The sequence below is a fragment of the Dermacentor variabilis genome, chromosome 4 (assembly GCF_050947875.1).
Source record: "Dermacentor variabilis isolate Ectoservices chromosome 4, ASM5094787v1, whole genome shotgun sequence".
Lineage (NCBI taxonomy): Eukaryota > Metazoa > Arthropoda > Arachnida > Ixodida > Ixodidae > Dermacentor > Dermacentor variabilis.
Window position 1 is genome coordinate 149,738,562 of NC_134571.1, and position 288,358 is coordinate 150,026,919.

The following is a 288,358-nucleotide window of genomic DNA, read 5'->3' on the forward strand; positions in this document are numbered from 1 at the left end:
TATTTACAGGCTATTTACCCTGGATCCACACAGCCAGGCCGAAACTCGCCCGCCCCAAGGGCACAGACAAACTTCATCGTCGTTTTCGCGGCGGCTCGTTTCTTGAACATCTCTCGATGATATTGCAATAATACCCCCCCTTCAGGAGAGAAAGCGCCGTCATGGTGCTATTAAATATCCAAGGCGCGTGGAAAGTTGTAGGGCTGGAGTCGGGCGACGTGGACAATGTCACTGGTTGTCACAGCGGAGGACGTATTGGGCGTGGCTAGAACGATTTCATCGGTGACATCGGTCACTTGGCGGAGCACGCGATATGGGCCTCTGTAACAGGAAAGCAGTTTTTCGCAAAGGCGAACTTTACAGCACGAGGGTGCCGGGCGCAAACTGGACATCACGGTGACGGAGGTCGTAGCGTTGCTTCTGTTTGTCTTTAAAAAGCCTGTAGACGAGCGCGCGCAAGTTGACGAGCATGGTCCGCACGGGCGGTTGCTTTACGGGCATAATCGCTAGTTGAAGTAGGGGTGGACGGAAGCATAGTGTCTAGTGGTAGCGTCGATTCTCGGCCATACAGAGGTAAAATGGGAAGAAGCCAGAAGTTCCGAGACAGGAAAGGTTGTACGCGAAGGTAATGTCAGCTAGAGCCAGGTCCCAGGAACGGTGGTCGTTTGAAACGTATTTCGATCGCATGTCTCGAACATTGCGGTTCAAACGCTTAGTGAGGCCGTCCTTTTGAGGGTGGTAGGAGGTGGTAAATTTATGCTGTATTGAAAAGGTACTCATGACGTCGTCAATGACTTTGGCCAAAAACGTACGGCCACGGTCTGTTATCAATTGACGCGGAGCACCATGCATCAGAATGACATCATGTAGGAGGAAGACTGCAACTTCAGTTGCGCAACTGGTCGGAAGAACGCTGGTTACGGCGTAGCAGGTCGCGTAGTCAGCCGCAACTGTAACGCACTTGCTTCCTGATGTAGATTGCGGAAATGGGCGAGAAGGTCTAAGGCGACACGCTGGAAGTGCTCGGCATCGATGCCAAGCGGCTGCAGGTAACCATCGGGGAGCTGGGAAGGGTTCTTGCGTCATTATCAAAGTTCACAAACGGCGACGTAACGTTGTACGGAACGGGCAAGGCCCGGCCAGAAAAAAGCGGCGACGTACACGGTCATAGGTTTCAGATACGCCGAGGTGACCTGTCATTGATGCTTCGTCAAGCTCCTCTAGAAGGGTTAAGCGGAGATGTTTAGCCACTACAAGTAGGAACTCAGAGCCGTCCAAATGAAGGTTACGACGGTACAGAGTACTGTCGCGGAGGACGAAGAGGCGTAGAGTGGCGTCGGCCGGAGAGTGTTCACAACGGTCGATGAGTGCTCTGATGTAGGCGTCATGACATTGCTCGTCGGCGAAATGAAGCAGCTGCGACACAGAGAATACACAAGCAGCACTGGTAATATTGGAAGAGTCAGAGTCGTCAACAGGGTAGCGCGACAAGTTGTCAGCGTCTTGGTGCAGGCGGCCAGACTTGTAGACCACGGAATATAAAAATTATTGTAGCCTCAAAGCCCATCGAGCAAGCAGGCCAGTAGGATCCTTTAGCGATGAGAGCCAGCAGAGAGCATGATGGTCAGTGACTACGGAAAAAGGGTGACCGTAAAGGTAAGGATGGAACTTCGCAACCGCCCAGACTACAGCATGGCATTCTCGTTCCGTAATGGAATAGTTCCGCTCCGATGGTGTGAGAAGGCGGCTCGCATAAGCAATGACGCGATCCTGGCCACGCTGACGCTGGACTAAGACGGCACCTACGCCATGACCGATGGCATCTGTACGCAATTCCGTAGGGGCAACAGGGTCGAAGTGGGCTAGAATGGGTGGTGAGGAGAGAAGAGTGACGAGACGAGAGAAGGCGGCGGCTTCTGCAGTGCCCCACGAGAATTGTACGCCTTTCTTCAAAAAATTAGTGAGGGGTCTAGCAATTGACGCAACATCTTGAACAAAACGACGAAAGTACGAGCATAGCCCGACAAAACTTCGAACGTCTCCGGCTGTCTTCGGAACCGGAAAGTCTCGGACAGCGCGAGTTTTGTCGGGATCAGGCTGTACTCCGAAAGCGTCAAAGAGATGACCCACAACAGTAATTTGGCGGCGACCAAATTGACATTTGGACGAGTTAAGTTGCAGCTTCGCTTTTCGAAATACATCAAGTATAGTTGTTAGACGCTCAAGGTGAGTGTCGAACGCTGGCGAAAAGACGGTGAGGTCGTAGAGGTAGCAGAGACATGTGGACCATTCGAAACCTTGGGTGAAGGAGTCCATCTTAGCTCAAAGGTGGAAGGGGTGTCGCATAATACAAATGGCATTACTTTAAATTGGTATAGGCCATCAGGTGTGATCAACGCGGTTTTTTTCTCCGTCCATATCGTCAGCTACAATCTGCCAGTATCCAGAACGAAGATCAATGGAAGAAAAATGGCTGGAACCGTGAAGGCAGTCAAGGGCGTCCTCTATACATCGGAGTGGGTAGACGTCCTTCTTAGTACTGTTGTTCAGATGACTGTAGTTTATACAGAAGCGCGACGCACCGTCCTTCTTCTTAACCAACACCACAGGAGACGCCCAGAGATTCGAAGAAAGCTCAATGATGTTTTCATCTAGCATTTTGTTCACTTCACTTTGAATTACTCGGCGTTCCGATGCAGAAACTCGATACGGTCGTTGGTGAATAGGCGTATCATCGCCAGTAAGAATCTGATGCTTGACCACGAGCACGTGCCCTAAAGGGCGATCGCCGAAGTCAAAAATATCTCGGTAGGACGATATTACTTTTGCCGGTCTTCAACCTGTGCAGAGGACAGGCTCGTCGCAACAATTTTCTTTATGTTCGTATCGGCGCCCGAGGCTGGCGCGAGGGGCCTGCTAAGCTCGCAAGAACCATTAGTTGATAATGCTGCCACGTGATGGTCTCCGAGACAATCAACGTTGGTAAGGCAAATACCTTGCGGTAGAATTTGCTTTGCCAATTCAAAGTTAAATATAGGCATGCGCGTGCGGTTCGCATTAACAGTAAGCATACTGTGAGGCACGGTAACGTCATACTGTAGTGGATTGTCGAGCAGAGGAGTGACGAGGTACTCGTCATCCGAGAATGGTGGGGAAGACAACAGTTCAATATAGGCTATTGACTTTGGCGGCGGGCGAAGAAAGCCGGTGGGGCGTAAGCGGCACTGGGGTGCGCCAATCTGAAACTCAAGGCAGAAGGTACTGGCAGAGCAGTCAATAAGACCAGAATGCGTGGAGAGAAAATCGAGGCCGAGAATTAGGTCGTTGGGCCAATGAGCAATCACGGTGAAGAGGACAGGAGTTTGGCAGCCGCTGATGCTGAGACGTGCCGTACACATGCTGACCACAGGCACAGTACCACCATCCGCGACCCGGACGACGCGTGCCGACGCTGAGGTGAGGAGCTTTTTCAGTCGTCGTCGGAAGGCAGCACTCATAATAGAAAGATGTGCTCCTGTATCGATGAGTGCATCGACAGGATAGCCGTCAACGTCAACGTCAAGAAGGTTTTGGTTTGTAGGTAACGTGAGCAGAGAATTTGAGGGCCGGGTCGGCAACGCAGCTTCACCTCCAGAAGCTTCAGTGCGTAGTTTTGCGGCTGGATCCTGGAGGCGATAGGCGGCGAAGGCAAGCGACGGGGTTGTGGTGAACGAGATTGATGGTGTCAAGGTGACGGCGAGCCCCTGCAGCGAAGGTTCGGAGCAGGGGCTTCAGCGGCAGTGGGTTCATGGTGGGTGGCATAGGGAACAGGAGGTCCAAAGGTGCGGGAATAAGCGACGGCGTATGTCCGAGGAGGTGGTGGCCATCGGTTGCCGCAGCGGCGAGCGACGTAGCCGATGCGATAGCAGTGGAAGCACATCGGCCTGTCATCAGGGGTGCGCCATTCGGTCGGGTGGCGTCTAGATGTGGCAGAAAAAGACTGCCGGGAACGAGGAGGGCCATTAGAGAACTTGAGAACGTTGTGTTGAGCCGTTGAACACACGGAGTTCTGACCCATGTTGTCAAGTTCCTGTCTGACGACGGCCTGAATCATCGCAATCGCGGTTGGTGGCATATCGGGAGGCGTCGCAGAGAAAACTCGCGAACACGTGGTGTCGAGCTCGCGGCGAACAATACGGGTTACGTCGTCGCAGGTGGAGCTCTGACGTGGTCGACCCTATCATGTCGACGTATCAGCAGTGTTGCGTGATGTTGTTTGTGATATGGCGGCTCCTAGCTTGTTCAAGGCGATGGCATTCTTTTGTGGTGGCGTCGATAGTCGAGACGTTGCCGAAAACAAGGAAATTGAAAGCGTCGCCGGCGATCCCTTTAAGCACATTTGCCACTTTATCTGCTTCAGATATAGCATTGTCAGCATTGGGGCATAGAGCCAAGACATCGAGGATGTATGAAACGTGCGGCTCTGTAGATGTCTGAACGCGAAATGCAGGAGCCTTTCTCGTGGCAACCTTGCGCCCAATCGGGTAGCCAAACAGTTTCCGTAGCTTTTCGATGAAACTATCCCATCTGGTTATCTCGTCGTCATGCGTTTCGTGCCACTGGCGTGGGGTTCCGCCGCGATAAAAGATGACATTGGCGAGTAGAATTGCTGGATCCCACCTGCTTGTTATTAGCGCTGGCGTGTTCAAGGTCTTGATTCCTTCATCAACGTCCTGTCCCTCCAGGGTAGAGAGCGCACCTGGGTCACGATGTTGGGCAGCTGTGACGATAGCAGCTGTCGGACAAGCCGAAGCCGAGGTAGAGGTGGTGTCGTCACCGGGAGGCATGGTAACAAACTCGATGTACCGACTACTTCGGAGTTCCGTGGCAAGGACGGGGATCACTAACCTCCACCAGAGTGGTACGTGTGGAAAGACACAGACGAACGAGGCTATTTACAGGCTATTTACGGTGGAGCCAGAGAGCCTCTCTTGATGATATTGTAATAATATATTCATTCTGCGTGTGCCAACTAAGCCGTTTATCATACGTTATGCCCAAGTCCACCTGAGGTATGTTCTGAAAATGGCAGGTAAGGTTCAAGAAAAAAAAACTATAGATGACCATTTTCTGACCTGAAGGGAGAGGCACAGGCAAAGAGTCTGTAACTAGGTTTTTGTGGCGTGCAGGTATGTTTGCAATTGACTACATAATGAGTGGATGTCATTATCTAATGCAAAAAGTGGGATGTCAGCTACATATACAAATGTGTCTATATCATGGTGAGGTATATAGCTTAGTTGTGTATATATCATAATAAATGTGACGTTACTGTTCCTCGTGAAATCCCACATGACTGTCGACGTCCATTATACGAACATCCTTTCAAAGAACCATAACATTTTCAGGCAATTACGAAATCAGTAATCCATATTATTATATATTTATATTACCAATTCCATATTTATATAATTATACAATCGATCCAATAAAATTTCATGTTCTACGCTATCATAAGCTTTGAGTTTATCTAGAGCTTCAATTTGGTCTTCGGCGTCTTCAAATTTTATTCGCCTTTTAGGTCCACATGAGCGTGCCAAATGGAACAACCAGGTGTAAATCCTATTTGTAAAAGGTTCAATGCATGTTTTTCCTCTACTAATTTCATGAGACGAACCTTTACAATCCTTTCTATTAATTAACCGAAATTAGAAGTTCGAGCAATTGGTCGAATATCGTCCCAAGCGTGGATCCATCACCATTATATTTAAGAATCTGAATAATTTCAGCAAGTTTCCAAGTCGAAGGTATCCATGAAAATTGTGTAGAAAAGTTAATACCTGTAAAAGGACATCTGGAATAAAATTTCAATATTTTTACGATGACTCCATCAGCAGCTGTCGTGGAATGAGGCAGACCGTTCACTGTCATAGCCGGATCAATCATAGTGATGTCAGTAAAAACACCTGACTGAATTCACAGCTTGGGAAGTGAATGGACTTCCTAACCCCTTCGTAATTTCTTCTAACATCTGCGTCATTTCTTCTCTAGCGAGAACCATCGAGCCAATGTCAATCGGACGCGGAAGTATCTTTCTGCCACGAAGAAAATTGAAAACAACAAGTACACGCTTTGTGTTTAGATTTCGGTAGTGTGAGCACCTGTGTATGTGAGTGGCCGTATTGGTGTTAGTAATCACTAGCGCCACCTCCGGCGCCTCCTTTACGCCTTCAGGAACTAAGGCCAAAGCGAGGCCCCGGCTTGTACGCTCCTATTTTCCTATCGGCTCGCTCTTGTTCCCGCCGCCGGCGCGGACTCACGCGTTTCGGTTAAGCTATGTAATAAACTTGTATTGTTCAAGAAGATGTGTCGGATCCATAAATACTTCGTTTAGCGCAAAACAACGGACACAAGAAAAGGCGACAGGACAAGGCGCTTTGTCCTGTCGCCTTTTCTTGTGTCCGTTGTTTTGCGCTAAACGAAGTATTTATGGATCCGCACCAACTAGCCCGCCAACACATTGTGCTGAAGATGTGTCGGCTTGACTTGGCGTGCCACGATGACGTCCCTGGCCTTCCCATTCAGCCCTCATATCTGGCAGTTGACACCCGACTCTGCGCCTAGCCACTCAGCTACGCCGGTACGACAAGGACCCGGTAACCGAGCCAGCCTTCGACAGTCTGTCTGGCATTGCCTCCTTCATCGTGAAAGCGGTTCCGGTCGTTCGCTCGTCTCTTCGTGCGCGTCTGCGTGCGCTTACCTGTGGAAGTGCTTATATCTAAGGCAAGACCATCATTATTTCTCCGTTCAATCCTTCGAGCAATACTGAATTCTCTCAAGTGCAAGGACAGCCCGCTGTCTTTTGTCAGTGAACGTCTGAATATAGCCGGCTCAGCGCAACAAGATGCCGGGAATTGTGTGGGGAGCATATAGACTCAGTGACAATGTCGCGCCTTGGCATTGACCTCGTACGGGAAGAATTGACACATCGCCAGCTATCGTTTGAAAGAGGACTTAATTCAGCGATTGGAAGCTTGCATTCAGGAACAGCGTGAGGTGACCCCTCCAACGGAATTCAATGCGTCCGCCATGACCGGTGCACCAAAGTTGGCTCTCGACCAAGCCACGGTACAGAGTCTCACCTTGCTGTTCCAACAGCTACTGTGCCCCGCGACAACGGTGACTACACGCCGGATTTGTCATGTTCCGACCTGCAGTTTTACGGCTCACACAGCCACAGTGTCAATGTATGGCTTGATGACGTCCGACCAGTGCAGCAGATTGCTTCATGGGACGATGCCACCGCACACTTTATAGAGGCTAGAAAGCTGAAAGGTACTCCACGAAACTGGCACCTTGGCTTTCAGGAAGCAATACAACACCTGGGGCCCTATAACGTAAAACTATTCCAATATGTTTTTATTCCATTCTCCTGATGTCAAATTTGCGTAACCGCCAACGAAAGCATCGGCGGTCACCCCCAGGGTTGTCTGAACCGACCAATGAAACGCTCTACTAGTTCATAGGGTCTGAAGTGAAGGCGCTAAAATGACGGAGGACAAAGAAGAAACACACACACGCACAGCGCGCCACTTCCAACAATGTTTAATCAGAACAAAACACCACTGATTTATACTAGGAGCGCAATCACAGTTTCTCAGGGCGCATTCGCGTTCAGGTAAAGAAGTTCTTTGCGTGACAATGATATGGAAGCAACACTTAGGCAGTTATCAGCTGCTTCAATGATTCTTTTGGCCCCAATTATTAATCTAACCCATTTGTCACGACTTCTGGCAACCACAGCGCAGGCGTGGAAGTCTGGCTTACAAAGGAACGCGAATGGGCCCTGAGCCACTGTGACTGCGCTCCTAGTATAAATCAGTGGCGTTTTGTTCTGATTAAGCATTGTTGGAAGTGGCGCCCTGTGCGTGTGTTTGTTTCTTCTTTGTCCTCCGTCATTTTAGCGCCTTCACTTCAGATCATGCTTAACCAACACACCCAACTATCCATCCTAGCGTTCATGGGAGGTCACTTTGTTTGCTTGAAAAACGAATAACATTGCCTACACTGAGCGCCTTGTCTTATCTAATTGGCTGACAAGAGGCGAGGAGCACGCTCAAGTGGAGAGGGATTCGATGGGGCCGAGCCACTGCACTCAAAATCGATAACCGGATCAAGAGGATGGTGCCGGCGTCTGTGATTGGTCCGCTTTCCCTTCTTAGCTTGTGGTGGGTGGTCGAAAATCGCGGTGGCATGTAACGGAAGCTTAAGAAAGACGCTGAAACGGATCCTCAACAAAGAACAGTTGGCAGAACGAGGTCGTCAACGTGCCGAAAGTGCTCGAAAACGTTACACGGCCACGCAAAAAAGGTTGTTTTATACGCAAATAAACCCATGCTCTCCGGCAGGTGCGAAACGCCAGTGCCTGAGCGATTGGCAGCAGCCATCTTTTATTCCTTTCTGAACGGGGCAGCATGCGGCTATTGAGAAGAAAATTCAGTTTTTTTTCGGCATATTAATGCATCTTTAACGCGCACACGTCACTTTGACGCAGCGAGTTTTTGCGGTTTTGCGACGTCACGTGACAGGCAGGTGAAGTGGGTGCAGCCCACTTCACCTTGTGACCTATAGCCGAAGGCTAATGGTGAAAACAGGTCGAATCAGAAATAACTATTTTCTTTTGTTCGGTCAAATCATGCATAATAAGTGTGTACACGTTATATCAGACGGGGAGCTATCACGGTTTTCGTGACGTCGCGTGACAGACAGGAGAAGGGGTGTGGTCCAAAAAAGCTTTTGTCCAATTGCGGTGGGCTGATTGCAGAATTGGAATAGAAACGTTTGGAATAGTTTTACGTTATAGCGCCCCTGGGCCACGTGGAGCGTGGCCGTCACCGACACGTTTTGCCCAGAATTGTCCCTCATCGAGTGGCAAGAGCAAATTATGAATGTTTCCCGGAACTCATCCGAAAGCTTGCACCAGTATGCCTTTGCCAAGCTGAGAGTAATTCAGCGTTGCCCCGTCAAGCTCTCCGATGCCCGAAAGCTCGACTACCTGCTACATGGTTTAGGCGAACAACACATCCTCACCGCCATCGCAGCCAACAGGCCGCCCGCAGTAGCTAATTTTATTGCCACTTACACTAGCCTCGACAAGAGTGCACAACATATCCAATCTAAACTAATCCCGTCGAAATTTATCGGTTCGATGAAGATGCCGCCGGAGTCATTTCGTGCCTCTAATGACGTGGCGTGTCAGCAGCCTCAGCCAGAACCTTCGGTTATACTGCCCACCCGAAGTTCAACATCAACAACGTGCATTTCAAGCCTGACCACGGATCAACAAGAAGCTGCTAATTCAGCTACTTCAGCAAAGTACGGCGCCCCAGCTTTTCGTAGTGGCCAAGACCTAGCTCAAGCTGTCTGCTACCAATGCCATGCCTTGGGGCACCTGGCTCCAAATGCCTTAGGCGCTCAAGCCACCTACTACAGCCACCATCGTCAGCGACTCTAACCACACCAAAAGGACAGCAGCCTCCCGCCTTGCATAGTGCACACATTGCGCTCGACGGCTCGCAGCAGCAGTGGCCTTTTTTCAACGCAGTTGTCATAGGAGTCGGTGAATGCAAGGCGTTTACCGACTCAGGATCTAAGGCGACATTGATATTTAAAGTGCGTGTGCCTGCTAGCATGGTCATCCCCTGGACTGAGCCCCCTCTGGCTGTGGTCGGAGGAGGCAGAGTGCTTCCTGTTGGTGCTGCCTTTTTAAAAATGCCCATTGGCCCAATCAGAGGAGTTGTTGAAGCTGCTGTTCTAGAAGATAATGTACTCCCTCTCATTCTTAATGAGGATCGGTTCTTGATGGCCCAGGGACGTCTCATCTTCGAGTCACCAATGCCAAAGCAGCTCGAACATCCAGCCACGAATGTCGCCATTACCCCATGCCAAAAATTGGTCCCAAGATTAGCCCGTGAACACCGCACAATGCCTTTAGTGCCCCCGTTGCCCTTAGTGGATGACATCGTCAATGACATAGGTTGCGCATATTTCGCTACCCTCGACCTGAAATGTGCATGATGGCATGTTAGCTTGTGCCCCCAGGACTAGGAGACGACGGCGTTCATCACTCATCATGGCATATAAGTGTGAACGAGCCTGCCGTTTGGATTGAAAAACACTCCGTTGAGTTTCCAGAGATTCATGCAAATAGTGTTTGAAGATATGTAGCCGCCCAGACCTGAGAAATGTGGCGTCCGTGCTTATCTTGACGACGCTCTAATTTACGCCGAGTCATTCTCCACATTTTCAAGCATCTTGCAGGAGGCGTTACATTTGTTGCAGGTCAACGGCCAGAAAGCTTCTTTAGAAAAGTGCAGCTTTGGCTTGATCTCCGTTAGGTTTCTCGGCTTTATTATATTTAGCAAAAGCCAACGCCCAGATCCTGATATGACGGCTGCTATGTGTCGCATCTCAGTTCCCCGAAACCAGAAACAAGTGTTCCTGGGTGCAAGCAGCAAGCTTTTGTCGTCGTTTTATCAAAGGCTTTGTGAAAGAGGTATCCCCACTGCAGGCTCTTATCAAGTCGCCTACATTTGATTGGAGCACAGAATGCGACCAGGCCTTCCAGAAAATCCGTACTGCCCTCACCCGCACTTTGACACCGTGGCAGCCATAATGCTAACCACATGTGCGTCACAGGAAGCAATAGAAGCAGTGCTTTCACAAATCTAGAATAACAGGGACTGCGTCATTCCCTATGCTAGCCGTGGACTTGCGTCAGCTGCGCGCAGCTTCCGCAGTAATGTATGGAAGTGTATTGCCGTACATTGGTAAATAACAATCAAATTTTGTCAATACCTCGTAGGTAGAAAATTCACCCCTGTCACAGACAACTGGATCATTGCCTGCTGAACTTCAAATGACCAGCCTTCTCGTCGGTTCTGTTCTACGCTCCTAGATTTAGTCCAGTTTGACTTAATTGTGTAGCATCGGCCAGGATGCCAGAACGTGGTAGCTGGCCACGTTTGTCGTTTGTAATGTGCTGTAACGCAGTCTCCTCAGTCACTCGCTACCATGCAACAAGAAGATCCTGAGTGCAGTGCGATTCTTTCAAGCCTAGCCAAAGAGGATGCCCACCTGAGTTTGCCAAGCTGGACGCCATCTTATACCGGCGTCATCGGGAACATATGAGGTAGTAGCCCTGTCTACATGGCGCCCTGCCATTCTTCAGTTTTTGCAACATTGTACAGGGCACGTTGACACAAAGCGTACTTTGCTGAAGTGGCAAGATAGTTATTAGTGGGCGAATATAGAACAATCAGTGCCAAGTTATGGGTCATCCTGCCCACAATGCTGTCAACAGTTCAATCGCCCTATATCGCGCAGCGTTGGTCTTCTTGGCAGAATGCCCACCACTAATCTTCCATTTTCCGACATAGCATTTGGCCATGTAAGTATGCCACCCAGTAACTCAAAGCGGTACATTCTCAACGCCGCTGATTTTACCACCCGCTATATTGTGCCAGCAGCAGTTTCATCGACATCCACTAGCGACGTTCTCAAGCATTTGCACAACGTGTTCTATAGCAATGCCACGCGAGACCCCTGCCTCTCGGACCATGCCTTGGCCTTTGAGTCCATTGAGTTCAAGCGCTTCATGCGTCTTTATACCGCCGGGCTTCATTTTACAACTACTTTTTTTACTTACGTCTTGAAGGCTATGGTTCTGTCGAGAAAATAAATGGAACCCTGCTTGCAGTTCTGCGCAAGATATGTGCCATAGAACCATTGACATGGCCTACGAAACTGCAAGAAGCAGCGTTCGCCGTGAACACATCTATTACCTCAAGCACTAACTTCACGCCATTCGAGCTTCTGCATGGCTATGTACCTAAAATTCCGCTTCAACAACAACGCCCATCCCACCAATCCATCCTTGCTGAGCGCATCCTCGACACAAAAGTGCAAGGTTCTGAAGCAGCCGCCAATATAGAGGCGGCTCAAGTTGCGCGCAAAGAGCACTGCGATTGCAACCACCATCCTCACACCTTTACTGTCGGTGACCTGGTCTGGGTACGAAGATAAGCTCTACTACCCCATGAGAAAATGGTGCCCTGCTTCAACGGCGTTTACCGCCTCAATGAGAAGCTAAGAGCAGCAATGTTTGAGATCTCGTCTTCTTAGTCAAAGTCGAACAGTCCACGTCTCCTAGCTCAAGCCCTACGTGCTCTAATTTCTCCAGTGACTCAGCAACTTCCCATAGTTCACGTGAAAACCACGTGCAACCCAGAAGTGAACAACGCCGCGTCCACAGCGCAGCAACATCCTCAATGACCACAACGCACTCGACGACTGCATAGCCATATCAGCGGACTTTGTGCTGGAGTGACTTGTGTTATTACGCGTGTGCCCGTGTGTGACCGTTACGGACAGTGTTTAGAACTCATTGACCACGAGAATTGGTCAGTCAGACTGGGGTGGCGTGTGAGCGCCCGTATATGTGAGTACGCCTATTGGTGTGACTGATTGCTCGCGTCACGTCCGGCGCCTCGTTTACGCCTAAACAACTCCCGGCTCAAGCGAGACCCCGGCTCATACGCTAGACCTTTCCTCTCGGCTCTCTCTTGTTCCCAACGCCGGCGCGGACTCATGCGTTTCGGTTTAGCGATGTTTTAAACATGTTCTGTTGAAGAAGTTATGTCACCTCGACTTGCCTCGCTAACGTCCCTAGCCTTCCCGTTCAGTCCTCACAATAGATGGTCGAAATGTTTGCAATGGTAGTGGTCTTTAGCGTTAGAAACTGTATGTTAAATGATTGTTTTGTAAAACTTATATACACTCCAATTTTGTCGAATTGGTTATGCAGCAACTTTTCCAAGCTGCTTTCCTTCTTTTATAATCACGTGAAGGGTTGGTATTCCACCAAGGGCGGCAAGAGTAAGCGTTATTAGATCAAACTGCGAATTCCGAATTCTGGTTGCTAGACTTTTCGATGGCTGAACAAATGATCTTCGTTTTCTGTTCACTAGAAGCATCATAAAGTGATGAAATCGCATATCGTGATGCCTTATTAAAGGTACTATAAATTAGACAAGTTCGAAAGTGTTCATCAAATAGAGCAGCCTATTTAAAGAATAACGGAAGGGGGTCACTGTTAGATGCAGAATCAATAGACGACCATGAAGACACAATGAGACTAGGACTAGAGAATGTGAGATCCATTGCAGGCTGATTTCGGCCATGCACATATGTAGTTGATCTAGAATTTACACGTAAAGAGCTTCACGAATTTACACATAGCAGCAATTGCTATGCTACTCAAGTATTTCTGTATTTGCTATGCTACTCAAGTACTCAAGACTAAGTATTTATAGGTGTGCATATGTATTTTTCTCCATGCCGCGCGAGTTTCTGACCTGTTCTTTAAAGTCGGGTGCGGGTGACGTTATTTTTGCCTCTGCTTTCATTGATGTTCGAGAATACCGTGTGCGTAGATTGTGGGTCCCTGTAAAGGACTGTCCGGCACCAAGATGCTTATTCCTTGAGAAGTTCGGTCCACTGTCTCGTTTTCAGCCAGCGCAGAGTGCGACGGCCACTACATCATCGCGTGGCGTTATTCTAGTATGGTGTCTAGTATTATGTCGATATTGTTTTGGAAGGCAGCCGTCATGTACGAACAACATGCCTGCTGCCTCGGAATCCGCCATGACCAATGAGGATAATTCTTTCGCCTTTGCATCTTGCATCGCCAAAGATAGAGCTTCAGCAACTGCCGTGCAATGCGAAGGGATCCAAATATAGGGAGTCCTCTGTATGGACTGATTGAGTGCCTCAATTTTAGTTGGTCCGCTGCCGCTTTACGTGCGTCCGTGTAGGATATGTCTTGATTTCTTCGATGTTCGTTTTGTAAGGCCTCTGATCGCGCTTTTCTTCTGCTTTGGTTGTGTGCAGGCTCATGTTCATTCACAGTGGTTAAACAGGAATTTTCGCTTTTTTGTGTCTTAGTAGCAAAAATGTTTATTCCCTGGCCTATTGCGCTCTCAGAGAGTACACACATTTTGCAGCAGAGCTGTTCTTTGTTTTGTCAAATTGAAATATTACATCTGAGCTGCAACTACCACCATGGAGGGTACTTCATATGTCTTGAAAATACCGAGTGTCTCCAGTCTGTCCGTCTTCATGTTTTATGGTAGTCTCAAGGCAGTCCTACACGCTGCCGTGATGATGGCATTCATCTTGGTCATATTTGATTCATCATCATCATCATCATCATCATCATCATCATCATCTTTCTGGCTAGGCCAACTGCAAGGCAGAGGCCTCTCCCATACTTCTCCAACTACCCTGGTCATGTGGTAATTGTCGCTATGTTGCTCCTGCAAACTTCTTAATCTCATCCGCCCACCTAACTTTCTGCCGCCCCCTGCTACACTTCCCTTTCCTTGGAATCCAGTCAGTAACCCTTAATGACCATCGGTTATCTTCCCTCCTCATTACTTGGCTTGCCCATGCCCCCATTTATGTTTCTTGATTTCAACTAAGATGTCATTAACTCGCGTTTGTTCCCTCACCCAATCTGCCGTTTTCTTATCTCGTAACGTTACACCCATCATTCTTCTTTCCAAAGCTCGTTGCGTCGTCCTCAAATTAAGTAGAACACTTTTCGTAAGCCTCCAGGTTTCTGCCCCGTAAGAAACACCTGCTATACACGCTTCTTCTGAGGGATAATGGTAACCTGCTGTTCATGATCTCAGAATGCCTGCCAAACGCACCCTAGCCCATTCTTATTCTTCCTATTATTTCAATCTCATGACCCGGATCCGCGGCCAATACCTGCCCTAAGTAGATGTATTCCCTTACTACTTCCAGTGCCTCGCTACCTATCGTAAACTGTTGTCTTCTGTTAAAGATTACTTTAGTTTTCTGAAGATTAATTTTTAGACCCACCATTCGGCTTTGCCTCTCCAGGTCAGTGAGCATGCATTGCAATTGGTCCTCTGAGTTACTAAGCAAGGCAATATCATCAGCGAATCGCAAGTTGCTAAGGTATTCTCCAATAACTCTTATCCCCAATTCTTCCCAATGCAGGTCTCTGAATAACTCCTGTAAACACGCTGTGATTTGCGTTAGAGAATCGTGTCTGCCTGCTTGACGCCCTTTTTCATTGGGATTTTGTTGCTTTCTTTATGGAGGGCTACGGTGGCTGTGGAGCCGCTATAGATACCTTTCGGTATTTTTACATACGGCTCCTCTACACCCTCATTCCGTAATGACTCCATGACTGCAGAGGTTTCGACAGAATCAAACGCTTTCTCGTAACCAATGAAAGCTATATATATATAGGGGTTGGTTATATTCCGCACATTTCTCTATCACCTGATTGATAGTGTGAATATCGTCTATTGTTGAGTAGCCTTTACGGAATCCTGCCTGGTCCTCTGGTTGACAGAAGTCTAAGGTGTTCCGGATTCTATTTGCGATTACCTTAGTAAATAGTTTTCAGGCAACTGACAGTAAGCTGATAGGTCTATAATTTTTCAAGTCTTTGGCGTCCCCTTTCTTATGGATTAGGATTATGTTAGCGTTCTTCCAAGATTCCAGTACGCTCGAGGTCATGAGGCATTGCGTATACAGGGAGGCCTGTTCCTCTAGAACAATCTGCCCACCATCCTTCAACAAATCTGCTGTTACCTGATCCTCCCCGGCTGCCCTCCCCCTTTGCATAGCTCCCAAGGATTTCTTTACTTCTTCCGGCGTTACCTGTGGGATTTTGAATTCCTCTGGACTATTCTCTCTTCCATTATCGTCGTGGGTGCCACTGGTGCAGTAAAAATCTCTATAGAACTCCTCAGCCACTTGAACTATCTCATCCATTATAGTAATGATTTTGCCGGCTTTGTCTCTTAACGCATAGATCTGATTCTTGCCAATTCCTAGTTTCTTCACTGCTTTTACACTTCTTCCGTTCCTGAGAGCATGTTCAATTCCATCCATATCGTACTTGCTTGTGTCAGATGTCTTACGCTTGTTTATTAAGTTCGAAAGTTCTGCTAGTTCTATTCTAGCTGTAGGGATAGAGGCTTTCATACATTGGCGTTTCTTGATCAGATCTTTCGTCTCCTGCGATAGCTTATTCGTATCCTGTCTAACGGAGTTACCACTGACTTCCATTGCACACTCCTTAATTATAGGATTATAGTTAGTTGTATATAATTTATTTTACCGCTTCGCGAAAACGTCGCATGATATAGTTCACACTATCTGCATTAGATCTGCAAAACACTGCTGCAGTCAAAATACACTTTCCTCTGAAAACACGGGTGACGTAAGCACTTCTACTGCATTTTTATATTTCACGCCAAATAAATCATTGTTGCTTGTTCGACGAAGCAGGGTGCACTCGAAAAGAATTTGTTTCAGTGATTGGTAGCTCATTTTTTTCCTTTTTTTTGCTTTTAGAGCTACTTCTATTCTCCGCTTTGGCTTCTTTGAGCGATTGACGTGTCAGCTAAAAATCTACCAGCATTAGTCTTACCACCGCAGCAGCGTACTTCACGTCCTTGTTTTTCCACGCGCCTTCACATGTATCTTCAAGTCAATATAGAACAGTTGGTGCTATGTATAGGCACACCTGATATATGCTTCTACTGTTCTTTGAACAAATCCCCTGTCTCTGGTAAAAACATCGAATCTCTCATAATGGGCAGTATAATTTAATGCAGAAAACAATTTTTACATTCCATCCGAAGCTTGGAGAATGTACGAACATAAAGCACTGAATTTGCTGCAATTTCTGCACAGATTTCAACAAATTGATTGGAAGCCCCTCTATTTATTGCAAAATTGCAGAGGTTTTACAGCTTTCAAGAACCCCGCTTTAGGCGAATCGAGAGAGCGTTTCTGGCAATGACAAAAATGCATAGAAGTACGGTTAATAAGGCCGCTGGCTTCGTTTTCCTTAAACGTGCAGTTTTGATGAATGGCTTAGAAGCCCGGCGTTGCGGGAAACATGACTTCGTTTCTCGCTTCCATTCCGTCCCTTTCTCTCAGCATTCATATTTAAAAGATGAGTGGTTGGGTTTCTCGACATATGGCTTTCTCGCCAGAACTCATCTAATAAACCTTAAAACCAAGAATCATGTGTGGCGGTGCAAGCTCCGGCACGAACTCATGCTCGCTGCTTTGTGCTTCGTCCTCACTAGTCCCCGACTCGTCTGGGGGGCTGAAGGGTTGGAGTGCCCCTTCGCGAGTAAGTTAGTCAGCTGCAAACTTATAAAGCGGGAAAAACTGAGGAAATATTGTTAAGGCGCAACCAAGAGGGGTGCCAGTCACAACAAGACGATTTCATGTCTAGAGATGGAATCGGTCTCGACAGTTATCTTGCTTATTCATCGTTGCCTCTCTTCTAAATATTCTAAATACATCTTTATATGCGACGACTGCAATGTAACAAACTGGTGAGAAGTGTGGGGTACTCTCTGGAAACATCAACTAAGCTCCGCAGTGGTCGTCGCCTCGGACTGGCCAACATGACGGAGGAAACTGGACCCGACATGGCGAGGTCCGCATCAACGTCTACAGCCCCGACAGTTGTGCTAGTTCAACCGCGAGATCCTGGAACGTTCTGTGGCACCAACCACCTCAACGTGGAAGGCTGGATCGCCACGTTTGAGCGCGTATGTGCCCACAACAAGTGGGATCCGATGATTATGTTGGATAACTCGTTCTTCTACCTACAAGACAACGAAGAAGAAGACCTAATGTCTGAGACACGTGCTAACAGTATACCGAGGAATTAGGCACATTTCGTTTAGTTCCCTTTTTTTTGCCACCACGTGGCATATGAACCTTAGATTTCGGAAATCGTGCCATGACGAATGCCATGACGCACAACTAAGGAAAGCACTAAAAGAATACCTGGAAGCGAGTGCGTTCATGTAGCAGCGTTATCTTGAAGATGGTCAACTACTTGCTTTAATGGCATTGAATTGACAGTTTTGGTAGACACCTTGCCAGACAGCACGTCGGCATTCAGGAGAGATGCATGGCTGGAAAGCCGACCTGCTCTCTAGCAGAGCTTCTGGCTCCCGCGAAGCTTCCATTGTATATGTTTTTCTTGAGCTCTCCTTTTTTTAAATTTCTGCAGCAGGGTAGTCACGGGCTTGCGGATACGTCAGGCTTCGGTTTGATGGGTTTCCTATGGAGCAAGCGTGACCCATTTTTTAGGAAGGTTGAGCTCTAGCCTATCACCGACGCGGGCTATTCAAGTACATTTAAAACGCACGAATGCTTTTATGAGAAAACCGCCCAAACTAGTTTGGATCAAATTTGTTGCATCTAAGAGATAAAGTTAAATTGCAGTGACTACATCATATAGAATTTGGTTTAGAGAATGCAATTTTTCAAAAGAATTGCAGAAAGTGGGTAAACTTGAAGATAAGAATAGAGACATGAACTTTACAAATCCGCAACTCAGCCATGAAAAACAAATATGCATATATATAAACTGCATCCGTCGGAGCATCAAAAGTAAACCAACAATTGGCACGAATTTTACAACTGATGGTAATGTGTTACAATTTTTGGAACCGTGTTGCTAACGCAACACTCACAAATTAATTGGTGGTATATTTCAGCGTGGCGCATGATATATAATGGCTGTACGCTTTAGATGTATCATTAGGCGCAGTTTGAAGCATTGCGATATCGTTTTTGTTTGCTGAGGTACAGTTCTACACGTCAACTTTTGTTTCATGAAATTTTGCGATTTTTTACGTTTACCTAAATAAAGTCGACAGCTTATATAAAATATCGCTTTTTGAAATAAATAGTAACGAGGCGGTAACCTTGCCCATGCTCCAAACAAACACCTACCCTAGCCCGGCCGTCTTGGGATTATACCCAACTGATGCGTGTAAAGAGTGCACACAGAGAGCAACGCTGCAACACATGCTCTGGGAATGCGCCGGCAACAATGGTACTGAAACCACCTCCGTCCGCGACGCGTCCATAAGCACGACCGTTACCAGAGTAGAGGAAGCCTCGCGCTCGCTTCGTCGCGACGCCGCCCCAGCGACGGGGACCGCCTTGAACTTTCTCTATCGGCGTCGTCGCCGCGGAGAGGCGGCTCCCAAAAGTTCGGAGTTAGAAGACCAGCTCATGGCGGTCCGGTAAGCTGATGATGCCGCCCAAGTCCAAGGACTTCGAGCCTTCACCTGAGGCCGCCACAATAAAAACTGCCGGACTATTCTTTTAAATAGTTTATTTTCATCATATTCTTCTGAAATAACTACATTTTAACGTTTTGTTTTAAATTCAACATAATTCGTAAGATTTGTTGGAACGGGTGCTTTGAAAAGGCGATTACCGATATCGCATGTTTTTACATAGGAAACCGCGAGCTATAACGGTAAAACACAGCAAGCTTGCTACGCGGCATCACCTCCGCAGGTAGTGGACTCCAGGCGATAACTGTGATTGAAAAAAAAAAGAATCTTTCAAAATGTTACTGGAAAACTCATTTGATTATTACTCTTGATAGTAATGCCTAGCAGTCGAGCGTGTAGCAACGCACAATATTTCTGAAGTCGCGTTTGTTTACCATCTGTAGTTGTAATTCGGAGACTTCCGTTATTTTGGTTATGTGTGCCCTAATCCGGTGCCCTCTCATGTTGGTATAGCGTTCACTTGCCATAGTAAGGCTTGAACATGGCGGCGTTATGACGACTTTACGACGCCGACGCACTAACGACTATGGAGTCAGAGAACGAATGACGTCGATGGAATGACAAAGGCGGTATGCCGACAAAGGGATGATTACAATCATGTGACCATTCTTAAACGATGACGTTGGTTTACGAACGACAGCGTGACGACTCCAACAGGGGGACAATTGGATGGCGATGAGAGTATGACGATGATGGCGTGACGAAAATGGCATGATGACAACCGGGTGCGGACGGTGGCATGACGAGGACGGCATGACAGCGACTGTCTCAATATGGCGCCATAACAACGTATATTATTACGGCATTATTACGATTGAGTGACGACATCATAATTACGATGGAATATGATAGATAAATGATAGATATATGATAGAATACGATAGATAGATGAAACGATGAAAGCAGCATGATGACGACGGCCGGACGACAATGGTATGACGTTACTGAAGTGATGGCAATAGTAAAATGACAGCATGAAGACGACGGCCTGGCTACTATGGCATGATGACGACTATATGACAACACGGCATGACGAGAGTAGGATGACGGATGTTAGAACGAAGATGGCAGAACGACCGCAAAGGCATCACGACTATATTATGAGCACCAGTGCATGACGACAACTGTATTACGAGGGAAGAACGACGGCGACGGCGTGAAAAGGTATGAGAACAATCGGAAGACCACTAGTCTAGGACAATAATGGTGTAACGGCGACTGTATCACGAAGCCTGTATGACGGTATTGCCTGACAACGACGGCTTCAGGAGAGGCGGGTGACCAAGCTGGAATGGCGATGATGCAACGACGAAGACGGCATTACTACCACCAGTACATACCTAGTGGCCCAAGCTTTTAGACAACTAGACTCACTAGGTTGGTGTCAAAGGCGTGACGAAGGCGGCATGACGATAGTCAGATAAGAAATCTTAAATGTCGATGATTCAATGACCATGAAGGCATCACGACCATGACGTAATGACCCAAGATGCTAGACAACTTTGGCCATTGTGTCGGTGAAAGAGTCTGGACAGGTGAATACGATAGAAAGACTCAAGAGGGCCTGAGGTAGGCAAATAATGCTAAGTGCACTAAAATATGACTACTGTTGAGGTACGTCCAAAGTTTAGGTTGATGTTACTTACGTGAGGAAACAAATGCAGTGCTCTCGAAATTCCACCCTGCAGCAATCTCGAGAGAGGACAGGAAGTGCTTGCCGTTCAATTTCAATGAAAGCCCCAGTGCGTCACCGCCATCGTGAAGAAACTCATCGGCCTGAGGTTTTGGCTGGTCGACGCCAACGGGACGGTTACCCGCTGACACCTCAATCGGCTGCTTCGCTTAGTAGTACATTTCCGCCATCTGACACCGCCAAAGGCAGCCGCACTCACGCTTCTTTCAACATGGCTTGGCTATCATCAAAGGAACATGGCACTCCTGAGCTAACACTTCCGACACCGCCAGCGGATCCGGCTCAGCATACCAGACACAGGTGCGATCTAGACAACATGACGCCCGGAAAGAGAAACTCGACATGGCCGAGACGACCTCCCGACCGCCACCAAGCGCCCAACTAAGGGGAGAGGAATTGCTATGTCTACGAGATCCTCTTCTTCAGCTCGCCCCAGCCGGCAATGACGCGCCCTCTCCCCGTCTCTCGACTCTTCCCCCGTCGGCGGCTACCGGAGAGACACAAAGAGCAGGAGCCAGAAAGAGAGCAACCAGACATGTTTTCGGACCGCGCTGTGCGCAAGCCCCTCTGAAATTAGCTCCGTTCCATGTCCCGAACGCCTGTTATTAATGCTACCGTGGATATAACACTAAGAAATCTTACTCAAATTCCAAGACTACTTGAAAACTTCGCCAGCTCGTTTCGTGTACCTCGCTAAGCTTTCATAGAAACTGAAAGAGTGAAATTCCAGGACTAAATTGACGTGTCTTGCGGTAGCATGGCGGAAGAGCGAATGCGTGGCTGAGTGAGACCCTATGAAAGGCTCAACTTTCATTGTGCTATTTATGCACGACTTACGACAATTTCATATTTTATTTACAGGCAATGGAAAAAATTACAAGTGATGCTCATTGGACGCTGGCGTGATCATAAGAAAACCACGGCGCCGATGTGAGTTTTAAACGATTCTAAATAGAGAACACTTTTAGCAAACCTTCAATGCCCTTTCCCATATTTGTTTCATCGTTCAAGCACGTCAAATTTAGGAAAGGAGAATATGCTCACATAATAACAGAATAATTGCACCAGTAGCTATATCACGATGCTGTGACGTGACTCAGGAGTAGAGTGAATAAAGTACTGAACAGCCGAATGCTATAGCATCTGTTGTGATTGTAGGCGAGAAGAAGGCCTTCTTGCGAAACTGTACAGGTATAACTCAAATAGGCTCTCCGGTTGGGTTTTCTCTTTTCAGACCACAGGCTACACTGACAGGTCCTGGTGTGATATGGAGATATGAACATGTATGAAGATATATGAAGGATAGGAAGATTTTTGGTATTTCTAAAATTTCATGAAGTTAAATGGGAATGGTTCAAACGACAAGAAACGTGCGCTGCATATCGAGGATATAATTCTTAGGTTTGAAGGTATTGGTTTATACTAGGCAAACAAGCATGTGCAATAATTCGGACAGCCTTCACTAGCACCCGAGATAAGGTGCGCGAAAAATCCTGCTTCGATATAATGCGAAATTACCACATCAAATAGCTAAACTATATTCCTTTGTACGATACTACGTCTGCGGCTGCAGGCGACTTTGCAACTGTTGTGTCTTTTATTTGCGCTCACTGGACGCTAATTCTTAGCTTCTGGTAGGTTTCAAGCAGCAAAAGAGTCGCAAAAACATGCATTACATATGATACAGCTGCAGAGGCGAAACTATTTGTTAGTAATATCTTCATAAATCTTCACTTTAAGAAAGAAATGAACTTTCAAAACATGTTATCAGGATCTATTGTCAAAAGTACGTTGTACCTAAAGTGCAAAAGAAATTTGGAAGCACGCTCACATGTCCACACAAGCACCCAGCTATTTTTTGTGCGAAAAATACAGCGCAGATAGAAAGCAAAAAAAAAACAGTAACTAACTGACCTACATTTTGTGATTTGCCATCTGTCGCAAAACTGCCAAGGACAGCAGCAGCAAAGCGATAACTAAATGAAGAAGCAGCTGGCCTTGAACCTGCAAACTAGCGCTATCAGTGATTTGGATCGGCCGTCGTTCAGAGCAAACGGTTATCACTTGGACCGGCTGCTGCCGGCGAAAACCACGTTTTTATATCTAACACAGTAAATTCCACGACGTTGTTATGAAAACTGCGATTTTGCAACAATTTTTTTCGCATTTCGAGAGCTGCTGCTGCAACGGGCTGATAGCTGAGTAAGTGAAGTTCATAAATCCCTGGGAATATACCAATCGATGCAATAGTTTCATCGCTCCAAAATTTAAATGTTTCCATAGACTCCCCTGCTTCAAACTTCGCCCGCAATTTGGAACGGTTTTTCCGCCGTAATTACCTGTACCGCTAGGATGAGATGTCATGCTAGGCGTGCAGAGCCTGCTTCCAAAGGAATATGTTAAGAGACGGCTTGCATGATTAGTTTTTCGCGAAAAACGACCCTCTCCCATAGAAGCCCCGCATGTTTGCAGGGGCGGCTGCTAGAGACGCTGTTGGTCGAAGTTCCTAATTCTCGGTCGTGGAAGCTGAAGGTCTTTGTCGGCCATCCCGTCGGGCAGAAGAGCACCGCTAATAAAAGAACTATCGACCCGCGCCCAGACGTCAACAGAATCACACGTCTCTTACATCCAGGACGTGCCGGTTCTGCGCCGATAAGCCGGCGGTGATATGGCTGAGTCAGGCAGGGCTGGGCATTTACTGAATGGGATCGCTGACGATGCTTTCAACCCGCTCCCGTGCAAAAATTGTGAAACAGTGCAGGACATCATAAAAAAAGTGTAACGCTTTGAGCGGGTCTACATCCACCGCATTGCAACGCCGTTCCCACGTTTGCAGAACACACCTGCGACATTCTCTTGTGACGACAAGCTATGAGTGCAGCGACCATCATTATTAGATGACCTGTCGTGCGTAGTGTGGCGATAACTTGAAGCCTTGGCTGCAGCAGCCTTCTTTCCAGTCCCTGTGAACCGAACAACGTGTCTACAGCACCATTTGTGCAGGCAATAGTCGGAAAAGAATTTGCTAATCTTGGAGTTTATTCTTTATGTACCGTTGCCGTTTCAAAGCTGTCTCATGCTCCAGGTCCACCTACGAATCCACGGTATCCTGCACATTACCGATATCCAGCCAAGTGGTGACCCGCAACGATCGGCATTTGTTTTGCCTGTCTGCGTATTGATCAGGTTGCTCGCCATTGTAACTACCGTACGGTCTCCTCCCCTCTGCGACCGCCATTCTCCAGTGATTATCGGCTCGATCAGAGCGAGTGTCGTTACCAGCCTCTACTGACACCACTACAGCCAAACAATTATGCTCGTGCTCCCTTAAACAGTTCCTCGTCGCCATTCCGACGTCATCAGTCCCGTTCGCCACCAGCTCGTCGGCCATCATCCCTATAGCTGCAGGCTCGTCACCCACCGTCCCCGATGCAGCCCCAACGCACGTCTCCGGAGAACTAAGCGATCAAGCCCCCGGAGGTGACGCCACATTGACAACTAGACCGCAAATTGTAAAGAGCGCTTACAGCACATACATTGACAGGGGGACCGAAAGAATGACGGTCCCTCACTTTATGTACGCGCTGTAATTCATGTTTACATTGCAATACCAACTAGCCCATACCCAAACCCTGCTCGACCGCAAAGCTCTCTCATCGCGTTGCCCAACAAACAGAACTTAATGGACGTTTTAGACGATGGCGTCAGCGTCGCAGCTGTCATTGACACTGGCGCGCGCGTATCTGGGATGCGCGCCCAGTTTCTCCTAAGGCTGAAGAAAATTCTCGCAACCGCCGCATCACGCATCGTCTGTATCGCCAACGGAGGAACGCTTGCCACTATTGGTATGTGCACCATTCGCGTTGGTATCGCGGGGTGCCTATCGACTGTTTTATTTGCCGTTTTAGAATAATGCCCTTTCGGCGTTGTAGTTGCCTTAGATTTTTTATCGTCCCATTCACCCCTCTTTGATTGCGCGTCTAGCGTCATTCAGTTTGAACTGCCACACCGCAGCTATAGTCCACCAGTCATACAACCCCGGTTAGGCTCTCCCGAAGAAATCGGAGTGATGCAACGAGAAGTCGTTAAAATATTGACTAAAGGCGTTATCGAGCCCTCTTGCAGGACATGTGACGTGTGGTCCTTGTGAAGAGGGACAAGGCAGTTGGCGCTTTTCTATCAATTACACATGCCTCAACAAAATCACACGCAGAGATGTCTAACTCTTGCCGCGTATTGATGAGCCTTGAACTGCTTGCACGGAGCCAAGTTCTTTTCATCGATAGACTACCCATCAGGCTATGGGCAAATCTCAATAGGTGGCATTGACCGTGAGAAAACTACCTTCGTAACACCTCACAGCCTCTGCCAATTGCAGGTTATGCCATTGGGCCTTTGTGATGCCCCGGCAGCCTTCGAAAGAATGATGGACTCCTCACTTCACTGCTATAAGTGTTATCTGTGTTATCCAGATGATATCATAGTCTTTTCACCAACATTCGCAAGTCATCTATCGCGCCCATCGGCTATTTTTGCTGTTCGATGAACCGGCCAGGAATTGAACTCATCCAAGTGCCACTTGGGATGACGTCAAATTAAAGTTCTTGGCCTTCTTATCAGTGCCGCTGGCTTCAAGCTGACCCTGACAAGATTCGCGCTGTCCAGAACTTTTCTGTTTCGTCTCCCTCCGCGCAGGTAAGAAGGTTCGTTGGGATCTATGCTCGTATTTCGGTCGTTTTATGAAGAATTTCGCCGAAACCGATCACTTACGGGGGCCGTAGTTTTGTTTGGATCTGTTCGGGGATTTGTTGTCGAGAGAGAGAGAGAGGTCGATGCAAATCACTGTCTTGGTTAATACTTGCTCTGGCAGCGTTGTTCTCTATTACCCCTGCATGGCCTGGCGTCCAGATGAGTCGTACAGTTCTTCAGGTAGGATGTGTTGCAATGAGAATTCGGTATACTTGAAGTGATACAAGTCCCTTGGCGTAAATAATTACGGCTGCTTTGGAGTCGGTGACGATATATAATTCAGTGTTAGATGCGTATGGTAAAGCTATTTCAGCCTCTTGCCCTTCTCCTGGGAGTTTGGTATGTTTGGAGGTAGTAGTGATATCCGTTTTCTACCCGTAAAAACTGCCAGAGTCAAAGCTGGTTGTGACATATACTTTGCAGCATCAACATAAGCCCCATCTTCAGCGTCTTTCAGCACTTTGTTCGGGCTTTGAGCGCTTGCTTTCTGTCGGTCTGCGTTATGCTTTGGTGCATGATCTTTGGGGCGGGGGAGGGATTATAGGTGAAGGAATGCTTAATGCCTGACACACCTCCACTGTGTGTCGGCCTGGCATTGCACTATCTTTGGGATTGGCCCATTTATGGGACGTTTTGTGTCTACACACGGATACAATGCTGGGGCAACCAGCCCATAACAGCTTCGCTGTAAAAAAAGTCTCCTAGTTCTCGCCTCTCCGCTAAGCCCCGATCATTAACGATCACTACTGATCCCTATTCACTGTGTTGATGTGTTCGTCTCTGTTACTCATGGGGTCGCCTTGCTCGATGGACCCTACGCTTGCAGAAATTTGATTTTGGAACCCTGTACAAGAGTGGGCGTCGTCATGCGGACGCTGTTTTACGAGGCTCCCTCTACCAGAAACTGCATGAGACGCCAACAATTTCGAAGAGTTCCTGGCCACCATCGACGAAATACGTTTTCCCGGCCTGGCCACCTTCTACAAAAAGCAGTGAGGTGACCCAAGCCGTGGTGGCCTCTTTGCCTTAGATCTCAGACAACAGCTAACAATGGCTTTGTTGTTCATGATGGCTGGCTCTTCAAAAAAAGGAGAACTATGCGACTGATGGCGTCCATTTCTTCTTAGTGGTTTCTAACAATATAAAAACTCGCGTTCCTTGTGCTAAGCACGATCACGCGGCCGCAAAGCGCATGGGTTGCACCAAAACTACCACCGCACTGAGCGCCGATACTGGCCTAGTATGCGAAGGAATATAGAAAGCAGGTGACCATTGGTGAAAACTGCCAATAATTCAGGTGACCTAATACTGCTCCAGTCAGAATTCTTCACTCTTTGGTACCACCACCATACCCTTTCGACATAGTTGGAGTGGATCTTCTGCGCCCGTTCCGGCGCTGAATGAACGAGAACCGTTGGATTATAGTCTTTTTTGACCATCCGACGTGTTACGCTGAAACTACAGCGATTCCAACGGTCACACCTATCGATATGTTGTGCTTCCTCCTGCACTCCGTTACACGGCGTCATGGACCCTTTCCTATTACTGCAAGCGATCGTGGTCGCCATTTCAAGGCCTACCTAGTAGAATAGCTGCTACGACTCTTTTCTAGCCAGTTTTTCCACACGAAACCGTATCGCCCGTCGACAAATGGTATCAGCGAGTGCACTAACAGAACTTTGGCCAACGTGCTGTCGATGTACAAAATTGAGATAGGATCTTGTCTTTCATCATATACACCTACAACACTGCAAAGCATGACGCTATCGCCTGCAGCCCCTTCTCTCTTTTTATGCCACACCACATCGCAGCTTCCTTGACACCATTCTGCCATTTACTCCTCATGCGGATTCATCTATCGCCCAGACACTCTGTCATACTGAAGAAGCAGGCCGCATAGCTCAGCTTGATACGTTGGCGTCCAAGGACTGCTCCAATATCAGCTTTACTGAATAGGAATGTGTCTTATGACAAAGAGGACATAGTATGGCTTTGGACACCATTGCGCAAGCGCGGCCTGTGCCAGAAATTTCTGGCTCGTTACAACGGGCATTTAGCCATTACTGATTACCTAAGTGATGTGACCTATTCAACTGCTGGTCTCTTGCATCTTCGCAATCGTTCTGAGAAGACTCATATTGGTCACCTCGCCCACCTGAATCGTTGACATCCCGTGACTCCGGGTGTGCGTAACAGTTACTAGTCCCATGGGCTTCTCCTGCATAGTCGGGAGCAGTACTCTGGGGCGACATCAAAAACGGAAGAAGCGAAGAGAGTTAAGTGCGCTCGTCTTTGAAGCAACTCGGTGTTGGTGTAGCAACCCTTTTCCCCCTTTTCATCATTTCGCCTTTAAGTAAACACGCCCCATGGTGACACTATATATGAACGAGACATGAAGGGAAACCGAGGCGCTCGATTTTGTTACTCATGGCAATATAAGGCCAACACAAAATGAAGCCTAGGAAAGCACCGAGGAGTTTAATTATGTTTGAAATTGTAATAAAGCCATTATTCCATAAAAGAGAACCGAAAGTGGACGAAACGATAACTTGTCACTGGTGGGAGTGGAACCCACAAAACTGCGCTTACAAGTATATCCAGGTTCCTTTGTATGTAATAGCTGCCTGAATACGCTTTCAGTACTTAGTTTTATGAGAATATTATACTTAGAAACGACCTGTGGAGCTTTAGGTCCTTGCGGTTTCCCGTAATTATGCGGAAAATGTGGTCCGGTCAGGTAGTCTCTATTGACGTTACATTCCCCGTGGGACATACTCGCGGTCCTTGTAGAAGGAAAGGCTCCTGAGTTCATGCCTTGTGTCAGGCGGTCAAGCCATGCCTCTGCAGAAGCAGTGAGTTGTCTGCCGTGACCAGTGAGAAGTCTGCCGTGCCCATAAAAGCTGAGTTAGCTTCAATTGGCAGAGGTCTGTCTAAACTTCTCGATCCATTTGGTTAGCATTATACCTCTTAATGAGCAGCGATTATATGAACACTTTAAGCGAAGGTAAGCGCGTGTGCAAAAGCTAAGGCCTAGCAGCACTGCGTGGTGTCTCAAGTGCACTGTCTGCCTGAGCGCCAAGTGTTGGAGGTCGCATAAAGAAGCTTCGGAGATTTGGTCAAGCGAGAGGCAGCACTAAAATTCGCTACATGTGGCAGGTAATGTTCACCCCGCAGGCAGTGTGGCAGCAAAGGTTCGCGGTCACCGACTGTGAACTGTTCATGTTTCCCTGTGCAGGCGTGACAACATGCTTGCTAAGTAATCGAGTGTTTGCTGCTTCGTACACGGCACATTAAACTGGCAGTCTTGAGTCTTGTAATTATGTAAGACTTTGTTATCATTACAATTCTTGGCCTTCCAGACAAAATTGATACTTCTGTTAATTGGTAGTGGCTACTGCCACCGAGGATGCTGTTTGTCCGCGAAGGAGAACAAAAAGTACACATTTCTCTCGACTGTACGACAGGAAAGAAAAGAGTAATGAATATATCGGTGAAACCACCTATCTGATCGATAAACTCGAAGCCATACAAAATAAATCAGCAAGATATCTCACAAAGACATACTCCCGAAACTACAGTGTTACGGTTATCAAGGTATAACTTTCATTGCCCTCTTTTCGAAACCGCCGACTAATAACATTGTTATCACATTTTCACGCGCTTTATCATAGTAAATCCCTATTCCGCGAATCTTAAATCATTGCAGCTCATAGTATTTTTCAGCTTTTGGATCACCCATTTAAAGCGCAACCCTTTTTTGCTCGCACTAATCTGCGTCGTCATTCACCATTACTTATGGCAATATATCATTGGAATAAACTACCGAAGAACATTGTATATGCCGTTAACCATGATTTGTTTGTAACGAGTTGAATATTTTCCTAAATGTGTGAATATTTCTGCCTTCAATGCTTACTTGGGTATGTTATTCTTTATGTATATAATTATGCCACTGCATCTTACCAATGTTCTTTTTTACACGTTTGCAATTGTAACTGGCTCCCCCTATGTAATACCCGAATGGGCCTTTAGGGTATATGACTAAATAAATAAATAAATAAAGGAAAATTTGAGGTCATCGGTTGCCGAACGCTGATCTGTAAGGCGTCGTGGCAGGACAAGCCCGTTCTTGCATTCTACAAAAACCAACAAAAATAATATATTTACTATTAATAATATGATTGTAGTCATCATCACAATAATCACCTACGCACTCCACACAGATGCATTTTTCATTCTACAAGCGAGCACCATTGACAACCTTTGTCTCATCCACATTTATCTTTTTAAACGCCATATTTGTCCCAGTAACTGGCTGCGTGATAAATAATGCAAGTCACCGAAGAATGTTTTTGTGTCTGTCTAAGCGGCACCATAACGTGCCACGCGCCACTGCCATCCGTAGTGCTTAAAATAAAGGACAAATAGCTTGACCAGCGCTGCAAACCATACGATACTATAGTGTAACATTCTAGTTTAAATACATCAATGTAGCTGTCCTCAAAAATCTATTCAAGCAACAGGAGCTTTGTCGATGAGACAACTCGACTGAATATGAGTGGTGAGAATAAAGCGTACATCCCATAACAGGCAAATAGGCTATAAACCAGCCAGCTTTCCAATAAAATAAACGGTTTCAATATATCAACCAATTAGGTGAAAACCGTGTGAATCACGTTTTCATAGTACAGCCGCGTGCAGCTGCAACGAACGAACTAATTGACGCCCCAGCCAAGTTGCCACACAAAGCAGGCTTTTTCCCTAGAAAGCTTCCTCAGTTTTGGAATAACGGGCGTATATGTTGGCGAAAAGAAATCAGGTGTCCTAGAAGCTTCGTGAGAATTCAAGAGTGGATATTTTCGAAAGAAAGCTTGCAGCTTGACTGTGTGTTGCTTTGTCATGCACTTATTTTAGAATAACATCTAAAGAAACAACTGCTGGTCAATCATGGACTGTTTTCGAACGTGACAGATTAGACTATTGTATCAAATCCGGTGACCTAGAACGAACGTGAGGATTCAAAAGTAAATATTTTCGAAGGAAAGCTTACAGCTGGAGTGCTTGTTGCTTTGTCATGCACTTATTTTCGAAGAAACTGTACAGAAACAACTGCTCATGAACAGTGATCTGTTTACAAATCTGACCGATTAGACTATTGTTTCATGTTCATGTTTTTTTTTGTTCCATGAAGAAGCGCTGTGGCACATGGAAAGCTTCCGGGAGCTTCGTTTAAGTAGCCGTTAAACGAGACCCAGTTCAGTACGCTGCTACGCAGTTTTGAATGCCGTTCTCCTCTTCATCTGTTTTGCTGCAAGGTGTGCCCCCATTTGTAACCAGCAAAATAATAGTGTTTGATAATTACATACGCCACTGCCTTTGTCTAAACTCCGTTAAGGAAGTAAAGTTTACAACTTATCATGAAATCAATTCCCCTCTCTCTTGTATGTCTTGCATCAAGCCTTTTCCGTAAGTAGGAGCTTATCTTCTAAAAACCTCGTAGCGATTTGAGAGATTCAAGAAACCTGTGAAATACGGTCGCGTCGCACTATGCAGTCACGTCAGTGCAATTTGTTGACAGCAGTTTCCTTGGGCGATTGCACTGTGGCATGCCAGCTCCAGAATGCCACTTGGTGTTTGTGTATACTCCAAGTATAGGCGAAAAGTTAACGAAGAGGTTGTGATCATACTTACATAAAACATGTTGCCTAGATTTCACGCTTTGTTCCGGATGCTAAATTGCTTAAGGAGGTGCTACTGTGTTTTCATTATAAAGCATTGCATAACATAATTTGAATTTTGTATCCTAATAGTTATATCGTTATGAACATCAAGATACGAACAAATATGAAGGGCCAGATCATACGACGCAAAATATTTTGTCTTCTGCTGTCTTCGTTGAGCATACACGCCGATATAGTGAGAAAAAGGAATGACTAAAGGAAGCAATAATTTGAAACGGAAAGAATAAGGTAGTATGTGTCAGGTATAATTTCTTTTTCACAAGTGATGAACAGATTTATTAGTAACTATGAGCTGTAATTCTTTGCCACAAAATACAAAAAAACAACATTTGTAAACCCTGCTTAAACGGCAAGGAAAATGTAGCTATAGCAAGGGAGGGTGGCATTGTGCCATGAATAGCAGCTAGCTCGTACGTAGCACCATGACATCTTGACGCAGTATTTCACGCATAAAAAAAATTGATAAAGTTCTAGAATCACGTGAGGCGGTTGGGCTCATTTGCGAAGCTGTGGTAGTAGATATATAGGAAAAATTTCTTTGTAGTCGTGATATTGAAGGCAATAACCGTATTGTAGCTGCAACAAGCTTCGCGCTGTGTTTTGCATTGTACTTAAAGCGATGAGCTACTACAGACATGCTTCAATACAGTCAAAGAAGGAAAATCCATTACAGCTATTCAAATTGGTAATGATTACCCAGCATGTCAATTAATAAACGATAAAACCTCTTAAAATGTATGTTCTTCCAAATGTCTACTGAGCCTTTCCTCGGCCATTAATGCTCACTCAAAGCACGCTTTTCGAAATACTGGAGTATAAGGGAAATTCTGACACAGTTACTGCGTCAGAATGAATGCTTACTTATTTGATTGGTCACACAATGATTGATCGGATAGAAATACCGGCGCTACATAGCCATGTACTTAATTTGCTGCTGATGCGACTTCCATGGCGACGGCTGCAGTGAAACACAGCTTCCTGACTGGAGTCACGTATTTCCACAATGGGCTTTCTGAGGCTAATTTATTCGAAACATTGAGTTTCACGTGAAAACACAACCCGAAGTCAAGGAAATACTCAATCCGTATGTGTCCGCTCGAGTAATAGTGGGTTGTAGCTTGCGATATTCATTCTCTCTCGACGACCTCAATACTAATCGCCTCATTCGTGCTCAATTAACGAAGGTTGTTACAAGTGATTTGCGAACAATCAGGGATATGTTGGTTTCATAATATATCACATCGATGACAATAACTGGTCAAGATTTTTGTAGCCTTTGCTCCTACTTCCGTTTAAGTAACATAACTAAATATGAACCTTAACTTTAAAAAAATGAGTACGGTCGTGCAATAAGTTCGTCTGGCATCTTCTGCATCAGCGCTAAGTTTTTGACAAGATATAGCCAGGAGAAGCCTAATTATGTTCATTAGGAGCAAATATTTGACATCTGATAGATATGAAATGCGTATTATATTTAGTAGAGAATTTAGCGCATCGCCATTGCAAACGCTAATACTAGGCCCTTGGCTGAATTGCAAGTGCTATCTTGGGATAAGGCTAAGCGCATCTCGACTTAAATTCACTTTAATGAGCACTTTCGGCATATAGGTTCCGTGTCAATACTTTAATCCTCCCTTGTAGGTTGAGAGTGAAGAGTCGTGTTAGAAAAAGGAGTTCTCGCACTTACAGTAAAAGAGCACAATTCGAAGCTTCAGTGACTACTACCTCGTGTTTAATTTATGCTGCCCACAAGCTCTCATTGTGTGAATAGGTGACATCTGTATAAACGCTTCCAACTTAAACACATTTTTACAAATGATTGGTTCACTTGGCATGGCTAATGCGAAATATTACAAAAAACCAAACGTGTAGAGAAATCTCTTACACGTACGCGCGCAATAGTAGTGTACAGTGCCGCTTACGGCGCAGCATCCACAATTTTTTTCGTCGCTTATCACAACCATTGTCAACGTGTCAAGTCCAGTTTAAGTGTTCATCTGGCGCACAGCAAGGCATTTGCATTCGCACGATTGTTTGAGAGGTATGTTATGAATGTCGTATTGAAATAAAGGGTCACGCTTTTTTATGTAATTGCCATAAAACTGTTTCGCTAAGATTCAGTTTCATTTGCCGTTTTTTGCCCCAACCATCTATGGCGTCCAAATGGTCATTATATCTTCTTTTTTATCACATATGGATTCGACTTTAAGTACATAACTGTGTCTTCTGCGTATTGCCTAATAAAGAGAACACGCGAAAAGTATTACATGTGTCATTATATAAAGTTAGATTGGCCTTGGCTCTATGACGGAGCCCTGGGGAGCCCCTGAGCCTACTGCCCGTCGTGTACGTGTGTCGTCGTCGTACGAAAATGAGGTTTCTCTGTTACAAATAAGCTGCTATGCAGCTTACCAGTATATCGCCTGGCAAAATTACGTTGTTTACGTAATAACTGAGGTGCGGTAATTTGTCTAATGCGTTTATAAAATCAAGCAAAATAATATCAACTTGCCCTCTCGCATCTACGCCCCATTGCTCAATGCAATACATTACTTCAGTAAGAAAAGATGCGGTTGCAAAACCTCGTCTGAAACGATGTTGTTGACGGCCAATTAGATTGTGGCTCTTCAAAAAATTCAGTATAGTGTTTAGTTAATAAATGCTGCAGCGTCTTACAGCATGTGCCTTTCATATATAAAGCCCGTAGTTTCAACCTACTTCTAAATATAGATGATAAAGAATCAGCATGATTGGATGAAATTGCCAATGCTTTCCTAAAAAAGATATGCCGAGTTGTCCTTTCTATAGCCTACTGACTTGAAAGCGGTAAAGTTTCAACGATTTACGAAAAGGGTGCTTTAGGTCAAGTAAATAAATACAGGTCTGCAGTTATTTAGTTTATCGTTAACACCCTCTTTGTACATCGCTATTACTGCATTTACAATCAGTAGGCTATTAGTAGTACCACTGGGTATATTTTTTTTGAGAATGGTAGTCAGGATGTTATCCAAGCCGGCTGATTCTTTCTCATCTAGAATTAGAAGTAGGTTTAATGTAGGACAGCAAGGACTATTGTCCGGTAGCACGCCATCATTATATGTAAACACATTCGAAATAATTATTAAACTTGCAGGCAACCTAGAAACAATGGTGACAACCGGTAACAGTGCTAATCTCGCTTGTTGAATAATGATTGCTAGATTTTTGAGCCCACAGACAGCGCCAAGGTTCCTGCGGTGTTGTTTTCATAAAATTCTTTAGCGACTCATTAACATATGTTTGCCTTGTGCCCGCCAATTCAGCTTTGAATGACACAGGTATTGTCGTGACGTCGTCCCCATCTCTCGCTTCCTTTACTACCGTTATGCTTTGCACGCATGCGTTTCAGGCGTCGCTTCAGGTAGCGCGCATCTTGTGTATGGAAACAAAGCGCTGAATGAGCGGAGGCCTGTGTGCGGCGATTGCTGTGAATCGAGCCCGAGCGTGTCCCATGTAACAACTCTCGTGATCTCCCGATCAGCGAGGCAGTCAAGGAGCCCTTGTCTCTGTTTGGAAGATGCCGCACGATGCACATTGTCCGCGCCAGCCAATACACGCAAACTGCCTTGTGCGGCCAGTAATGCGGCAATTTAGCGCGCATTAGCAGGCTTGCTTCACGCTCGGAAAAACACTTTTATGTATTACGTATTGGGCAACAGAAAGGGGTATCGGTAGTTCTTTTGTTCCACTATAATTTTTCTATTGACACTTTTCCTCAAACTCTAACAATCGAGAACATGATTACTCAATCATTACTAATTATCTAATTAAGCGGAATGCAAGAACATCTTTGTGTCTCGAAGCGACGGCAAACAACATTGTCTTGCTATGGCCCAGTTATGGGCCATTTGTATATTATTAGTTTGGCTCAAGTTATGTGATACGCCCTATATGTTGTCTGCAGTAGTAATATATGATTGCATTATTTTCACTTGGGTTGTCTGAAAAACAGAAACGTTATTTGATACGAGGTGACATTTACGGGTTTCTCGAAGACATGGTGTGCTGTCTTGTTTGGCCATCAACATTTACCCAAAAATAATTGCAGCTGATCCAGTGGCTGGACGAAACAAAGAAAACCAGATTGGTAAGCATACATATGTTTCATTTTAAAGGCTAGTATGCAGAACTCTAACTACAAGGTTCGAAGACATGCATTTTTAAAGAACCCACAATTCCAAGAGGTCTAGAGAAAACGTGCCGACTGCATAGCAGGGGCAGACACGTGTACTTTCATCCAGTACTTTTGCATCACATCGTAACCCCTAAATAATTATTTTTAATTTGTGCACATTTTAATTATTGCTTGAATCAAAAACATGTCAATTACAAGGTTTAAAGCACCGAATCAAGCTCTTATTTTGTTCTGATGTGTGCCTAGTTGTTTTTCCTAAGGAAAAGCCCGCAAATTACGCGAAATATGAAATAGGTGCGCGCAGGCGCGCCGCTTTTCATGCACCTCCCAGCAACCTTTTAAAGATATACGGCTGCATTCGTTTATCGCCGCATAGTACAAGGCTTCGTCATGTAGGATTGCTCGAGAGGTTTTGCTACCGAACTAGCGGGGTTCGGAATGTAGTGCGGACGCAAGAATGTAGTGCTCGATCATGAGGCCCTCGTGAAAGATTCTAACCTTCGTGTATCATAAAAACAAAGCTCCAAAAGAAATTCACCCAATCTTGAAAAAAGACAGTGCACAAATAAACACGAAAAAGAAAGCAGGTAGCTATCGGAACAACAGAAAAGAGCCACTCAGGAGTTTATTTCAACAATAAATCAAAAACACGAAAGGCGTCTCAGCCGCCCCCAAAGAAGTACCAAAAGGTGCAACTGGTTTAGCCATTTATCCTTTGTGTTTCTAGAACTCCGGAAAAGAGGCAAAACAAAGCAGCCTTTTACCCATTGCTTTGTCGCAAGCTTTTTTTTTATGTATGGATAAGGTGACATTATCAAGGTGTGTTAAACAATCAGGTTTTACCTGAGTTTTCAGCGGTTATTTGCCACTGCCACTTATAGCACATGCTTGAACAGGTCACCGTCTGAAGCAATACAGTACTTGCGGCTTCACAGCACTCGTGCTGTTGCAGCTTTGATCAATGACGTTGAAATATCGCGGCAGACTTTGCTAATTAAGGCGTTAAGCCTTCAGTGACTCATGAGTGTCCCGGCGCAGTCCGTGGTGGACGCAGGAATGAGGTGAGCACCGGCGAGTGGAGCAAGAAGGGAAGGCGCTATGTGAGTAGCGCTGGCCGAGAGGGCACATGCGTGAGCGCGGCCATACGCGTCGGGGTTTTCTATCTCCCGCCCTCCACGCGTTTTTCTTGGATTCCTTCTAAGCCCTGGAGTACAATCGTGTTGAAACGAGATGTTCCGAAGGTGCGCAAGTGAAACGTTGCTACAGACGTCGTTCACGGGGCCCTCGAGTATGTCATTCACGTTGGGTTGCGTCGTTAGTGTGTTGTCAAATAAGATGGGTCCGATGATGTGGCCCTCAAAATACCACACCACACATTAAACAACCACAGGTATTGATGTCGTCTTTGTGCCAGCCAGTGGGGATTCCTATCACTCCAGTAGTGCGCGTTGTAAAGATAGCGCATTTCTCCAGAAATTAGCATCACTAGTTTAAAGCACGTTATCGAAAAACAGTTGTTTATTCTTCACATCTCGTGAAAATCTAATTGGCGAAGTGAAGTCTGTTTTCAGTGTCTCGGCCTTAAAAGTTTTGATGATGATGCACATCGTATGGGTGCATATGACCTTTCTTTAAAATCATCCACACTGATGAACTTGAGGTTTCGGCTTCCACACTGGCGTCGCACGCACTACCTCGAGGGTAAGCAGCCAACAAAGCTAAAACAACCGTTTCCGCTTCTTGAACTACCGTCACAGTCCTGTGTCGCTTTCTCGTGAAGCTACCCGTCTCGCAAAAGATTTCGTAAGTCCGAAGTATTGTTGACGTTCTAGACGTGCTCCAAAATACTACTTACGGAAAAGCTTGGCTGCCTTGCTCTTGTTGTCATGCGAAAGCCCCAGAGCGAAGATCATTTTAGACTTCTGATCATTGGTGAAAGGCATTTCAGTGTTCTTAAATAGCAGGTCACTGGTGTGGTATGTCTGTTATATCTCGTGATTGTCTACGCACTGACACGTCAAGCAAAAATGATTTTCGTAATCAACAATAGCAAAGGCTGGTCGTATAGATCTGCCAAAACGCAATGAATGGATGTAGCCTACACAAGGTTTGTTTCTGTGGCCAAACCGAACAAAAGGAACGTATTTTCTTGGTGCGCCTATCTACAGAACAAGATGAGTGTGCAGAATTATCTCAAGTGCACCGTCATGGTTTCCCGGCTTCGGTACACCCACTTCCCCCACAACGGCTCCGCTAGGCTTATCAATGCTTCAGCGGCGTGTTCTCATGATGCTGCAACCGTCACATAGCGTGAAGCCCTGTATCGAGGTGCCGCCCCTAGTAAAGCCGTGCATCCGTGACTATTCGTTTGGGAGTGTTTGAGTAGCGCCGGGCGAGCTCCCATCTATTTCGCCTTTTGGATGTTTCGCGCACTTTTGTTTTTTTCTCGGAAAAATCAACGAGGCAATGCTCAGTACTAAACAAGTGCTTGAATCGGAGGTTACTTGAAGTACCCTACAACTTTGCTATTGACATGCTTGCAATAATTAAAGTGTTCGCTATTTAATAGCTAATAAGTATTTAATACTTCGTGATGAAAAAAAAAATACTCCCTGTAAGTAAACACAACTATAGCTGCTACGCAGTCAGTACAATTTCTCTAGAGCTATTGGTTTTTGTTTTAATCTCTTGGTCCAAGTAAAGAGGGACACCCGGTATATGATGTGTGTGTGTGCTTGCGTGTATTTTAAGTTCAGACAGCGTTTCTTACTTGCAAACGCACTTCTGTGGTATTTGGATTGGTACACTGCCATTACTTGAAGAATGGATATCATATGTACAGCAAAATTGGACTTCTTATATGTTTCATGAAATACGTTAACGAAATGTGCTTTATATCATTCACTTTAGACACATGTATTGATTAACAATTTTAAACTGACCAATGGTGAAATGATGCCTGCGAAGGTGCAATTCAACCATTTTCAGTGTATGCCTCTGCAATAATCTCTAAAAATGTATCAGCTCTCATATTACCTTGAACTGCATTATGCATTTTTTAGGAAATGTCCAAAACAAATGACAATTTATTTAATACTGCATTTGAGAGATGAATATTTCGAAAGTGATAAATTTCAATGCATGTAAATACTTGCATGGATGTAAATGCATGCATGCATGTAAATGTAATTGGTGTCTTTCTTTATCTAGGCACACGAATGTTCCGAATTCGCATGGATGCAGTTGCCTCTTTTATATCTGTGCATCATTAGGTGCTTCGACGATATGACATGCAATGCCTAAAACAGCCCATCGAACTAAAGAAACTATTTGTACATATTTATACGCGCTTGTCAACATGCGCATATACATCCAAGTATCATTCTTCACTGAACAAGTATAAATTGCCTTCGTCTTCATGAGAGAGGTCCGTCATCGTATCATCTGTGTTATTTATCATTTGGGACACCCTAAATGAATATAAACTGCGTGCGGGCGAGCAACAATTTTACGAAAACAAACCGAGTGCGAAAACTAAGTGTAAACTATTTACATGAATAACGAATGGCCAAACGCAGACGCATATATTTAAAGCACGAATATGTATTTCAGTACAATTAGTTATCACACATTTTGTGACTCGCTCAATAAATGGTTTAGGAAATGAATATAAACTTGTGCAAAACAGTAAAACTAGTAAATGACATGTGTTCTGTAAACAGAAGTAAAAACCTACTCTGCATGAAAAACATCCAGTCAAATGAGAGAACTTTTCCTTTGACCTGCAAGGGGGAAAGCTACAGTGAGGTAAAGGCTGTATAGAAACACATTTACAAAGCCCATTGGCTCTTTGTAGAATTGACGGAACTGAAGCAAGTACAGCGTAAGAGCAAAAAAAAAAAGTTGGTTAAGCATGCCGAAAGCAATTACTGCGCTCGAAAAAATGACATACATGACAGACATACTGTATTTTGCACATAAAATCCCAAAGTTTGAAAATCACAAAGAACGAAAAATACAGCAGTAGAACGAACACCGAGCACGTGTATGTGATCATGTTGTTACTAAAGTTTAAACAATGAAAAAAGCGGCAATCACTCATTCTTTGATTCGAATAAGCATAAGAAGTGAGGCGGGCACTCGAGCCGTTTTTCGAAGCTGTTATAGGGCAGAACACAGTCAAAACGGCTCAATAGCTCTTGCTATGTAAATTTTGTGATAGAGATGTCGGGCAGGAAAAGGCAGCGTATCAATTACACTTGATTTCCTAATTGCGGACAACTATACATGATCTGACGGGGCACAATAAATGTATAGTCATACGGTTATAAAACAACGAAAAAGACAAAGCGAGTGCACGCGTAAAAAAAGAAAAAAAAATGACAAAAAAGAACAGGTGGATGAACATGCACGAACGGAAGAAAATGGGAAATAGCGACGGGTAACTAGAAACCAATTTTTAAACTAGAAATTGCATAAAAATGGGTCATATGGATATAATTTGCTGATTTAGAAAATTGCCATTAAGGCTGTTTTGAAAAGTTGCTGTACGGAACAAATTCGACTGTCAATCCTGGTCGACACAGCAATAACGTAAGGCCCATAGATATTCATGCCGTTTATTGTACACATATTGGTACCGCGTCAGTATAAACAATTCTCTTAGCCGCTGTTGCATGTGATGATAGCTTAATGGCATATACGAGCTACATCCAAAGGGGGTATGTTTTGAACAGGGAATATCTTATAGTCAGAAAAATAATAGAATGTGTGTTCTCCATACGGAAAATTTCTAGTGGCAGGAAAGGCACGCTGTTGGCACACGGCCAGCTTGCGTATGGTTTACAGCGAAGCTGGCAGTCTCTAAGCGGGTCGAAATTTTTCGTGGGCCCGTATTCACATAAAAAGAATAGCGGTCGCGGCCACTCAGGCAGGCATCAAACGGCAGCTGGAAAAGGGCTTTGGTTTTCAGTTTCCACGTAAGACATCTAAGTTTTCTTGCACATACGAAGTATTACCTGAAGCTATCATATCTGCAGCTAGCGCGTAAGTAGCACCTTGAGTATTTTCGGGCGAATTGCACTTTAAGAAAGATAATTGATTTTAATTAGACACTAGCGCATGAAGGAACGCCTAGAGCAAAATGCATGCTGTTCTTCTGCTCATGTGCGTGCGCGCGTGATGTGCAGTCGACCGCAAAAATTTACGGGACATAGGATCTGCCAAGAAGCTGAATTCTCGCGATGAGGGGCGAAACAGCCTCGAAATAAATGTTCCAGCATGTAGTAGCCTTCGCCACCTACACAATGATTCATCAAACACGAACTGCGATACCTTGACCTTGCAGGAATTCACATTTTAAGGGCAACCGTATCCCGTAAACTTTTGCTGTTTACTGTAAATGTGTGTGCAATGCATCTGTCATTGACCCGTGGGTGATCTGCCCGTTTCATCTGTCGTGGAGTGTGTACCATAACCGACATTATTGCAAACACTGTCCAATACATTACAGTGACGTTTCACTTTGTCAACGCAGGTGACGCGCAAGCGTATGGGTGCCATAGTGCCCACGACGCTATCGGCTCTCGGCGCGCCTAGACGCCTAGACTCCTAGACTGCCCGCATCGCAGACCGTATTTAAATGTGTGCCCGCAAAGGCGCGCCATACGAAGCAGCCTCCGGAGTAGAAGGGCCCGTAGGAAACATTCGGTTACTATCTGAATTAACAACCATGGTGTCAGAGCGCACCGGCAAACACGTACAGTTCACACTCGATGACAGAGAAAACTCGCTGCCAAAACGCTGGAATGAGGAATCATAACAGCCAAAGCGAGCGAATTGACATTCGTGGTGTTTTTTGCTTGAACGCAAACTGGGCGGTAAGAACACAGCGCACGCAAAAGCTACGAGCCATTGGCGCACCTAGACTGTGCGCCCAAAAGGGAATCACTTTTAGGATAAAGCCCGCGCGACCGCCCGAAACCCTGGCGCTGGAAAGTATGCTGGCACCCAGGGCAGGTTATTACCATTCAGTAGAGCATGGTGGCATGGTCGTAAGCTAAGTGTTCTCGCATTCTTCCCCCTTGACAGCTAGCGCTTCGAGGCGTTGTCGTTGAGACGCAGCGCCTGTGGTCGCAGTGTCTGCGATCAGGGGCGTTTAACGGGGTTTCGAACGCGTTGCTTGAGGCAGTGGCGCTCGAGGCTAGGAGAAATCATTTTGTTTTATGATAAAAAAAATGCACCGACGCTCTCAGTCCAGGGCGTCTCTTACGGCATTCTTCTGCACCCGGCCGAAAAACTTTACAAGGAAAGTTGTTCGTGGAGGCTGGTCGCGGCGGTCAGCCACTCGGCGGCAGGGATAGGTGGGGAGAGAGAGAGAGAGAAAGAAGAATACAGGAAGGCAGGGATGTTAACCAGTCTATAGTCTGGTTGGCTACCCTACACTGGGGGATGGGAGAAGGGGAAGAGAAAGAAGGGGAAGAGAAAGAAGGGAGAGAGAAGGTGTAGGTATGTGTACGGACAGCACTTTAGTTAAAGTCGCTCGAGCAAACAAAAAGTTCTTAGAAAACACAAAAGTGCCTTCACTGCCTTCTGAGCCGATGATCGGTCGGGACGGTGCTCTAATATTGTCTGTTCACTCAGAGGACGATCATCTAGTTTCCTCAATGTGTTGGACAAAAACTGTCTTTGTGCTTGAAATTGAGGACAATGGCACAATAAGTGGTCAATGTTCTCCTCGCATCCGCAAACATCACATGCAGGACTATCTGCCATTCCAATTAGTGCTGAGTAGGAATTCGTGAAGGCCACTCCAATCCATAACCGACACAGAAGAGACGCTTCACGCCGATGCAGACCGGGTGGAGGTCTGGGTTGAAGTGACGGGTTTAGTCTGTGCAGTCTTGTCCGCCTTGTATGTACGGTATTCCACTCTGCTAAGGAGATCATGCGTGCTAGAATGCCAAGTTGTCTCGCGGCGTCGGTCCTTGAGAGAGGAATGGGGACGCAGCGGTCTTCTTGGTTTGACGTTTGAGCTGCCTTATCGGCGTCATCATTTCCAATGTTACCGCAATGACCTGGTATCCACTGAAAAGGGATATCGTGGCCTTTTTCTCTTAAGTGATGGACAAGCTCCGCGATTTCGCACATGATCTGATCGTGAGTTCCATGTCGGGGAAATGACTGCACACTTTGCAAGGCCGGCCTTGAATCGCAGAAGGCTGCCCCTTTTCTAGGGCTTTCAGCATTTATCACTTGAAGCGCATAGCAGAGAGCCGCGATCTCTACAGCTGTAGACGTAGTGACATGGGAAGTCTTGAACCGCTTGGTCATTCTCATTGCTGGTATAACTACTGCGCCGCCGGAACTTTTTGATGTAGTTGATCCATCAGTGTAGACGTGTGTGTAGTCGCTGTATTTCTCGTACAAGAGAAGTAAAGTTAGTTGGTTGAGTGCTGATGATGGCAAGTCCGACTTTTTCTGAAGTCCTGGGATTGTAAGGTTCACTTGAGTACGGCGCATACACCATGGAGGAATGGAAGGCCTTGCCGCAGGTGTGTAACCTGACCTGAAAGAGGCACGGTGCGCGAAGACAGTCGCACTGAATGTCGTGGTGCCTATCTACTGGGAGACTTGCTAGGTGGTGGGTAGGGGTCCGGGCGAAGTGTCTTATGTGCACACGCATTGTTTCAATGGTAATGTGCGTTCTAATAGTTAAATTTTGAGCAACTGCAATAACTTCAGTCGTTGACGCACTCCGCGGTAGACCGAGGCATATCTTGAGGGCTTAAGCTTGGATGCTTTGGATTATATTCAGGTTAGTTCCGCAAGTGTTAGACATGGCCGGTAGGCTGTACCGCAGGAATTCAATAAAGAGGACCCTGTACAGCTGCAGCGTAGAGTGAATTGGCACTCCCCAGGTCTTTCCTGCAAGGAACTTAAACATATGGCAAATTCCTGTCAGGCGTTTTTTCAGATAATTCACATGAGGGGTCCAGGAGAGATTTTTGTCAAGGACCACCCCCAAAAATCTGTGACTCGTGCTGTACGAGATCAAGTGTCTGTCGACGGATATCACGTATGGAGACATTGATTTCCTGGTAAATGTCACCGCTGCGCACTTTTCGTATGATATACGAAGTCCTTGTTCTCGAAGGTAGGATGATGTTAAAGTGGCCGACTTTTGAAGCCGCGCGCGAAGCTGCAGTCGCGTCACAGCCGACGTCCAAATGCAATGTCGTCGGCATAGATGGAGAGCCTAGCGGTGCCTGGCAGGATGTCGGTGAGTCCAATGAGTGTTAGACTGAAGAGTGTTGGGCTGAGTACTCCGCCCTGAGGCACCCCACGGTTACTGTAATGCTGCGAGGTCGGGCCATCCTCGGTAAGTACGAAAAAGGATCTTTTATGTAGATCGCTATTTATCCAGAAATAGACTTTGCCGCCAAGTCCTACTGCCTCTGGCGCGTTGAAAATCGCTTCGTGCGTTACGTTATCGTACGCTCCTTTAACATCCAGAAACAGGGCAGCAGATAATCTTTTGCAGGACTTCTGGTGCTCGATGTACGTCACCAAGTCGATAACGTTTTCTATGGAAGAACGGCCACGCCTGAAACCGGCCACTGCATCTGGACATACCTTGTAATACACGAGGTACCATTCTAGCCGTGCTAGAACCATCCTCTCCATTTGTTTTCTGATGCAACTGGCAAGCGCAATTGGTCGGTATGATCCAATGTGTACAGGCGACTTGCCAGGCTTGAGAAGTGGAATTAGGCGACTGGTCTTCCATTCCTGCGGAACCGTACCTGTCTGCCAGGAGCTGTTGAACAAGAACAGGAGCACTTTTCAAGCCTCTTCGCCAAGATTACACAGGGCACGGTAGGTTATACCGTCGGGTCCTGGTGAAGATGAACGCTTGCGCAAGGCCAGTGCAGCTTCGAGCTCGTCCATGGAGAAAGGACTATCCATGCGGGGGTCGCATGAAATCGGTGAGTGGCGGAGCGTCGATGTTCCAGCGGAACAAGTTTCGTCAGCAATCCTCCTGCAGAAAGCTTCCGCTACGTCAATCTCGCTGCATTATTGGTGAGGGGCCAAAGACATAAAAGGGTGGCGCTGCTGAGGGGTTCCACGGAGACCACGAACAGTCCTCCATATGTGAGACAAAGGTTTTCGTGGATCCAAAGATTCGCAGAATGATTTCCATCTTTGCGATGCAAGTTTGTCCATGCGACGCTGAACTTTTTTTTTGAGTTCTTCTGGCCAACCTCAAGTCATGTACAGACTTCGTGCGCCTGTATCTTCGCTCTGCACGACGACGAATTGCACGAAGCGTCTCTAGCTTTATGTCGTATTCGGTGCGTGTATACGTTCTCAGAAGCGAATGTTTCGCAGCCTCTAGGGCACCTTTTATGATGTCCTCTAGGCTAGAGGACAAGTCATCACGATAGCCGTCTTCGACAATTGACTTGAACATTGGCCAGTCGATACAATGTGTGACGGCGGCTAACCTGGGGTCCGCGAACCCTTCAACCCTAAGATAAGTGGGTAGGTGGTCACTTACCCGCGTTTCAATATCCGGAAACCACCTAACCTTTCTAGTGAAAGAGCGTGAAACAAAGGTCAGGTCCAGGCAGCTACAGTAGACATTTCCACGTAGAAAGGTGGGGCTTCCATCCTTTAACAAGGAGAGTTCTTGTTCGGAGGCAAATGACACTACTCTTCTGCCTCTCATGTTTATCTTAGAACTTCCCCAGAGATGGTGGTGGGCCTCAAAATCTCCAGTAATCACCAAAGGCTGCGGAGTCGTTGGCGTGATTCGCCGTAATCTCTCGCAGTCCAACCGACTTGAGGGCGATATGTAGGCTCCAATTAATGTGAAAGTGAGCTTGCCTTTCTTCACTGTCAGACACACGTATTGGTTTTCTCGGTCAGGCGACACTGGGTGATGGACATACGCAAGATCACGTCGCATGTATACGATGATCTTGCTGCATTCTCCATGGGTGGCCGACATGAAACACTCATACCCGGACAGTCTGATGTTATCTGATAGGGGCTCGCAGATGACGATGACTGGGAACTTATTCGTGAACACAAACTGTCGAAAGTCCAACATGCGTGACTTCAGTCCTCTGGCGTTCCACTGAAATATCGACGCGTTTCGGACTTCGTCGGGAGGTGATAGGTGATAGAGAGGGCAGTTTTGGATGGCATTGACATATGATGTGCGATGTGTTGGGAGGATATAACCCACAGTGGCTACAAAAACGGAAGTATTGAGCAAGTAGTTCTTGCAGGAGCGGCTTCCGTGCTGGAGTGAGCAGGGTGTTCGTCAGAACTTGTCGGATGAATGTTCCTTGTTGCCGGCGCTTGAAGACCCTGTTGGCTTCCGCGTATGGGTAAGGCACAGTGGTAATGGGGGCTCCCCTGTAAGAAAGTGTAATTTAGTGCCGCAAAAGCAGCATCCCTCCCAATACATAATCAACGTATTCATGAATAGAAAGCGGGGTTGGTCTTTCGTAATTTTTCCTGTATTCATTAATAGCAAACATTTCAAAAGCACAATTTCACGCATATGCCTGTCAGACATATTGTTCAAAGTGTTAGCTTAAAGAGTATGAAGGACGCTTTACGATTTCAATCCTCAAATTTCTGCGTTGTCTACTGTACTATCTAAATGAGCAGCCCAATTTTCACACAAACCGGAGCCAGCACGGAGGCCCCGGCACCTTCCTCATTCACTTGCTACGCGGATTCAGACAAACATGGCCGATTTTACCAGCAGGCCGGGCTTGCTTCCTCGTAATACAGTACCGCCATCTAGCGGCCTCAGCCAATCATACATACATGAAATGGTAATTGGAAATGGGCTTTGTGTCAGTTTTGACGTACAGCAAATAGTTTTCTCGCATATTCGAATCATAATCCGAAACTATGGTGTCTGAAGCTTGTGTTTAAGTCTTGCTTTACGGACTTCCTGGCGCAATTTGCGTTGAAAAGTTCAATTAGTTCAATTGGAAACTGGTGCTTCGCAGAGAGCCTATAAAATTGAGGATGGATGCTGCACTTCCGCACACGTGCAACGCTGGAAGTACACTGCTCAGCGATTGAAAAGTAATACTCAGACAGGATGGCAGCCGACGCTGTTTATGCACCATATGTACATAAGTGATATTCAACTATGCACATGTGAATATCCTCATACAGTACTATTTCTGGATTAATGCTGTGTTCAATTCCTTGCTCAAAAGATTACACACACACACACACACACAAACACACACACACACACACACACACACACACACATATATATATATATATATATATATATATATATATATATATATATTTATATATCTATATATATATATAATTTAGCGTGTTCCTAGCTCGTTCTTCAGGAGTCCGTTGGTCACTCCTGGCCCGGCACTTTTGCCGGCCTTCCTGAGCTTGGGCCCGGCGCTTGCCGGCGACTTCGGGGTTGACTCGCGCTCGGCCTCCCACCACTTGCATTGCTGCTCCGTACGTCTCGCCCGCTGATCGCCATCTCGATTTCCAGACAAATGCGGTGCACCAATACCTAACAGAGCCCGTAGCAATGGCCGGAGGAGGTGAATCCATTGCACCTCCGTCTACCCTACTCCTTTGAGGCGCCCCATCTCTTGCTCATCGTCTGTCCACCGCGCAAACTGCGCACGTACCCTGGTGCGCGCTCCTCCCCTGCAGCTCTAGGTGCCCTCCTCCTCCTGTTCTCGCTGCACTCTCCTTGTTCGGCGGCCTCTCTTAAAAGGAAACTGATGGCGAATAATAAGACGTCGTCATTTGTTTAAATACCATTCCAAAAACCTCGCATGGCTTGGCTTGTGCCTACAAAAGGCTTAGTTCATGAGAAAATTGCATCTGAAGGGTCCAAATGCCTTTTTTTTCGAAATTCACATTTCCCGCCATCAAACCGAAGGGAGTGGTGATAATGGTACGCCATCACCACTTTTTGCTGCCGTCGATTAGTAAAGCGACGCTCGACAGACGGCCGTACCGAGCCAAGACAAAGCGGTGGACTCGCCGCTGTAGCTGCTTTTTGGTCCCGTGGTGCCATCAAACACGTCATCCCACGACATACCATGGAAGTTGAATTCTCGGTTATTGAAGTAGGTTCGTGTTTTGCGATGCAGCAAATCCAGCGCACAGCTTATCGATAATGAAACTATTAAAATGCCAATGCATGGGCGGCACGGCGGCGAGCAAAAACGAACCCTTTCTTAATTTCAATTAGTTCTTTTTTCTAGAAATGAAATAGAATTGGACAAGTGACATTTTATTTCGTTTTGTAATAGAATACAAGGATCACTTTTGTGTAGAGTGGATGATAACTAGTGGTGGAATTTAACTGAGGAGCGCTTTCTTCATCGGACAAATACTTGAATGTCACGGGGTGTGTCCAATCGTGTCCTGCATTTACCTGAATTTTCCGATTGTTAAGGCTTTGCGCGTGATAATATTAACGGCTAAGAAATTTTCCAGAAGTAATCTATCACTTTAGCTTCGGTTAATATTTGCCCTTATATTCCCTTTAATCTCGCCAACTTGACAGATGGGGCAGACATGCTTGCGCGTAAAGACACCTGTTTTTGATAGCGTAAAGTATCTGTAAGCACGTCTGAAAATGTGCATGCCATGGAACGTGATGGCGCTAGGAAGTCACATAAATCAAAGGCAGCTCCCTCGACTGGAGTTATGATTTTATTAGATGGGACATTTTGAGGGGAACATCCGTGTTCTTGCCAACTGTTCGCGCCTACAAGCAGCCGCAACACAGCTCGTAGCTGGAACGCGGCGAACATGCTGGCTTTTTACAGCGAAGCTGTCTGCGGCTAGGATCTGGCGAATCCCGTTCGCCAGTAGACCAACAGTTTTGGATACGTGGGCCGATCACGGAGATGTGAAATACTGAGCCGACTCGCGGCAGAGATGAAGGATATCTCAAGCGCTCGCCATACGTGGGCCTATCCCGAAGATAGCGCAATACTGGGACGACCCGCGGCAGAGGTGCATTTCGCCATTAAGGGGCCCACATACACTGTTTCTGTGGTAATCCTTTTTCACCGAGTGGAAGGGTATTGAGTTTTTATGTGGACTGTTAGGTGTATGGGAACAGTGTTCACACCAGCACTAACAGCAGCGGTTTAGGGAGAGCCCAACGTGAAGGTTTCAGAAGGCCATTATATTTTCTCACAAATTAATGGAAAGGATCGTCATTCAGGCGGCATAAAGCTGTGCACCACAGTCACCGGTTGCTTGTATATCTTTTAAGGATTTCCCACTGACTGAGCAGGAACATATTTTATGTCTCAGGACATAATTACATGCAGAGAGATAGGAGTCTCTAACCGTGTCAGCATTATTTCCGGGGCGAAAGCTTGGTACTCCATTCGAGATGTGAGAATGTAGTCTTATTTCTACGTCTATATCGATCAAGCAAGCACACGTCCCTGTGCTCCTCATGAAAAGTTGTAAACAAATTTTACGATGGCGCAATAATATCATAATGGCGCAATAGCTGCAGAATTCCGGTTCACTTTCTTCTTTATGCCTATTGCTTGAAGTCACAAAACCCTTAAATTATTTTGTAAGTTTAAAGGACACGAAAATCGCACACCTCCGTATTGCAAGGTCTGCTTTCGCTATATTTTTCTGCTTTCGTATTATCTGTCTCTCATTAACGGAACATCTTGCTGATAATTTTGACGGCAGCTGATAAGGCATCTGAATCGTTCATTATTCCGTCCTGAATTGCGAAGCCGTTCTGAGGTTCATTGAGAATAAAGTATTGTGCGTTGGAATGCCTTTAGGTCAATCAATACATGATATGATCAATAAAAGATAATAATGTGGGTAATGTTTTTTGCACCATTAAATGATAAAAGTATATTCGTGTGGCAAAAACTTCGCAAGAAAAGCATCGGCCCAATAGTGTAGTACAGTGTTCCAACACCAAAGGACTCGAGAGCCTTGTATGAGCAAGGATTTAAAGTATGCAACGAACAAACTTGAATTACTAAATGCCTGTACGTCACAGAATTGCACGTCTTTTAAACATTTATTGCGCAATAGAACTCCAGTTAACTGCCTTCATTTTGTCAACATCACATAACTGATGAAAGAGGGTTTGATATGTTCTAGTTGGTTCAATACATAAAGGATCGCGTGATTGCGCTCTTAAGTGTAGCAATTCAAGATGAATCGCTATAGTGAAAATAATGTGTAGAGCAAAGTAAATTCGAAAAGAAAAACGTTGGCGCTGGTGAGTTTTGTACATACAACCCAACGCTCAGATGCCGATGGTCTCCCCCATTCAGCTAAAGACCCTTGCTTGCGTAGTATGAACCATACGAATGTATTGTACCTGCGGTAGAAAGCAAATGTCAAAAAAAGAACGGTCTCTATGAACGCTTTGATGAAGATGAGGTATGGAGGAACAAATTGCATCTTTAAGGCCACGGGCAGAGCCATTTTAGAGCATTGTAGACATCAGAAAAATTCCCATTTTTAGAAAATTCAATGCGAAATACGCCACATATCGATGCGTTTTGGTGGTGGCGTGATGCACCCTCCATTGAGGCGTTCCTTCACCAACTAACATTCCACCGATCCCTGAGGGCTCATGCGATTCTCGTCGCGCAAAACAGACAGAGAGTACTCAGTGAGTCGATAAGGAACGATGAAGGCTCATTACTCAACCCAAGGTTCACTACGTACCCTTTGAAGAAAGCAGTATGTGCAATACATTTTCGAAATTAAATTGTCGTGCTTTGTGTTGTTTTTTAAAACAGGTCCACTGAATTTAAAAACTTAGGACATAAACATTGAAATGTAAAATTTCGTTGATAATACTAAAAAATCATTAGGGCTGTAGCTGCGTCAAAAATGAGGCCCACTGTTTGGATAAAGAGAATCCCTATGCAGTTGCAGTGGAACGAAGACAGAGGGGGCTTTGGATCAGAAAGGAAACGGGTATAGCCAATATTCGAATTAACAATAAGAGAAAGAAGTGGTGCCGGGCAAGTCAGATCACGGTCAAGCGCGCACAAAAAAGGAAAAAGTTAAGGAGCAGACAACACAAGCGCTTACTTCCAGCTGGTCGTGCGCTTACAAAATTTCCTTCACACTTTCCTTCATGACGTCACAAGACCAAAATGTCGACACGAAGGAAAGTGTTCAAATGGTGCAATTTTGTAAGCACACGACCAGTTGCAAGTAAGCACTTGTGTTGTCGGCTCCTCGCATTATCCTTGCTTGTGCGCGCTTGACCGTGATCTGCTATACGTAACCAACTAGCTCAAAAGTCGGTGCTCTTGACGATAAGGGTTACAGAATGGGTGCAAGGAGAAAGGTAGCGCAGTCGAGGACGGCAGAAGACTAGGTGGGACGATGAAATGAGGAAATTCGCAGGAGCTGGTTGGAATGGACTGGTGCATGACAGGGGTAATTGGAGATCACAGGCACAGGCCTTCGTGCTGCAGTGGACATAAAATAGGCTTCTGCTGCTTATGATGACGACGCGGCTTCACAGATCATGTAGTGCTTTTTTTTAGAGTTTAAGGACAGCGTAACTCCTAAAATAAGCCAGAATGTTTACATAGCACAGCAGGATGATATAATTTCCCGTCTGCCATAAGTAAGTCCGAATGTAAAATGTACATTCTATTGAGTTCCATCACGATCACCTAGCAGCCCTGAGGTTCCGACTGGAATTACAAAGAAACATGAACTTTTGTTTCGATTTCCTTCAATGAAAATTGTCCTTTTTTGTCAAAATCAATGACAGCTGTGAGAACTACTCACCGTCTTAATTTTATCTTGTGCTGCTTTGCACTCTCTTGCAGGCAGATATATATATATATATATATATATATATATATATATATATATATATATATATAATGAAAAGCAACGATTACAATCACAGAATAAACATTTGAACTCTACTAAACTATTTTGTCGCCATTAGAGCCACTTCGGGCAATATCAAGCCGTATGATTTTAGCAGGATTCCTCTTAAACTTATGAAGTTTCAAAAAAATAGATACTGTACTGAAAATGCGGTGTCGTCATACCTGCAGGAAATGAAATACCTCAAGATTTACCTCGAGATTTACCAATACCTCGAGGCTACTAAACTATTTTGTCGCCATTAGAGCCACTTCGAGCAATATCAAGCCGTATTATTTTAGCAGGATTCCTCTTAAACTTATGAAGTTTCAAAAAAATACATACTGTACTGAAGATGCGGTGTCGTCATACCTGCAGGAAATGAAATACCTCAAGATTTGCCAGTGAGCCAAAAAGGAGGCGGTGCAGCAGAAAATCCTACATCAACAAATGAAATACCAATGACCCCACTTGGTAAGTGACGTCATTATATATATACCTTCGAGAAACAATTTTCGAGATTACCACCAGTGACTGTATTTTCTATGTCTGAAGCTTTTATTCGGAATATTTAACAGCCGTGTATTTTAGGAACGGCGACGTGATTTTGAAATGGTAAAGTGCTCTACCGAATGCCTTTGCCCAGTTCGGTACGCATACAGTAGAGTTGAGAATTCTAGCATGGTTTTACTATGCATGCATGTAAAAAAGTTCGCCACATGGGATGCATGAAGTTTCTGATTTCTTCTGCCTCCTGTGTTCACATTGTCAAAAGTAAGCAAATTTAATGTATTACTACATACAGGAACTGCACTTCTTTTCTGCGATACCATGTGGCGTGTATTTGTTTAAATATTTACTACAGCAAATAGTGAAACCTTTAGCCCCTGACCAGGACTTTTGCTCACGATGTCTCCTCCTTCGCTTTACCATGACACCAGAGATGCTGATAACTTTGAACAATAGTATTCAAGCATTTTGGCTACGCGAAAGTTCGATGTTCACCTCAAATCAATTTTGACCGCTTTTATTCGATGCAATGAGCATTGGTATGCTAATTTATTCACGCGTTCTTTACTTGCAATACCCCACCTAGCTAGACCATAAAAGCAAGTTGTATCAGACGAACAAAATAAAACAACTAAACTAACCACGGCCTTTAAACTAATCATATCACTTGGAACACGTAAGAATAGTAATTTAATATCATCCGTTCCCAAATTACTCACAACACGAACCTGAAACTAAAAAGTGAAAATATCTGCCCATCTATCAGGCCAAGAAAGGCAAGTTCTGCGTATAAAGTGATGACATAAACGGGTCATGAAGAACTGAGTCGCTGCTAATGATACGCCTTGAGAATACCAAGGGGTCGCGGGCTCAGGAAATGCCCGCAAACTCAAATTTCAGCGAAACATATCTTTCTGGGTTTACTCTTTTCTGAACACCTGTATACCTCAATTATTCACCCGCGAGGGATGATATCTTAACTTAAGTTCAGTATGCTTAAACAGCTGTTTGAGATACATGGCGTCACTAACAAGGTATCGCTAATAGAACCAAGGACATTTATAATCACTTTGGTCTTGTACCTCCGACGAAACTGATTTTGACACACATTTTGGTACAGCGTATGGGTAGGGCAGCCGCGTTGTGCAAAAATGTTTTGTTGCCTCTGCCCTGAGCCGCTTCAAACAAAAAACAAACAAACAATAAGAAACAGAAGCATCCCATTCGGGAATATAGCGTAGAAACAAAAATTTCTGATGGAATAAAAACACCAGCATTATGTCATACGACACACTACATTACAGTCGAGGGTAATAATTGCGTGGTTTTTACCATCTGTTCACTGATATGTTTAGCTTTCCAATTTGAGTATTTTTATTATTTTCACGTACTAGTTTTAATGCCCGGCCCATATTCTACATTCAGAATCGCGACTTTTCACGTTCTTTAGAGTGGTTATACTTTCAGAGAATTCCCAACTTTGGCCGCTTGTTCGGCACAGTCTCGCTTATCTATTACTAAACCAATAATCTCAACAGTGAAGATCGTTAGGGCAATTGTGCTGGACGACCACTACCAAAGCTACAGCACATATCAATATAGAATGAGAAGAATCAACACTGAAGCAGAGCTATAGCAAGAGCTGTGAAACATTTCATACCTCACGTGCATGGCACGGACACCAGTAAGATCATGTTGTCAGTGCGATCAGGAATCTTTGAAAAATTGACGCGCTATTAGGGGTACCAGATCTCTGCAACCGTAACTGCTAAACAGCATCGGGGCTGCTGTGCTGTGGGAACGGTGTCTTAAATCAAACGGCGGGCAAACTTGGGTAACTGGGGATGTGTTTCCGTGTATGTGGCCCTCTTGAATGAGAAAAAAATAGAAAAAATAACAACCGCCAAATAAATTAACAGAAGATTTTCTGAATATACTGGTTGTATCTGCAAAGTCCACAATCCAATTTGCCTTCTCCAAGGTACGGCGGATTTATATAGAGAGAGTTCAGAATACAGCGGCTAGAATATGTGCTTAGCTATTTATCATGCAGGCATACCGTCCCTTCATCAAATGTGCTACGTGGAATCCTACGTAAGCTTGAGGGAGAATACGCGTGGTGTAAGGCGATCCGACGGCAATCAGTGCTAGTGTGGTGGAGGGCTTTTCTCTCTAATAGAAGGGGCATTGTGAAGTGGCTCCAGGCGTTAAACACGTTAGCGACAATTTGTTCGAGCCTAATGTACGTGAACTGCGCTAGAATCCGCCTTCAGTACGCACGAATCGCAAAAGATAACGTGGCTCCCGGCACGAACGATTCGAACTACGAAGTGTATAATAATATCTGGACAAGCATTTTGGCAATCTCCTACGGTGGTTTTGCATTAGCAGCTGTGCTACTCATGTTGCACTCCCATGTTCAATTCCCCATCACTTGTCTGTTTCTTTTTGCACGCAGCATTCTTTTTTCTGCACTTGCAGAGCAACCAGCGGAGCTAACTGTTCGAGGCTGAGTTGCGCTTCTCGCTTTCGGTTAGTTTACGTATTTGTTAACTTGTGCACCACTACTTCGACTTTGAAATTTTAATTGCAATATGCTAAAACACGGACGCAATGTCGTAAATGACTTCGTTGGATGGTTAACAGAGCCTAATTGCATCATTTGTTTATTTGCGAGAAACACACGTAGTCATAGAGAAACAGACGTTGTCAAGGCACCAAATGTAATGCGTTTTTCGCACTTGATAGCCGTCAATGCAGCATAAGTGTGGTGCAATAGTTGAGGGGCTCCAGTGTGGACAGCTACGAAATAGCTTTGATCTCCTTGGAATATGCGAAAGGCTAAAAAGAGCACCAAACTTATCAACGGCCTAGAACAACAAAATGTTAAGATGCTGTGCCAGAGAAAGACAAGAAGAAGTGGGTATCGGTACGGACGAGCACATCTTTTCTTCAGCATTATGGACCCACTCGCCTAAAAACAAGCTTCGTTGACACCAAAAGTTATTCACTTATTTTGTAACAATTTTCTTTCCACTGTTTTATACCTCTCAAATTTGCCTAAGTAAGGCGTGTTGCTGCCAAAATGAAACGGATCTCCTCATGTCACAAGGCGAGTTCCTCCTTGTGGCATCGAACAGCGTGCAGGCGTTTGTCCATTGCGTAAGCTTTGCATGTACTGCATATCGCTTAGACTATTAATTGTGGCGGGCCTGCACTAAGATGCCTTTTTTTATCTCTACCCTTTATTTCTTGTGTATCTGAAAGAAAATGCAAATGTCGTCTTGAATAGTCAATAAAGGGAAAAATCGCACAGACACCTAATCGTAGAAATTGCTACAATGCAAACCCGTACGGGTTTCCTTTGATGATGCCTTTAGGTAGCATATGTGGGTTTATTGACCAGTTGCCTTCACCCAAAAAGATCACGTTCTCGTGACGCCTGCGGCATGAAAGACGTGCCACGTCCACCGCCAAGGTCTGTGAGGGGCGGCACTGGCTAACACTCCCCGGGTTCTACTAGGACACATAAATACCCAAGAAAGTGGATGGGAAAACAGCACCGCGGTAGCTCAATTGGTAGAGCATCGCACGCGAAATGCGAAGGTTGTGGTTTCGATTACGCGCAGTTTTCTTTGTCAGTCTGCACAATTATGAGTTATCACTTAAAGACAAGTAACACAGCCAAGAATGCAAGCTATGCAGAACCAGGCAAACGCTATAGGTCTGCATTGTTTACCAAAAGTGATAATGGGACAGCACGAGCTCTCAGTGCTCTTTAAAAAAAAACAACCGCCAGTCTCTTCAGCCTAGTCCGAATAAATCGGCACAGTTTCCACAGCATGCATCACCGGCTTTATTTATTTAAGCAATAGATTCATAGTTGGGAATTGCCAAGGCACTAATAACACCGTATTTGGCGCTCACGCTGTGTTATATTGTTTTCTTTATTTTTGTTTTTTAGACTGCCCCCACCATGAATCTAAACCACTCACACCAAAGCCCAAGCGTTCGGTTCTCATCCATGATCATGGATCCGAGTGGCTTAATTACCTACATATTAGTTAACTGTGCCATAATTAACATCGCCTTCATTGACAACAATATCGCGGGTACGAGTGCTTTAACTATATCATGACTGTGCCTCAATTAATATCGCTTTCATTAGCATCAAAGGTTGTGGCTTCGAGTGCATAAATTACCCATATCTTAATTACTGTGATTTAATTACTATTGCCTTCAATAACACCCAAGGTGGTGGGTTCCTGTGTCCTTGCAAATTACATTTTATTTATGTGGGCGTTAATTAAACCCAATTTTTGTTAGTTCGTTGCCTTAATTAATACCAAAGGTAGTGGGTTCGACTCCAATGAAAGGTCGAGGCTTTGTAATCTTTTTGTACCATCATGCCCTCACGCCAACAATACCGAATTTTCCGCCTCATAAGCCATTTATTGCTGTCGCATTACAAAAAGTTTTCGCGGCTTGGCGTCGTACACGTTATTACAAGATATGCTTTGACATTAGCAGGAACAAAAAAATCTATCTACTCTTCTCATCGGAACTCTTAAGGTGCATTGCCATTTGATGCATCCTTACTGATGTCAAATTAGAAATAAATAATGTTCTCACCAGAAACTCATTGTTCATTTTCGTAAGGGTTGATTCCGTGACAGACCTCGATTGTCCGTTGACAAACACAGAAACGACGGTAGCCAGCCATACGGCGACAAACACTATGACAGCATATAGTTAAAAGGTAAACAAAAACCCAGGGCACTTCGCCGACCAAATAAAGATTTAAAAGAAAAGAAGACGTTTCGGCTCCCACACGGGAGCCTTGTTCACAGGTAAAAAACCGTTGAACAAGGCTCCCGTGTGGGAGCCGAAACGTCTTCGTTTTTTTTTAAATCTTTATTTGGTCCGCGAAGTGCCCCGGGTTATCGTTTACCTTTTAACCATGTTTCATCCCGACCAGACGGGCTTCCGTCAAACACTGAACTTCTTCGACAACATATACATTACTAGCAATTCGTGGACACAGGATTGCACAGAGATACCACATATTTTGGGGTATCCGCAACTGCGCCCGTCTTAGCAAGCTTCTCAATGCACGCGCGGGCCAGAGAACGCGCAGGGGTTCCTACAAAAGAATCCGGGGAAGTCAAAGTCACGTCAACAAAAAAAGAAAAAAGAAAGAAAGAAGAAAACAACCTCTAAACCTGCCTTTGACATTTTCGGCCGCTTGCCCTAGTGGCCGGTAAAACCCATCTTGCCCGGCGTTTCCTACTCCTACGACATACTGGCACCCGTTGATCGGTGCTTCGCCGTGTCAAATATTGCCGCATCGTGAGAGTGAGCGACATTGACCTCTGTTCAAATTAGCAATGATTGTTACTCAAAGCATTATACAATGACCGCATCAGTGTAAAATTTTCGCAGCATTTCAGTAGAAGCTTCACATACGATATACTGCTACTGTATGTCATATGTTTGTTTTACGGCTTTGTGGTCCACAGTAATGGTCAATTGGGACACGCATGTTTTAAATGAATAGGCTACTAGCTTTTCTTGGCTACTTTGTATTCTAGTAGAGTTGACTGTTGGGCTAGTTGGTCGTCCATATTTGAAGAAATAGCTTAGCGCGAATGGAATCACGGACACAAGAAAGACGGACAAGGACAAGCGCTACTCACAACTGTTCATTGGAAGGGGGGATAGTGCATATGTATATCCTCTTATAACTTCTTGCCCACCGCCGCCAAATAATATATATATATATATATATATATATATATATATATATATATATATATATATATATATATATATATATATATATATATATATATATATATATATATATATATGCACTATCTTTCCTTCCATTAAACAGTTGTGAGTAGCGCTTCTCCTTGCCCCTCTTTCTTGGGTTCGTGGTTTTATTCGCGCTAAGTTACTTCTTCAAATTTGGCTACTTTGGTCACAATGGACGTTTGGACGATTTTGCACAGCAGAGAGCGCCTTATAGGCAGAATGGTAGCTGATGGCTATCTTTCCCAGCATATAATATGTACCACTGTGAATTTCCTCAAATATACGCGTTACTGCTGCCTGGTGTATAGCCTAGACTAGAATTGAGGGAACTGCGTATGTGGCATTGCGTATGCGTATTGATAGAAAATTTAGGCACTGCGTTGTCTCATACAGGAATGCGCCCATAAATGGGTGATGTCAGACAATGAATGTACCGTGGAAGAAGGGTTGTGTAGCATTTAGATATAGTAAAGCCGCATTATCCCCTACACCCATCTCGTCGTCGAATGCGGTCTCATGGTGGATATAAGTTGCAAGAAATTGGCAGTCAGTGTGCTAGAGGTAGTGGAGTTTGATGGGGTTTTTTAACTGAAGTGCAGTGAGGACAGCGCGATATACTATGTGATGGTATTTAGTTGGCATTATAGTTGGCAGCGAGATGGCCACTTTGTCTATCTACTGATGGCACATTGATTTGTAGCAGGTTATGCAAGACAACTGTCGCCGAATTTGAGAGCCAGCTTCGATGGGTTCTGTCAAAATTTCTTCTCAAATGATTCCGGTTGCATCTGCAGTTCTTAAGCGATGTAAGGTGCTATTTTAATGCGGAAAGCATTCTTTGCCTACGTCAGCCGTTTTGAATCTATCTATCTATCTATCTATCTATCTATCTATCTATCTATCTATCTATCTATCTATCTATCTATCTATCTATCTATCTATCTATCTATCTATCTATCTATCTATCTATCTATCGTCTTTTAGCGAGGGAGTGGCCTAAGTTGTTTACTTGCTTATGCCACTAGGTGTAATATCGGGGTCGTGATGCAGTCGTGGTCGTTGCATTGTCGTCATTCTAGATTTGTCATCTGACTCTCGTCAAGCCGTAGTTGTCAGCTTATGGTCGTCATATAGTCATGTAGTTCTCGTCACATCGCCATCACCAAGCCCCCTCCCCCCTCTCAACATTCTTCCAGGTCCCTTCCACGAAAAAAACACACGCCCGGCTGACACCCGGCCGTGTCACCAGCCATGTAAATGGCACCCGTTACATTTCCATTCTATACCCTCGCCACTGACACACTATGGATCGTTGCCTCATGACCCCCCCCCCCCCTTGGGCCCCCGCCCCCTCTTTCCCTTTAGAAGAACTCTACTCATGTATACTGTGCCGAGGAAACAATATGTCGCTTTGAAAAAGATAAGTCCACTTGTCGATATGTTGGATCCCCCGCCTTTACCTGTTCTCGTTTTGTTCATCGTCTTGAATTTCCATTTCCCGCTTCCCCTTGTTTCTCCTCGATCCATCGACGTCATTTCTTGTTTCCCGTTGTATCGTAATCATGCTCTCGTCATATGCTACAGATAGCCAAGCTGAAAAGCGGAGTTGGACCGGCACTGATAACCAAGCCTCTGACTTTACCGGGGCATGCGGCGTATCTTTAACTTTCCTCTTGCTTCTTCGCTCCTTCTTTCTTCCCTGGCCCATGTATTCTCAAGCCGAGAATAAACAGACGCTTATTTGCCGGGCCACGTTGTCTCCTGTAGTTAGCGCCTACGGCGCGACCGCTGGCCACGAACGAAACATCATAGCATCGCTATCATGTAGCCGTGGCTATGTCATCGTCGCCATTGCGTCACCATACCAAAGCAACTACGCACCAGTTTACAGACATTAGGGTCAAACATTGAAATCTTCCTTACCTTAGTAAGGAAGCATTCATTGCGGTGAGGCTACCTTATGACACTCTGAAAGCTTCCTTACTGAGGGGCCCTCGGTGAAGGCTGTCTTGGTGCTTCCTCAGCATAAGGTAGCTCCAAAGCTACTTTCATGCGTCCTTACGCCGCTCCTGGCCCTGAACGAGCGCTTCACCTCACTACTTAACACGTCACGTTTGCTTGCGCATGCGCGCTGTCGCCCTCCTGCGGAGAAGCGCGAGCACGGTACGTGACGGTACGTCTTGCCAGGCATGTTCGTTTCAGTTACGCGTGCGGCATGAAAGCGTTGCTAGGCGTTGCTAGGCGTTGCACGACGCCGGCGTGCCAGCGTTGATGGAGCACATCAAGTTTTGCACTGTAATGCGCTACATATTTAAAGTTTAGTAAAGAAACTAAAAGAAAGCGTCCACGCTTCTCTATATTAGCTCTTGAATTTAAAGATTGTGCGACTATACATTTTTTTATTGAGTAATGGGGTTCGCGTAAAGCTTTTAAGAGATAATCTCGAACCCAGGCATGCGGCAACCGCTCCTTACTTGAGGACGGATGAAGGGAGCTTTCAGAGTACGCTTGCTTCCTCCATCGGTCCTTCGCTGTAAGGAGGCCTCACGTAAGGTTAAGAAGCGCTCGAAAGAGAGGAAAGTTTCATTCTTTGGGCCTTAGTCGTCGTTTCCACTTCTTCATCCGGTGTTTTGCCATACCCATGGTGTCACACCATCATCGCATACAGTTGTCATCTCATTGTCGCCATGTAATCATCCTCCAATTGTAGTCGTTATACGATCGCCAACCTTGAATCGTTATCTGATTCCCGTCATGACGACGTCGTTTTACGCCACTGTCGTTCGTTCGATATCACTCCTTCATATTCGGCTTCTTCTAGCCGACTTCTAGCCGTCGGCTTCTTCTAGCCATTCTCATGCATCAATGCTCATGGATGACTTTGGCTATAATGTTCCATAGCAAAGTGGAATGATATTTGAGTACGTTGCATGCAGGCCACGCAGCGTAAGTCTCAGAATTACAACTACTCGTGTTAAATAAACGTGACCTTGGAATGGGGTCTGCTCCTACATTGCTAGATTGCTATTCACATTAGCGTGAGCCGGCATCGTGAGATGTGTTATGCCGTAATTTTTAAAATATTATTGTTTTAATAATATCATGTGTCGACGGAAGCGGTAGGTATATGACACGTGGAAACTCGGTAACTAAGAGACGTGCTTGAATTTCAAAGACAACCAGGTGTTCTACTTTTCGGATTCGGCACCGATGTGACTTCATTCGCAGCTCACTTAAACCGGCAATGAACGTCGTCACCTATGTAAGGTTTGAATAGTAGGGGATAATTTATTTCATAAAATTGCACTCCGTGTAAATGTGCTTGCAATACAGCTACTGAATAGCTCCAACCACAGCTGGAGTATAGGAGCAGATACGCGCTAACCTGCCCCTCCCTCTCCTCTCTTAGCTCCCCGCGCTTAGCTCCTCTCTTAGCTCCCCACTCCCCCGCCTGCGCGCGTGGGAAGACGGCAATTTCCCACTTTCTATCCGTTCTGAGCTCGAGAAGGCACCGCGGCATCAAGCGCCAAGTCCTCCTCGGCTGACCCTCGCAAAATTTCGCTCGCACTTACAGCCCGCGGTGTGATGGCGTGATGTTATTGTTCTTGGACTTTTTGTCCAACATACGGTGACATCGAAAGTTCCCTTGCGGCGTCCATATAATGGGGTCGAGTTAGTGAGCTCTCTCGCTGCTTCAGTAGCGCATACACAAACATAGCGGGAAGTATTTCTAGGCATACAGACAATACGAACCTTGTTTGCAAAGAATGCTTTTCTTGCTTAGCATTCATTTACAACTAAACAAGGCCACGCTCAACATAAACTTTCAGCTCTAGATCATGCGCATGCACTGTATGCCAACGAAGAAATAATCACGGCGAAATTACGGCTACAAAGTGGCCACTACCCTATGATCATGAGTGTATACAATTGTAGGCGCAAAATATGACACGGACAGAGAATAGGTACGGGCTGACACGTACCTGTCCATGCCAATTTTTGCGCCTACAACCACTTCTAGACATATCGCCATTAGCTTGACAGCATACGTTACAATTACGATGACTTTATAATGACGACGCATTGGCGATGACGGCTTGCCGACAATAGAATGACAATATTCGTACGATGACGACAACTTCACGGCTACGTGGTTACACTGGGATGACGGCGCTGGAATTACGAAACCTGTGGGGCGAAGACGGCTGGATGGCATTGCGATGGCATAGGGCATTGTCGACGACAGATTGGAAATGGTGCAGAGACCAAGACAGCATCACCAAGGAGCGACTCAGACGGCTTGACGACAGGTGTATGATGACGATGCAGCGGCAGCATTGGAATGACAACGAATGCATGATGACGGTGGCTATAGTGTAGCGGGATGATGATGATGGTAGGGGCCGTGTGACAACGGCTTGACGATAGTGCTACGACGATGCTTGAACAATGACGATCGTATGAAGGTGACGGCGTGATGACTTCGGGGTGACGGAGCTGAAATAACCCTGACGGCATCACAGAAACAGTATGAGGATGATCGCTTTACGACGATTGTTCACAACGGCGGACAGACGACGACAGCATCTGAACACATTATTAATAACAATGGATCAATGCGACGCGATGAAAATGACGGAATCATCAAGACAGTAGTAAGATAAGGAATGTGTTTGTTGATTTACGTCCAGGTTTACGTCTACCAATTTCCGTCTCGAAAATAGTGGTGAAAATTAACTGGCTGCCTTTGACTATGATGCCCGACATAGCAAATTTTCTACTCGGCGTCAAGAACTTCTGGGTAAATTAATGTTGTTTACCAAGCGCTACTGAACGTTGTCTCTCACACGCAACGCGTTAGCTGTCGTACCTCCGCAAAAATGGCCAACGAAAATGAACAGCGTTGAATGCAGTATCCGTGAAATAATGGCTTCCTCGAAAGCTAATCTCAAGAAGCTCATTCGCGCAGCATCTACGACGGAAGACTATCCAACTTTGCCAGCCGACTACGCGCTCTTAGTACAATCGTAGACCGTGAAATTTCATTCTTTTTGTGGTACAAACACTTTAATGCCGTTGTTTCTCATTACATTAATACCCTTAATATAATTACCCTTAATATAATTTTAAGATAGTGCTTGAAAGTTACAACTTTATACGTGAAAATTTGTAATCTAACAGAGCTACAGACTATAACCACCAAATCTGACAACTAAACTCACCAGGAAATGCATTAGGCTGCTTTCGTGGTACAGCAGTCAGAATTATCCCGCGCTCTTTTGTTTTATATTATTATGAACGTCTTGTCTCTTCTATCAGAACCATGGGAATCGAACAAGTGCAATTTCCTGGGGCATAAATGCTTTCCGTTTGAATATTGTAAACCAAAATATCGGCTGCGACTCCACGGTTGCAAGGACAATGAGGTGTGCTGCAATGCCCGTAAGTTCCAGATTTACTTTGCTCAAAACACTAAGTGAATAGTAGAAAAAGCATGTGCAGTTAAGCCAATCACCCTGTCGATCACTGTTTAATTCTTTATTGCTATGTCGCTATTACTGCGCAGCCCCCGCCAGGCGTCCCACTTCTTTCCGACGTTCCTTCTTCCTTAATGAATGGATGTTTCTTAAGAGGGTCACTCAATGTTTTAAAAAGGCGATAACCAATGAACGAGAAAGTGCGTGCTGCTATTTTCTGGCGATATCGCCCAATAGAAACAGAGCTGCAAAAAACAAAGAAGGCGGGGGCACAGTTTATTCTTTTTCATACTTGCTTAACTTACGAACCTTCATCCAACGTAGAAATACATTACAATTGCAATTTGAAGATAGAAATGTTTTCAGTGTATAAAAGTCACTTATCGCCTCGAGGGCGCGGTATTGAGGATTCTACGCTGTGTAATATGCTATTAGCGCTATTACAATTTTGTTTCATTTACTTGTTGCCTAAGACTATAGAAGACCAACCCCTAGTTCGTGCTTGCTGCACCTGAGAAATTGTCTTTTTTTATTTTATGGCCTATACCTAACTCCAAGCGCACAGCACTAAAGGTCGTCACAAGTACATAAACTGCTCGAAATTCACTTATGTCAAATACGAATCCCTCATTCTAGCGAAATATAGGACAACCTATTTCCAGTGCCATTACGGAACGTTCCTGTACCACAAGCTTACATGATAGCTCACGGCCTTAGCTGATACCTCTAGAAAATCCGCAGTTCCACGCCGCTTTAGGCCAACGTGTGATAGCATTTACACACTACGAGTTACTTGCAGACTATGAGTAATACCCACGCAACTATATACTAAAAGGTTCGGTACGATTCTAACTAAATGAAAGTCTCTACATTGCAGATAAAACTAGATCATGCAGCAAAATTGGAGGAGAATGCCGAAAAAAATGCCATGACGCTGAAGAACCAAACCGTTATGTCCGTTGCGGAAATCCACTGAAGAAGTGCTGCGTGTCCATCAAGTAGCACATAGCTTCGACAACGCCGGGAACCTGACCATTCTGCTTTTCAGTTTCTTGAAAAGATACTGTGCTTTTTCAACTAATATACTACGGGAACGGAATAAAGAATGTGGGGAAAAAGAATAACTAATGCACAGCATTATCTTAATACAGTTAATATGGCTCTGTTGTACAGCGTTTTCTCGTCTGACAGAGCGTCCACTTAATTCTCGCCGCTGTCGTAGTGGAGCCATACACGTGTATACGCTTTATATTTTAACCGCGCTTGTCCAATGTGAGCCCATTGGATGCACTGCTCTGGAAGCATGCTTCCGACCAGCGGTGCGAAATGGCTACAACGTCTGCATGGCAGCACAGCTACGGCAACAGCAGTAGTTATGCAGATAAGACGGTCACAAGGACGCCGTAAGCTCTATATCGTATGGCCAATAAGGGAACCTAACAGTGGCATTCAAGAGCTTATTTTCGGAAACCATTCGTTGGACCGTACCGTCAGACAAGGTATACAATCCACACATGTTGTTTTTAGAAGGCGCTGTCTCAGGCCCTCTAGTTATATCGTCACTGGAGAAATATTTGTCGCCCACAACGATATTAAGTACACTCATTTACTTGGTACTTTCAGCCTGTCAGGCCTTCAGCGGCACTGATACACAGTTCATATGCAAGGAGGATTACGCCCCAAGAGAACAGACAGTACATTGCAATTTGAGATTGCAATATAAGTTCGACACGTGCTTGTAATTACGCCGACACGAGGCAAACGTTCTCCGTGAATGTGCAGAAATGAAATAAGGGACAGTTCATAAAATCAAAACTAAGCAGATTCCTAACATAGACAATTATACGAGGGGAATAAAGGCTACAATGTTATGCATTTTTTTTCATAACCTACCCAACCGATCATACAACAGAACGCTTCGTTATGAAGCACGTAAGAATACTTTTTTTACGAAATGCATCGGCATTTGACGGGAACAATGAATGCATAGGTAAATACGACAAGGTGCCGTTTACTTACGTTACGTTATATTACGTTATCTATCTATCTATCTATCTATCTATCTATCTATCTATCTATCTATCTATCTATCTATCTATCTATCTGTCTATCTATCTATCTATCTATCTATCTATCTATCTATCTATCTATCTATCTATCTATCTATCTATCTATCTATCTATCTATCTATCTATCTATCTATCTATCTATCTATCTATCTATCTATCTATCTATCTATGTCGATACGTATTTTTGCATCTAGCCGTTTTCCCGCCAACCAGGGTCAATGCGCAGTCCGTGGTCAAATGGTTAGAGCTTGCGGCTACTGTGTTCATGGAACAGGGTTCCAAACCAACCAGGCGAGAACCGTTAAACACTGAGTATGTGATGAAATGGCGATTTCACAAAGCTCGTAAAAGGGATCGCAAAGCGCTCTGTATGAACGGTCCTAGCTCTTGGCTGCACGAGCTCGGGTCTCGCGCCGTGGCGATCGAACTGCCCACAGCGGTGCATGCACATTTTACCATACGATTGCACCCGCAGCGAACATAAGCCATCTTGGCTACCTAATGTGATCGCTCCTCGAGGGGGTCGAGGTTCGCCTTTCGGCGGCTGATGTGCACCTTCTCGTGGCCACGGCGGCGCTTGCCCGAAGATGGCGTCACCGGTTCGACCACATAGTTCACAGGCGATGTATACTCGACGATCCGATATGGACCATGATATTTTGAAGCAAGCTTTGTTCTAAGGCATAAAAAAATGAATGGCAGCGCAATTCGTGGACCTTATAACGTAAAACTATTCCAATCTGTTTTCATACCAATCTCCTGACGTCAAATTTACGTAACTTCCGACCCAGGGACCAGGCGGTGACCGGCAGCGTTGTCTTCATATTAAGCCCAATCAAACGCGCTCTTCGTTCGTAGGAGGTCACTTTTGTTTACTTTACAAACGAATAACCTTATCTGCATTGACTGGTTTCTCTTATCTAATTGGCTGACAAGAGGCGCAGAGCACGCTCAAGTGGAAAAGGTATCTATGGGGCCGAGCTAGCTCACTGAAAATAGATAACCGGATGACGGGGGTGGTGCCGGAGTCTGCCATTGGTCCGCTTTCTCTTACTTAGGTTGCGGTGGCTTGTCTAGAATCGCGGTAGCGTGCAACGGAGGCTTAAGAATGACGCTGAAACGGATCCTCAGCGAAGAAGACTTGGCAGAGCGAGTTCGTAATGTGCCGAAAGTGCTCGATAACATTATATGGCCACGCAAAAGTTTTATTATGCGCAAATTAACCCTTGCTCTCTGGCAGATGCCAGTGATCAGTGCCTGAGCAATCAGCGGCAGGAATCCTCTTTTCCTTTCGGAACGGGGCAGTCACCGGTTATTCAGAAGAAAAACAATTTTTGTTCGGCATATAATGCAGCGTTAACACGTACACGTCAGTTTGACCTGGTGACTTCTCGCAGTTTTATGACGTCGCGTGAGAGACAGATGAAGTTGGCGCAGCTCGAAAGGCTTTGCCCAGTAGCAGATGGATAATGACAAAAAAGCGCCGAACCAGAAATAATAGTGTTTCTTTTTTGAGCCTAGCCACACATAACCAGTGTGCACATATAATATGAGATGGCGCGTTTCCGCGGTTTTCTTGACGTCGCGTGACAGACAGGTGAAGTCAAGGTGGCCCGAAAATTTTTTCGCCGGTCGTAGAGCGCTCATTGTAGAATTGGAATTTGAATGGGAAGTTTGGAATAGCTTAACGTTATAGCGTCCCAGACGCGAGAATCCACGGCGAAGGACTGTGTGGATTCATCGTGGTCACGGACATATTTTTGAGTGCTTTGTGCATCCGACGTGAATGAGCGCGCCAACAGATGGCACTGTTTAGCACGCCGAGCAACTTCTGAACGAGGGATAAATTCAGAGGCGTTCGGGCGTACGGAAGTAACGCGTCGAGGCCAGAGGATGGTTCACGTCAACTTAGAAGAAGAAATGGTGAGAAACCTGCGGTAGCTATAGATGCGGTGTCATACGCGCACGTCACAAAAGGAAGAACACCCAATGATCAGACGCGACGTATATTGTGAGCTTATACCGAAGAGTTCAGTTGAGCCGTTCCTTTAGACCGTCAGTCTCTGGGTGACACACCGTAGATGTGCGGTGAATGAGTGCGGCACGTTGCGAGTAAATCATTAACAATGTTAGACATGAAGACACGGCATCGGTTGCTAAGCAGCGCTTTTGGTGCTACGTGCCGTAAGATGAATGCTGGTACATCGCCAGCAGCAGCCGAAGCAAGTGCAACAGTTTCGGCGTATCTTTTTAGAAGGTGTACTGCGACAATTATCCAACGATTTCAGTTAGCAGTGCATGGAAGGGATCCATAATGATATATGCCAACTCGGTCAGAAAAACGTGCAGGCAACGGTTAATGTTGCAGTAGGTCGGTCGTATGAGGAAGGAAAGAGTGTATTTGCTAACATAATACATGCCGCGCCAGTAGTACCGCTCATGGAGCCGTTTGTAGCTTTTTAGGGCGCCGGCATGGCCTTTTTATGGGTCTGCAAGGAAACACCTGCATTTGTCGAAACGTGAATAGCGATGGAGGACTACCGACTTTTTGCGACCGTTTGTCTGATAGTTTTGGCGATACAAGAGGGCGTCTCGTAGCACGAAATGAGTGGCTTGGCGACGAATAGCTCCATGGCACATAGCTGTTGAAGATCCACGGATCTTTTCTCTGATCAGAAGGCATGTGGGTGACAGTGAGCATAGCAACGGGGCACTTCCTCGATGAGGGGGGCGCTTTGTCTGACGCATGGGCGATCGGGGGAGCATATCTGTGTCAGAATGTTGACACCCAGAGCGATACATGACGCAAATTTCCAATTCTTGGATTCGAAGAGCCCAACATCCAAGATGCCTCAACGGGCCTTTCGGTAACGCAAGCCAGTATAGCGCGGGGTGGGTTCTCACAACATTGAAGGCATTAACGCAGTAACGCAGTAAGAGCGAAGTTGGCTTAAAACCCTTGCTATAGTCAAGCACCCTTTTCTGTAAGGGAATAATTGTTTTCTGCCTTGGGTGAGAACACAACACCTGCAGGCAATCACATAAACCAGTAACGCAACGACCCCCTTCAAGACCAACGCCACTGGCGTCCGTTTGAACTTCAGACGGAGCGATCGGGACATAGGGACGTAGAAAGGGTAGTGGGCTAGGCGGACGACGCAAAATACTGAAGGCTTGGTTGCATACTGGAGTCTAGTAGCGAAGGTAGCCAGGGCCAGCCAGGTGCTTTTTCAGGGGTGTGATCAACAGGCATAATTTCGCACAAAGCGATGAAGTAAGAGTGGAGACCGACAGAACATCCGAGCTGTTTCACAGTAATCGGCCGCAGAAATTCTTAGACAGTACAAAGCTTGCCAGGATAAGGATGGGCGCTGTCTTTGGAAAAGAGGTGGTCAAGTATGGTCAGCTGGAAGGCTACGAAGCGGAACTACTTCAGGTCTAGTTGAAGGCCGCCAGTGGCGAGGCAAGTAAGAACTTCGCGTACACGAGTGAGGTGAGTGGTGAAAACAGGGTACAAAATTACCACGTCGTCTAAATAACACAAACACGCCTTGCATTTGAGGCCTCGCAAAATATTTTCCATATTCTTTTGGAATGTTGCAGGCGCAATGCATAGGCCGAATGGAATCAGTGTAAATTCATACCTGTCGTCAGGCGTAATGAGAGCTGTAGTCGAGTTGTCTGACTCATACATCGGGACTTGGCAATAGCCCATTCACAAGTACAAAACAAAAAAACTGAGCACCATGCAAACAATCCAGAGCGTCATCTGTGCGCCGTATCGGGTAGACATCCTCTGGCGTAATCTTGCTGAGGTGAAGATAATCTACATAGAATTGAATCGAGCCATATTTTTACAACAAAGCTGCTTATGGCTATGTTCTGGCGCATCTCGTCTCCGTGGATGTAGATCAACAATTTGTACTCCTCTCCAGCCCTGACGCCTCTTTCCCAAGTTGAGTATACTCCTTGCCAGTAGTGCCGACTCTCTATCGGCATTGCGCAATACCGGGACTGCTTTTCGGTGGCCACCTGTTCGGCGCACTAGAGCGCGCGCCGTGATTGGCGTAGCCACGCTACAATAAAACGAAATTGTCTCTATCCACCAATTGTTGTGTATCATTGCCTTGTGACATAGAGACCGCGCCACTACCTTTATCAGTTGCACTTTGGACTCGGCATGGCCAGGACACGTGTTGTTCCATTGGATGAGCAGCGGTAATACAATGAGCGTTGGCACTCACAGAAGGGCGAATGGGCACGCGGACAACTTGATGCAGCCCTTGCCACTGCACCCAGTCTTACAGTATCGAGTGCCGGCGAAACTCTTCGCGAAGAAGAGCAACTCACACGCGTCGACCACCGACTTGAGCAAAACCATAGTAACGAGCTGCGTGTCGAGCGAATACCACCCACGATGATGAAACCAAGGAGACGAAACGCAAGCACGACACATACCAAGACTCTGCATGCCGAGCAGTGAAAAATGCGCGTCGCCGCTGTGAGGTTCGACGTCGAGGTTCCGGGGCACCAAAACCAACCACAGCGACATCTTCGGCGGACTTTCCTCTTCACAGGGTGGAAGGGCTCTGTATTTCTCTTAACTGTTACTACAGCAAACGACCAAGGACTGCAGGATGGTCTGATACCACTACGTTGAAACATGTCCTCATCTCGGTCGCCGTTGATTCTCCTCTACAATGGCAAAGTGTAATTATGTAGCGCTCTCCAACAAACCTCTTTCTCTCCGAGATGGGTCACTGTATTTTTGGGACTGGGTATACATTAGAAGTTTGCCTTGATACCCGTTAGGGAATCCTGGGTTCGTTCCTTCATGGGCGGTTCCATGGCGGTTCCAGACGAGGGCATGGTTTGTCTTCATCGTAGCGGAATACGGCAAGATTAGCCCAAAGATTAAAAATATCTTCATGACTGATGGGGAGAGGCAGAATGAAATTATCCAATGTGCCTGTCTAGATATGGCGAAGTATTAATGCCTTAGAATTCTTAAGGCACTTCGCCCAATTTTCTGGGGCCATCTATCTATTTATGAATGTTTTTGTATACGAATGTATGATACCACATATGTACATAGTAGCCCTTGTATCAAAGTTTATTTAGCCATGTCAATTATTTATGCGCATTTTGTTCAATTTCCTTAACATTTGCAATGTGAATGTTAGTGGGATCGAGCAGGCATTGCATGTTCCTTCCGAGTCGTTACGAATTTATAGTGATTTCTTTTGTTTGCAAGCTTGGTAATGTTCTTTCGCTCATAGTGTTCACAAGATTACGGCTGCCCCCATATTTAGTGAAGGCACCCTGTGTGCTGAGTCTGCAGCTCGCGGAAACGCGAGAGTACTAGCTGTGGCAGCAACTGGCAGCACTGCTTAATACGCAAGGCCTTGCTGTGAAGACGACTCAACAGTTAGGTGACGCGTGGAAGAAATACGTGTACGATGCCTGCCACGATACAATCACCTTCAACAGAAAAATCGGTAAGCACACTTATTGACCGATCTTTTATGTATACTGTTCTAACAAGTGTGTCCGTCACGGAGAAACCGAATAAGTTAGCCTTCCGGGACCTGTATCATGCATTCTTTACCTTGTTGTAACGGCGATTGCCATCGGTATTTGCCCGCTATTTTCCGAACGCGACATGGAGGTTAGAGAGGCATTTTGCACTTGATAGCTATTGGGCTTCAACATATAGGACGCATTACTCTCATTACTTAGGAAGCCAACGCTCTACCCTTGAAATCAGGACTGCCGTATTGTAAGAGATCAGCAACTTCAAAGAATACCGCACACAATATGACGATCGCCTCAGTAAACTTGAGAGTATGCAGTAGCATGCGTACTGGCGCTGCTCCCCGGACAAGTAGGAGCTCAACGCCCAAGCACGAAGGTCAATACTGCACCGCTGGAAAACTCGGAACACGGCACACCTGTCTCTGAGGTAGATACATTACGGGTTTTGCGGCTACTTATAGCAACAAGGGCGTGAACGTATCCGCGATCACTAAGCTTCGAGAGGTGGGCTAAGAAATCATCCGTATGATATCTCTGATCACAAAGAAGAAGAGGGGTATGCAAAAAAAAGGCACTCTTAGGCTGCTACAGCTGGTAATAGTGCAAAGAACCCCCAAAAATGCATTCACAACGGTCAAACATTGTTCGTCCAGCTCACCCAACGCCTTGGCTTGTTCACTGTCGCTTGTTAAAAGCGTGATCACAGTATAAATAAATGCACTGTTCTGTGGATATCCGCACTGAAGAGGAAGTTTCATGAAAGAAAAAAATTTTATTCCCCTGAGAGTAGTCCGAAGCTAGTAGGAACCCTAATTATTTTGTGTGTGTTCTTTATATATAAAGAAAAGATGATCAGTTAAAGGAAAAATCATCCTCGCCTCGTGATGTAATCTTGGACTAAGGACTTTCCAGAACAGTTGCTCCACCAACTAAGCTAACCGGAGGACAAGATGAGGGCAAAACAATGGACAACTCGAAGCAAATTACAACTGATTGATTAAATGAGTTCTGAGGAAACCAACAAATTGGCGAACGTTACATGAGAACATTAGGATGGTCTTCACCAAGTCATTTATAACAGATCGGTTGAAGATCTTCATTACTTCAGCTACTGTTGTACTGAGATTTTATCAAATGCACCGAGCATAACGCAACTTTACGTACGACAATATGACTCAGATGACGCGGGACATCTTGCTGACGACCACCTAGCCTGGGTTGTCGGGCTCGGCTGCTTGTTCCTGTTCCACCGCTTCATTGCTACACATTCAGTGTAGCAAAGAATTTGCAAATGTGAGCACGTCGCTGATGTTCCCTATACATAGAAAAGAATGTAAGATTTCTTGGCATTTAAAAGATAAAACCAGTAGCTTTGCTACCATTTATGTTAGGTTACCTGAACTGGTTTTTAAGAACTTGATCAGAGGGAGACGCATTTGGTCAACTTTTTGTGAAGTTACAAGTGTTACTAAAATCAGTGTCCACCGCCTGAGAAATGTTGGCTAAAGCCTCCAAGACGGCTGTCTCACGTATGCCTGCTTGTGATGTCTTCGGTATGCGACCAGCGCAATAGCGCATGCATGCCTCCCCTTGTCGACCCGGTAGCTCCTCACCGTTGATCGCGGAGGGCAACTGGCACCCTCACACGCCAGGTCTGCTACTTGTTATAGCAGCCTGTCTTCTACCTCATACTTTTCCTCACTCCGTGATCTAGCAAAGCATACAAGCACATTGCCAAAATATGGCAAAACGTGGTATCGTATGATATCGACATGTAATAAACGTCCGGAAAACTTACTTCCTCCTGTTTATACCCTCGTCCTGCAAAAAAAAAAAACGCTCGCGGGGAGGATCGTTGACAGGATTCTGTGATGGAACCTTTTCCGAAATGTTGACACATATGGCTCACGTGAGTACATCGTGCGCTGGGTGGTCATTCTGTCGTTTTTTGTTCTTTTTTTAATGCGGCTTCTCTTCAATCAGCCTATTCGGCCGCCGGGATACACGCGGTAAATTTAGCCGGAGCGGAGCGGACGAGAACCGGGCGTATCGCGCAATCCGGTATATGGTTAACACGCGGAAAGGCACGACCATGCGCAATTCACACCCGGAAAAATGTCGAAGCGCCAACTTACCGGACAAGCTTAATTTCTCTAATACCTAGATGTATTCGTCCAATAGTAAGAATAAATGGATTCGTGTGCATATATATTTCCTTTATAGTTAGTTATTGCAGTCCTCGTAGTTTTTCACCTAATGCAAGGAAATGCCCGTCTAATACATCTAGTGAGCTCTAAAAGACACAAGCTGTAGCTGTGATACGACGTAGTAAACACTCCATATCTCAGTAAGAAAATACGTCTGATGGTGCATTTGAAGTAATTAATCAGTGGTGCTCTTCTTTTGCTAGATTATGAGCCTCGCCAGGTCTGGTGCAGGAAAGGCAGGACAACCTGCTGGCCTATATTGCTGGCTAGTATGCCGAGTTTGCATCGATCATTTGACAGTACAACAACCTTAAAGTTTAGGCGGGTGATTATTTCCGTCATTGTAGCTCTTACATAAAAGCAATTATATCATATTTTCTACAGCCGTTCTCGACCCGTCAATAACCGCGGCCGTTACCAGCGTACAGGAAGCGTCGAGCTAGCTCCCTCCCGACGCCGACCTGGCTTCAGGGGCGCCGGGGACCTTCCCGTCGGCGTCGGCGCCGCGGGGAGGCCGCTCTCAAATGTTCGGAACTGGAAGACGAGCTATGGGCGGTCGGGCGAGCCGAAGATTCCGCCCAAGTCCAAGGACTTTGAGCCGCTACCTGAGGCTACCACAAACAAGAGAAAACTTTTTAATAAAGTTGATTTTCTTCTTCTTCAGAAGCATTGCCTATTAAATTAGCTATGCATACGTGGCACCAGCCTGTGATAAGCGCTGTCGTATGCGTATGCTTGCCGAATGCCCTGATATTTTGTAAAGTTAGTTAATTCGGGTTTAATGGCGGAAAAGCGACTAAGGCCATGCTGCGCCAGTCACAAGACATTAAGCAATCAAATGTTAAAGCAGCGAAAGCTGCGTTAGATTATAGTCGATTCGAAAAATTAGTCTCTCCTAAAAAGCTCAACAAGTCTGTGAAGGGCACCCGTGGATCCCCTCCCAATATTGAGGCTGGGTGTAAATGTGTGTGCAGGTTATACACATTCTGTAAAAGCTTCCGTCTCTGTGTTTCATTATGTGGATATGTTATAAGAATGTACATTACTGTAAGTGGTTCATGGCCCTTCTCGCAACTTGGCGGGTTTTCGTCTGAAGTAGTAAATTCTGTGTCAGGTGCATAAGCCATATTCGAAGTCGACATAGGCTCACCTCACAGAAGCGTTACTGGTGGCTGCACGACTTCCACTCACCAAGCAGTGCTTTTATTTTGCGTAACGTGTTATGTAAGCAAGAGTCCCATTCTAGTTGCCACTTTGATGCCAGTGTCTTATGAATAGCTTGGATGCTGTCTTTGCATGGAAGTTTTGTTTGCGTTATACCTTTGTGCGCTACCATGACAGCGCACCTATCTGCTGCTTCAGTCTTTAGTATCCCAATATGGCTTGGGACCCAGCAGAATCGTATGGTTCCTCCGTATTTATTAGAGGCTAACATGTTTAGGACATCACCAGATGCGGAGTTAAGGTTTACAGCTCTGAGGGCGCCTAACGGATCGGTATATATTATATCATTCACCTGCTTGTAGGTGGTAATTTTGTTTTACTTCCATCCATATCGCATAAGCTTCGGCGGTAAAGACTGAAGAAAAAATATTTATCCGAATGCTATTTTCCGAATTTCTGTTATGATTCCGACACATTCGTATTCTTGTTTTTTAGAGCCATCAGTGTAAAATTCCGTGCAATCTTTATATTTTTCTTGAATAGCGCGGGACTCTTGCATTTTGTGTTCTTGTGCAGTCTGTTTCTTCTTTAGATCTGTTAGTGTCTAGTCACATAGTTGTAAAAAGTTGCACCATTGGGGCAATCTTGGTGGCGTTTCAGCAATATGCAGGACGTCATGAGGAACTTCATAAGTCTTACAGTATCCTCCGTGTAAAATAAGTGGCCGAATTATGTTCGGTTTGTTTGTGTAGTGTACCCGTGATTTGCACTGTGTTACGATGTTGTAGCATATATGTTGTAATGATGACCGAATTCTCAGTACGTAGGAAAGTGTAGGTATTGATCTGCGGTGCTGTAAGAAGGGTTCATTGCAGTCAACGGGTAAACTTTGGACAGGTGATGTTCTGTAGGCACCGCTCGCCAGTCGTAGACCGAGATTGTCAACTGGATCAAGTCGCTTAACCTAGGACTGCCTAGCTGCGCCATAAACTACACCACCGTAGTCGAGGGTGCTACGTACAAGGATGTATATACGTAATAGAACTTTTTGGTCAGATCCCCAGTGCTTGTGCCCTAAAGCTCTGAAGATAATTAGTGATTTATTTTCTTTAACTTTAGTTGCGTTATTTTGGGCCCGGAAGTTCAGTATGGTGTCAGAAGTTACGCCTAAAAAATTGTAGTCTTCTTTAACCGACAGCGTTGTGCCATGCAACGCCAGAACTGGAGTGCAGTGTAACCCTCGCTTCTAGGAAAACACGAACGGTTTTGTGAGTTGAAAAACGGAAACGATTTTTGTCAGATATTTTTGTGTGATTATTTATTGTTATTTGTGGTTGTTTTTCGGAGTTGGGCAGATTTGAAGCGTGGCAAGCCACTTGCGAATCATCGAGGTATATTGAGTGCATAACAGAGGATGGGGGGTGATCTTATTAACAGAGTTCACTTTTACTAGGAAGAGTGTCATGCTCAGAATGCAACCTTGTGGAACGCCATTTTCTTGTGTAAATCTGCGTGAAAGTATTATGCCGAGATGCACTTGAAATGTTCTATTTGACATGAAATCACATAAATAATTTAACATTCCGCCGCGAATTCCCAGGTCAGCGAGGTCTCTCAAAATTGCATATCGCCACGTCGTATCATATGCCTATTCTAAATCAAAGAAAACCGCGAGACAGTGTTGTTTGTGTAGAAATGCGTCGCGTATTGTATGTTCTAGTCACATGGAGATGGTGAGTGGTGGAGCAGCCCTTTTTGTATGCGCCCTGGTGCATGTCTATTAGGCGTCTTGTTTCAAGGATGAATGTGAGCCTTATCTTTATGATGCTCTCATAGGATTTGGCTAGGCAAGTTGTTAATGCAATGGGTCTCTAGCTGCTAAGGGTATGCTGTGGTTTGACGAGATTTTAGAAAAGGCACTACTATCACACTTTTCCAATCTGTGGGCATTACCCCAGACCCTTAAATCTTGTTGAAAAATATAATACATGCCTCTACCGATGCTTGAGACAGGTTTGCCAGCATTCGGTAGCCGACACGGTCAAAACCTAATGGCATTTTCTTTTGACGGGCAGAAAGAACTTCGTTTCTTGGGAGGGGATTATTATACTTTTCAGCTGAAGCCCCAGTGGTGGGCAGTCTCTGTTTCTCCGCCGACTCTTTATATTTTAGGAATGTATTTGAATAGCTTACAGAGCAGGATATGTTGTAAAAGTGTTCACCTAATAAGTTGGCCTGGTTCTGTAGTGTTGTTTGTGTGCCTGGAGATGTAAGTAGTAGTGTTGTGTATCATGAGTACTCTCCTATAAGTTTTCTCACCAGGTCCCACATTCATTTTGATATGACTGTACTATTAATTGAAGATACGTATTTTTGCCATGATGATTTCTCCGCCTGTCTTTGAATCAATCGTGCATTGGCCTGTTTGAAGTTTAAGAGGTTGCTCTAGGTGGGGTACCTCCTTATGATTCGCCTAGTCTCATTTTGTTCTTTTTTAGCGTCGGTACACTCTTTTGCCCACCAGGGGTTTACTTCTTGGCGCACAATACCCGATGACTAGGGTATCGCCTTTTCTGCCGCTGAGAATATGACCTGAGTGAATTTTTCGTTACGTTCATGAATGCTTAGGTCTGGCGAAAAGACATCTTCCAATTTCGAGTTCTCCATATAAACCGGCCAGTTAGCGAGCTGCAATTTCCTTCGACGGGGCCTACCGCTTATGGTTGGTGGTGATGATAAGAGTTAAATGATGACTGCAGATAGGTGATCACTACCATATGACGTGTGGAGGTCTTCCAATTTAACATCACTAAAAAGAGATGGGGAGCAGAAAGCTAAATCTAAACAACTATAATTACGGGAAATTGGGGAAAAGTAGGTCGGAGCACCTGAATTTAAAAGGCAGATATCATTGGATAGAATAAAATCTTCAACCAGCGGTCCTATTTGGCCAGTTTTGACGTTGTCCCAAAGAGTACAATGAGCATTAACAGCCCCTACTAAACCAAATGGTTCCGGTATTTGCTCTGGTTTTATAACTGCTTAGTAATAAAATTGGTGCCCGGCGGAATACACAATGAGCAAATGGTGGTGGTTTTGTAAGACAGAATAGTGTCAGTGACGGCCTCGAAACACGTATTTAGTTGGATATTTCAGGTAGGAGTTCCACCCTGTACGACTATAGCCACTCCACCTGACAAACGGCGGGAACATTCGCGGTCCCTTCAGACAACAGTGAAACCTTTGAGAATTTAACTATGTTTTCGGTCGAGATTTGTTTCCTGGAGACACACTGCAACTGGTGAAAAGATGTTGATGATGCCTTTGATGTCAGCTATATTGCGTACGAGACCCCTACAATTCCAATCGATAACAGGAGCCATTCTAAAGTTGAAAGATGAGAAATTGCACTATCAAAAAGAAAAAAAGGTAAGATGTTAGGTGACACGGATTTAAAAAAAGGCTAATACAAAGGAGCGATAAGCTTTATGTTATCGCTTTCTTATTTAGCAGGGTTACTCTAACTTTATATGGCTTTCCGAGCTTCAGCGAGCGCTTATCCTTCGGTGCCGATGACAACGTGATTTTTGCGTCGACCTCCATCGCTCTCTGAGGCACTGCAGGACCGAGAGTTGATCGCCGACACACGTGTCTCGGGCCTTGGAGTTCGCTTGGTTTTAGGGCCCTGCGGTACTGGTGTCTGCAGACCTTTGAAGAGGATGCAGCGGCGCTGGCTGCTTCCACAACGACAATGGGAGGCGTCACTGCGGCACCACTATGGGTGGGCTCGGAGGGCTCCTGACGACTCTTTGACACTGCCCCTACCTGCGTCACATCGGCGTAACTTCTTCGCGAAACGTACGACAATCGCCTTCTTACTTCAAAGAACGAGATGTTTTCATTAAAGGGGCCCTGAACCACTTTTTATCTAAGTGGAAAAATACATTTGAAGTGAAGATACGCTCTTTCAGAACCACCTCGCCGTAAAAAGTACTTCAATGCGTTCAGCAGAAGCGGAGTTATCGACAATCAAACACGGCGTCAGCTGTGCTCCCCTTCCTCCTCCAATGCCTTACACTGCGAAGGCTACGACGCAGACATCACCGAGGTGCGCAGTTCAAATTTCCAATTTGGTGCCTTTGCCGCGCTAAACGTAAGCCAAACGTGGCTGTCCTCAGAGAGCCGCAGTGCGCTTAGCCACGAACTCCTGGCGGCACCTCGTGGCGGCCGCGGTGTAGCCGAGCGCAGCGACCAATAGCAGCCGCGTATTAGACTGTGATTTATTACAAAAAAGAGCACACAGAAAAGAGCGAGGATCATGGGGTTTTTGAAACGAGTGCGTTTGAGAGAAAGGTGACTTCGTGCGCCGCTTGCGAGCTCCACGGACCGCGTACGACAGCAGAAGTTGGCTGAGATGTTCACAACAGCATATGCTACCCGCGGACTATGTTATTTCCCCAAGCCCGAGGGGTGGTTCCGGGACCCTTCAACAGTTCGTGCGATTAGTTCTTTTTTCTTTTTTCCAGCAAGGCCAAGACCGCGAGTAAGCTGGATGATCTCCTTTGCAGGTAACACAATGTGGCAAAGAGGTGCAATTGTCAGACTGGTGATCGTTGGAGCTGCATTTAGCACAAGTTGTTTGTCCTCGGTATGCAGGTGAAGCATCTTCAAGCCTTTGGCATTTGAAAAGTCGTCTGGGGCCCGAGATATATGGCCGGACACTTACTTTTACAGAACCTGCATCCAGCGAGGTAGGCATTACGCTGGGATGAATGAATATTTGATGTTTATTGGCGCAAGGGTCAGATGTGGCCAAAGAGCGCCATGCTAATGATTAATGAGTTCGCAGGGCCTGATGGGTTCTATGATCTTAATGCGCCGTGGCTGTAAAGGGGTCTAAGAGAGTTGATGCAAATTTCATAAAATTTACGAGTAATAAAATTATGAGGATGACTATTGGCGTGTACTATGAACATTAAAATGTATTGAGAAAGAATGATGCAATATATAAAATGTGTGATTATCTAGATGTATAATATTGTCTAGAGCACTACTGCCTCACCGGGGCCCTTGAAACGCAAGGGCCTAGAGGCATGTGCTATACAAAGAATTTATCCTAGCGATATCCTCTGGAAAGAGGATGCGCTAAGAAATGAATGGAATTGTAACATGTAGTACAACATCTTTCAAGAAAGCGAGGGCTGCTTTGGTCTCAAAAAGCGGTTCTACACCAAGAAACATGGCTGGATGGAGAGGGACGTGATGGCTGTATGCAAAAGAAAAATGTTTTCTCCTTTCTTTTTCGGCTTCCTGGCACTCCAGGAAAACATGGAGGACGGTCAGCCGGTCGCCACATCTACGACAGGTTGGAGGCTCGTTACCGGTCAAGAGAAATTTATGGGTGCTAAATGTGTGTCCTTTCCTCAGTCTAGTGAATAGGACATCTGTTCTTCGTGTTTTCGTATTTGGGTGCCAGAAACATAACTTCGGCTTCATTAGGTGAAGCTTATTACTCCTTTCAGCGTCCCACAAGCGTTGCCAGTGGCTTCGCAGTTTTTTTCTTTGAAAAGGCTTCATGGTCTATTGCAGGGACAGCAGCAGAACGAGTACCTTGCGATGCTATTGATTTGGTGAACTCATCGGCAAGCACATTTCCATCGATTCCTCTATGGCCAGGAACCTAGCATATTCTACATGCCTATGTGATAAGTAGATGTTACATAAGAGTGAGTAGAGTTCATTGAAGGCAGGATTCTTTTGCTTTTGAAAAGAGATGAGTGCTTCTACAAGACTTAGCGAGTCTGTGAATATGATGGCTTTCTCAAGTTTCAGTTTCTTTATATGTTTGACTGCATTCAGTACTGCGTAGACTTCTGCAGCGAAGATACTTGTTATGGGGTTCAACACGTCAGATTCAGTAAAAGTGGGACCGACAGCAGCGTAGGATACGCCAGCATGTGATTTGGACCCGCTTGTGTAAAATTCGGAGCAGGAGTATTTCAATTGAAGCTCACGGAAATGCATGGCAATTTCGAGCTCAAAAGCGTGCTTTGTGATCTCTACAAAGGATACGTCACATTCTATCACCTCCCATTGCCAGGGCGGTAATAACTTAGCAGAAGGCATTAGGCGAAGTTCAAGAAGTGGGACGTCCATTTCTTCGCTTACAGTTCTCTTAAGTTCTCTTACGCGTATTCAGAAAGGTAATTTCAAAGAGGGTCTATTACGAAAAAGTGTTTCACATGTCAATTCGTTAACGGTTGTGAAATACGGAGAAAGCGCGTTCAGGAAATAGGTAAAGCTGATGTATGTTCTCTGAAAATGGAGTGACCACTCATCTGACTCGACATACAGGCTTTCAACAGGGCTTGTTCTAAATGCGCCAGTGGCCAGGTGGATTCCGAGATGGTGAATAGGGTCTAATATCTTTAGCGTGCTCGGGGCGGCAGAGTGATAAACTACGGCCCCACAATCTAACCTTGATCGAACTACGCTCCTATAAAGATTCAGTAAACACTTCCTGTCACTACCCCATGTTGTGTGGGATGGGACTTTAAGTCAGTTCAGTGTTTTTATACATTTTGTTTTTAGATATTTTATGTGTGGAATGAAACTAAGCTTGGAGTCAAGTATAATAGCTAGAAATTTGTGCTCTTTGTTAAAAGGAATTTGTTGTCCGCCCATTTCTAGAAAAGGATCTGGGACCAGGCCTCTCCTTCTTGTGAAGAGAACACAAGAACTTTTGTGGTGGTTGATTTTAAAGCCATTTTGGTCTGCCCACATGGACACCTTGTTTAGGGCCTGCTGTACCTGTCTTTCGCAGACTGTGAGGTTGCAGGATTTGAAGCCTATTTGTATATCGTCTACGTAGACGGAGTAGAAAATAGCTGGTGGTAAAGATGCACGAAGCGTGTTCATCTTTACGACAAAGAGCGTGCAGCTGAGTACGCCACCTTGGCGTACCCCAGTTTCCTGTATGAAAGTACGCGACAGTGCACGACCTATTTTCACTCGAAATGTACGGTTCCCTAGGAAGCTCTCTATAATATTTAACATATTGCCGCGGATACCTAGCGCGGAACGATCGCGCAGGATTCCGTACCGCCAGGTTGTGTCGTAAGCTTTTTCCATATCCAGAAATACAGATAAGAAAGATTGCTTGTGCACGAAGGCATCGCGAATGCTCGCTTCGATGCGCACAAGAAAGTCGGTGGTAGATCGCCCTTCCCGAAAACCACATTGAAATGGATCAAGCATCTTACTAGACTCTAGGAGATGTACGAGACGGCGATTGATCATTTTTTCAAAAAGCTTACAGAGGGAGCTCGTAAGCGCTATAGGACGGTAGCTAGTAAGCAATGAAGTGTCTTTACCATGCTTCAAAACAGGGATTACAATATCCTCCTTCCAATTTGATGGGAGAGAACCAGCAGCCCAGATAGTATTGAAAAGTGTGAGAAGCGTGGTTTGTGTGTTGGAGTGCAGGTGTTTAAGCATATCATACATGATTCTATCGGGGCCCGGTGCAGAGCTCCGACATGCTGATAAGGAAGCTTTAAGTTCAGCAATGGTAAAAGGACAATTATAAGGATTGTTTGGCATGTATTTCCGATTCAGAGTCTTGAGTTCTTCTATTGATTTATATTTAAGGAAGTTCTCCGAATAGTGAGTGGAGCTACACACGCGCTCGAAGTCTTCACCGACAGCATCAGCCTGGTCTTGCAGGGTGTCGCCTTGTGTGTTTACCAAAGGGAGGGAGTACCTTTGTCGCCCTCTTATGCTATTTGCCCTGTTCCAGACTTTGGCCTCGTCTGTATACGAGTTGATACCCGATAAAAACTTCTGCCGACTCTCTCTTCCGGCCTGTCGGCGCGTTCTCCTGCCTTCGGATTTTGGCTTCTTAAATTGAATAAGATTCTCCGCAGTGGGAGAGGCGCGTAGCAACCTCCACGCTTTGTTTTGTTTCTTACGGGCGGTCCTACATTCGTCGTTCCACCACGGGACGCGCCGTTTGCGTGCCAAGCCACTTACTTCAGATATGCATTTAGATGCGGCATCTATAATGAATGCTGTGAAGTATTCCACAGCAGCATCGATTTCTGAAGCAGACATATCAGCCCACGAGATACTAGTAAGAGTTCGGAATTTCTCCCAGTTAGCTGTCTCAATCTTCCACCTAGGAGCCTGAGGTAAATATTCGTTTTCTTTATATGTTCTTAGTAGTATGTCGCTCCCGTAGTGGTCGCTCCCGTAGGGATTGTTGTTAACTTCTTATTCAAGGTCGGACAGTAGTGACGGGCAAACTAGGCTAAGATCTATTGAAGAAAAGGTTCTGTTTGCGAGAGAGTAATATGTGGGTTCCTTCTTATTCAACAGGCACGCACCAGAAGAAAAAAGGAACTGCTCAACAAGACGTCCTCGCGCATCTATACGAGGGTCGCCCCACAGGTAGTCGTGTGCATTGAAGTCGCCAAAAAGCACATAAGGTTCTGGCATTTCATCTATAAAGGACTGAAATTCATGTTTGCTTCGTTTGTAATGTGGGGGTATATAAAGCGAGCAAATAGTGATAAGGTTGTTTAGCAGAACAGCTCGCACCGCCACTGCTTCAATGGGCGTTTGTAGCTGTCAAGGTTGACAGGCTATACTTTTATGAGTGACAATCGCAACACCACCCGATGATGCGACGGCATCATCGCGACCTTTGTGAAACGTAACATACGTTCGGAGAAAGTTTGTGTGTTTGGATTTTAAATGTGTTTCCTGTAAACACAGCACTTTTGGATTATCTTTGTGGATGAGTTCTTGCACATCATCAAGGTTTCTAAGAAGACATCTGACGTTCCACTGAATTATTTGTGTATCCATTTTTAAAGTAAATTGGTGCTGTGTATACAGAAAAGGAAGTGATGCCTTATGTTACAGAGCTCTTTCGAGGCCCTGTAATCGGGGTCTTGCCCTTTCTGGAGCGTTCGAGGGAGCCTCGCCGCTCCTTAGGCACTTGGCGCGCCGTGAGGACAGGTGTAGTGTCCATTGTCTCTTGTGAGGCGCCGGACACGCGCTCTTGCGAGCGACAAGTTTCTTGAGAGAGCCTCGCCTCAGAGGGCAAGGCCACTGCGCCCACCAGCCCGGATGTTGATGGGGCTGCCTGTGGGATTGGGCTGCGCTGGTTGTTGCCAGCGCTGGAAGGGACCTGGGAGGTTGGGGCAGCCTCGGCTGCGCCCACCTTCGAGGTCGATGGTGCTTTCTTCTCAGTTTACGTAGCAGCGTTAGCTGAACCGCCGTGGGGCAGATGGCGTAACTGCCGACTCACTGTTTGTGGGTCGGACAGCCGCTGGAAGCCTTTGTGTCGCTGCCCCCTGATGCGTCACATCGGCAAAGCTTTTCTTGGGCAGGTATGAAACCCGCCTGCGTGCCTCCTTGAAAGTGATATTTTGCTTTACTTTTATCGTAACAATTTCTTTTTCTTTTTTCCAAGACGGGCAGGACCGCGAGTACGCGGCATGCTCGCCATCACATTTGACACAGTGTGGGGTATTCTGGGAGGTTTCAGAGGAGTGTTTGTTTTCACCCCACTTGGCCCAAGTCCTCCGGCCTCGACAGTTCTGTGAGCTGTGGCTGAACCTTTGACACTTGAAGCATCTCAGGGGATTTGGCACATATGGCCTAACACGAATCTTGAGGTACCCGGCCTCGATGGTGTCGGGCAGAACACTAGAGCCGAAAATAAGTACTAGGTGTTTTGTCTGGATTTCTTTTCCTTCACGCCTCACCTTAATTCGTTTGACACTGATTACGTTCTGATCACTCCACCCCTCCAGGAGTTCCGTTTCAGATAGCTCTAGCAAATCAGCATCCGAGACGACGCCGCGGGTGGTACTCATGGTACGGTGTGGGGTAACCGTAACCGGAATATCGCCAAATGACACTAGATTAGGTAGTTTTTCATGCTGTTTCTCGTCACGAAGCTCCAGAAGGAGATCGCCGCTTGCCATTTTCGACGCTTTGTGACCAGGCCCAAAGACTTCAGTCAGAGATTTCGCTACCAGAAAAGGTGAGATCATTCTCACCGTCTTTCCAGATTGATCAGAGTAGACGACGTGAAAGCGGGGAAAGTTGCATGTTCGATTGCCCGAAAATTGAAAGACTTCGGTGCGCCCTCGTTTCTGAGGGCGATCAGGAAGTTTGGGGACAGAAGTTTCCATGAAAATATATAAAAATTCGGCAACAGCGCCGACCGCCCACCACGGAGCCCAACCAGGGGATGCGGCACAGCTTGCATGCAAGTCTGCACGACGCCAGTCGTACGCCGTCACTATAACCGAATATGGTGTACCCAAGGTTGGATAGCCACACAGCGTTAACCCTTGCCACCAGGAGAAAGGAAGTAAAAAGGAGAGAGAAGGAGACAGGAAAGGTCAAAAAGTGAGAGATAAAGACGAAGATTCGAGGAGGGAGAGACAGGAAGAGGCGACTACCGATTTCCCCCGGGTGGGTGAGCCCGAGGGTGCCGTCTACGTGAAGCAGAGGCCAAAGAGGTGTGTTGCCTCCGCCGGGGGGCCTTAAAGGTCCGAACACCCGGCTTCGGCTCAACCCCCAGGATCCCCCTTTCCCCGGACACGGCTAAGCCGCGCACGGCTACACGCGGGAGGTTCCAGCCCTCGTGTGCTCGGGTACGTTGTGTCGCAACACATCACACGCCTGCTGACGCAGACGCCCCTGCGGGGAGGCATTGCGCTTGTTCCAAAGCTGAGTATAACATGTTTGGTCGGGATTTCTTGGTCGTTTCGGCGGATGACTTTTCTTTGTACTTTGGTAAAATTTTGTGCCTAGAAACCTTCTAGCAATTCCTCATCGCTTGCCAAGAAAGGCTTCCGTAGATATCACTCCCCTTCTTGCATTAAGTGTTCTGTGAACTGAAATTGTCATGTCGCGTCGCCAATACTGGTAAGTTCAGAGAGTCTCTCTGCTTGATCTCTAGGATTTAGTTCCAGGAGGAGGTCTCCGTGAGTAGAAAATATAGCTGTAATTGATGGGTCTGCTATAAGGTCATTGATATATATTAGAAAGAGCACGGGTCCCAGCACAGAGCCCTGCGGCACTCCAGAGACAACCTCACATATTATAGATTGACTTTCTTTAACACTAACGAACTGTCGGCGATTTCTTAGAAAAGCTTCGATTTTGCAGTTACCTAACACGACTCAACTTCAACAATAATTTCGTGTGACTAACCGCCATGGAATGCCTCTTTAAAATCTCGATAGATTATATCTACTTGGCCTCTTCGATATAGCACTTCACAGATGAAATGCACTGTTTCCACAAGTGTCACTCTTGAGAGGCCATTGCGAAAACTATGCTGAGACGCACTGAAAAAATGTTTGCTCGTCAGAAATTCTGCGATGTGTTTAGAGGCAATGTGTTCAGGAACCTTGCATGGTGTTGACGTTAGTGCAATAGGCCTATAGCTGGAAACACATATAAGATCTCCGCCTTTTGGTATTGGGATTATTTTACTTAATTTCCAATCGTCAGGTAGAGCCCCCAACGACAGTAATTTTTGAAAGATAACTAAGAGGTAGTTGACCATCCACTCTGCACATCTCATGAAAAATTCGTTAGAAATTTTATCAGGTCCAGACGATTTACATTCTTTTAGATTGAGCAATAGTATAAGTATACCTCGCTCAGAAAGCTGGAGTTCACCTAGAGGAAGGAAGCAATGAGAAGCGCAAAAGTCGTCTACTTCTCCATTGCCTGTAGTAGAGACACTCGAGAAGAAACTGTTAAGCTCATTTGCAATATCCTCTTCACTAGTAATAAAGCCTTCAGTCGTACTCAGCTTACAGACTGTCTTTTTATCTTTTGTAAGGCGCCTCCAGAAATTCCGGGGTGAGTCTTTAACGAACTTTTGCATTGAAACACTAAAATACTTTTGTTTTGACTTCTTTATTCTATCTTTCAACTCTTCCTTGAGTTCAGATCTAAATCACGCACATGTTTCTATCTTGTTTTCGATCGTCGTATCTTCCTCTTCAAATGGATAATTTCGCGTGATATCCAGGGGTTATGCATACGTTTCTTTTTTACCCTCAAGGGCACAAACTGTGTTCTGCATTTGTGTAAAATGGCTTTAAACATTAGCCAAACTTTGTTTACATCCATATTTTGTTTAAGACAAAGCTCCTTAAACCGTTCAAAAGAAATACCCAATTCGTCAAGTATAGCCGTATCATCGGCCAGATTGTAGCCCCTGTAAGTCGAAACACGTCTGGATAAATTCCGATTTTGCTACAACGTCAGTGTTATGCCAACGGCGGCATGATGAAAAATTCTAGGAAAAATCGCAACTTTGTGTGGCCGGAGGAACAAGTTAACACTGAGAAATATAAGGTCAAGGACAAATTTGCCGGCTAGCTGGACACGAGTGTATTCATTGAAAATTTTGGGAAGACTGTGCGAAAAACACATTTCAATTAGTGCAGTGGCAGACTCGCATTCCATATTTCCCGGCAACATGCTCTCCCAGTATACTCCAGGAACATTAAAATGACCTGCTGCAATAACGTTCCTGTGCTTTACGCGCAGACAATGCATGAAATGATTCAGTCTCTCGATAGCTGCTACGCTTGTAACAGGTGGGCTATACACTGCACCGATAACAGCTTCGTTTACCGCCCAAAAAATTTTACACCGCGCTAATTTGAGTATCTAAAGGATACTCAAATACTGTATCCCGCAGTCTGCTATCAATGAAAATCGCCACACCCCCACCCCCTCGGCTGCAACGGTCCTTCCTTACCACTTTGTACCCCGGCGGACAGATTTCGTGATCCTAAACTTCCGAGTAAAGCCATGTTTCCGTCACTATCACTACATCTGGCTCGTGCTCGGTCAAAACATACTCCAGTTCAAAGCTTTTGTTTAAAAGGTTACAGGCATTGATATTCAGCAAGTGACACCTGCGCATCTGGTGACGTCAGTCAGATGTTAAGGCACTAGTTTCAGTTGCGTTCGGGTGTGTCTTTTGCTGGTACATTACATAACATTGCTGCTTCATGTCATCCCAGGCGTCAGTGGTGCCCTCAATCTTCAATTTGTTGTAAACATGAATAACTTTGTTCCCGCTCTCCCTATCCCTCAGAGCACTGTTCCAAAGGTTCCGTCGCTTCTGTCTAACATCCTTTGAGTAGTCTTACGTTATTAAAAATACCTGTCCCTTCAAGTTAGCGAGCACTCCGAAGTACACCCTGCTTTTCATCAAAATATTAAGAAGCAGGAATATTGGCCTTGTTTTGCCTGAAGAATATTTTCCAATTCTGTGCAGGCGTTCAAAACCCGTAACAGAAACATTGAGCTTCTCTAGAAAAACTTTGCCAACTAAATCACCTATAAATTTCTCTGATGCTTCATTTTCTGTCTCTGAGAGTCCCATTACGATGAGGTTATTGCTTTGACTGCGGTTTTCGAGAGCTTCGTTTCTTCTGCATACCATCAAAACACGTCCGTCAATCAGAAATTTCCATTTCTGATTGTTCTATTTTCTTAATTAGTTCAGGAATACTAGACAACAGTCTCAATTTCAGCGACTGTTGCGCTTAGGTCGGTCACATCAGTCTTTCACCCTTAAATTTCAGCCAGAATTTGTTTTAGTACCTCTCGTTCAGGACCCGGATTCGTTTCAACGTCTCCGCAATATAACCATTGCATCGTAACATGCAAGCATTCACTGGAAATTGGACAAATGGCTTATGGGCTCGGCAGCATTAGCAAACCAGGAGAGTCGTCTTTGGAACAAGCATAAGAGCGTTTGTCACCAAACAGTGTGAAGAACAAGAGTGCTTTCGTCGGTCCTTTCATCGCGGTGCCACCAAGCCCACTGTCGCCGCAGCGATAGTCCATCGTCGAAAAAACTGGCCCATTTGGTGATACCGATGGCCTCGGTGCTTCGCGCGATGCAGTCGATGCCCGAGTGCGCAGCAGTATGAAGTCGGTTGTTCCAGCGGGATACACTGAAGCGGTCGCACTGACAAACTCAATTTCAGGAAGAAGTCTGAATTCATCCTCGGCTTGCGTTGGAACCGGACACGACAGCAACACCGCTTATGTGAAGAACACAAGTGAGTTTGGCGGTCCTTTCATCGCGGTGCCGCCAAGCCCACTGTCCCCACTTCGATAGTCCATCGTCGAAGAAACTGCCCCATTCGGTGATACCGATCACCTCGGTGCTTCGCGCGATGCAGTCAATGCCCGAGTGCGCAGCAGTATGAAGTCGGTTGTTCCAGCGGGATACACGGAAGCGGTTGCACTGACAAACTCTGTTTCAGGAAGAAGTCTGAATTCATCCTCGGCTTGCGCTTGAACCGGACACTACAGCAACACCGCCTTTGTGATGAACAAAAGTGAGTTCGGCGGTCCTTTCATCGCGGTGCCGCCAAGCCCGCTCTAAAATGCATGGGAACAGAAAAACTCGTTTTCCCAACCATTGCACCAATTTTGATTAGTTATAGGGCAATTTAAGGAACGCGATAAAACTCGGTGACAGTAGGAAGCAGCATTGTTCGTGACTTCGTCAGCGCTTGCACAAAAATGTTTAAAAAGGTATATATTTCAGGCACCTAGACTGTCATATATATATATATATATATATATATATATATATATATATATATATATATATATATATATATATATATATATATATATATATATATATATATATATATATATATATATATATATATACATATATATATATGCACACACACGTTTGCAATAAAGAAAGATGCTTAATTTTTGTAAAATGCACGTAGGTCATCGAAAGCAAAAGAAAGTACTACAAATCACCATGGCATACACCACCAATTAGTGGGTGGGAATTGGTGAAAACATTTGTAAACCAAAGTAACAATTTCATATGGGCTGTAAATTTGTTCATTGAATATTTCTGAATTTAATATTCCCGCAGATGCAGCGTACAGAACTGCGACGTTTGTTTTCTGAAAAAGTAGAGATTTCTATGCTTCATGCTTCAATTATTCTGCAATATACAAATGCTCTATTCTCCAGAAGAAATGTAGAAAGATACCTATATTGAAGGGGGTCAGGCAAGGAGACGCAATCTCTCCAATGCTATTCACTGCATGATAGAAAACAGTATTCAATATATTCAAGGAACTGGAATGGCTTAGGAGGCAGGATCAACAACAAACATCTCAACAACTTTCGGTTTGCAGACGTCATTGTCTTGTTCAACATTGCTCGGGACGAGTTGAAACAAATGATTGAGGACCTTCACCGAAAAAGTGTACGAGTAGAGTCGAATATTATATGTAGAAGATAAATATAATGACCAGTAGCCTGGTAAGGGAGCAAGAGTTCAGGATCGCCAGTGAGCCTCTAGGTCTGTTAAGGAGTAGGTATACCTAAGTCAATTACTCACAGGGGACCCTCATCATGAGAAGGAAATTTACAGACTAAAAATGGATTGGAGTGCATACTGAAGACATTGTCAGATCCTGACCGGAAGCTTACTCCGATCATTGATAATGGAAAACAAAGGTTGTGCAATCAATGTGCTCTACCGGTGCTAACGTATGGGGCAGAAACTTGAAGGCTAACAAAGAAGCTCGAGCACAAGTTAATGAAAGCATATTTAGCGCCAGCAAACAAGGACGGAAGGGAGACGACAACACAACGCGCTATGAACACAGAAAAGAGCCCGACGTACTAGAAATAAATTGTAGCATTGCCATTTGTTGGGCGTGTTAGTAAATTGAAAGCATATTTAGCGCCAGCAAATAAGGACGGAAGGGAGACGACAACACAATGCGCTCACAAGTTAATGACCTCACACAGAGCGATGCGATGAAGAATGTTAGGCGCAACATTGAGAGACAGGAAGAGAGCAGTCTTGATTAGACAGAAAATACGAGAAACTGATATTCTAATTGACATTGAGAGAAAAAAATCAAGCTAGGCAGCACACGTAACGCCTAGGATAGATAATCGGTGGATCATAAGGGTTACAGAGTAGACGCCAAAAAAATGGATGCGAAGTCTAGGACAGCGGAAGACTAGGTGGGGTGATGAAATTAGGAAATTCACAGGCGCTAGTTGGAATCGGTTGGCGCAGGACAGGGTAACTGGAGATCGTAGGGAGACCCCTTTGTGCTGAAGTGGACATAACATAGGCTGATGATGACGATAATGATGGCCAATGCTCAGCAATTTCTAAAAAAAAAGAACAGTCAACCCTCTAATTAAAAGTTCAACTATATAATATAAATCAAATTTTGCTTCATGTATGAAATCCAACAATTTTAATTCAAAGCTCATCAAGAGCATTTCTGCGTTTTACATGTATTTCAACCGGCTAAATCGGAACTGGCGTCGAGCTAAAGCTACCGCTTACGAAGGTTGTTCACCTTCCCGGCTATTAACGTCATCCTCATGACCTGTTGGAGACAATGCAGCAAGGCTGGCGCCATGCAAGTGAGGTCGGCAGCTTTTGCAGCAGCTGGCTGTTCTGCGGCACCTGCTGTTGTGATGCTGATGGCAGGCGCTCACTGAGGGCTGCTTCTCAAACAGGCGCGTTGCCTTGGTGTTTAACAGCCCAAATTAACTGTTGAGCTGACTGGAGGAGCGTATAGTAGCGTTTTTCGCACGCTAGATCGCGCTTTTTGTTGCGAATTTTTTATCAACACAAATCAAATATTATTGTATTGTTCTATTGGGTTCTGATTTATTACTTAGTTATGTTCTTGCACAGATGTTCTGTGCATGGCGAGAAAAAGAGGTGAGCGAGTCGCACATTTCGTTACAGGCACCTCCCATGCCCGCGATAAATTCAGCAGGGACAATCATTCGCTTGTCGAGACCGCCAGGGGGCGCGAAGTAGTACCAACGCCCTCACTTCGCGCTCGGCATTTTAAGGATTTTTCACTGGTGTTTCGCTTGAAAACGCCCGGAAAACTTTACCACCAGCTTCACGAAGCTCCTAGGAACACCTGTACGCCACCCAAGTGGACCTACGACTGCTTGGAAGCACAGGATTGTTCCAGACAGCTCGTCACCACGAGAACACTAAAGTAACACCAACGCGGCCAGTCGACGGCAGCTTCACCGATGCCAGGAATGCCTAGCCACGGCACTCGCCGCGGCAACCGAGCGAGAATCCCGCCACCTGCAACAGAATTAGATAGCAGATGACCAAATGGAGCAAGTTCACTACTAATACGACTCGATGAGTCAAGAGGCTAACAACTCTCACTCCCTTGAAGAAAAGAACGCTAGCTGGCAGGTGGTGAAATCCGCCGACCAACGTAAGCAAGAGGCATTGCAGCGCAAATGCGGCAATGCATAGCCCCAAAACCAATTTCAGATCAGCACGTCAACCTATAAGAAATTGCCTAAACTACCACCATTGCCGAAGGACGATCACAAAATTGTTATTCGCCCGAACCAGGGCCTCCCTTGAGAGAACATTATCACTCCCATGCTTGCACAAGCAATCATAAAGACATGTCAAGCAAGCTTGAAGAATGACCAATTCATCCTTAGAATCAACACTGGATCAAAGATAGCGATCCTATCGACCAAACACGAGGAACTTCCGGAAAAAGCATGCCTGATACGCACGCTCGTACTGAACGCCAGGGCCCAGGCCGTCCGCGCCTACGCTGCAAATGGAGACGACACTCTAAGAGGGCTCATTCACGGTGTACCGATGAACATCTCTACAGACACACTCATGGCCCACCCCTGAGTGAGAACGCAAGGGGTAGAGATCATCACTGCCCGAATGACTGGCACCACTAAAAGTGCAGCTATCACCTTTTTCGGTCCCACGCTACCTCGAACAGTCCGCTATCCCACCATTCAGACCCACAATTCAAGTTTGCAAGGTCTGCCGAGAGAAAGGACACCGCACGGACGTCAGCCCGCATCCGGACTGCCCTATTTGCTGGTTGTGTGGACTAACAGATCCAACAGATGTTCCAACCCGTGTGCTGTTAGTTGCGCCTCATGCGGGGAGGCCCATCCCACAGGGGACCCAGCTTGCAGAAAGGGACTTACGCCACTGAAACCTAGACAGCCACAACAGGAGGCCAACCACGCTCATAAGACCCCTCAAGACAATAACAACCACCCACAGAGGACGAAGAACATTTGCTGGTTCTCCTCTGAAGAGGAAGAAGTAGCCTACAAGTCGGGCGATGACAAGCACCGCTACCGATCGCACTCGCGATCCCTGGGCCGACGACCCCAAACACCGCCAAGGAACAAGGCACAAACACCAACTCAGCAGAACCACCACAACAATTCGCCAGAAGAAGGTGGCCAAAGCATCGGTGGGAGCCACGGACACACTGAACAGACACCATCGGCCAAGATAAGCTGGGCGGAAGTACCGAACCTGCCTATACTACACCCATAACATAATACGTAGAATATGAAAGAGTAATCACAGAAAACAAACAACTTAAATAACGCATAGACAGATATGAAAGCAAAATAGCCTACCTCGAAAAGCAGCTGGCCCAGCTTATGGGAACCACAAGACCCATAGTCCAGGCTACACAACAGCAAATAATTAGCCCAAACAAAAGCCACCAGATAATGCGCAGACACAACCGCAACCTACACCACCTCGAGATACTGTAGTTCACACAGGGACACAGCAACCAGAAGCAAACCTCACGGTACAACAACTACAGCTAATTCAACAACAAATACAGCAGCAAACTAACATACAAATGCAACAGTTATTGGTAGAATTTCAGGAAGTAAAGCGATTATACGTTCGTGAAACCCTTAACAAAGAATCGAAGCGTAAACGTAAGCGCAGCAAACAGCCATCCCAGGAGTTCGATGACAAAAGCATGCTAACCTTGCACGCTGACAGCACAACCATCACCTCTTGTCATGGCATATAGGCGACCACGACCAAAAGGTAATCTCACAGCATGGTTCTAGAACTGTCGTTTCTTGCACAACAAACACGCTACACTCACACTATACATACAGGCGGCGCTGATTCTTCCAGACATAATCTGCCTGTAAGAAGTGGGAGCTAGGCCCAAAGCGATTACGGGCTACAAACTACACGTAGATCCAAACCACGCGACGGTAGCGACACTTGTCCGGAAGGAATTGGCAGCGACATTCACCACGGTACCACAAGAAGACAGTCCACACTACATCGTGGCGATCGGGCCAGCCAAAAAGGGACGACCGAAGCAGGTAATATGCAACCTATATAGTCCCCCGCAAGACCGGAAAGCAGAGTTTGGCCACATCTTCCAACACCTGAGCACCATGCTTCAGCCAAGCGACCGCTTAATCATCGCAGGGTATTTAAACGAATGGTACACGACATGGGGATATGCTAAAGACAGCCCCAAAGGTACGAGAGTCCTAGATGCGATACGGCGATATGACTACACACTCCTCACGACACCGGTTAGGCCGACCCGTAGGGAAACAGCGTAAGCAGGGACACCACACCCGACCGTACAGTCACCAACAATGCCATAGCCATGCGCTGGAATGTGTTAGACGACACCCTAGAAAGCGATCAAAATATGGTGAAAATAACCAACGAAAGAGCTCAACTACGACACCCGCTCGGAAAGGCCAAACTTACTAACTGGACTAAATATCAAGAGCAACAACAAATAGAAAATAGGCCCAAACCAGAAACAATAACTGAATGGACTCACAACATCAAGGGCATCTATGATGAAAACACTAAAATATATCAGACTATGGTAGAGATCCCCGCCCTTGGCAACTACTTGACACACCTGTGGGAAGCTCGTCGGGGCGTCGCAAAAGGTGGCGCCGACAGAATATAAACAGAAAGCTCAGAATCCGAATAGTGGAAATTTCAGTTCATTTCATTGCATTTATTTACTCTCAAGGCCGTACAGGGATTACAGAGAGGAGTGGCAATAGAAAAAAAAGAAACAAAATTACTAATTAGGAAGCACATGGTCACAGATAGCCGACTTGAACACATCGTGGTCTGTGATAGTGAAGATCGATGCGGGAAGGCGATTCAAGTCTTGACTTGTTTTCGGGATGAAGTCTTCGAGGTATACATTGCTTTTTCACTGAGGCAACCCAACCTTCATTCGATGATCAATACGGAATGAAAAATGGCTCGGTGGCGAAAAAAGTGTTATATTTAGCTCATTATAAGCGTAGTATATTTTATGAAACAGGCATAAGCGGAAAATTCGACGTCCAGTAGAAAGGAGAGGTAGTTCGAGCTTTTACTTCATGCGAGAAACCCTGGCTAATCTATAGTAGTTACAGAGGATAAACATAACTGATCAGTTCTGAACCGATTCTATGAACTGTGTTAACGAGCTAGTGTACGGGTCCCATATCGATGAAGTGTATCGAGTTTAGAACGCACGAGTGCTTTATATAGTAGTAGTTTCAACGGAACGGGAGCGAGGCGATAATTCCGCTGAAGAAAACCAAGGGAAGTGTTAGCTTTGTTAATAACATGGTGGATATGCTTCTGCCATGACAGATTATTATGAGCGCCTAATACTGTAGCTGTCGACAAACTGAAGAGGGGAAGCTTTGAGATCATAGCCCTGAGAAATGGACTGGTTAATCTTTCGAGACATGCTCATTGCTTTACATTTGTTAATGTTTCGTTTCATAAGCCATGAAGGAGGAACCAGCAAGATAGAGAGAGAGAGAAAAAAAAACTTTATTTGGTTCCTTCAAGGATTTAGCGTCTCGAGGTCTCGGTCGTCTTGGGCGCCGGCGACTTGGAGCCTCTTCCGGCAAGGGTGGGCCCCTATTCCAGGGCTCCACTGAGCCTAGCTACCTCACTAGCGTGCTGCACTAAGGCCCTTTGGGCCGTGAGCTCGCAGCTGGTAAGCCGACTCTCCCATTGCTCCGCACTCGGGTTATTGTGTTGGTGGAATGATTTATTGTGTTTACATTCCCATGTGACATAATATAGTGTGGGTGTGGCCCCACACCATGGGCAGGTGTCTCTGTATTGTGTTGGGTACATTTTGTTTAGGATGTATAAATTTGGGAAGGAGTTTGTCTGCAATCTGCGCCAACTCGTTGCTTCCTCCTGCGTTAGAGCTTTGTGCGGTGGGGGATATTTGGATCTCGTCCCTCTGTATAAGTTTAAGATTTCTGTGTATCCTCCTTCACAAGCGTGTGGGTGATACTCCGGGGCGCGCGACTGCTCTGCTCGGAACGCGGTCTCTCGAGCTAGGCTGTCTGCCCTTTCGTTAACCTCTATGCCTGCGTGGGCCGGAATCCAAATTAACTTGTGTGTAACGTTCCTCTCGGCGAAGTTGGCTCCGCCAAGAATTCTGAGGGCGGCTTTGCTAATCCTGCCCCTCGTGTAATTTCTGCACGCTTCCTTCGAGTCTGTTAAGATGTTTCGAGGCCTGCCTGTCCTATATCCTTCTACTGCCGCCAGCGCCACGGCAATTTCTTCGGCCTCCGCTGTGTCGGCTGCCTTTGCCGTCGCACATGTGATCAGATTTTCGTCGCCGTCCACCACCACCGCCGTGGCCGTGCGCTTCCCTTCTCGCGGGTACGTGGCAGCATCCGTGTGCACCGTGTTCTCTAGTAGCGCTAGTGTCTTTTCCACCTATTCGGCTCGCGCCTGCCTTCTGCTCTCGTGGAGGTTGGGGTCCATGTTCTTAGGCACTGGCCTAACGCTTATTGTTTTTCTTAAGCAGTCGGGCACGTCTGCGTATCTATCCACGTGTCCGCTCGTGTCCCGCCCAGCCTAGTCAGGAGCGCTCTCCCTGCAGGGGTGCTTTTGAGTCTGGCGTTTTGCGTTTCCAGCAGGGCTTCCGCCAGTTCGCTGAAAGTGTTGCTGATGCCCAGTTAGAGCAGTTTTTCGTTTGACGTGTTTTTTGGCAGATGGAGAGCCGTCTTGTATGCTTTCCTGAGTATCGTGTCCGCCTGTTCCCTCTCTCCTTTGGTCATCGCGTGGTACGGTAGCGAGTAGATGACTCGGCTGACGACCAGGCTGCCGACGAGTTTGAGTGTGTCTTCCTCTTTCATGCCGTATCTTTTTTGGGAGACCCTGTTGATCATCCGGCCCACCTGCTCCGTCACTTTGCTCAGCAGGCTGATGGTGTGGCTGCATTTTCTGCTGCCCTGTAGCCACATGCCCAAGAAGAAATTTTATTTAGCTCAGATTGAAGGACGGAGAAGACAGACTCATTAGAAATTACGCGGCGTAGAATGCAGCCGTCTGCAAAGAGCCTTATGTTAGAAGTAACAGAATCAGGCAGGTCCATAATATAAATTAGAACAAGAAGAGGCCCTACGACTGACGCCTGAGGAACACCGGATGTTACATTGCATGATTTAGAGTCATAATAATTAACAGAAACGTACTGTGTTCTATTCTGCAAGAAACATTCAATCCACTTAAGCAAGTTACAATGAAGATGGATTGTGCTACGTTGTAGTAAATGTAGTCGATGTGAGACAGTATCGAATGCTTTCGCGAATCACAGAGGAAGCACACACACAGAGGAAAAATTACAGGAAACCAAAAAAAATCACAGAGGAAGCAAATGCATACGCGAAAGAAGTCTACCATAACAATTGGCGCACATTGTCTGACTCTTTAAGAGGGGCAATAAGCACGAGAAAGACACGAAATATCCTACGAAATTTCTTGGACCCGTGTGCCGAAATGACTGAAACAAACGCTACCCTTCACCGAATAGCCGGGGAATTTCAAGGGGCTAGATCAGTTAATACAAGAACTGAAACATTGGTACGCGGGAGAACGCGAGGGAGGCGCAATTCCGATATCGAGTCAAGAGTACAAAGGAGCACCCAACCACGAGATGGATTCACCCATCACTTTTGCGGAGCTGTATCACTGGCACAAAGCTTGAAAAGAAATACAGCACCCGGATTTGACGGAATTACAAACGCCATGATACGGAACCTTAACACTGGCACATTACAAGCCATCACAGACCACTTCAGTCCGGAAATCTTGACACCGAGTGGAAAACTACCCACAGAATGAACGCTGGCACAGATCCTACTCATATCCAAATCAGGAAAGTGGACAAGCCTTGATCAGATACGACCAATCTCACTGACATCCTGCATGGCAAAATATTTGAAATAGTTATACTCGCTCCTTTCCAACGGTCCAACCATCTATGTACAGATTCAGGCAAGGAATGTGTGCCCAGGACATGTTCTTATTGCTCAAAGAGGAGGTGCTTAACCCGCCTCCAAGTAGCCTCAACAACTTACTCCTTGCGCTCGACATCGAAGAAGCCTTCGACAACATCGCACATTCTACCATACTAGACCGTCGCACAGCCATTGGATGCGGGAATGCTTATTGCACTATGTTTCTGCATTCGTTGACAATCGCAAGGCACAGATTGGCATGGCGAGCACAATCTCGCCACCATATGACCTCCCACTCAAAGGCACGCTCCAGGGTTCCATCTTGTGCCCATTCCTTTTTAACATCGGCCTCCAGAAACTAGTTCTACAACTGGAGGATCATACCAAACCTAGGTTCTGCCTTTTACGCGGACATCACACTATAGGCAACTAAGAGCTGCTATGGAGAACCGCAAGATATATTGCAAACCGCTATATAGACAAGACTCAAAGCAACTTTCAGGCAACACGTATGACCCGCAGTCCCAACAAATCAGAATACCTGCAAATAAGACCCCCGCCCACCCAGTCCAATCGTGCGCCCCCCCCCCTCACCTGATGATTGCCAGACAGGGCATCAACAGGACCCCGGTAGCGGGAATCCTGGGCATGCACGTACAAAAAAAATAGCAATGTAAAGAAGGCAATAGACAAACTCAAACACTGTCAAGAGTAGTACAACCCGCATAGCTAGAAAAGCAAAGAATAAAGATGTGGTATAAAATTTGTTAACAAGGATAATTGCTTTAGAAAGGCTGGCCAACGTTTCGATAGGAGGACCTATCTTCGCCAAAGGCGGCCTCGTCATCCTCGGAATGTTAGTTTTAAAGGGTTAGCGCAGTGACGTCACGTGCGGGTGTTGTCGGTGGCGGTTGTTTATAAAGGGAGAGACTTCACAGGTAATGAGTCACCCGACATCTGTGAGCTTCGTTCCCAAGACGAGGGCAAAAGAGCGCAAGCGCGGGAAGGCGGGGAGAAAAGAAAAGAAAGAAAACAGAAAAAACACGAGGCGACACCAAGACGAAAGAAATAAAGAAAGAAGGGGGTATGGGAGGGCGGATTCAGGGGTGTCGTTGGCCGCATGTTTTTGTGGTATTAGAAGAGCCGGTCAGGCGGTAAGTGTGCGAGTACCAATGAAGACCCCCCCCCCCCAAACAGATGAGCTGAACGAGTGATTTAGTAGCATAGCAGCAATGCGTCGAGTAATTTCGAAAAAAATGAGAGGGTGACAAGGAGTCTGCGGTGCAATGTATGGTGTGACTGAAAGGCAGCGGCATGGTTTTTGAATTAGGATTAGCCCTAGTCGTTCAACGTAGGTGCCGTTACGGCGGCATCCAGAAATGGCGATACGCTGGCTTGAGGCGCCGTAAAAGGCATATTGACATCTGGCACTTCGTATTGTGTTGGAGACGATGTTTCAACATATATATTAAAAAAAAGAAAAGAGCGTGGAATCCAAACCGGAATAACAAATAGGAGGGTAACGTGCGCAGAAGCCAGCGGGGGCAAGTGTACATGGGAAAAGAGGGTCGTACAGTTCATATAAATGTAATAACCTAAAAAAGTATAATAAATTGGGTAGTAGGCAGTAAAATTTTTTGAAATGGAAGAGCAGGTGAGGTTAAGAAATAAGGTTCGCTGGGGGCATAGTGTGTTTTTTGTCTTGGTTGTCGATATGAGAATTTCAGATTTAAGTTACCGCTTTTAAACGTTCTAAGTTGCCACGTGCTAAATTAATTCCCGTCCGGTGTAGGCAGTTAAACTTGTGTATGAGGTACGGTTCTGTATATTTCCTTTCGCGAGGTGAACCTAAATTTGTTGTATATAGAGCCTTGCTTTGCCAAATATATCATCATCATCATCAGCCGGGTTACACCCACTACAGGGCAAATGCCTCTTCCATACTTCTCCAACAACCCCGGTCATGTACTAATTGTAGCCATGTCGTCCCTGCAAAATTCTTAATCTCATCCGCCCACCTAACTTTCTGCCGCCCCTGCAACGCTTCCCTTCCCTTGGAATCCATCCCCTAACCCTTAATGAGCTTCGGTTATCATCCCTCCTCATTACATGTCCTGCCCATGCCCATTTCGTTTTGTTGATTTCAACTAAAATGTCATTAATTCGCGTTATGTTAGGATTAGGAACATGTTAGCGTTCTTCCAAGATTCCGGTACGCTCGAGGTCCTGAGACATTGCGTATGCAGGGTGGAGAGTTTCTCTAGAACAATGTGCCCACCATCCTTCAACAAATCTGCTGTTACCTGATCCTACCCAGCTGCCTTCACCATTTGCATAGCTCCCAAGGCTTTCTTTATTTCTTCCGGCGTTACCTGTGAGATTTCGAATTCCTCTAGACTATTCTCTTTTCCATTATCGTCGTGGGTGCCACTGCTACTGTATAAATCTCTATGGAACTCCTTAGCCACTTGAACTATTTCGTCCATATTAGTAATGATATTGCCGGCTTTGTCTCTTAACGCATACGTCTGATTCTTGCCAATTCCTAGTTTCTTCTTCACTGCTTTTTGGCTTCCTTCGTTCCTGAGAGCATGTTCAATTCTATCCACATTATAGTTCCTTATGTCAGCTGTCTTACGCTTGTTGATTAACTTCGAAAATTCTGCCAGTTCTATTGTAGCTTAGAGTTTGAGGCTTTCATACATTGGCGTTTCTTGATCATATCTTTCGTCTCCTGCGATAGCTTACTGGTATGCTGTGTAACGGAGTTACCACAGACTTCTATTGCACTCTTTAATGATGCCCACAAGATTGTCGTTCATTGCTTCAACAATAAGGTCCTCTTCCAGAGCCGAATACCTGTTCTGTAGCTTGATATGGAATTCCTCTATTTTCCCTCTTACCGCTAACTCATTTATCGGCTTCTTATGTACCAGTGTCTTCCGTACCCTTCTCAGGTCTAGGCTAATTCGAGTTCTTACCATTGGTCACTGCAGCGCACCTTGCTGAGCACGTCCACATCTTGTATGATGCTAGGGTTAGCGTAGAGTATGAGGTCTATTTCATTTCTAGTCTCGCCGTTCGGGCTGCTCGACGTCCACTTTCGGCTATCCTGCTTGCGGAAGAAGGTATTCATTAACCGCATATTGTTCTGTTCCGCAAACTCTGCTAATGACTCTCCCCTGCTATTCCTATTGTCTATGCTATATTCCCCCACTGCCTTGTCTCCAGCCTGCTTCTTGCCTACCTTGCCATTGAAGTCGCCCATCAGTATAGTGTATTTTGTTTTCACTCTACCCATCGCCGATTCCACGTCTTCATAGAAGTTTTCGACTTCATGGTCATCATGACTGGATGTAGGGGTCTATACCAGTACAACCCTCATTTTGTACCTCTTCCGTAGTTTCACAACAAGACCTGCCGCCCTCTACCTAATGTACCTGTATGTTACGTGCTATATCCTTATTAATCAGGAATCCGATTCCTAGTTCTCGTCCTTCCGCTAAACCCCGGTAGCACAGGACGTGCCCGCTGTTTAGCACTGTATATGCTTCTTTTGGCCTCCTAACTTCACTGAGCCCTATGATATGGTAAATATATGACCATGTTCATTACGGTGGCTCGCTAGTGCTTTAGATAAATTGTGTTTTGTGTCCGCGCGGTGTCCGTTGAGTCTTTAATGAATTTGTTGTCCAGTCTCACCAAGGTATTGTTCGCTACAAGCGGCACATTCTAGACAGTAGACTACGTTGCTTGATGTGTATGTGAAAGCCGAAGTTACTTTGTGTGCGTTATTTGAAGCTTTACTTTTTACTGTAGTAGTAGCTTGAAGATGTTTGCATGTAGAGCACCTGTGGCGGCCACAGGAACTGGTTCCCAACTTCCTTTCCATCCTTTGTTTGGCATGCACAACAATATTTTAAAGTTAGTGTTGCGTCTGTAGGCTACTCTGGGTGGGTCGGGAAAAATCTTAAGTTTCTGGTTGCTGGTGGTATCACACGTTCATATCCGTCTTTCGTCTGGACTAGGACGGCGCCGTGGCCTAGGCTACTGGCGTCAGTGTGCATTTTGGTATCGGCGTGTTCGTCGATATGCGCGAGTACGGGCGGCTACTGCATGCGTCGTTTTATTTCTTGAAATGCGTCGGCCTCTGGCGTTTCTCACTGGAACTCGACATCACATTGGGTTAGATGTGTTAGCGGCTCAGCGATGCGGGATCAGGCCTTGACAAACCGCCTGTAGTAGGCGCACATGCCAAGGAATCTACGCACTGCCTTCGTCTCTGTAGGCTGCGGGAACTTTGCGATGGCAGCTGTATTCTGCAGATCGGGGCATACTCCAGATTTGCTTAGCACGTGGCCTAGAAACAGAAGCTCATCGTGAGCAAATTGGCACTTTTGCGGCTTTAGGGTGAGCCCTGATGACTTGATTCCCTCTAATACTGTCGCAAGCATCCTAAGGTGATCGTCGAAATTGCCGGGGAAGACAACGACGTCATCCAAGTTAACAAGACACGTCTGCCACTTCCATTCTGCTAATACCGTGTCCATGACGCGCTGGAACGTTGCAGACGCCGAGCATAGTCCGAATGGCATGACTTTGCACTTGTAGAGGCCTTCTGGCGTGATGAAAGCGGTCTTTTCGCGATCTCTCTCGTCGACTTCTATTTGCCAGTAGCCAGACTTGAGGTCCATCGACGACAAGTATTTAGCGTTGCGGAGCCGATCCAATGCATCGTCTATCCGTTGAAGCGGGTATACTTCCTTCTTCGTGATACTGTTCAGTCGACGACAATCGACGCAGAAACGTAGGGTTCCGTCCTTTTTCTTCACCAGGACTACAGGAGATGCCCACAGACATTTCGACGGCTGGATGATGTCGTCGCGCAGCATGTCGTAGACTTGATGCCTAATAGCTTCACGTTCTCGCGTGGAAACTAGGTAAGGGCTCTGGCGGAGTTATCGAGCGCACCCTTCGGTTATTATGTGATGCTTTGCAACTGGTGTTTGGCGAATCCTCGAAGACGTCGAAAAGCAGTCTTTGTATCGTAGGACAAGACTTCTGAGCTGTTGCTACTTACCCATGGTGAGGCCTGGATTTACGTCGAAATCTGGTTCGAGATCTATGCTCGTCGGGGCAAATGCGGCAGAATCCGACAGGACAAACGCATTGCTGGTTTGGAGAAGTTCCTCGATGTACGCGATCGTCGTGCACTTGTTGATGTGCTTGAACTCCTGGCTAAAGTTTGTCAGCAACAGTTTCGTTTTCCATACGTGCAGTCGAGCGATCCCTCTAGCGAAACTAATTTGAAGGCCTAGCAGTAGGCGTGGGTTACCATCGATGACGCCTTCTACGTCGGCAGGTGTTTTGGTACCAACGGAAATGACAATGCCAGAGCGAGGCGGGATGCTGGCTTGACTTTCGAGCACGCTCAAGGCATGGTGGCTACGAGAGCTCTGCGGCGGTATCGCTCGATCTTCCGACAGCGTTATCGACTTCGACTTCTGGTCAATGATTGCGCCGTGTTGGTTTAGGAACTCCATGCCAACAATGACGTCGCGTGAACATTGCTGAAGGTTAACGAAGGTGGCAGGGTAAGTCCGGTCATGAACGGTGATTCTTGCCGTGCACGTTCCAGTTGGCGTGATGAGGTATTCTCCAGCTTTCCGAATTTGAGGGCATTCCAATGCAGTCTTAACTTTCTTCAAGTGGGCGGCGATGGGTCCACTCGCGACGGAGTAATCGGCTGCTGTGCCTACTAAGGCGGTGACTGCGTGGCCGTCGAGATGCACGTCGAGGTCCGTGATTCTTTGTCTTGCGTGACAGTTGTCTTGGTGTCAGATTACGGCTGCGTCGCGTCGACCTGTGGCTGGTCAATGGCGTCGTCAGGTTGCCTTTCGTCAGCGTATTCTTTGCTTCTGGACTTCTGCGGGACGGCGCGTGTCGTTGTTATGTCGTCGAGGCAGTCTCTTCGGCGTCTTCGTCGGCGCCGGAGGATCTCGACAGCTCGACGAACTGCAACCGCACCTCCATCAGTTGCTGCTTTTAGTTTTCCGGATATGGGCTCGCAGAGCGGCACCGGGCTGTGATAGTGTTGTGTCGGCGCTGCGGCGACAGGTAGCGGCCTGGTGATGGCGAACGGGATGGTCGTCGAGGGCTCCACTGAGTGGCGGCGAGGTAGTCGGCGATATCGCGAAGTCGTTCGCCAAGCTGTTGTTGCGGTGCGTTAACGGCGAACCCCCGGAGTCCCATCTCCTGGTATGTGCATCGACGGTAGATGTGACCCAAATCTCCACAGTGGTAGCACAGCGGACGGTGGTCGGAGGAGCACCGAACGCTGGTATGTCGTCATCGCACTCCTTGTCTTTCGCGCTGTACGTTATTTTTGATCATGAATTACCAACTAGCTCAAGCAACCACCCTAGTCAGTCTTCCTTGGAATGCTGCGTGGAGTGAAGGGCTAGCGTGGTGGCGGCGGGGGTGGCGGCGGACGACGGAACTGCGTCGTCACTGGCCCCTGCCGTGGGCGCGGAGGGGGCATGATGGCGGGCTACAGCAGCGTATGTCATCACTTGTGGCTGAGCCTGTGGCGATTCAGGGGCTACTCCGAGATGTTGTTGGAGCTCCTCACGGATGGCGTCGGCAATTGAAGCCACTTGAGGCAGTGATGAAGCTCCTCCCGGATAGCCTCGCGCGGATCGTCGGTGGCAAGTGACTGAACTCCGGCGTTGTTTCTCGAGTTGGTGCGGCGGTTGAATTGCCGGTTCCGCATGTCCAGTGTATTCTCTATGCTGGTGGCCTCGCGAAGAAACTCGTCGACGGTCTTCGATGGGCTTGGTACCATTCCAAAGAAAAGTTCCTCCCCAGACGTCAATATGCCTTTTTCGGTGCCTCAACCCAGGGTATCGCCATTTCTGGATGCCGCCGTAGCGACACCTACGTTGAGCGACTCGGGCTAATGCCCTTTGAAAGACCAAGCCACTGCCTTTCTGTCGCACGATACATTCCAGCGCACACTTCTCATCGCCATCTTAACTGCTTCAAAATTACTCGACGTATTGCTGCTATGCTATACAAGTCACTCTTTCAACTCATTTTTTTGTATTTTGTGTTAATCGCGCACTGACCGCCTGACCGGCTCTTTTAATGCCACAAAAACATGCCCCCAACGACACCCCTGAATACTCCCTAACTTCTCGCTTCCCGCACGCCCTCCCATGCCCCATTCTTTTTTTATCTTTTTCATCTTGGTGTCGCCCCGTTTTTTTTTCATTTTCTTTGTTTTCTTTTCTCGCTGCTTTCCAACGCTCCCGCTCTTGTCCCCTCGTCTTGGGAACGAAGTTCACAAACGTCAGGCGGCTCATTACATCTGAAGTCTCTTCCTTTATAGCCAACCGCCACCGACAACACCCGCACGTGACGTCACTGCACTAACCTTTTAGAACTAACATGGCGAGGATGACGAGGCCGCCTTTGACGATGAGAGGTCCTCCTATCGAAACGTTGGCCAGCCTTTCTGAGGCACCTTATTCCTGTTTACAAACTTTATACCGCAGTGTGCTATTCCATCTGTCAGCCCCTTTCTTGATTAAGAAATAAAGATGGAATGACAGAAGTCGAGACATTGCGCCTCGTACAAGCCTTCGTCGTCAGCCGAATCACCTTCCCCTTACCCTTTCAAGCTACACGCAAGACCGAAATAGAACACTTCTACAAGCTCATGAGAATCGCATACGAAGCTGTACTGCAACTTCCGAACTGGGCGAGCACAGACAGACTCATTTCGATCGGCATAAATAAGACATATCAAGAACTGGCCGCCACCACGCTAATCGCGCAAAGAAAATGAATCAACAGCACACATCAGGGCAGAAAACTACGGCGAAGACTAGGATACCAACTCACCCTCCAATACTGCCAAGACGATATGGTCATCGTGCCGATGCACCTACGGGCACGTATCATCGTGGAACCAGTCCCCAAGGATATGCATCCGCTCTACAGCCAAAAGCGGCGGCAAGCGCGAGCACGAAGACTCCTCCAGAGAACGAGCGATCGTGATACCTTCTACACCCACGCTAAGCTTTACTCCACACCCCTAAAAACCCTAGAAAACAGGTATACGCAATGGCAGTAACCAACCAAAACAAGGTGGCGTCCTGCGCGTCAGTATAACCAGATCAAGCGCCACCACGGAGGCAGCAGCCATAGCCCTCGCAATAAGAGACGCAGGACGAAGGGGTCGCGCCGCATACAACTAGACGCATTCACAAGCTTCCTGTTGGTTATACCTCAGAGGCACACTTCCCAGATGCTTCACTGATATCCTGGGCCCCAGATTGATCGAGGATCATGCCGTCGCTTGGTGCCCAGGGCAGACGGGCCTGGGGGGCAAGATGGATGCGAGCTACGTAGCTCGAGGACTTGCTGGCCGAACCGCACAACCCTTCTCGGGACCCGCTTCAGATTACCATGAATACCCCATCACTAACCGGCAGATTTTGGAGGACCAGCGCCTGACCAGACAGAAGGGCGCTCCTCCCCATTCCAACTTAAGCAGCCAAGAAGCCAGGCACGGGCTCCGCCTTCAAACAAACACATACCCGCATATATCACGACTGCACGCAATCTTTCCGGAGGTATACACAACCAGGATATGTGCCTGGTGTAACGGCCCCACAGCCACACATTACTTACCAGTGTACGGAGCGTTCAGCCCAGGCAGTATCGAGGCTGGTGAGCTCATCACAAACACTCACGAACTGGTCTGGGGAGGGACGGCTTTACGAGCTGGCAAAGGGAAACCAACTGGCGGCCCTGGACCAGGCCCGGCGAGCCGCTATGGCCAGTGGGGCTCTACAAGAAGGCTTCACCGGAGATTAACCACATGGAGTTCTTTCTGCAATAAAATTTATTCTCTGTCTCTCTCTTCGCTTGTCGATAAATGCGTCCGTGGCTTAATGGTTTCATTATCAGGCTTCTGTGCTAGAGTTCCTGTGTTGGAATCTTAGGTAGGACAATTTTAATGATGTTTATTTAATTATTTATACCAAGTGCATTGTCGAAAATGACGAGTTTACGAAGTCACAAAGCTGTTTGAAGCCAAAAAGGCGAAGTTTAGGCAAATCCATGTACTTCTCATAATTCTCATGTTGGTACAAGCGTTCTCATTGCAGTTCCCGTAGACACTAGCGGCAGAGCTCCCTCTAGTAATTAGGGTACGAAACTCTATGCTATACCGTACTAGACGTATCGGTCAGCAGTCGACGTGAATGGACGGTCGAAGTACACATCAAAAATGTGATGGTCAAGTTAAACGTAGACACGGGATACCAAGCTACGCTTTTGCCCTTCGCGCTTTACGGGAAAATGTGCCCGAAGCCATCATTAAGTCCAAGCAGTGTGACCCTCAGGTCTTATGGCGGCGGCGTGATAAAACACTTTGGTGTCCTCAGGACGGAAGTGCAGTTGAAAGACGGAAACAGCGTTTGCAACTTCTTCGGGGTACGCAAAGGGAATCAAGCAATCTTTGGCCTACTAGCATGCGCAGACCAGGGGCTTTTGCCACGAGAATTTCACAACGTAACGTAGAATATTTCGGATAAAGTTATTAAGTCTAACAGCACGCGTGTACCTTTGGCTCTACGTGAACCGCTTCGGGTAGAACTAGAACGCATGCAGAGGGTAGGGATAATCGCTGAAGTCGCAGACGCCACTGACTGGGTGAGTGTTCTCGTTATCGTTCGCAAAAAAGACGGAAAGATTCGAGTGTGCATGGATCCTACAAAGATAAAAGAATACATAAGGTAAGAACACTACGAATTGCCAAGGCGAGAACACATAGAAGCCCAGCTTGCAGGGGCAACCGTATTCTTCCGACTTCATGCGAACTCGGAGTTCCATCGAATACCATTGTACGAAGAAACGTCCAGGATTTGCACTTTTGCAGCGCCTTTCAGTCAATATCGTTTCTTCAGGCTCCCTTTCCGTATTTTGGAGGCATCTGAAGTGTTTCAGACAACAGCGAACGAAATTTTCGACCCGCTTCCCGGCGTAAAAGTGTACGTAGACGACATGCTAGATTGAGGCACCTCCAGACAGGAACACGACAAATGCCTACGGTTGGCGCTACAAGCAGGCGAACAGGCAGGTCTTACACTTATTCCTGCGAAGTGCACAATTGGTCATTCGGAAATAGAGTTCATAGGTGATGTTATCGGTGCATAAGGTATAAAACCTAGCCCTGCAATACTTAAAAGTATGCTGCAAATGACCGCTCCTTACGACAAATCAGGTGTACAGCGAAGGCTCGGGGTTCCAACCACTTTGGGAAATTTTACCGACGCTGGCGCAAAGAACGACACTTCTCAGGAGCTTTACCAGGCAAGACATCGCTTTCGAATGGACCGAGAATCGCGCGAGCGAATGGAAGCTGCTATGCAGCAGCATGATCAAACAACCGCTCCTAACAATATTTGACTCGGAAAAGCTGATAAAAATCTATTGTGATCCGTCAAAGAAAGGGATCGCCGCCGCCTTGTTGCAGTGCCATAACAACGCATGGAAACCTGTGGCTTACGCTTCTGAAGTGCTCACCGGCACTGAAAAGCGGTATTCTCTAATAGAGAAGGAGGCAATGGCTATCGTATAGTGCTGCGAAACATTCCACTACATCAACTACGGCTGCAAAGTTACAGTGGAAACAGACCACCGCCCACTAATTGCCATCTACAAAAAAGCACTTGGTGACATGCCGCCGAGACTGCATCGGTTCTTTCTGAAGCTGATGCGGTATGACATTACAATGTGCTTTGTTGCAGAAAAGAAACTTCTGCTCGCAGATTTGCTATCAAGGGTCTTCGTGAACGATGATGCGAGCATCTCGAGTGATGACGTGCAAATTCATGCTTTTAGTATGGTTTCCTCCCTTGTTAGCCACGACACGTGGAAGAGACTGGCAGGAGAAACGATGAACGATACGTATATAAGGAGCGCTTTAAAATGTTTAAGCAACAACTCTCGAATTGAAGGGTCGCTCATGTCGTCCAAGGGCGAACTGTCTGAAGTTCAAGGCATCCTGCTCCAAGGCTGCAAGGTTATAATGCCAATTAGCTTGGGACAGGGGATGCTAGAAAGAATCGATCGCGGCCATAAGGGAATCAACAAGAAAAAATTCAGGGCACAACCTGTTTTATGGCTTGGAATAAACTCCGACATTTAGGCGTTCGTTAAGGAGTGCAGTATATGTATGCAATACGCAAATAGCCAACCGGGAGAGCCACTGAAAATGCGCGATAGGCCTAAACAACCCTGTACCGAGTGGGCGCCGACATCTTCTATAATGGCAGCAAATAATTCTTATGTTTATACGATGCGTTGTCTGACTTCCCCAAAGTAGAACTGTTCAAAGCTTGTGAGTGAGGAACGTCATTTAGTCAACCATCTCCATTTTCGCGCGTTACGGCATACCAATGGAACTATGCACCGACAACTGTCCGCAATTCGCAAGTAACGACTTATCTACACTTCCAAAGCGATACAATTTCAAGCATACCACCTCGGGTCCACGATTCCCTCAATCAAATGGTCTAGCGGAAAAGGGAATACAAATTGTAAAGCGCATCCTAAGCAAACCCGGAACTTAAGATTTCTGGTTGGGACTTCTTGCTTACAAGACCACACCTCTGAATTCGGCCGAACACCTGCAGAGCTCCTCCAGGACCGTGCACTTCGCATGAACTTGCCCAACTTCAGCTGCAGTACTGAACAAAAGGTGTACAAGCACCGTCAAATAAAAAGCGCCGAGCCGCTGTTGGTCATACTACAGATGAGTTATGTGGTTCGGGTGAAGAAGAGCTCGTGGGCCCAAAAAGCTAAAGTGTTGCAGCAGGCGATGTTTCCCAGGTCATACGATGTCATCACAGAGGATGCAAGGGTGCTGCGACAAAACCGACGGCACCTGTTGCCACCAGAGAGCCCTTTGCGAGGACACTACCGGATTTCGTCGATGACGCCAGCTCCGACGATTCAGCCACTTCTCGCATCGGTACACCGCAGTCTCGTACGCTTGTGCCACACCTGAGCACCTCGCCGCCGGCGTCCGGGCGCTCAGGTAGTGCCGCACGAATATTGACACGTGTACTTATCTTTATCGGGCGACCACGTTTCGCCGTCTAACAAATGTAATCGCACAGCACGGGACGCGGCTGCATGTATCCGAAGTTTCTGGAAAGTTATCGATGCTTCTACCGGGCTGTCTGTTGTCGCCGAAGCTTATGTTATCTGATTTCATCGCGTGACGCGAATGGTGTAGAACTTTGTGGAAGGCACGCGGGTCCGAACGATTAGTCTGGAACATTCGACGACTGCTGTATAAAAGCCGACGCGCTTGACCCGCTGATCAGATTTTCGACGATCGCCGACCATGTTCGCCGCTATCGTTGTGCTATAAGTGTAGCCTGTTTTTGTGGACACAGGTTCGCCCAATAAAAGTTAGTTTTGTCTTTCACAGTATTGCTACTGTGTTCTTTTACGTCACGACCACGTGACATCTGGTGGAGGTGCTTTGCGTTCATGTACCGGACGCCCCCACAAAGCCGTGACCCAAGCCCTCACGCGGCAGACACCAACGTTGCCAAGAACCAGCGAGGTAGCCGCAGGCTGCAAGGACTGCCCCCGGAGCACGGACTTTTGCCTGAGACGACTAGGAAGATCGCCACCAAGTCCACCCCAATGGCAGCCCCAGCGTTCCCCGTCGTCCTGCAGCAGCCGAGGGAGCCTTCGACGTTCCGCGGTTAAACTTTCGAGGACCCGAAAAGCTGGCTTGAGACGTGCGAGAGAGTCGCTACGTTTAAGAACTGCAACAGCGACGACAAACTGCGATATGTCTTCTTGGCATTGAAAGACGCGGCCAGGACGTGGTTCGAGAACCGAGAAGCCACCTTAACGACCTGGAAACTTTTCCGTAGTGGCTTTCTGCAAACATTTACAAGCGTCGTGCGAAATGAGCGAGCCCAAGCTCTACTGGAGACCAGAGCGCAGCTCCCGAATGAGACGATTGCGACCTTCACTGAGGAAATGAGCCGTCTGTTCCGCCACCCCGACCCAGAAATGTCCGAAGAGAAAAAAGTCCGCCTGCTGATGCGTGGTGTGAAGGAGGAACTTTTTGCCGGAATGGTACGAAGCCCACCGAAGACCGTCGACAAGTTTCTTCGCGAGGCCACCAGCATCGAGAAGACACTCGAGATGCGAAACCGGCAATTCGACCGCCAGACGAACTGGACAAACCACACCGGAGTTCAGTCACTGGTGACCGACGACCTACGCGAGACTATCCGAGCTGTCGTGCAGGAGGAGCTACAAATGCTGTTCCCATTATGACAGCCTCAAGTGGCTTCAATTGCCGACGCCGTGCGTGAGGAGCTCCAACAACAACTTGCAGTAGCCCCTGAATCGCCGCAGCCTGAGCCGCAAGCGATGACCTGCACCGCCGTCGCACGCCGTCAAGTTCCCCCCCCCCCCCCCCCCCGCGACCACGCCAGGGCCCTGTCACGCCGCAGTTCCGTCGTCCGCCGCCGCCGCCGCCAGCACGACCACCCGTCGCCCAGCGCACCTACGCGAGGAAGACGGACATTTGGCGCGCTCCTGACCACTGCCCGCTCTGCTACCACTGCGGAGAAGCGGGTCACGTCTACCGACGATGTCCATACCGGGAGATGGGACTGCGAGGTTTCGCCGTGAACGCTACGCGCCCGCAGCAAGGTGAACGCCCCCGCGATGTCGCCGACTACCTCGCCGCTACTCAGTGGAGCTCTCGACGAACCGTCTCGTTCGCGTCACCAGGCCGCTACATGTTGCCGCAGCGCCCACCATACACTAGCCCAGCCTGGGGCCGGTCAGCGAGCCCATATCCGGAAAACTAAAAGCATTAACCGATGGAGGTGCAGTTGCTGTTCGTCGAACTGACGAAGATCTTCCGCCGCCGACGAAGACACCGAAGAAACTACCACGACGAAATAACGACACACCGCCGTCCCAACGAAATCAGGAAGCCAAGACTACACCGAGGAAAGACGACTTGACGACGCGACGTTCCAACTTCAGTTCAACACGACGCAGCCGTGATCCGACGCCATGACCTAACTGTAACGCAAGATAAAGAACCACCGACCTCGACGTGCTTCTCGACGGCCACGCAGTCACCGCCTTAGTAGACACAGGAGCCGATTACTCCGTCATGAGTGGACCCATCGCCGCCCAGTTGAGGAAAGTTAAGACTGCATGGGAAGGCCCTCAACTTCGGACCGCTGGAGGATACCTCATTATGCCGACTGGGATCTGCATGGCAAGAATTACCGTTTATGACCGGAGTTACCCTGCCACCTTCGTTATCCTCCAACAGTGTTCACGAGACGCCATTCTCGGTATGGACTTCCTGAATGAACATGGCGCAGTCTTCGACCTGAAGTGAAAATCGATAACGCTGTCGCAAGATCAAGCGATACCGCCGGAGAGCTGTCGTAGTCACCACGCCTTGAGTGTGCTCGAAGATCAAGTGAGCATCCCGCCGCGCTCCAGCATTATTATTTCCGTCGGCACCGAAACACCCGCTGACGTAGACGGCGTTATTGAGGGCGACCAACACCTACTGCTAGACCGTGAAATTTGCGTCGCAAGAGGGATCGCTCGACTCCACGGAGGGCAAGTGGAAGTTGTGCTAACCAACTTAAGCCAAGAGTTCAAGCACATCAACAAGGGCACGACAAGTCGCATATATCGAAGAATTTGTGGAAACCAGCAATGTCTTTGTCCTCTCGAATTCAGCCGCATCTACCCCAATGAGCATAGTCCCCGAACCAGACTTCGACGTGAATCCAAGTCTTCCTATGAGTAAGCAGCAACAGATTAGAAGTCTTCTACGACAATACAAAGATTGCTTTTCGATGTCATCGATGCGATGATGTTTTCGATGAATCGCACAGCGTGGGACGCGCCTGCATGTATGCGAAGTTTCTGGAAAGTTACCGATGCTTCTACCCGGCTGTCTGTTGTCGCCGAACCTTATGTTATCTGATTTCATCGCGTCACGCAAATGGTGTAGAACATTGTGGAAGGCACGCGGGTGCGTAGGATTAGTCTGGAACATTCGACGACTGCTGTATAAAAGCCGACGCACTTGAACCCCTGATCAGATTTTCGACGATCGCCGACTGTGTTCGCCGCTTTCGTTGTGCTTTAAGTGTAGCCGGTTTTGTGGGCACAGGTTCGCCCAATAAAAGCTGGTTTTGCCTTTCCCAGTATTGCTACTGTGTTGTTTGACGTCACGACCATGTCACAATATGAGCAATGAGGAGGTCGACACGACAACGATCACCACCTCGTCGCCTCGCCCACAACGAGGACTTTGCGCAAGTGGCTTAACTGTACAACACATGTGCTTTCTACAGAAACACATTTGTGCGAATAGCATACGCCATTCAAAGATTAGTTTCTGACTGCACGTTCTTTTTGTTTTGTTTTCCTAAACAAGGAGAATGTAATGGTAGCCAAGTCATCGACCCAGAGGCTACGAGACATGAGCGCACATCCACCTTCTCGAGGAGAGGTCATTCCCTTGCCTTTCACTGCCGATGGCGGCTATAAGTCTAGCTCGCAGTAAAGCGCGTCTTTCATTCCCCTGCAACCATTTCGGTGTGTTTCATCGGCGCCTCAACAGCCGGTACAACCAGTGTCATCGCCAAGATACACCTCAAGCAACACATCTCTACGACTCTGTGCAAGGTATGTCATCGGCACCATTTAGCCCAAACTGATGGCTCACTCCTTAGGACATTCACAACTATGTTGCAGAAATTGTCTTTCTTCCGCTGAGTATGAGCTTGCGACTTACATTTGAAGGGTCTCTACCTAACCCTTGAACGACTTGGCGTATGCTCTCAGGCGGTCTTTCATATATTAACTTGCGCGGCCCACATAAGCGCCGTCGGAATTTAGGTGAGTGAGCTATACAACTTTTGTATATGGCACTCTATATACTTTATAGAGTGGTATTCGTCGCGTTACTTCGATGATCCTGAAGGTGTTTCGAGAGCGGCGTATCGCTATGAGCGCTGGCGCAGGCTAAAGCTAAAGCTCTAAAGCTTAGTTACAATTCCTCCAGAATGCAGCCGTTCTGGCACGTACCCTCAACAGAGTATACTTCTAAACTCAGATGTGAAATTTCTCCCACGCACTAAAATACCATCAGGGCTGTACTATGGCCGTGTTGTGTCCAGAGGGAATGCAGCGAGCTTCACACAATTCCAGTTCATTTCGCGAGACAGTATTCATACAACCCCTGCTTCAGCAAAGCACCCAATCCATATTCTTGCTGCTTTGAACAGGGACATCGCCTACCCGTTACGATCTAGGTACCTGCTCTTTCTTGCACAAGAAAGATCTGTGTTCGTCAATGCAATAAAAGTAGTTGAAATTATCAGTTGGAGACGGAGGTTAGGCAAATTCTACAAGAATTCCCGCACATTCAGTTTCACTCCCGCGTGTTGCCTTTGGTGCTAATGCATAATGACGCGTAAAAGCGGAGCCGAACTGATCAGTGATGCCAAAGAATTTAGCACAAAGTCGGGCACAGATCCGTAATGTTGAGCTGATGTGAGCGAACATTCAAATTTGCCGAATATTTCCTAAAAGGAATTGAGCAGAACGCATCTCACGACGACTGTTGACGCTAGTGCATTCAGCATTGAATCAACATTGTGAGAACGTATTGTCGCCTTCGAAAATGTTTATGTCTGAGGCGTACACTGCAGAGGGACTCCTCTTTCGCTCTTTCTTAAGAAACAGCAGAAGCTAGATGTGGGCGAGTTGGTTTTGCATACTTAAAGAATACAGCGCTACGAGGACGCGGACTAAAAGAGGAACATTACATTTCTTACGAAAACTCGACGGCTTGTAGCGTCGACGCCACGAAGATTGCGCATTAGACCGTTTTAGTACTGCGTCATAACGATACGTACGCAAACGCTTTGCGGAACATAGCAGCGCTTGTCACGTCAGGGCTTTTAGTACTGGAAAATGCCTGCGTACGTCAGCGGGCGATCGTCGTTAGACTCCGCGCGCGTTGGATAGCGTCGGCCGCATCCGCCAGTGCGTTGAACCATCGGTCGAACGTAGACGCCGTTCTTCTTGCGTTATCCCGAACAAACGACGGCAGCACGCAAGGCTCTCCCTGTACGAACGCAAGGCACGGATGCGTGCGTATGCGGTCGCAGCCGCTGCGTATGTACGTACCCGATTCTTGCGTGCTTACGTAGGGAAACTTGCGGGCTGCTGTCGTGGTTCTCATTTTTTCGGGGAACGCGAGAAAAAAAGTGTCGCAAAATGGCAGCGTCAAAGGCGACCAGCGGACGGCTGCACTTTTCAACAGCCTACGATTTGGCTTTGCTGCGTGAAGTGAACGCGCAGAAGCCATTCCCGGATCCTGCACTGTGGCAATGCATTGCCAAAATAGGAACTTTGTTCTTGAGAAAGTGTTCACTGTTTGCTGTTTGCATGAAAGGCGCGACCTGCTTTTGGCGCAGTTGTCGCAAATTACCATGCCAGCCTGAGAAAGCACGTACTCAGTTTTTATTTTTCTCGATATGATTCGCGTATTTCACCCGTATTAAAAGTAGAGTCTCTTAAATGCCTAAATACAGTTCGACGAAGTGGGAAGATGTCCACACGTTACATCACGTTAGCGATACAAACACGATCTATCTAGTTCGACCAACGGTTCGACGTACAGGAGGACGCAGTCAATGCGCTCCGACGCGCCCGGCGTCTAACGCTTGCCCGCTTATGTACGCAGGCATTTCGCAGTACTGAAAGTCCTAACGCGACACGTGCTCCTACGTTCCGCAGAGCACTTGCGTGCTGCGTAAGTATCGTCATGGCACAGTACTAAAAATTGGCAATGGCATAGCTCTGCTATGCCACGATATACGTAGCGAAGCAAAGGCATAGCATCGTTAGCATCGGTTAAGCTTGATTGCAAGTCCAGGTTTGTCGGTTTGTCTAGCTGTGTTGCGGCGTTTAGCCAGTCTTTCGGGCGCTCTTCGTCTGTTTCCTGGGCGATTTGTTTCCTCTTCATCTCGTTCCGATGTCGATTCCAGGCCTCCTCCTGCTTATCAGAATTGTCGCCGTCCATACTGCCGCCTCAACTGTGGTTCCGGCGCACGCAAGGTTTCATTTTCAATCCTCCGACATGTTATCAGGCCTGCAACGCAGCTGGCGAAGCGAGTGGAGGCGAAAGCAACGACGAGGAATGCGGTGTGACAAGGAACGCGGTGTGACATCATGTGCCTCCTCGGAGCACGGTCACGGCGAAATCGCCAGTTCGTGGCCAGTAAAGTTTTCGCTTTAAAACTGTGTACTCTTTATTCTCTGGACGGATGGACGCTATGAGCATCCCCTCTGGAACGGGGCGGTGGGTTGCGCCACCAAGCTCTTGCTATTATACTGTATAATGTCCTACCTAGGTTAGATTATCAAGAAAGAAAAAAAAAACACTATGAACTACCACACCCAAATTTCCTTATCCCTTATTGCTGAACTGTGCTTTTGTACGTCTCCGCCTTTTGTAGTTTCCCAACTTTAATTTCACCAATCCTCCAATCGCTTTTTACTAATGCCTATTTCGGACATGTTTACTTTACGAGTGGTCCCGCTGAACCCGAGGGCTTCAAGTAGGCCAGTGGTGCCTAAATCGACCGCTGGGTAGACATCTTCACATTCTAATAAAACATGCTTCATAGTTTCCTTAGCTTTATCGCAGCAAGCACATGCTTCTTCTTCCTTCTTATATCTCGCTTTACAGGTGCGTGATCTAAGGCATCCCGATTTCGCTTCGAAAAGTAATGAGCTTCCCTTTGAGTTATCATAAATGGTTTCTTTCCTGATTTCGTTTTTTCCTCTTAAGTAGTTCTTAAGTAGTTCTTTTTCATTGCCGCCACCCATGAGATTATTTCAGCCTCTCTTACTTTCCGCTTGACCTTCTTTGTCGCTGCGTTGCCCACCCTACAGGCCGCATACTTGCTGGTGAGCTTCCGAGTTCATTTGCTCCACTGTGAATCAATGTTTTTCCTGTACATATAACTGAACACCCATTCTCTCTAAAATGCTTGGCCCGTCGATGTGTGCGAACACTAATGAACGCGTGATGATGCAGGCGGGCTTCTCTCTCGCAAGTTTGATCTTTATCTATGGTTTGATGGTGATATATTTGCATCCCGTTAGAAACGGCGCCGTGACAAATAGTCACCTATCCTGCTTCATTTATACGGGTATTCTATAAAGGTTTTTCATTCTAGCATGTTTGCGCACATCTCCGTAATCTCTTTATTTTTTCTGTAAACGTCTCTATCTAGCTTCTGTCGTTACCTTTGCCTGTAAGAGATCCGGTCATATCAATCGCTTCCCTGCTTTTTTTTTTGCACCAATACTCGAAACATCTCTTGCTGGTTTCGACTGTTGACTGTTTCATACTCCTCTTCACTTTAAATCCAAGTGATTCTTGAAAGTATACTTTACCTACGGGTCTCGCCGTTTTAGTCTCACCGGATTCCTTAAGGTTGTTTTGAGTGTTCTCCTTATGTTTGCTGCCGCATATACACGGGGTTCATCTTGTTGCGAATATTGGCTTCTTTATGCCTGTGCCCTTAGGCAACCAGCTCAAGCCTCAAATACCAAGGCACTACGCTTTCTGTTATCGTATAGATTTTCCCTTCTAATTTCCTTATTTCCATTCTCGTAATTTGCCGTGGTATTTTATTCCCATTCTTTTAATTCTCCGTCTCTGTTTTCTTTCACTTTCTTTCTGATGACGAAAGCCTACTCATTCCTTATGGGAATGTCCGACACACCAATCTGTGAGTTGTGCAAGTGTGAAGAGACTATTGAGTTGGTGTTGTGTGTTTGTGATTTCTATGACAACTAAAGCGATGTTCTTCAGGAGTTGGTAAACTCATTAGATAACATACCATTTTCAGAGACTGAGATTCTCGGACCACGGCCCCGTGCGTCGGAGGCCTACAAAGCGACGCGGGCACTGCTAAACTTAATGAAAGCGACCGGCCTCAGTGACCGATTATAGGCTTGAAGTTATGGGCATCCGCATGTACTCACACTGATAGTGCATGGTGCCCTCGCTCTCTTTTATTTCTTCCAATAAACTCGTTCCCCTGTGCGGGGTAGCAAATAAGATGTGCGTCTGGTTGACCTCCCTACCTTTCCTTCCTTACTTTTCATCCTCCACCTCCCTTCTGGTGGCTCCCGCTTGCCTATATATATCTTTATTTACCTTGCACTTGGTTGCCTACTTTCTTGACCTCTTCCTGCATTCTTAGTCCGCGCTTTCGTGTACAAATACGTGTGCACTTTAATAAACCATTTATTTTTAACCATATTTCTGGGTGTTCCTGAAAAAATAATTTTGCTCTTGGCTTCACTCAATTCAAAACAGGCCAACCAGTCACCCTGTAATGCCTCATTTCTGGTTTTACCCTTGGTTTCTTAAGCGAACCAGCGCACCTCTGTTTGGTTAACAGTCAACCCCGACAAGATATCCAATTTTACGCATAGAATGGCATTTGCGAACCCTAGCCCTGGCACCATTACTCCTTTCCAAATTGCACTCACCACCTCAGATTTATTGGGTTCATAAAGCGATTATGTTTCATAATTCATCCATTCTGTTTCCCCTTTATTTTAGTATTATTTTGGTAGATGCTTGATGAAGTGTTTCTTTTCGCTTATGTAGGCGCCGAGCCATTTATATTGTTTGACTATAGGTATGACTTGCTGTTCAATTGACTGTTCAATAATGGTCACAGTTACCTATTTCTTTGTGCGAAAGACCAAAATTTGTCGCTGCGTTGCCACAGATATTCGCAGGTGTTTGTAAATCCCTTGCATTGTCCGCTAGTAGCCCTATGGCCTACGCATACATCAGTCGCAGGACCTTCTATTGCACCATTTCGCCAATATGCATGTGGGACAAATGAAATGTGCCTACCCAATCGCTTCAAGAGCCTGATTTCCTGCCTGGACCTATGTGAGTGTTATCGGCACTTCTTGACAGTTCTTTTAGCAACTCCGACGTCCCTTACGCGAGCCACAGCCCTTTTTAGGGCTCTCCGCTGACCGTCTCGCTGCTGGGCCTAGCTCCGCCTAGCATTGGCGTAGGAACGGAGCGCGATGGCGCGCGCGCCTGGCGCGAGATCCACAATAACCTCTCGAAACAGCGTCAGCATCCTTCGCCACCAGCATACCCCACAGTGGCTCATAGGACTCAATTAAGAGCTGAACCGAAGCCCCCGCCGCTGCCGCGCAGCGATTATAAAAGCATCCTAAGAGTTCGTGGGGGCCTCAACTGCGCTGGAATCCATGAATGCATCCTCAGACAAGTCATCCTCAAGGCTGCGGGGATCCCCATCACTGACCGCACCAGTTCTGACCAAATTCGTGTCACCACCATCAACAATACCGTTCTAATCAGCACACCAGACATGGGACGTGCAGATCTCTACCACAACATCCAGAGTCTGCAATTCAATGGTAACCCTTACGAAGTCGCCATCCATGTGGCCGATCCCATCGATACCTGCAGAGGATGTATTCACTTGCCCCCAGATTACTCAGAAGACGACATCGCCTCAACGCTTTGCAGATGCAATCCAACATTGATTATTGGGGGTGCACGACGCCTGGGCAATACTGAAACCATCATGGTCATATTCCAAGGCAAAATCATCCCTTTCTACGTCAACTACGACGGCTGTTCACTTCGATGCCGCCCCTTCAGGCAGAAGGTAGAAGCCTGCACCCAATGCCGCGGGATTGGTCATCGCCAGGACGTCTGCACAAATGCGACCGACACACTCTGCCCCAAGTGTGGAATGAAAGACGCACCCATGGACCACGAATGTGACCCGATATCGGTTGTGTGCAACGGAAACCATCAAACCGGCTCCTGACTGTGCAAACAAAGGTTCAAACCGCACCCTAACCGTCCCAGGCATAAACAAGACACTTCACCCACCAACGAACTCCCAGTCTCGACCGTACTCGCGACTCTAGCCGGCGAAGAAGTAGCAGCAAAAGCAAGGACCGCGGGCCTGGCTATGCAACCCAAGACGTCGCCTGGCCAGCTCTATCATCAAGCCCTACTCTCGCCAACTCCTCACGCAACCCACCCCAGGTAAGCTGGGTTAAGGTAGCCTCTTCCAGCTGCTCCTAAAACCAGACTGCTAATAATGAATCCCTCCTTGAAGAAAATACAATTCTAAAAGCCGAAATTCAAAGACTTAAATTAGAACTCCAATCTCGTCACCCCTCTACTTCAACCTCTGAAGCCCCTCTCTAACACGACCCTTTCGACTCATCATCCATCAGCCCTACCTGAAACCTCCTCACACCGGCCCCATGGACACTAGCCCCTCCACTGAACGGGAACCGCTTCACCCTCCCTCCAGCAAACGTAAAACTCCGAGCACTCCGCGATCAGAGGACACCCTGGACGAGACAATCTTAAATTATAACGACAGGCTAACCGCTTTGGAGACTAAATTCCAGAATATACTCACTGCAATTGAAAAAATCAATACAGATTACACAGCCAGGAATGAAAAGCTCGACAATTTTTTTGAATTCGTACAAGCACACATCCAACAAACTACAAGGTGGATAGCTGGAGTCACCGCGAATCATCCTAACATAGTTGCACCTGCTCGACCCGCCTCCCCACCAGCTCCGCTTAACAACGGCCAATAACCCGACCCGCTCCTAGTTTGAAGTGTGGCAGTGGAACTGTAGGGGGTTTCGAAAAAAGAAAGCACACCTCCAGCAGTTTCTAGCCTCCTCTTCTAATATCCCAGCTGTCATTGCGCTTCAGGAAACTCACGGACTAATCAGCATCCCAGGTTATAATGTCTATCAGAACAATAAGGTCTCCCGGCCCGATACGGCAATTCTTATGCAAAAGCACCTCACTGCCAATCACTCCCAATTCGACAGCGTCGATATAGAGCACGATTTTCTAGAAATTATTCCTCGCAAAAATAATGCACCTGGCCTTTACATTCTCAATATCTATAGTCGTCCACAAGACAAACATCACCGCTTTGACTCCCTTTTCGCTCAAGCTATTGCCGCTGCCACTCACCACCCCCTCCTAATCCTTGGAGATTTCAACGCACCCAACCATTTGTGGGGTCACTCCGTTTCTACTCCTAAGGGCAGAGCCCTATGGATCCACATACAAGACCACAGACTCACATTACATAACGACATCGATGCACCAACCAGGCTAGGCGATAGCGTAGCTTAGGACACCTCCCCCGATCTTACACTTACACACAGAATCCAACACGTCACATAGCACAACTCACAAGTTAACCTCGGCAGCGATCATTACATCATTACCATCACACTACAATTAAAACACAAACCCTTTGCACCAAAACGCCTCAGCCTTACCAATTGGGACAATTTTCGAGAGGCCCGCCAGATATCCGCTCCCACAAACATTCAAGACATTTCAGAATGGGTTCAGCAACTACACTCAGACGCCCAGACGCACACTACCACTCTGCCCCCCGAAACCGCTCACACTACGGTTGATTCCAAACTTCTACACATGTGGGAAGCCAAACAGACCCTTCTCAAACGGTGGAAGAGGCAACGGTTCAACCGAAAACTAAGACTCAGAATTGCCAAATTAGACCTCCAGATCCAGGAGTACGCCACACAACTGGCCTGCCAGCAGTGGGGCCAGGTATGTGAAAGCATGCATGACAACCTCGATAACAAGCGCACATGGCAGCTCTTGCGACACATATTAGACCCTACCACATCGCGCACACACCACAACCGTAGCATAAACAAGCTGCTACATGCACACAAAAACAACCTCAACGGATTCTTCGGCGACCTCCGCCATAAACATCTGCCTCCCGCTCAGAAGTATGACATGCCGAAATATACTGGCCAACCCAACGACCTACTTAGCGCCACTATCACGGAAGCAGAGGTTCGCCATGTCCTCGCCACCCTGCGCACAATGTCAGCACCAGGCCCCGACCTTATTAACAATAAAATACTCCGCAATCTAGACGACAACGCTGTCACAGCCATCACGGCGTACTTCAATCACTGCTTTGACACTGGCACCTTCCCTAGTTCGTGGAAAGATGCCAGGGTAATTTTTATCCCAAAGCCAAACAAACCACTCAACACTTCTAATCTCAGGCCTATATCACTAACCTCTCGTCTAGGTAAAACACTTGAACACGTCATCCTCAACCGACTCAGTAAATACATGGAGGGCAACAATCTTTATCCATCAGAAATGGTAGGCTTTCGAAAATCTCACTCATGCCAAGATATCATGCTTCGAATTAAGCATGACATCATTACGCCCAATAGCAGTCTAGATACGCAAGCAATTCTCAGTCTGGACCTCCACGGAGCCTTCAATAACGTTTCACATTCCGCCATCCTCCGAGAGCTTAATCTCATTGGGGTTGGCGGAAAGACATATGACTACATATGTACCTTCTTATCCAACCGTACCGCAGCGATACACATAGGCACAGAGCAATCCATTTCATACGCTTTAGGTAGCTACGGCACGCCCCAAGGCTCAGTGCTGTCCCCTTTTCTTTTTAATCTTTCTATGATGCCGATGGCGCAAGTATTGCGGTCTATTCCCGATCACAAGTTTTCACTGTACGCCGATGACATCACTCTTTGGACGACTGGCGGCTCCGATGGAGAGATTCAAGACACTCTACAGGCCGCAGCAGACGCCCTCGTGGCTCATGCCGGGGCTATGAATCTCACATGCTCCCTTCAAAAATCCGAGCTACTTCTTCTGCCATCCCACCGGGGGGCCGGAAAACACATGTCTAGTATAGAGGTAATCCTAAACCACATCCCCGTTACTAGAGTGGACAGGCTCCGGGTGCTCGGTTTACACATTCAAAGCAACCGGCTCAACACATATACTCTACACACACTCCACACCACAGTCGATCACACCCGGCGTCTTCTAGGGTGAGTCTCCAATAAACATGGCGGACTAAAGGAGGCCGAACTTCTCCGCTTGATTCAAGCCTTCGTTATCAGTAAGATTACATTCGCAACACCATATCTACATTTCCTTAAATCAGAATCAGATAAGATCGACACTCCTTTACTCAAAATATATAAATTCGCTCTGGGGGTCCCCATACGTACCTCCACTGAAAGGCTAATGCTTACTGGAACTTTCAACACACTTACAGAACTCACAGAAGCCCACCTCACATCCCAATATAGCAGACTTTCTAACACTGCAACAGGTCGGCACATTCTACAAACTCTTTCTATCACTCCGGCACCCATCATCAAGACTAAATACACCATTCCACATCACATACACGAGAACCTCTGCATCCCCCCACTTCCTAAAAACATGCATCCTGTGCATCACAAACAGCGCAGGAGGCAGCGAGCAAAGGCTCTCCAGAAACAATTCTCCACCGCTAAAGACGTGCTCTATGTTGATGCTGCCGAATATCGGAACAGAAATCATTACGCAATAACAGTCATTAACTCTCACGGCCTGGTCGCTGCGGCCGCCTCCATTCCTGGCTCTTCCTCGGAGGAGGCGGAGGAAGCGGCCATAGCCCTGGCCCTCACAAATCCAAATTCATCAGTTATCGTTAGCGACTCCAAAGCAGCCATACATAACTTCGGAGCGGGTAGGGTCTCTAAGCTAGCCCTTTCTCTCCTCTTGGCCCATCCTTTCCATCAAACTGTGGCATTAATCTGGACTCCCGCGCATGCGGGCCTTGCCGGAAACGAGGCGGCTCATGCCAGTGCCCGAGGATTTACAGTCCGGGCTCAGGCATCAGATGTGTCGAACCTCGCCACGGAGGAGGCGCCGTTTACAGCGCGGGATCGACTTATTACTTACCACGACATCTGGACACACTACCGATTAGACCGCTTAGCCTTTCCGCCACTCATGGGCAAATCCCTGCGTAGGTGTGAAGTTCTGTGGCGACAGCTGCAGACTCGCACCTTTCCGTCCCCTTACCTCCTCCACCGCATTCATCAAGCCATTTACCTTTCTCCCTCTTGTAAATTCTGTATCTCTCCCAGAGCAGACTTAAACCACATCATGTGGGGGTGCCCTAAGCAGCCCCTTAGCCCTTTCCTCAAGCAATTAATATCTAGTGAGGAGCAGTGGGAGGCTGCCTTGCGCAGCTCCAGGCCCGATCTTCAGGAGGCCATCCTGGAGTGGGCTGAGAGGATAAAGGAGGCCTACTTCAAGTAGTTCCTCCTCCCACCCTCTATTCCATTGCCCCCTTCCCTTTAAAGAGGGATAAATAAAGTTTTTCATCATCATCATCAAAATTTGCTGTTTTACAATCGTGTTTCTATGCCCTTAACATAAAGAATGAGCAAGAATGGTGACAGAGGCAATCCTTGCTTCAGTGCTCGGTGAGTTTCTGCCACTTCATTACATTTTCGACTTTTCCACACAACTTATGTTTGGCTGTCTATGTATGTCTCCATCAGCAACTGCAAGAAGTCGTCATCCATACTTTTGTATTAAAATATCCTATAACATTTCTCTATCTACTTTGGTGCAGGCTCCTTTAATTTAAAAATGCAATCACAAAAACTCTATGCAGTGCTACTGAAATTTATATTCCACTGAGTTAGTAGAAACATATCTTCAAAGCGACTGCTTTGTATGAACCAATCCTGTAATTCGCCCAGAACATTTTTCTCCACCCACTTAGACAGTTCTAATTTTATTGCTTTCATTTCAATTCTATATATCACCGACGTTGCTGCAAATGGCCTGTATGAGCTCATCTTATCCTTGGTACCTATCTATGTGAGGTTAGTCTTGCTTTCGCACCATACAACTGCAATTTTTTTGGCCCTAATCACTTGCTCCGTCATTACTCTTCGGCCCGACGTTTTTCATTAACTGTATTGGGATTTCATCGAACCCTGGTCGTGTGGTATAAGGGACCATTTTATTATGCATTTTTTCTTCTAACATCTTTATGTGCTTATCTTTAGGTTTTCAAGTTCATTTGTTCTTGCTGGATCTGCTTTCATCTGAACCACACTTTATTTCGCGGCGAAGTTATCCCTAATAATCTCTGTGATGTACCACAGTGCATCGTCTCCTTAGAAAATGTTACCTTCTTCATCCTTTAAAGCCGTTTGCGAATTTTCAGTTGGAGCTACGAGTGCTCTTACATGATTCCAGAAACATTTGGGGCCCCCCCTTGTCTCATTTTGGCATGTTGTGCAGGTAGCGTTCACTTGGTAAGTTTATTTTCTCATATTGACCTCACTCACCAGGCTTTTTATTGTCTTATTTTTTCGTTTTCTTCTTCTAAGCCAAACTTTTTAACTTCTCGATGACCCCTAGGTGCCTGATTACGTTTTTACATAGCTCGCTTTGTTTGATTGTTCACAACTTTCATGGTTTTCTCGTTCCAACTGTTTTGCCGTGTCTGCCTTATCTGCTGCTGCCTAATGTCTACCACTTCGTTATATCCCCAGACTGTTGTAGGAAAAGCCTCCATTTCGTTCCCTATGTTTTTTCGCGATCTTTAGGATATGATGTTCATTCCTTTTTTTACAAATTCTGGTGTTATTGGTTCGTTGCTTCGCGGTAGTATCTCTCCCAAACTTAAAGGCAGAAAGCCTATGATAGCTACTCCAGCTATTTTTTTCATTTTCGTCTATTCTCGGTAGGCCTAGTTGTGTGTAGGCCATTCCTGAGAATAAAGCATAGTCGATTCATGCCTACCTGTTTCCGCAGTGCTACGTTACGTGTCGATGACACTTATTCGCCCTGTTAAATAATATAAGGCTCGGCTCATCACACAGATCCGGAACTAGACAACCGTTCTAATCAGTATATCCGTCGAAATCCGCCATGAGCTCATTCATATCTCCTACTCATAAAACCTAGCCCGGTTTCTCGTGCTCATAAATATTGCTTTATTGCAATTATTAAGTTCTTCATTTTAATCTTTGCTATAGCTACAAGTCCTCTGGTAAGCTACCTAAATCCACGTATTTATGCCTTCCCATGTACCAGTAATTCATAAATATTCATTGCATGTCTCTTTTACCCTTTACATTTCATAACTCACTAAATTTGCAAGCCTACCCCTGCTCCTTTTCTCGAACCATACATTCTGCTGCACCCCTCCCAATCATTAAATTGTGAGTGACAGGCGGCTGCTACAAATATCGTAGATGTATTTCAGTCAAGGCGTACACACTAACAGCTTTATTATTCAGCTGGATGTGGATTTGCAGTCACTTTTCCTACTTGTGGCCATCATGCGTGGTTATGAAAAAAATGTGACCATATCTATACTCATTGCTTGGTGCGTCTTTCTTTTACTCCTTGTGATCTAATTCTGCTCCTTACTGGTGTATCGCTGCACTAAATATTTAATATTCATTCCTCATTGCTTGGGGTCAGCCTTAAAAGGGTAGTGCCCATGCCACTAATCGACGCCCAACCAGTGTTGCTGCAATATCATTAAATGTATCCCACCACGCATAGAAGCTCTTTCGTGACCTTGTCAATGCACTTCTTGGTTGGTGTTATTGACCGCAAAATTTATTATTTTAGCTAACGTTCAAGCTTACCTGTTTACTTCAAGCACTGTCCTTTAAATTTCATACCCCCTTCCTTTCAAACTCTGGCACGGTGCGTACCTATATTTAAAATTAATTTAAAAGGTCCCGCTGGTCGGTAAACCCTTTGGCTATTTGGTTCACGGTCCCTGTTCGCTGTGCTTGCAGTGCTTAATCACTCCGCCTATATTTCCCACTAGGTGCCTTCCTTCCAATAAGATTCACACGTGATCATTGGCTTTCGCTATCAGTTCCCTAATCGGTTTCCTCGGTAGCGCTCTCATGAGTGCTAGCTTGCCTACAACTACCCTCTCTATTATAACCGGCTCCGTTTACGGCATGTTTGAATCCCCGACATATTCGCCGTTGTAATGTGCTCCGGGACGTCAGAGATAGCCTCTTCGTCACCATCACTGACGTCACCGGCACTGCTTTCCGGCATAGGGTTTTCGGCTTGCTTAACTGCTTTTAGGAACAAGCGGCGCTCGCGTGCTCGCTTCGAAGCGTTCACCACTGTTTTTCAGAATAGGGCTCTAAGCTTCAATTCTACGTTGGCGAACTCAACTTCTACCTCCGTACGTTCCTTCTGCTGGCTCTTCAGATTCTAATTTATATTCCCAACATGTTCAGCTAGCTTATCCTTCTCCTGCTCTTGACGTTCTAGTCGCGATCCGAGCACACACAACCTACAGGTAAAATGGCCCTGCTTCCATCGCGTACCGATTCAAACCGCATGTATTCCAACGCGTAGGAAAGCTCGCACTCAGAACAAGGCACGCCTGGGTTCCTCATAGTAGCGTTGATTATATTGTACTAACAAGGTGCACAAAAGTAACCCTACTTGTAGTTAAAAAATATAATTATTCGTTACCTACTTAAGAGTAACTAATAAGACTAAAATAACTCAGAAGCATGAAGGATATTTTATAAAGATTTCTCGTTTAACCTAACACTTCTAACAACCGAGTGAAAAATCAAAAAAACCTACCCCTCTCGCGCACGGCTCATGCGGCGCTAAAAGGCACTTCCAATGTACGTTCCCTTCGGCGTCCCTAGCGGGAGAGTTACTTCTTTCGATACAAGCTGCGCCATCAAGTGGCACTGCCGAGAAGTCCGCGTCTGGCTTCCGAGACAACAAGCGTGGCGCGCCGGTGCGTGTTAGCGCCGAGAATTGTTTCCTCGCTTGCCGCACACGAAGTGGAACAAAAAGTGACTCAAGTTGGCTAGAGGCTCATTTAGGAGCATCACATACCGGATGCACTGATGGCGCACCTGATTGAAGAATTGGGTGTCGGAACACGTCCTGCATGACCTGGCTAATTGGGATTGCATAGCGTGTTTTTACTCGGCTGGCATGGATTAGACCGACAGTCACCAACACACAGGCGTTCTGAATTGATTTGGCTAATGACGGCCGAGATATAATTTAGAGCTAAGCATGAGACAATTTATTAGATACACTGTGGATTACTGCTCAGATTTGTTACTATTGATCAAATTTCACGCAGCGAAGATATACCATTTTATGTGTTTCAGATATCTTTTTTCTTGAAGCTTCCTTTTTCGTTTGCAGAAGCGCAGCAAGCGCACAGCGCACTCTCTTCTAAAGCTTGTTGCTCTCGCGGGACGCAAACGCCATGTTCGGAAAGCTGTTTAGGGCCGCAAACATATTCAAAAACTGTTTACTCAGTGAAGTATTCTCAAAAAAGTGTGCTTCCTTTTTCGTCGTTTTTTTCGCCTTCCATCATTTTGCTTTCATTTATATGGCGTTCTGAGGAAGAACGCCAGGGAAATGGACGTACAAATCGCTGCCTATGATGGCGGTGAGGTATCTAAGATATTAAATGTTCTTCTTTCAGTTCCCTAACCAAATTTTCACAATTTTGAAGTATTTATCTTCGGGTCATATTGATGAGGCACCAGAGATTGTATAATTTTTTTGCGAAAGCGTAGTATTGCATTTAGTTGGAAACGATGGCATGTGCTCACTACCACGTAAGCGACAAATATGATGCCTGACTTCTTTGTGTATAAAAGCTGAACATTGTAATTATACATCAATAATGTGTTTCTTAAGGTCACTGTGAACACTTACTTCTGCTATATTAAATGTTTCCGTTTCGTCTGAATACCATCGCTCTCCTGTGACCCGCCATTGTTCCTCAGCTCGACGGACGACAACGTCCACTCAATCAGAAGCAACCCACGCAGTTTTCTGCAGATATTGCCTTAACCACCAGTCAAAATCATCACTTCGGCTAATTTGACTTCTGTGACGCGCACAAAATGCAGTGTGTAAAGGTTATCGTGTCAAGAGTGAACCAAATTGTGCATGTGCAGAAGAAGAGCCTATATCAATTTAGTGATATGATAGAACAGCTATTTAGTAAAACATGTAGGATGTGTGTAGTGTGTTTCAGAGCAGAATAAGTGATAGCTTTGCCTGAAGCTATTCGCCGTACTCTCTCAGGAGCAAGACTCTTAAGGTAGAGCGTCTGTAATGCACAATAGCTAATATTTATACAAACGTCCTTGTAGCATGACCTCACTGCTGTTTAGCCCAGTATGGCGCATGAGATCTTCTATATACTTGCAGGCGACCTAGTATAAACGTTGAAAACCACTCAGTGCGCGCATATTTGGAACGTTTGACTCTGTTTGTTGCCTTCACTCCGCCTCCCGACATAAAGGATGGCGGCCTTGACAACGTCTAGTCATTGCCCCGGCCATTCCTATTCTTCCCGCCAGTCTTCCCTGATGTTAATCGCGGTAACGTGCGCCTACAGGTCTTCTTTGGGCAGTGCATATCTCTTCTACAACTGCTTCAGTGATTGGGGTTTTATCTCGCAAGCTCTTGATCACAAGGAGAGCGCCGTAACTGTTGTCCCAGCGGAGTAGATAGCTTTTAAGATGTCGATACGTCGGATGATTATATTTGAGGCATTTTTTAAGCGGGTTGGGTGACTTATGTGCTGCTTGCGGCGTTTCTTGCGCTGGTCACTCGTGCTTCTCGTCATCGTCATTCATTCTCACAGTTCATCTACTATTGTAGCAACATAGCGACAGGCCGCATGGGTCAAGGTAGCAGATTCGCGTCCTTTGCAACATGAGCAACGTGGGTATCGGAAGCCAATATCGCGCAAGCCCCTTATAGAGCATTAGCATGAGGAGTGTCAACATAGAAAACATCACAATCAATCCACTCTGTGAAGGTGGATGCCCAGCGGAACTCTAAATATGGTGATAACTATGTTGATAATAAATGTGTAGATTGAAAATAAAATAAATATTGCACAAATAATTTCGTTTTTTTTCACGAACATTTTGTTGTTTTAATAAATTGCATACTGAAAGTTTTTTTATTTTTGTCCTTCTTTTGTTTGCTTTTTATTTATTATTTGGTGACAAAGGTGTCTATCGCTTTATGAAAGCTTTGAATTACGGTCAGGGGCTGTGTGGCGACACTGGAAAATTTCCTGGCACACGTGAGGTCTATACTCGACTGATGACGCGTCGTGCGCATCTGGAAGCCGTGTAACAATGCATGCCGAACTTTTCGCCACGAACCACTTTCCGTCTCCCAAAGACACGTCCATGTGGAAATCACCCACAAATACTATGACAGCGGACTCGGTAGGGGTGATCCGACCAAGAGTGCGTACGCTGCGCGTTTGCGGCAGGAATTTCCACCGTATCGGGTGGCGCCGTCGTCTCTGCGCGCATTCCCACTTTTGTTCAAGGCGGCGTTCTTCCTAGGCGCGGTGCTTCTCTGTAGTCATCACCGCGCGTGGCCTACCCAATGCACGGGCGGAAGAGAACTGAGATAAGATTACATAGTTTGCCTATAGATCCCGTGACGCCAAACTGGAATCCATATTAACCTTCTCTATTCCAGTTTGACTTTTTCATTACAAATTTTTATAGTGCAATGCGTTTTGGCACTTCTCGCGATTAAACACAGCTAGGGCATCCCCGGCGAGATGCTTTGGCTTTGTGCTTTAGCTCCTTTAGCTCTGGGGTGGCCGCCCCATTTTTTGCGTATGCACATAAACCGACAGAATGTAGCGCATAGCAGCTCCGCTGTAAAAGTGCATCTGAAGTAATGAAAGCCGGTGATGTCTGTATATATTTCGTGTAAACTGAACATCGTGGCTTTAGCGCCTACCTGCCACCAGCGCTGGTTTAATAAATGCACCTTCATCTCCCCCCAATTTTTCATTATACCTTAAATTTCAATTTCAACCACAGCTAATTACCACTCTACTTTCCTTGCCTTAATTGACTACCGCTTAATTGATTGGGATATAAGAAATCGTGCCGTGCGATTTCTATTGCCCTCGTTGTATATGTATATATATATATATATATATATATATATATATATATATATATATATATATATATATATATATATATGTATCGAACAGCAGCTTGCCATTATCCCTCAAGAGAAAAGTGTGTAACAGCTGTGTCTTACCAGTATACTCACGTACGGGGCAGACAACTGGACGCTTCCGAAAAGGGTTCTACTTAAGTTGAGGACGATGCAACGGGCTATGGAAAGAGGAATGATGGTTCTGACATTTAGTGATAAGAAAAGAGCACATTGGGTGAGGGAACAAACGCGAGTTAAGGACATCTTAGTTGAAATCAAGAAAAAGAAATGGACATGGGCAGGAGATGTAATGAGGAGGGACGATAACCTATGGACATTAAGAGCTACGAACTGGATTCCAAGGGAAGGGAAGCGTAGCAGGGGCTGGCATCAAGTTAGGTGGGCGGATGAGATTAAGAAGTTTGCAGGGACAACATGACCACAATTAGTACACGACCGGGGTAGTTGGAGAAGTACGGGAGAGGCCTTTCCCTGCAGCGAGCGTAACCAGGATGATGATGATGATGGTGGTGGTGATGATGATGATGATGATGATGATATATCGTGGGAACGGCACGGTCCCTCACTCTATGCCAGGAGGCATAGAGTCCAGGTCGGGTCGGCCCAAGAGCGCTCAGCCGTGCCTCACACCACCACTCGCCCTCACGAGTCACTTTTCTCTTCCGCTTCTTCGAGTGCTGGCTCCGCTGCCAGATTTGCCATAATATAAAGAGGTCCGACGTAATGCTGCCGCATTTCTATAGCGATTGACATTTCGGTCGCATTTGTCTCGCCTCTGAGAATACCCCAGAAGAGTGTCCATCGGCAGTAAAATGCACGATATATCGAGAGCCGTCAGGAGGACTCTAGGGGCACGAGGTCCGAATTTCTGGTAACTAATAAGCACGTTGAGCTTGCAAGAGATTATGAAAATTTTGGTGATACGATAAAGGAATCAGTAGCGTGTGGGGTCTACCTGACCTTCACATGCACTACCCTTTCACGCCATCAAGACAACTGCATGATTCGGCTTCCACGAGTTGTTCTTATTGAAAATTAAAAAAAAATTGACCTGAATAGCAGAAAGTATTAGAAAAATGGAAATGAAATTGAACTTAAACGAAACTTCGTGCAGGTGTGAGCATACGTAATTCGCAAAATGTAGGTTGGGCTCGTACCTACACCAGGCGGCCTTATCACATAATTTAACTACCGTTTGCTCTTTAGTTCCAAAGTTCAATGGAAAAAATAGCTTCTTCTGGAATGGTTTCTCTTGATTCGTTGTTGATCCATGGAGGTGCAGCAAACGTAAAAGAAGAATTAGTAACTTGCATTCCTTTATCTTGCTCACTTCCATTATAAAAATTATAGGCTAAAGGCCGCGGGCACTGGGCAGATAGCAATCCCGCTAATGCAGCTTGCTACAAGACTTGATTATGGCAGGCCTGTGACCCAAGTGAGAGGCCATTTTCCTAAACAATAAACGCGAGCCCGTTTCACGGCTTGCGTGAAGCTAATAAGCAAACTTTGCGTAACAGGGCCGTGATCCCCCGCAGGATTCCAACGCATGCGGCAGGCAAGAAGTAAATAGATGTTTATAGGGTGTCGCCGCTTACCTTAGACAACCTGTACAAAAAATTTAGTGCCCTTCCACTTTGTGAAGAAGGATAACCAACGAAGCTCTATTGGGATGACTATATTGACAACTGTATTGATTGATATGGTTATTTCTATATTGATTACATAAAGACACATGCACGTTAGTTTGTGGTTTCACAGTTGATGTCGCAGCGCACACGTGGCACCGAACGGGTTTGCGACGAACTTCCGCTCGAACCTGGCCTTCAACCCGGGGAAACGTTGTGGCGGGTTACATGACAGGTTGTGGCCTTGCGGGTTCCTACTCACGGTACTCGGGGTTCTGACGGACGCATTTCACGCGCTTGGCGTTGGCGATGCGCGCTATATACATACGTTTACAGGGTATCCCAGCTAACTTTAGCCAAACTGTAAAAATTTGGAAATTCCAAGTAGCTGGACAGAACCAAGGCAATGTTTGCCGTCGCTCGGAGGTACTCAATTTATTTTTAATACCGCCTTATTCGCTAATTTGACTTAGTTGATTATTCAAGTTCTGAACTATTGTAGTTAGATGAAATGTGTCTATGGTAAAAATGTACAGCAACATAAAAAACTCCCGACACAGTTTTTTGTTGCTCAATACATGCTACATAAAAGTGTTTTGCTGAGTCTGAAAGAAGCTGGCGAATAAACACACAGTACCTCGAGCGGCCAGTAGCGCGCCCATTATGGTCGCTATCAAAAACGGCAATTATGATCGCTACTTCTTGACCAAGTACGCATGCTTATATATATAGGATGCAAAACGTGGAAACTCTTTCTTGATATAAACGAAGGTTAGAGAGCATCCTAAACGCCGAACGTTTAGAGCAAAGTACGATTGCTCCGCTAGCTAGGCTGTGACACCTGGCGCTGCGCTAAGCATGGCAAACTTGCGCGTGCGGTGCCCATACAACAATGGCTGACCCACCCATCCATGCCATTCACTTTTCTTTGTCTGTCGTAGTGACCTGTCACCTCGCTTCATCGCCAACGTGAGCGACGCCCGTATGCTCACCATCGCGCAGAGCTTTGGTATATGTATTTACATCCTCATTTATCCACGCCTTGAATTCTTCAAACTTGCAGGACATGGCATAGGCCTGTCTAAAAACAACATGGTGCTACCAGAACAAAAAGTGACCCAAGTGGCGAGAGGTTAATTGAACAGTGGTACACACACGATGTGTACCACTGCGATGGCGCACCTGATCGCAGAGCTAGGTGTTGGAACGTGCCACGCTTGGCATGGCAAATAAGTAGGTAATAAAGTGTTTGCACTCAGCTCACAGGGCTACAGTCAGTCATCAACAAACATGCATTCGTAGTTGCTTTGGCTAATGACGGCTGAGTTGGAATTGAGAGCTTAATATGTGACAATTTACAATATAGATCATAGACTACTATACTGAGACTTGTTACTATTGATCAAATTTTACGCATCGAAAGATCAATCATTTTGCTGTGTTTTAAATTACTTTTTGATGAGGCTTCCGTTTTCGTTGGCCGATGTGGTGCAGGCGCATCACCAGTCCTATTCTAAAGCTCGTTCTCTTGAATGATGCAATTGGCCGTGTTCGCAAGGCTATTTGGGGCCGCAAAATTAGGGAACCGAATTTGAAACTTCTGTATTCAGTGAAGTGTAATAGAAATATGTACTTACTGCTGGTGTCGTCGTCTTCGCTTTCCACCAATCTGCTTTGATCTCGATGGCATTCTGAGGAAGAACGCCATAGAGAAGGACGAATAAACGGCTGCCTATGCTGGCGGCGAGGTATCGAGGATATTAAACGTTCCTGTTAGAGTTTCTTAACTAATTTTGCTGAATTTAGAACTATTTCTCGTCGTTCTCTTTTGTTATAATGCACCAGAGAGTGTATTATTTTCTGAGAAAGCATAGCAAAGCATTTACTTGGAAACGATGGCATATGCTCACTACCTCCGAAGCGACAAATGTGATGGGCTTGGTTCTTGTAAATAAAAGCAGAATATCGTAATTATATAATAATAACGTGTTTCTTAAGGTAACTTTCAACACTTAATACTGCTAGAATAAATGTTTCCACTTCGTCTGAATGTCATCAGCCTCCCATTACCCGTCACTGTGTTTCAGCCCGACGGACGACAACCTCAAGTTAATCAGATGCAAGTCACGCAGCTTGCTGCAGAAGAAGCTTAAGCTCCTCTCAACGTCATCAGTTCGGCGAAATTTATTCCTGTGACGCACACAAAATGTCATGTGGAAAGATCATCGTATCGCTGCGTAGTCAAAAGTGAACGAGAGCGTGAACCCAAGAATTCCGCTCGGGGATTTAGTGGTCTGATGGAACAGCGGTTTGGTAATGCACAGATGCATCAGAGCAGAACAACCGATATTTCTTCGCCGAAACTCGCCTGGTTCACTCTGCAATAACATTACTTAGGATTAGTGCCAAAAATTAAAAATAGGTGCTATTGAATCAAATGTCCTGAAAGCCTGACCTCAATGTTCTTTCGCCCAGAAAGCCACACGAGATCTTCCAAATACTTGAAGGCGACCGTCTAGAGGACCCAAGTGTAGGAACATTCAAAATCATCTAGTGTGCGGGCGTAATTTTATTCTCAGCTGTGTTCGTTGCCTTTGCTCGCCCCTTCCAGTTGAAGGAAGGCAAGCTGGACCACGTCAAGTTGGTGCCCCTTCTTTTTTTTTTTCTCCCTGTTTTTTTCCCTCATGTTAATGGCGGTAACGTGCGTCGAGACGCCGTCTTTTTGCCGTGTATTTCTCTTTCACTACAGCTTCAGTAATCAGGGTGGTATCTCACCACCACTTGGTCAGAAGGAGCACGCCATAACTGTTGACCCAAAGAAGGGGAATATTTTGTCAGACGCTAATGTGTCGTCCGAAGCCTGTCATTAGGCATTTTATAGGCGGAGTGGCAGTTATGTGCTGCCTCTCTTGCACAATTCATATTAATTTCTGTTTTCTTCGTTATGTCCTACACTTGAATTTCAACGAAAACCCATTACGACCTTGCTTGAATTAACTTATTTACCTGCTGGCTTTATATGATGGAAACTTAAGAAATTGACCGCCTCTGTTTCCACTGTTCTCGATTTTAAATATAGCGTAGGAATCCAACAAAGGCCCCAAGGTCAACACAGGGGAAAATAATAATACTTACTAAGTGAACTGAACATGTGATAATTTATGAGAAATGAATGTGTATGAAGATGGCTGCAGGTGGGATCTGAACGCGCGCCGGCGCATTACGCGTGCGTTTCTGTTAATAATTATATATATATATATATATATATATATATATATATATATATATATATATATATATATATATATATATATATATATATATATATATATATATACAATATTTCGAGATAGTCCCTACACCGGTTCAGACATGGCCTCCCCGAAGGCCAATTTCCATGCAAGTATTGATGACATTTTGCAAACTAAAAACCACCACTTCAAACTTCTCAAAGCGAGACACCTATCTCCACGCGTGGGCTCCATTTCCCGGTGAATTTGGACGGGCGTTCGTCGCTTGCTCCATAGCATAGGAATCACTCTTCGTTGATTGTACGCCGTGAACGTGTGTTGCACAACCGCCTCCTTCAAAAACTCACAGCAGCGCCGTCCCGGGAAACTACCGGCAGATAAGGTCGGACAATAATGCTGCCTAGGAAAAGTGCATGCAAATAATTTCCAATTCGCCCTCGCACTTACTGATGGTGGGGTCTGCTCGCAACAACAGCCAGTTTGTTTACGCCTGTCTCGGGTGAGCTCCTCAAGAAGATTTTGCAATATGCTAAAAGCGTTTCCTCGTTCGCATGATTCAGAACGTGGAAACGCGCCCTTTGATATTATCGCTGCTTATAGAGCGTCGTAAACACGAGTAACGCTTTGTGGAACATGTGATTTCTCTGCTCACTAGGCTGCGCGACGTTACGTTGCAGTAAGCCTTAAAATATTATGGGTGGAGCGCTCACAAAGTAATGGCTGCGCTACCTACTGATTCCATCCACTTCACTTTTGTCTTTCGTACTGACATGTGAGCTTGCCTCATCGTAGGGATGTGCAGTTTTCACAATGACCCACTCATCATCACGCTGATTCGGTACACGGATTTACAGCCGTATTCATGCATTCCTTGAATTCGCCGACCATGGCGGGCATGGGATAGGCTTTTTAGAAAGCAGCTATTAGGCGCCCGTTCACGTGTTTCTCTTTAGGGCCGTCCCAAGGCGTCCTTTCTCGGCATAACCGAATAAACGAGCATTGCGAGGGCTGAAAGAGCGAACACAGAGTAGAGCAGTGTATGAAGGACGGCGAGAGAGAAGAGAGCACGAGGAGGAAAGCGGAGGAGGAGGGTGCAGCAGTAAGATGAGGTGGAAAGCTGAGTGGTATGGTATAGAAAAACGTGAGAAGAAAATCGTAGCACCGCGCCTGACGGGCTCTGCGGCGACGGCCGCTACAAGATGACGCCAGAATAGCGAACCGTCGTCTATTCACCGATTGTATGCAGCGACCGCGTCTACCGATATCATATATGTAAACAAAGCCATGCATGAGCTGGCATCTGTTGGCGGCGGCTGCTGTGAATTGCGCCACGCGTCGCCCAAGCATTGCCTCTCGCGATATCACGATTAGCGATGCAGTCGCGCCAGACTTCGCTAAAATATGCCGCCCCAAACAGGTTCTCGGCACCAGCCAATATATCGCGAATTGAAAACACGTATATACTGCACTAAAATTTCGCCGTAGAGAACGTTGCATTCATCAGTGAATTGTTTTTTTTTTCACACCCAGATGGTGCCAGCATCTATTGAGTGCTTCAGAGCCATGCACGAGGACATTACATGCTAGTGGATCATGTGTAGAGATGTCATGCATATATGTCAGTATGCGTACTCCTCGTTAGTCACGCATGTCTAGCATGTTGCAGTGTGACTCCAAAAATCAATTGGGACGAGCTAATCTTGTCGTACGCCTGAGGTTTAAAAGGTAAAAAAAAATAATTTATGAGGTTTTACGTGCCAAACCCCTTTCTGATTATGAGGCACGCCGTAGTGGAGGACTGCGGAAATTTCGAACACCTGGGGTTCTTTAACATGCACCTAAATATAAGCACAAGGGTGTTTTCGCATTTCGCCCCATCGAAATGCGGCCGCCGTGGCCGCGACCTCGGGCTCAGCAGCCCAACAACGTTTACAAGTTTAAAGAATTGGCGGTTGGGTATAATAAATAAGAGCACGAGTGTTTGTGCCACAAATGTGTAGAACAACGAATGTAAAGAGCACAGTTCAAGGGTAATAAATTTCTATCAAAATTAGTGGATCGGAAACCAGAGCCACGGGTCATGGCTCTTAGCCTGAAAAGCGATGTATCGATTGCGATAGCAAATTAGTGGGCTGCCATACGAAGTAAGGTATTATTGGCCATGTTCACTTGTAAATATTCACTTACAAACTATGTGAACACGCATGGGGTCAAGCACACAAAAGAAAAGAAATGTACACATCTCAATCTACGACCGCGCACACTCACTGCCAAACGGTGGAGTGAAGAAACGCGGCAGCAGTAGGAGCAAATACACCTTCTTCATGCATCTAGCTGAGAACGCAAACCACGCGGCGAGAGTACAGCGCGCACGAAGGTATCAGCACTCAGGCCACTCTGTCCTCTTCGCTGATCGCTTTCAAGATAGGGCCCACATGGCCGCACCGCCAGGAAAACGCTCCTCCCCCTTCTGCTTGGCCGACGATAGAAGACTGTGAGCTTCGTCCATGCTATGAGCTTCGTACCTGAGGTTTGAAGCACCATCGTTGGCACGCTCCCGCACGCTTTGACTCACACATACAGCATTCGGTGCGTAACGACGATGCTATCGCACTTGGACTTGATACGGGACATTACGGTGAAGCTAACGGTGATGATGACTGCAGAAATGCGCCTTGAGTGTCCGTTTAATTGCTACAGAAAAAAAAGCGGCACAAGGCTCAGCCACATTATTTGTTGTGTTTTTTTTTGTTGAAAAATACTTTAGCTTTGAATCCTATCACTTGCTTGAATCCACTGGAAATGCGAATGAGAAGGCACCGCCGCCGCGTTCGTTGTCTTTCTTCATACTCTGAAATAACTAACATTTTCAGGTATAATTGCATTGTTCCGGCAATAGCGAAATATTGTCTTCACTCTGATTTCTTTTCATGCACTGACGTGGTGGATGTTATCTATTTTTATGCGTCGCTCTATCATGTATGTCAGATGTATAGTTTGTGTTATATTACTTATTTGTGCTATAATCTTGCTAAATCTCGCACTTGGTTTTCCCGCCTTGCGTTTGAGATGAGTGATGCCCAAAGCATTTGTTAAGTAAATGGACAAGTAAAAGTACTAAAGCACTTTAAAATAAACATATAAGAGTTCACTGGCAATGTTGCTACAAAAAAGAAAGTATCCGCTTCTCCTGTGAATACTGTACGCTTCACGTGTCTAAGTGAAACTGCGGGTCCGTTCAGCCAACATGGAAAGGAATTAGAGAAATGAATAATTAATTTGGTGCCGCTAATCATCCCCCTCGAGAAAACAATTAAATGGAAGATGAGTCGCGTATGGACTGAAGGTGCCTAAAGGCGAGAATTTCCACTTCGATAAACGCAGCTTATCGTCTTCACTACTCTGCTGATTAAACGATCCAAAGCTCGCTCTGCAATGCAGTTAGTTAACATGTGGTATGTGTCAACGGCCTAAAATATTGGTATGTGAAATGCGTAACAACTCTATGCCTACCCAGCGGGAAATTTCTCACTCACGTTCACCCTAATTAACACCAGGTCGTGGGTTCGACTCCCGCCAAAGGTCGACAGTTACAGTGCCTTAATAAATGTCATATTAAATTATCGCGGCTAATTTCCTTCTTCTTGTAGTTGCTCCCAACGGCCGTGAGTTCCAGTGCTTAATGAGCTTCATCTTTAACCTGCCTAAGGATGTGTGCTATTGAACATGATAATCGAACGGCTGATGAGGGTTTGTATGGGTTTATAGTGGTCGGATAGAAATCCATGAAACTATTTATGTCATCGGGCTGCGTGACGATGATCAGGCGTCACAATGCTTATGCAGATTTAAACAACCACGAGAACAGTTCCTGTGTGATTCTTTTTTTTTACTGAAGTGCGACAGCTCTCGACGAACGCCAGATGCTACCACCAATTTCTCCCACAGGGCCAACGAGAGCCATGCCGAGCTGATTTTGGCAGGAAACCCTGCGCTCACACCAGGCATTCATTACATTACTTGACATTTGCTTTTGAACGCGTTGTTACTTCCTATTGCTCGCTTTGTGCCACCAAATGCCTTAGGTGTGCCCGCTTTAATTAACTCTGCCTTAATTAACTTCGGCCTGACTAACACTAAATGTCGCGGGTGTGACTCCTACGAAAAGTCTTGTGGTTGGGTGTCTTAACTCTATATTTAATTGTGCCTCAAATGATCTCGCCTTAATTAACACCGAAGGAGATACCAACTTCGAGATACGGTCACATAGCCCATATCTCCAAATTGGTTTGTAGGTCGGAGTGCCTGAATTAAGTTCACCTGACTGGCACGTTTGTGGGTTAGACTCCCACCAAAGGTCGAGGATTCGACTGCCACCAAAGACAGTGGGTTTGACTCTTGGCGTTTACGATCTCAATTGGAATCCTGCTTTAAAATATCGCCAGTTCGCCCATCTCTCCAAGATGGTAAGTTTAAAGTTTGGTGCCATTACGCCGGGAAATAAATTTTTCAACCTCTGAGCCATCCAAAGCTTTCGCCTGAATAAATCAATTGTATACAGCAGACACGCAATGCGGTCGTGCGGGGCTTCATAACACGAACATATATATATATATATATATATATATATATATATATATATATATATATATATATATATATATATATATGTGTGTGTGTGTGTGTGTGTGTGTGTGTGTGTGTGTGTGTGTGTGTGTTTGTGTATGAAATATAATGTGCATGTTTAAACCACGAAGTTGAATGACATGCAAATGAAAAAAATATAGAGAAAGGAAGCGCGACTGTATTAATTATGAATGCAGATCTATCATACTTGGTTGAACAAAAGCGCCTTGCTTACTTGTCTTCGTAATTGCTTGTGATATCATTGTTTCTAGAAAACAAATACGTCATTATATTATTATATATTATTTATATTTTTTGTAATTGCAAAAAGTTCTTTAAAAGAGATGCACTGAATGCCACGAAACGTCCACTGACGTATCTAAGTACTCTGCGCAACTGCTCCTGACGGCGAAAGTAGTTTTCACACACCGAGCATATGACACCGATCCTGGCATTTTGAAGGATACCAAGAACACCAGGCGTTGTGACCCGAGAATGAATCCAACCATTTTTCTACTGTGCCTATGCATCCTTTCTGGTATGTTTAGGACTTGGTAGCGAATGTCCCATGCTGTGAACGGGATTAATGTGTCTTCGATGCCTGAAGCATATGTGCTTGTTGCTGGTTAGATATTTCGTAAGCCTTCCGGTGGAAAGTTCGCAAAGTCATGCGCAGGAACGACCCGACACAAAACAGTGCCAAAGAACGCTTTTCTATCTATTGCGGTCGTTCCTCCGAATGGATTCGCGTCTTTTCTACTGCGCGATAAATTTGCAAAAGTATGCACAATAGGATAAAGCAATTCTGCATTGATACGATTTTATACCGGAATAGGCACTACGTTGCTACAGCCATCCTTGACTGCTAGCAAGTGTTAGGTAGGGGGAACCATCATTGTATACCCAGAAAGAAAGAACATTTACTTTAGGGGAAAACATCTCAAGGGTGCTTCTACTGCTTGCTTCAACGGTAGACGGCCTAGCAATAATAAAAATTAAGTCTTACTGAATTAACAGGGGCATTAAGCGAAGCTGGAGCGTTGGTTTCGAAGGTACTTTCTACACTTAGTGTATTGTACTTAAAAGAGAACGCTCGAATCTAGTGACAGTCGGAAGTGGATGATCAATATAGATCTTGAATTTTTATAAACAATTGCAAAATTGGAAAACTCTGCAAAATTCAACAATCAAGTTAATAGCCATGTAACTCCACTTTAAGAAAACATATTAAACTCGTTAAACTGCGTCGATTATTCTATTTAGAGCGCATAAAAGGGATGAATCTTACACCATTATAAACTGTGTCACCTATTTGGGGTATACTTCGACTTTTGTGATACCCTCGAAAATATCGGAAAGAGTTCATATAAGCTGTACATTTAAGCGCATCAAATGGTTTGCTTTGAATTCTTGAACATGTGCACTTAACACAACTGCGATATCTGTTTTATGTGTAGCCACGAGTTCGTATATTTCATGTTTTCCTTTTATTAATGATCTGTTCCGAATTGCCGTTAAGATCGTAGTTTAAGAAAGGTACTCGAATTTGTCACTATAGTTTGACAATTTCCGTTGTGCAGCAAATTTAATTCGAATTGGTTCTGTGGTGTTCTCTTAAACGCATTCGTGTGTTTGACGTGTGTTCGAATAACGCAGTCGGAGTGGTGCTTAGGCCCTACCCCGATTAGGAGGGCACAGGCCCTTCTAAGCAAAATAAGCATCAACAAAATAATCCATAATAAAGCGTAGCAAATAGAACGAAGGAAAACGAACCTTTCTGTTGCCAGGACTTAATTACGGGCAGTTGAGAATACTGCACACTATGTCACTTATTTGGGTGCTAGAATATTGTACACAGGAGCAAAGTAGAAAATTTGAACAATTTTCAATATTTTATATACATTTGCAAGTGCTCGGCAAGTGTCATTACTGAGTCAATTAAGTGTCAATTACTGAGGCTAGTGACCAGGAAAATGTGGCAGATTATTAATTCTAACATGGTTTGTTAGCTTAGCTTTAGGATGTATTGAGGTACTCCCAATGCGTTGCACGAAGTGCATGCAATAACAATTTTTACCTTTCGCATGACAACAAACAGACATTAAAAACTTTTTGCGTGTCCGATGGAAGACATTACCAGCCGCAATGTTTGTCTGAAAGATAACGCAAATGTGTTTTCCTTTACAAAAATCGCTACACAACTGATCTTGAAAGCATGCTCCATTTTTGATCATCGTTGTTACGTGACGTCTTCGTTTCTCTTGGTTTGCTAAAATTTCATGCCCTTTGAGGTGTAGATAGTTTCAGAACTAATTATATGACAGTGTTACAACTGGCTTGATCATCGCCTGTCAGCTTTCTCGAGATGCCTGCATTTCTTAAAGCACTTCTTAAAACATAACATGCTTTTGTACAACTGAAAGAATATCAAAGGAAACGAGACCACCTTTGTGGTCCTCATCCTTTATTTTTCTTCGTGAAAAAATAGGTGCTGCGAAAAAAATTGTCCGAGTGAACCATTACAGGTAATAAGCGGCGGGTTTCTTGCATTAAAAAAGTGGGGCCCTTGATAACCACCGGGTATAATGTTTAACCCCAAACGCCATAACGCGAATTTTCGGTGTGCGCAATCAGTACTTGCTTGTGGAATTAAGAACACGCTATTGCATCTTTCCGCTCTATCTTTCAGCCCACTTGAATACATATCAACGCAAAAGACCAATGGCAAATATTCTGAGCGCTGTGATGTATGTTTAGTGACTGTATATTGAGTAAACATTGGCGATGATTGTAAGAAAAGTACATCCTTAAAGGTAATTATTACCGGCGCTTGGATTGCGAAGAATCAGAGCTGACACGTGGTGAAACGTAGTGTTGCCCAATCAGAAATGAAACTAGTCAAAAGAAAGAAGAAGCGGAAGAGCAAAACGATCATCAATTCCAACGGGGGCTGACCGAGAGGGCCGCCTACAAAGACTCATTGATGGGTTTAGAGGTTTTCTTGGGGATCGTGTGGCTCCGCGCCACGTTAAAGGATCGTGGAAGCGCAATGCAGGCTCGTGCTTGTTCTGGTTGCTAATCCTGGAGTTGCTGTTGTCAGTTTTAGATGCGGGAGTTCGCCTAGTAGTCACCCGGAAGTCCGACATGCGAACGACCCCAGAGGCCTCAACAGGCTTAACTATCGGTTAATTGGCGAAACTAGAAGTGAAAGTGAGATGTGCGACGATAAGGCTACACATAATGGGGACATTAAATGTGCGTGGAATCGTTCCGCTCATCACTTCTGCTAGAACAAATTTCAGCTTCGTCTTAATGTCAGCAGCCTCCCGTTGCCCTTCACTGTGTTTCAGCCTGACGGACGAAAACCTAGAGTGAATCATATGCCACTCACACAGCTTAATGTAGATGCAGCTTAACCTCCTCTCAAATTCATCAGTTCGGCGAAATTTATTCATGTGACGCAGGCACAATCTGCCCTATGGAAAGGTCATCGTATCGCTAGATAGTCAAGAGTGAACGAGAGCGTGAACCCAAGAATTCCGTACAGGGATTCAGTGGTCTGAAGGAACAGCTGTTTGGAAATGCACAGCTGCATTGGAGCAGAACAACCGATACTTCTTGCCTGAAGCTCGCCGTGTTCACTCTGCAGCAAAATGGCTGAGGGTTAAGGCCACAAATTCACAATGGCTGCTAATGAATCAAATGTCCTGAAAGCCTGACCTCAATGCTCTTTCGCCCAGAAAGCCACACGAGACCTTCCAAATACTTGAAGGCGACTGATTGGAGGACCCTAGTGTAGAAACATTCCAAATCATCTGGTGTGCGGGCATAATTTTATTCTTAGCTGTGTTTGTTGCCTTTACTCGTCCTTTACAGTTGAACGATGGGAAGTTGGACCACATCAAGCGTATGCCCCTTGCTTTTCTTTTCTCTCTGTAATCATCCCTCATGTTTATCCCGGCAACCTACGTCGAGACGCCGTCTTTTTGCTGCGCATTCCTCTTTCACTACAGTTTCAGTAATCGGGGTGGTATGTCGCCACCTCTTGGTCAGAAGGAGCACGCCTTATCTGCTCTCCCAAACTTTGTCAGGCGTAGGTCGGTCGTCTGAAGCCTGCGTTAGGCATTTTATAGGCGGAGTGGCGCAATTATGTCCTGTTTGCTGCGCCTTTCGCGCTAGTCATTCTTGCTTGATGTTATCGTGATTCTCTTGCACAGTTCATTTTATTATGTCGTTTCTTCGTTATAACCTCCGTTTGAATTTAAATAAAAACTGACTACAACCGTGATTCCTTTACCTTAATTGCCTCCTGGCTTCATGTGATCATGACTTAAAAAGTTGAGCCCCTCTGTTTCCATTCCCCTCGATTTTATATATGTATAGACAGGTATGACAAGGAGCCAAGGACAACATAGAGGAAATTACATGCACTTGCTAATTGAACTAAATAAATGAACGTGGATTAAAAGAATTGGCCTACTATATATATATATATATATATATATATATATATATATATATATATGTATATATATATATATCACCTTTCTACATGCATGGGATGCATTTCCCGGTGAACTTTGGTGGGTGTTCGTCGCTTGCTCCATAGGATAAAAATCACACTTTGTCTATTGAGCGCGCGCACGTGTGTAGCACAACCGCCTCCTTGAACAACTGACAGCAGCGCCCTCCCATGGAGTCACCGGTAGATAAGTTCGGTTCGTAATGTCGCCTATGAAAAATACGGGCAAATATTTTTTTATTTGCCCTCGAACTTACAGATGGTGGGATCGGCTCGCAACCACAGCCAGTTGGTTTTCGCGTGTGTCCAGCGAGCTCCACAACAAGAGTTTGAAATGTGGGGAACGTGGTTTTGGTCATGGATCCAGGACCCTAGAAAACATGCGACGTAATGCTAACGCATTGTGCTCATGATGGAGATTCCTCTCGTATTTATCTTGTCTTTGACAATACCCCAGAAGAGTATACCTTCGGAGTAAGATGTTAGACATAACGGAACCGTCAGAAGGACACTAGGGGCTCGAAGTCCAAATTCGCAGCTGACGCAGAAAGTTGGGCTATTTGTTGTGGGTTCATTTGCTGCGACTTGCGCTCTGTCCTGTCCCACCTTGTTTCCGTTTGTCTTGTTAACGCTAGTAACTATGTCGCAGCAAATCGAAATTCACAGTTTCTAATAGGTGCGTGCTGATTGAACGAGATTGTGAAAGTACTGTGATCTACTAAAATAATACGTGGTGTTTGGTCTCTATCAGGCCTGCGCAGACTGCTCGATTCCGTCAAGACAACTACAGGATTCGTCATGCAAGTGCTGTTTTTATTATTATTCTAAAAATAAGTCAACTGTAGAAATGATCAGAATATTGAAATGAATTTGAACTAAAACAATACTTCGAGCAGGTTTGAGCACGTGCAATAAGCGAAATGTCTGTTTGGTTCCTACCTGCAGCAGGTTGCCTTTTCGGCAAAGTTCAGTAGGTTTTAAAGCGAAGCTGTACATGGCTAGTTTCCAGGGGATCGATGTCCGGACATAAAAAGTGTTCCCCAATCTCGAAGATAGTGCAACACCGGGCCGACGCACTCTGGAGGTGAAGCAGGCTTCAAGCACTCTGCCAACATGGAACAATTAGTATAATATTGTGGCTCCAAGTACAACCCGTATGAAATATTACAAAATACATTTTTTTTCAAAACTATACTACACCTTTAGCCGCGTCGGCGATGTCTACGTTCGCACCGCCCTCTCTTTGTCGGTGTTCCAAGCGATAGCATATCTCCTTTCCTTCCGCTATCGCGTGGTGGCTGTCCCGTTGAAATGCTCAGCGTGTCTAGTTTCCTTCTGTGAGCGCGTGTGGTCAACTACTCAACGAGAAATTTCTCTGTTTCGTAAGACAATGAATGGTTGATATCACCTTTTAAGCAATGGCTCATACTCATGTAAGACAGCGGCTACAAGCGTTCAGCGAAGTGAAGCGAACAGTGCATGCGCTTGTTTATATTACCCATACAATACACGCAATAACGTACGTTTCAATAAAGAATAAGCTCAAAAGAAGTATCCGAACCTTCAATAGAGCTTTGCATACCCGCCTCCGCAAATAAAGTAATGGTTTCGCAACAGCTTCCCTGAATTAACCTTAATTCACCATAATTGACACCGGGTCGTGCGTTCGACTCCCACCAAAGGTCACCAATTCCAGTGCCTTAGTTAAAGCATATTTAGCGCCAGCAAACAAGGACGGAAGGGGGACGACAACACAATGCGCTAACTTCAACAACTTGATTTTCAGAAAATACAGCTATATAACCTATGCACAGTGGCGCCACCTCATCCAAATCTTAATCATCCAAAAAAGCCGTCTCCTTATCTAACAGGTCGACCGAAGGGGCACTAACATACGTATCACTATTCCGCCAGATAGCCTACTGATACGATAATATAAGATAGACCGATAACAGACCAGACGAGAATAGACGATAAGAGACGAGAAGAAGATAGACCGATACTTTAACAGGGGCTTATTAGCTCTAGGTTTATATTCCCAACATGTGCGCCCAACATGTATATATATATATATATATATATATATATATATATATATATATATATATATATATATATATATATATATATATATATATATATATATATATATATATATATTGTCGCGAAGCACTTTGAGCAGTAAGCGTTCGCGACGAGAACGTTGGTGCAGCGAGAGGTAGTGTAGCCGACCGAGTACCGAAACAAGGTTGTTCTTTCTCGTCGTCATTGTCGCTCTCCTAGCCACAGCGCCACTGCTCCCTATTTTACAGTGCAGTTATCTCCCCTGCGGAAAAGGAAGCCGTCCCGGCTGCCTACGGGTAGGACAGCACAGACGGATCATAGTAGGGCTTGAGACGCTGGGCATGCAGAATTTCGCGTCCACGACGGCGATGATCCAAAGTTACCTCAAGGGGTTGCACAATATAGTTGACTGGAGACGTTTGGTTGATCGCGTGGTATGGGCCTTGGTACTTCGACGCGAGTTTCGGTGACAGTCCAGTGGTAGAGGCTGGAACCCAAAGCCACGCTAGCGAGCCAGGAGCATAGGATGCAGGAGCATTGGAACTTTCTCGATGGTGCTTCTGGCGTTGCTGGTCTTCTGACGTAAATATACGGGGAAGCTTGCGACACTCTTCTGCGTGTGCAACAGCTTCGGATAGGGTAGTTGTTTCCGTGGAGTCAAGGCGGTACGGAAGGACGGTATCCATTGTGAAAAAAGGTTCGCGTCCGCACAGGAGAAAGAAGGGCGAAAATCCCGTGGTAGTCTGCGTGGCGGTGTTGTAAGCGTACGTCAGAAAAGGTAGAACATGGTCCCATTTGGTTTGGTCGGATGCAACGTACATGGCCAGCATGTCACCAAGAGTGCGATTAAAGCGCTCGGTCACGCCATTAGTCTGCGGATGATACGCAGTAGTGGTGCGATGAATGATGCGGCATTCTTTGAGGAGAGCCTCGATGACGTCGGAGAGGAAGACGCGGCCTCTGTCACTGAGTAATTCCCTGGGAGCTCCGCGGCGAACTATGATGTGGCGCAGGAGAAACCAGGCGACGTCACGTGCAGAAGCGCTGGACGAAGGGGAAGTTTCCCCATAGCGCGTAAGATGGTCGATGGCCACGATTACCCAGCGATTGCCATCTGATGTGGTTGGCAGAGGTCCATAAATATCGATGCCTACTCGATCAAAAGCACGTGCTGGGCAAGGAAAAGGCTGCAATGGGGCGGTTGAACGATGAGGGGGATCTTTACGGCGTTGGCAAACCAGACAGGAGCGGACATAATGATGGATGAATCGATACATCCGCCGCCAGTAGTAACGAAGGCGTAGACGCGCGTATGTCTTCAGTACCCCTGCATGCGCGCACTGGGGATCGCCGTGAAACGCTGCGCAAATATCCGAACGCAGGTGTCGCGGGATGACAAGCAACCATTTGCGGCCGTCCGGGAGGTAGTTGCGACGGTACAAGAGCCCGTCGCGAATGGAGAAGTGATGTGCTTGACGACGTAATGCGCGAAGGGTAGCGGGTGTCGATGGGCTGGACAAAAAACGCAGCGTGGACACAATCCATGGGTCTTTCTTCTGCTCCAGAAGAATGTCCGTGGCAGCAAGGGAAGACTCGGACAATGAGGCCTTCGGGAAGCTAGCCTCGTCTGTTAGTGGCGAACGAGACAAGGCATCCGCATCCGAATGTTTTCGGCCAGAACGATACAGTACGCGAATGTCGTACTCCTGCAGTCCAAGGGCCCATCGAGAAAGACGACTGGACGATTCTTTTAAGGACGACAGCTAGCACAGCGAATGGTGATCAGTTATGACGTCAAACGGGCGGCCATAAAGATACGGACGGAATTAGATTATGGCCTAAATTATAGCCAGGCATTCAATTCCTGTGACAGAATAGTTCGATTCAGGTTTAGTGAGTGCACGACTGGCGAAGGCAACGACGTACTCATCGAAGCCAGCCTTTCTCTGAGCGAGAACGGCCCCAAGGCCAACGCCACTGGCATCCATGTGTATTTCAGTTGGAGCACTTGGGTCGAAATGGCGCAGGATTGGTGGTGACGTTATGAGAAGACTCAGCTTTGTGAAGGCGGCATCGCAATCCGGTGACCAGGTTGAAAAGTTGTGGCCACCATGAAGAAGCTGCGTTAAAGGTGCTATTATAGTGGCAAAATTGCGGATGCAACGGCGAAAGTATGACGCTAATCCAATGAAGCTGCGCAGTTCTTTAAAAGTTGTTGGTCGGGGAAACTGTGCAACAGCTTGTAGTTTCGCCGGATCAGGGAGTACACCTTCTTTCGACACGACATGGCCTAGGATGACCAGCTGCCGGACAACGACGTGACACTTCTTCAAGTTAAGCTGGAGGCCAGCATCGGCGATGCACTTTAGGACGCGTTCAAGTCGAAGTAAGTGGGAAGGAAAGTCCGGTGAAAAGATAACGATGTCGTCCAGCTAACACAGGCATATCTGCCATTTGAGGCCGCGCAAGATGTTGTCCATCATTCTTTCATAGTGCTACGGCACAATATGTGCGATCACGAAAGGCGAGCAGTGTGAAGACGACGACGACGCTTAGAAGCTAGCGCGGGCTGTTGCCTCTTGGCCAAGCGCAGCGTATTGCCTTGTAAATATACTTGTAAATAGCTTTTCGTTGGTGTCTTCCTACGTAACATATCTGGTGGAGGTGGACGTTCCGTGTACCTCGTCACGGAGCTTCGCAGTGGACGGTACGTCGAGCCTTCCTTCATGGCTCCCGGCGACGACAACCCGACTCCGCCGGCTCCGACACCTGCTGCCACTTCGACGACCTACATCACTCTCCCCGCTCCTCGTGATCCTGGCGTATTCTCAGGCAAAGATGGCGAAGACGTCGATGACTGGATCAGCCTGTATGAACACGTCAGCCGCAATAACCGGTGGGACCCTACTATTATGCTCGCCAACGTAGTCTTTTACCTCGGTGGCACACCTAGAGTTTGGTATCGCACGCACGAAGATGAGCTCACCAGTTGGGATTCACTTAAGACAAAGCTTCGAGACTTGTTCGGCAACCCCTACGGTCACCAACTTGCCGCGCAGAAGGCGCTTTCCGGCCGTGTGCAGACGTCAACCGAGCCCTATGTCACGTACATTCAGGACGTCTTGGCTCTGTGCCGCAAAGTTGACACCCACATGACTGAGTCAGACAAGGTTTCCTACATCCTGAAAGGCATTGCCGAAGACGCCTTCAACTTGCTCGTGTGCAACAACGTAGCGACGGTGGATGCTGTTATAAAAGAGTGCCGCCGCCTGGAACTCGCCAAAAGCCGACGTATTGACCAGAAGTTTGCCCGTCTGCCCAACACCCCAGCGACATCTGCCTGTGCCGACGCTCCTCGTCCCAACAACACTGCTGATGTTACCAGGATCGTCCGGCGTGAGATCGAGGCCGCCTATCCGGCTGCCTTCGACTCCAGTCCCACCAACACATCTGCAGTCGCGGTCTCACTGATCCAGGCAGTTGTCCGCCAGGATTTCGAAAACATGGGTCTTCACACCATCTGCTCGGCCCATCGCCCTGATACCCACCCGGCTTCTTCCATTCCGCCCCGTTTCCTACCACGCTTCCACCCACCACGTTTCTGCAAGCCATCTGAATGGCGCAACAGTACTTCATACAGTTTTATCTATTACGGCGAATTGCGTCTGCCTGCCAGTGGTCAAATTTGGCTTGACGACACAAGTGCTGCCACGTGGGATGTCTCTGGCCCACCTTTGCTCATTCGAGGTTCACTCAGTAGCATCCACTGCAGTTGACGACACTTCATCCGATACTCCTCTACCATCGCAGTCGGCAAATTGTACCATCGCTGACTTCCAGAAACTGATTGCCCCCGACTTGCCGTCCGAGCACGCTCGTGAACTCTACCGCGTTCTGTTTTCCTGCCACGATATTTTTGACTTTAACGATCGTCCTTTGACCCAAACTACAGCTGTCAAACACCGCATTAATACCGGTGATGCCCCTCCTATTCATCTGCGCCCGTATCGAGTGTCACCAACTGAGCGTCAAGTTATTCACGGAGAAGTTCGCAAAATGCTTGCCAAGAACATTATTGAACCATCCTATAGTCCATGGGCGTCACCTGTAGTACTGGTCAAAAAGAAGGATGGCTCATGGCGCTTTTGCGTGGATTATCGGCACCTTAATAGGGTTACCAAAAAGGACGTGTATCCCCTACCTCGGATTGATGACGCCCTTGACTACCTCCACGGTGCTCGCTATTTCTCCTCTATTGGCCTTCGCTCCGGCTACTGGCGGATTGCCGTGGACGCTCTCGACCACGAGAAGACTGCTTTTGTCACACCCCACGGTCTTTATCAATTCAAAGTGATGCCGTTCGGTCTATGTAACGCCCCTGCCACTTTTAAACGCATGATGGATTCCCTTCTTCACGGATTCAAATGGTCCACGTGCCTGTGCTACCTGGAGGACGTTATCGTATTCTACCCCACGTTCGCTATGCACCTCGAGCGCCTCTCAGCAGTCCTAGACGTTTTTCGTTGAGCCGGTCTGCAACTCAACGCATCCAAGTGCCAATTCGGCCGCCGCCAGATTACCGTCCTTGGACATTTCGTTGACGCGAACGGAGTGCAACCGGACCCAGGCAAGATCCATGCTGTTACGCACTTCCCTGTTCCGAAGTGTGTCAAGGATGTGCGCAGCTTCATCGGCCTTTGTTCGTACTTCCGCCGTTTCGTGGGAAATTTCGCCGCCATAGCATGACCACTAACCAAGCTTTTGAAAAAAGACGCCCCTTTCCAGTGGGGCGATAACGAGGCCTCTGCATTCTCACATCTAATCGGCATTCTCACAACGCCTCCCGTTCTGGCCCATTTCGATCCTTCTGCGCCTACCGAAATCCATACTGATGGCAGCGGTCACGGAATTGGCGCGGTACTGGCACAATGCCAGCGTGGCCACGACCGGGTTATCGCTTACGCCAGCAGGCTCCTCTCACCCGCGGAGCGCAACTATTCCATCACTGAGCGTGAGTGTCTGGCCGTACTTTGGGCGGTTGAGAAATTACGCCCATACTTATATGGCCGATCCTTTTCCGTTGCCACAGACCATCTCGCGCTTTGCTGGTTATGCTCACTGAAAGATCCTGCAGGAAGACTTGGTCGCTGGGCCTTTCGCCTCCAAGAATATTCGTATACTGTCACCTATTATTCTGGCCGACTACACAAGGACGCTGACTGCCTGTCTCGCTACCCGGTCGACGAGCCTGACGACGCCGACAGTAGTAGCGCCAACGGCATTTTCTCTGTGTCTGCCTTCGCTAACATCGCCGATGAGCAGTACCGAGACCTATCGCTGCGAGCACTTATCGAGCGTCTGCGTTCTACACCTACCGCCGCATCCGTTCGCCGATATGTCCTCCAGGGCGGCATTCTGTATCGAAGGAACTTGCTCCCTGATGGCTCTGACCTTCTTCTTGTCGTGCCAAAACAGCTACGACAGACTGTGCTCTTTGAGATGCATGACGCACCCACTGCAGGGCATCTTGGGGTAACCCGCACGTACGAGCGCGTCCGCCGCCGCTTCTATTGGCCTGGTCTCGCTCGCTCCGTTCGACGCTATGTTGCTGCATGTGATCCCTGCCAGCGTCGGAAAACACCTCAGGTGCTGCCTGCCGGTCATCTCCAGCCGATCACCGTCCCTGTGGAACCGTTCATTCGTGTTGGATTAGACCTGCTCGGTCCCTTTCCCACGTCATCCTCTGGGAACAAGTGGGTAGCCGTCGCGACTGATTACGCCATTCGATACGCTATCACTCGGACTCTCCCTGCCAGTTGCGCCACTGACGTCGCGGACTTTCTCTTGCGTGACATTATCTTGCTTCATGGCGCCCCGCGACAGCTCCTTACTGACCGTGGTCGAAACTTTCTCTCGAAAGTTATCGCTGACATTGTGCCTTCCTTCTCCATTCAACACAAACTGACTACCTCATGCCATCCTCAAACCAATGGCCTGACAGAGCGGTTAAACCGTACCCTTACCGATATGCTGGCCACGTACGTTTCCAAGGACCACCCCGACTGGGACATTGCCCGTCCTTACGTAACATTTGCGTACAATCCTTCCCGGCACGACACCGCTGGATTTTCTCCCTTTTATCTATTGTACGGTCGCGAACCTACCTTGCCTTTAGACACGGCACTTCCTCCTGCTGCGGTCTCAACAAGCGAGTATGCGCGCGACGCCATCGCCCTCGCTGACCATGCACGCCAGCTTGCCCGTGCTCGACTGACGGCCTCACAAACCACTCAGCAGTGCCAGTACAACGCCCGCCATCGTGACGTACAGTTTTCGCCTGGTGCGCTCGTGCTCCTGTGGACGCCCACTCGTCACGTCGGACTTTCAGAGAAGCTCCTTTCGCGATACACAGGGCCCTACCGCGTGCTGCGCCAGGTGACGCCTGTGACTTACGAAATTGCTCCTGTGGGTTCAACCTCGTCCTATCCTCTGGCATCTAGTGATGTCGTACACATCAGTAGGCTCAAGGCCTACTACACTGTTTCCGAGTCCGACCTTTAGTCGCTCCGGGACGGCGCTTTTGCCGCCGGGGGTAGTGCTACGGCACAATATGTGCGATCACGAAAGGCGAGCAGTGTGAAGACGACGACGACGATTAGAAGCTAGCGCGGGCTGTTGCCTCTTGGCCAAGCGCAGCGTATTGGCTTGTAAATATACTTGTAAATAGCTTTTCGTCGGTGTCTTCCTACGTAAGAATATATATATATATATATATATATATATATATATATATATATATATATATATACATATATAATGTTAAAGTACAGTGACACGCAGAAGAACAAGAACGAGAAAGGAACCGAGCTGAGATTGTGGTCATTTTGAATGCAGCTCCACTCTATTTGCCTGAGAAAAATCGCCTTGCTAAGTTAGCAATATATATATATATATATATATATATATATATATATATATATATATATTGTTAACATAGCAAGGCGATTTTCGCACTTTCAATACATTGTTAAACTGAGAAGTTCAATCATACACAAAAGAACAAAAAAGAGAAAGGAAACGAGATTGTGTTAATAGTAAATGCACCTCTATTTTACTGGTTTGAGAAAAGGCGTGTAGCTTGTTTTTTTTTTTTTCATTGTTGGCAATATCAGCAGTTCTAGCAAAAGAAGAAAAAAAGTACAAAATTATTATGCAATGACTAATGCTTGCTCCAATTGACATTTTTCATTATCGAAAAATGTTCTTTGAAAGAGATGCGCTGAATGCCAGGAAACTTCCACTAACGTATCTAAGCGCTCTGCGAAACTGCTCCTGACGGCGAAATGTGGTTTTCATACACCAAGCGTATGACACCGATTCTGGCATTTTGCAGGATATCAATTCCATCAGGTGTTGTAACCCAAGAATTAATCCAACCATTTGTCTACTGTGCCTACGCATGCTTTCTTGTATCTTTAGGACTTGCTATTGAATGTTGTATGTTGTCAACGGGATTAGCGCATCTTCGGCGCCTGAAGTGATCTACGTACACCAGTAGCATATGTGCTTGTAGCTCGCTAGTGCGTTCGTAAGCCTGCCTATGGAAAGATCGCAAAGTCATGTGGAGAAACGACCCGACACAAAAGAGTGTCAAAGAACGCTTCTCTTTTCTTTTCGATCGTTGCTCCGATTGTTTTCACGTCTTTTTTACGGTATGCCGAAATGGCAAAAGTATGTACATTAGGATGAAGCGACTATGCAGAGATACTGTTTCGTACCGCAATATGCACTACATTGGTACAGCAATCCTTGACTGCTAGCAAGCATTAGGTAGGGGAAATATTCGTTGGATACTCAGAAAGAAAGTACATTTGCTTTAGTGGAAAACATCGCAAGGCTGTGTCTGCTGCTGGCTTCAATGGAAGGTGGCCTGGAATTAAAGAAGAAACGTACTGAAATAACCGATGCATGAAGCGAAATCGGAGCGTTCGTTTTTGACGGCCTTTCTAAGGATATTCGAACAGAGGAAGAATTTTTTTGCGCAAGCATTTGACCGTATTTAATTGTGTTTTCTTTATTTAATAGACAACGCTCGAATCTAGTGACCGTAGGAAGCGAATATTCAATATAGACTGCGAATTATTTATAAGCAATTCGAAAATTGGAATACTCGGCAGAACGCATCTATCAAGTCAATAACCATGCATCTACACGGCAATAAAACATAATACACTCGTTCAACTGCTTCCTTTAGTGAATTAAGAGCGCATAAAAGTGATGGATCTTACACCACTATTAAGTGTATCTATTTCGGGTATACTTCGACTTTTGCGACACACTTAAATATATATTGTAAATGTTTCAGTTAAGCTGTATGTTTACGCATGAAATGGTTTGCTTTCAATCTTTTAACCAATGCACTTAAGAAAACTGCAGTATCCGCTTTTGGTGTATATGCACGGATTTGTAAATTTCGTGTTTCATTTTTTTATGTTGTCCTGTACTCCGAATAGCAGCTAAAATCATACGTTCAAGAACTCTACTCGAATTAGTCACTACATGTTGCCGTTCTTTCCGTTATGCAAGAAAGTTCATTCAAATTTGTTCAGTGGTGGTCTCTTAAACGCATTCGTGCGTTTCACATGTGTTCGAATAACGCAGTCGCAGTGGGGCTTAGTACCTAATCCGATTAGAAGAGCCTTCCTAAGCAAATAAGCCGTTGAATATACTGCTCACTATGTCGCTTACTTAGGTCTAGAAAATTGTACACAGGAGAAAATTAGAAAACTACTACAAATCTGGGTATTTATATGGAATTGCAAGCGCTTGGCGCATGCCATTGACTGGATATAGTCAGGAGGAAAACGTGGCAAATTATTACTTCTAACACCACTTGTTTGCTTAGCTTCTGGATTTATCTTTATGTACTGACAACGCCTTGCACGAAGAGCATGCAATAAAAATTGTTGCCTTTTGGATGAAAACAAAGACACGGTCAGCAACTTTTATGTGTCCGACTGAGGAACTTGCCAGCCGCAGTGTTCTTCCAAAAGATTATGAAAATATGTCTTGCTTTGCAACAAGATACAAGCACTTGTTTGAAAACTTTACGCATAACTTGTTTTTCAAAATAAAATGAATGTTGTGCACATTTGGCCTTGAAAACACGCCACATTTTTTCTCATCTTTTTTCCATGGAATCTTCGTGTGTGTGTTGGGGGGGGGGGGGTCTTCTTTGGCTAAAATTTCGTCTCATTTAATTCGTAGACAGTTTCAAAACTTATTACATGACAGTGTTAAAACTGGCTTGGTCAACGCCTTTCAGCTTTCTCGAGATGGCTGCACTTCTTAAATCTCTTCTTAAACATAACATGGTCTTGCACAATTGAAACAATATCGAGGGTAACGAGACCACCATAGTGGCCTTTATGCTTTATTTTTCTTCATGAAACAATGTATGCTGCGAAAAAAGCCGTCTCAGTGAACCATTACAGGTAATAACCGGCGGATATTTTGGCATAATAGAAAAGTGGGGTCCTTGATAAGCATCGGGGCGATGTCATGGGCTTGCTCCTAAACGCTATAAAGCGCATTTTCGATGTGCGCAATCAGGCGTTGCTTCGAAATCAGGAACACGCTATTGCAGCGCTCCGCTCAATCTTTCGTCGCACTTGAAGATATATCAACGCAAAAGTCCAATGGCCAATATCCCAAGCGCTGTGACGCATGTGTGAGTAGACATTAGGTATGATTGTAAGAAAACATCATCATTAAAGCTCATAATCATCGGCAGTTAGATACGATTTGATGTCGAAGTATCAAAGCTGACACATGGTGAGAAGTAGTGTCGCCCAATAAGAAATACCGCAGGTCAAAAGAAAGAGGAAGCGGAAGAGCGAAACGCTCATCAATTCCAAAGGCGGATGGCCGAGAGGGCCACCTACAAAGTCTCGGTGATGGGTTTCGAGGTCTTGTGGAGACTCTCGGGCTCCAGGCTAGACTCAAGGAACACTAGAGCTCAATGTAGGCTCGTGCTTGTTATCGCTAATCCCGGAGTTCCTGTTGCCAGTTTTCAAACCAGAACTTCGCCTGGTATACACCTGGAGGTCTGACCTGCGGACGCACCAAGACGCCTTACTGAGAGGCCTGAGTAAGCTTACCTATCGGTTATTTGGCGTAACTAGCAGCCAAAATCAGACGACTGACCATAAATCTCGGCATAATGTGGACCTTAAAAACACGTGGAACCGTTTCGCTCATCAACTGTCCATCATCACTGCATTCGTCACTGCGGCCGCATGACCACCCCGGCCATCCACGCTGGAGCCGCCATGCACTACCGCGGAAAGACTCAGTTGACTTTAATTTTACATTCTTTTCTGTGTAGGCTATGCTTGCAGTTGTAGTTCTTGTGAGAGCTAGCTTCTTTTCTCCAGAATTGTTTACGTTGAGTATGGTCACGTGTGCTTTACACCTAATGCATTGTCATGGTTTCAAATGCTGGCTTTGCGACAAATGCAGACACTAAACAACTATCGACAGGCCTGAATAACATGCGTGCATCGATAACGGAAATGTCTTCGGTAAGAGTTCAGCAAAACAGACGACACTAAGGTTGTACTGATTAGGGCTGAGCAGCATGTCCAGAGGAAAGTCACCATATGCAGAATAGTCAGCAGTGTGGACGTTGTGGTCTCCACCACGAAGGAACTCCTCGTCAAATATTGACGGTTCCGCTGAAATTTGCGATTGCCGATTCTTATAGTTTCCAGCGACTGCAGAATCGCCTAATATATGCATTATTACATACACCTTTTACGTCATAATTATCACAACTGATACAAATGTCATGTACTTTTCTTGCTGCCCAAATCTTGTGTAGTCAGCACTATCGTCCATTGATAGCCTATCTCGAGGGAGAGCCACCATTGGACCCAAAATCATCTTAGAGCGGTGAATACATCTTTCTAGGAGCATAACAATCGTTCATTTAGAAATGTAGAACGCCTGTAAAATACAACACTAACATTTGTGAGGTTGATTCCGCATGTGTTTCTCGCTGCAGGTAACGAATTTTCGTTATCGCAGAAGTTGACGAATGCTGTTTTCAGTAAAATGGACATGTACACAATATTCACATAAACTATGCAGAGCAAGGCAAAAAAGAAGAGAGAATGTGCAGAGTTTGTGCAGATGGCCAGCTCGTTTGGGCAATTTGCGCGTAAGTCTGCAGGAAACTCATTCTCGGATTGCCCAGTCTCGTGCGCCCACAGTCACTTCCCTTACTCTTGGTCAAGCCGCCCTCAACTAGGCAAACGGGCTTGGCGGCGGCTCCCAAGGGCCTGAAGCTATTTTTCAGAGGGTTCCCGCGAAAGTCACCATGCGGGGTGCTATTGCACCCACCACAGCCGGGCAGGCTGGCTGGGTCGGCATCTTGAAGTACATTCTAGCCTATACTGCTTCAGCCGTGATCTACGCTGTGAAGGGAACAGCCTCGTTTTTTTTTTGCCATTGCGAAGACGGCGCACCAGGCTTTTCTGCAAGTTGATATAGGGTTCCTAACAATTTCGAAATCTTCTACCTCTCATACAAGAGGAAGGTTAGTTCTGGCTCTCTCTGACAAAATTAGCGCATGCGGGGAAGCTGGTAGCACTTTGTAGCATGTCGCCTTATTGAAGTATAAACTGGCTTGCAACAAATGGTTTCGCGAAGCATTATAGATTTATTTTTTGGACTGGAACTGAACCAGAGCGAGATCGGAACGCATTAAACCGGAACCTTATGAAGCAGTAATATATTTCTTTTCTACACCATGGGACAAGTTTTATATTTTTGTCTGCTTTAGAGGGTGTCCGATTTTTCTGATGATCATAATTGATGCAGGCATGCAAGATTTAACTATAATGGTTATTTCTTTTCTGCCTTAGGGGTATTCAAGCAACGGCGCTATTCGCGACGCATCCTGCCTTTTGCTTAGGCTCTTGTGAATAAGTGTCCACGGCGTAGGTCGCTACCAAAACGAAAGATGTTAGCCTACATAGAAAGTATCGTTACACGATTACAATGCACGGCGTTACACAATGTGCATATCGTCGGTGTTCATGGGCGCGCCTCTCAACGTCGTAATGAATGCGCTACTACAAGAGCTTGAGACCTCGCTGAATAGAGAGAGAGAGAGATTGAGCCGAGCTCGACATCTTCTTAGACGCCATCAATGGAAGTGGTTCCCTCTTCACGGGACCCATATGCTTCGCTAGTCGCCTGGCCCCTGGAGATCATGACGAGCTGGTCTTCCAGGGCGGTGCTGGTTAGCAAGGTCTCCCATCACTCCGTAAGGGTGGATGAGGGATGGGGTAGGGTAGCGGGGCAGGTAAGAGGTTGGGGGATCGCCTTCATGAAATCGCATACTGCAATGACATGTTGGAGCGTGCCTAACTGAGTTTTGCAGAAGTTACAATCCTCCTCGCACCTTTCCGGGTACATCTTGTTTTGAAGGCAAGGGTGCGGGAAGGATCCTGCCTGTATTTGCCTGTAGATCGCTTGCTGTTCTCCGCTAAGCGATTTGTGAGGATCGGGGTAACGGCGCCTCTCCGTCTTATAATGGTTCATAATGTCTCTGTAACTAATATGGACTGTGGCTCACCTTCCTCAACCCGGTATTTCATCTCTCGGGCGAACTGGTGGGCAAGTTCGTTGCCCTCCAGCCCAGAGTGAGCCGGTGTCCATATTAACTCAACTTTCCTTTCAGATACGTCGCGTTTACTTTTGAGAATATCTAGCGCCGCAAGAGACACCCACCCCTTCCTGTAGTTGTTATACGCCTTTTGCGAGTCGGTGACTATTCTTCCCACCTTGGGTTGCGCGAGTGCTAGCGCTATCGCGGCCCCTTCTGCAACCTCTGGAAAAGACGTCTTGATGGAGGCGCAGCTTACGAGCACATCCTGCGTCGTAACTGCCAGCGTTGCTTTCAATGAAAACTTGGGTAACGAAGCGTCTGTGAAGAGAGTGACCCCCTCTTCCTCTTCTACTATTTGACCCAAAGTCTCCGTCAAGGCCGCTATACGAGCCGCTCTGCGGCCGTCGTTGCGACCAGACCTCATGTTCCTAGGCAGTGGCTTACTGTGGATTTTACGAGCCCATAACCTGGATAACGGCCCCATTTCCTTCCGCTCTCCCTCTTGCCAGCCCAACGTTGCAAGAACGCGACGTCCCGCCGACCTCTGACTGAGTCGAACTCTTTGATTAGACAGGTGAGCTTCTATTAACTCTTCGACGACGTTGTGCTTGGCCATGCCGAGAAGCTTGTCGGTCGGAGAATGCTTCTGAATGCCCAGCGCCATCTCGGTTGTGTTTCGTATAATGACGTTCAACTGGTCCCAGTCTTTTTTCAGTAACTTGAGGTAAAGCGCCGCGTAAACGATGCGCGGCGTCAAGAGGGCCTGGACGAGCGTCAGTAGATCGTCCTCCTTGAATCCCCGTTGTCTGTTTGTGACGCTTCGGATCATGTTCGAAATTTGTTCCGTTGAAGCTTTGATTTTGTCGATCGACGGCCCCGCCTTGCCATTGTTCTGGAAGATGACACCCAAGATACGTGCTTGCGTGGTTGGTGTTATGGTCGTCCCGTCGATGGTGATGCGTACGTTCTCTTGATCTCTTTTCTTTCTTCTTGGCTTGATGACAAGTAACTCTGACTTCGGTGGCGAGAAACTGAGGCCGCACGATTTAGCGAACTCGTGCACGGTCTTTGCCACTCTCTGAAGGGTCTCCTCCATCCAACTCTGCGATCCTGCCCTCGACGTCCACACACCCACAGTGTGTGGACGTCGTGACATCGTCTGCATAGAGAGCGTGATCTATGCCCTCTATGTCTTGAAGCAAAGTCGGGAGAGGGAGGAGTGCCAGGTTGAAGAGAAGCGGTGAAAGAACCGATCCTTGCGGGGTGCCTCTGTCTCCCAGGGCTATCAGTTTCGACTTCTCCTCTCCAATTTTGATCGTTGCTGTTCTACTGCTTAAGAAATCCTGCAATTATTTGAATATTCGCTTTCCGTATCCCGTTTGGCGCAGGTTACGGAGAATACTTTCGTGTGTGACGTTATCGAAGGCCCCCTTGAGATCGAGTGCCAGGATAGCTCTTGGCGTATGGGTCTTCGCTTGCTTGATAACCAGCTCATGTATTTGCACCAAGACGTCTTGCGTGCTCAGGTGCCTCCGGAATCCGTACATGGTCGGTGGCATCTGATCAGTGACGTCAAAATGTCTCTGTAGTCTCTTGAACACCATACGCTCGACCACCTTCCTTACACACGACGTGAGGGAGATGCGGCGTAGATTGTCGACGTGGGGTGGTTTCCCCGGCTTGGGAATGAAATGCACCACCGCTTCTTTCCATTCTTTTGGTAACGAACCCTTCTCCCAGGACGCGTTGACGAGGTTTAGCAGTTCAGCTCGGCTTTTGTGGCGCATATTTTTTAGCATCTTGTATGTAACGCCGTCAATTCCCGCTGCGCTGCTTTGATTGCTTTCATCGATGGCCGCAGCCAGCTCCAGTTCGGTGAAGGCTTCGTCCATCTCGACGTTGCTATCGCCTTCATACTCGTGAGTCGGGTTACCGTTCTTCTCGGTCTTGAGGTATTTACTTGTGAGTTCACGAATGAGCTTCTCCCCGTCCCCGTCGTAACTGTTGATTGTTCTTGTGAGGTCTCGAGCGCATGCGCTTTTGCTTTTTAACGGATCTATCAGGTGCCACAACAGCTTCCAAGACTTCTTCGTAGACAGTGTGCCTTGCAGGTCGTCACACATCTTCATCCAGTTTTCCCTGCATAGTTGTTCCGCATACTCGGTCACTTGCTTGTTGAGCGCGTGTATACGTCTGCGAAGCTTCTTGTTATGTCTTTGCCTCTTCCACCTTCGAGTAAGACCGTGCCTGGCTGCCCACATGTGACTAAGCCTGCTGTCTACGAAGGGAATTTGCGTGGCCGTAGTAATCTTCTGCGTAAATTTCCTTACAAATTCGCGTTGCTTTTTGGCCCACGCCTCATTCGTCTTGGTGTCTTGGTTTTCGTCCTCGCCTTCACTGTCTGCGCTTCTATGTAACCGGTCCCTGTCTGTAATAATGGCTTGACCCAGTTTCACCTTGATGCCAGTCCCTCCGAAGGTTACACAAATTATATCGTGATCCGAGCCAAGATTTTCCCCCGTGTTAGGCCAAGTTACGTCGAGGTTCCCCCGAACTAGTGTCAGATCAGGAGTGGTGTCTCTGACCGTGCTAGTGCCTGTCCTGGTCGGTACGCCCGGTTCGTTAACCACCTCGATGTCGTGATCCTCTATAGCTTTAACCAATTGGTTTCCTCTTTTGCACGAATATTTATAACCCCACATCGTGTGGGCGTCGTTGAAATCTCCTAGCACTAAAATCGGTCTTGTTCTTGCTTCTTTAATGCAGCCAATACGGTGCCTTCAAAGTCAATAACCCTGCTGGAATGGTCGGCAATAAGCATTCAGGACGAAAAAGTTCTTGTCCCCCCACTCTTCTGCTGTGAATTTCGATGAGCGTATGTTCGCAGCCTCGCTGAGCGGTCACGTGCTGTGTGGCCGCCACGTTGCTGCGGACCAAGATCGCAGTACCCTTTTCGCTAGGGTTCGTATACGTAATGTGTCACGCGAGATTGGCCCGGCCGTTAGTCTCTTGTAACGGTATGATATCCGGTTTTGGTCCAATTTATCAACAAATAGTTGTAACTCCCCTGTCTTGTTTCTAATACTCCTACAGTTCCATTGAAATAATGTCGCTGTCTCTTTTTGCTTTCCTTTAGTCTTCGTCATTTTCTACTTTTTGAGCGGTAGATTTGCGCACGGAACCAACTTTTCGCGGCCTGACCCGTAGATTAAGCCTTGATGATTTCATCTTGGCAACGGTGAGATGCTAATTTTTCGCATCCATCGTCAAGACTCTAACGGAGAGTTGATGGCATTTGGCCTCCACATTATCCATTCTTGCTGTTAGACTGTTCACTTGCGCAGACATTTGGGAAACTTGGCTGGAGATTTGCGTAAGCACGCTCATGACCGACTCCTTTGTCGGAGGAACGGCGGCCTCGGCCTTCTCTTTCTCCATGGCAACCACTGCCGTTTCTGTCTGTGGAGTTTGCGTCACTGACTGCGTCAACGCCGGTGATGTTATCTGCGCCGGTGACGTGATCAGCTTCGTCGCCGCTGGAGCAGCGCTGGTGGTGTCTCTCTTGGGTACTTTCCTTTTAACTACACTGACGTCATTATCACTGTTCTTTGTTCTACTGAGCGTCTCGATGCGCTCCATCATTGCTTTTATCTGATTGTTTTGGCTCTTGATTCGATTGTTCTGCCTCTCTATCATCTCCTTGAGTTCCAAACGGTGTCTACACTCGTTGTATTTGGAAGGACGGTAGGAGGGGAGAGAAATTGCTATTGTCAAGAGCGACGGGAGACCCCGCTGCCCAGCCCACCTGTTTCTCGGCGCCGTTGCTCCGCCGGGTCTTCGACTTGGACCTCGAACGAGATTCTCGCCTGCGAGCCCCAGCTGCCGATGGTGACCTGGTATCGCTCGTGCTTCTCTCTCGCCTTGTCTGGGAGCGGCTGCGACGCCCGCTCGGTGCCTGGCACGCTGTCTGTTGCCACGCTGGCCCCCTCGGCTGCTGCCGCTGCTGCTGCACCTGTTCTCGTTGCTGACGTTCCCAACGCCGTTTACGAACGACGTATGGCCTCTTGAATCTCGCTGTACACTCCTTGTCCGCGGTGAGGTGGTTGCCCCCGCAAGGGCTGCACTTGGGGTTACTGCAGACGTGGCTTTCTTCAGGATTCTTCATGCCGCAACCACGGCATATCTTGTCTTCGGGGTTAGGACAAACGTCCATCCGGTGACCGAGGCGACCACAGCGCTAGCACATATCGATCTGCTTGCGATACAGCGAACACTCGACCAACAGGTTGCCGCATCTGATGTAGTTCGGGACCTTGTCGCCGTTGAATGCGGTGACCAAAGTCGTCCTCTTGCCGATGCGGTTGGCTTGCATAGCAGTGGGATTATATACTTGAACGATGCAGTCGTTGATTTCTTGAATAGTGTGCGTCATCGGGACACCCCTGATGACGCCCTTAAAGGTGCCGTGGGGGGCGCGGTCTCGTAGGCGCTGACTTCGTGTGCCGTGCCATTGATAGTGAGGCTTCTGACTGCCGAGTAGCGGCCTGCGTTCTCTCGTTTAGGCGTACTGATAACGACTATATATATGTTTTGCTGTTGGTTCGGGCAAAGAACATGTTGCGTCACCACTCAAATTCGCAGCTGCGACGATGGCTCGGCTGATCTCGAATCTAGATACTTCCCCAATGTTCAGACCTCCCCTGGGACGCATGACGATCTTGATATCTTGCCTCGGCAACACAGGAATCCTCGCAGCCTTGAGTAGCTTGCTCTTGAAATCTTTCCGCTGCGGGCGACGATGCCCGGCTGCCGCCGGCGCCCCGTTGACCGGCGTTAGACCTAGCTTGCTCTCTTGCTCTTGGGTCTTCTTCTCCCCGGCGACGCGCCAGCCAAACTTCTCGGAAACTTCCTCCCGCATTATTTCTTCACCCTCCACTTCCACACGCATAGCCGACGCCATTTTCTTGAAGCACTTCGCCTCTAGGTCCCCGGCAAGGTCGATGGCCCCGCCGGAGCACGCCTAAGCACGGCCGCTAGGCCCTGCTTTCTTCAGGCTTAGCTCGCAGCGACACTGTGCTCGTAGAAAAAAATCCTCCTAAATCGGAGAAAAACGGTTTCGCACATCAAATTTTGGTATCCACATGGTCCTTGTAACTTCACGGATGCCGTTGTGTGAGACCTTGCATGAGCTGGGGTTAATTACCAGGCCTTTTGCCGAAAAATCGAGGAGCACATTTGAGACACGTCAGCACATACCATCGCTCATACCCGCCTCGCTGACTAGAAGCCATTGAAAAGAAAGTCCTACCCAGATGGCGCTCCAACAGAACAACTGAAATCCATTGAAACGTTACGTCGCACAAATATCTATGTACCCTATTTCCACCACACTGTTCCTATAACACAGAACAGGCCACTGCGCGGGGTGACAAACGCGATCTGATTCCACGGTGGCTTTATGCCTTACACTTCACGTTCTGCATCCCACGAGATGCAAGGGCGCTCTGCACTCTGTAAAATTTTTCGTTATACTTGTACGTACGAGAAAGAATACTTTTTCTTTATTCATTTGTCCTTATTTTCCGCATTTTCGCACTTTAACAATGTAGCAAAGCAACATTAAATCATTGCACCTGCGTATGCCGCCCCCTAGGTATAAGCAGCATTTATTCTACCTGAACTTTCGCCTAGGAGACTGTGCTACAACCTCAGACCATCAAGATCAATGATGGCTGCGCCAATGGGAATGCGCAGTCGCACGAGGCGATAGAGACCTGAAATAATGGTTCGACTATAAAAGGAAGATGCCTCACCGTAATACCAATAAATGTTTCCTTCCACTCCATTGTGTGTATCTGCCATCGTTGAGAGTCACTAACGATATTAACATGTAAGCCTTGTTCATACCGCCGACGCTTTATTTACGACGATGATGAATTTCACACGAGCAAACCGCCTGCAACAAACAGAGCGCAAAGGGAACTGGGCGTTTTAATGGATCATCGGAGATGCGAACGTGAACTGCCTGCGCGGTACACCCACCTGGTGGCGCAGAGCTTAGTCAGGCAAACACAAGCTAAATGACAGGAAACAAGTGTATTCCACTTTGTTGCTGGTGTAAATATTGAGTAGATAGGCTCCCATGTTGTTCCTGAAAATTTACACCAGCAACACTGTAAAATTCACTTGGTTACAACAGTATCATCTGTGTTTAGCTGAGCTCACTTTGCAGGTTGTTCACGTTTGCGCCTTCACTCCTTGGGCAAAAACCCGATCCACTTGCGTTTCGCGGTATAGCAAACAGGGTAAAACATACTAATAACGTCAATAACGGCAACAGTACCGTCATGGTAACGGTATGGACGGACGAAGAATACAAATACACTTTGGACGTTTTCAAAGTTATGGCAAAAAAACAACTAGAATTTGAGTTCCTGTGGCTTGATCAGCGACCGAGCACATGACTTTCAAAAAAGCGTCTGAAGGTTAATAGGGCCTTGGCATCGCGATGCCAAGAGCTTATTAACCTTAAGACGTTAATATATATATATATATATATATATATATATATATATATATATATATGAGTTGGGCTCAACGTGAAATGTAGTTCTAGCACTAAACATTGCATTCTTATGTGTAGTCTGAGAGCTCCTTCCAAAGTAGCGCCTGTCCCTCTTCGTTTCAGACTTATTAACGCGATAGCGTTAAGGAGCTCGTGTCGCAGAAAAGCCGGTGTCGTCGGCGTCGTCGGCGTCGGTGTCGGTGTCGGCGTCGGCGTCCGCGGCGTTGGCCGTGAGCGATAAATCACGGCAGGCAGTTCATAAATAAAAAGCAACTTCCAAGATGGGCTGGGTGGGAATCGAACCAGGGTCTCCGGAGTGTGAGACGGAGATGTTACCACTGAGCCACGAGTTCGATGCTTCAAAGCGGTACAAAAGCGCCTCTAGTGAACGCGGTGTTGCCTTAGAAACGAGCTGTTTCTAAGGCTCAGGCGTGCGTCGCTTGCTCAGGCGCACATTTCGTTGTCGCGCCGAACGCTGCGTTGCTCGACGCTCACCGCGTCCGATGCGGGGCGCGTAGTCGCTGCGCCGTAGCCCATTGTCTTACACCCCTTGGCGGGTCGACGGGAACGCTATCGCGTTCCACTCTTGAAGGCGAAGCATAAGCGTCCTCCAATTTTTAAGGATAAATTATTCGTACTATAATGGGCGATGTTATAGCTAATTAGCTCAAATAAAGAGGCACCATCTCGCTAGCCGAGAGTCAATTACTACCTCCATAATCTGTAAAGGCATGGCATGAATTGCATAAGCATTAACGTCACGCACGTTTAAACACTTGATTGAGGCACGCTTGAAACATTGAACCAAAAAATGCATTTTCCAAAATAATATGACATGCACCGTGTCTCGTAATCAAGATATCTATAGCGGCTCGACAGCCACCGTAGTCCTCCATAAAGCAAGCAACAAAATCCCAATAAAGAAAGGCGTCAGGCAGGGAGATACGATATCTCCAATGCTATTCACAGCGTGTTTACAGGAGGTATTCAGAGACCTGGATTGGGAAGAATTGGGGATAAAAGTTAATGGAGAATACCTTAGTAACTTGCGATTCGCTGATGATATTGCCTTGCTTAGTAACTCAGGGGACCAATTGCAATGCATGCTCACTGACCTGGAGAGGCAAAGCAGAAGAGTGGGTCTAAAAATTAATCTGCAGAAAACTAAAGTAATGCTTAACAGTCTCGGGAGAGAACAGCAATTTACAATAGGCAGCGAGGCACTGGAAGTCGTAAGGGAATACATCTACTTAGGGCAGGTAGTGACGGCGGATCCGGATCATGAGACGGAAATAATCAGAAGAATAAGAATGGGCTGGGGTGCGTTTCGCAGGCATTCCCAAATCATGAACAGCAGGTTGCCATTATCCCTCAAGAGAAAAGTATATAATAGCTGTGTCTTACCAGTACTCACCTGCGGGGCAGAAACCTGGAGGCTTACTAAAAGGGTTCTTCTCAAATTGAGGACGACACAACGAGCTATGGAAGGAAGAATGATAGGTGTAACGTTAAGGGATAAGAAAAGAGCAGATTGGGTGAGGGAACAAACGCGAGTTAATGACATCTTAGTTGAAATCAAGAAAAAGAAATGGGCATGGGCAGGACATGTAATGAGGAGGGAAGATAACGGATGGTCATTAAGGGTTACGGACTGGATCCCAAGGGAAGGGGAGCGTAGCAGGGGGCGGCAGAAAGTTAGGTGGGCGGATGAGATTAAGAAGTTTGCAGGGACGGCATGGACACAATTAGTACATGACCGGGGTTGTTGGAGAAGTATGGGAGAGGCCTTTGCCCTGCAGTGGGCGTAACCAGGCTGATGATGATGATGATGATGCACCGTGTCTTTTCAGCTGCTGTGTACAACGTCAGCACCTGCACCAAGTGTTGTGGACTGTGCGCTAAGCCTCAGTGCCTCGACAAGGGGAAAAATCAAAAAGCTACAGTGACGGCGATTTACCACTATTTCAAAGGGGCGCAAGAATGTGTAAAACAAAGAACTAATGGCTGCAAAGGACGCTTCTACTCTTCAGTAGACGAATGCAACAAATGCTGCAAATAGTTAAATAAAAGTATAAAACTGGTTATAATGACCATCTTCTAAATAGTTTCGGTTGTAATGATTCTCAGTATCTTGTAGTAATGTTTTTATGAATGGTACTGTAATAGAAAATATTAAACTTTATGTTGCTGCATTTTTTTACGCTGCATCATGTTTGAAATTGATAGGTGGAGTCATAAGCGTGTACGTATTTGACATCTGCGACGAGCCCCATTACCGCAAAAACCATGCCTTGCATATATCTTTTGAAGTTGAGCTTTACTACATTTCCAGCTGGCAGCGAGACAACGCCTGCCGATATATTTTCTAGTTTACAGAACTGGCCGCTTGAAAGAACATGAACCTCACTAGGAGAATTACCTGCCTTCTCGCCTTTCTTTTGTCCAGAAAACTTGATATGATATATTCTCCAAACTGTGCGTCTTACATTTCTGCAAGCAATTTTCCGGCAAATACGTATCTGTAATAAATTTGACTGATGTTTTTAAAACTGGAATCCTTCATGAAAGCTTTTGTCAATCACTACAGGTTTCTGCAATACGCAATGACTTGAAATCGTGGCGTGTGGGCCCTCTCGGGAAATATGGTGACATTTTTTTTAGCAATAGTTGTCGACAAATTGCTTTCAAGTGCATGTGATCTGAAATGTCACATAGCGTAATACATTCGTATCTTATTCGGTCTTTCCAGTATAACGGTTTCCAGAACTGTTTCCGTAATAATTGAAACCACTAGTGTCGTCGCAGAAGTACACTAATGAGATTAGTATTTTTCCTATACACACCAAAGCTCAGGCTTCCTGTACGACATGTATATTCTTTCATTTACTTCTTTTACTCCATGTATTTAAAATAATGCTTTGGGACATTTTATTTCACTGTAGATTAAGCGTGCATGTGGTATGCCCCGATTCTGTTGAAGCTTGTTCAACCGACGGAGAAAGGCCTCATATATTCTCATGGCTTCTAAGAGCAGCAACTAGCAATATTTTCCTTTCATTGTGAACGCCAGACGTAGGCTCGCCACAAGGTCTTGTTGCTTCCTTATGCAAGCAATGTACGCGTGAGGTAACGAGCACGCATCGTATATTTCAGCGGTCTGTAAGCGAACAGGAGCCGAATTAACAAAACATTTTTTTATCGTTCGTATACGCCTTTTACCACTGGCGCCCGCCATCACTATCGATATGTCCAGTTTCACGATTGGCCGGAATTGTCTCTTTCGAGGCAAAGCTACCGTGATAGCTTTTTGTCTTAATATGTACCCATAAGTGCATCGGGCAGGCCGTGGAATTAATCGCAGTGCTAAATGATTTTTTGTGCTAGTGTGTGTTTAGGCGTTCTGGCAAGCATGGTGATCAATAAGAACGAAAATTCATTACAATGAGATTGTTTATCCAAGAGCAGCGTTTCAACAATGAAGGCAAATTACCTACTACGACTCCGCAGATCATTCCATTCACTGCTAAGCAATGTCGCAGGCGGTTGGGGAGCAGAGAGGCGGTGACAGGTTTCACGTGCCTCGCACACTGTGCGGTGGCGCCTAGCTTTCACGTGCTGATATCAAGGTCTCGCACGCTTTGCGGACGACGCCACACTGTCATGATATCCGATGAGGTCAGCATAACTTATGAAGAATAGAGAAAGGCATCAAGTGACACCGCCTTTGAGGCGCTGAAGAGGAGCGCATCCGTTAGTAAAGATGCACTGGCTAGGAATCCGGTTGCGTGACTGCGCGCTTATATTGCCCGTATTATAATGTAATATATGGGATACTGCGGTGAAACTCGCAACTATTTTATTTCGCAAGTGGTATTCGCCATTGGTCCGTCGTAAAGATTGCCTGCAATTTTCTGTTCCGAGGCAATTCTTGAGTAAGAGTTTTTGTGTGAATACGGTTGTCGATATGCAATCAATTTGCTCCGGCATATTCTCGGCACCACATTGCCTTTTGTATTTTTTTCATATCTCCCTTTTTCTGCTTATATGGCAGCAACAACGCAGACTTACAGAAAAGCGCTACGTGCCATTTACAAAATAGCGATATATGTCATTAAACACAAGGGGTCCAATTCACAGAGCTTATCAATTGGGCGTGCTCTTTGGTATTGTCAGGTTTCCTTCGCTAATAGGATGCCCAGAATAACGCTTCAGCAATTATCAACATGGCTTTCACAAATTCTTTCTTGCATAACACTGCTTCCATATCTGACAAATCGGCTTCTATTCGGCCCTAAATTTGCCCTAAAACTGACTATTTTACGTCATTACGCTATCATTGTATGAGTTGATTTATCTAATCCTATGCCTAACCTGACATTGGTCCAATCATGCTAAACTCGACAGAATATTTACTATTCAAACGAAATAAATATGTGAACTTTCTTTATCAATGTCATTGCCCATCCGTCATATCTGGCGCAACACTAGGTGCACCAGACGCTAGCTACCTAACTCTATTTTTCTTCAAAAACTGCATAAAGTTTGCAATAGTTCGACTATTTGCAGGGCCTGTTTACTTCATAAATAATCACTAACGAAATGTAAATCTAGAAACTTCAATATCACCAATAAGTGGCTCTCTCAGTAAATTATTTACTGCCATAGACAAAGCCACGTGTGTATGCCGCTTAACTCAAGTAAAAAATATCACCCTAATAATGCCACCTTTCCTTCAACGCTACTTGCAAACCAAGAACCCTAACCTGAAAAGTCCTCACTTGAAGATATCAGTAAGGTGAGCGTGGAGCGTTAAGATAATTCAACAAGCCTAGAAGAAATTACATGCAGCAGAAGAACAATCATGACAAAGGAAAAGGAAAGGCATGAAAGCCGATGCATTCTTCGCAAAGTGTCAGCTATAGGGCTCTTGTTCATGAACTCCCGTATGCACGACTCCGTGGCAACTTTATGTCGGCGCTATGTACGCGCCAGTGCAGCCACACACAAGAAAAAAAAGCTTGGTGCCCTAAGGCAAATGCAACATCTGTTACGTTATGTTTAAATTGTCTTCCTACAGCTACTAAGAACCTAAACTTGCTGTTCTTGGAAAGGGTAAGAACGTCAATACTGGTGCCTTGCCTGACCCGATGATATTTGCGTTGTGCAAGGTTCCGTCAGCGGGCTTACCGCTGAATATGAGGTGCGCACCTGCATTGTCAGTGTCCTGCACCAATTAGAGAAGCACAGTCAGCAAGTTTGTGCATCTTTCTCGAAAATTCATCTAACGAACGAAAGAAAACCCAAATCGACGAACCTAGCATATTAAGTGCCTAGAAAAGTAAGACTGACGTCGGCTTTACCTACAAATCTTTCTCCTGCACGGAACAGCAGAATCGCCGTTCCTCATTGTGTCCTGCGAGTGCTCGAAGGCGGCGCGCGTTCTCCCCGCTTTACTCCCGTGCGCAGTGGTACTCAGCCACCGTCGTGAAGCGATAATTTCATTGCGACTGGGCATGATATCATCATGCTGATGCCAATGGCAGCGACGACTGCGTGAATGCGGTTTGAGTGTCGGTACAATAGCCTTCAAAAAATAAAACGGCACAAGGTTCAGCTACTCAACTCGTTTTTTTTTTTTCAAGGAATACTTTAGCCATGGATGCTTTCACTTAATGAAACCACTGGAAATGCTTGTGAAAACGCGCCGCCGTGTTCATTGTCGTTCCTCATGCGCTGAATAAGGAACATGTTCAGGCATTCTTTCATTGCTCTCGCAATAGGAAAATGGTTATTTCCCTTTGAATTCTTATCTTACACTTGTATGATCGATCTTCTCTATTTTTTTTGCATTGCTCTGTTATGTGTGCCAGATGTATAGTTTGTCTTATATTACTTATTTGCGCTATAAAAATGTGAAATATCGCAATTAGTTCTCCCGCAATGCGCACAGGATCAGTGATGTCCACAGCATCTTATAGGTAAAGGCATAATAAAAAGAAGTATACAGTAACCATATATTTTCACTAGCAACATTCCTCCAAGAGATACAGCATTCGCTTCACCGGTGTGTACTGCTCTGCGTCACTTCTCTAAGCGAAACTGTCGGTCTGCTCAGCCAAAGCGGCAACCAACTAGTGAGAAGTGTAGTTCATTTAGCGCTGCTCATTTTCCTTCTTACAACACTAAATAAATAGTAGGAGGAGTGACGTGAGGGTTGAAGATGTGCCAACGCAAGGCCTTTCTATTTGATTTACGCAGCTCATTCATGGTAATTACTCGTCGACTGATGAAACAAAGCTTCGTCTGCACTGCGTCATGCTAAGATAAAATATGTGCCGACTGCCTAACGTGTTAGCATTTTGCACCGAAGTGCGATAGCTCTCAACTAACACCAGATACTACGAGAAATTCCTCTCACAGAGCCATCCAGACTCATACCGACTTGACTTCGGCAGGAAACCCGTGGCTTTCGCAGAAGCCTTCCCTGGTGGCACCAAGGCACAGCGATTCTTGGACACGCCTCCAAGTTGTGACATGCTGAATTTGAGATGCAGGGAGGACGCTCCTTGGGATGGGGCGATGGTGTCAGCTTAGGCCCCAAGTGGTACAGATTGCGATAAAACCGGAGGGAAGCTTGCTACAATGCTCGCAGTCCTGGAGGTGGTCTTAACAGAAGCTAGCTCCAAACACGTCAGGCTGCAGTGAACTCATCGTGCCTACTTTCAGCGAGGCCGAATGTGAAGCCGTTTTGAGCACTTCCGTCGACGTCTTACTGCGCTTTTCCTGCGGGGATTTCTTGCACTTAAGCTGGCCTCATTTCCGGCGGCGCTTGATTATACGCTTCTCCGCTCCAGCGTCCAGCATGTGTCGGACAATATTTTTCCAGTGAAGGACGAGATACAACATCGATATAAAGACTGCACTTATTTAATTCAACAGTTTGTTCTTGCGGTTGATTTGAATGGTCGCCGAAAACTTACAATGCTTGCATGCTGGCGTACTTGAATTTTCCATATTTCACAGCGCTTATATAATACAGGAATACAGCAGATTGGTAAATGAAAGACAAGTTAAAGGGAAAGGGGCGAGAGGTAACCTGAAAAAAATGTGAGTGTACGATACAAATTTACGATGGTTAAAGAATATAGTTAATTAGCAGAGACTAAATCAGAATGCTTTTTGAATGTATCGTATGACGACGCCTAGTAGAAAGATAGAATTCTTGTATTGCAGCGCAAGCACGCGAACCAGTCACTCAGTATCAACCAGATAAAACGATGATGATTATTAAGAGGAAGGGTATATGCAGATGAAAACGACGATGAACTACACAGTTTGCGCTCGCACCAACTTCTTTCCTTCACGAAAATGGCCGGCAAGGCAACGGTTAGAAGCGGTCAGAATCGGCCAGGAACGCCAGAGATACGGCTTCTGGCGAGAGACGAGAACGATTTCAGTGCTGTGTAAACAGCGGTCAGTAGCCATGCTAGCAGAAGCGACGCAGTAGTTGACGACAGATGTTTTTCCAGTGCGGTGTACGGGCCGAGATACCTGCGAGGAAATTTTTCAAGAAGACCCGGTACTTGAACAGCAGGTGACGAAGTCCACAGCACTTCGTCGCCTGGGCGGAACGATATTTGTCGCGGTATTCACCAGTGCAATTTCTTGGAAGTGGGTGATGCAGGCGTCGAACAGTTCGAGAGATGTGGGCGGTACAGGAGGCGTGGAGAGAAAGGTGTTGTCCAAAACAAAAGACGGTGCACGGCTCTACACGGGGAAAAAGGGCCTGTAGTCTGTTATTCGTTGAACCGCTGTGTTATAAGCAAACGTGACGAAAGGCAGTATAGTGTCCCATGATTTGTGGCCGGGATTTATATACATGGAGATCGTGTCGGACAGAGTTCGGTGGAAACCCTCGTTAAGAAGCTCGGTTTCGTGATTATACGCGTGACACGCTGATGTAGCCCTATGGATGGTGCTAGAGGCCTGCATGATTTCAACAAAGGCGTGGGAAATAAATATCTTGCCTCGGTTACTCAGGAGAGCACGACACGTACCGTAGCACAAGATAATGACATGCGGGACGAACTCCGCGACTTAGAGGCAGCACCAGAAGGAAGAGTTGCCATCTCACCATAGCGAGTGAGATGGTCCTCGGCGGAGATACTCCGGCCACAATTAGTACATGAATGAGGTAGTCGGAGAAGTATGGGAGAGGCCTTTGCCCTGCAGTGGGCGTAGCCAGGCTGATGATGATGATGATGATGGTGGTGGTGGTGATGATGATGATGATGATGATGATGATGATGATGATGATGATGATGATGATGATGATGATGGAGATACTCCGACGGTGACCCGCTACTATAAACGGAGTGGGTCCGTTTAACTATATCCCCACACATTCGAAGGGAACCGACGGGCACGGCAATGGTTGTAAAGAGCCGCCGAGAAGAGATGTGGAGCGTTTCCAGTGTTGGCATGACGCAGACGAACCGACGTACTTGGCAACACTAGTTGACAGTCCATGCCGAAAACAGTGAGTCTCAAGGTGGTCATAGATTTGTCTAAATCCAAGTGGCCAGCAGTAGCGTCGTCGTCAAATGCTTGTAAAACTTCTAGCCGAAGTAAGAAGGGACGACTGGGACCGATAAGTTACCGGTAGGGCGGTAAACTTGCTGCAATAATGATCGACTATGTCGTTTCAAGCATTGAAGTTGTTGTAAGCGGCTGCTGGGACACGGGATAAGCCAGTGAGCTCGTCGATAATGGCGCGACAGTATGTGCCTGCACGTTGGAGGGAGACGAGGTCCGCTGATGAACGAATGTCTACCAAGGTCACGAAGCATACGGGTCTAGCAGCCATCGTCTGGGTCGGTTGAATGGAAGGTGCCGGACAGATGGCGGGTGAAACACGGGCATTTGGCGACAGCTGGCAACGACACAAACCGTGAGCATCTTGGTGTTGCCTACCAGCCATATATGTTGCAGTGTAGTACTCGTGCAGACGCAGCCCCCTACGGCCGAGACGTCTGGGTAAATTCTTTAGAGAGTATAACCAACAGAGAGCACGATGGTCAGTTACGATTGTGAAATGGCGGTCATATATAAAGGGGCGAAGCTTTGGTATGGGCCATACGATGGCTAGGCATTCTTGTTCAGTGACGGTACAATTTCGCTCAGCAGGAAAAACAGTACGGCTCGCGTAGGCCACCACTTCCTTTTCAGACGCGCGGTTCCGCTGAAGCAGGGCAGCGCCGATACCATGCTCACTTGCATAAGTGTGTTGGATAGTCGACGCTGTGGGATCAAAGTGACGAAGCACTGGCCTGGATATGAGACATCGCTGGAGGATCCGAAAGGTGGCTTCACAGTCATCCGTCCAGGTAAAGGGTGTGCTTGTAGTCAGAAGTTTGTGAAGAGGAGCTGCGATAGTGGATAGTGGCGAAGTCACGCAGAAAGCTGCGGCAGTACGACGCTAATCCGAGAAAGCGGCCAAAGTCTTTAGTTGTGGTTGGTTTTAGGAAATGCAGTACAGCAGCGACTTTGTCAGAATCTGGCTCAATGACATGCTTGCTGACGATCTGACTTACTATTTTGATGCTACGGCTCGCAAAGTGACACTTCTTAGTACTGAGCTGGACACCAGCCTTAGCTAGACAAGTGAGAATGTCATCTTAATGTTCCAGGTACTGGAGAAGACAAACGAAAAGATGATCATGTCTTGCAGGTAACAGAAGAAGGTATTTTATTTGAAGCCGAGCAGTACGGTATCGATCGTCCGTTCACGTGTGGCTGGCGCATTGCACAGTCCAAAAGGGATCACATTGAATTCGCAAAGGCCATCAGGCGTTACAAACGCTGTCTTTTCTTTGTCAGGCTCATGCATCGGGATCTACCAATAGCCAGGGCACAAGTCGAGGCTCGGTAAGTATTCGGCACCTTGTAAAGTGTTCATAATATAAATAAAGACAAATTCGGTGATATTAGACTAATTTCTAACACACGGTTTGAGACTTAATAAGTAATTCACATATTTGTTTTTGATGGTGTCACCAAGCTATGGTCACTGTCGTTGAAGCCGAGAAAGGAAGAGCCGTGCCAGTTTAACGAAGCACTCCGTTATTTATCTGTGTTGTCATGCGTGATGAAAACAGCACCTACTGTATGTTTCACATTTTAAAAATTATGAAAATGATAGATACATTTGTTTCTTCAAACGTTAAAATATTGCGCACTTGCCATGCTAGTGCCTTTTTCAACTTCTCTGCTTTTTCTGCCTGGTATAGGTCACTTTTCTATGCGTAAGCCCATTAATTGCCAATACTGCCAGAACTATATAATATTTCATTTTTGACTTGTTTTTAATTACCATCATGATGCGATCAACCCCACTATGTGACAGCCTTTTTTGCGACGAAGAATGGCAGTTACAATGATGGGTTTTTTCCATTATCGCGCAATGTGTGCAGCAAACGGCGATGCCATCTTTTTGCATAGCATCTTATCATTTAATTTTGTAGCTCATAACCACAGCTGAAAGTAGTATTATTTAAACTTTAACTAAAAGCACAGGTACGCGACAAAAAGTAACAATGACAATGAACCGCGTTGCTTTTCAGCCACTCATATTCGTATATTTGACCAGGCGTGTTGTGACAAGGACAAGATGATAGGGTTTTGTATAGGCCCTTTTAATACCCCCTGGGATGACGATTACCATATCGAATGCAACGGATCTAATCCATTTGAGAATGTGCAATCAGAAGCAGATGAACGTCTACGGCGCGTTTAGTCTCAAAAGAAACCTTTTAGAATGGACTCACCTAGCCGCTAAGCATCCGTGATACAATTACTGGGCAACGAAGACTCAATCTCAATCGTCCATAGCGTGATTATCATCATTGTTTATAGTGTGTACATAGTACGTCAGCTGACCTGCCACAGCTGTAGCACACGGGAAGGGCACGAACTTTGGCATGCTGGTCAAGTTGTTCTACTGTGGTGGTACGTTAAGAGGAGGGCTGTATTCCTTCATATCATAACCATTGTACTATGGTCATGAGGGAACGCTTCTCGGGTACCCTTCAAAGCGCTGTTAAAAGGCTCGTTATACGATAGTTTGCCCAGAGAATACTCTTTAACCATTATTGTCCACCGTATTTTTCGACTAGGGCCAAGTAGCAAACGGATGTGCACAAATAATGTCTCGCAAAGCACAGGAATGCTTCGGTGGCAACACGTAATGTGCCATTCCTTTGTTCAAAAGAGCTCCTGCCAGAAAACTTCTCATATGGCGGAGATAAATCTGTAGGAGAGCTCATTTGAATGCGGCACACAGTCGTCAGCAGTTTAAGGTGTGCTGTAGCTCGATGTGTAGTCAATGCTTCAAAGATACAGCATGCAAAATTGCAGCGCGAGTAGCCGCTTGCGGGAATTTGCGTGTATTCGCCGGCTTGTTTCATGCTCGCCAAAACACTTTTGTCTAGCACGTATTGAGCAACAGAAAGCTGTATCGAAAGTATGTGATGTCGCGCTACAATTTTCCCATCGACCCTTTTCGTCTAATTATTATATTTCGCAAGTTGATTAATTATTTACGGCTATATATTTATTTAACTGGAAGGCAAACAATGTTACCTTGCAACGGCAAACACCTTGTTACCTTGCAACGGCAAAGCAACGGCAAACAATGTTACCTTGGTTCTGTGCAGCTACGTGGAATTCGCATATTTTGAACTATTGGTGCATGATAGCTAGCACACACTGTATGCTTCGGTAATCATAAGCAGTCGTAGAGAATTCGCCTATTCATATATCCCCAATGGACACCATGTGTACCTACGGATCTCATCGCGATGTTACGCGTTTCAGAAATGAAAACGGATTGGCGGTCAAAATTCTTTGAGAAGTAGCGTTAGCATGCTTACCCAGTTAAACAGCAAATTCTATCACCAAACCATTACAAAACGACTGTCATAACAAATCACTGCAGTAACTTTACCAATGTTTGCATTAAGGCCTAAACGAATCGTTTCAAATTTATCGAAAGTTATCGAAGGTGTTTTGGTGATGTCACGAAGAATGAATAGTTATGGTCTCTTGCCCATGAGCTTTTATTTTGTATCTTCTTTGCAAGTACTGCCGGCCTATATTTAGGCCCAAGCAAGAGGGCCTAGCAACAGACAACCAACAACGACAACAGACAACCTCAACTTACTGAACAGGAAGAGCCTGTCGGAATATTTCGAACGAACTGCCCTTGGTCAAATAGAAGAAATATGTATAAACGCCCGGAAGAACATCCTCTCGGTGAAAGTGAATACACCGACAATACTGGAGACACTGAAAACGTCACTCAGTTGGTAAGCATCCCTGTTCGCGCATTCCCCACATACGGCAAGGAAGCGACAAAAGGCGTCATCTACGACGTGGACATTGATATTACAGACACTGACCTGGCGCAACTACTATCGTCGTCGGCTCTTGTTCTCAGCTTTCATTGCTTTGGACGATCCCGATGTGTGAAATTAGTGTTGCAGTCGGAAACTTTGCCAACACATGTCAAGGTTGGATATGTTAGCAATCCGGTACGTGCTTACGTGCCGAGGCTTTTACAATGTCACAAGTCTATGAAACTTGGGCATGTCAGTGCAGTTTGCAAGGGTGCAGTAACATGAAAACGATGTGGTTGACCTCATGGAGAAAGCAATTGCAACGTTGCTGCGAAGTGTCCGAATTTTTCTGGTGCCCACGACGCAACGTCAAAAGAGTGCCCAAAGATCAGGAAGGAAATGGGTATTTTGAAGAAGAGATCATTCCACGCACAGGGAAGCGGCAAGGGCTATCCACCACCGCAGATGCCGTTCACGACACCGACATCAACAGGACCGCGGCCTTCCATGTGTAGAAGGAACGACAGCTCAAGTGCAACATCCACCCCTTCCTCGTCTGAGAAATGAAGAGGCACGTGCCTCAAAGCCTTTCTATGATACGAAAGTGCAAGGCGACTCATCAACGACCTCAAACACTTCGGAGACTCAGTGGCCCTCGTTACCATCAAGGCCTGCGGGAACGCCCCTATGCACCGCTCCTACACGCACTGAAGAAAATGAAAAGATGGATGACATTGACGTCACGAAAATGTTAAAAATTCGATGGGCTCCATGCGCAGGATTCTTTCCGGCCTAAATACTCCGGCTGCCAAGGCTGCCGTGCAGCTACTTGAAGTGTTGGAACCACTGCTAGTGGTTCTTCACTAAGCAAGCATGGCGATGAGGTTTGAAGGACGGATGCGTCAATCGCTTGTTATGCAATGGAATGCTCGATGTCTACGTGGTCGTTTGTCGGATTTCCGACAGCGGGCATTTAAGTGCCAATCTCCAGTTATTGTTATCTGTGAACCTAATATGTGTTCTTCTTTCAGTATTTCCGGATATGTCCAGATGTGGGCTCGTGACGACCAAACCTCAAGCAAAGTGTTAGTTTGTATACGTCACGATCTGGTGCATTTCAGGCATGGCGTCCCATCGCATACAACTAATGATTACGTATGCCTTACCATAAAAAAACAGATGTCGCACGGTTACAGTGAATGCAGGATACATCCACCTAAGAGCGAGGATCGATTGCTCGAAACCAGATGTATCTGCTGCTAGCATCGCAAGGTCCTCATATTGTGATTGGTGACTTTCATGCGCACCATCCCCTGTGGGGTAGCACATCGATGAATTCTCGTGGCAAATGTTTGGCCGACTTGATGTGTAGTCAGGGACTAAATGTGCTCAATGATGGGTCTCCTACATTTATTCGTGGCACGTCTTACAGCACTTGTCGACCTAACGTTTGTATCAAGGAGCCTTCTGTCTTCAGCATGCTGGTCGAGGGATCTAGAGACTCATGATAGTGACCACCTCCCCACTTACGTTCACTTTAGCTGGTTTCGCCGTTCAGCCTCACGTTGCATTCGTCACGCTGCGATTTCGGTTTCTCGACGCTCATCGGCACCAGGGCCAGGCGGAATCACATACGCTGCACTCTGCCATCTTGGCACTGAATCACGACATCTTCTTCTATCTTTTTATAATACCACGTGAGAGACAGGAAATGTTCCAGATAGTTGGAAATGCAGTCGCGTTGTAGCGCTGCTTAAACCGACGAAGTGCCCTAACGAGCTTTCCTCCTACAGACCGACCGCCTTAGCCAGTTGCGTCGGCAGAGTAATGGAAAGAATGGTCTTTTCAAGGCTGGAATGGTTTCTAGAGAAAAATAATTGCTTTCCTGATTTTATGCACGGATTTAGAAAAGACCGCTCTTCCATTGACGGTGTTATCGACTTGGTATCTATCCACTGTTGAACAGGAAAGAAGTCGCCGTCGGTTATTTGGAGCTGTTTTTCTGGATATTAAGGGTGCATACGACAATGTACTTCATTATCCAATCCTTAATGCACTGGAAGATTTAGACGTCGGTGGCCGGCTGTATGCATGGATTGTTAGCTACCTCAGTGGCCGCACGTTGTATATGTCGACAAGTGATGGCGACACCAGACAACACCACATACATCGAGGTGTTCCACAAGGGGGATTTGTCATTCCAACTCTTTTCAATGTTGCATTGATCGGCCTTGCATCTGAACTTCCGCACGGTGAAGATTAGCCCATAGGCGGACGACATATGCTTATGGGAATCTGGAGCCACCCATCCCCAAATGCTTTCTAGGCTTCAACGTGCAGTGACAATCACAACTAAGTATCTGCGGCGTCAAGGCCTGCAGCTCTCAACAGAAAAATGTTCCGTGATTACATTAACACGAAAACAAATGACCAGATATCCGATAATCGTTAACGATGTTGCGATACCTACGGTTACACACCACAGATTCCTTGGCTTAGTCATAGACCGTGCATTATCTTGGTCAAGACACGTCGCCGCACTGAAGTCAAAGCTGAAGAGTTTTGTTCACGTCCTTCGCGTCGTTGCAGGAACAAGATGGGGCCCCTCGGAGTCGTCATTATTCCCATTTTACCAAGCACTATTCGTAAGGTATATACGGTACAGCATGCGGGCGCTCTCCAGCATGGGACTTAGCTGTGTGCGCGCGCTGGAGAGCATTCAAGCTCAAGCATTGCGCACATGTTTGGACCTCCCACGATGCACGTCAACCAATGGAACAATAGCGGAAGCTCGTGATTGTCCTATTGGAGTATACTTGCTCTGCGAGCCTCTTCGAATGTACCTACGCGTGTTGCCCCGACACGTGCACCATCCTCTGTCATCGCTTCCTGCCACCCACCCAGGTTCCAGCTTTTCAACTATATCGCGCCATTAGAGTGTTCTGCCGTCAGGATTATCACCCGCCTGTATTCCGAGATCTGCCTAAACCTGTCGTTACTTTTCAGATCCCTGGAATTACTAAAAAGTGATCCGCTGCATCTATTGGCCTCAGGCAATTCACCCTGTTGCACATTTCTGCAGCGTAAGATGGCTCTGTCACACCACATGCCTCCTCTGAAGCCTTCGTCATTCCACATATGTTCATCGCTCAGCGGTTTAAACTAGACCATAGCTCAACATCAACTGCCGCAGAACTTGTTGCTATCCGGGAGGCACTTCGATTTCTCTCCGAGCAGCCTCCTCATGCATGGACGATATTCTGCGATTGCAGGTCAGCTATTTAAACAATTGACTGGGCCCTCAGACGAGGCCCGTATAATTCCATGCCTATAGAAATTACAGAGCGTCTCGAACACGCAACTAGGAATGGCCACAATGTCACCTTTCAATGGATACACTGACACTGTGGCGTGATCGGGAGCGAACAGGCAGACGTTGAAGTGAGAACTGCTTTAGATAATGCTTGTGAAGTACGCATTCCGTTCTCACGAACAGACACAAACGCCCTACTTCGTCGCGTAATACGCAACCGTACCTTGGAACACTGGACCCAACCAGATCGACGACACAAGCGATTACACAAATGGGACCAAGAATTGAAATTTTGTATGCCTCACAAGTTCAAAAGAAGCCACACGAGCATGGTGCACCGGATTCGCCTTGGTGTCGCATTCACCAACCGTTATAGACATACACGATAGGTGCCAGTGATACTAGCCCAAACTGTGAATACTGTGAGGTGCCAGAAACACTTGAACATATATTTTGCGTGTGTCCCGCGTACGCGCAAGAAGGACAGCAACTTGTCTCTTCCATTGCCGCGATCCATAAGAGACCACTATCAGACGAGTTTCTTTTAGGTCATTGGCTTAATGCAAACAGCGCAGCCCTGGTAAGAAGTGCCGCTATAGCTTTTCTGCAAGCCACTGGGCTGTACACAGGGTTTAGAGATGCCACAACTCTGTGAATTTGTATATACACATCTGTTGCCTATACCATCATCATTCATCCGCTCTTTCCCTCCCCGTCCTTTTTGCCCAGTGTAGAGTAGCATGCCAGGGCAAGTTATAACTTAGGCCGACCTCTCTGCCTTTCTGTAAATAAATTTCTATCTCTCTTTGGTGAATCATATCTTATGCATTTGCTCAAAATAAGCATTCCATTGTACTTTATCCATAAGGGCAACATCGTTTTTACAGTATGTACCCAAAATAACCGAAGCATTCTGAAGCTTCTATCTAACATAGGCACTGTATGCCGATACTGCAGTTTTCTTTGTAGAAGATTTGAGTTATCCTTCAAGAAACCACAATTTCCTTAGTGCAGTCGAGCATATGCTTGAAATATGACTTGACCACGTGAGTGTCTTTGTCAAAGTGACTCCAAGGTTTTTGTAGCTATCAACATCCTTGAGTGGACTATTGCACAAAGAGTATCAAGTCTGGCAACTTTCTTTCTTGTTAGCCTTAAGACAATGGTTTTCTCCTTATTAGGTTCCTTGCCCCAGCGTTGGCACCATCCATCTATTCGTGTAAGGGACTCTTGAAGGAACAGATCGTCATTCACACAATAGATTTCATTAAAGACAACGCAGTTGTAAGCAAACAATCGAAAAGATATGTCCCGAGGTATGACATCGACTAAGCTATAAACAAAATTAAGAGCAATAGGGAACCTAACACAAGATCAATATGGACCTAACACTATACCTTGTGGCGCATTGGAAAAGAACACTCAGGGAAGAAGGAGCGCAGACTCTGACCCTGACAAACTGACTTATGTGTTTAAGTATTTGCAAACCGTTTATTAATCCTTGAAGGTAGCCCAATAAACTTGTCCTTTACCAAAAGTTTTCCATGAGGCACTTTGTTGCAGGCCTCGCTAAAATCTAAGGATATCAAATCAGTCTGTGGACATATATCTAGAACCTGTGCGAATTGATACACTGTAGACACAAGCTGAGTTATTATAGACAAATTTCTTCGAAAACCCTGTTGATATAACGTTAAAAAATTTTTTTCAGCTAAAATACGTTAGAATATAATTGGAATTCACACGCTGTGCTCTATTACAGCAACTACTACTGATAGAAACCGGACGGTAATTGGAAAAAGAATAGCGGTCTCCTTTCTTAAAGAATGGCACAACGCAAGCTGGTACGCCAGTCATGTGTAAAACACCATCACGAGTTATTAGAAATTTACTCGGGGTTGTAGGTAAGAGGGCGGGGGCGGTTACGCAGTTTGTATTCATATGGTTCTGAAAGCATTTCTTAGAATGATCAATACTTTGTGCCATAATATGTATCGTGAATTCCTCAACTATTATTTTGGAAAACATATTCTTTACTTTATTTTAGATAGCCGCAAAATTTGTCAGGATATGCTGTCAGAAAGGCTTCAGTGATGCACTTTGGCTTCGAGATAATCGATCTCGTTTATTTATCCCAGACCTGGCGCAAAACTTACTCTGCGGCACAAAACTGATCCCGATGACAACTTTTAAAAATGCAGTCAGCGGACATTATGAATACAAAAGAGCAGACTATATTGAAGGGAATAGAAATGTTAGTTCCTAAGTGTGAAAAATGTGTTGAAGTGAAAATCTGACTACACTGAAATATGGCGCCGTTGTTCAATTTCTCTAGCCATGAAACCTCAGTCAGGCCGAAAATTGAGGGAATTAGCCATGTATACGTCACCGTATGATTAAGAATGATTTAGGTGCCTGCGCCGCCAGCCACCCCTTGGTTTCAGTGCTGCCATGAGGACGGGATATTTACAGTGACTCGATCTTGAGCTTTTTCAGGCGTTAATCCTTTCGTGCCACGCTCAGTTTACGCCTGCTTAGATCGACGAAACATGGTACATCAAACAGTTATATGGAGCTTCCCGCTACATTGGATTTGATAGCCCCCTTTCCGGATATCAAGCGGATCTAACCATTCCTCAGACTGGGTCATTACGTCATCAGGAAGATTTTAAGTGCCTGCTGCGCTAGCCACATCTAGGTTTCGCTGCTTTCATGGGGACGGGATCGTCACGCTATCTCGCTCTTCTGGTCAGTGTACCTTACATTCATGATTCAGTTTATAGATGTGACTGGTCTCATGTGACGGCACCGAAAACAACCTTCCAAGCCTTGTGTATGCTTGTTTTCAGCGCCTTTCTGAGGCGATTTCAAATAAATTTCCTGTTGTTTTCCCTGCGGTGATGTGGGGCACGCTGTCCCGTGGCGTTGAAATAAATCCGCGGCCTTTCACTGCGAAACACTAGCAATAGCTGCTTAGGGTATTTCAGTCAATGAAGGAAATAAATGCAAAGCAGAATAAATTGCTCCAGAAGGCAACTGACAATGAGCTTATGAGATTTACGGCTGCATTTTTATTACGAACACAACCTACGTAGCTTAAAACAGTGACGAACCGATGAGCGTGAGTTAAAATGTGAAATCTTTCGTTGGCGACACAATTGGGAAATGTCGGGAGGTAGCAAGATGACATTGAAATAGGTCACGCATAAAGAGCTTGGTCGTCGGACGATCTCTTTATGCATCGAACTTGGACACATCGAACGAGACTATGCAACATTCTGCGCGTCAATGCCGTTCGGTTGCGAAGATTATTTGTGTGTTTATGTGACATTATCAGATGTTGAGTGCTCCTACAGGATACGTAATTCTTCTGCCACGAGGAACAGAGCCATCCTAGCTCATTTTGTTCCTTCAAACAAAAAGAAAATGTGTTTGGGAAGGCGCACAAACTAAGATACTACCTTGTCAATCAGGGAGGATAACTCGTATAGCGTCCAGTTTTAACGGGAATAGCTGGTCGCATTTGCTAATGAGGACAATTAAACTTTCAAGATTCGTTTTAGTAAGTTGTTGATGGGTGGCAATGCATTTATATCCATTTCATTAATGTGGAAACGTCGCAAAAGCAATCGAAACCACCCTTACGACGTTAATAGCGCAATCAGCAAGAACTTGTCCTCGTCATCGTAAAATGTCGCAGCATAAGAAATAACCAGGACGCGCTTTTGAGCCACGTCGATATTATTAATGCCACTATTATTTTAGGCACCGAGGTCAGGGATCGACGTAAGTATTTGCAATGCAAAAATATATCAAATACATGTTGAAGTACATTTCACAGGTCGCGAAATCCAGAATGTATTACTGCACAATCGTCTCAAATAATTCTTCCTTCATGAGCATGAATAACAGCGACGTGACAGTATTTCGATCACTAATTGCGAGTAATGTATGTATCGAAGCCAGCGGTGTACCTGGGTGGCGGCCAGCAAATGTAACGCATTACTTTAACCGTAGCAAGCTAATGGGCGTTCACATATAGAAAGTTTAACAATTCTTCTGTCGAGCTTTACGCTTCAAGATGAAAATGCAACTTGTTCGTTTCTTTATCATTATAATAAGGCACATTGTTTCTAGATTTCCAGCTGCTGTGGTAGCCTGTGAGTGCGGATAGGAACATCGCTTGGTAAATCTTCGGGGGAACATTAACGAAACGTATAGGTCAAAAATCACTAACCATCCACTGCGGCGTCGTTTAGCCGTTGTGCGACTTTAGTACATTGGCATGCCAAAAATGCAGAATACGTACCGACTGATGAAATGCTGCAGCGGAATGCTTCCGACGGCTACCCTAGCACACAGACTTCGCAGATTAAAAAAAATATTAGCTGCTTTTCGGGAAGCCTCGAAAAGCCAGGAATCAATCATCCCTGTTTTTGTTGTGTGTCGAGTAAACACTTCTGAAAATTACAAATCATTTCCACGTGACGAGCGGCTTCTGTTTACGAAGATTAGTGATAAAGCTAGAAGGACAAGAGTGTGGTGAAGTCGAAGCCACAAGAATTGCTTTCCATTCGTCACCGCGGGAAGTTGGAAAAGATTGTAAATACGTCACGTGGTCGCACCCACGCGAAATAAGCGCTGGTGTCCAGAAATGCTGGACATAAATACCCTGAAAGTATATCACGCTAAACACTGATGTGCACAGCCACCATCCTCTTTTATAGTACTCGTTTCTGCAGCCTCATATTTGCTTCTCCTTAGCGCGAATAGTTCGTCCGAGAAGCAAATAAGTCGTGTAGAGCACTAGCAATGACGGAGACTCGATCATTATTTCCCAAAAACAAGTTCACCCAGACAAGACCAAATCAACCTTTTTGTAGGTAACTTTCTACTCTATGCTGTTTAGCAATATACATACTGAACGTCAACTCGAAAGTAAGCACCCATGGGCATGTTGAAAAAAAGTTACCATGTTTCGGTTCCCTCCGTTCTATGTACCCCTGCCGCGGTCTACGTAAAGAAGCTTTGTACAGCTGCGAAGCCATGCTTATCGCGAAACTTGGTATACGCACATAAAAATACGCTTTGTGACATTTACCCGGTGCGTCAGTGCCTTTAACAATACATGTGGTATGGTCTGTGTGAGTATGAGCCGTGGTGTTGGGACATTGAATTCATTTTTGGACGATATATATATGAATATGGCACCTACGTATTTGTCTTACAGTTTTTGAAATATCAAAAAGCATGCCTCACCTCGGCAAGAGAAACTAAAATCGCCAAACATATACTCAATGGCCTAAAAATTTAGACGCGACGATATAGTACCCGTGTTTATTACTCTGATTATGGCGAAGTGATTGCCAATTATGTATGGCGCAATGGCGTCACACCAAAAACGTTATCGCTGCAGTGCCCGCAAGAACAACGAAGAAAAAATCAGATTATGCCAATAGGCAAATAAAACGTGAAACTCCGAAGGCTGCCTAGCAGCGCAAGTGATAGATCACATGGTTTATCCACTATGGCAACATGACAAAACAGAAGCGCGTATTTCAGAAATACATAGTCGCTTTGGTACAGCAGCCGTGACCTAAGCGCTTAATATATTGACACGTGTACTTATCTTTATCGGGCAACCCCGTATCACCGCCTAACAAATGATTTCGCACAGCGCGGGACGCGCCTGAATGTATCCAAAGTTTCTGGAAAGTTATCAATGCTTGTATTTGCTGTTGTTGTCGCCGAAGCTTATGTTATCTGATTCCATCGCCTGATCCGAATGGTGTAGAACTTTGTGGAAGGCACGCGGGTGCCAACGATTAGCCTGGAACATTCTACGATTGATGTATAAAAGCCGACGCGCTTGACCCGTTGATCAGATTTCGACGATCGCCGACTGTCTTCGCCGCTATCGTTGTGCTATAAGTGTAGCCTGTCTTGTGCGCACAGGTTCGCCCAGTAAAAGTTTGTTTTGTCGTTCACAGTATTGCTACTGTGTTCTTCAACGTCACCACCACGTGACATCTGGTGAGGTGCTTTACGTTCATGTACCGGATGCCCCCGACAAGCCGTAATTCAAGCCTGGACCGCAAAGACAACAGCAACCTCGAGCGGGAACATCGAGCAAGCCGCCGACTACAGCACCTTCCCCCGGAACACGGAATTCTACCAGATATGACCAAGAAGATTGTCCGAGAAGATCGTCCAGAGGCGACACCGAGAAGAGAGCCCCAATGGCAGCCTGAGCGACTCCAAGAGTTCTGCAGCAGGCCAGGGAGCCACCGGCATTCGGCGGTTCCACACTTGAGGACCCGGAAAGCTGGCTGGAGACGTATGAGAGGGTCTCTACTTTTAACAGTTGGGATAGCGAAGACAAGCTACGACATGTATATTTCGCATTGAAAGACGCCGCCAGGACCTGGTTCGAGAATCGAGAATCCACCTTAACGACATGGGACCTGTTCCGAAGCGGCTTCTTGCAAACATTTACAAGCGTCGTGCGAAAAGAGCGAGCCCAAGCTCTACTAGAAACCAGAGCGCAGCTGCCAAATGAGACGATCGTGATCTTCACGGAGGAGATGGCCCGTCTTCTCCGGCACGCCGACCCGGAAATGTCGGAGGAGAAAAAGTCCGCTTCCTGATGCGGGGGGTCAAGCAAGAATTTTTCGCCGGACTTATTCATACCCCACCGAAGACTGTAGCTGAGTTGTCTGCAGAGGCATCGACGATCGAGAAAACTCTGGAGATGCGCATCCGGCAAAATAACCGCCAGGGGCTAACGCCGCTGTACGCCATCCAAGGACTGGGTTCCGAAGACCTTCAAGAGACCATCAGGACCATTGTGCGCGAAAAACTGCTCAAGCTCCTGCCTTCGTCGCAGCCTCAAGTGTCCTCGATCGCCGACATCGTGAAAGATGACGTTCAGCGATCACTTGGGGTTCCTGAGGTACAAACTCAATTACCGCAGCCCCAGCCAGAAGCGATGACCTACGCCGCCGTCGCACGCCGTGAAGGCCCCCCTTCTCGACCGCACCAGCGCCCTGTGACGCTGCAATTGCGTCGTCCGACGCCGCCGCCGCCAGCACACCCGCCCGTCGCTCTGCGCACCTACGCGAGGAAGATGGACATTCGGCGAGCCCCCGACCACCGCCCGCTCTGCAATTACTGCGGAGAAGCCGGCCATGTGTATCGCCGATGCCCATTCCGCGACATGGGACTCAGAGGGTTTGCCGTCAACGCACCGCTTCCACAGCTTGGGGAGCGCCCACGTGACATCGCCGATTACGTAGCCGCCACTCAGTGAAACTCTCGACGACCGTCCCGTTCGCCATCACCAGGCCTCTACCTGTCGCCGCAGCGCCGACCATACACCGGCCCTGCCGGGGCCGCTCTGCGAGCCCATATCCGGAAAACTAAAAGCAGCAACCGATGGAGGTGCGGTTGCTGTTCGTCGAGCTGACGAAGATCCTCCGCTGCCGACGAAGACGACGAAGAGACCATCTCGACGACATAATAACGACACGCCGTCGTCCCGACGAAGTCAGGAAGCCAAGACTACACCAACGAAAGACGACTTCACGACGCGACGTTGCAGCTTCAGTTCAACACAGCGCAGCCGTGATCCGACGCCAAGGCCTAACTGCAACGTAAGGCAAAGAACCACCGACCTCGACGTGCTCCTCGACGGCCACGCAGTTACCGCCTTAGTGGACACAGGGGCCGATTACTCCGCCATGAGTGGTCTCATCGCCGCCCAGTTGAAGAAGGTTAGGACTGCATGGGAGGGCCCTCAAATTCGGACCGCTGGAGGACACCTCAACACACCGACTGGAATCTGCAAGGCAAGAATAACCATTGATGACATGACTTACCCTGCTACCTTCGTTATCCTCCAACAGTGTTCACGAGACGTCATTCTCGGTATGGACTTCCTGAACCAGCACGGCGCAATCATCGACCTGATATCGAAGTCAGTAACGCTGTCGGAAGATAAAGCGATACTGCCGGAGAGCCCTCGTAGTCACCACGCCTTGAGTGAGCTCGAAGATCAAGTGAGCATCCCGCCTAGCTCCAGCATTGTTATTTCGGTCGGCACCGAAACACCCGTTGACGTAGAAGGCGTCATCGAAGGCGACGAACGTCTACTGCTAGACCGTGAAATTTGCGTCGCAAGAGGGATCGCTCGACTGCACGGAGGGAAAACTGAAGTGTTGTCGACAAAATTCAGCAAGGAATTCAAGCACATCAACAAGGGCACGACGATCGCGTGCATCGAGGACATTCTGGAAACTAGTAATGCGTTTGTCCTCTCGGATTCCGCCGCATCTACCCCGACTACCATGGTTCCCGAACCAGACTACGACATTAACCCAAGTCTCCCCGTGATTAAGCAACAGCAGCTCAGAAGTCTGCTCCGACGATGCAAAGGCTGCTTTTCGACGTCATCGAGGATTCGACAAACACCAGTCTCCAAGCATCGCATAATCACCGAGGAGTGCGCTCGACCACTCCGCCAGAGACCTTGCCGAGTTTCGCCATGAGAACGAGCAGCTATAAACAAACAAGTCGACGAAATACTGCGCAACGACATCATCCAGCCGTCGAAAAGTCCGTGGGCATCCCCTCTTGTCCTGGTAAAGAAAAAGGACGGAACCCTGCGTTTCTGCGCCGATTATCGTCGTCTGAACAAGATCACGAAGTAGGACGTATACCCCCTAACACGGATAGACGACGCATTCGATCGGCTCTGCAACTCTAAATATTTCTCGTCGATGGACCTCAAGTCTGGCTATTGGCAAATAGAAGTCGACGAAAGAGATCGCGAAAAGACCGCCTTCATCACCCCATAGGGCCTCTACTAGTTGAAGGTTATGCCATTTGGACTGTGCTCGGTGCCTGCAACGTTCCAGGGCGTGATGGACACGGTTTTAGCAGGATTGAAGGGGCAGACCTGTCTCGTTTACTTGGATGACGTCGTTGTCTTCGCAGGAAATTTCGACGATCACCTTAGGCGGCTTGCAACAGTATTAGAGGCCATCAAGTCAACAGGGCTCACTCTGAAGCCAGAAGAGTGCTGCTTCGCTTAGGATGAGCTTCTGTTCCTAGACCACGTCATCAGCAAGTCTGGAGTCCGCCCATACCCGCAGAAGACAGCTGTCATCGCAGAGTTCCCGCAGCCCATCGACAAGACGGCAGTGCGTAGATTTCTTGGCATGTGTGCCTACTACAGGCAATTTGTCAAGAACTTTTCACGTATCGCTGAGCCGCTGACACAGCTAACTAAATGTGACGTCGAGTTGAAGTGGGAGACGCCGCAGGCCGACGCATTTTAAGAACTCAAACGACGCATACAGTCGCCGTCCGTACTTGCGCACTTCGACGAGCACGCCGATACCGAAATACACACTGACGCCAGTAGCCTAGGCCTCGGTGCCGTCCTAGTCCAGAGAAAAGATAGATATGAACACGTGATAGTTTACGCTAGCCGGTCGTTGTCAAAAGTGGAAGTCAATTATTCTACAACCGAAAAAGAATGCCTCGCCATCGTTTGGGCTACAGCAAAATTTCGCCCTTATCTATATTGCAGGCCATTCAATGTGGTCAGCGTCCATCACGCGTTGTGTTGGTTAGCTAATTTAAAGGATCCTTCAGGACGGCTGGCACAGTGGAGCCTCAGACTACAAGAATACGACATCACTGTAACATACAAGTCCGAACGAAAACACTCAAATGCCGATTGCCTGTCACACGTCCCTATTGACCCGCGGCCGCAAGATAATAAACGCGGAAGACTTCGCCGAACAGCGACGAGGACACCCAGAGCTAAAAGCCCTAGTCGAGTATTTGGAAGGGCACACCGACGTCGTCCCTACGGCATATGAGAGTGGATTGTCTTCGTTCACGCTTGAAAACAACCTACTCGTGAAGAAGAACTCCTCACCAGTCCGCGCCAACTACTTTGTTGTTGTTCTGTCGGCCCTGCATCCAGAAGTACTGCATGCCCTATATGACGATTCGACTGCTGGGCACCTGTGTTTCTCCAGGACGCTATCGAGGATACAAGAAAGGTATTACTGGCCGCACCTAACCGCCGATGTGACCCGCTACGTCAAGATATGCCAAGACTGTCAGCGACGCAAGACACAACTGAAAAGGCCAGCGGGATTACTACAGCCGATCAAGCCTCCTTACCGACGTTTTCAGCAGATCGGCATGGACTTGTTGGGTCCGTTTCCGACATCAACTTCCGGAAATAAGTGAATCGTCGTAGCGACGGACTATCTCTCCCGCTTCGCTGAAACTAAAGCTCTACCGAAAGGCAGTGCAGCCGAAGTCGCCAAATTTTTCGTCAAGAACATCCTGCTGCGACATGGTGCTCCAGAATTCCTCATCACCGACAGAGGAACGGCTTTTACAGCAGAGCTCACGCAAGCCATTCTGCAATACAGCAAGACAAGTCACAGGAGGACAACTCTCTACCGTCCGCACACGAATGGGCTCACGGAGCGCCTGAACAAGACCTTCGCCGAAATGCTAGCAATGTACGTCGACGTCGAGCACAAGACGTGGGATGCGGTCCCGCCGTACGTAACATTCGCTTACAACACGGCGGTGCAAGAAACAACCCAAATCACGCCGTTTCAGCTGGTTTACGGCCGGAACCCGACGACGACGCTCGACGCTATGCTGCCCTCGTCACTGACGAGGAGAATCTCGACATCGCTACCTATCTCCAGCGCGCCCAAGAAGCCCGACGGCTCACACGCCTACGGATCAAGACCCAGCAGCGTACCGACAGCCGACACTACAACCTCCGACGACGCTTCGTCGAATACCAGCCCGGCGACCGTGTTTGGGTATGGACCCCGATACGCCGACGAGGACTCAGTGAGAAACTTCTGCGACGCTATTTCGGACCCTACAAGGTCGTCCGACGTATTGGCGCACTGGACTATGAGGTCGTGCCAGACGGCATTTCGCATTCACAGCGGCGCCGCGCGCGATCTGAAGTGGTCCACGTGCTGCGCCTCAAACCCTATTACGGACGCTGACGAATTTCCTCATTTTGTTGTTTTCGTTGCTACCAGTGCTTTTCTTTATTACTTTCGTTTGTTTGCAGCATCGGTCGATGCTTTTAAAGAGGGGGATAATGACACGTGTACTTATCTTTATCGGGCCAGCACGTTTCGCCGTCTAACAAATATTTCTGGCCGTATGTGGAAATTCTTGCATTGTAGGTTCCACTAATTAGGTGAGATTGAGCGGTCCGGATTTCAGAGCCATCCATACAGCCCTAATTTCCTTAAACGCGGTGGCGAAGGGTCTTTTAATCACGGAACAGTCAGCTCGTCTGTCGACTGCAGAAGCGACAGTACGTCCGCCGACAAGCTCGTCGAGGTCAACGGTGCGTCATCCAACTACTGTTACATCGCTTCGACATATTTATTTTATTACTTTATTTATTTGAAAATACTGCCAGCTGCTTTTTGGCAGCCAAAGCAGCAACGGATAGCAGGAAGGGAAGCAAAAGAGGGATACTGTACAAGCAACGAAAATGTCAAAATAAAATTCGAACACAGCAAGCTCCCACGCAGTGCAACACAGATCGTACTTGTACGCTACTGTGCAGAACAATATCTTTAAAACTAATGACATGAGTTGAAGAAAAATTCGGTACGAAATGAATTGCATGCTTCGCTCACAACTGAGAAATAGCCGATATGAAATAGTCGACAGTACGCTTGTTCGTTACCTCTTGTGGAAGCCTGTTCCTTTCTCTTATCGTTATAGGAGAAAATGAAAATTGATAAGCGATAGTTCTAGCCTGAGGTACAATAAGGGTAAGCTCCTGCTTTCCGCTGGTACTTCTACACGTGCTAAACTGTAAGTACTTGTCAAAATTCATTTTAGTTTGGCCGTTGACTATTGTGTAAAGCATCTTCAGACGGTGTAGCTTACGGCGTTCCTCCAGTGTTGGAACACCACCCTTTGAACGGAGATCAGATAGTGACACTTCCGTAGGCATTCCAAATATACCTGAATGTTCTTTTTTGTTAATTGATCTGTAACAAATGTTAATTGAGCTGCATAACTTTGGCTTTGAATCTAAGCTTTTATGGCGTCGTGTCTTTTTTACATCGACAAGATGCATCTAGAAGCGTTGTGGTTGGCGGCGGAGGATCTTCGGTGCTTCGAGGCTCCACAACCACACCATCATTTAGTTTTGCAAGTAAGGGCTAACGGATGGGCCACGGGTTGCGCCAGTGTACGACTTACTCTTCAGCGACAGGTAGCCTCCTGGTGACGGCAAATGGGAAGCACGTCGATGTCTCCACTCAGTCGCTGCATCGTACTCGATCAAAAAAAAAAAAAACGAGAACAAGGTGAAAGCAGGAGCCAACGTTTCGACCAGCGGACTTGTCTTCTTCAAGGCGACATATACGGCATATGCCTTGAAGAAGGCAAGTACACTTGTCGAAACGTTGGCTTCTGCTTTTACCTTGTTCTCGTTTTGCTCATCATCTTGAATTTCCATCTCCCGCCTTCCACGTGTTTTCATGGTACGCAGAAATTTAGATGGTAGTTCATGTTGTCGGGAAGGCATCGAGTTGAGGGAAAACTAGTAGCATGGGTAACTGCGGTCGACGTGGCCTGCTTCTTCGCAGTATAAGTGACTGCGATGGTCGGGGGCGCTCTGTTCACCCCTCTCACGGTGAACCCATGGGCGCTGCCGTGTTTGATCACGTGATCACGCGTCCATTGCTTGCCTCAACTAGCTTCAACTTAACAACGCGTGTCAATGACGCCATCGAACCTCTGTGTCGCAAGATATCGTAGACGGTGACTGGGAGAACGACACGAAGCTTTGGCCACAGCTTCCCAGAGCACGAAAAAGCGCTTTCAGGTCTGTTTAAGCTATGTTGTAATGGCGCAAGCAGTGTATACGGTGCTAAAAACAGTGCTAAATATGTATTCCAAGATATCGAAACTTTCCACTCATGAATTGAATCAGGATTAGTGTGTTTTGCTTCTCATTGTTTATTTGCTAAATATTTTGAAGCAGCACCTTGTGAGCTTTCTAACGGCGTAAATTTCCTCCGTATATGCACTATCTCATTATTTTCTGCCTAATAGCTCGCTGGTGTGCTAAGTTCCGATATGTTTGTTCTCGCTGAGCGCAAAACTTGAAACATAGCTGTTTTATACAATTTAACAGCTTGTAGCAAAGATATATTACCACTTGTAACTCGTCTGCTCTTGTGAACAGTCACGAAACGTTCAGCTTCGACCATTCGTGCCCTATCGGTGTAGTCCATCATTTATTGTGCGCCTGGAACGCGTTGTGCCGCGAGAGTTCCCTATAAACATGCTTCTTGTTTTAAGTAGGTATTTCAGAAGAGGTGCAGTTGATAGCGTGTCGGCCACAAACTTTCAAAGGTACGATGAAATTCGTAGAAATAACTACAGCTGCTTAATTCATTTCTTTTTCGTAAGCTGGTTGGCCACGGCTTCTGTCATTTCAGCAAGGGGCTGTACGCCATTCTGCAAAACGGTATAAATCAGATAAGATATAAATTTTTGCGCTTGAGCCGAAGGTAAGCGTGTAACCTTTCAGTAATTTTTCGAGATTTCACAGATTTTCTTTCACATCGCCAACTAGGCTGCCATCTTGATACACAAGACAGGTTTCGTCTTGCATTGCCCCCAGTACAGTGTTCATGGCGTGGTGAAACGCACTTTGGGCTATTCGCAGCCAGAAAGGCATTTGACTGAACTCGTACAAGCCAGAAGGTACAGGGAAGGCGGTCTTGCATTTATCTTCTTTGCAACGCTGATTTGTTAATACCCAGCTCTTAAAGATAGAAACAAATATAACCTATTATTTAGTGCTGTGCCAATAGTGTCGTTGATGCATGCCAGCAGATATTATTCGTATGGTGTGCTTCTTTAGCTCACTGCAGTCAACGGAAGAACCTATTTTCTTGTTCGGAAAAAGACGATAGGTGCAGCCCACGGACTTCAAAACGGCCTCATGCCTTTAGCGGTTAACATTTCCTATATTGTTTTCACAATAACAGCGCGTTCTCAATTAACGTATCCTAGCAACGGTGCGGGCACTGCCAGATTGTTGGCGGTTGGAATCTGCTGTTCCAGAAATCTAGTTCCATGAAGCTGCACAGTACTGCCAGCAAGAGAATGCGTTGATTTTGCTTGGTAATCTTGGAAACACTGTGTAGGAGAGGACTCCTGGTTAAGTAACGAAGATTGACTGCACCGCCCTGGATAGTGAGCTGAACTTCTCCACAGAGTAGGTAATCTGCTCCGAGAATTCAATCAGCGTTAAGTCCTCCAACAGGGAAACTTAGGACGGGAGCTTGCTTCCGGCTTTAGTGTGCAGCTGAAGGTAAAGCGCCCAACAGGCATCATGTTGCCACCGAGACATCGAAGGCGTGCTTCCGTCTAAGGCTGAAGTACGACCTGGGCTTGGCGGCGAAGCATAACCGTACACTCATATCCTGTGTCCACAAGAGCAGTGATGACTCCTATGCCGTCGGCGCGTACCCGCAGTGCAACAATTGGCCGTGTTTGGAAGAGAATGGCCTGAGATGAGAGCTTATGGGCAGTTCTTGTAACCATATCCTATGTGTACGCACGAAAATCATTTACAGAGCGAGTTAATAGGCTTCTGTGCAGTAAAGGGCCGAAAGCACTTTGCAGTTTTCTGCAACTCCACCACTCAATGAGCTAAAGTCTGGAAGTGATCGTCGGATAGCGTGACCGCTTGTGTCAGGTCATGCCTGTGACTGCTGAAATACTGTTGGCTGCCGGAGAAGTCGTGGTTAAGCCAGAACTTTGCAGGACTCGTTACGTTGTTGTAGATGTAGATTGCGGTGTTGTCTCTCCTGGCTTGCCGGTGCAACCGCATTCCGCTGAACCAAACGTCATAAGCGCTAGGCAAATGCAGATATCCGAGCCGCACTGCAGGATTACAATGTTTAATAAGTGCTCTTTATTAAGCAATGGAAGAATTTAGCCACTCCTTGGAGGCGGCATGCCAAAAAAATTTTTTGAGAGTTTTGGCCACGAATATTGAATAACTACAGCCTTCACGGTATCTGCACCGAGGTTTTAGGGTTTTCTAGAAAAATGTAAATCTGGAAGCCCCGTCAAGGCATGAGGTGGAAATACGGTGCACCCGATCCCGCAAGTCAAGAGGCTGCCATGTTCTGGAGAATTTAGGAGAGGGTGGCGTTGAACCGAGCAAGATCGTCGGTGCTATCATGATTTGAGCCGCCGTGGCATGACTCCAGGTGGTGTGGCATGTGCTAGCCACTGCGGTAGCGGCGACTAAGGAAGCGCAAGCCCAATTCTAAGCGTCACTGACGTATTAGTTCCCAGGTTGTTGGAGGCTTTGTCTTCTGCGACAGCGCCAATGTCACGGAGCAAGGAACACAAGGGACCGTTCAGCTGAATGCCTAGTTTTCTCTGCTACAACTTTGTTTTACTCTCCTGCAGTGCCCACCATTAAGTTCTCGCACCCCGGTGCGTGTCTTCATCGCACTAACAATATACACAGTGCGTTATTTTTTAGGTGCATCAAAATTTTTTACATTTGTATAATAAGGATCACTGTAACGTTATGTTTACCATTCGAGTATACGGATTGACAGCCTCTAGATGGAGAGCAATTACGTGCGTAATTAGCGTAGTTAGGGTAATTACCTTTCCAATTATCAAGGATAGGTGGCTACCACACATTAGTACTTTGAAGCTCGTCCTCGACACTACCTATTGAGGCGATTAAATTTTGAATCACAGATTTCATGTGGGAGCCACGCGAAAAATTAGTTCCACTTGGCACGCTCCTTGAAACCGAAACTGGCTGGAAAAAGAGCGTCGGTGTAGTCAAGGCAACCGCCCCCCTCCCCCCGCATTTCGTCACATCTCCGAGGTCACTAGCGGACTGCCCTCGCGAGCAGCTTGCGTTATCTCCTTGCTGTCTGGGGCTGTGGCCCGAACGTTTTAATGTCAGCGGGCCGCCAAATTTACATCTTTGTATTGCCTTTCGTGGTACTTTATTCATCCGACCGACACCGTTTTTACACTGCTGATCCGGAACAACCGAGTCATGCTGAAGTTTACATCTAATATAGGCATTGTATGCCAATAACCTGGTTTCCTTAGTAGAAGATTTAGGCTTCGTTTTAAGAAACCACAATTTGCTTAGTGCAATCGAGCATATGTTTGAAATATGATTTGACCACGTGAGTGTCTTTGTCAAAGTGACTCTAAAGTTTTTGTATCTATTAACATCCTTGAGTGGACTATTGCGCAAACAGTAAGTATCAAGTCTCGCAACTTTCCTTCTTGTTAGCCTTAAGATAACGGTTTAATCTCTTTTCAGTTCCGTGCCCCAGCGTAGGCACCATTCTTCTAATCGTGTAAGAGACTCATGAAGTAACACATGGTCATTCACACAACAGATTTATTTAAGATGACACAGTAGTCAACAAACAATCGAAAATACGCGTCACTAAGGTATGACATCATCTAAATTATTAACAAAATTAAGGGCAATAAGGGACACAACACATTACTGGAAGAAACACTCAGTGAAGAACGAATGCAGTCTCTGACGTTCACAAACTTACTTCTGTTTTTTTTTAAGTATGCTCTCATTGGTTTAATAATCCCTGAAGGAAGCCCAATAATCTTGACCTCTACCAAAAGTTTTCCGTGAGGCACCTTGTTGAAGGCCTCAATAAAATTTGGGGATACCACATCAGTCTGCGGGCATATATCTAGAACCTATGAGAATTGATGCACTGTAGACACAAGCTCAGTGATTGTAGATGAATTTCTTCGAAAACCATGTTGATATAACAATAAAATGTTTTTTGATCAAAAAAAAATGTTTTAACATAATTTGCAGCCACATTCTCTAACATCTTACAGCAACCACTAGCCATAAAAACGGGTCGGTAATTCGACAACGACTAGAGGACTACTGCTTTAAAGATAGGCAGAACGGAAGCTGTACTCCAGTCGCCTGGTAACTCACCACATTTGACTGAAGCGTTGAAAAGAACAGTAAGAAAACAGATTTTTAGTTCTACATAGTCTAAGAAATTATTGCTAATTTCATCAGGCCCCTAGGTTATTTTATGGTTCACATTAAGTAAAATCTGCAAAACACTATCATGAGTTATCGGAATCTTATATGGGGTTGTAGGTAACAGGTAACACAGTTCCTATTCATGTGGGCCTGAAAAGACACTCTGAAAGTTGTTGTTAAAATGATAACCAATTTGTGTCGGAGCAGTTATCGTGACCTCCTCACCTACTATTTTGGAAAACTTCTTTACTTTGTTTAGGATAGTGCCAAAATTTGTCAGGAGCTGATTTAGTGAATTAAGGAAGTGTTTCATTAAAAATGTATGCAGGCGGTATTAACATTCTGGAACAATTTTGCTTTGAGTTCGGAAAAATGCTACGTATAAGTTTTGTGTTCTTTTTCGCAACCTCTTTATTTCCCGCTTGATTTGTATAATTTACCGGTTGATACATGGATTATGCGAACGTTTGTGTATTTTCCATACGGCACAAAGATCTTTCTGTGCAGAATTCAACAATGCCACGGAAGCGTCTCGTGCAACGAGCGGCTTTTTCTCTCTAAACATTATTAAACAACATATGGATAGTGTCTACGCGGAAACGTCCCCTTCGTATTTCTCAGTGAAAAAATAGGCAAAATATCATCCGCTAGGAACAGAGAAGACTGAGGATGAGCGCTGCAGTGTAGGCTGTAGAGGTGACAACCGAAAGCTTGTCGCATTCATTAAGGTCGAAATTCTCAAGCAAAGGAGTAAATTTGAAGAATTCGCATGTCGGCTGGCACTTTCTTATGCGATCCTTCTCGAATAATGCAGGAGAAACTTCACATGACAATGGTCAGAGCAGGAGTGGTGCACCGAATCTTTCCTTCAGTGCAGAAGGAGCGTAGTAAGACCTGCTCTATTCGGTTGTTAGTGCTTTGCTATGGGATTGAGATAAAGGTGGTGGAGTAAATTGTCACCGCGGAGGGAACAATAGTCATTTACTAGGATTCCCATTTGAAAAAAAAATACACGCAATGGAAAAAACAAGGAGAAGTACCACCAATAAAATCCAAGCTGACTCAGTTGTTATAGAAGCTAAGGCAAAAATGTTCTCTCATTGCCACGGAATTCTCTTAATCGACTTCAAAGATAGGAATACCAACAGGATCGCACGGTACAGCGGCTTACTGATAGACTACCAGCATGATGCACTTAACGCGAAGAAGCGAAGAATTTTCCACATGTCGTCTGCCTGATCGAGGACAATCCTCCAGTTCTCACGGCCTGGGCTGCGAAGGCTGATGTGAAGCACTCTTGCTTCAAGGTAATCGAGCACGTTTACTTATCGCAGACCTAGCACCCAGTGACAACTGTTTCTTGAAAACGCTGTAGAAAGTAGTTTGCGGCAGGAAACTGCTCCTGATGATGGCATTTGAGAATGCAGTAGCGGACATTATGAAGACAAAAGTTCACACTACTTTTGAAGGGAATAGAAACGCTAGTTTTTAAGTGTGAAATATTGGTTGAATTGAAAGTCGGTCTACACTGAAAAGTGACGCCGTTGTTCAATTTAACTAGCCATTGAACTTCAGTGAGGCCGTAAATTGAAGGAATTGAGGAAAAATCACGGTATCTCCCTCTTCTGAACAGTACACCTTACTTTCATCATTCCTTTTATTGATATGACTAGTGTCATCTGACGCCACCGACAGCAACCTTCCAAGCCGTGTGTATGCTTGTTTCCAATGGTTTTCAGAGACAATTTTAAAGAAATGTCCGGTGGTCCTTCCTGTGGTGGTTGCCGGTTGTCTAATCCGCGGTCTTTCACTGGGAAACACTAGCAATAGCTGCGGCATAAAGTTCTCGAGGTACTGAGGGACAGCAAAGCTAACCAGAAGGGCGCTAACAATAAACTTATGACACTTACGGCTCCAATGTATATAATGAACAAAACCTTGCAACGTTGGTAGACTAAAACAGTAGGAACCGATTTGCACAAGCCGAAATCTGAGATTTTTTCGTTAACGACACATATGGACAAATTCATGAGGCAGCAAGATGACATTGAAATAGGTCACGTATGAAGAGCTTAATCTTGTACGGCTTCATGGATACGTCAAGCGAGACTGGAACATTCTGAGTGTGAAGTGCCGTTGGCTTGGGCAGATAGATCATTTTAGAGTTTAGGAGACGTTATCAGAGAATGAGTGCTCTTACAGGATCGGTTATTCTTCTGCCACAAGGAACAGACCCATCGTTGGTCAGTTCTGTTTCTTTAAATAAAAACAAAATGTACTTGTAAAGGCACACAAACTAAGAGGTACTACCCTGTCAAAAATTTAGTTTACCTCAAATAAAAAAATTAAATTATGGGGTTTTACGTGCCAAAACCACTTTCTGATTATGAGGCACGCCGTAGTGGAGGACTCCGGAAATTTAGACCACCTGTGGTTCTTTAACGTGCACCTAAATCTAAGTACACGGGTGTCTTCGCATTTCGCCCCCATGGAAATGCGTCCGCCGTGGCCCGAATTCGATCCCGCGACCTCGTGCTCAGCAGCCTAACACCATAGCCACTGAGCAACCACGGCGGGTTACCTCAAATAGCGTCCAGTTTAACAGAAAAAGCTGGTCGGTTTGGCCAATGAGGAAAATTATACTTTGAAGCTTCGTTTTAATAAGTTGTTTATGGGTGGCAATACATTTGTGTATATTTCATGCAGTGATAACGTGCAAATGTTGCAATAGCAATCAAAAACAGCCCCTAGGACGCTAAACGCGCAGTAAGCAAGAACTTGCCTTCATCGTCGTATCGTCGTAAAACATCGCAGCATAAGAAAAAAACAGGACGTGTATTTGGACCGTGTGGAAACTATGAACGCCGTTATTATTTTAGGCACGCAGCTCTTGGATCTGATGGAGCGGTGAGCTCGTGTCGACTGCAGAAGTGACTGTACGTCCTTTGAGAAGCTCGCCGAGGTCATTGGTTATTTGTCATACGTTGGAATTAGGTTGGGGCGTCGGAAAAAGCTGCGCCGCGTCGTTTAACTACTGTTACATCGCGTAGTCATATCCTAATTAAGGGGCACAACTTTGGCTTTGAAACTTCGTTTACATGGCGGCGTGTAGCGACTGCATCATTCAGATGAGTCTTGAAGCGTTATCGTCGGCGGTGGAAGATCTTCGGCATTTCGAGGTTAAGCAACCGCATCTTCATTGGGTGTTGCTTCTAGTGTTCCCAGTAAGGGTTACTGAACCGGCTTGGGGTTGGGCCAGTGTACAATTGATGCTTCAATGATGGGTATCCTCCTGGTGACGGGTAATGCGAAGCTCGTCGAGGTCTCCGTTGAGTCGGTGCATGTTATTCGGTAAGTTCAGGTGGTAGATCGCGTTGCCGTGAACGTGGTGAGTTGAGGGGAAAGCTACTAGTATGGGTACCGGCGTTCTACGTGGTCTGCTTCTTCCAAGTGGTATAAGTGCCGGCGATGGTCGGTGGCCATCTTTTGACCCATCTCGCGGCCGTCCTGTGGGCGAAACGAGTGACGCATCCATTTCTCGCCTCAACGGCGGGTGTGGCTTACCAGACTCCTGTTTCGGACTGGATGGGCGACACGAATCTTTGGCCACAGCTTCACAGAACATGAAAAAGCGCTTTCGGAGCTGTTTAAGCTATGTTGAAACGGCACAAGCAGCGTATGCGGTAAAACGGGGCTAAATATACATTCCAAGCTATTGCAACTTTCCCCTCATGAATTGAACCAGGATTCGTGTGTCTTGCTCCTTATTATTTATCTAGTACACATTTTAAGCACGGCTTATCAGATTTGCGCCTGCGTAAATTTTCACCATACACACACTACCTCATTGATTTCTGCACAGCCACTCACGGATGTGCTCAGTTTTGATAGGTTTGCCCTTGCTAAGCGCAAGGCGCTCCCCGTAGTTGTTTTATACATTGTAACACGTTGTAGCATAGATGTGTTACCGCTGGTGGCTCGCTCGCTCTTGTGGACTGTAACGAAACGTTTAGACTCTATCATTCATGTCCTATCAGTGTAGTCCGTCATTTAATCTGTGTACGTGATGCGCATATAGTCAGGTGTGGGTCTATTCATTTATTGCCACATTCGGGATAGAGTGGGCGTAAGTTTCCTTGCTAGTAGGGGTAGATGTGTGCAGATATTGTGCGGGAAACTTACTATGACATGAAGCGGTCTTACTCTTTTTGTCACTGTTTAACGAGCAGTACTCACTCTTGCCGACGTTCCATGACTGAAGCACTTTCGTTTAATATTAGCCATAGAATGCTGGAAAATGACCAAATATCTGCTGCTTCGAGGAAAGCAGTACCTCTCGATGTGGCGGTAATGCATGCGAACAGTTGCAGAAGCGGTCTGTGAACTTGGCCCACACCGATTCATTCCATTCCTTAATATATACAAGCCACGCTTCTTGCACCCAAGTACTTCACACGTCATCAACCCACATGTTTCAACCCCAGCATTAATGCACCTGGGTGCGTTACCAAAAAGCTAACTTGCATTTAGGACAGCTGACCGCACAAAAGCAAGTTGGAAGCGGCTATGGTTTCGAACTCGTGCGGTGTCGCTATTGCCAGGTGCGGAACGTCACCGAAAGCGCCATCTCCTTTCTCTAGAAAAATATGCTTGCCGAAAAAAGCAAATAGGTTTCCTTTTTTTCAGGGCATTGCGCTCCGACGGGGAGGCTATCCGGCGTAGGTAATGGGGCGCGACGGGGTTCTGACATGGGCGTAGTAGTGGAACATGACGTAGGGTACCGGTGGTGTAACTCACCGCTTGCTGCTGAGGTTGACGCGTCTCAGGATTTTCGAGTGGCTGCATTATTCCTTCTAGGACGATGTGAGAGATTGAGGCCACTTGGCAAGGTCACCCTTGCAAAACCTGTCGTAATACTTTCCGTACGAATGGCCTGATGGCCTCTCGTAACCCATCGAAGCCACGCGTTTGGACCTCGTTCTCTGGTGCGATAATTTCGCCATCACTTTGCCTGGTCCGCATTTCAAGTTTCTTCTTGACGACCAGGGCTTTTGATGAAAATGCCTTGACGGTCATGGGTGGTTTTCGAATTACCCCTGTGAGGAGGTCCTACCTTGTAGGTCTCATCACGAAGCCGGCGTTCTTTTATTCTAGCTTGTTGGAGTCAGCCTGAAGAAATACGCTCGTAACCTCATCAGTGATACAATCTTTTATTGGGTAGCTGGGTTCAACATTTAGGCAGGCCTTCGGCCCCTTCTCTCCGCATGGACGCTCGCAATGACCTGTAGGAAGCTGCCGCGAAACAGGTGCCATATTGTTGGGGTTGAATCTAGATTCTCGAAGCATGTCTGTGTACTGTCATACGAAGTCAGATAGATATTGCGCAATGTGTCGTCGTGATTCCATATGATTAAAGTCCCGACCCGAAGTTCTTTAGTTGATAATCCGCGGAAGGTGGGTGCCTCCCGAGGTTCTGGCAGCAGGGTAGGTGACAAAAGCGCTCAAATCATGCTTGTTGACTTCGCCTTGACCTTCCTGATTATTTCATGTAGAAGGCTGAGCTCAAACAGCAATCCTTGAAGCCTACGGCCGGCTCGATAATCGCTGGTTGCGTTAACCTTTAGTTCAAGTCCGATGCTGTGCAGGGTATCACGGCTTGCAGGCTTTTGTGGTACAAAATCAAAAACCTCCACCAAATTTCAGGTAGAATTGATGGTCAAGAATTACAGTGGCTACCTGGGCGGGTTGCAACCTAAGTCGTTATTCCACAAGCTTGTGCCAAGCAAAACAAGTAACACGTAAGCACAATGATAGCGGCGAATACAAGTGCCGATCAGCAAATTCTTATCTGCGGGCCAACCGTGTCGACTACTGCATATACGATCCGTCGAAACTTCCAGCGTAAACGCTGGTACCTCAACGCAGGCTCGCTGACAGTTCACGGATTATACTAAACTTTGTCTTCCTAGCTTTAAATGGCTCCGTGACGTCCTATACTCGTTATTTTTAACATTGAATAGTTAAATGCGGAATGATGAAGTTTTACGACAGCCGGATTCGAACACAGGGCTTCTAGCACAGAAGCCCAATAATGAAAGCATTACCAATGAGACGCACGCATCAACAAGTGGGATAGAGCGACCTTATAATTTCTAGTTGGCTAGCAGCGCATTGTTGCACATTGCGCATTTCGATTTGACCACATTGATAAGCTAAAACGCTGCAATAATTACCGATTGTGGGTGTTGGCAGAGTTTTTTGCACTTGGAAAGTATATATTGCTATGAAGCTTTAGACAATGAAGGCAGATGAAGCGCAATAAAAGAAAGCCATATGAACATCATAATCCGCAAGAGCAAGGGCCAAACAGATACATATAGTACCGGTCATTTACAGTACCGGTCGGACACATACCGGTACCGGTCAGTTTAATAATCTCCGCGACAGAGTTCCCTCTTGTAAATATTGTAGGAAAGTATATGCAACTGTATTGTCGTCGCACATGCAATTCATTAGACAAGTTTCGGTGTAATGTCTCCCAATAGCTTTTTTGAAATCGCATCACAGTTACGTCAGGTATACAATCAACGACAATTCTTGCCCTGATTGTGAACGGCATAAGAGTTAAATAAAAAAACGCAATTAAAGCTGTGGTTACCTCACGCTCCTCTCCTTTCGCACTCTACGTCCTTTCCCTTGCCGAATACGCCCTTCTTTTCCGTGACGGCTCTCGTTCTCTTGGCCCCATCTCCGCTTCGCCCACCGCTCACCAGCTCTGCTGCGCGTCGGCTCAGCCTCGCTGCAAGAGTGTTGCTAATAGGAGCTGTGACTTCTTCGTGCTCTTAGAGATAAATAGCTCAGCGGGTGTACGACGTATCATTCTGCTCGCAATCCGCAGCGGAGGGTAGCACAAGAAGATCGCTATTGCCCAGAAATCCCTCTCCCACTCAAGAATAGGCAGAGCGCTTTGCTGCGTTATCAACAAGTTATAATTGGAGTTATATAAACCAAACTTGCTCTTATTATAATCAATGTTGACCTTGGTTGGTAGTTAATTGCCCGTGCCTAGTAAGAGATGTCCTGCAGAATCTGCTCCTTAATCCCCGACGGGAACGTCACCCGTACATATGCGCAGTAGGAGCCTGGAGTCATGGCCTCAGAGTCTGGCGTCACACAGAGTGTCGTTCTATAGTCTACCGTACCGGTGCGTCTCATAACGGGTAACTGGCATACGCTAGCAGGGCATCCCAAGGAGACTAAGCGGTCCCACGCCGCTGTCCGAGCATACATGGCGAGGGATGCTTATTTAGTGAAAAGGTAAAGATGGAGGGGATGTCTATATAATGGCGATCGCAATAAAATTGGAATTAAATGTGAGCTGCCAGTTGATTTCCTTTATTAATAAGTTTAGAGTCCTTCGGAAATGAACTGGTGATTTTTCGTGTCTAAGCGTATTCGTGGCAACGAAGCTCTTCGGCGCGGCCTAGTGGCTATTGTCGTATTGCTCTTACCGCCCCCGACCCCACCTTTCCTTGGTCAATACCCGCGCTCTAATCAAGATAGCAGCAGACATAATGGCGCGTGCAGTGCAGACGCCACTGTAGGCTACCTCTAACTCCGCTTATATACTCGCAGCATTGGGAAAGTGTTTTGGGCAGGAAATTTCTAAAGAGAAGCTCTCGAATAACTAGGTCATTCTATGATTAATTAGAAAGGTGTGCCAAGCTCGCTGTAGGTTACATCTCCGATGCGTTAGGTGTCTAATCCGTCAAGCGTTCCAGTGTTCTGGGAGAATTAAATGAGGTTCATGTCATGAGTGATATACGCGGAACCTGCCATTTTCTTGCATACTATAGATGCTTTAAAATATTTTGAGTACTTGTTCTTTATTGTAATGTATTTTACATACATATCATGGTTTTTTCGCTTATATAAACCACCGGTCTTCTTCTTATGAGGTATAAATAGGTGACACATTATGGGTACGGTCCCGCAAAGTTCAAGTTGTGTGCGTTAATTACAATTTTTGAGCTAAACAGGATACGCAAGCACTCGGGCTTGTTATACGCGTACTGTCCGAAAAGCGTAGAGTCTTGTTCGTGTGCTCCAATCTGTATAAGTGCTCCTGAGATCAAATTTGGTAATTATTCCAAAAGTTTTAGTGCAAATGTTCATATGAATGACATGTGTGTCATTCAACTAAGGCCTGGGTAATGTTGTGTGTAGTATGTGAGGAGAAAAGTGAAGGTTTTGCGTGTAGTTATGAGTTCTCTCAAATATATTGGAATGTTGCTTTCTTTATCGCTTTCAGGCGTTATACAGAGCGTGCAGAGAGCTTGCCGACGTTTTAAGTAGAACTGAAAGTGACACCGACTTCACATATGGTGGAAATGGTGGGCACTTTATATCTTATCTAAATGCAAAGTCTATAGTTTACGCTCTGGTTCACGCAGTTGTTATACAAGCTTTCTAAGGTATTTCGCCAGGGCACTAGCAAAATTGTGATTCCGCGCATAAATCGTCCCGAAATGGGATCCCGGTCATCAGTCATAAGAAGCCACCGTTATAAAGCCTACGGTTTGATTACAGCGAATTGAAATTCTTATTGCAACAGCTCTTAAGGACACAAGGGGTTCAAACAGTAGAGCTTAGTGTTGTGCAATCTGTTCTATCAAACGATCTTCGTCAGGAATGGCGTCACGTTTTACTTTGACTATCTCCAGCAGGCGGACGTAATTAAGCGGCGCTGAATTAGGAAACCAGCCTAATCCAATTATCGCCATTGAAAATTCCGTTACAATAGTGACGAAAAGTTCCCATCCTTTTAATACGCCGACCAAAGCAGTGGTGTGCTTTGCAACCGACATTTTATGTAACAATGCGTGAGTTACCCGGTTGATGCAACACTGCAACGAAACTGTCCTGTCGCAGCGCTATTGTTGCAGCACTTTTTCTTATCACAACTCCGTCTGCATTGTGCTGCTCCCGTCACCATCGTCGCCGTGGCTATAAAGTTGTAACAATGCGGCCGACATCATGGTTAAATATATTCAGCAGATACATTTTTTTTGTCCGCGCATTCCTTGTCCGCGCAAGCGCTCGTCTGCGTTCTAACTGCTCCTCAGTAAGGGTAAATCAAAACGCGCCAATCATCTGAACGCACTCGCTTTCCCGCTCGGATTCGTAACTCGAACCACTGCAAAGCGACGTTGCGTTAAGCATTAATGTTTTCTAAAGCGATGTTTGTATTGGCTCACAAGTGGCGTTGGTGTGATCATGAAAAAAAAAACAGTTGCTCCCAGAGCATAGCTGCGGCGGGAAAGCGTGGTTTGGTAAGTTGAGAGCGTCGCTGGTGCCGAAGCGTGAGTCCCATCAAGGGTTCCTGCAGCATAGGCAACCGCTCAGACCACGCGCGCAACCAATCAGAGCCGTTTCGTTTCCGGCGGGGAACGAAATTGCAAGAAAGGGTCTCGCGCGCGCTGCGGCGGCTTCGTTTCCGTTCAGTCAGCCTCGGAAAACGGATGGGGCGGCTACGCGTCTTGCGTCCCCCCCGATGAATGGGTAGGGTTCGATGAACGGCTCCAACAAGTCTCCCGTGAAAGGGCGGACCGTCGGCATGCCGATCTAGCCGTTAGAGTCGCCCAAGCCCAGGCAATCCAACAGGAACGAGATGATCAGCTGAGGCAGCCTGAGGCCGAAGCAATCGGGCGCCGTTACCTGTGAGTTACATAACCGTGGCGAAGTTCAGATGCTCGCAAGACAAGCTTCACTTACGCCTATTTTTTCCGGCAGGGTAAGGGTTGTGCATTTTTTATTTAATACATTAAGTTTATACCCTCATGACCTGGCGCCACCTACTAGCCAATGGCTGCGCCATCACGTTTGACAGTTTATTGTTTATTGAATACAGGAAGGTATATGATAAATATCAGTACAGAAGGAGGTCCCAGAGTTTAAATTGCCGAGGGGACCTCCTGTGCTAAATACAAAAAAATAATCAAATAAAGACAGGCAGTGGGGTTACACATCAGTGAAACAGTACTAGCAAAGATAAATGACTAGAATATACAACTTCATTAAAATATAATTATACAGAGAAGTACATAAAACGAATTAGGTACTTGACGGTTATACATAATGTAAAGCGTAAAGAATAAAGCACAGTTCGTTGTCAATAAAAGTTATTTATTACTAACAGGCTGTTGACCACAAGTGAATTTTCAATGCTTTATGAAATGATTGTTCTGGATGGATGCACTTGATGTTAACATGCAATGAATTCCAAAACATTATTCCCGAAAAGAGCGCTGTCTGCTTGCCGTAATTTTTGCGTACTTTAAGTAATAACATATTATTTTGTTCCGAGAATCTTGTAGTGTTATGGTTGAGTAGTTGGGGGACCGAAATATTTGTAATGACGGCACCTTGATTTCGGATGCGGTAAATTAAAAGACCAACTTTTTGCTGTAATGAGTAATTGAGGGGAAGGATTTGTAGATGTTGGTAAAGTGGGGGAGCAGATGCCAGATGAGAACTAAATGTAATCAGTAGTACTGCTTGGTTTTCTAAGTGATGAAGGCATGACATGTGTGTTTCATATGTGTTTCCCCATGATGTGAGACAATATATCAGGTGACTATGTATGAATGCGTAATACATTGACACTAAGATGTATTGCTGAAAGTAATGTCGAGCTTTGATTAGTACACGTAAACGAAAACCAATTTTTTTTAACAAGGGATATGGTATGTTTGTTAACTTTTAGATGAGAGTCAAGAGCAACACCAAGAAATGTGGTCGTATCAGATAGATAAATTACGTGGTTATCTAGATTAAGACTCGGAACTAAAGAGGTTTGCTTATGATGAGTATGAAAAATCATGAAGCATGTCTTTGTGGCGTTTATTTGTAGCGCATTGTCAAGACACCAAGACGCACCAGACACCAAGACACACGCACTAGGCCACCTCTTTCGACGGGATGTGTGCAATGATGTGTGCACTGGGCACACCTTTAGTCGACCAGAACCGCGGAGCTGCCGCGGCATCGGAGATGTGTGCTCATCTCGTACCGTGCAGGCCCGGGTTCGATTCTCACCCAGACCAAAATTTACGAAATTTACTTTCAAAGCCATTTATTTACTCAGTTTTCAGGAACCTGCAAGGGAAATTTGGCGTAAATCCTAGCATGTCTTACATGTTCTTACTCTTTGCGCCTTTGCCCAATTATGGTACCATCGCTCGGTGCCTACAACGCCGCATTTTCATGCAATTGTTTATAATCCTTTGACATACTTCAAATAAAATTTCGGGATTTTACGTGCTGAAAGCACAATGTCATTATGAGGCACGCCGTAAGGAAGGGACTCGGGATTAAATCTGACCGCCTGACGTTCTTTAAGGTATATTTAATGGATGACACAAAGGCATTTTGCAATTCGCCGCTGATGAAACGCTGCCACCACAGCCGGCATTTGATCCCGGACAATTAAAAAATATCTAAGTAATGACGGCGGGTATCGAAATCCAGGTCCTGTGTTCATTACTGCCATTCCTAAATGATAGCCTTCAGTGGCACATTTCTATTTCAAAATTTACATTGCACCGTGAAATGTGGGCTACCTGTTTTCAATATGATAGAAGGAAAGGGTAAAAAACAACAAAATATATATAGCTATGACCGTGGTCATTAATCTAGAAAAGGGCCAGGGCTAAGGATGAGCCCCCCTATGCCCCAAAGGTGAGGTTGCGCAGCTACACAAAATCTCATGACGGCTCTGGCTGTAACAGGTAGCTTGAGGCAGTGGAAGAATAATTGATTCTAGATTATTGGAAAGAACAACAGCGTTCTCGTGCAATTTAGCCTTTCTAAGATTGAAAAATGATAATTTAACATCATTGGTTCACATATAGAATAACTAGAATAACAATTAATATACAAGTGCAAAAAATTGTAGAACTTCGAACGTCACAGCTAGCGGCAAACAGCTGCACGTTTCTGATAAATCACCGTGAGGAGTCTGTAAACGTAAAAAAGTTAACGTCATAGTAAAAGAAAAATATTTCAGCTGGGGCAAACGTGGCGGTCTTTCACTAAAGCTTAGAGGCAAAGAATAAACTTGCCGCGCCACAAGGTATTTTTGCGGTGCTACGCAGCTAAATAGTTCATATTTTTCTTTGCAGAGAGGAGAGGCTTGAGCAGTTTTCATCTTTCCAAGCGATCGGTTTCTTGTGCTCCACTAGAAATGAAGTTGCCATTTTTAGTTTGCGAATTCATCCTGATAGGTACGTGAATGCTTTGTGATGCAACATTTACTGAAGTCCTCGTAGTTATATTCTCCCCATATGTATTTACTATTACGATGCATGTTCCTAACATTACACGCTGCTTCTCATTTTCTCGAATGTACCTCATGTATAATTGCGTTAAAATAACGACTTGCGTTGAATTTCTCATAGGTATACGTTTTCGTCACCTCAAGATGTGTAAAAAGACTGCCTTTTATCGGGAAAAATGGACATCATTTTCATATCACAGAAAGCATGCATTCACGCTTGTAAATATGGTATGTTTGGGCTATACCCTGACACAAGAGCGAGGACATAATACAAGTTAGGATTTGTTGAGGAAGACATTAACAAAGAAATATACGATTAGATGAGTTCATAAGAATTAGGAATACTAGAAAAAGTTTCATATTCTAGATATTTGTTCGATGAGCTTAGTCAGATCGAGGGTCGTATATTGTTTCGCACGCATTATTCTCTCTGACGTGTTTTCTCATTACTGAAGAAGCGCTCCCGAGGAACACTGCGGTTAGTATAAGAAGTACAATTTTTATAGACAAAGATATACAATCTGTTTCAGCGAACGCTTTCAAAATTTGTTAAAGGTTGCCTGTGGCAGATAGCTCAACTCTAGTTTATGATCTGGTCTACTCGAAGCGGCGGACACTACTTGCAAAAAAAAAATCATATGCGACATCGGCTAACTAAGGATTCATTAATTAACTTGATAGCTAATTATTTTATGACCCATATTGCAATTTACAAATTCGAGCAGTGCACTTCGCAAGACGGATCCACTTGGAACGAATTCTCAGGACGACACTAGTTTCGATATATAAATTCCTGAACTTTGCGAAAAAATGCATTGGCCTTTTGTGCATTGGACTTTTGTGCTTCAGTGCATGGAACGACGTTTTGTTAACAAATTAGCTGGAACGCCAATGCATTTCTCCGCAAAGTTTGCGAAATTATATCTCGAAATTGGTGTTATCTTGAGAATTCGTTCGAAGTGGATCGACCTTGTGAACTCCACGGCTAGAATTTATAACTAGCAATATGCGCCATAATTTATTAAGTTAAAAACCTAATTAGTGAAATTTTATTTGTTAGTCGATTTCTCATCACAATGTTTTGTACAAGTATTGTCCGCCGCTTCGAGTAGACCAGCTCATGAACTAGAATTGTGATACCTGCCACAGGCAACTCTTAACCATTTTTGAAAGTATTCACTGAAACACCCTCTATATTCAGGCGGCTGCTTTGTTGCAGACATCAACTGCTTCATTACTTGCTGAATACGCTTTCGCCAAATTGAACAAAAACCGGCCTACTTCTGTGCTAAGATGGCACCTTTAAATGATTTTATTCAATAGATAATTAATGTGTTAAAGTCACTTTTCCTTTGTGTTTTTTTTATTTTCATGCCTAACAATGACACTTTTTCGATCAGCTTTCCTTTTGCAGGTGACAAAGTATTTTTTTCTTCTTTATATTATTTGTTCGCTCTGTAATGAAGAACAGCGGCGCCCCAACAAGTCTGCGCCAACTACAGTGCGGCGATTGAGACAGTTTGATCGCCGGTGTTTGGCGCCCGTGTGAGACGGTCATGCTTACAGTTTGGTTACTGAATAAAGGGGAAAATAGACATCCACCCGTTCGTAGCAATTGCTACAAAGGAAGCCCATACGCGTTCCTCGAAAGAAAAGCCTCATAGTTGAAGAAAAATTCGTCCTGGTCCGGGACTCGAACCCGGGACCACCGCCTTTCCGGGGCAGCCGCTCTACCATCTGAGCTAACCAGGCGGCTAGCAGATAGCAGGGCGAAGTCGAATTTGTCGACAACACGAAGCAAAGACAAGAGTTTGACGTAGTAGTTCTGCGGAAACCTGCAAGGTGGAGCGACGTAATGCATAAAGGGAAAAATAGACATCCACCCATTCGTAGCAATTGCTACAAAGGAAACCCATACGGGTTCATCGAAAGAAAGGCCTCAACGAACAGCATCCGCAGCTCCATCAGCTGCTCTTTGTAGTTTTCGGGATATGGGGGCTTGCATACGTACTCGAGCTGGGCTAGTGCATGGTCTGCCTTGGAGACCAACAGGGTGGTCGTCGAGGACTCCATGTCACGTGTCCGTTCGCCAATCTGCGGACATCACGCGTTGACAGAGAGCCATCATAGGCCCATCTCGCAGTGGCGGTAAGCGACGGAATTGCGTGGTTACTGGGCCCTGGCGTGCGCGCAGAGGGGGAACGTGGCGGCTGGCTAGGGTGGCGCACGTTATAGCTTCCGGCTGAAGCTACGGTGATTGAGGAATCCTTAACCCATTAAAGACCAGCGTGACCATATGGTCACGTTAGTCTGCACAGTGCATTTCAATTATATAGATTAACAAAACGACACCAAAATCGCTTTTGACATGTCGTTAGACAGATGAGAGTTCCCTTTATGAATATCAAGTGACGGCAGGTTTTGTGGGAGCCCCTTGCAAGGGCGGGAATAAGTGTCGCTGTGCCAGTAGCGTCGCCATGCATCACTCCAAGGGGTAATGTTTTTTTTCACTACTTGTTTGAGCAATAGTCGTATATCCTTACCCCCATATTGTTCTTTGAATATGTGACCTTCGATGAGCATTTCTGAAAGATTAATGTTTGATTTATCCATGAACGAGCGTGTTATCTTGCGCGTTGCCATATGGTCACGCTGGGCCTAGGCTACCTAACTTATTATTTTTTTAAAAACTACATTCTGATCTCTTGCACGACTGCTGGCACGTTCCCGCAGTAGTTATTTCTTATTTTATTGTCTGAATAGGTTAATGCTGGAATAAATAGCGAAGATACTCGAAGAAGACGATGACAACGTGTCAGTGATTTATATCGACCCGCGAGAGGCTAGCACCTATTTGGATGAAGAGTCGGTCGATGAAGACTCAGGGGGGCTCATTGACAATCTAATCGGGCGGCGCTATGAGCCGGAGCTGAAAGTGTTTTCTCTGACGGACGCCGCATTGGTGGATCCGACCCGGACGATGACGACCCCGGCGGGCTAGGTGACGGAACATGAGAGGTTTTTTCTGGTGTAGTTGATACGGCCATTCCTGCGAAATTATCCACTGCTTCTAAGTGAACGAACGGTGATCTGCAGAAAAGCCTTGGCATATTTCCCTACCCAAACTTTGCTGCTTACAGGGACTTTTCACCTGTTGAGTTGTTCGAAATCTTTTTGGACGAAACCGTCGTGGAACTGCTAGTCGAACAAACAAGAAAGTATGCGTTATATTTCAATATTCCCGATCCGGAGATTACCAAAGAAGATTGAGGTTTTCTCGGAGTGCTCGTTCTATCCGTCTAAAACCGCTTGCCAGGGAAAAAGTGCCATTGGGACAGCGGCTTGGATATGCGCAACACGATGGCCTACAATGCTATGCGAAGAAATCGCTTCGTACAGACAATGCGATTCTTACACTGCGAAATGCAAGCCTGACGCTTAGGGACAAGTTGCGTCCATTGATGACACTATTGAATGCAAGGTTTCTGGAGCACTTTCAACCTGAGCGTCACCTGAGCTATGACGAAAGTATGATTGAGTATTATGGTCGTCATGGCTCCAAACAGTTTATACGCGGATAGCCTATCCGCTTCGCGTATAATGTATGCTGCCTAAATGGCAAGTACGGATACCTTTTAAATTTCAAAGTGCATCACGGCAAGCGGGGGATGCCGGAACATCTGAAAGATATGAAAAGAACTTCGGAAAAGCAGCGGCGCCACTTATTCATATGGTGCATGAACTCGCAGCAGAGACGCAAGACCTTCCTTTCTTTTTCTATTTTGATAATTTATTCACAGGTATGCCGCTACTCAGGCATATCAATGTACAGGGATACGAAGGCACGGGCACAGTGAAGCAGAACCGTGTTCCCAAGGAGTGCCCTATCGCTCGACCACAATTCGTCAAGCGCCAACATCGCGGTCACGAAGAGCCCGTGCTGAGCGACAATAGGATAATTGTTGCCCGCTGGATGGACAATTCTGTAGTAACGAGCGTAAGCACCATTCACGGCGTAAAGCCAATGTCATCTGCAGACAGGTACTCTCGTGTTCAGAAGAAGCAAATCAAGGTGGCCCGCAAAAAATACTGCTTCTCAGTACAAGTTTTATAGGAGGTACGGACCAGATGGAAGCAAATGTAGGCCCCTATAGGATTGCAATCCGTGGCAAAAAGTGTTGGTAACCGATTTTTACTTGACTTTGTAATGGAGCTATCAGCAACGCTTGGGGGCTAATTCGTAGCACAGGGTTCAACGTCACGCAGGTGGAATTCCGAAGGCAAATTGCACAAAGCTACCTGATGTGATGGGACAATAAGCCTAGAGGACCTGGTAAACGCAGAATCCCAAAGACTGGTGATGTCCTGAATGGTACACGGTATGACCAAGTGGCCCACTTTCTTGAACCAATACCTAATGGCAAGAGGTGGAGGTGTGCATGAGATAATTGCAACCGCGCAGTGCACACACAATGCACAAAGTATGACGACGGCATGTGTATTCCCTGATTTAAACCATATCACACTAAAGAAGTGCTCGACTACTCGCTATGTATGTTTTTTGTGATGTTTCATGGCTTGAAATAAACGTTTTTCACTTCGCATATTTCGCTGTAGCGTAAGGGCCCAGTGTGACCATATGGTCACGGGCTATATTTCGAAAACTAATTAGGCATGAGTAATAATTTTTGCATGTGAATTATTAGTACAAAGATAAGTTAATATATAAGATTTATTTCAATATAGCAAGAAAAAAACGAAACCGGTCCCTAATGGGTTAATGACTGTTGGATTTCCTCGCGTATGACATCTGCAATCGAAGCCACTTTAGGCTGCATCGAAGAAAACATCTTCCGCAGTTCTTCGCGTACATCATGTCCGATCACCTCTCATGCGTGTTTAGAGCAGAGGACGAACTTTGCAGTGCCTTGGCAATAAACGACGAATGAATTGCGTGGTGCGCAATTTTAACTTCTTCTCAATCGTCATGGCTTTTCACCAAAATTCTGCTACGGTCATGGCCAGGTTGTGCATCGATTCGTCGAAAATAACTTGCTTTTCCTCACGCATGAAGAAACAAATTTTCTTCAGCTCAGGCATATCCGGGTCGGTGTGCTGGAACAGACGCATCATCTCCTCGACGAAAATTGCTATTTTGTTGTTGGAGAGCTGCATGCGAGCTTCCAGCAGAGCGTGGGCTCCCTCTTTACGCTGGACGCTCGCGAAGATCTGCAGGAAGCTGCAGGAATACGTCCTAGCGGCGTATTCGAAAGCGAAGTACACATGCAGCAGGTTGTCGTCAGAGTTCCACTTATTGATCGCAGCGACCTTTTCGCATGTTTCCAGTCAGCTTTCCGGCTTTTCAAAGGGTTACCCGTGGAAGGTCGTCGGCTCCCTAGGCTTATGCAGTACGATGGAGGACGCTGGGGCTGGTAACCGGGGTTGTTGAGTTGGCCACGATCTTCTTGGTCGTCTCGGGTAGAAGTCCGTTATAGGCACTATGAGTCCGGGTTGCGGTGGCAGGTTTTGTAGCCGGCGGCTTCTTCCATGACCCGGGGCTACTTTTGTGCGGTCTTCATGATGAGGGCTTGAATTACGGCTTTGCGGCGGCGTTCGGTACATGAACGCACAACCAACTTCACCGGGTGTCACGTAGTAGTGACGGTGAAGAAAGCAGCAAAACACAAATGACGAAGCTGGCGTTTTATTGAGTGAAGCTGTTGCCACAAAATGAGCTACACTCAAGTCATAATGATAGCGGCGAACACAGTCGGGAATCGTCGGTAATCTGATCTGCCGGTCAAGTGCATCGGCTTTTCTCCATGAGTCATCGAAGGTTCAAGAGTACATGTTCCTATGGGTGGGCAGTGCAACCCGGACGAAGGACGAGAGGAAGTACACAACACGAGCGCAGACTAACAACTGGTTTATTATTTCAAGCAACGGACTATAATATACAGAAAATGTAAACACGTGTAAAATGACGTTTACAAGGGTGTCAGCCTATCTTGCCATTCAAAAAATCAGCTTCTTTATCCTGTAGAGTGATAGAAGGCTCGTTGACGCATGCGCCTGAGTTCACATGCATGAAGTAGGCCTCTACAATCTCGCGGTTAGTTTCATGCATATGTTTATACAGTATTTCTGTTTGTTCAAACATGGGTTTGCACGAGCAAACTTTACAATGCGCGGCCAGATTCGAACCTGTTTCATTCCTGATCGCACCTTGGTGCTCCCTAAGGCGGAGGTTAAGGCAGCGTCCCGTCTGCCCAAAGTACATTTTGCCGCACGAAAGTGGGATAGGAACATGTTCAATCACCAACTCGCCCAGCTTGCCGTCTTAATTTCAAGAGTAATCGCTAGTGCCAATGTCTCAGCCAGAAAGTACTACACAATTCGTGTCGCGTATACAATCAGATTACAGAACCTTCGGAGACAACAGCCCACCATGGTTGCTCAGTGGCTATGGTGTTGTGCTGCTGAGCACGAGGTCGCGGGATCGAATCCCAGTCATGGCGGCCGCATTTCGATAGAGGCGAAATGCGAAAACACCCGTGGTGTTTAGATTTAGGTGCACGTTAAAGAACCCCAGGTGGTCAACATTTCCGGAGTCCTCCACTGCGGCGCGCCTCGTTATCTGAAAGTGGTTTTGGCACGAAAAACCCCACAATTTAATTTTCTTTTTCGGAGACAACAGACAACGCCCAGAACCGTTGATAACATTCCAGTAGGTTCCAATAATGTAGGCGCGTCCTGTGCTGAGCGATAACTCAAATTGTTAGTAGGTGAAATGCAGTCCCTGCGAAAGGATAAAGAAGCACACGTGTCAATATGTAGCGGGCCACCCGCTAGGTAGTCGTCCGCGCTTCGAAGGAGCGCAGTGGCGATCCTATCGTCCAGTGGCGGGGAGTGCGGCCGCCGGTTGCCCTCTTACGCTAGGTTTGCGTACTTTCTGCACTTCCACTACGGTGATAGTGGTGCCCAAGAAGATTTTTTCAGGCAAGTATAGGGCATCTGCAGTTGAGGCATCTGCTCGCCCAGGTATTTGGTGGTGAGGTTCCTAAGCAGCTGTTGGTCAGTAGCCTGCGTTTGATGCAGAAGCTTCCGTAGATTGTATCTTTAAGTGGTTTTCTGGTTTGTGCAGCTATGAGGTGTCTCAGGAGTTTCGACATTTCGGGGAGATCGCGTTGCCGGTGCATGCGACCGCATACTGAATGCCATTGTTGATGATTAGCTATAGCGCCTACTTCTGGATGTCCCTGTTAAAGATCCCAATTCGTTTACGGAGCGTACCATTCAGTATCCGGGTCCGGTAGCGTTTCCTTAGCCTCTCCAGTGCATGTCGAGAGCTTCTATCATATGTAGTAATTTACTGTCGAGCTACTGGTCACGTACACCTTCCGACACCAATTTTTCCGAGCTTCCTCGTCAGTAAGACGGTTGCGCTGGTCGATGTCTTGAGGTCGCGAGCAGGCCTATCACCGGGGGGGGGGGGATGGAAATTCGTGCTACCCTGCGGGCCTGGAAGGCTTCCCAGTCTGTTACGCTGAGTGTTCGGCCTACACGTGATGGTGTGATGGTGTGTTGACTGTGATGAGAGCTTCCAGAATGGAGTAATCGCTGCTGACTGCTTTGCCAGCATTATGTCATTCTGTTAGGCTCGTATGACCAAGGTGACGTCCAATGTGGTGTCTTTCTAAAGGTTGTTACCAATGCGAGTTGGATGCGTAGGTTCCGTGCCCACTGCGTAGTGTAGTCGTTGGATATCCGCCCACAATTGCGACCGCTGTGCAGAGACCAGGATAGACGGCAGCTCATCGTCGAGGCCGGAACTAGCAATTCAGGTAATTCTCGTGAAAACGACGGGAAGAGACTTCTGCGGCGAAGGCCCTCTACTGTGTGCCGCCGAAAATGAAGCTCCTATGGTGTCGCTCCTCAAGCTTACACTGCGACTGTGCTGCGGGCACCGCCCAAGTCTGCATGTGTCTTTTTTTGCCTATGCCCACAATGACAGCACAAGAAGTGCTCGCCTGATTTTGATGACAACATTTTACAGCCGGTTCTTTTATTTTTGGGCCTCATCGCGCCTAGAGCAACGGGACATAGACCGGAATAGGTTGTTACTTTCAACGCCGCTGGTAAATGATCGAACACTGCTGCAGCAGACAATCTTAGAGAGTGCGCATAAACGGACGTTAAAATTGCAACCACCACTAGTTATCTTACATCGTTTCTATCCCACCACGTAATTCTTCGCCATGCCCTACCTCGGGAATCATCGAATTATGAAGGATCACATGGTATTGAAAAACGCACCTCTCCAGTCCATTTCGTCATAGGTCACCTGCGTTCCTCTGGTGGCACTGCACGGAACACGAGTGCTAGCGCCACCATCGCTGCATCGGGTAGTGCAAGCGGAGTTCCGGCTAGCGAATGTGCTCGGTACAACATGGACCCCCTTCCCCCGTTTTGGTTGTGTTGCGCCATGGTTTTTATCGCATTTGGAACCTGAAAAGTGCCTTCTACCCTTTCATAAAATACTAACGGAGAAATTTAGTGATGCAAGTTATACGTCTAAGCTCTCAAAGAAGCTCTAATTGTGACGTTTTCTCCCAGACAATATCTAAGTGTTATATCCGTGTCTACAACATATACAACGGTTGCTTCATCTGGGGCTAATAACCTCCTACAACTTTCACTGCTCAGTTATTCTCGCATCAGCGCTCGCTTCTATTGGCGTTCAACCACCTTGTCGACTAACCTTTGTACTTTAAGTTTATGACCGCATTGCGTTTATGGTTAGATGAAAAGGAGCTACTAGGGCGCGGGAATGCGCGCGGGCCGGATTTCATAACACGACAGCGGCGCTAGCTCTGACAATGGTTGCCAGATGAAAATCAGGGCGCTTGGATTTGAGAGCCGACTAAAAAACCGCCAATCAGGCAGTGCAGGGTGACATGAGTTGGGCATGGTTTGAGGTCAGAAAAGCGCAGAAGCAAAGTATTTTCAAAGAAAGACCCAGGAACATGCCTCTAAATGAAAGGGCGACCAGGAGAGAGAGACAAAAAGAGAAGGAAGGACAGGGAGCTTAGCCAGTGTAAATACCGGCGGGCTACCCTGTGCTGGGGAAAGGGGTAAACGGAATGAATGGAGAAAGAAGCGAGAAAAAACGAAAAAAATTACACAGCACCACGATATTACGGGCAACAACAGTCATAGGCGGGCGCAAAATTCATAGGCCCTTAAAAACTTCAGCAAAGCCCTTAAGACCTTGAGTGCCGAAACCAGTCGGGACCCGTTTCCTAGAACTTTCTCTTCGGTGAAGGGGCGATTGTCTAGTTTATCCAGCGCGGTCACGAGCACTTTTCTTGGCACATTGTAACGTGGACAGACACAGAAGTGTTGCACAGGGATGTCGGCCATTCCAATGCGGAAGGAATGGGAATTCGTCAATGCCACGCTGAGCCATAGGCGGCACAGAAGTGTTGCTCCCGGTCGTGCCCTGGTGGAAGACAGAGTTGCAAACTTGGATTCAATCTGTGAAGACGTGCGTTCGGGAATTCATTGGTGTTCCAGAGAGTGTGCGTAAGCTCGCTTTCGAGGGAGCAAAGACATGTGGCTGTATCTGTTCTTGACGGTGGTATAGGAATAATATGGGCACCATCGTGGGCCGAACCGGTAGCGTCATGCCCACTGTGATTTTCCGAAATTCCGCTGTGGCCCAGTATCCACTGGTAGATAATGTTGTGCCCCTTGTCCATTGCGTATTGGTGAAGTAGTCAGATGTCTGCGACTAACAGAACATTAGGTCCATGGTTAAAAGTGTACAGCAGATACTGGATAGCTGCCTTTGAATCGCAATAGATGGACCATGAATGTGGTTATTTGGGACCAAAAAACACCAGAGCAGCCCGGACAGCTGCGAGCTCTGCAGCCATCGATGATGTAATGTGAGACGTCTTGAATTTGGTGAATGGTGTGCCCGCCCTAGTGTATATGGTGTGCCGGCTGGTATTTCTGGTGTACCCGTTCTGGCGTGTACGGTGACCCCGGTTTGGTGTGCTTGGTGTACCTGACGCAGTGCTCTTGGTGTGCTCAACTGTGCTTCGTATGTTTGCCTGATGATTTCTGTATCCCGGTGTGGTCTCATTGGAGCCGTGCTGGTACGTTCTCATGTGTTTGAAAATTTTAGCATGCATCAAATATCTATATATTATGAATCGTTTCATTATATACACACATATCATGAATTTCATGCTACAAAACACACATTTACTATGGTAAATAATTAGCTTACATTTATTCTGTAGATCAGAAGTTTTTGTAATATCAGACGCGAAAGAGCAGCGCAAATATTTGTTTATTTGTTACATTAAATGAAAATGGATTTGGCTTGGGCAATATGAGCCTAAAGTAACGTAAGTGTACCAACTTTCCTTGAACGTACTCTGTAGCCCTAACAACTAATTTGTCAAAGCAACATACTATACCTGAGCTCCGTATCTTTTTATTTCTAACGAAATGCTATCTCAGCTTGATACCCAGAAAGACAGAGAGAATAAAGTTTATACAAAAGAGCACATGATTGTAGAATGCGAATCCGCTCTGCAGTGGGTGGTCCCCTCAGTCCAGCTGCCTTAGCTGCCCTTATCACTTGGTTTACCAGGTTGAGCTGGTCCGTCGAGCTGGAGCTGGACAGTGCTGCTTCGCATGTGCGTGCAGATACAAAACTTTGAAGTTTTGTGGAAGCCACAACCAGTTCACAGCCAGTTGCGCCCTCTTATCCTTTCCAGAAACACAGCATAGCTTGAAAAACAAACTTAATTCGACGCATTGCTACAAATTATTCATGAAGTCAATAAAGATTTGTTTCCGTGTGATAAGGTTACCTCATTACCACTTTTATGTCATTAAGTACTAGTAACAAAACTAAATTTGTCTAACATTGCAATAAGTGTAACCGGAAAGAGCGGCTACGTCCAGTAGCATAAGGGAAGGCGCTAGACACTTGTGTGATAGTAATCTTTAAAGCGAATACAAAACACAAGCAGTTTCAGATAGCCCAAGTAGAGTATTTCAGCATTGTGAAGTGCAGAAGGGAAGTAAAGATTCTGCCAGCCAACCAGAATACCTCTCGTAGTACCCGCCTCAGATCACCCTCTAAGTAATTGGTGAAAGCCAAAATACACCTTGTATCTTTACAACTCTTAGCTTGTTCTACGAGTCTATTATTACACAAACCATTAATGGAAAAGTACATAAATTTTAGCATGCCTTATGAGAAGACGGTAGAGTAGTACTATATTCTTGCTGCAAGTGACATAAATGGCCCAGAATCTTCTCGCTCAAAGCAATATTTCAACTTTATCAACTGGCTGGCAAGTAACTGAGAAAGTAGGTGCATTTTCATATTTATGTTATAGTGCGTGCCAAGGGACAGAAGGGTGATCACAGGACACAAAAGCTATCAATTCCACTTTTATTTTGCTGGAAGGATTAAAGAAAATATTTACACTGGATCTGCACTTGTACTGCACAGTTCTTGCAGAAAGAGGGCACAAAATGCAATGCACAAGTACAGAAGCATAAAAGTATTTGCATAAAAGAATAGAATAAGTAAGCACGGAGTGATTGCTGTTCCATGTCATGTAGAGAGTATCCCTCTTTGTCATGCAGCCGTAATATGATATTCGCCACTGATATTGTGGGTCAATCTGTTGCCACACGTGAAAAAACGAGACTAGCCATCTAAATCTGGCGTGCAGCATCAGTGATACCAATGCAATACTATGAAGTGGGACAAGAGAATTATGGTGCTCTCCTAGGTGCATGTTGGGGCATGAGCCAGTCTGCCTATGTACATTTGAACAAATATACAGATAGGCTACAGCAATAGGCTGCACTGCCCCTGATGCACACCAGAGAAGTTTGTTGGCATTTATAACTAAGCAATCCTCCCTTCAATAAAGCTTCGACTGGAACTAGTTGGTATGACATCGTTCTAATTGTTGTGCTATGCTGTTTACACGAAGTACAAACGCGAGCCAGTCACACATGTGCCTCCCTTGCCTGGATGGCTTTCTCAATTCACTTGTGGACTGTTGTTATGCACCGATATTTCCAGGAAAAAGTAATGTAGGCAATATTTACACGAGTCCACTAGGGAATTGACAAAGGCGAACAGGCTAGCGAGGTTTGCTTGTTTACAGATATCAGCGAATTCGTCTAATATTTGTCAGAGGCAGTGCACGGTATTCCTTTCATATGTGGACCAATGTACACAGGGTAGACTGGCCTGTAACTAATAATTTGTCAAAAAGTCTCCATGTTTCACTGAAAAGGTCACTATGCTCTCCTGACTTGGTTGTGCATTACCGCAATAAGACTTTGGGCCGGATAACGATTTTTCTTCTGTTTTCACTCACGGTGAAAAATTTAGAAGAGAAATCAGTGACCACTTAATCAGTACCAGATAAACAAGATGTGTGAGCAAGGCCCCACTATCAACACATGAAAAAAGGACCCTTTCTAGATGACAAGAAACAGAAATTAGTCTGTGGCTATTCACTTTTTTTCACACAAATGCCGTGTCTCTTGAGTTTATCCTTTTATATTAAACTTTACGTCTCCCCGCTAAAAGAACTTGTGCTCTGTGTAAGCACACATCCAGTGCTACTGATATAGTAATATTTCCAACAAAATATTCAGTTTTTAGCAGTAGTAGCCCTTCCCTCCCTGCAAATTTCCAACTGAAAAGTTATATGAACTTACCAGCAAACTCAAAAGGACACTACAACTTTCACTGGTCTTCAGAAGATTCACAAAAACGGTGATAGGTAACTGTTGGCACACGGTAGCAATAGTAGGTGCAAACTAGCTTCGACATTGCTGCAATATTCCAGCTGTCACACAGCTACAGTGCTTAAGCACAACAGAAGTGTAAGTGCACAACAACAAAACCAAGCAGGCACACCAGCCATAGACTTGTCACCAGCAGTAAAAAATAGGCTGTATCATGTAGCTAAAACACTTGCTATTATGTGCAAAACGGCTCTAGATACTTGTATGCCAAACTTGAAACCATAAGAGTTGCAGTGCATATGATGCTTGTTCTAGACCCAAGCATTTTTTATCTGAAATGCCTTATGAATTACGTATAGTGCTTTTAAGTTATCCACCCAGTAATCGAAGTCTCACTTATAGCATTATAATGTGGACTAGCTAGTTGATGACATTCAGACCTGCACATCGCAAAGCAGAATGAATAAAAGACTGCTCAGAATGCCAAGAAAATAAATAGGATGAAACAGAACACATGGAAAGGAACTCGACACATTAGAAATAACTTTTGACTGCTGCAAAATTCGGGCCAGTGCCAAGAAAAGTGTTCTATGAGATGCTGTTGAAATCAAATTCATTTCATGAGGAACACTGCAATAAACCGCAAACCCCATAGCAAGAGCAAGCATACAATCAAGCACTATGGACGAAATTGTGTGCTTCTTTAATGATAGGCCGGCCAGTTAACTATGTGGTTTATGCTGTATTGATTGAAGTGTAAAATAATGTAACTGGAAAGACTCGCAACCGCTACTATACCTACTTGCACGATTCAGGATAGCTTGAAAAGAAAAGAGAGAAAAATTGCGAGCCTACTAGAAAAGACCTCACTACTGTGAAGCGCGGTGTAATACGGGCCTTCGTGTATCATTTCAAGGAATTCATGCTCGCCAAATTTGTATTTGCCAGCGGCAGTTATTCGGGTAACAACACAGAAATAATTGTGAGCATCAGCGTTATTAAACAGTGGTAAGCATGCTGTATGCATAGACTGTGCAAGTGACATTTTGAATTCCTGCATGGGCATGCAGTGCAAACTGACGTAAATGCTGGAATAAAGCTACAGCATAGAAAACAGCTTCAAAATAATATATGTACAAAAGAAAAATTTTGGTTCTGCTATGTACGCGACACACATATATATATATATATATATATATATATATATATATATATATATATATATATATATATATATATATATATATATATATATATATATATATATATATATATATATATATATATATATATATATATATATATATATATATGCTATACGTAATCTGCCAATAAACTTATCCACGAATTATACAGAGACCCTTCATTTCAGAACACGTACGCTTAATACATTCTCGATCTGACCATCGAGATTATGTGTGATGCTGTTACATATCTGGGGCTCGTCTGTTATGTGGGCACAGTTGTGGGTCACTGCCTCGCCACTGCAAGTGGAGTTCTATGTTAACTTATGGCAGTGGCATATAAAGCTGTCACATTATGAACACATGCAAGGAACACCGAAATATTGTTACGAAAACATTGTTTACATTAGTGCAGGGTGGCGAAAGAGCACAAGGCAGAAGTCACTGAAGACTGTCATGATAATGTGAACCCTTCATCACAAATTTTAACAGACACACAGCAATAGCAAATTACAAGGAAATCTCCGTTTACGTAACAATTCATTTTTAAGACAGCTTATTCAACTTTCCCCTGTCAGACTTTGTTAAGTAAAATTTATGTTAGCACAAATTGTCCTAAAAAGAAAGATGTACTTGTTCCAATCTGTGATTGCTTACACTTTTACGCCTAAACCTGCTGGTAAACCGAAAACCTTGGAAGCAGAATCATTTATAACGCCGAAGCATTCATAAATGAGGAAACGTCATTGCATTATTAACCGGTGAAAAGATTGATGAGTTTTGTTATGCAAGTTCACGAGAAAGGATGGAGTCCACGCACACGCGCACGTTATGAACACGATTACTTCCGAACGCAATCTTTCTCACCGGAGGAAACCACTTATCAAGATTTTCAATTTCGCATAAATGTGCGTAACTAAGTTCTACCAACCAGTGCTGAGCAAGCGTCCGTTCCACTGTTTATGTGGGAGTTCTGTTTACTACGTTCGCAAAGCATTCATGCACACACGCAAAGCACGCACAACACGCGGGCAGAGTTGGAACAGGTGTGGTAGAAGTCTGTTGCCACATTTGGGCGTCATTGTTGCCTGAATACCTGCCAAATTTGACGGGCAAAAACGCCGTGAAATGTAGTGAATGTGACGACGCCGTTTCCTAAGCGCAAAGAGTTAATAGATCAGGTGCATAACACGCACGCACGCTCAGAGCTCTCGATAGTACAGTAATGTTGCTGCATTACCCGCGCGCTTTTGAATCGCTTGCCGCAATTGCGGGCCCTGTTCTCCGACAGTACCAAGCGTCTTTTTTCACAGCGCACGCTGTGCCTTGCCAGCACGGGATGAGGCTTTTGCTGGATCTGAAAGGGAGAAGCGTTGCATAACACTCGGGGCGCCTAATATCGCTACGCGCGATCGCTGCATTGACATGAAGCGGTTGCATTGCCTGGCTTTGCATAGGCGATCTTCTGGGGCTTAAGCTACTCGCAATACAGGCTTTTCTGGAGCTGAGACACGTTGAATAACACTCGGGGGGCTTTTTATTGCTATGCACGATCGCTTCAACGGCGCAAAGTGTTTGTGATGTGTTTTCCCTGCATCTGCGATAGAAACAACAATTGAGATTCCATGACGTTGCATTGTGAATGTGTGATTTTGTGTCCCGTTTGGCTTCTTCAATGAGTGTCCTTTTAATTATGTTCTTGCTTGACAGCAAAATATCCGCAGTGTGGTTGAATTATTCGGTTCTTTATCGCATGAGAATTGCAGTGAGTGGTAATTTTACCAGCTATTAGAAATCTAGCTCTGCACATCGAGCTATAAAGCATAATATGTAAATTTGATTCAGTGCGTGCATCTTACTATGATGTGTCGTTATCTCGACATGTTCTAAGTTCTGAGGGCCCTGCAGTGTGGTAAAGGAATGTATACTTGTCTACCATCTGATGCAGTGCACGTGTTTTCTTAGTGTCAGTTCTTCCAAGTGCAATATTTTCATGGGTGCACTGCTGGCTTTTCAAGTTAACATACACTATGATATACTACTGAACAGTATGCGTTGCAATGTTTCGACAAGAAACTAGGAGTATTATGTACGGCGCAATTATGGTTACTCCATACAAGTATCTATATGAACACACAAAATCTGATTCTTCCATCGCATGCAGTTTATAAGTCATTAAGGAACAAATTATTTGAGCGTGTGAAGGAAAATTATGATTCCACACAATCTTATTACTTTGGCAGTTGGGTATGCCAATAAATTATTGGGTATGTGGGATGTTTATATGCATTTGTCTGGACGATGGTACAGAGCGAACCTTCAGCAGGAATCTTCTCCCTACAATAATGGCCTCCTATGATAGACTACTGCTGAAATGACAGATTTAGTGAGCGAATATGTATCGTTAATTGAGTTACACATATTTTAAGTCATCTGTGAGCACGGTGGTTGTGTTAAGAAAATATCAGTTCTTTCTCCCGCTAACTTTTCAGAATTGTTATCTGGTTCTATCATAATGTGTAATGTTATATAAAGTAAGTAAAAGCACGCATTATGAATAATGAATCTTAGGTATAAATACCGGCTTTTAGCATATCACTGGAATATAATTTTATGACAGCTAGAAACACATAACTCTATTCCCCATAACCACTTTGTTTTGTGCCTCCCTACGAAGTGTAAGATGGGTATGCATTCATTAGACATTGCACTAACATATTTTGGAACTACTTTTTTTGCAAATCTTCATATTAGCGAACCATGTGGAAGCGGGACTGTTGGCAAAGCAAATGAAGAATGCATAGCGATATTTGACCGCCATAAATTATTTATTTCCCGTGACACTCCTTCTAAATGTGCCAAAGAAATTATTGACCGTAGAGGTGTCTGTTTTTGTCATAAAAGCTGAATTGTAGGGCACCTAAACAATAAAATTTCATAGTAAATTAACACACCCTACAAATATATACGCCATATATATACATATATAGACATAGACACTCTATCATCATTTTACAAAGCAGCATTGTCATGTATCCTAAAATTTTGCATACAAATGCGTAACTTCGTGGTAATTGAAACTTTTGTGTTCATGTATACCATGTCTTAATTAAGAATATGCTTTCGGTCATAAGTTGGAGGCACAGCTCTCACGCAATGGTTTCCATTGTAATGGTTCCCATCTTTCAGATCTTCAGCTTGCCACTCTCTCTTCCTAACACCACCTTCAGTCATTGAAGTTTGTTCATGCTATGGTTAACTCTCCACAATTTCCTTTACCTTGCCACTTTATCATAACTGATGGACTTACATCTACTTTACACTATCCTGACTAAATGTGTCTCATCATGATCACACCGAGACATTTGAATGGTATTTTTGTCCGCACTATAGAACTGTGTAATGCTTTACTTGGTCATGTTCGTTCTTTAATTGTCACCATGGTGAAGTTTTCGATGTTGTATACAATAACTACTGAACTTGCATTGCATCTTGTTTTCTTTTTGTTGTTGCTTTTTCATCCTTTGCTAAATTTGTATTCTGTGCTCATTGTTCCTGCAATGGCCGTTCGGGGCTACAGTATGTTGAATTAAATAAAGGAAATAAATTTCTCTGTGATGGTTCTGCTAGCTTGACAGCACCAAATTTAGCATTTGGACAACATTAATTGCACATAAACCAGAAAAAAAAACCACAAAGTGAGGCAGGTGTGAAAATCAAAGTTTACATAATATACTAGCATGTACGCCAGACAGCATCCACCCTAAAGTGATGTGCACACCTACCAACACTAGGCTATACTGTGGTGTGCACACCAGACCACGCTGATGTGCATACCAGAACACACCAAGCTGCTCTGGTGTGCACGCCAGAACACACCAGGCCACTCAGGTGTGCACACCAGAACACACCAGGCCACTCTGGTGTGCACAACAGGTAACACCAAATCATGCTGGTGTTTACATTAGGAAACACCAGAACACGCCAAAGGATCTGGTGTATTTTTCAACTGGGTTGCTATTTGAGGCTCGAGCTGGTTCGCAACACGATAGGCATGTGCATAGGCATGATATTCACGATAGGCGCGATATTCGCAACACTATGATGCATGTGTATGCAGCGAAATTCGTAGACTACATAGCACATGCTTATGAAATGGGGAGGGAGTCACCTAGTGAGACCCGTAGGTAACGTGCACCTTCCAGAAGCACTTGTATATTAACTGGACGGAAACATCCGCCAGTCACCCGGCGAGATAGGAGGGTGTGTTTAGAGCATTGGTGAAAAAAAAAGCAGAGAAGAGGCCGATACGACATATGTAGTAGCGCAAGGTAGAAAAGCTTCCAGGACGAAAAAAAGGCTAAGAAGACATATACAAACATGCATGACAGAAAATCATGTATAGCATACCTCAGTAAGTCAAGCAGGCTGGGTGACTCTGTCAGCACCCTCTTTCAAACTGTGTGCCAGTATATCATCATCAGCAGTAACAGCATCGTCATCATCGCCGATATACAGGGGGATAATTTTTCAGATTTGCGGAATTTTTAACAGCAAACTCTAGGAGATAGCATAATTCTTGCCCTCGAGTTGTGTTATCTGAAGAGGCGCGCACTATTAGCGCGAGAAATCGACACTGAAATTCAAATGATTAAATAAAATGCAATATGCACTTCTTATTTTTTTACTTTATGACACATACTGCAATTTATGAATTCTATCAGGCGAATTTGCAAGACGTATCCACTTCAAATGAATTTACAGGCTGACCCCACTTTCGACGTAGGGTTTGTAAAAGTGTAGAACAAAATACATTGATGTTCCCCTTACTTGTATGCTTAAATGCAGAAAAAAGGGCTTTGTTGAAAAAGTATCTGGAATAGTAGTACCCTTTTACGGTGAGTTTGGTGTCGCATATATTCAAACAGGTGTTATTATGTGCATTCATTCTAATTGAATACTCCTTGCAAGCTCACCAGCCTCAGTTCGTAAAGTGTCATATGTGCCATAAAGTTGTTAATAATGATGGTAATTTGTGATGTTTGTATATTTATGCGTTTCAATTCCTCGTGCAAGTCCGCATCTCTGAATAATCGAGCTAAAGGACTAAAATCACGTTATCTGCAAGAGGCAATTTTTAAAAATTCGAAAAACAATAATAACCCCTTATACAGCCACCGCCAGCGGAGGCAGTCACATGTTAGGGACGTGTTAGCAGTAGCAACTCAAAACTTGCATGTTCAACCATGTAACATTTAGGGATCTGTTCTAGAACACCAGAGCCTTCATGTACGATGTCACATTGTAAATACTGATGAAAATTGAATTTATATTATTTATTTATTTATTTTCAATACTGCCACTCTCAGTTGAGAGCATAGCAGGTGAGCATTACAAAGACACTCATCTTTAAAATGAAAAAAAAAAAACAGAAAAAAAAGAATCGGCAAGGAAATACCGAAGCACATGCGCCAGGGTAGTATTGCATCAATAAATGTGGTCTTATGAGTTTTTCAAGCAAAAAGATTAACATCAGAAACATCGCAGGACGAATGCATTCACATGATTAGCGCAATACGCATGCACTCATCGGTAATTTATGGGTCCCATATTTGTATGAAAGACATCTGTAAGTGGCAACAAATGAATGATCACTGATTCAGCGTCATATATGACGGCGATAAAAGTTGGAGTCACCACTGACTCGAACACAAACCATGGTATAGCTTCCGGCGCAATTTTGATTAATCTTCTCCCCTTGGTCTTTCTTTTTCTCGCTAATGGCGTGAAAAAATAAAAGCACACCCATTGCTGCGGCCAAATTTTCGATTGAACGCCACACGCCCATTGCGACGAATGCGATTTCGATTTCTGTCGCATGTGATCGAAATTTTAACAGGTAGAAACATGGTCGGCACATACGCATGATGGCTCCCAATGTCCTCATTTTTTTTTTGGCAAACCTGTTTTTCTTCATTGTAAAGCGACATATTTCCACTGGAGCAAACCTAGTTACTCAGGTTGGCGTCATAGACATTCACTGAAATGCTACACACGCCTGTTGATACATACGCAGTGCCACAAGTAGGCGTCAAAAAGATTCATTGAAGTCCAGCACAGATGGAGTGGTGTATAGCCCGTGCTCCAAGACGCCGTGAAAGAAGAGCGTTGAATAGTGCTACAATGGTACACATTTCCACATACTCAGTGGCTAAAGTTACGACTGTTGCCTACGAACCCTGTTCTAGATGCGCTACCCATTCAACTACCCAATACCTTTGACCCAGGTAGGCGGGAAAACAGTCAAATTAAAGCACATATACGAACATGTATCCAAAAACGTTCGTGACGTACCCAAGGAACACTAACGCTATATAAGGCCCTGCATCTAAAAAGATGGTGAACTACGTGGCCAATAATAATGGAACTAATCAGGCTATCCCAACATCGCTTCATGATGCCTAAGTATGTGGACGCACTTCTCTTTTAGTTTATTCCTAAATACATAAGGTCCCCGTCGAAGAACTATACACAGCAGAAATCCCAGGTCGGCCTTTAATGTCCAATGAGAATGTACCTACCGAGTCACTATTTAAATTCTTATATCACCACCTGTCAAACATCCCCACCACCTTCCCATCCCTTGTTGAAGACACGCCTTACTTCCTTCGAATTATCAACGGCATCAAAGCCAACGAAATCCTTTGCGACTGCACTATTATTGGGGTCGAGGAGTTAGGGAGTCGCCATGTCGGTAGGCGCCGCCCTTGCATAGTATGAGGGATCACGCGGCGCACTCCTCATAGGTTTCGCTTACGGCGCTGAATAAAAACACCACGCGGCAGCCCTCCTGGACATTTATGTACGTACACTAAACACGAGGAAAGTTTTTCACTGTCGATATAATCAACATGTGCAAACGTAAAGCACAGAATCGTCTACAGACGCTATCTTTTTACCGAATACGTACTGGGAACGCCAATACGCGCGGTCGCCGCGATGGAGTCTCCCAAACCGGCTCCTTGCTTTAAAGGTAGGAAACTGCTGAAAGTAAACTACGTGAAATATATTCTTATAGTAGGCTGTCTGTATATCCAAATGGGTCATAGCAGAATGAAGCTTCAATGCAGCGACCTCACTGGTTCGCAGCGACCGGCAGCGGGTCTGCATGCATGTCCGCGCACAACGTTTTGCATTCGCTGTGAGCGCGTTCTCGCACTGTGTGTGTGTGTGTGCGTGTGCGTGCCTTGGGCGTTAGGCCGCAGCATATGAATATTTGACAGTACCCTAGCAACCATTGTTGCGCGGACGCTATCTGAACTGTTTGAAAATAATTTCATTATAGACACTTGGACGCGGCGACTGTGACGTACCATCATGACGATTGAATCTTTTTTTGTCTTCTAAATTCTTGGACATTGCAAAATTATTTCTCAAGTTGCGTCGCACTGTATGTTTGACGGTCTTCTCAGCGTGCGATTTCCTTCTGCTTATTTTTTGTAATCCAGTGCATTAATTCTTAACACAAACATGACCATATGCCATGCCTTCCTTTAATGTGCGTCTTATCGCCCCCTTTCGGTGCCAGTGAATTTGCCAGTATCTAGCATCAACAAGTTCATAGACCGAACCGTCCTGACATCAGCCGGGCTGCGGGCGCAGGCGAGCGTCTAAGTGCGCGTTTTCTTCTACTCACCCAACATCGCGCAGTGCCGGCGCCATAGCAGAAATCTTCCTGGCGTGTGTGTTTTCTGCATACTCGAGTTGTAGCCGATGGCTGTCTGTTGGTTCTAAGTTTCGCCAGCCAAGCTTCACGCAGCTCCTTGCCCTGTGGCTACGCGTGAATAAGGCTGTCACCGGGCACCGTTGCGTACGTCCGGCACTGCGGCACCGAGCAGTAGCCTACCATACTGCACGCCTCCAAAGGCAGCCACTACCTATTATAGTAGTTTCAGATGTTGTCAAGTTGACACCCAAGGCGGCAAAACCTCACCACTTATTCCGAACCTCGGTGCACGTGGGACTTTAAACTTTTGTTTTCAGCTCGCTTAGGCGCTTTCGAAGCCGCCGATGTGGCCGCCGTGTCCATATGATCCCTCATGCCACGTCACGCCGACGGTGGCGCCAGCTTTGCCAGTGGTAAAGCTCGCCACCAATAGTCACGTTAGACGTTTCTGCCCTTTACAGTAACATACCCATGAGTGAAGGAATTGAAGCCGTATGAAGTCCCTCGTTTTCAGTAGCCAAGCGCATGCTCCTGAAGTTTACCTGTAAGGAGTTAAAGGTAAACTTCACGCTTAACTATTTCGAATTCGATTCTATTCATTACCGCCAAACTTTCGGCACTAGCATGGAAACACCATTTGCTCCCACGTATGTCAACATTTTCATGGGAAAGCTTGTAACAAACACGATAAAATCATAACCTTTAAAACCTCACACCTGTCGTCCTTACATTGACGACATGTTTATTATATGGGAACACCGCACAAGCGCGTTAACCGACATAATTAGCGATTTGAATCACTTTCACCCGAGTATAATATTTACTACTTACCACTCTCCTAGTGAAATGAAATTTCTTGACATGATTGTCTACATAGAAAATAGAAAAGTGAGAATGGCACCCAAGAAGCCTACTGATAGGTCGCGAGATTTAGACAACAGCAAGTGAAACGAATAAGAAGAATCTGCGGCGAAGACAACAATTGTATCCACTAAAGAATGGCCTTAACGCAAGGCTATCAGAAAGAAACGATTCAGAAGTTCCTCTCGACAGAGCTTATGACGTCGTGTCAAAGTAGGAGAAGCAGTCGGAGTTACTTGACAGCCTACACCACAATCTGAGAAACCACCAGCTTATAAAACGATATATTCTAATGCCTTTCCATATACGAGCAACATCCTATGACGCCACACAATATAATAAACTAACGAGCGTCTGAGAAAAGTGTTCGTGCAGGTACCAAAGTTCACCTATCGCATCAATAGAAACTTTAAAAACGTCCTAGTGAACGCAAACGTCAGCCAACATCATTCCCCGTAAGATTCCGTATGATAAGTGTATGTCAAGCGCGAAGGCAAAAAATATGATGGAGGTGTTACATGGGCCTGTACGCCATATATTCTGGGAAAAAAATTACATGAAATAATATTGCGGACAACACAGGCGCGCCTCCTCTTACATGTATTATTTGGTGTTTATTAGGGTAGAAAACATAGTATGAGTCACCAAGAGCTCTCGGCCGCCCAAGAATGCACAAATACGTGGCCAGAAATCATAAGAATAAATCGTAGTAAAATCATGGGAATCAGTTTCCCTTCTTTTTACTTGAATTATGTGAGGAACTCTGATCATTCAGGTTAGTTCTTGCTGTTAATGCACCGTTGGCACCCAATATCTTGTATAGTGCGGCAAAACTGTTCGCATTGTGATGTAGATCTCATTCGTACTTCACTGGCGAAATAGCAGTTCCATTAAATGTCGCGCCTTCCATCGTCGTCTATACATTTGTCCCTAAACACTCTACACTTAGGGTAAACCCGTAGGTTTCACTGGGAGAAGGTTATCGGTTTGCTTGAAACAATGAGCCGCCATGTCACTAGGTGAGAGTCCATTGCAGTCCGAAAGTGCATGGCAGGAAAAGTAGGAGGCTCCCATTGATGCATGTATTGTACTTGAGTTACAAACGCTGGGCAATTTGAAGTCATATAATCATCCTTAGTCGTGGCGAGTGTAACATAACGAAACGTTTCTTTTCAGCTTCTGTATATGACATCGATGCCTGCAAAAGTTGCTGTGGTGTATGCCCAGTGCCGAGCTGTGTAAAAAACCGAAGACATGACAAACCTTCGACTGCTCCAATTCGTCATTACTTCAGAGAAAATAACCAATGTACGGAGGTACAGACAAACGGCTGCAAGGGAAATTTCTACCCTACCAAAGCTGAATGTGAAACATGCTGCAAGTAGTAAAATAAAATCATATTCCTTGAAATACATTGTTAATATTTTCATCGGGTATTTTAACGTTGCGATACAATAGAAACCCACAAAACGTGGCGCAATGAAGACAAAGACGGGCATCTGGGATTGGTACGAGCTGGGATCCATCTTGACTCTGGCTGGATTGATTTCAATAATACACTGTATCGGTTACTTTTTTGTATCTTTCCCCACATAATTTTTGTGAAGCTTTCCGATCCGTAATAACCACAAAGACTGTATTGCTAGCGATGCTCCTCCTTTTCACCCTAGACCTTAGCGGATATCTTTGTCAGAATGGCAGTTAATGCAAACTGATTTAAAGAAGATGCTCAATAAGAGCATCATTGAGTCTTCTTCGACTACGTGAGCGCCACCGGTTGTGTTGGTTAAAAAGAAGGACGGGGACATGGCGCTTCTGCGTGGATTACCAGAATCTGAACAAAGTGACTAACAACATGTACCCGTTGCAAACAATTCACGACACCACTGACGGTCTCTACGGTGCCAGTTTCATCTTTTCTATTGACTTCGTATGTGTATAGTAGCACATCGTTGTGGACGATAGGGACAGGGTAAAGGACCTCATCTGTAAAACTCGATGGTCTTCCTTCCCATCACAAACTGCGCCTTTTGAATAGTGTAACGCACCAGCCGCTTTTGAGCGTTTGTTGTTCTCCTTGCTTCAGGGTTTCAAATGATCCACATGCCTGTGCTACTCTACGACGTTAATGTATTTTACCAACTTTATACACACGTTGAACGTCTCCCTACCGTACTTGGCGCTCTAGTAAGGCCAAGCTGATACTCAACTCATCGAAATGACGTTTCGGTTGCCATAAAATTCTGGTTTGGGCCATCTTCTCGGCGCTTCTAGAGTAAACCTGACTCAGACAAAATTCATCCTGCCCGAGACTTCCCGGTTCCGAAACTAGCCACATACGTTTGCAGCTTTTCTGGGCTATTATTTTACTTCCGCCTCTTTGTTCAAGATTTTTCTTCTAATCATCTGCCTCTCACTGACATTTTGAAGAAAGGCGTACCCTTCTCAAGGGGACCTCTACATTCTGCCGCTTTTTTGCGTCTCATCCCGCATTTGACCTTAACATCTATCCTCGCCCACTTTGGCCCTTTTGCACCAAAAGAATTATGTGCGGATGCCACTGGCCATGGTGCATTATGCTCTACTAGCCCAGCGGCAGCGCGCCCACGAACGCGTCATCACTTATGCCAGCACTCCTCTTACCACCAGAACACAACTATTGCAACACGGAACGGGAATGCCTTTCTGTTCTCTGGACGCTTGCGAAGTTCCAGCGTTACCTTTTCAGTCGTAACCGACCATTATGCTCTCTGCTGGTTTTGCTCCCTAAAGGATCCCACTAACCGTCTTGGCACGGAGCTTTGTGCCTCCACGGGTTTTCATACTCTCTGACTTGCAAGTACGGACGCCTGCACCTAGGTGCGGATAGTTTGTCGTGTCACCCCGTCTTCAAGAGCTCTGGCGTGCAAGATAAGAAATATAGTAATTTTGTTTTATGTGTGTCAGAATTCCTCCGTATCGCCCACAAGCAAAGTCGTGATGCCTCACTCAAAGCGTTCATTGATTGTTTTGAATCCACGCCATAGGACGCTCCCTCGCGCCTCTTCGTTCTAGGGTATGGTAGCCTGTACCGTCGCAATGTTTTTGCCGATGGCCCCGATCTCCTTCTCGTCATCCCAAAGCATCTCCATTCAACTTTACGACGCACTCACCACTGGACATCTCGGCTTGTCTAAAAGATAAAGCTTTATACGCCGCCGGCTCTGCTTCCCGGTCTTACACGTTCTTTGCGATTTTACGTGGCACCTTGCGAGGCATGTCAACGTCGCAAAACGCCATCGCTGCTTCGCGCTAACCCTGCAGCCACTTGAAATCCCGATAGAACTATTCGGTCGTTGCCTCTTGGAAGTCGTGCTCCCTTTTGCGGTATCTGCATCGGGGAACAAGATGATTGCTGTCGCTGTTGATTACACGAGCAGATGCGCCATTATGCGCGCTCTTTGAGCCAGCTGCGCCACAGAGGTGGCGCAGCTCCTTCTACACGACGCCATATTCATCCATAGAGCTCCACGTCAAATACTCACACACCGAGGCCGCACTTTCTTGTACGAAGTCATTGATGGCCTCATGCGTGTTTGCTCTATCCAGCTTCAGCTTACCACCTCCTACTATACAAAAACCAACGGTCTGATGGAGCAGTTGTAGTGGACCCTTACAAATGTGCTGACAAATTACGTTTAAACCAATCACCACAAATGTCCCTCCTCTAACTTACATTACGTTCGCGTAATTTTTTTCTCGCCTTGACACTGCCGGCTATTCCCCGTTCTACCTCTTCTATTGCCGTCAACCCGCGCTACCGTTAGACACCTTGCTATCATCGATTACGAAATCGGAAAGCGAATGTGCCCGTGATGTGAGCGTTAGCTAATCACGCTCGACAACTTGCATGCACTCGCCTATCAGCTTCGCAACAGAACAAGAAGCGTCGCTACTACCTCTGTCACCGTGAAGTGCACTTTTCATCGGGCGCCTTTATGCTGCTTTGGTCACCTTCCCGTCGAATAGGCCTTTGCTAAAAACTTCTCCCCTCTTAGCAAAGCCCACATCAAGTGGTTCAACAAGCCACTGATGTCATCTACCAAATAGTAGCAGCCATTCTCGCAACGTCCTCTGCTCCGACAACCAGCAATATCCTCGAAGTAACGAGGCTCAAGCGCTACAACTCTCTACTTTCCCCAGAGATCTGAAGGCACGGGGACAGTACTTTTGCCACCGAGGGTTGTGTTGAAATACAGCAGACGCTTACGAGACATGGCGTAAAGGAAGATGAAGGGAGGCGTCTGGGCTTGGGGATGAGCTGGATGTCACCTTGGTGTCTTGCTGCCCTGCTTTTGTAAGTACACCGTAATTACTTCCTTTGTATTTGTATGTCCGCACGTAACAATATGAACACCGTTAAAGCTTGCTAGGAGTGTCTTTCACGAATCCATTTGCTTACTGCATCGGAAGCACTGACAGTGCTGCCTGTGACAGTTGTGGCAGCGAGGAAACAATCGAACATACCCTCTGTTATTATCCTCGCTACAGCTACTACAGACAATCGCTCGTGACGGCATTGGTGTGCTTCGAAGCCCGGCCGCTTTCTGAGCAGATGATCTAGGTGCGCCGGGTGATGCGACCGTCAAGCCAGGTGGCAGTGAAGGCGCTACTGAAGTATTCCTGGCCAAGCGACCTGCTTGAACGACTGTGACACTCTTACGGTCCCTTGTGTGCGTATGTCTTTTTCCGCTCTCGCACTCTATTCATGTCTGTGCCCTTTTTCTCTTTTCTTACTAACCTTCTGCCTCCCCTTAGCCCTATCCCCAGTGCAGGGTAGCAAACTGGATATCTACAGAAGTTAACCTCCCTGCCTTTCTCACCATTTTATCTCCGTATTCCTCCCTAAAGCTTATACTTTGACAAAGTACTTTTCGTTGTTCTATGATACCTAGGCACGTACATGACAAATGTTGGTATAGAGATCTACTTCTGGCTGCGCTGGCTACGATTCCAGAAAACAAACATTGGGGGTATATCTATTCTCGCACCCATGATTTACTGTTCATTAGACTTTATCATATCCTACCTGCATCTAATTGGTTTACGTGAAATCTCTTATATAAGGTCTATTTCTTAAATCTTGTTTTAAAATATGCCAACACGGAATAAAATAAATTACCTCAAGTAGAAAACCCATTATTCCCAGATTATATATCAAATATGGAAACAAACCTCCTGTTAAATTGAAGAGCGGTTCGCCTCGTTATTCGGCCTTCGCGCTGCTGTTGTTGCCCTGCATGCAGCGTTGGGGGTGGTTCAGAGCGCATATATATATATATATATATATATATATATATATATATATATATATATATATATATATATATACACATGGAAGGAACGTGGCAGCGATCAAGGTCGCTGCGAGAAACTTGTGCTGACCTTTCCAACCATCGCGTGGAGCACCCACTACGCCCTAGTTGGCCGGTTGTCGCCGCATTAGCGTCGTGGGAGCTTTATTTATATGTCACCCCTCAAAACATTACGGATTCTGCAACACTTCCCCTTCTACTTATGTGCAAGCCAAGAGGGGACGTCGATGGAACGCTAGGGAAATGGGGGCTAGGAGGTATAAAGAAGGTATAAATGACGAATTCGCGAAAGAAATTAATAAGAGGCTTGCCACTATCGCAGTTCGCCTACAGGGGGGAGAGGCCGGGATAAGGAAAAGATGACGTGAGAATGCAAGCAAACAGCTGGTTCGGGCAAACTGAAAGTACGGTACGTTTCCGACATTTGTGAAATATAAACACCCTGCAAATTTGTCTTACGGACAAATCACGCAATGATTGCAAGCGCAAAGCCAGGCGACACTACGGAAGTGGCCACACGTTAAATCAACACTGATTTTTCTCGCCCTGATACATTGACGGCTACGGTACCGGTCGAGGACGTAGGCTGAAACTCGACCGAGGCAGCTACATTTGGAAAAGTCCGAAATACTAAAACACCAGTGTACTTATATTTAGGTGCAGATTAAAAAACACAAGGTTGTCAAAATTATCCCAATGTCCACTAGCATGGCCTGCCTCATAATCTAATCGTAATTTTGGAACGTACAGCCCCATTATTCAAATGAAGCTTAAAACTTCTACCTTGATGCTATGTGCTATGTGAGGTTATGACAGTGCTCAACGCTCTCAGAGATTATGATGGCAGAATACCCTTGGTGCAACTGACCCCACAACTACAGGGCTACATTGAACCACAAAATGCTGGCTGAATAAATACCAGCAATTAGAAAGTGTTTAGCCCTTGAATGTCTTATAAGTATGCGCCGGTGTGCACTCTTGGGGGCCTTTATAACTTTTTTACCAATGTGTTTCAGCAAATATTTGAAAGACCTCTATGGCTATTTCTTTCTTTATTTGGTAAGCGTTCTTTATCACTTAACCACTTTTCCAAAGTTATCCTTGTGCTCCAAGACGCGCCTGCACATATTTCTAACATCTAGATTCTTGGCATGGATTCATTAGCGAACGACCGTTATCTAATCAGATTGCGCGCGTGAAGGGGATACTGGCATGCATTCTCGATTTTATTCGAGCATCCGAGTTTGCGCTACAATATACAAGCATTTCATTCGGATGAACTTAATCCTGCACTATATATCCTGCCCACACAACAATAATCGTTATCTGTCTTGCTCGCGTTTACTTTCTTGAAAACGCTGCGCTCGATACTTTCCAGTCGAGAGTGCTCTATGATGCTGATAACGTGCATGCTGTTCGTGACTTGAAAGTACCGGGCTCGCAGCGTTAAACAAAGGAAATGCGGGCCAGACAGATTAGGATTATCATTGTGTCGCAAATAAACAACCCAAAGGGTGCGAGCTTTTTTTACTGTGTAGATCGAAGGAAGCACTGCTTTGCGCGCAGCCAACATTGTGCTTTGTGCGATATTATTTTTCAACGCAAGCTCGCCACAAAAGGAGTTCGATTTGCGACTCAATCTTTTGGAACTGCCTTGTTATTTACATCATTACAGTATAGGCGTGCTACATCTTCATTGAGTGAATACTCGAAAATGTACACGGATTTTCGTTGCGTGTGCCTTTACACACTGAAAGAAAAATTTATTATTCATAGGTCACTTTTTCCTTTAGGAGGTTCTAAAACATACCAACCTTATATTGTCGCGTGGTGGTGACGTCGAAGAACACAGTATCAATACTGTGAAGGACAAAACTAACATTTATTGGGCGAACCCGCCCACAAGAACAGGCTACACCTATAGCAGAACGATAGCGGCGTACACGGTCGGCGATCGTCGAAAATCTGATCAGCGGGTCCAGCGCGTCGGCTTTTATACAGTAGTCATCGAATGCTGCAGACTAATCATTCGAACCCTCGTTTTGACTTCGACTTCAGGTCGATGATTGCGCCATGTTAGTTCAGGAAGTCCATACCAAGAATGACGTCTCGTGAACACTGTTGGAGGATAAGGAAGGTGGCAGGGTAAGTCCGGTCATGAATGGTAATTCTTGCCGTGCAGATTCAACTCGGCGTGATGAGGTGTTCTCCAGCGGTACAAATTAACGGGCCTTCCCATGCAGTCTTAACTTTCTTCAATTGGGCTTTGATGTGTCCACTCATGACGGAGTAATCAGCTCCTGTGTCTACTAAGGCGGTGACTGCGTGGCCGTCGAGAAGCACGTCGAGGTCGGTGGTTCTTTGCCTTGCGTTACAGTTAGGCCTTGGCGTCGGATCATGGCTGCGTAGCGTTGGCCTGTGGTTGGTACGTGGCGTCGTCAGGTGCTCTTTCATCAGCGCGTTCTTTCCTGCCAGACTTCATCGGCACGGCGGTGTGTCGTCGTTGTTATGTCGTCGGGATAGTCTTTTCGGCGTCTTCGTCGGCGGCGGAGGATCTTCGTCAGTTCGACGAACATCAACCGCACCTCCATCGGTTGCTGCTTTTAGTTTTCCGCATATGGGCTGACGGACCGGCCCCGGGATGGGCCAGTGTATGGTCGGCGCTGCGGCGACAGGTAACGGCCTGGTGACGTCGAACGGGACGGTCATCGAGGGCTCCACTGAGTGGCGGCGAGGTGGTCGGCGATGTCACGAGGGCGTTCACCTTCCCTCGGGTGCTGTGCGTTGACGACGAAGCCTCGCAATCCCAGGTCGCGTTATGGGCATCGGCGGTACACATGGCCGGTTTCGCCGCAGTGGTAGCAGAGCGGGCGGTGGTCGTGGGAGCGCCAAATGTCCGTCTTCCTCGCGCAGGTGCGCTGGGCGACGGGTGGTCGTGCTGGCTGCAGCTGCGGTGGACGACGGAACTGCGGCGTGACAGGGCCCTGGTGCGGTCGCGGAGGGGGACCTTGAGGGCGTGCGACGGCGGCGTAGGTCATCGCTTCTGGCTGGGGCTGCGGTAATTGAGGTTGCACCTCAGGAGCTCCCAGCGATCGCTGAACCTCATCTTTCACGATGTCAGCGATCGAGGCTACTTGAGGCTGCGACGAAGGCAAGACCTTGCGCAGTTTTTCGCGCACATTGGCCCTTATAGTCTCGCACAGATCGTCCGTGGCCAGCGATAAGGTTCCGGCGTAGTTTGTTGGCTTGGTGCGTTGGTCGGTTCCACAATTCCAGTGTCTTCTCGATGCTCGTCGCCTCACGAAGGAACTCGTCGACGGTCTTCTGTGGGCTTCTTACCATTCCGGCGAAAAGATCCTCCTTTATACCACGCATCAGCAGGCGGACTTTCTTCTCCTCGGACATTTGTGGGTCGGCGTGGCGGAAAAGGGGGCTGATTTCCTCAGTGAAGATAGCGATCGTCTCATTCGGCAGCTGGGCTCTGGTCTGCGGTAGAGCTTGGGCTCGCTCTTTTCGCACGACGCTTGTAAATGTTTGCAGGAAGCCGCTTCAGAAGAGGTCTCACGTCCTCAAGGCGGCTTCTCGATTCTCGAACCACGTCCTGGGGGCGTCCTCCAATGTGAAATAGACATGTCGTAGCTTGTCGTCTCTTGCCCAGCTGTTAAACGTAGCGACCCTCTCATACGTTTCCAGCCAGCTTTCCGGGTCCTCAAATGTGCAACCGCGGAATGTCGGTGTTTCCCTGGGCTGCTGCAGCACGATGGGGGACGCTGGAGCTGCCATTGGGCTTGCCTTGGTCACAATACTCGCTGGCTTCACCCGCTGGGGGAGCGAGTGAAACCACCGGCGACAATATTGCTAGAATAAAAACAAAAAATCACCGCCCAAGCACTCCGTACAGATTGGTAACGAGCATAGCTGAAATGTGCGTTGCCTTGTTTATCCCCGGGTTCATTATTCACGGTTTATCGCGGTGCATTATTCGAGGGCTTGGTAGGCTGCCCAATCTCCGGTACGCAGTTGCTGCTTTCGCTCGGCTGCACGATCCTGTTCTTGCGCCCGGGCTGCAGCATCGGCACGACGTAGAAGAGCTCGTTCCTGGTTCTGCTCTCAGGTGTTCGGTTCGAAAGCTGCCTGCTCCTAAGGAGCACGTATCATTTAGTTCAGCCTGTAGTTCGGAGAAAATGAGTTCAAGTTAGGCTTATTTGCATCGCTATGGTGAGCGTGTGCAGGCAAGACGCATTTCATTTGAGGGTGCCCAAGTAATTTGTATACACTACGAGCGACAATGATAGCAAGCATACAACGTGATCAAGAGAGTAGAATTCGAAGACAAGCTCACTTATTTGTACAATGTTGTAAAAGGGAAGTACCTTCACAGTATAGCTGTGGAGGCCGCAAATAATCAACAAGCAGAAGAAACACACTCCTGTATGCCTGTAGTACACTTGACCGACTATTGGCGTCTTGGCAAATAGGGAATGTTACTCCTGAAGGCCTAAAACCTTGTCACCCAGGCCGCCAAGTTCATTGTGAGAGCGATCAAAGCCCCCAAAGGACACGATGACACCATGACGACACGCGACTGTACACCGAGAATTAGATACAATTTTTTTAAAACTGCGATTTAACCTGTATGCTTAAGAATCACGCTCACTTATGTAATAATTTCATTCGAAGTCGAGAAAGCGGCTGCCGTGTTTACGGTGAAGTTGATGTAATCTGCTTCAATCCCATGACGTTTGCATTGTAGGAACAGAAGGGCCACAAAGAATAGCTAATTAATAAATACATGACTGCGTTGATATCACTGCTACAATGGTCGAGCCTATATGCCTGATGGCGTTAGTGCATTCCCTTTTTCTTCTACTTCTTCCACCGCGGGTTTCTGTGAGTGTTGTCTACTACATGACCCCTCCCCTCCCCCTAGCGATGAAGGCACTGCCGTTCTTTAGTTATGGAGATGGAACTAGCAGGGTCTAGATGAGCTGGCTTCAAGCGATCGATGGAAATTGTCTCTTCTCGTCCGTTAAGAAGAAGTGTAAAAAACTTGACGTCATGCTTCACGACTTTGAAGGAACCGTAGTAAGCAGCTTATAAAGGAACGCCAGTAGCGTCGAGAAGGATAAATACGTGACTGCTATAAAGTAAAGATGGGCTCATTTAAACCTTTCTGCGCTCGTAACGAAGCGGCGGTGGTGTGAGAGTTGCCATTGTAATGCGAAGACGGTCGGCGTAAGATTGTAGGTCAGCAGATGATGGTTCCGAGGCGAAGAACTTACCGAGTACGTGAAGTGTAGTGCCGAAAACCAGTTCTACTGAAGAACACTGTGAATCGTCTTTCCGAGCTGTGCGAAGACCTAGTAGAATCAAAGGCAGGAGCTGTGTCCATGGAATCATGGAGTCAGGGCACGAAGTGCCGCTTTTAGCCGAGGATGGAAACATTGTTCAATGCCATTGGAACTTGGGTGATAAGCAGTTGTTCGTATGTGCGTTACACACAGAAGACGGGGGAAAGCTTTAAAAAGGAACTAGTCAAATATTCTTCCTCTGTCTGTAATTATGGTGTATAGTACGCCGTAACGAGAAATGCCGGTATTGAAGATGACCTGGGATGCGGACTCTGCAGTAATTTGAGAGTGGCAATGCTTCAGGCCAACGTATGAAGTGGTCGATACAAGTGAGTATGTATCGTTGGTTTGAGGGCGGTGGTAGCAAACCAACGATATCAATTTGAACCTGACCGAACCGAATGTCTGGTGGTGGATAATGACTCGGCGCTATCATAAGGAAGTCCTTGGATGAACAAGGAAATTATTGAGCTATCCTACACCAAAAGTAAACTTCTAAAAAGGCGCAATGAGAACCCTCATGACTTTATATTAATATAAAAATTCAGGTAACCGCGAAATAAAATTACAGCAAAAATACGAATGGCAAGAACAGTACCAGTTAAATCAATTCTCGGCATGCAGTAGGGATGTAAAAAAACATGGAAGTTAGTGCATACCACCATAGGAAAACCATACAAGAAAAGCATTGATGATACTTTAGAACAGGGACTTCCAGATAAAGACAAGGCAGAATCGGCCAGTAACTTCAATAAGCACTTTGTAGAATTTGTTACTTTCTTGTGTAGACAGGGAAGGAAAATGACGAACGCTACTGCATTTGCTTAGAGCATTCATTCAGATTATATGCCTACTGTCAATGAGTCGGAATTATGGGATGTGTTGAAAACAACGCAAATAAAAAATCACCCGATGATGATAGTGCAAGGATAAGGGATTTTAGAGAGCATTTTGACAAAATTAATGTTATATTACTTTTCATTACGAACGAAACTTTATCACCAGGGCAAATTCCCATGTACATGAAAATAAGTGTAATAAGACCATTGCACAAACTAGGCTCCAAAAAGGACGATAATAATTACAGGCCAATCGAAATTTTGTCCACCGTCGATTGTATAATCGAGAAAATTATGCATGTTAACATGACATCATTTCTTGTTAAGTACTTCTGCTAAAAGCAGCCCAGTATGGTTTCCGCAAAGGCAAAAGTACGGTAAACCTACTGGAGAATTTTCATGGCCGAGTGCGCAAAAAAATAGATAATGCCATTGTCCTTACACTTCTTATATATTTGCAAAAAGCCTGGGATACTATTAAACACAATATATTATTAGTTAAACTCGACACTGTTAGTTTCAGAGGTCCGGGCATGCCTTTCTTTAAAAGTTATTTTGCTGATCGAGCCCAATCTGTCCAACTAGGCGTACTACACAGTTAAATTTTGAACGTTTCGACAAGTGTTCCTCAGGGCTCAATACTGGGACTCTTCTAATTTAACATTTACGTCAATGATATGACCTGTCTTCCATTAAACTCACAACTCTTTTTATACGCGGATGATACTGCCCTGGAGAAACCAAGTGATACTTACGAAGAAGCCTCCGACAGGATGCAACAGGATGTGCATATTTTCATAGAATGGGTAAACCCTATTCAAATTTTTACTAATACTACAAAACCCTGCGTACTTTGTTTTCATAACCCATATAAGGTGTTTAGAACATTATAAAATATATACCTTCATGAGAGGAACTGTACGGGCTGTTCATGACCACCTTTGGAACTCAAATCCAATTTTAAATATCTTGGTATCACATTTGACGAAATACTATCGTGTAACTGATATATTGCAGAGTTAGCCAAACGCTTACGCCTAGTGTGTGCTTATGTATAGGCTCTACGATCTATCTGTGATGTCTCGGTTAAAAAATTGTATATGAAAGATTGGGAGAGTCCATTTTACGATACGGAATAACAATGTACGGGACCGCATCTTTATGTATATTAAACACACTAAGTCGCATAGTGCACAGAATTGCAGCTAATCTCGCCTACGGAATTAACTATCACGATAAGTCAGAGACAGTAGGGAATATTTTGACATGCTACCTGTACAGAAGCAATTTATCTTTGACATATCATACAAGAGTTTCTTTCACAGCTCCTTTAAAATCAGCAACATTAAAGTACGGCCTCTCCATCATTCTGGAATGTATGTCATACCCCGCATCTTTACCACTTATGGCAAAAGAACCCGCACCTACTATGTTCCTTATTACTTCAATAAAATGCGTACCCTGCCGAGCATTACCGGATTAAAAGACGTTAAGAAGTTCCTTCCACCTTGGCTGAACGATAATATAGACTGAGGTAATTTAGTGTTTGCCATGTTAATGTTTTCCTCTCGTGCACGAAAGTGTGCACGGGGAAAAATTTTCTATCATTAGTTCTGTTGGTTCTTGTTTGTTCATACATCGCACAAACAATTGCTGCTTATTCGGTTGATTTTATTTCTCTTCTTTTTCTACTATGATTTACGCGTTCTTTCGTGCTTTACGTGGCTGCCGAGCTCCGCATACAAGCGGCAACACTTATCCAGGCTGCAACACGTTGTACGAATTGAAGTGAATAAAATAATAATAATAATAATAATAATAATAATAATAATAATAATAATAATAATAATAATAATAATAATAATAATAATAATAATAATAATAATAATAATAATAATAATAACTTTATTGCCATAACACATATACAGCATTATAATGAGGCCTGCCTGAGCCTACAAGGGCTTGGGGGACATGGCCCTGCAGAACTGGCAAGGCAATACATTGAAATAGGAAAGCAATCAAATATCAAAGAAAACTATTCACGGTGTTAGATAAAGCGCGCGACATTACATTTGGCTGCGCAAATTTATTATAGCAGTACCTAGAGTTCAAGCTTACATAAAACGAACAAAACAGACAAACACAAAATGCAAGAATTCGAATCTTTGAAACAATTTCCACGTAAATGTTACCTGAGATAAGAAGGCAAAGCAATGTGAATATGGGACATGTTTAACCTACGGAGCACGTATCATGTTTTTCAGTGATATTTTTGAAGTTGCTGTGAAAATGCCCTCTGCTAGATTGTTAAACAGATAAGGAACATACACACATCGCCGGCAGGCGATGTGTGTATGTTTGTGTATATGTATGCTACGCTTATGCTACGTATGCTACGTATGCTACGTGTATATGTATGCTAAGCTTCCCTTCCCAAGGGAAGGGAAGCGTAGCAGTGGGCGGCAGAAAGTTAGGTGGGCGGATGAGATTAAGAAGTTTGCAGGGACGGCATGGCCACAATTAGTACATGACCGGGGTTGTTGGAGAAGTATGGGAGAGGCCTTTGCCCTGCAGTGGGCGTAACCAGGCTGATGATGATGATGATCATGATGATGATGATGACACATCGCCGGGCCTCACCGTATCTTGTTGCGGAACGAGGCACAGTGAAACGCAAGCCCGAAGTGAGCATGGACACAGGTTTATGCTCAACATTGAAATCTGAATTCCAAAAATGACGTAAGACCACTGTTTCAACAAACAATGAACGGAACAAAGGAAAACCTACGGCGGTAAATGTTTCGAGAAGAAAGCAGAGGCGACTTATACGCTACACTTTGGAGCATGTTTTTTTTTAAAAGAGCGTCCACGCGGCTATGCCAACGCGCAGAACAGAAGGCGAAAATTAATAATAATAATAATAATAATAATAATAATAATAATAATAATAATAATAATAATAATAATAAATATTTATTATTATTATTATTATTATTATTATTATTATTATTATTATTATTATTATTATTATTATTATTATTATTATTATTATTGTATCGGAGTGAGATTGGCGCACTGGCATTGTATGCATGCCCGAGCCCTGTAACGGATGTCAGCGTTCATACCTGGTCACAAATAGCGGGAAGTGACCAGACGTTGTGTGGCACATACTCCGGGGTGCGATAAGGGGTGTAGGGAGTTAAAACTTGCTGCCAAAATTGTGTCGAACGTACGGTCGTACATGTTGCAAATCACTCTGACGTTGCAGCCAGGCAGTAATTTGTTGCGGGCTCCCGTGGAATCCTAGTACTAAAAATGAGCTACAATTGATAGTGAATTTAGGAGGCTAATGAACGACAAGAAGGCAATAGGTTGCAGAAGGCCTCATGTAAAAAAAAATGACTGTTTCAGCAGCATGGTCAGGTGGTGGGATGTCGTTACTACGTTTCTGGGAAATCCTCCAAAATATAAACAGTAGCGCGCAAAAAGTATGCAGTAACTGCCATGAAGTTGTCTAAGTGGGCGTGAGCGTACGCGGAAATTTCAGTTAACAAACGCCTAAATTTTAATTTAGCCCACCTCGAAATTTTAAGATGATACATTCCCAAATTTAGGCTGCCTCATGTACTTACTTCAAGTGGGCCCAACCCAAAACATTAGCTGGCCCACCCCTAAATTTGAGTTAACCCAGCGCTTAATTTCAAGTTGGCCTGCCCCAAAGTTCACTTGGCCCACAAATAAATTTGAAGTTGGCCCAACCTCAAATTTCAGTTGGGTGACTCTTCAATTTAAAGTTCGCCCACCCTGAAATTACAAAGTGACCCATCCCCGAAATTCAATTTGACCCACAGTCAAATTTAAGTTAGCCGATGCCCAAATTTAAGTTGGCTCAACCACACGTTTTAGTCGGCCCAACCTCAAATTTCAAAGTGGCCCAGCCGCAAAATATCGTTAATCGACACCTACTATAGGCTTTCCCATATATTGTCTATGGAGCCCTGTGTATCCCTTAGGATATGCATACATCTGATCACATTCGGTACTCTCTCTAATCAATCCTTTCTTTTCACTTATTCCTTATCGCCTATAATGCTACCAATCATCTATAGTCACACTACTGTAGTATGCAAACGTGTTCGCAAATTACGTATTTTTGTGCAGGTACAAGGTATTATACATTTCGCGTTACAAGAATCCTTACGCACTAACAAAGTGGGAACCACTGGAAATGTCAAGACGGCACTAATTGAAATATAAAGAATAACCCAAAGATAAAGGAGCCATAACGTTGACAGAGTGGCCAAAGTTCGGGACAAATAAATTGGCTGTAGGACTAGTTCAGCTGGTACCGTATGGTGGAAAATAAGGCGAGAATTGTGAGCAAGTGTTGAAGAGAGGTCCAGTAAGTCCTGTGGCCTACGCCAGCCTCCGAGAACTGTCGGGCTACAAACGAGATGCCTGGTCGTGATTCGTTACAAGGTGAGTCAGGTGTGAAATTTAGGACGCGGACTCCATCACATTCAATGCAATATACAGTGTCATCCTTCGACGGCTGGTACAGATTCTCGCGCAGTCAGGTTGCCAACTATTTATTTCATGTGCCAACTGTCCCCTTTCTCGAACTGCCAGCAGTCCTTTAGGATGTGATTGACAATCGGAGAATCGTTGAACACAACTAAGGCTGAGGAGTTGTGCGCTAGGCCTTTGCGTAATTGGGCAGCCATTTTGGCATTGGATATTTGCTAGTATACATTGCGGCTACATGATAAACGCGGAACGGCAAGATGGTAGACTGCAGAGCGGACAAATACCACGTGTATTACTGCATAATATTCTGAAATAGCTGTCTTTTTTCACGCACCTGGATAACGATGACAGGACGGTACTCAGTAATCAGACAGTAATCAGCTAACGCCTGTTGACTTATACAAGTGTATCGGCCTTCATATCACAAATAACCTCTCATGGCACACCCGCATTGAGTACGTCTGTAGTAATGCTAACCGCATGCTTGAATACCTGCGTCGTAATTTTGCACCTGCGCGTTCATCTCTTAAAGAAATTCTTCACCGAACATTGGTACGATAAAACCTCGGATACGCATGCGCCATATGGGATCCCACTCAGACCAATCTAAGCCTTGCCCTCGAATCAATCCAAAACCTGCAGCTACATTCATTTTATCAAATTACTCGCGTAATTGCAGTGTTACAGCAATGAAAAATACCCTAAATTTTACCGATCTTTTATCACATAGAAAATGCGCTCGCCTTACGTTGTTTCATAAAATTTTCCATTTCAACCCCCTACTAAAGGAGCAGCTTCCCACAAAGCCGTTTCATGTTTCTTCTCGTTCAGATCGTTGCTTTAAAGTAGGCGTGCCGTCATGTCAGACTAATCTTTACAGGGATTCTTTCATTTCTTGAACAAGCACCAAATGGAACTATCTTCCCACCGCCACCAGGCCACAACAGACACTACTAACTTCAATAACGCCACATAAACATGCCTTTGCTTAAATGCAATGTTATCTGCACAAATTATTTGTTATGTTTCCCCCCTCCTTTCTGTAGTGCCTGCGGGCCCTGCAAGTAAATAAATAAATAAAGAAATGACTGCCGTTCACGTTGCGATCTCCAGTGCGAAAAAGTGGACATCGATTCTGAACATTGACAGGTACAGCAGAATCGAAGAGCTGCTCAGGGTCACGGCCTGAATACTCAGATTCATCAAACACTGCCGATTCAAAAACAGAGCACACACTGGTTTTCTAGTAGCCGGGGAGATCACTGAAACACAAAAATTTTGGATCAGACATGTACAGCAGCAAGCATTCAGCGAAGATACAAGTTCTCTTTCGACAGGTACATCAGCAAAGACTTCTCGCATCAAATACCTCAACCCGTTCTTGGAGGCAGACAGCATCCTACGAGTGGGCAGGCGCCTGTTGCACCTTGAAGCATATGAGGAAGTAAAACACCCAGTCATCCTCCCCTACGATCATCACTTTTCTATGTTACTGACATTACCAGCGCACTGCGAAATACTACACGGAAGCGTGAGAGACACCCTTTCACAGTTGCGAGAGCCCTATTGGATTTACCGGGCAAGAACATTAGGGAAGAAAGTCATACACGGCTGCTATACGTGCAGACGTTTCATAATTGGCCCAGGCGACGCTCCAACTGCTCCTATAGCACATCATTGTGACTTTGTAGGACCACTATTTGTTGTTACTCAAGCCGGAGAACCAAATGTTACATAGCGCTTTGCGCATGTGCCATATCACGAGCAGTGCAGCTGGAACTGGTTTCCAGCATGACCTCAGAAGAATTACTCATGTCTTTCGGACGCTTTGTAGCGCGAAGGGGTCTACCTCCCGTGATTTATTCAGACAACGCAAGAACGTTTAAAAAGACGTCAAAAGACCCAGAGAAGCTTTCAGAGTTGCTTTCCCAAGAGGACATAACAGCATACTTGAGTCAGAAGAGTATCACTGGGAAGTTTATTCTCCCCAGCGCACCATGGTGGGCGGCTGGCGGGAGCGCCTGGTCAGGACGATCAAGATTCCACTAAAAAAGGTTCTCGGCAAAGCTCGGCTAATCTTTGAAGAGCTGACGACTTTGCTTACGGAAGTCGAAGTGGTCGTGAACTCGAGGTCTCTCACCTACGTTGAGTCGGACAGCGCAGAACCTGGCGCATTAACACCAGCAGACCTCACCATAGGACGGAGACTAATGACGCTTCCACAGGGCTGCAACGACGTGTCAGTGGACTTTACGCGCACAGAAATGGTCCGACGGCACGCCTACAGAAAACGCCTCACTGACAACTTCTGGAAGCTGTGGACGAAAGAATATCTGCTGCAACTTCGATCAGCGCAATTTTTCCATGGTAGGCCTACAAACAAAATAAAGACAGGCGAAATCGTCATAGTCCACGCCGAGAAATTACCTCGACAAATGTGGAAACTCGCAAGGTTTTTTGAAGTCTACAAGGGGTGTTCATGGCCATGTCCGCTCTTGCAAGATTCAACAACAGCAAGGAGTTATTACCACCAGGTCAATATAAAAACTGTATTCGCTCTAGCTGAACGAGTGATTTTGTGGCCGCGCGTGTGTTGAATTAATTTCAGCACAGTATCGGATCGAAGTAAAAGAAGCGCATCCTTCCTGGAGGGAGCTCGTGCTCACGAGCCCGTGCAGCCAAGGGCTACCTGAACGGAAAAAATAAAAAGAATGCCTGATGCTTTGAACCTCGCTTCTTGTCAGTACACCGCACGCCATCTTAAACAAGGGATAGTAGTTTTGTCGGCCATGTATACTTTGAAACATACGCCTAATAACTGAATTAACAAGCGCGATGTCTGCGCGCACAAGTAAACATGAAGAGTTCCCCCTCGATGAGCCGGATGCTCGTTGTCAAAACATTTCTGTGATCAAGCGCGGCAGCTGCAGCGACTGAAGTAACCTTCGTATGATCTATCACTTCAACACAAGAGCTGCGAGAACACGTCGCGCACCAAGATATGAGCCATCTACAGATCTCTTCGAAAATAAGGTGCGCGCGGCCGTGCAGAGTAAGCACTTCTTGGCGGAGTCGATGCAGCGCCCCTCGCTCCCGCGCTGCCTTCCAACTCTCCTCTATATGCGGCGCGAGCCGCAATCGTCAGTTCTTGCGTTCAGTCACAAAATGCGCAGTTGCTGCCAGGACACATCGCCCCCTGCCTCCTCTCGCCTTCCGATCTCCCCATGGCCTACCTTGCGAAGGAAGACAACGCGTTAGCTCTCAGCTGTATTCCACAGTGCGTTCCAGATTGAGCCGCGATCGTCGGCTTCCCTCGCGTGCTTGTACTCGCACATACAGCATACGACGCACGGTGACGGCGTTATCGCTTTTGTATTTCGTATGGAGCATCACGTCGACACCGACAGCGACAGCAAAAATGCGCCTGGATTGCCCATATAATTGCTATTAACCGAAGATTACGATACTCCCTTATGCGTAATTTGAGCGCAGTTCTATACGTGTGTTCATTTCGCGTTATCGCTCTTCGGCGTTATCGCTCTTGTACTTCGTATGGAGCATCACGTCGACACCGACAGCGACAGCAAAAATGCGCCTGGATTGCCCATATAATTGCTATTAACCGAAGATTACCATACTCCCTTATGCGTAATTTGAGCGCAGCTTAATCTGTCTCGAGCGGCACGTTACACATAGAGCGAAGTATGGCGCCGCTGTCTTGCTAATTCGGAGATCAGGAGAGGCAGAGCGTGGGTGACGGGGGTGGGTGACGCGTGGGCACAATTCACAGGAGCCGCCGCGGACAGACCTGCGCTTTGTTTCCGGATATAGTATCTATGGCATCTACGGTGAACAGAAAACTCGCGCTACTCTTGCGCCATCACGTAGCCATCGTCACCGCAGGGCCCATCCATCGCGGCACTACGCTTTTCTTGTGACCCTTTCACCAAACGCTACTCCTTCGCTTTCCTCTTCTTGCTTTCTTCGCTGTCGCCATCTTTCATTAGCGCTGCACTCAAAGTTCGCTCTTTCATCCTTCGCTGTTCTCGTTCGCTCGGTTGCGAGGGACACCGGCTCTCGCGGTAGGAGCAGGTGGCTGAGAGATGCGCTCTAAAAGCAGAGGTTATTTCTTAAACGTTTTCCTTTCATTTTTTGTTGATCCACGTGGTTGCAGCGTACGTAAAAACTTTTGTCGCTCGGTTTCTTTTATCGGGCTTGGTCGCGATAGCGAAATTCAGGTTCCGATAAGAGCTGCTGAAAGGAGCTGCCTGCGCTTTAAAAGAAATGATACAACATTTTGCAAAACAATACCGCGGGCCTGTTTCGTGCCTTGCTTGAAGCTAATAAGCAAGCTTTTCTGTCAGGTCAGTGCTCCATGCTAGCATTTGAACGAATGCGACAGTCACATATGTATATATAGGTATATATGGCGCCGCAGCTATGTTAGTAAAATAGGTGGATCCCACACGCTGGGGGACCAATGCAAACTATCAAACGATCCAAAGCTTCCCTTGCAATGCGGCTAGTTAACACAAGGTATGCGCCTGCGGCCTAAACTGTTGGTAACTCTGCGCGTACCCAATCAGAAATTTCTCCGTCACGTAAGACAATAAATGGCTCATACCACCTTAAGCAATGGCTCATACGCACGTAAGGCAGAGGCTACAAGCGCTCAGCGAAAGAAAGCCAACTGTGCATACATTCATTGAAATCACGCATACAATACAAACAACAGCTTACGTTTCAATAAAGAAAAAGCTCAAAACTAGTATCCTAACCTTCACTAAAGCTTTGCATACCCCATTCAGCAAACGCAGTGGTTGTTTAGCAACAGCTTCGCTGAATTAACCTTAATTCACCCTAATTGACAACAGGTCTTGGGCTCGACTCCCAACAAAGGTCGACCATTCCAGTGCTTTAATTAACTTGATATAAAATATTTGCGACTAATTTCCTTCCCCTTATAGCCATGCCAAATTGTCGTGGGTTCCAGTGCGTAATGAACTCCATCTGTAACCTGCATTATCGTGTGCTCTATTGAACATATTAATCGAATGACCGATGAGGGTTTATGAGGGATTATAGTGGTTAGATCAAAATCCAGAACACTGATTATGACATGGGCTTGCGTGGAGATGAGCAGTCGTCGCCATGCTTATGTAGATTTAGACAACCACCAAAGCCGTGGTAGGTAGTGGGTTTGACTGCCTTAATTACCTCAACCTTAAATAACTTCGCCCTAATTAACACTAAATGTCGCGGGTGTGACTTCCACGAGAAGGCGTAGGTTCAAGTGTCTCAACTGAACTGTTAATTGTGTCTTAACTAACGTAGTCTTAATTAACACCAGAGGTAGTCGCCTCTACTCGCGACATTTACGGTGTCAGTTGAAATCGAAGTTGGAGATACGGTCACTTAGCCCATATCTCAAACTTGGTTCATCGGTTGGAGCGCCGAAATTTAGTTCGCCTGACAGCAAAGTTCGTGGGTTAGATTCCCTCCAAAGATAACGGGCTCGATTCTTGGCCTTTGCGATCTCAATTGGAATCCAGATTTAAAATGTCGCCGGTTCGAACAAATATTTAAGTTGGTTCGCTTGAAGTTTGGTGCCATTATGCCGGAAAACCGATTTTTCAACCCGTGAGCCATCTAAGGCTTTCGCTTTAATAAATCAATTATACACAGGAGTTTCGTGATGCGATTGTGGTCGACTTCATCACAACACACACACACACCCATATCATATATATATTGTTAAACAGAAAAATTCAATGATTAAACAGAAAAATTCAATGACACACACAAGAACAAAACGGCAAAGGAACCGAGATTGTGTTAATTGGGAACGCGAACGAATCTCTAACATTGTTGGTTGAGAAAAAGGCCTTTTTTCACATTGTTTTCAATATCAGCCGTTCTAGCAAACGAAGAAAAAATGCATAAAATTATTTTGCAATGATTAATGCTTGATCTGAGCAACATTTTCATTAATGAAAGAAGTCCTTTAAAAGAGATACGCTTAATGCTACGAAACCTCCACTAACCTATCTAACCCCGGTATTCAGAAATGCAACTTAACTTGAAGCTCATGATTGACTTGATATAAATGACGCCTGGTACTAATGCGCGGAAGACGCTCATTGCTTTCTTTTGGTGTGTTGACGACAGACGTCGTTTAAATCAAGTCAAGCATGGGCTTCAAATTAAGATGCATATCTGAATACGGGGGTAAGTGTTCTACGCAACTGGTCCTGCCGGCGAACCGTGGTTTTTATAGAATGAATTCAACAATTTTTCTACTGTGGCTATTCATCCTTTCTGGTAGGTTTCTGACTTGGTAGCGGATGTTGTCTGTTGTAAACAGGATTAATGTGTCTTCGACGCCTGAAGTGATCTACGCACAGCAGTAGCATATGCGCTTGTTGCTGGCTAGTTCGTTCATAAGTCTTCCGTTGCAAAGATCGCAAAGTCATGCGGAGAAATGACCCAACACAAAAGAGTGTCAAAGAATGTATCTCTTATCTTTCCGGTCGTTCCTCCGAATGGTTTCGCGTATTTTCTAGGGGACGCCGAAACTGCAAATGTGTGCACAATATGATGAAGCGACTCCGCAGAGATACTATTTCATATTGCAATAGGCACTACATTCGTACAGCCATCCTTTACTGCTAGCAACCGTTAGGTAGGGAAAGCATCATTTAGTACTGAGGAAAACAAAACACTTGCTTTAATAGAAAACATCGCAAGGGCGTTCCTACTTCATACTTCAACGGCATACGGCCTAGCAATTAAACAATACCTTATTCAAAGAACAGAGGCATTAAGCGGAAGCGGAGCGTCGGTTTGGGAGGTCCTTTCTAAAGATATTCGAACACAGAAAGAATTTTTCTGCGCGAAATTTTGACCGTATTTAATTGTGTTCACCGTTTTTAAAAGAAAACAATCAAATCTAGTGACCGTAGGAAGCGGATGTTCGATATAGTTCGCGAACATTCTGTCAGCAATTTGAAAATGGCAAAACTCTGGAAAACTCGTCTATCAAGTTTATAACCACGCATCATCACTGCAATAAAACATACTAAACTCTTTACACTGCTCCTGTTAGTGAATTCAGAGAGTACAAAAGTGATGGATCTTTCACCATTATGAACTGTATCCACTGTTTCAGGTATACTTGGACATTTGCGACACCCTCGAAAATATTATAAATACTTCACTTAAACTGGATATCTACATATCAAATGGTTTGCTTTGAATTCGTTAACCGATTTCCTTAAAAGAACTTCGATATGTTTTTTTAGTGTATATGCACAGATTTGTAAATTTTGTGTTTTATTTTTCTATGTTGTCATGTCCTCCGACTTGCCGTTAAAATGGTTGAACCTTTTTTCCATTATGCAATTAATTTCATTCAAATTTGTTCAGCGGTGTTAACGTGGTCTGAGTGGTCAGAGTGGGGCGTAGGCCCTACTTCAATTACAAGAGCATAGACCGTTTTAAGGAATATAAACATTGACGAAAGAATTCCTAATAAAGCGCGCTAAATAGAACGAAGGAAGACCAACGTTTGAGTTGTCAGGACGTAATGGCGCGCCGTTAGTAATATTGCTCACGATATAATTTACATGGGGGCTAGAGAATCATAGAGTAGCAAATTACGTATACAACTAGTGCAATTTAGGATATTTTATATGGATATGTAAGTGCTCGGCGCAAGCCGATGACTGAGGATTGAGAGAAGGAAGACGTGGGAAATTATTATTTCAAACACTGTTTGTTAGCTTAGCTTCTGTGTTTATTATTAAGTAGTCCGAACGCTTCGCACGAAGAGCATGCAATAACAATTTTTACCTTTCGCATGGAAACAAAGAGACGTTAAGAACTTGTTGTGTGTCTGATGTAAGCCAACACCAGGCGCAATGATCTTCCAAAATCTTATGTAAATGTGTCTTGCTTGGCAAGAATTTACTAGCACTTGTTCGAAAACCTTATGCATAACTTTTTTACGATGAAATGAATTTTGTACACAACTGGTCTTGAAAGCATGAACCATTTTTGCTCATCGTTATTAAAAACCCAGCGGGTTTTTCGGCATAAAGGAAGTGGGCCCATTGATAAACACCGGGTGCGGTGCCATGAGCTTGCTACTAAAGGCCACAATGCGCATTCTCTTTGTGCGCGATCAGTCCTTGCTTGTGGAATTAGAAACACGCTATGCAGCTAACCGGTCGATCTGTCAGCCCACTTGAATGCAATTGAACGCAAAAGAACAATGCCAAATGTCCTGAGCACTGTGATGCATGTTTAGGGACGGTATATTGAGTAGACATTGGACATTGTTGTAAGAAAACTACATCCTTAAAGCTCATCATCATCGGCGGTTGGATGGCGAAGAATCAAGGTTGACACGTAGTGAGAAGCAGAGTCGCCCAATAAGAAATAACGCAGGTGAAAAGAATGTGGAAATGGAAGAGCAAAGCGCTCATCAATTCGAACGGGGGCTGCCCGAGAGGGCAGCATACAAATACTCCGTGATGGGCTTCGATGTTTTGTGGGGACTCTCGGGCTCCGGACTGGGTTCAAGGAAAACGTCTGCTCAATGTAGTCTAGTGCTTGTCGCTAATCCCGGAGTTCCTGTTGCCAGTTTTCAATCCAGGAGTTCGCCTGCTATTCACCCGGAGGCCCGACTTGCGGATGCCCCCAGAGGCCTGATATAATATGGACTTGACATAATGTAGACCTTGAAAACGCGTAGAACCGTTTCGCTCATCAACTGCCCATCATCACTGCATTCGTCACTGCGGCCGCATCACCACCTCTCAAGCCGCCATACACTACCGCGGCCAGACTGAGTTGACTTTAATTTTACATTATTTTTTGTAGACAGTGCTTGAAGGTGTAGTTGTGAGCGCTAGCTTCTTTTCTCCATAATTTGTTTAACCTTGAGTACTGTGACGTGTGCTTTAAACCTTGTGCATTGTCATGGCTTTACATGCTGGCTTTGCGACAAATACAGACACTAAACAATGATCGAGGGGACTGGATAACATTCGCTCACTGATAGCTGAAATGTCTTTGGTAAAAGTTCAGCATAACAGGCGACAGTAAGCTTCTACTGACTAGTGCTCAGTAGCATGTCTGGAGGAAAGCCACGATATGCATAATAGTCTGCAGTGTTGACGTTTTTGTGATCCGGTTGCACGGAGGAGGAATCTACAAGTCCCCCGGCCCTATCGACCTCTATCTTGAGGGCCAGAAGATAAGGGAAGGCAATAAGACTAGGATTCTGGGTTTTTGGATCCAGAGCAACCTGAAAGCCTCCCACACCATCCAAACCCTAAGGTCTGCCACCAACCAGATCTCGCGGATTATAAAACGAATTACAAGAAGCCGCAAGGGCATGCGAGAAGAGGACACGATTCGCCTCGTCCAGGCTCTGGTGATCAGCAGAATAACGTATATCATGCCGTATCACTATCACTCGCTAAACAAACGCGACCAAGAACAAGTCGATGCCATCATCAGAGGCGCGTACAAAACGGCCCTGGGTCTCCCTGTCACCACCTCAAACGAGAAGTTAGCGGCCCTCGGGATCCACAACACCTTCGCTGAGCTGTCGGACGCGGTTACGGCTTCGCACAAGGCCAGACTACAGAACACGGCGGCGGGCAGAGCCATCCTCCACCGGACCGGAACGGCAACGGAGCTCCGTGCCCTCGATGGGCAACGATCACTCCCGCCAGAGGTCAGAGGCAAGATCAAGGCAAACCCGATACCGAAGCACATGAGTCATGAACTCCATGAAGGACGACGCAAGGCTCGCGTCGACAGACAGCGCCGACAATTCAAGGGTGACCCGTACGTAACGTACGTGGACGTGGCGGCGTACCCTGTAGGGGGCCTCTTCGCGGTAGCCGCCGTGAACGGGAGAGACAACTCCTTGACCCTCGCGGCCTCCGTAAGGACAGAGACCCCAGCTGCGGCTGAGACCATAGCCGCGGCGCTGGTAATAAAGCAAGAAGACAGGGTAGGCAGGGAAGTCCATGTCGTTACCGACTCGCAACAGGCCTGCCGTAACTTTACGAACGGACGAACACCGCTGCTGGCGGCTCAGATTCTAGGCCCGAGGCTGCAAGAATACCATCAAATCACGTGGACGCCGGGTCACGCGGGTCTGGAGGGGAACGAAAGGGCGAACGCCCTAGCTCGAGCGCTAATCAACCGAGCGGGGCAAGACCAATCGTCTCATCAATCCCCACCCTTTACCTTCATGCCCCTGCCATCCAATTACTGCGACCGACTTGAGATCCAGCGACTCAAACGCAGGATTTATCCTCCGCCTCACAAATAGCTCAGCACTGAAGATGCCGTAGCTCTCCGACTTATACACACCAACACATTTCCAAACCTACACAGATACAGTAAAATGTTCCCACATACATATCGCGGCATCTGCCCCTGGTGCGGCGACACACGCCCTACACTCTTTCACATCTCGTGGGGGTGCGAGGGCAAACCTCAACACTTAAAGACTCCTAGCACGTCATTTGAGCGGTGGGAGGTACAGCTGACCGGTGATACCCTGGCGGGACAAGAAGCTCTCGTCCAGCAAGTACGTCGAGCAGCCATGGCCAGTGGAGTCCTGGAATGAGGACGCCACCCACTCGACCTCAAGAGCAACCACCTCGATGGTCCGAATAAATGTTTTTTCTCTCTCTCTCTGTCTGCACCACGAGGGAACTCCTGGTCAAATACTGACGGTTCCACTGAAACTTGCAATACCCATTTCTTATAGTTTCTAGCGACTGCAGAATCGGGCAATGTATGCATTATTGCATACACATTTTACATCATAATTCTCATAACTGATACAAGTATCACGTAATTTCCTTGCTGCACACAGGTTGTGAAGTGAATACTACCGTCAACTGATTGTACCCAGAAGTAGGTTAGAGCGATGAATACATCTCTGTGGGAGTATAAGCATCATTTATTTAGGAATGTAAAACGCTTGTAGAATACAGTAGTAAAATTTCTGAGGTTGATTTCGCTGGGTGGCGCTCGCTGCAGGTAATGCATTTTCGTTATCACAGAAGATGATGAACGGTGTTTTTAGTAAAATGAATATATACCCAATATTGACATATACTATGCAGAGCAAGACAGAAAAGAGAGAATGTGCAGAGTTTGTGCAGATAGCCAGTTCGCTTGGGCGATTTGCGCACAAGTCTGCTGGAAACTCATTCTCCGATTGTCCAGTCTTGTCCCTCTCTCTTGGTCAAGTCGCCTTCAACTAGACTAACGACCTTGGCGGCGTCTCCCAAAGGCCTACAACTTTTTTTGAGAGGGTTCCCGCGAAATTTGCCTTATGAGGTGCTTTTGCACCCACTACAGCCGGCAAGACTTCCCGCGTCGACCTCATGAGGTGCATTCCAGCCTATACTGTTTCAATCGTGATCTACGCGGTGAAGGGAACCGCCTCATTTTTTTTTTGCCATTGGTAGGACGGCGGACGAAGCTTTTCTGCAAGTTGATATAGGGCGCCTGACAATTTCAAAACCTCCTACTTCTCACAGACGAGAAAGAATATTTCTGGCTCTCTCTTACAAAATTGGTGCATGCGGAGAAGCCGATAGCACTTTGCAGCATGTCGCTTCAGGGAAGTATAAAATGGCTTGCACCAAACGGATTCGCGAAGCGTTATAAATTTAGTTTTGGACCGGAACGGAACCTGAGCGAAATCGGAACGCATGGAACCGGAACAGTAACTGAACCGGTATTATATTTCTGTTCGACACCATTGAGCAAGTTTTATATTTGTCTCTGCTTTAGAGGTTGTGCGATTTCTTTATGACGATTATGATTGATTTGAGCAAGGTGTAACTATGATAGCTATTTCTTTTCTCCCTTAGGGGTATTGAAGCGACGGCCTTATTCGCGACGCATCCTGCCTTTTGCCTAGGCTGTTCTCAATAAGTGTTCACGGTGTAGGTCGCTGCCAAAACGAATGATGATACCCTATATACAAAGTATTGTTACATTATTGCAGTGATCTAGTTACAGAATGTGCATATTGTCGGTATTCACGGCCATGCCTCTCAACGTCGTAATGAATGAGATGAAATGTTAGCTTGAGATCAAGAGCTTGAGATCTCGCTGACTAGAAGCCATTGAAAAGCAAGTCCTACCCAGATGACGCACCAACAGAACATGTAAAATCCATTGAAACGTTACATCACACAAATCTCTATGCACCCTATTTCCAGCACACTATTCCTATAAGAGAGAACAGGCCACTGCGCGGGGTGACAAACGCAATATGATTCCACGGTGGATTTATGATTTACACGTTTTCCATCCCACGAGAGGCAAGGGCGCTGTGCACTCTGTAAAATTTCCCGTTATACTTGGTTAAACTTTTTCTTTATTCATTTGTCATTATTTTTCCCATTTTGCGCAGTTTAACAAATTTTCCCTATTTGTAGCAAAGCAACATTAAATTACTGTACCTGCATATGAAGGTAGAGTGATTACAGTGAGTACAGCGGTACAGCCTAAGGTATAAGCAACATTTATTCTACCTGCACTTTCTCCTAGGAGACAGTGCTACAACCTCAGACCATCAAGATCAACGATGGCTGCTCCAATGGGAATGTGCAGTAGCGCGAGGCAATAGGGACCTGAAATAATGGGTCGCCAATAAATGCAAGATATCTCACCGTAATACCAATGAATGTCTCCTTCCACTCCATTGTGCGTATCTGCCATGTTTGAGAGTCACTAAGGACATTAACATGTAAGCCTTGTTCGTACGGCTGACGCTGTATTCACGAACATGAACTGCACACCAACAAACCGCCACGCAATACACCGCGAAGCGAACTGGGTGTTTTAATGAATGAGCGGAGGTGCAAACATGGACGGCATGCGCGGAACAGCCACCTGGTGGCGCAGAGCTCAGACAGAGAAACACAAGCTAAATGACAGAAAAGAAGTGTATTCTACTTTATTGCGGGTGTAAATATTGAGTAGTCGGGCTGCCATGTAGCTCCCGAAAATTTACACCAGCAACAGTGCAAAATACACTTGGTTACTGTGGTTTCTATCATCTGTGTTTATCTGAGCTCACCTTGGAGGCTCTTCACGTTTTGTGCCTTCGCTCATTGCGTAAAAACCCAATGCACTTGCGATCAGCGGAATACAAAACAAGGTAATTTGCTAGAATAGCAGCTTGGGCTTGTTCATTTTCCATCCTGGTGTTAACATCGCAAAATTGAGACGAGACGCGAGACGAGAAGACGACACCACAATCGCTTTTGATGTCGTCTTCTCGCTTCGTGCCTTGTCTACGTTTTGCTCTGTTAACACCAGGCAAACAAGGTAATCATTCTAATAACGCCAATAAAGGCAACAGTAGCGTCAGGGTGACGGAATGAACTGACGAAGACTAGAAATATACTTATGACGTATTCACAGCTATAGCAAAAGGAAAACAACTAGAATATGTGATCCTGTAGCGTGATGAGCGAATGAGCACATGACTTGCATAAAAGCGTTTTAAGGTTAATAGGGCCTTGGCGTCGCGATGCCAAGGCCTTACTAACCTTAAAACTGCGCACACACACACACACACAGACGCACGCACACACACACACACACACACACACACACACACACACACACACACACACACACACACACACACACACATATATATATATATATATATATATATATATATATATATATATATATATATATATATATATATATCGGAGTTGGGCTCAACGTGAAAGGTCGTTCTAGCACTAAACATTCCATTCTTTGTGGATACTGACAGCTCCTTCCCAAATAGCACGTGTCCTTCTTCGCTTCAGACTTATTAATAGGGATAAACTATCCCTGCTATAATGGGCAGTGTTATAGCTAATTACCTCAAATAAAGAGGCACCGTGCCGCTAGGTGAGAGTCAATTGCTACGTCCATAATCTGTAAAGGCATGGCGTCAAATATATAAGCTTTAACGCCACGCACGTTTCATCACATTGAACCACAAAATTCCTTCTAGAAGATGCTATGACACGCACCGTGTCTTTTCAGCTGCTGTGTACAACGTCAGTACCTGCAGCAAGTGTTGCGGACTGTGCATTAGGCCTGGACAAGGGAAAGATCAGATGGCGTATGTAACGGTGATTTTTTAATATTTCAAAGAGGCTGAAGAATGTAAAAAGCAGAGAACTAATGGCTGCAAAGGACACTTCTATTCTTCATAAGCCGAATGCAACAAATAGATAATAAAACAACTTGAATAAAAGTATAGAAATGGTTGAAATGACCATCTCCCAAATCGTTTGGGTTGTAATGGTTCTCATCATTTTGTAGTAATTTTTTATGAATGGTATTGTATTAGAGGACATTATTCTTTATTGATGATGATAAGCATGCATTTAAGCATGATAAGATGATTATTATTGATGATGATAAGGATGTATTTGTTTAACATCTGCGATGAGCACCATTACCGCAAAAACCATGCCTTGAATATCGAGTCGACACGCATATATTTTTGAAGTTGCGCTTTACTACATTTCAAGCTGGCAGCAAGACAATGCCTGCCGATATATTTTCCAGTTTACAGAACCGGCCGCTTGAAAGAACATGAGCCTCACTAGAAGAATTACCTCCCCATCTCGCTTTTTGTTTCGTCTCAAAAACTTGATGCTATATATTCTCCAAACTGTGCGTCTTACTTTACTGCAAGTAATTTTCCCGCAAATACGTACCTGTAATAAATTTCACTGATGATTTAAAAACTGCAATCCTTCATGAACGCTTTCGTCAATCACTACAGGCTTCTGCAATACGCAATGACATGAAATTCTGGTGTGTGGGCCCTCGCGACAAACATGGCGACATTTATTTTCGCAGCAGTTATCGACAAATTGTTTTTAAGCGCATATGATGTTAAATGTAACTGTCATACTTTCTCCAGTATGACAGTTTCCAGAACTATTTCCGTTATAATTGAAACAGCTTCCGTTATCGCAGAAGTACGCTAATGAGATTAGTATTCTTTCACTGCCCTCCATAGCTCAGGCTATATTCTTTCATTTACTTCTTTTACTGCATGTAATTTAAAATACTGCTTTTTGAATTTTTATTTTACTGTATATTAAGCGTACCTGTAGTATGCCCGGCTTTTGTTGAAGCTTGTTCAACCCTCCGAGACAGGCCTCATATATTCTCATGGCTTCTAAGAGCAGCAACTCGGAATATTTGCCTTTCATGGTGAACGCCAGACGTAGGCTCTCAACAAGGCCGTGCTGCAGTCATATGCACGTAATGTACGCGTGAGGTATCAAGCACACATCGTATCGTGTCAGCGGTGTTAAGTGAACGAGTGCCGAATTCACAAAGCTTTTTTTTATCGTTGGGAAGTGCCCTTTACCACTGGTGCCCGCCTTCGCTAGTGATGTGTCCAGCTTCACGATATGCCGGAATTGTTTCTTACGAGGTAAAGCTACCGTGATAGCTTGTTGTGTGAATATGTACCCAGAAGTGCATCGGACAGGCCGAGGAATTATTGGCACTGCTATATAAGTTTTTTCTGCTAGTGTGCGTTTAGGCGTTCTGGAAAGCATGGCGATCAATAAGAACCAGAATTCAATAGCATGATATTGTTTACCCAAGGACAGCGTTTGAACAATGAACGCGAATGATCTCTTGCGACCCCACAGATGATTCCTTTGACTGCTGAACAATGTCGCAGGGGGACAGAAAGGAGGGTTGGAGAGAAGAGAGACGGTGGCATGTTCCTTGTGCCTCGCTCGATGGGCGGTAGCGTCTAGCTTTCATGTGCAGATATCAAGGTCTAGCACGCTTAGCAGACGAGGCCACAAGGCGCTGGTATTATATGAGGCAAGCATAATTTATGAGTGATCGAGAGAGACATCAAACGACGCCCCCTTTTGTGTAACGGAAGGGAGCACATCCGTTAGTAAACATGTAATGGCTAGGGAGCCAGTTACGGGACTGAGCGCATAATTTACTATATTATAATGCAATAAACAGGATCCTGCGGTCAAATTCGCAAATCCTTCATTTCCTAAGTGGTATTCACCATTGGCCGTTCGTCTTCGCTAACATTGTCCGCAGCATAAGGATTGGCCGAAATTTTCGGTTCTGAGGCAATTCTTGCTTAAGACCTTTTTATGTGAATACGCTTCTCGATTCGTATTACCCCAGCACCCATGACCATTGAGAGCAATTCGCTGCATACTGCAACAAAGCCTCGAGAAGTGGACATTGTTCTGTGACTCGAAAGCAGCAATGCAACTCATCAGCAATTTGATGAATGACAGAACCACATATAGTCCTCTGGTTTATGATATCATGTCTCTTCTCGCTGAGGCGTCTCATTCCGGGCATACCATCGTGCTGCAGTGCATTCCTAGCCATTGTGGAATATCTGGAAATGAACAGACTGCCGCGGAAGCAAAGAAGGCACACACTGCCGGAAAAATTATAAAAATACGTTTTTGCCGGTATGATATTAACATCTTGCTCCGTAACGCCATCAAAACTTCTATGGCGCGACATTGGGACAACCCCGAACATCGGCAAGAGCGCCTTCATAGCCTTGACGCTGCTTTACGATTCCGGCTTCCAATTCGGATGCGGAGAGGCCAGGAAACACTCATTCATCGATTAAGGCTGGGTGTGGCATACACCCACCGACACCTTCACAAGACTGAACAAGCACGGGACCCTGACTGTAGCGCCTGTCACACTCCCGAGAGAATAGCTCACGTACTTTACGTGTGCCTTCAATATGCGGCCGAACGAAGAACACACAAGTCCTCTGTGGACAGCTTAGACTCCCGCACCTTTTCGGAAGAATAGCTTTTGGGCGCGTGGAGGACTGTTCAGTGTGTCCAAGGTGCGAGAAATCACTTTTGAACCGTCCATGTGAGACTGATTTGGGCGATCGCCTCAAGAACCTGTAAGACGTACAGTCAGTGCGAAATGTGTTTGCGTAATAAGTCTCTATACATAATCGAGATGGATCTAGAAACGTTGTGGTTGGCATCGGAGGATCTTCGGTATTTCGAGGCTCCACAACCGCATCTTCATTGGTTGCTGCTTTTAGCTTTGCCAGTAAGGGCTAATGGACCGGCCACGAGTTGCGCTAGTGCACGAATGACGCTCCAGCGATATGCAGCGTCCTGGCGACGGTGAATGGGAAGCTCTTCGCGGTCTTCACTGAGTCGCTACATGGTACTCGACGAGAAAAACGAGAACAAGGTGACAGCAGGAGCCAACGTTTCGACAAGTGGACTTGTCTTCTTCGAGGCGTCATATACGGCATTTGCCTGGTTCGCGTTGCCGTGAACGCAGAGAGTTGAGGGAAAACTAGTAGTATGGGTACCTCAGATCGACGTGGCCCGATTCTTCGCCATTGTATAAGTGCCGTCAATGCCCAGGGGTAGTATATTAGCCCCTCTCGGGGCGATCCCGTGGGCGCTGCCATGTTTGATCACATGGTGACGCGTCCATTGCTTGCCTCAACTAGCTGCAAGTTAACAATGAGTGTGTATCGCCAGTGTGTATTGCCAGTGCGGTTTATCGAACCTCTGTTTCGCGAGATATCGTAGACGGTGACTGGGTGGACGACACGATGCTTTGACCACAGCTTCCCAGAGCATGAAAAAGCGCTTTCAAAACTTTGTAAGCTATGCTGGAAAGGCGCAAGCAGTGTATATGGTGCTTCTCCAAGAAACAGTGCTAAATAAGTATTCCAAGCTATCCGAACTTTCGACTCATGAATTTAATCAGGCTTAGTGTGTTTTGCTTCTATTTCTTTATATGTTCAATATTTTGAAGCAGCGCCTTCTGGTCTTTCTAACTGCGTAAATTTCCTCCGTGCAGGCACTATCGCATTATTTTCTGCCTAAATGTAGTTCCGATATGTTTGTTCTCGCTGAGCGCAGGACTCTAAACTGAGTTGTTTTATACACTGTAACACCTTGTAGCAGAGATGTATTACAACTTGCAACTCCATTACTATTCTGGACTTTCAGCTTCAACGATTCGTGCCCTAGCGGTGCAGTACGTCATTTATTGTGCGTCTGAAACGCGTTGTGAAGGGTCTGGAACGCGTTGTCACGAAGTCGTTCCCTATAAACATGTGTTCATGTTTTAAGCAGCTATATGAGACAAGCTGCACTTGGTAGCGTGTCAGGCACAAACTTTTGAAGGTACTACGCAATTCCTAGAAACAACCATAGCAGCTTAATATAAATTTTCGTAGGCTAGTTGGCTAACGTTTCTGTCATTTCTGCAAGAGACTGTACACCATTCTGGAAAATGGTATAACTCAGATAAGATATCAATTTGCGTGGTTGAGCTCAAAGGAAGCGTGTAGCCATTACAGTAATTTTTCGAGATTTCGCAGCTGTTCTGTCGCACCGCCAACTAGAATGCCATGTTGATACACAACAGAGGCTTGGTCTTCCGTGGCCCGCAGTACGGTGTCCATGGGGTGGTGAAACGCACTTGAGGCTTTACGCAGCCAGAAAGGCATTTGATTAAACTCGTACAAGTCACAATGTTCACGGTAGGCGGCCTTGCATTCATCTTCTTTGCAACGCTGATTTTTAATGTCGAGCACATAAGGGGAAGCTTTAGCTCGGATGCTCCCATCCAAATACGTGTAAAAGGAGAATTCGTTTTTCTGGGCAACCACTGCGCCAAAAATGACAAGGTTTGTTGCAGTTAACAGGAAATCTAAGATCTAGTGACCGTTGGTTTCAAATTTTTTATTTATGACGTCAATTTTTTGCTAAAAATTGGCGAAAATAGCAAAGTTTGAAAAGCAAAACTGTCAAGTTTACAACTCCGTATCTCAGCAATGAAAAGCGATATCACAATTCTGTAAATTGCACCTCATAGTACATCTAAAGCGCACAAAATTGACATGTCATACATGAATCTCAAAAAATAAGCACTCTGTAAATGCAGGTTTTTCAAAACTCTTGTACACAACGTAACAAATTCACGTTATATATGAATTGACGTAAAAAATTTGTCAGCTGTGAGCGATCTAATGGGTGCTGTTTACAGAACCGCGATATCTGTTCTGGACGGAGAGCTAATATATTTGTAAACTTCGTGCATCTATTTATAGCAAACTTTCACATTAAAAAAATATCGTTATATGAATTGAGTGCCTTAAATAGAAAATCCGCTTTCAACAGTCACTAGAATTTACCTTTTTTTTAAATGCACCAAATATCATTGATATCGGTCCACGGGTTGTCTCGGGAAAAGGTTCTAGCGTTTTAGATGTATTTGAATAGGCCGCGTCGGAATTGGGTCCGAGCTAAACCTTCCTCTTAAACATAGAAACACATGTTACCAAGAATTTACTACTGTGCAAATAGTCTCGTTGATACATGTCAGCAGGTATGGTTCGCATATGATGTGCTTGTTTAGCTCGTTGTAGCCAACGCAAGAACGTATGCTGCAGTTCCTTGTTCGGGAGAGTACGATAGGTGCCGCCCACGAACAAGGAGATGGCCTGATGCCTCGAGCAACTAACATTTCCTAAACTGTTCTCACAATCACAGCGCGTTCTCGTTTAGCGTACCGCATCAACGGTACGGACACTCAAAGATTGTTCGCGGTTGCAATCTGCTGTTTTAGTAAGCTAGTTCAATGAAGCTGCACAGTGCTGGCAGCAAAACATGCGTTGATTTTGATTGCTCCTCTCGGAAACACTCTGTGGGTAGAGCCCTCGTGGTTAAGTAATGAAGATTGACTGCATCGTCCTGGATGGTGAGCTGAACTTCTCCACAGAGGAGGTAATCTGCTCCGAGAATTCAATCAGCGGTAAGTCCTCCAACATGGGAACTAAGGATGGGAGCTTCCTTCCTGCTTCAGTGCGCAGCTGAAGGTGAAGCGCCCGACAAGCATCACGTGGTGTCCAGGGCCTGGAAGGCGTGATTCCGTCTAAGGCTGGCGTCCAATCTGGGCTTGGCGGCGAATCATAACCGTACGATCAAATCCAGTGTCCACATGAGCAGTGGCTTCTCCTATGTCGTTGGCGCGTCCCAGCGGTGCAGCAGTGGCCGCATTTTGAAGAGAATGGCCTGAAATGGAGCTTCTGGGCAGTTCTTGTAACCATGTGTCTGCACCAAAAGCATTTAGAGCGCGAGGTAGTGGGCTGCTGTGCGATTTTCTGCAACTCCGCCACTCAACGAGCTTGAAGTGATCCAGCTGGCAGGAAGTGAAGGAAGGCTGGAAGTGATCGTGAGAGGGCTGCACAGACAGCGTGACCGCTTTCGTCAGGTCATGCAGCCGATCGCTGAAATACTGTTGGCTGCAGGAGAAGTCGAGTTTTAAGCCAGAACCTCCCCGGATTAATACGTTGTTGTAAATGTAGAGTGCGTTCTTATCTCATGACTTGCCGGCGCAACCGTACTTCGCCGAACCGACCGTCGTAAGCTGAACCGACCGACATAGGCATATATCCATTCCGCACTGCCGGATTACAATGTTGAATATGCGCTTCGTTTTCAGCAATGCAAGAATTTAGGCGCTCCTTCGTGGCGACCTGCTAGGAGAAATTTCTTTAGAGCTTTGGGCACGAATGCTGCATAAATACAGACTTCACACTGCGGACCCAGATTGTAGGTTTTTTTAGAAAACTGTAAATCTGGAAGCCCTGCCTAGGCATGATGTGTAAATGTGGTGCACTTGATGCCGCAAATGAAGAGGTTGCCAAGTTCTGGAGAATTTAGGAGAGCATGGCGAGGAACCGCGCAAGATCGTCGGCGTTGTCATGCCTTGAGTCGCAGGGACATGACTCCAAGTGGTGCTGCGTGGGCAAGCGACTGTGATGACTGCGACTCAGAAATCACGCGTCCACTTCGAGAGTCGCTGACATACCAGTTCCTAGGTTGTTGGAGGCTTTGTGTTCTGGGACTGCGCCAATGTCACGGTGCAAGGCAGACGATAGGGTATTCAGCCGAATGCCTAGTTTGCCCTGGTATTTCGTATTTTATTCGCCTGCGGTGCCCACCATCAAGTTCTCCTGCCCCAGTGCATGTCTTTATCGCCTTCACAATATTTGCACCAAACTTTACCAACTGCACCAAATTTTTAAAATTAGGAAAACTATAAATCGCCGTAATGTTATGTTTACCATTCGAGTGTACGGGATGACAGCCTCTAAATGAGGAGAAATTTCCGCAATTACGCGCGTAATTAGCGAAGTTACGGTAATTAACTTTCTAATTATCAGCAATAAGCGGCTATACCGCATGAGCACATTGAAGCCCGTCCTCGACAACATATATTCCAGCGAATAAATTTTGAATAGCGCATTTCATATGGGAGCTAGGCCAACAATTATTTCCTCTGGGCAGGCTCATTGAAACCGAAGCTCGTTTGGAAAAGAGCGTCGGTGTAGTCAATGTCGCTGCCCTCCCACCCCTCCCCCTCCTTTCTTGACGTCTCCGAAGTCACCACCGGTCCGGCCCCGCGAGGAGCTTGTGTTATTTCCCTAGTGTTTGCCGTGTTGGCCTAGAGCTTCAATAGCGGCGGGCCGCCAAATTTACTACCTTGATATGGCCTTCCGTTGTACTTCTATCATCAGAACATCTTTTTTACAGTGCCAATCCGAAACAACCGAGGCGCACTGATGTTTATAGATAATATGGGCATTGTATGCTAATAATCTGGTTTCCTTAGCAGAAGATTTAAGTTTCCTTTTGAGAACCCTCAGTTACATTACTGCAACTTTATGCATATTTCATATGCATGAAATGTGACACGACCAAGTGAGTGCCTTTGTCAAAGTTATTCCAAGGTATTTGTAGATATCAACATCTCTAAGTGGACTATTACGCAAACAATAAGTATAAAGTCTGAGAACTTACTTTCTTGTTATTCACAAGAGAGCGGTTTCATCCCTATTTAGTTCCATGCCCCAGCGTTGGCACTATTCGTCTATTCTTGTGAGGGACTGTGTGGTCATTCACACAATAGATTTCTTTAAAGACAATGCAGTCGTGAGCAAACAATTGAAAGGATACGTCCTTAGGAATGACATCAACTAAATTATTAGCAAAAATAAAGAGCAATAAGGGACCTAACACACTACCTTGTCGCACACTGGAAGAAAACTCAGGGAAGAAGGAGCGCAGCCTCTGAGCTTGACAAACTGACCAAGATTTTCTAAGCATGCACTAATCAATTTAATAAACACCCAAGGAAGCCCAATATTCTTGAGTGAGCTTAGCAAGAGTTTTACATGAGGCAACTTGTCGAAGGCGTTACTGAAATCCAAGGCCATCACATCATTCTGCGCAAATGTATATAGAACCCCTGCGACTTTACCCACTGTAAGCTCAAGCTCAGTTATTGTAGACATATTTCTTCTGAAACCATGTTCATATAACGACAACATATTTTTCATGTAAAAGAAATGTTTGAAGATAATTTGCAGTCACATGCTCTAACGTCTTACAGCAACCACTAGTGATGAAAAAGGGATGGTAAATCGAGAAGAACCAGCGGTCTTCTTTTTTATAGATCTGCACAACTGAATCTGTATTCCACTCGTGTGGTATTTCACCCAATTTGAGGAAAGCGTTGAAAAGAACAGTAAGAAGATTGGTTATTTGTTCTGCACAGAATATTAGGAATGAATTACTAATTGCATCAGGCCCCGAGGATGTTTGAAGGTCAAATTTAGGTAACATCTGTGAAACACCATCACGAGTTATCGGAATTTTAGCTGGGGTTGTTGGTAACAGGTCACGCAGTTCGTATTCATGTGGGTCTGAAAAAACACTGTGAAAATATTAGCAAAATGATCAGCTATTTGTGTCGAAGTAGTTATCGTCACCTCAACAATACCATTCTGGAATTTTTTTTACTTTGTTTGGGATAGCGCCAAAACTTGTCAGAGCCTGAATTGATGAATTCAGGAAGTGCTTCATTAAAAAATGGATGCCTTCGGTAAAAATATTGCTTTGAGTCTGGAAAAATGATACGTATCAGTTTTGTGTTCTTTTTCGCAGCGTCCTTATTTCCCGCTACACTTGTGTAATCTACAGGTTGCTACATGGATTATGCGAACGCTTGCAAATTTTTCGTATAACACAAAGGGCTTTTTGAGTAGAATTCAACAATGCGGAGCTTCTGTGATGAAAGAAGAAGTAGTGGACGTGTCTCACGTGTGCTCCTCGATTTTTCGGCAAAAGGCCCAGTAATTCACCCCAACTCATGCAAGTTCTCACACAACGGCGTCCGTGAAGTTACAAGAGCCGTGTGGAAAAGAAAATTTGAGGTGGGGAACCATTTTTCTTTGATTTAGAAGGATTTTTTCTACGAGCACGGTGTCGCTACGAGCTAAGCCTAAAGAAAGCAGGACCTAGCGGCCGTGCTTAGGCGTGCTCCGGTGGGGCCATTGACCTTGCCGGGGATCTAGAGGCGAAGCGCTTCAAGAAAATTGCGCCCGCTATGCGTGTAGAAGTGGAGGGGGAAGCAATAATGCCGGAGGAATTTCCCGAGAAGATTGGCTGACGCGACATTGCGGAGCACGCGATATGGACCTGTGTAACAAGAAAGGAGTTTTTCACACAGGCCAACTTTACGCGAAGCTGACCAAAGCAACAGGAGGCTGCCCGGCATAACATGGACATCACGGTGACGGAGGTCGTAGCGTTGCTTCTGCTTGTCTTGAGACACTTGTAAACGAGCGCGCGCAAGTTGGCGAGCGTGGTCAGCATGGGCGATTGCATCACGGACATAATCGCTAGTTGAAGCTGTGGCGGACGGAAGCACAGTGTCCACTGGTAACGTTGGTTCGCGGCCATACAAGAGGTAAAACGGGGAAAAGCCAGCAGTTTCGAGACGGGAAGAGTTGTAGGCAATGGTAACGTAAGGTAGAGCCAGGTCACAGTCACGGTGGTCGTCGGAAACGTATTTGGGTAGCATGTCTGTAAGGGTGCGGTTCAAGCGCTCAGTGAGGCCATTCGTTTGGGGATGGAAGTAGGTGGTAAATTTATGCCGTATTGAGCAGGCACGCATGATGTCGTCGATGACATTGGCCAAAAACGTACGGCAACGGTCTGTTAGCAATTGGCGTGGAGCACCATGCATCAAAATAATATCATGTAGGAGGAAGTCCACAACATCAGTTGCGCAACTGGGCGGAAGAGCACGGGTTACGGCGTAGCGAGTTGCGTAGTCCACTGCGACTTCAACCCACTTGTTCCCTGTTGTAGATTCCGGAAATGGGCCGAGAAGGTCTAAGCCGACGCGATGAAAGGGCTCGGCAGGAATGTCGAGCGGCTGCAGGTAACCAGCGGGGAGCTGGGAAGGCTTCTTGCGTCGTCAGCAAACTTCACAAGCGGCGACGTAACGTTGTACGGAACGGGCAAGACCCGGCCAGAAAGAACGGTGACGTAAATGGTCATAGTTTCGAGATACGCCGAGATGTCCTGCCGTTGGTGCGCCGTGGAGCTCTGCTATAACGGTGGAGCGGAGGTGTTTAGTTATTACAAGTAGGAACTCAGAGCCGTCCGGATAAAGGTTACGACGGTACAGGGTACCGTCGTGGAGGACGAAGAGGCGTAGAGTAGCATCGGCCGGAGAGTGCTCAAAACGGTCGATGAGCGCTCTGATGTAGGCGTCACGGCGTTGCTCGTCGGCGAAATGAAGCAGCTGTGATACAGAGAATACTCAAGAAGCACTGGCAATATTAGAGGAGTCATAATTGTCAACAGGATAACGCGACAAGCTGTCAGCGTCTTGGTGCAGGCGGCCAGGCTTTTACACCACGGAATATGAAAATTCTTGTAGCCTCAAAGCCCATCGACCAAGCCGGCCTCTAGGATCCTTTAGCGAAGAGAGCCAGTAGAGAGCATGATGGTCAGTGACTACGGAAAAAGGGCGACCGTAAGGGTAAGGACGGAACTTCGCAACCGCCCAGACTACAGCAAGGCATTCTCGCTCCGTAATGGAATAGTTGCGCTCCGATGGTTTGAGGAGGCGGCTCGTATAAGCAATAACGTGATCCTAGCCACGCTGACACTAGGCTAAGACGACACCTACGCCATGACCTCTGGCATCTGTACGCAATTCGGTAGGGGCATCAGGATCGAACTGGGTGAGAACGGGTGGTGAGGAGAGAAGAGTAACGAGACGATAGAAGGCGGCGGCTTTTGCAGTACCCCACGAGAATCGTACGCCTTTCTTCAAAAGATTAGTGAGGGGTCTAGCAATTGCCGAATATCTGGAATAAAACGACGAAAGTATGAGCACAGCCCTACAAAACTTGGAACGTCTGCGGCTGTCTTCGGAACCGGAAACTCTTTGACAGCGCGAGTTTTGTCGGGATCAGGCTGTACTCCGGAAGCGTCAACGAGATGGCCCTGAAGAGTAATTTGCCAGTGGCCAAAACGAAATTTGAACGAGTTAACTTGTAGCTTCGCCTTTCGAAATACATCAAGTGTAGTTGTGAGACGTTCAAGGTGAGTGTCGAACGTTGGCGAGAAGACGATAACGTCGTCGAGGTAGCAGAGGCATGTGGACCCTTTGAAACCTTGGAACAAGGAGTCCATCATAGGCTCGAAGGTGGCAGGGGCGTTGCATAACCCAAACGGCATTATTTTATATTGGTATAGGCCATGAGCTGTGATGAAAGCGGTTTTTTCTCGGTCCATATCGTCAACAGCAATCTGCCAGTATCTCGAACGAAGATCAATAGATGAGAAATTGCTGTAACCGTGCAGGCAGTCAAGGGCGTCGTCTATACGTGGGAGCGGGTAGACGTCCTTCTTAGTAATGTTATTGAGATGACGGTAGTCTACACAGAAGCGCCACGTGCCGTCCTTCTTTTTAACCAACACCACAGGTGACGTCCAGGTACTCGAAGACGGCTCAATGATGTTTTTACCGAGCATTTTGTTGACCTCGTTTTGAATTACTCGGTGTTCCGACGCAGAAACTCGATACCGTTGCCGGTGAATAGGCGTAGCATCGGCAGTAAGAATCCGATGCTTTACCGCGAGCGTTTGGCCTATAGGTCGATCGTCGATGTCGAAAATATCTCGGTAGGACGATAATACTTGGCAAAGCTCTTCAGCCTGCACCGAGGACAGGTCCGTCGCAACCATTTTCTTTATGTTGGCATCGGCACCCAAGGCTGGTGCGAGGGGCCTCCTAAGCTCGCGAGAACCATCGGTCAATAACGCTGCCACGTATTAGCCGCCGAGACAATCAACGGTGGCAAGGCAAATACCTTGCGGTAGAATTTGCTTTGCCAATCCAAACTTACAGACACGCATGCGAGTGCGGTTCCCAGTAATATTAAGTATACTGTGAGGCACTGTAATGTCATACCTTATTGGAATGTCGGGCAGAGGAGTGACGAGGTACTCGCCATCAGGAAATGGTGGGAAAGACAACAGTTCAATGTAGGCGATTGATTTTGGCTGCAGGCCAAGATAGCCGGTGGCACCTAAGCGGTTGTGGGGTGCGTCAGAAGGTTCTGCGAGCATCGGCAACTCGAGGCGAAGGGTACTGGAAGAGCAGTCAATAAGAGCAGAATTTGAGGAAAGAATATCGAGGCCGAGAATGTGGTCGTGGGGGCAATGAGCAATTACGGTGAAGAGGACAAGAGTGTGTCGGCCGGCGATGCTGACGCGTGCCGTACACATGCTGATGATAGGCACAGTACCGCCATCCGCAACGCGGACGACGCGTGCCGACGCTGGGGTGAGGAGCTTGTTCAGTCGTCGTCGGAAGGCAGCACTCATAATTGAAAGATGTGCTCCTGTATCGATGAGTGCTGTGACAGGATAGCCGTCAACGTCAATGTCAAGAAGGTTTCGGTTCGTGGGTAGCGTGAGCAGAGGATTTGAGGGCAAAGTCGACAACGCAGCTTCATCTCCAGAAGCTGCACTGCCTAGTTTTCCGGCTGGACCCGGGAGGCGATAGGCGGCGAAGAGAAGCGACGGGGTTGGGGCGAACGAGACTGATGGCGTTGAGGTGAGGGTGAGCGGTTGTACCGAAAGTTCGGAGCAGGAGCACCAGCGGCAGTGGATTCATGGCGGGTAGTATAGGGAACGGAAGGTCGAAAGGTGCGGGAATAAGTGGCGCTGTATGTCCGAGGAGGTGGTGGCCATGGGTTGCGGCAGTGAAGAGCGACGTGGCCGATGCGACAGCAGTGGAAGGAGATCGGCCGGTAATCAGGGGTACGCCAATCGAACGGGTTGGGGCTAGATGTAGCGGAAAAGGACTGCCGAGGACGGGGAGGGCCACCAGAGAACTAGGGAACGCTGGGTTGAGACGTGGAACACACGGAGTTAAGACCCATGTTCTGAAATTCCTGTCGGACGACGGCCTGGATCAACGCAATGGTGGTTGCTGGCGGATCGGGAGGCGTCGTGGAGAAAGCTGGCGAACAGGTGGCCTTGAGTTCGCGGCGAACAATACGGGTGACGTCGTCACAGGTGATGGTCTGACGTGGTCGACCCTGACATGTCGACGTAGCAGCAGTGTTCGGTAGCCGCGTGATTTGGTGTGTGATACTGCGGCTCTTAGCTTGTTCAAGGCGACGGCATTCTTTCATGATGGCGTCGATAGTCGAGACGTTGCCGAAAACAAGCAAATTGAAAGCGTCATCGGCGATGCCTTTTAGAACATGTGACACTTTATCGGCTTCGGACATAGCATCGTCAGCTTTGCGGCATAGAGCCAAGACGTCGAGGATGTAGGAAACGTACGGCTCCATATATGACTCCATAGAGCCTTTCTCGAGGCATCCTTGCGCCCAATGGGGTCGCCGAACAGTTCCCGTAGCTTCACTTTGAAATTGTCCCAACTGGTTATCTCGTGGTCATGCGTTCGGTGCCACACGCATGGGGTGCCGCCAAGATAAAAGATGACATTAGCGAGCATAATCGTTGGGTCCCACCTGTCATTAGCGTTGGCATGTTCATATAGCTTGAACCATTCGTCAACGTCCTATGCCTACAGGCCAGAGAACACACCAGGGTCGCGATGGTGGACAACCCTGACGATTGGAGCAGTCCGACCAGCCGAAGCTTTTGCAGAGGTGGACTCGTCACCACCAGGAGGCATGGTGACATGCTCGATGTACCGACCACTCCGGAGTTTCGTGGCGAGGACGGGGATTCTGACCTCCACCAGAATGTTACGTGCTACGTGTTTGTTACACAGACAGAAGAGGCTATATACAGGCTATTTACAACGGAGCCAAGCAGCCAGGCCGACATTCGCTAGCGCCAAGCGCACCGATCTACTTCATGGCCGTTCTCGCGGCGGCTCGTTTCTTGAGCATCGTTCGATGATATCGTGATAATATCAAGATCGTCATGCGTCCCAGGGGAAGTCCGAACCTTGGGGAAGTATCTAGATTCCAGATCAGCCGAGCCATCGCCTCAGTTGCGAACGTGAGTGGCGAAGAGGGGACGCAAGATGTTATCTGCCCGAACAAACAGGAAAATCTAGTCGTTATCAGTACTCCTAAACGAGAGAACGCAGACCGCTACTCGGCAGTCAGAAGCATCACTATCAACGGCAAAGTCAGCGCCTAGGAGACCACCCCCCACGGCACCGTTAAGGGCGTCATCAGAGGTGTTCCGATGAGGTACACTATTCAAGAAATCAACGACTTTGTCGTTCAAGAGTATAATCCCACGGCTACGCAAGCCAACCGCATCGGCAAGACAACGACGGTGGTGATCGCATTCGAAGGTGACAAGGTCCCGAACTACATCAGATACTGCAACTTGCTGGTCGAGTGTTCGCTGTATCACAAGCAGATTGGTATGTGCTACCGGTGTGGTCGCCTCGGTCACTGTATGGACGTTTGTCCTAACCCCGAAGACAAGATATGGCGTGGTTACGGCATGAAAAATCCCGAAGAAAACCACGTTTGCCGTAACAGCAAGTGCAGCCTCTGCGGGAGCAACCACCTCACCGCGGAAAAGGAGTGTACAGCGAGATTCAAGACGCCATACGTCGTTCGTAAACGGCGTTGGTAACGTCAGCAACAAGGAGAGGTGCAGCAGCAGCGGCAGCAGCTGAGGGGGTGAGCGTGGCAGCAGACAGCGTGGCAGGTGCCGGGCGGGCGTCGCAGCCCCTCCCAGGCAAGGCGAGGGAGAAGCACGAGCGACACCACGTCACCATCGGCAGCTGGGGCTCGCAGGCGCGAATCACGTTCGAGGCCCGAGTCGAAGACCCGGCGGTGCAACAGCGCTGAGAAACAGGTGGGCTGGGCAGCGTGGTCTCCCGTCACTCTCGACAATAGCAACTTCCCTACCCTCCGCTCCTCCCGCCCTTCCAAAGACAACGAGTGTAGACACCGTGTGGAACTCAGGCAGATGATAGAGAGGCAGAACAATCAAATCAAGAGCGAGAATAAGCAGATAATAATAATAATAATAATAATAATAATAATAATAATAATAATAATAATAATAATAACAAACTCTTTTATTATTTCTATAAAACCTAATACATTCATCAGGCCTGCCAAAGCCACATTGGGCTTGACTGGCAGAGCGTGACAGGCAGCGTACAAACAGTTACAATATCATAAAAAAAAGAAAAAGGAAAAAATACAGGGAAGCGATAAATATATATACATACACTGATACACACATTATGCGATATACGATACGTTATACGATAGACAAAGGCAATGATGGAGCGTATCGAGACGCTCAGCAGAACAAAGAACAGTGATAATGACGTCCATGCAGTACAAAGGAATGTACCCAAGAGAGACACCACCAACGCTGTCCCGGCGGCGACGAAGGCGATCACGCCATCGGCGCTGATCACGTCACCGGCGTTGACGCAGTCAGTGACGCAAGCTCCACAGCCAGAAACGGCAGTTGTTGCCATGGCGGAAGAGAAGGCCGAGGCCGCCGCTCCTCCGACAATGGAGTCAGTCATGAGCATGCTTACGCAAATCTTCAGCCAAGTTTCTCAAACGTCTGCCCAAGTGAAGAGTCTAACAATAAGAATGGATACTGTGGAGGCCAAATGCAGCCAACTCTCCGTTAGAGTCATGACGTTGGATGAGAAAAATAAGCATCTCACCGTTGCCAAGACGAAGTGATCACGCCTTAATCTACGGGTCAGGCCGGGAAAAGTTGGTTCCTTGCGCAAATCTACTGCTCAAAGAGTAGAAAATGACGAAGACTAAAGGAAAGCCAAAAGAGACTGATACTTTATTTCAATGGAACTGCAGGAGTATTGGAAAACAGATAGGGGAGTTACAGCTATACTTTGATAAATTGGAACAGAAACCAGATATCATAGCATTACAAGAGACCAATGACCGAGCCAAGCTCGCAGGATACATTGCGTATACGGACCCTAACGAAAATGGTACTGCGATCTTGGTCCGCAGCAACGTGGCGGCCATACAGCACGTGACCGCTCAACGAGGCTGCGAACATACGGTCATCGAAATTCACAGCAGAAGAGTGGGGGGTGACAAGAACTTTTTCGTCCTGAATTCTTTTTGCCGACCGTCCAGCAGGGTAATTGAATAAGAAGGCACCTTATTGGACTGCATTAAAGAAGCAAGAACAAGACCAGTTTTAGTGCTAGGAGATTTCAACGCTGTCCACACGATGTGGGGTTACAAATATTCGTCCAAAAGAGGAAACCAATTGGCAAAATGTATAGAGGATCACGACATGGAGGTAGTTAACGGACCGGACGTGCCGACCAGGAGAGGCACTAGCACGGTCAGAGACACCACTCCTGATCTGACGCTAGTTGGGCGGGAACCTCGACGTAACTTGGCGTAACATGGGGGAAAATCTTCGCTCAGATCACGACATAATTTGTGTAACCCTCGGCGGGACCAACATCAAGGCGAAACTGGGTCAAGCCAACATTACAGACTGGGACCGGTTAGGTAGAAGCGCAGAGAGTGCAGGCGATGGCAAGGACCAAGACACCAAGACATATGAGGCATGGGCGAAAAAAGCAACGCGAAATTGTAAAGAAATTTAAGCAGAAGATTACTACGACTACGCAAGTGCCCTTCGTTGACAGCAGGATTAGCCACATGTGGGCGGCCAGGCACGGTATTATTTGAAGGCGGAAGAGGCAAAGGCATAACAGGAAGCTTCGCAGACATATACACGCGCGCAACTAGCAGGGGACCGAGTATGCGGAATAACTATGCAGGGAAAATTGGATGAAGATGTGTGACGACCTGCAAGGCACACTGCCTACGAAGAAGACTTGGAAGCTGTTGCGGCACCTCATAGATCCGTTAAAAAGCAAGAGCGCATGCACTCGAGACCTCACAGGAACGATCAACAGTTACGACGGTTACCGCTCTGCTCAACACCGAGAAGAGCGGTAACCCGAATCACCAGTATGAAGGGGATAGCAACGTCGAGAAGGACGAAGCCTTCACCGAACTAGAGCTGGTTACGGCCATCGATGCAATAATTAAGGCAGCGCACGACGAATTGACGGCGTTACATAAAAGATGCTAAAAATATGAGCGACAAAAGCCGAGCTGAACTGATAAACCTCGCCAACGTCTCCTGGGAGACGGGTTCGTTCCCAAAAGAATGGAAAGCATTGGAGGTGCATTTCCTTCCCAAGCGGAGGAAACCACCCCACGTCGACAGTCTGCGCCCCATTTCCCTCACGTCATGCGTAGGGAAGGCGGTTGAGCGTATGGTTCTCAAGAGACTACAGAGACATTTGGACATCACTGATCAGTTGCCACCGACCACGTACGGATTCCGGAGGCACCTGAGCACGCAAGACGTCTTGGTGCAACTACAACGACCTGCACTCTAAGAACAGTTTACACCCTTTGGCTTGCCCCTTCTGCCACACAAAAATAATCGTCATCTGCCTTGATGCGTTTCCTTTCTTTATCGCTGCGAGCCCACAACTTTCCAGTGACGAATGGCACGCGCGTTATCAGCATAGAACAGTTTACACCCTTTGGAGTGCCCCTTCTGATAACGCGCGTGCCGTTCGTCACTGGAAATTCCGGGCTTGCAGCGATAAAGAAAGGAAACGCATCAAGGCAGATGACGATTATTCTTTTGTGGCAGAAGGGGCAAGCCAAAGGGTGTAAACTGTTCTTAGAGTGTGGTTATCAAGCAAGCGAAGACTCCTACGCCAAGAGCTATCCTGGCGCTCGATCTCAAGGGGGCCTTCGATAACGTCACACACGAAAATATTCTCCGTAGCCTGCGCCAAACGTGGTGCTGGAAGCGAACATTCAAGTATGTGCAGGATTTCTTAAGCAATAGCACGGCAATGATCAAAAATTGAGAAGAAAAGTCGAAACCGATAGCCCTGGGAGACAGAGGCACCCTGCAAGGATCGGTTCTTTCGCCACTTCTCTTCAACCTCGCACTCCTTCCTCTCCCAGCTTCGCTTCAAGACATAGAGGGAATAGATCCCGCTCTCTATGCAGACGATATCACCCTGTGGACGTCGAGGGCAGGATCGGAGAGTTGGATGGAGGAGACCCTTCAGAGACTGGCAAAGACCATGCACGAGTTCGGTAAATCGTGAGGCCTCAGTATCTCGCCACAGAAGTCCGAGTTACTCGTCATCAGGGCAAGAAGAAAGAAAGGAGACCAAGAGAACGTCCACATCACCATCGACAGCACGACCATAACGCCAACCACGCAAGCACGTACCGAGGGTGTCATCTTCTAGAACAATGCCAAGGCGGGGGCGCAGATCGACGAAATCAAGGTTTCAGCGAAACAAATTTCGAATATGATCGGAAGAGTTACAAACAGACAAAGAGTATTGAAGGAGGACGATGCACTGACGCTCATCCAGGCCTTCGTGACGTCGCGCATCGATTACGCGGCGCCGTGCCTCGAATTACTCAAGAAAGACAGGGACCAGTTGAACGTGATTATATGCAAGGCAACCAAGATTGCGCTGGGCATGCCGTAGCATTTTTCGACCGACAATCTTCTTGGCATGGACATGCACAACGTCGTTGAAGAGTTAATAGAAGCGCATCTGTCTAATCAAAGAGTACATTGCGTTCTTGCCAGGTTGGGCTGGCAAGAGACAGAGCTGGAAGGAAACGGGGCCGTTACCGAGATTGTGGGCGCATAAAATCGAGAGTAAGCCGCTGCCTCGAAACGTGAGACCGTAACGACGGCCGCAGAGCTACTCGTATAGCGGCCTTGACGGAAACTTTACATGGAATAGTAGAAGAGGAAGAGGGGGTCACACTCTTCACCTACGCTTCGTTGCCCAAGTTTTCATTGAAAGCCATGCTGGCAGTTACGAAGCGGGATGTGCTCGTAAGTTGCGCCTCCATCAAGATATCTTTTCCGGAAAGGGCAGAAGAGGCCGCGATAGCGCTTGCACTCGCGCAGGCCAAGGTGGGAAGAATGGGCACTGACTTCCAAAAGGCGTATAACAGCTATAAAAAGGGGCGGGTGCCTCTTGCGGCACCAGACATTCTTAAGAATAAACGCGACGTACCTGAAAGGAAAGTAGAGTTGATATGAACACCGGCTCACTCTGGGATGGAGGGCAACGAACTTGTCCACCAGTTCGCCCGAGAGACGAAACACTGGGTAGAGGAAGGAGAGCCACTATCCATAATTAGTTATACGGATATTACGAACCATTACAAGACGGAGAGGCACCATTGCCCCGATCCTCACAAATCGCTTAGCAGAGAACAGCAAGCGATCTACAGGAAGTTACAGGCAGGATCCTTCCCTCACCCTTACCTTCAGAAGAAGATGTACCCGGAAAGGTGTTGGAAGGAATGTTATTTCTCCATGACTCAGTTAGGCAGGCTCCAACAAGTCATTGGAGTATGCTATATCGCCAAGGCAATCCCCCTCCCCTCTTACCTGCCCAACTAGACTACCCCATCCCTCATTCACCCTTACTGAGCTATGGAAGTCCTTGCTAACCGGCCCCGCCATAGAAGACCAGCTCGTCCTGATCTCCAGGGGCCAGAGGGCTAGGGAAGCATATGGATCCCGTTAAGAGGGAACCACTTACATCGACGGCGTCTAAAAAGATGTCGAGCTTAGCTCAACAAAGTTGTTTATCTCTCTCTCTCTTTCAAAAATGCTACTGAAGGGTCTCGTGCAACGCGCGGCTTTTTGTCTCTTCAAATAATATCAAACACACAGATAGTGTCTACGCGGAAACGTCCGCTTCGTATTTCTCAGTGAAGGATTAGGCAATGTAGTCTCCGATAGGAAGAGAGAGCATTGACGATGAGCGTCGGTGTGTAGGCCTGTGGTTGTGACAACCGAAGGGTTACAGCATTCGTTAAGGACGAAGTTCTCAAGAATAGGCGGCTGAAGTTTGAAGAATTCGCATCTCGGCTAGTACTTCTTATAGCGATTCCTTCTCGAATAAGGCATGAGAAGCTTCACATGACAACAGTCATTGCAAGATTGGTGCACCGAATCTTTTTTAACGCGACAGCGTTAAGGAGCTCGTGTCGCAGAAAAGCCGGTGTCGTCGGTATCTGCGTCGGCGGCGTTGGCCGTGAGCGATAAATCCCAGCAGGCACTTAATGAATAAAAAACAACTTGCAAGATGGGCTGGGTGGGAACCGAACCAGGGTTCCCGAGGTGTGAGACGTTACCACTGAGCCACTTTTTTTTTCTTTATTGCCGGTCATTGGCCCGGATAAAAAAAACACATTCACAAATAATCAAAAGGCACACTCACAATATCTTAAAAACGACCGCAGAACTTGTGCGGCTGCGCTTGTGCTAAAATTCCTTTATCGCCAATAATAATTCCACACGTGGCAACCACTCTGGGATGCACTCCAGCAACTTTTGTTCCTCTACAAAGTTTGAAATACTGGCGAGCCGCTCTTGCATCGAGATCACTGTTCCTTACCGCCATTCTACATTTCCAAATGCTATGCAGGGCAGCAAGCATGATCACATCGAATGGGGTACCATCATCACTTTCTATTGGCAAGTAGCAAATCCCATGCGCATCTAGGGGGAAATCTTTTTTGATTGTGCGCTGGAGCACATCCCAGAGGAAAACGGCCTCCCAACAATGCAGAAAAACATGTTCAATTGTCTCCTCCTGCTCGCAAATTGTACAATGAGTGCCTCAAGGTACAAAGAAACCTCTTTCAGCCAGCCACGGTTTGACAGTCAGCGTTCCGGAGTGCAATTTAACAAAGAACGTCTTAGCACCTGACGGTACTAGCATCGCCTTAACACGCTTCAGAACATCTTGAAGGGGCAGCGCGAAAAAACGACGACAGAAGGCAGCAACACACAGGACAGCGCTGAACTCACAACTAACTTTATTCGAAGGCATACATACACTTAAGTACACAACCCATAGCCACGTTCTCTCCCATCCATGGCGTCATATCAGTGCGCAGGCAAAAAACAGGTCCTTGTACAGTTTTTTCCGGTTGACGTCACTCAAATATTGAAGTGAAAAACGCGCTGACTAAAACCTGCATGAAACCAACACTTCACATAGAAAACGATAAACACCCCCTGGCAAACTTCCCACTGTGACAACCATTTCGGGCAAGTGTTTGCCCAGGCGGAGTTGGCAGACAGTGTATAAAAACGGGTTTTTTGTGTCCCAGAAGAAAAAAAAGCGATGGACTACCTGTCTCAAAAACAAATGTGACAGTCCTAGTCCTCCATTTCGAACTCGAAGAAACAAATTGGTGCGACTTGATCTCTCCCAAGACGATGCCCATACAAACACTGCGAACACCCGGTGAATTTTTTGGATGTTTACCCTTGAGCAATGCAAGACTTGGAGGATGTACCAAAGTTTGCTCACTAAAAATATGTTGTAAATCGTGGCCCTGGAAAACATAGACCAATTCCAGCCATTCCATTTGTTTACCCTGTCCCGAAGGTTATCCACTTCACTCCTCCAGCACGACTCACTGTCTTTGTAGCACTGAATGGGAACACCCAAGTATTTCACCGGAGTCGTAACGAAACTCATGTTGGCAAAAGTGTCTGGGGCCCCACGCCAATCCCCGTGCCAGAATCCCAGGCACTTACCCTAGTTTACCGCGCTGCCGCTTACAGCACAAAAACTTACCACTGAGCCACGAGTTCGATGCATCAAAACGGTACAAAAGCGCCTCTAGTGAACGCGGTGTTGCCTTAGAAACGAGCTGTTTCTAAGCCTCAGGCGTGCGTCGCTTGCTCAGGCGCACATTTTGTTGTCGCGCCGAACGCTGCGTTGCTCGACGCTCACCGCGTCCGATGCGGGGCGCGTAGTCGCTGCGCCGTAGCCCATTGTCTTACACACCTTGGCGGGCCGACGGGAACGCTGTCGCGTTCCACTTTTGAAGGCGAAGCTTAAGCGTCCTCCAATTTTTTTTTTCGGCAGAAGGACCGAAGTACGACAAGTTTTAGAGCTTTGGTATGGGATAGAGATAAAAGTGTTGGAGTAAATTGAAAGCGTCCATGAAACCACAGTCATTTATTACTAGGATCCCCTTTCGAAAAGAGAATTCATGTAATGGGAAAAACAGGAGAAGCGTCACTAATAAAATCCAAGTTAACACAGTCGATAAAGATGATTGGGCAACAATGTTCTCGTGCTTTCATGGGATTCTCTTAATCAAATTCAAAAATAGGAATACCAACATGACCGCATGTTATTGCGGCTCACTGGTAGACAACCTGCATGATGCAATAAATGAGACGAGGTTAGGGATATTCCACATGGGGTCTGCCTGCTTCCGGACTATGCTCCACTTCACGCGGTCAGTATGGTGAAGGTTCCAGTGAAGCGCTGTTGCTTCAAGGTAATCGAGCACGATTATTTCCCTTACCTAGCGCCAAGTCACTACTGCTTCTTCCAAAAGCTCTAGAAAGCAGTTTGCGGCAAAAAACTGCTCCCTATGACAACGTTTACAAATTCTGTCAGCGGGCATTATGAAGACAAATGACTACGCTATTTTTGAAGGGAATAGAAACGTTAGATCATTAGTGTGAAAAGTGTGTTGAAGGGAAAGTTTTACTACAGTAAAATATGAAGCCGCCATTTATTTCTCTAGCCATTCAACCTCAATGGGGCCAGAAATGCAGGAAATTAGCCGTGCTTACGTCACCATGTGATGAATAATGATTCAAGTGGATGCAACGCCAGTCCCCTCTTGGTTTCGGTTCTGTCATGAGGACGGGATATTTACGGTTACTTGCTCGTTAGCTTTTGCAGGCGCTAATCCTGTCGTGCGAGGCGCCGTTCACGCACGTTTCGATCGATGAATCATGCTACATCGAGCAGTGCCCGGCATTCCGACGGCTGCCAGCAGCTTCCCGCTGTATTTGGTTTGATGGTCCCCTCTTCGGATATCAACTAGGTCTTCTATCAATGTGTCAGAACGGGTGATTATGTGATCCCGAACATTTGAAGTGCCTGCTGCGCCAGCCGCCGCTTGGATTCGCCGCTGTCAAAGGGACGGGATTATCACAGTATGTCGCTCTTCTGGACAGTAACTTTACTTTCATAATTCCTTTTCCTGATATGACCAGCATCATGTGACGACACGGATAGCAACCTTCCAAGGCATGTGTATGGTTGTTTTCTATCGCTTTCTGAGACAATTTCAAAGAAATTTCCGGTGGTCCTCTCTGCGGTTGTTTACGGTGGCGTTGTGATAAATCCGCGGTATTTCACTGCGAAACACTAGCAAGAGCTGCGGCATGAAGTTGTCGAGGTGCTGAGGGATAGCAAAGCTAACCAGAAGGCCGCCAATGATAAACTTAAGACGTTTACGGCTCCAATCTATATGACGAACAAAATCTTGCAACCTTGGTAGAATAAAACAGTATGAACTGATTTGCACAAGCCCAAATCTGAGATTTTTTTCGTTAGCGACACATATGAACAAATTCATGAGGCAGCAAGATAACATTGAAATAGGTCAGGTATGAATAGCTTAATCTTTTGTGGCTTCATGGACATGTCGAGCGATACTGGAACATTCTTAGTGTCAAGTGCCGTTGGCTTGGGCAGATAGATCATTTGGGAGTTTAGGTAACATCATCAGAGGATGAGTGCTCATACAGGATACGGATTCTTCTGCCACAAGGAACAGTCAACCTTGGTAAGTTTTGTTTCCTGAAACAAAAAGAAAACATACTTGTGAAGGCGCCCAAGCTAAGAGGTACTACCCAGTCAAAAATTTAGGATAACTAAAAAACAGTCCAGAATGAACGGAAACAGCTTGTCGTTTTTGCCAATGAGAATTATATTTTCAAGGTTCCCTTTAATAAGTTGTTTATGGGTGGCAACACATTTACGTATATTTCATGCAGTGACAACGCACAAATGTTGCAATATCAATCAAAACCGCCCATAGGACGCTAATAGCGCAATTAGCAAGAACATGTTTTCGTCATTGTAAGATTTCGCAGCATCAGAAATTATCAGGACGTGTTTTTCGGCCGCGTGGATACTATGAACGCCGTTATTATTTTAGGCGCCAATGTCTTGGATCGACGACAGTATTTACAATACAGAAATGTTTTCATCACATGCAAATATGCATTACACAGGTCGCGAAATGCCTAATGTATTGCTGCATTGATGTGACAACATTTCAGCAACTGATTCCAATTA

At 46.1% G+C, this 288,358-nt stretch overlaps 1 protein-coding gene across 1 annotated transcript; it reads left to right on the forward strand.

The window, feature by feature from the left end:
* Nucleotides 1–106,809: 106,809 nt before the first annotated feature.
* LOC142578394 (uncharacterized) lies at nt 106,810–235,021 on the forward strand. The gene is made up of 7 exons (XM_075687788.1): nt 106,810–106,944; nt 113,089–113,220; nt 139,715–139,885; nt 175,562–175,602; nt 175,752–175,799; nt 210,885–210,986; nt 234,788–235,021. Exons 1-7 carry the CDS (start codon nt 106,810–106,812, stop codon nt 234,798–234,800), a joined length of 642 nt encoding a protein of 213 aa, XP_075543903.1. The 3' UTR covers nt 234,801–235,021.
* The last annotated feature ends 53,337 nt before the right edge of the window (nt 235,022–288,358 follow it).

Bases quoted from the DNA above. Each gene is read 5' to 3' on its own strand.
- LOC142578394 (XM_075687788.1), top strand. From the start codon at position 106,810: ATGTGCCCGAAGCCATCATTAAGTCCAAGCAGTGTGACCCTCAGGTCT. The intron at 175,603-175,751 runs GTAACAGAAGAA...TTTCTTTGTCAG, and splicing joins AAGATGATCATGTCTTGCAG to GCTCATGCATCGGGATCTAC. The intron at 175,800-210,884 runs GTAAGTATTCGG...TTTTCTTTGCAG, and splicing joins AGGGCACAAGTCGAGGCTCG to AGAGGAGAGGCTTGAGCAGT.